This window comes from Microtus pennsylvanicus, chromosome X (genome assembly GCF_037038515.1).
Source record: "Microtus pennsylvanicus isolate mMicPen1 chromosome X, mMicPen1.hap1, whole genome shotgun sequence".
Classification (NCBI taxonomy): Eukaryota; Metazoa; Chordata; class Mammalia; order Rodentia; family Cricetidae; genus Microtus; species Microtus pennsylvanicus.
Genome location: NC_134601.1, coordinates 127,999,957 through 128,266,634, shown reverse-complemented (window position 1 = coordinate 128,266,634; position 266,678 = coordinate 127,999,957). Strand labels below are relative to the sequence as shown.

The following is a 266,678-nucleotide window of genomic DNA, read 5'->3' as shown; positions in this document are numbered from 1 at the left end:
AAATTTTTAATCATAACATCTTACTGAATTTTCTGATTTTAATAGTCTATTTGGTTATACTTTATGACCATATAATCTTATAATCTATAAATAGTGATAGCTTTACTTCCTGTATCCCAATTTTAAGTTTTTAGTTTTCTTCTTTCTTGTTCATTTTTTGGTTCTTTAAATATTTCTTTTGATTATTTTTCAGTGTGTGTGTGCATGCATGAGGACATGTGGTTATACGCACCTGACTACAGGTTCTGCAGATGCCAGTGACAAGAATTCCCTGGAGCTGGAATTATAGATGGTGGTAAGCAAGCTGGCATGGGTTCACGGAATCAAACCCAGGTCCTCTGCAAGAGCAACAAATGTTCTTAACCACTCATTCATCTATTCAGCCCCTACTTTTGTTTCTTTTTTATAATTTATTTTATATGCATTGATGTAAATGTATATGCATTGCCAGGGAATTGAACTCGGTCCTCTGGAAGAACAGCCAGGGCTCTTAACAGCTGAGCTATCTCTTCAGCTCCCTACCACATACATTTTTGTGGGTTTTTTTGTTGGTTTTGTTTTTGGAGGGGAGGTTGTTGTTGGTGGTGGTTTTGAGACATGGTTTCTCTGTAGCTTTGGAGTCTGTCCTGAAACTAGCTAGCTCTTGTAGACCAGGCTGGCCTCGAACTAACAGAGATATGCCTGCCTCTGCCTCCCATGTGCTGGGATTAAAAGCATGCACCACCACTGCCTGGCTTTTGTTTGTGTTTATGAGGCATGGTCGCAATCTGCCATACAGGCTAGCCTAAAGCCATGTAGCTCATGTTAGCCTTGAACTCGTGGCATTGTTTCTGTCCCAGACCCCCAAGTACTGGGATTCCAGGTGTAAATCACCATGCCTGGATTTTGATGTCTCTTTTCTAATTGTAACGATTGCTAGCTCTAATCAAATGGCAAATTATAGTGGAGAAAGTAGATCTCTTTAACTTGTTTGTGCTTTTTAACACATGAGTGCTGTTTGGTAGTTCCTGATTAAGTAAAATGTAGGATTTGCACAATATATTTATCTATATACAGAGAAAAAGCATTATATCAAGAAAGAAATATATATCTGTAATCCAGGCTAATCTAGATCCTGGAATTCAAGACCGGAGTAACCAATGTAGACTATGAATACCACAACATAGCCCACAGCTATTTCATCTAAGATGTATACTCAGCGAACTCTATTCCCTCTTGTAGAGATATTTGTACCCTCATATTGGTTGCTGCTTTATTCACTTAGCAAAGAATTGACATTAACCTACTTGTCCACCAATAAATGAATGGATAATGAGGACTTGGTATATGTATAAGATGGACTCGCTGGGCAATGGTGGCGCACGCCTTTAATCCCAGCACTCGGGAGGCAGAGGCAGGCGGATCTCTGTGAGTTCGAGACCAGCCTGGTCTACAGAGCTAGTTCTAGGACAGGCTCCAAAGCTACAGAGAAACCCTGTCTCGGAAAACCAAAAAATAAGATGGACTATGACTGTTCAGGTCTAAAGGAAAATGAAATTTTAAAATTTGCAGGAAAATCTGGGCAATAGTGGCACACACCTTTAATCCCAGCACTCAGGAGGCAGGCAGATCTCTGAGTTCAAGGCCAGCCTGATCTACAGAGTTAAGTTCTAGGACAGCCAGGGATACACAGAGAAATCCCGTCTTGAATTTTTTTTTAATTTCAGGAAAATGAATGGACTTAAAATGTATAATTTTAGCCTGGTGGTGGTGGTGCACGCCTTTAATCCCAGCACTTGGGAGGCAGAGGCAGGTGGATCTCTGTGAGTTTAAGGCCAGCCTGGTCTACAAGAACTAGTTCCAGGACAGCCAGGGCTACACAGAGAAACTCTGTTTCAAAAAAACAAAAAAAAAGTGCATAATTTTAAGTGAGATTATGCAGACTCAGAAAAAAAACCTACATTTTCTGTCTCATATGTGGAATTTAGTCAATAGTCAGTATGTCTGTGTATCTGTAAAGAAATGTTTACCTGGGTAGAGTATAACATGAAAATGTATAAGAAAAGCTAATTAGGAGCTGGGCAGTGGTGGCGCACGCCTATAATCCCAACACTTGTGAGGCAGAGGCAGGCAGATCTCTGTGAGTTCGAGGACAGCCTGGTCTACAAGAGCAAGTTCCAGGACAGGCTCTATAGCTACTGAGAAACCCAGTCTTGAAAAACCAGGGGAAAAAAAGCTAATTGGGGTGTTGGTGTAGGAGGTCCTTCTTTCTATGTGTTGCTTTCATTGGATAATAAGCTGCCTTGGCCTGATAGGGCAGAACTTAGGTAGGCTGGGAAGAGAGAACTGAATTCTCAGAGAAAGAAAGCAGAGTGAGAGAGCTGCCATGGAGCCGCCAGAGTCAGACATGCTGAAGCTTTCCCAGTGGCGATATACAGATTAATAGAAATGAGTTAAATCAAGATATGAGAGTTAGTCAATAAGAGACTAGAGCTAAGGGGCCAAGCAGTAATTTAATTAATACAGTTTCTGTGTGGTTATTTTGGGGGGAAGCAAGCTGGGCAGCCAGAATGAACAAGTGGGCCCGCCTCCCTAAAACAGGGTACAATAAAGGTTTGAGTGCAGATAATGGACAATGTTATGAAAGATAATATAAAGCTAAATGGTTTTCTAGTGTGTTTTGTTGTTGTTTTGGTTTTTTCCAGACAGGGTTTTACTATATAGCCCTGATTGTCCTGAAATTCTGAAGACCAGGCTGACCTCGAACTCACAACTCAGAGATCTGCCTACCGCTGCCTACCAAATGCTAGGATTAAAGGTGTGTGCCACCACCACCTGGCTGTTTTTCTGTTGTGGATTTTTTTGTTTGTTTAAGTGGTAGATGAGTGTGTAAAATACATTTGATACTGGGAATATAAAATTTAACATGAGCCGGGCGGTGGTGGCACACGCCTGTAATCCCAGCACTCGGGAGGCAGAGGCAGGTGGATATCTGTGAGTTCGAGACCAGCCTGGTCTACAAAGGGAGTTCCAGGACAGGCTCCAAAGCTACAGAGAAACCCTGTCTCGAAAAACAAAACAAAAACAAACAAACAAAAAAATTTAACATGAAACTCTACAGCTTCTATTTCAAATGCCTATCCTTTTTAAATAATATTTTTCATAGTTTCTATTTCTTTTTAAATTTTGTTATCATTGGTGTTTTGCTTGCATGTATGTCTGTGTGAGGGTTTTGGATCCCCTAGAAATGGAGTTACAGACAGTTGAGCTGCCATGTGGGTGCTGGGAATTGAACTTGGGTCCTCTGGAAGAGCAGCCAGTGCTCTTAACCTCTGAGCTAACTCTCCAGTTCCTTCCAGATGCTTATTCTAACCATTTATAAATTCATTGAGTTATATAGACTTTGGGTCTGTTTGTTTGGCGTTTTAGTTTTAATAATAAAGTTTTAAAAGGAAGAAGCCATATATTCCTCTTTTGTTGAATTTTTAGACTTAATTATTCTTGTTTTACGCATGTGGGTGTTATATCCTCATGTATGTGTGTGTGCCACATGCATGTCTGGTGCCATGGAGGTCATAGAGGGTGTCAGGTCCTTTGGATGGTTGTGAGCCACCATGTGGGTGCTGGCAACTAAACCCAGCTCCTCAAGAGCAGCAAGAACTCTTAATCACCATCACATCTCTTCAAGGCCTTTCATTGAATATTTTATTCGAGGTTTGGGGAACACTAGGTCTTATTATGTAGCCTATTCCTTCCTTGAACTTCACACACTCACTCAGCTACCCAAGGGGAGGGATTACAGATTTTTGGTTTTTGTTTTCAAATGACTTTTCATACTCTGGGGGTGACAATATAATCATTCTACTTTGGTGTAGGAAGCCCTTCTGTATATGTGCTGCTTTTATCGGTTGATGAATAGAGAAGCTGCTTGGGCCTGTGATAGGGCAGAAGAGAGCTAGATGGGGAGCCAACAAATTGGCACCCGAATGACTGGGGCTTACCCACATGGCCAGTCACACACTTCGGGTCTGGGTGATTGTATGCCCGCTCAGGGTTAGGAGGAGAGTAGCTGAAAGCATGCCTGCTGCTCAGCACCGCACCTGAGCAAGTGGCCAATCTGGTCTGTTAGGAGTGCACAGGCAGGAGAGCATGGCAGATTCCCATCACCATACACAGAGACATTTCCACGTCGTGCAGTGCGCTGCATGGCAGATTTAGCTTTTACTCTGTTTCAGGACACAGAAGAAAGTGACTGACAAACTGCCAATATAGGTGGAACTGTCTTTGAAATTTCCTGCTTCATGGAAAAGTCTGCCAGATACTATGGGCCAGTAAGTTGAAGATGGATGCCCCATCAGTACAGAAGAACTTTGGGTGACTGTCCAGGCAGTAAGATGTCTCTGTCAATTCTAGTGTTTTGGAAGTTGCTTACAATGCACTTCCTGTTAACTTAGGTAATATTATATCCTTCTGAGCTCTTTGATGGAGTTGAAGAATAAATAGTTATAATTATAGTTTTTCTTAGTTATGATAAAAGATAAAGTAGAATAAATATTGTAACTGTAATTCTTGCTTGATACCTCTTTTTGTTATATGTAATTTTACTATGTTAAAATAATAACCTTCCTTTTTATTTGAACAGAAAAGGGGAAATGGTATGGGAAGCTCTTCTGTATGTGTTGCTTCTAATGGTTAATTAAAAAGCTGCTTGGACCTGTGATAGGGAGGAACAGAGCTAGGCAGGGAAAACTAAACTGAATGCTGAAAGAAAAAAGGTGGAGTCAGAGAGAAGCCATGTAGCCACTGCCAGCGACAAATGTGCTGGAACCTTGTCGGTAAGTCACAGCCACATGGTGATACACAGATTAATAGAAATGGGTTAATTTAAGATATAAGAGCTAGCCAGAAATATGCTTAAACTATTGACCAAACAATGTTTTAAATAATATAGTTTCTGTGTGATTATTTCGAGTCAGGGCGTCAGGAAATGAATGAACAGCCTCCAACAACACTACTTGAATTAAATAATATCTCAGATTCTATTAGTAGATTTCATAGTATTAAAATGATTCTTACATTCCTGGAATAAACACCACAGAATCGTAGATTCCAATATTTAGGATTCTGCACCAGTAATACCAAGCGAGGCTAGGTCCACATGATTACTTTTACTTGTGACATCTTTGTCAGATCTTGTTATCAGTGATATATTTACTTCATAAAATGATTTTAAAAGTTTGTGGACAGTGGTGGAGCATGCCTTTAATCCTAGCACTCCAGGAGGCAGAGGCAGAGGCAGAGGCAGAGGCAGAGGCAGAGGCAGAGGCAGAGGCAGAGGCAGAGGCAGAGGCAGAGGCAGAGGCAGAGGCAGAGGCAGAGGCAGAGGCAGAGGCAGAGGCAGAGGCAGAGGCAGAGGCAGAGGCAGAGGCAGGTAGATCTCTGTGAGTTCATGGCCAGCCTGGTCTACAGAGTGAGTTCCTAGACAGCCAGAGGTACACAGTAAGAAACAAATAAACAAACAAAAGATTTAAAACTGTTCCTTGGGTTGGGGTTATGGTTAATGGCAAAGTATTTTCCAACAATGAATGAAGCCCAGGGTTTGATCTTCTACAAAGCAAAATCCCACTAGAAGAAAATCTATTCCTTCTTTAGGCTAAAAAAAATCAAATCAGCATTCGGGCTATCTGGTTTTTGGTGTTAATGTCCCCCCGCCACTGTGAAAAGATACTGGACTTGTATTTTGGGGTGACAGACAGCTCCTTATAACCTCTCTGTGTCTTGCAAGAACATTGTCCCATGTGGAATTTTTGTCTTTTTAGGGCCAGTTTTGGTAAGTGACATTTTCCTGTGACATTATCCATTTCTTCCTGGCCTAAAAAACCCTTTGCACAGAGTTATATAAAATAAAGGCTTTTAAGGTTGGGCATAGTGCTACATTTCAGTGATCCCAGAACTCAAGAGTCTGAGACTGGGAAAATCTCAGCTTGTTCAAACCAGCATGGCTGGCATAGGAAGTCTAAAGTCAGACATAGGAAGACTTTCTCAAAAAAAAAACTTGATGTTTAAAACATCCTCTTTCTATAGCTATATGAAAACTTTTCATTTTTTATTTTGTATATTTGTGATTTTTCCTCTTCTTGAATATATATGCTGTTTTATTTAGTAGTTTTCTTAATTTAATAACTTAAACAGAATCAGCTCATATATTTACTTGTTTGTTTATTAGTACCATTGTTATCTAAGACTTCATTTATCCTCTTACCTTTGTTGTCCAGTGTAGTACCTGTCCATAATCTCAGCACTTGGGAAGTAGAGGCAAGACAATCAGAAATGGAAGGCTCGCCTGGACTACATAACAAGTTGGAAGTCACCCTGTGCTATATGAGATTCTGTCAAAAAAAGAAAGAAAGAAGGAAGGAAGGAAGGAAGGAAGGAAGGAAGGAAGGAAGGAAGGAAGGAAGGAAGGCAGTGGCAGCACATGCTTTTAATCTCAGCAGCACTCAGGAGGCAGAAGCAGGTGAGTCCAAGGCCAGTCTGATCTACAGAGGAAGTTCTAAGACAGCCAGAGCTGTTACATAGAGAAACCCTGTCTCGGGAAAAAAAAAGAAAAGAAAGAAAGAAAAATAAAGGAAGTGAGGAAAGAAGGAAGGAAGGAAGAATTAAATAAACTTTTACTTTTCTTTTTTGTTTTTTTCCCTCTGTGTTTCACAGTGTTTTCCTATCATTGTCTAGAAATTCAGCAGTTTAGTTGGAGTTCTCCTTTGGCCCAAGAATTGAGTTTTTTGTGTATTCAAATGGAAGATACATTTAATATTGATTGCTTGTTTTATTCAGTTGTGAACAGAGAGAATTGTCTGTCTTAGTGTTGCTTTTTGGAGCTCACTGAGATTGTCTTATGGGTTAGTATTGATTTGTGGTTTAGGTTTTCTGTATTGCTGTTGTCATGTGACTTTTCCTAGAAGGACATGAACAATAACTATTGTACACCAGACAGGACACCAACAAGAAACCAAAGAAACAATGACACCCAAGTCTAGCTTAGCGAACCAATGAGTTTATCAAGGTTACTTCCAGGAACATGAATGACTTAAAGGCAGCTGGCACACTGAGAAACTTGTGGCAGTAGCTGCACAAACGAGGGCATATCCCCATCCTTCACTGACAGGCACAGGTCCTTTGATGCCCACACGCACAGGATAGGTTGATTTATGCGCTTGTCCCATCAGGGCCTCCTTCTGTGAAGCTATCGTCAGAAGATATTGTCTACTTGGAATCTATTGTAGCAGGAAAGTTATGGCATGCTATCTGGAACAGGATTCAGCCATACACATTTTCAGCCACACACAGGAAATGGGGGTAGAGAGTTGGTCAAGGCTCAAACCCTCACAGCCTGTTCTCAGTGACATATGTACTTCATTGAGCATGACTCAACCTCCCAAATTTTACAAAGCCTCCGCAAACAGCCCGACTAACGGGTGACCAAGTACTTAAATATTGAGCCTATTTGGACCATTTCTCATCCATATCACCACAACAACCCAGTCCTGCTAGGGCCCCTACTTATACTATCTATCTATACTATCTATCTGTATAGAAGACAGGACTGTGTGACATCCCTTCCAAAATTTTAGCAGCCTTAGCTATTGGTTCAGTTATTGGAGAGGGCTTGGTGTCTTGAAATGACACTGATTTCAGCACAGTCTGCATGGCATTGGTGACAGGGTTTGCAGACACACCACACTTCACTTGTTTTACACATGCATGCCACCTTTGCATAGCTTAGTTCTGTGCCACCTGTCGTTGGGTTACCATTGCTGTGATGAAACACCAAAACCAACTTGGGGAGGAAAGGGTTGAGTTCACTTGCAGTTCTGTATAACAGTGCACCATCGAAAGCAGAGAGAGCAGGAACTCAAACAAGGCAGGAACCTGGAGGCAGGAGCTGGTGCAGAGGCCATGGGGGTGGTGGTGCTGCTTACTGGGTTTCTCCTTATGGCTTGCTTCATCTGCTTTGCTATAGAACCCAGGACCACCAGCCCAGGAATGGCACCACTCTCAATGAACTGGGCCTTCCCACATCAATCACTAATTGAGAAAATGTCCTACAGGCTTCCAACAGCTGGATCCTACGGAATTTCTTTTTCAATTGAGGCTACCTCGTCTCTGATGACTCTACCTTTTGCTAAGTTGAAATAAAACTAGGCAGCACACTACTCCCAGAAAGAGGCTTGACTAAATGGCCTCCAATCCAACCTTTAATTGGATGAACTCTTTTAACTATTACAAAGTGGAACTAGTGAGGAATTCCACCTGTTGCAATCCTCGTCCACAGGTAGCAATTGTTGCCCTAAACTGAGTGGCCATTTGCACTACTGGAACCAAAACTCTGTTCGAACCATTTGCTCAAGTTGGCTTTCGTTTGTTTGATTTGTTTTATTTTGAGCCAAGGTCTCATCACGTAACACTGGCTAGCTTAGAACTCACTATGTAGCCCAGAATGATCTCAAACTTATAGAGATCCACTTGCCTTTGGCTCCTAAGCGCTGGCTACATAAATTTGGTAGCCCGCATGCCCCCACACTCACATATACACAGTTCACACATATACCCCCAAACATTAATGAACTAAAAATTAAGAGAATTGGCCAAGAGTATAACACAGCGAGGACATTATTGCCCAGTTGCCTAATGTGCATGAGGCCCTGCATATGAGGCCATCAATGGTTTTTTTTTCAAGACAAGGTTTCTCAGTAGCTATGGAGCCAGTCCTGGTACTCGCTGTGTAGCCCAAGCTGGCCTCAAACTCAGAGATCCACCTGCCTATGCCTCCTGAGTGGTGGGATTAAAGGTGTGTGCCACCACCTCCTGGTTTAGGAAAGTGTTTCTTGAAAGTCTATGAAACCGGACTCTCTAAACATGGCCGACAATGAGGGCTGATGAGAAGCCAAGGATAATAGCACTGGGTTTTGATCCTACTGCATGTACTGTCTTTGTGGGAATCTAGTCAGTTTGGATGCTCACCTTCCTAGACCTGGATGGAGAGGGGAGGACCTTGGACTTTCCACAGGGCAGGGAACCCTGACTGCTCTTCCGACTGGAGAGGGAAGGGGAAAAGGAGTGGGGGGAGGAGGAGAAGAATGGGGGGGGAGGGGAAAGGAGTGGGGGGGAGGGGGAGGGGAGTGGGAGGAGGGGGAGGGAAATGAGAGGCTGGGAGGAGGCAGAATTTTTTTTTAATAAAAAAAAATAAAGAAAGAAAGAAAGAAATTTAAAAAAAAGAAAAGAAAAGCACCTGTAAAACCATCCAAACCTGGGTTGATGGAGAAGGGAGGTTCCTGACTACCATTTTAGATTTGATTTTTTGAGATATCCTCTTACGTAGCTTAGACTGACCTTGAACTCCCCATGTATCCAAGGATGTCCTTGAACTCCTGATTCTCCTGCCTCCACCTCCCAAAGACTAAGGTCTTAGGTGTGAACCATAAACCCAAAGCTTTGCCCATGCTGGACAAGCGTTATACCAACTGAGTTAGGTCTCTAGCTTGTGAGTTACATTTCAAGTTTTTTAAATTCATAGTGATCTGCTCGAGTTCTTTTTATAATACTTTATAACATTTTAATTATTTTATATTCCTCTATCTTACCCAAATTTTCAAATTATTTCTGTCTAGTTCCTAAAAGTCAGGATTTCTGGCTGGAATGTTCAGCAGTGCCTTCACAAAAGCACAGCGGGGGCAGCAGGGGACAGTCTACCTATCATGTGGGAACTGGAGGGAGTTTGGCTCCCTTGCACTTCCAAAAATTGGCTATGTGTAACTCCAGGACTTTGAATAGTTGTGACTCCATGATTTCACATACTCATCTATGAATGTGTGTGTTTATACATGATGTCCTGCTGTTCTTCTGAGTATACAGCAATATAAGACTAAAAGTTTTCAAAGGGAAGCCGGTGGGATGCCTCCGTGTAGCTAGCTATTCTTCTGTATCAGTTTGCACAGGTCTCTGAGCGGGAAGGGGCAGTTCCAGGAGTTTTCAATGTCTCTGTATTCTTGAACCTCTGCCAGCAAACGAGTATCTGCATCTCTGAAAATTAGTGATTCTGAGTATTGTCATGTCTCTGCATGTGGGTAGGTTGCTAATAATGGTGGGTTCCGAATGCAACTCTAAGTTTTCACTGAGTTACACACACACACACACACACACACACACACACACACACACACACCACGGAAGGGGTGCACGTGTTACGTGGCAAGTTTAGACTCTCCATGTCTGGAAGAAACATTACAACAGGAAATACTCTAGATTCCAGCTTCCGGATGGAATTTCACTCTGAAAAATACCCCTTCCCAGTCCTCTCAATAAATGCAGCATTCTTTGTCTTTCTTCAAGAGGCTGCGTTGAGGGGGTTTATGCTAACCTTGACCTCAGAGTCCATGCCTTTCAGGAGGTTTTTGGCAGAACCATGAAATTCCACACCCTGCCACTTGCCTCTTGCCAGGCCTACTTCTTCCTCCTGAGCCCTTTTATAGCTTCACGTTATCTACCAGACTAATTCCAGTCTAAACTCTTCCGAGTGGCCAGACAAAGACCCAGGAAGACGGGACAAACAAACAGAACCAGGCTCTTGTTTGGATTTTTGTTTCTAGTAACTACATCTCAATAGAGGAGGACAAGAGACAGATTAGAGAGATATGAAACAGAGACCAAGAAATGGGGTTTGAAAGATTGGAGCAGAAACTCAGAGATGGAGAGCAAAACAATAGACAGGTGTAAAAAAGAGATACAGAGAAACGAAGTTCAGTTTGTGTGAAAGAGGACCTAGCTTAGCTGAGACTGAAAGTGAGAAGAGACACATGCAAGGGATGAACACAGAGAAAATGCAGTCAGAAGAGAGAGCAGCTACATTAGAGTGAGAGCAGAAAGGCTAGGTGTGAGGGGGCACACCTTTAATCCCAGCACTTTGGAGGAATAAGCAGGATCTCTGAGGCTGAGGCCAGCCTGTTCTTTGTAGCTGTTCCAGGGCCGCCAGGGCTACATAGTAAGATCTTGTATCAAAAATAATAGTAAAATGAGAGGAGGGCAGAGGCCAGGCATAAGGGTGCACGCCTGTAATCCCAGCACTCAGAAGGCTGAAGCGAGAGGACTAGCAGCTCTGAGGACAGCCTGGACTACACAGTGAGACCCTATCTAAAAGAAGAAGAGGAGGAAGAGGAGGAGAGGAAGAAGAGGAAGAGGAAGAGAAAGAGGAAGAGGAAGAGGAAGAAGAAGAAGAAGAAGAAGAAGAAGAAGAAGAAGAAGAAGAAGAAGAAGAAGAAGAAGAAGAAGAAGAAGAAGAAGAGAAGCAGAAGCTGGACATGGTTACCTAGAATCCTGACATTCAAGAGGCTGAGGCAGGATGATTATCATGAGTTTGAGGTCAGCCTGGACTAGACTACATGGTGGGTTGCAGTACAGCCTGAGCTACAGTGTAAGACCTTGTCTAAAGAGAAATGAGAGAGCTGGAGACAAGGCCAAGTGATTAAAAGCACTTGCTGCTTTTGCAAAAGGACCCAGGTTTGGTTCCAAACATCCACAGGGCAGCTCATAACCATCTGTAATTCCAGTTCCAGGGTGATCTGGTGTCCTCTTCTGGGCCTTCTTGTGTACTGCATACATGTGGTGCTCATGCATACAAAACATTCATACACACAAAATAAAAATACATCATTTCAAAGGAAAGAAATTAAAGATAAGAAATGTATGTTGGTTCCGGGCAGTAGTGATGCATGCCTTTAATCCTAGCACCCATGAGGCATAGGCTGGTGGATCTCTGTGAGTTCAAGGCCAGCCTGGTCTACAGAGAGAATTTCAGGACAGGCTCAAAAGCTACGCAGAGAAACCCTGTCTCAAAGACCCACATCAAAGCACTGGACTGAGCTTCCAAGGTCCACCTGAAGAGCAGAAGGAGGGAGAATATGAGCAAGGAAGTCAGGACCACGAGGGATTGGTCCACCCACTGACACAATGTGCCTGATCTAATGGGAGCTCACCAAATCCAGGTGGTCAGGGACTGAACGAGCATGGGATCAAACTGGACCCTCTGAATGTGGCTGACAATTGGGGCAGACTGAGAAGCCAATGATAATGGAACTGGGATTTGTCTGTACTGCATGTACTGGCTTTTTGGAACCCTATTCTATTTGGATGCATACCTTCCTAAGCCTGGACAGAGCAGGGAGGGCCTTGGACTCCCCACAGGGCAGGGTACCCTGCCCTCTCTTAGGACTGGAGGGGGAGGGGAAGAAGGAGGGGAATGGGAGGGAAGTGGGAGGAGGGGAGGAAGTGGAAATTTTGATATTATTTATAAAGTGATTTTAAAAAAGAAAAAGGTAAAACAAAGCTTCACAACTTCAGGATGGCTATTGTAGCTGTATAGAATTGCAATAAAGTATATGGAATTTGGATCTGGGTAAGCACTTGCTTGAGTAGTACATTAATCTAGCTAGTTCCATCGTTATGTATGTATGTATGTATGTATCTATCTACCTATATTTCTTTTTTTGCTCACTTTTTCTTTCTTTCTTCCTTTCTATCTTTAGTAAGTTCATTACAATAAAATTGTTTTCAATAAAAATGAAATGAAAAGAAATAGAAAAGCCAGGCGATGGTGGCGCATGCCTTTAATCCCAGCACTCGGGAGGCAGAGGCAGGCGGATCTCTGTGAGTTCGAGACCAGCCTGGTCTACAGCGCTAGTTCCAGGACAGGCTCCAAAACCACAGAGAAACGCTGTCTCGAAAAACCAAAAAAAAAAAAAAGAAAGAAAGAAAGAAATAGAAAACTTTCAAATATTTTCAGAATATTGTGAAGCATCGAGTTTGTTTTGAAATTGTTAAACTTTGGGAAAGAAAAAAATTGCTCATTTTCTGAGTAAAGATCAATTAAATGACTTCTATACGAAAGTGAAAAAAAAGAAACCTTGTCTCAAAAAACAAACAAAAAAAGAAAGAAAAGAAAGAAATGTAAGTTGGGAGGGAATAAGTGGAATCGAACAAAGATGGATATGGGCTGATGGCCATAGATTTGTAGAGCATTTGCTCTTTCTGAGGTATTATTCTACCAGTTATCCATATATTAGTTCATTAGCTCCACAGGAACACATGAAGCATGAGTACTGTTATCGTTATCTTGTTCTTCAGGTAAGAATACCACAGCAAGGTAGTGGCACAGCTAAGACTGAATCCAAGCAATCTAGCAGTGTGAACATGCATTTAACGGTTCTCATATGTTCGTGACATGAACATGTTGATAGGGACAAAGAATGTGAATGGGGGAGGGCAAAGGTGAAGACAGATATGGAAGTTGGAACAGAAAAGTTAGACTAGAGAAAGATAGGAAGAAAAGAAGAGAAAGAAGAAAAAAGGAAAGAAAGAAAAGAGGAAGAACAGAAGAAATAAGTGGATGAATGCAACAGCACAATTAGGAAGGTGAGTTGGAGATAACCAGTGAGAAGATAAACGAGAACAAACCGTAGAGATAGGATGTGAAAGAAGCTAAGGAACCGACGGAAACTGGAAGAGAAACAAGACAGAAATTGTGGGGTGCAGATGAGGGATAGCAATGTAGTCTGGGTATAAGGACAGAGATGAACCTAGATGAAGACCATGTATTAGGCACAGGGCACAGGTAAGTGGCCCAAATCACAGCTGGAGAAAGCAAGAGAGAAAGAATGAGAAGAGGAAAGAATCTTGGAGTAGGAGCAGAGGGGCTGGAGAGATGACCCTGAGGCAAAGAGCTCTGTCTGCTCTTCCAAAGGACCCGGGGTTCAATTCCCAGCACACATGTGGCAGCTCAAAACTGTCTGTAACTCCAGTCCTAGGGGATCCAACACATTCTTCTGGCCTCCCTGGGCAACAAACATGCACATAGCACACAGACATACATATAGGCAAAACACCTCCACACAGAAAATAAAATAAAGAGATCTAAATTTGTCAGGCGGTGGTAGTGGCACACACTTTAGTCCCAGCACTCAGAAGGCAGAGGCAGGTGGAGTTCTTGAGTTCCTGGCCAGAACTCTATAGAGTGAGTTCTAGGACAGTCTGGGCTACACAGAGAAACTCTGCCTTGTGCTGTGGGGAGAAACAAAATTTTAAGAGAGAGGAGTAGGGAAGGAAGAAGAGAGAGAGAGAGAGAGAGAGAGAGAGAGAGAGAGAGAGAGAGAGAGAGAGAGAGAGAACAAGAACCAAGAGAGAGTTGTAGCTACAAGCGTACTAGCATACTTTCTTATCAAGAGAGCAAGGCCATGGGTTCTATCCCCAGCTCAGAGAAAGAGAGAGGAGAGGGTCGATGAAATAGAATAGGAGAAGCATGAAAAAGAAGCAGACATACATATGCAGCCAAAAACAAAAAGCAAAATAGAGAGAGATGCAGCATGCCTCTAAGGTGGTGGCAGTGATGGTGGAGTGGGAGGCTGAGACCAACCGGAAGGAGAAATAGAGACAAAAGAGGTCAAAGTCAAATCTAGTTCATGTGACTTGGGTTTGGTTGATGCCTACCTCTTCATAAAAGCCTGTAATCCTAGCATTCCAGAGGTGGAGGCAGAAACGTCAGAAATTTATGCCATCCTCAGCTACATAGAGAATTTGGGGCAAGCCTGTACAAACCCCCCCCCCCAAAATAAGCAGGGCATTATGGAGCACACCTTTAATCCCTGCTCTCCAGAGGCTAAAGCAGGATTCTAAGTCAGTCTGGACTGCACAGCAAAACACTGCTTCAAAAGGATGAAATCATTTCAATCAAACAACCATTTACAAGTCTGTCGGCTGTATCACAGCTGACATTGGTCTTCTGTATGGAGCCCACTGTTGTATTAGGTCAAAAAGGCAGGGGCGGGGCCTGTTACTCATGGCCATGTCCTCCACCCATATAGAATACCAGTTATGGGAAGAGCTCTCAATTATTAGAATTGGGGACTGTGCATGCATCCATTCTTATTATGTCATCATCTTATGTTTTTTTTTCTATTGCTGTGAAAAGACATTATGATCATGGCAACTCTTAGGACGATAAACATTTAATTGGAGTTCACTTACAGTTCAGAGGTTTAGTCCATTATCCTTACGGCTGGAAGTATGGTGGCATGCAAGCTGACATGATGTTGGAGAGACAACTGATAGTTCTACATCTGGATCCACAAGCAACTGGAAGAGAGAGAGAGAGATTGGGCCTGGCTTGAGCATCAGAAACCTCAAAGCCCACCCTCAGTGACAACCTCCTCTTATAAAGCCACACCTATTCCAACAAGGCCACGCCTCCTAATAGTGCCACTCCCTATGGGCCTATGGGGCACTTTTCTTTCAAACCACTACAGTCATCAAATTTTCATAACTGGTAAGATGCAGAAACTGACATTCCAAATGATGAATAAGTGTCAAAGGTCACAAGGTACAAAAAGCCAGATTCAGCACTCGGGAGGCAGAGGCAGGCAGATCTCTATGAGCTTGAGGTCAGCCTGGTCTACATAGTGAGTTCTAAGACAGTCAGGACTGTTGCACAGAGAAACCCTGTCTCAAAAACACAAAACAAAACAAAAAACAAACAGACAGACAGAAGAGCCAGATTCCAGCAGCCTGCTTCTAAGGCCTGCATGTTTGACCAGGGCATTCTGTTGCAGTGAAGATGTGTTGGGCGTTGCAGGGACTCCAGGACGAGTGGTCTTGGTCCTCTGGAGTTTCCACCATCTACTAGAGAGACAGACCTAGCTATGTCAGAGTGGGAAAGTTCTATGAATTGCAGAAATAACCAACTCTGAGATAAAGTTGACCTAGCGAAAACAAAGAAAGCTTCCTCAAGTAGGTAGTTGAGCGGCAGATTTACATGAATGTTAGTGACCGCTTGTTTCCCTGGATCTCTTCAGGGCTTTGATTAATTAACAGTGAAAAATCTAGAGTACTAACATACATCTATTTATTTATTTATTTATTTTGTTTTGTTTGTTTTTTTTTTTTTTTGAGACAGGGCTTCTCCTTAGCTTAGGAGCCTGTCCGGGAACTAGCTCTCGTTAACCAGGCTGTCCTTGAACTCACAGAGATCCACCTGCTTCTGCCTCCTGAGTGCTGGGATTAAAGGCATACGCTACCACCCCACCTAGACTACTAAATTATTTTACAAGAAAAGTGAAATCTCGGGGTTACAGAGGTAGCTCAGGGGTTAAGAGCATTGGTACCTCTTCCGGAGGTCCCGGGTTCAATTCGCAGCACCCACATGGCAGCTCTTAACTGTCTGTAACTCTAGCTCCAGGGGATCTGATGCCCTCTTCTTGTTCCACAGGATCCTGTATGCATGTGGGGCACATGAGCTCACCCACAGACACATAACTAAAAGATAAGAAGGTAATTAAAAAGAGAAATCTCAGCTGGTCACGAGAGTGCGAATCTATAATCCCAGAACCTGGAAGACTGAGGAAGGAGGATCTCTACAAGTTCAGGCTCAGCCTTGGGTACATAGCAAGTAAGATCCTGTCTCAAAAATAAATTGAAATTCCCCAAATCTGACACCTCTTATGTAAAAGAAACAAAACAAGCTCGCTCTCTCTCTCTCTCTCTCTCTCGCTCTCTCGCTCTCTCGCTCTCTCGCTCTCTCGCTCTCTCGCTCTCTCTCTCTCTCTCTCTCGCGCGCGCGCGCTCTCTCTCTCTCTTTTTTTTTTTTTGGTTTTTTGAGACAGGGTTTCTCTGTGGCTTTGGAGCCTGTCCTGGAACTAGCTCTTGTAGACCAGGCTGGCCTCGAACTCACAGAGATCCACCTGCCTCTGCCTCCCTAGTGCTGGGATTAAAGGTGTGCACCACCGTTGCCCGGACTTCTTTTTTTTTGAGGGGGGGGGGCTTTTTGAGACAGGGTTTCTCTGTAGCTTTGGAGCCTGTCCTGGAAGTAGCTCCCGTAGACCAGGCTGGCCTTGAACTCACAGAGATCTGCTTGCCTCTGCCTCCTGAGTGCTGGGATTAAAGGCGTGCACCACCACCTGGCCAAATTCTATCAAATTTGACACCAGTTCTAAAATGTACAGATTACTATTGTACAGCTGAAATAATTTTATTTTGTTTTGTTCTGTTGTTTTAATACTTTATTGTTTTTAATTGAGCTATATTTTCCCCACTCCCCTTCTTGTTTTGTTTTGAGACAGGGTTTTTCTGTGTAACAGCCCTGCTGTCCTGGAACTAGGTCTGTAGCCCAGGCTGGCCTCAAGCTCTGAGATCTACCTGTCTCTGCCTCCTGAGTGCTGGAGTTAAGGGCAGAAACCACCACTGCCTGGTGAAACTGAAACTTTTTAAACTACCAATGTTAAGCAAACACAAATTTCTAAGGCCAGTGAGGGGGTTCGGCAGGTCACACCGAAAGACTTTGGGGCACCTCAGCATTACTGCACCCCTCTTCCTGGGAACTAGGACCCTGGTAACCAACCACGCATGCATTGGAGCTTTGAGTACTTTCCATCCCCTTTGTAGTCTTTCTTCAATAGACCAGACCCTGGAACTGGGGTGAGTCCTGCAGATAGCCGGCAGGTGTTCCTCCTTGTTCAACCAACCCAGCAACCGCCACAGCACTGATCAATTAGAGTTAGCTGACCATTAAATGAACTAGTCAAAATAGTTGATAAATGATTTCTGGACTCTCCCTTTTGATTCTGTACTACCCCCTTGATCCTGTGGTTTTCTCCTTTAAAAGAGCCTGTAGTAGACAAAGCAGGGGTCTTTCTCCTCTCGAGGCTGAGGGACCTCTGCCACAGCAGCAAAATAAAAATTCCTCTTGCTATTACATCAACCATGGCGAGAGTGTCTCTTGGGGCAACCTCCTCCTCGGTGGGGCTTTAGGGCCCAACGACACACCAGCCACCAAGTCTGAGGATCCAAGTTAGATCCCCGGGCCCCACGTGGTGGAAGGAAAGAACTGACTCCTGACTCCTGACTCCTGCAATGCATTCCCTAACCTCTACTCATGAACCATGGCAGACCTGACCGCCCCTTCCTCACAAAAGGAAAATTTAAAAATAAATTCAAAATCAAATTTCTGTCAACTATTGTTATTAAGGGCTGAAGAATATATATAGTCCTAAGACAAGAATTCACTTTGTAGACCAGGCTGGCCTCGAACTCACTGAGATCCTCCTGCCTCTACCTCCCAAGTGCTGGGATTAAAGGCATGTGCCACTACTGCCTAGCCTGAATACTATTTTTATTCTTTCTTTAGAAAATGGCATTGTCTCAACCTTCAGTGGCAAACCAGATGCCATCAGCCAGATCCTAAGAGCTGGGTGTGGTAGTACTCCCCCTTTAATCCCAGCATTTCGGAAACAGAGGCAGGAAGATCACTGTGAGTTCAAGGCCAGCTAGGCCTACGCAAAGAGTTTCAGGACAGCCAGGACTACATAGAGACCTCTCAAGCAAAACAGTTACAGGACCTTCATCTTCCTACCATCTCCTGTTTGCTTGCTTGTTTTTTTGAAACTTATCTCCACCTCACATTCATTGCTTGCTTTTAAATCTTTTTGCTCAAAGTGATAATTCTCATAGAAATACACATTTCATCCTCTTCACGCCTGAAACTTATTCTCTGAGGTCCTCTCTGGATTCCAGTAGTAAGCATTTTCTTGTCCCATTGGGGGCCACAAAAAAATCAGATATGGAGTTGCCCTCAAGGGCTCTTGCATTTGGGAGAAAGGAAGAAAGGTCAGTCCTACCTGAGAGGAGGCACAGATATCCCAAGGGATAAAGTGCTCTGGAATTTGGGGGTGAGGAAGATGACTTGAAGATGACCTTTAACCACATGCTGCCTCCCAAAATGTCTTGTATTATTTATTCTGTATGACCTTGACTCTAGCGCTGGACCATGGCTGCCCCTCTCCATAAGCCTTTCTTTGAGACAGGGTTGGGAACCCCATGGGTGTGTGGCAGAACCTGGGCTCCACAGGCTTTAGCATTTAGTTCTCGGAGGCTAGGAAGTTCAGGATAAAATAAGACCGCTTGGTTGGTGGGTAAAGGTCTGCTCTTTGTTTGCAAGTTGGTCTCTTGAACACTGAATTCTTAGCATGGCAACAGGTGGAAGAGTAAAATCTTGTTTCTTCCTGAAGCTGAAGACATCTGTGACTGATCCAGGAGGAGGGCAATGAAAAGAAAAGATAAAGAGACAAAGTTATGCTTTTGAAGCTGGACATCAGGAAAGCAGTCAGGCTCCGCAGCCGCAGCCGCAGTCAGAGAGTTGCTGCGCAGATGGGGTGTCTTCAGAGAGAGTGAGGATGCCCTGACAAGGAGAGTGAGGATCTCAGTGTCTGTCTGATGGGAGATAGGGCTCTGTTCGAACTCAGAAAGCAGGCAAGCTTAGCAGTGAGTCTACAAGCACCTGCTGACTCCATCCATTTGTATGTATATCCTTTTCTGGGACTAGGGCAAGTAGGGCAAGAAAGACAGGGCGGTTCTCCTTTCTTAGGCTCAGTGCCCCAAATCCCAGCACTCCCCCACGTCAAGCCCAATGCCCCAGATCCCAGTCTCCACCCTTTCTCCCACACCCCCCCCCCACAGATTGTCAAGTAGTCTGGTCTGGCCTCAAGCTCCCTATATAGCTGAGCACAACCCTGAACTGTCTCTACCTCCTTGTGCAGAGTACAGGCATGTGCTACTGCACCCAACTGATGCACGGCTGGGGCTCAAACCCAGGACAATGTGCACACCAGGCAAATACTCTCCCAAGTGAGTTACATCCCCAGCCCCATTTCGCACTTTTTTTTTCTAATGGATCATTCCCAGCATAAACCAATCTAGCATTTCCTGTCTTAGAAAAAAAAATCGCCGGGCGGTGGTGGCGCACGCCTTTAATCCCAGCACTCGGGAGGCAGAGGCAGGCAGATCTCTGTGAGTTCGAGACCAGCCTGGTCTACAGAGCTAGTTCCAGGACAGGCTCCAAAGCCACAGAGAAACCCTGTCTCGAAAAACCAAAAAAAAAAAAAAAGAAAGAAAGAAAAAAATCATTTTTGGTGAGCATGATTGCTCATGCCTTTAATCCTAGCACTCAGGAGGCAAAAGCATGCAGGCTGTCAGAGCAAGGCAGAAGTAAGTTTGAGGCCAGCCTTGTCTACACTGAGTTCCAGGACAGCCAAGGTTACGTAGTGAGACTGGGTCTCAAAAAGACAGACAGACAGATAGACAGATACATAGATACATAGATAGAGACATAGATGGTGACATAGATAGATTCTCAGGGGGTTCTCTACATACTTAGTCCCACTTCAGGGAGGAAGAGGGAAGGGGTTCTGTTTCTTTGACCTCACTGAGAGTTCCGTGTCAAATTTCATGCCAACAAGCACTCTAATCCACTAGTCCCGCTTGTTAAAATATAACACATATTAAACTGGTTTAATTCTAGTACTTGACAATCAAAAGCAGACAGATCTCTATAAATTCAAGGCCATCCTGATCTACATAGTGAGTTCCAGGCCAGCCAAGGCTACATTTGTTTTTCAAGATATTCATTATAAAGTTTAGACTACTATTATATATACAGTTTGAATACACAATAAAACAATTACCTATGCACCCTTCCCAGCAAGTTTCAAAAACAAATTATTTACTAATGACAAAACACCCTTTGGAACCTTTCCCAATTGCATCTCTTTCTCCTACTTGAAAGGTAACTACTGGCTTGGAATTTTTCTTTTACCTTACTCTTTTGTATGCTTTTACAACATATTCATGGATGGTTTAATTTGCATGTATTTCTTTAAATATATTTCCGGTAACTGTTTTTAAATCAGCATTAGATTTTTTTGTTGTTGTTTTGTTTTTTGAAACAGTATTTCTCTGTAGCTTTGGAGTCTGTCCTGGAACTAGCTCTTGTAGAGCAGGCTGGCCTCGAACTTACAGAGATCCACCTGCCTCTGCCTCCCGAGTGCTGGGATTAAAGGCATGCACCACCACCGCCCAGCCAGCATTAGATTTCCAAATCTTGCTGATGTTGGTACATGTACCTAACACTTCATTATTTTTTATTTCCTTTCCGTGCCCTAATATATAAAAGTGTCTCATTTATTCATCTCATTCTTGCCTTTCCAGTTTCTTGCTGTTATAAATAGGCTTTTGTGAACCCAATTATGTGCTCTCAGCATGTGTGTGTGCAAGGAGTACTACTCTAGGGGACAGTTCTCTCTTGGTCCCTACGCCCACTTCCCATTTTTGAGATATGGCTTTGCTCTACTGTCCAAGCGGGCATGGAACTCCTGGGCTCCACTGATCTGCCTGTCTCTGGATAGCTAGAACACTATTGTGTACCAACATGCCTGGTTTGCATTTTTAAAAGATTTATATTTATTTGTTTGTATGCATATGTGTGTTTGTGTGTGTGCCACATGAGAGAAGGTGTTCATGGAGGCTGGAGGTATTGGATCTTCTGGAACTGGAGTTACAGGCAGTTGTGAGCTGTCCGAGAGAATGGAATTGAGAGCTAGGAACTGAACTCAGGTCCCCTGAAAGAGCAGCAAACACTCATAATTGCTGAGCTATCTCTCCAGTCTCCTGCTTTACATTTTTAATTTTTCTTTTTCTTTTTGAGATAAGGTTTCTCTGTATAACAGCCCTAGCTGTCCTAGAACTCACTTACTCTGTAGACCAGTTTGAGGCTGGCTTCAAACTCACAGAGATCCGCCTGCCTCTGCCACAGCTAAGCTATTGATCTCCCCTTGAAAACCTGTTCCTCTTTCTATTTTATTTCAAAGACAAAATAATACTAATACTACTAATAATAAAAAGCCAGCTGGGTAAAATAATAATAATAATAATCCAGCTGGGTATGGTAGCACATGGGTTTAATCCTAGCACAAGGGAGGCAGAGGCAAGGTGGATCTCTGTGAGTTCAATTCCAGTCCGGTCTACATAGTTAGTTCTAGGTCAGTCAGGGCTACATAGTAAGACCCTGTGTCAACAAAACAAAGTAATAAATGAAGGTAAATAGTAAGACTTCTTTTTCTTTCTTTTGTTTTTTTGTTTTTTTGTTCTTCAAGACAGGCTTTTTCTGTGTATCTTTGGTTGTTCTGGAATTCACTCTGTAGACCTTAAACTCACAGAACTCTACTTGCTTCTGCCTCCTAAGTGCTGGGATCATGTGCTACTATGCCCAGCAAAAACTAATTTTGCAATAAAAACTATAATCTACTACTTCATTTTCTTTGGGTTTTTGTTTGTTTCTTGGTACGGAGGATTGAACTCAGGATCTTCAACATTCTAGGCAGCCACTACCACTTATTTTTACTTTTTTTATTTTGAGACAAGATTTTACTAAATAGTACAAGCTGGTCTTGAACTGAACATAACCCAGGCAGGCCTTGAACTTGTGATCCTTCTACCTCAGCTTCCCCAGAAGTTGAAGTACAGGCCTGTGCCATCATGCCTATATCCACCATGATATTTTCTTCTTCTTTCTCAAATTGTTTTTAGCATTTTGCAAATTTGATCCACAACTAAAATTACTACTTCATGGGCCAGGGAGATGGCTCTGTTGGTAAAAGTACATGCTACAAAAGCCTGATGATGAACTCAGTTTGGTCCCTAGAACTCACAGAAAAATAGAAGGAGACCAACTCTCACAAGTTGTCCTCTGACGCCCATATATGTATTGTGGAGCATGCCCCCTACCATACACACAGCAATAATAACATTACTACTATTAAAATATCAGTTGTATCAAGGCCAGCATGGTTTACAGAGCTAATTGAGAAATCCGTCTCAAAAAAAAAAAAAGGTTTGTGAGTTCAAGGTCATTCTGGTCAAAAAACAAAACCAAAAAAAAAAAATTAATTAGGGGCTGAGGAGATGGCTCAGTGGTTAAAAGCACTGATTACTCTTCTAGAGGACCCAGGTTCAATTTCCAGCACCCACAGAGCAGCTCACAACTGTCTGTAACTCCACTTCCAGGGGATGTGACACCCTCATACAGACAAACCTGCAGGCAAAAACACCGATGAACATGAAATAAAAGTAAATAATTAAAAATAGTTTTTAAAAATTAATTAAAAATAAAAGCACTATCTTAATATATTTCCATTGTTTTTAGACTAGAATTCATTGCCCTTAGTCCTAGATACTTCAGTCTGTCTACTTTGACCTCATATCCCAATACTCTCCCTTTGACTCACTATGCTGTCAGTATGCAGCCTTCCTCTCGCTCCTAACTAAAGTTGTCTGTTGCTATCCTTGGGAAATTGAATACAGGACACCCACCCAATGAACAGTAAACTCTGTAGATATTCAAGTCCCTTATATAAAATGACATAGTCTGTATAACATAGCATGAATCTATCTCCAAAAAGCAAGTGTCCTAACATTAGTTAACTAAACCATACATATCTTATATGCTTTTTCATCCTAGATGACTTACAATACCCAATACAACGTGATGCTCTGCAAATACTTGTTATAGTGTGTTGATTAGGGAATGGTGACAAGAAGAAACATCTGTGCATATTCAGTACAGGGCTTTTGTTTTGGTTTTCGTTTTGTTTGATACAAGGTTTCTCCATGTAGCTCTGGCTGTCCTGGAACTTGCTCTGTTGACCAGGCTGGCCTCAAATGCAGAGATCTGCTTGCCTCCTCCTCCCAAGGACTAGGAGTGTGCCACCACACCCAGCCTTTTCCCAACTCTTTTTGACTTGAGGTTGGTTGAGTCAGCAAACGCCAATTCTCCAAAGGATCTTTCTACTTACTGAACCCTTTCCCTGGAACATTTTCATCTTTCTTCATTTGCTGATTTTCATTCTTTTAATCTTACCTTCCATTTCAAGCTTTGCCAGACCCCTAAAGCTAAACGCCACCAATCCCCACATTCTTTTCCTGTCACTCTGTTCCGTGCAGTCATAGCCTTCTGCAGTTTATAATCGTGCATGTTTGTGATGTAATCCTGTGTTCATTGATGTCATATCATCTCCAGGGCTGAACTGTTCCTTGTGAGGGTGGAGTTTGCTATGCACTCTCTGGCTTGGGATTCTTCCGGCTGCACAGCTAGTGTCTCACATGGAGCCCTGACTACATGCTCAAGAGACATTCGTGGAGTCAGCTGAAACTTAGATAAATGAAATGGAATTAGGGAAAAGTGAAGAGAGTTTCACGCAAAGGCCATAAAACGTGCAGAAACTCAGCTGTGAGCCCAACACACTCAGGAGCCTGAAGCAAGAGGACTGATGCAAGCCCCAGGTCAGCCTGGACTGGAGTGAGGCTCTGGCTCCAAACACTAGAGAAGCAAATCAAAACAACCCCAAACCTTTAGACATGTAGGAAATTATCAAATAAATTTTTTCTTTATTTTTTGTTTAGTTGTTGAAAAAAAATTTCTGCCTCCTCTCCATTTCCCATTTCCCTCCCCCTCCTCCCACTCTCCCCCTCCCCCCACTCCATTCCCCCTCCCTCTCGAGAATGAAGAGCAGTCCAGATTCTCTGCCCTGCGGGAAGTCCAAGGTCCTCCCACCTCTATCCAGGTCCAGGAGGGTGAGCATCCAAACAGGCTAGGCTCCCACAAAGCCAGTTCATGTATTAGGATTGAAACCTAGTGCCATTGTCCTTGGCTTCTCATCAGCCTTCATTTTCCGCTATGTTGAGAAAGTTCGGTTTCATCCCATGCTCATAAAGTCCCTCAAAAAAATTTTTTTTAAAGGAAAAACAAAACAAAACAAAAAACCTCCAGAGGCTCAATGGACCAAGCCAACAGTCTTACAATGTTTTCAACTTTAACTCAAGCACTGAGGTTTAGAAAGGCTAGCACAGAGACAGACCATAAAGAGCCCCGCTGAACTTCCATGTTAAAGAAGGTAAACTTTCTTTTGAATCCATACGGACTTGAAAGATACTAAACATGTGAAAGATATGATTCAATTTCCCAAGATATAGACTGGCCAGGTGTGGTGGCACATGCTTGGCAGTCTAGAAGCAGTCACAGAAGGATGACAAGTTTAAGGCCTGCCTGAAATACCTTGTCTCAAATGGGGAGTTGGGGGCTGGAGAGATGGCTTAGTGGTTAAGAGCGCTGGCTGCTCTCTCAAAGGACCCAGGTTCAATTCCCAGCAACCACCTGCTGGCTCACAACCATTTATAATGGGATCTCGCTGATGCTCTCTTTTGTCATGCAAGCATACTTGCAAATAGAGCGCTCATATACATAAAATGCATGAATAAACAACTCTTTTAAAAAAAAATAGAGATCGCAAGCCAGGTGGTGGTGCACGCCTTTAATCCCAGCAGAGGCAGGTGGGACCTCTGATTGTTCGGGGCCAGCCCAGTTTACAAAGCAAGTTGTTCCAGGGCAGTCTCCAAAGCTACACAGAGAAACCCTGTTTTGAAAACCCAAATAATAATAATAAAATAAAATAATAATAATAATACAGACTGCCTACAGTATAAAGAATAGATTCCAGGACTACTTTGAGCGCATTTTGCTTGCCTAAGACCCTGGGTTTGATGCTCAGAGATGAAAAATAATTAAGACCAAGAGTGAAATAGGGAAACTGTGAAGGTAATGCAGATTAGAAATTGTGCTGGCCTACACCAGGGCAGTGGCAATGGAAATCAAGAGATTGTATAAATAGACTTTGGAGATAGTCCTGTAAATGACAGGACTTGGTAATTGCATGGGGGTATAGAAGAAAGAGAGAGAGAGAGAGAGAGAGAGAGAGAGAGAGAGAGAGAGAGAGAGAGAAAGCCAGGATATAGCTTTGACCTAGCTTTGATCTACTTTGACCTAGCTCCTTCACTTAGGTGAGGTATAAAAACACAAACTCATTGAGGATGTCTTGAGTTAGGGAAGAACTGAGTAGGTTTCTCTAGGATATGCAAGCAACACTGTCTTATAAACAGCTGAATGTCGGGCAGGAGAAATGTCTGGATTTGAAGTATTTAAGAGTAATCAGTTGAGAACTGATAATCAAAGCCGTGGAAGCAAATGAGATATTGAGGGAAAGACCAGAAAGACAGCACAAGAGAAGACAAGAAAGCTCAGGTCAAAGATCCCAAGAGCCGAGGGATAACCTGAAAAGGAAGAAAAGAGAAAAATAAACATGACATTATGTCATAGGGAAGCAGTTTCAGGAGGAGGGAGTGGTCACTAGCGCTACCTACATGCTACCCAAAAGCCAAGTAGGATGACCTCTGAAAGATTCTTTTGTTATTTCGTGACTTAAACTGTAGCAGACCTTGATAAAAAAGCAGTTGTGAGTGTGTGTGGGGGGGGGGGAGTAGCAGAGGTGAGTTGGAGCAGGGTTAAAGGTAAGTGGGAGGTAGGAAATGAGGTAGCTGAGTGTGAGCAAGTCTTGAGTCATTTGTAGGGAGAAAAGAGAATTTTTGGTGCTTGTTTTTTAGATGAAAGATATCTGAGTGTATTTAAAGTCTTTGAGAAGGAACACGGGACAACTTCAGAAGTTTGTGGCAAGGACTCAAGGCCTCTGCTCCGATGTCTTCTTTTTACTTCACACCGTAAGAGGTAGGCTCTATCTGCTGAATACTAAGGGGCAAATCAAGATGTTGGGGAAACTATATTTGAAATGGCCACTGTGGGTGAGTGTTAACTAGGGAATGGTGAGGAAACGGAAGAGAAAATTGACTACTAATAGGGAGATGGGTCTGAGTTCTGAGGGACTCGTAGAAGCTGGGAAATTAGGGTTTATCATGAGGCAAATCTAGAAAACGGTATAGTGTTATTCAGTAGTGTTCAGCTGCCTGGGCACAAGGATGGGAAAAATAAGGCAAACAGTTGGACTCATTCAGGATTGAGTTATTGCCAGTCGGATAATGGACAAAACAAGGAACAAAGTCTAAAAGAGTGGGAAAGTAAAGGACGACGAGATCTGGTCTGAGGAATGAAGAGTAGTAAAGGATTACTATGAGCCAAGCCTAGCTTAATAACTGAAATACGTGGAAAGGCTTCTGGAAAACAGAGTGATGGGAGAACGGAAGAAGATATGAGATGCAACGGAAGGGTCGCTTTTGGAAATTGAGCTGGGAGATTTGCATCTGGGGGACCACGGAAAGCTGGGAAGGAAAGCTGAAGGGAAGTTCAGGGCCAGCAGAAGGAGGGCCTTAAACTCCTGCTAGAGGTGAAACTGGCCCAAGCGAGGGGGCGTGGCTAAGCTCAAATCCCGACGAGGGGGCGGGACTCTAGTAACTGGGTCCCAGCGCCGCGGTGGCTGCGGCTGTCTCAGCAACGGCTCGCGCCTCCCCATCCCCCCCCCCTCGCCCCCAGTTCCCAGGGCTCTTCCCGCCCGCCGCGGCGGAGACCCAGACCGAAGGCGGAGAAGCCTGGTCCGGTCCGTTCCTCTGCCCGCGCGGCAGGAGCATCGTCCTGGAACACTGCCTGAAGGCAAGCCTAGCAGAAGGGGAGCGCGGCACACGCGCGCCTCCCGGCCACGGCCGTCCTCTCTTCCCTCCTTCCTCTCCTCTCTCCCCTCCCATCGCCTCCGCCCCCTGCCTCCGCTGCGGCGGGAGGAAGAACCCTTCCCGACCAGCCCAGAGAACCCAGGTCGATTCTCATTCCGGGAGAAAGGAGAGACCCCCGCGCCGGGATCCGGCTGGCCGCTCGCCCCCGGCCACGGAAGTGACCGGCCGTCCATCGGGAGAGCCCGCTCCTAGCGCAGCCCCCGACCCTCCGCCCAGCCGCAGCCGCATAGACAGCGCTCCCCAGTGGGCCCCCGGCCCCGCCGAGCCCACTCCCCGCTTGGGGCCAGGGCCGGCGATGCCTGGCGCGGCAACGGCGGTAGCCGCGGCTGCTGCTGCTGCTGCCGCCGCCACGGCTGCTGGCCGGAGCCCGGGTCGGGGGCTCGAGTCTCCGCAGTGGGGCTGAGCCCGCAGCCCCGCCCCCCGAGCCTGAGGCCGCTGCTCCGCCGGGCGCCGGGCCTTCTCCGCCCGCGCCTCCGCCCCAGAAACTGGAGCCAAGCGGGGAGCCCGGGCCCCGCGCCCAGGCCCGGACCATGCATGGCCACCGAGTCCCGGGGGGCCCTGGGCCTTCGGATCCCGAACGCTCGGCGACGAATACCCCTGGCGCGGCTCCACTGGCCTGTGCCGACTCGGACCCTGGAGTCTTGGAACCCGGTCTGCCGGTGCGCAGGGGCTCAGGCTCGGCTCTTGGAGGCCCTTTGGATCCTCAGTTTGTCGGACCCTCTGACGCCAGCTTGGGGGCTCCTCCAAGCTCCCGGGTCTTGCCCTGCGGCCCTAGTCCACAGCACCACCGGGCCCTGCGCTTCTCCTACCACCTGGAGGGCTCGCAGCCTCGGCCTGGTGAGTGATCCAGACAGCATGGGAACCTGGGCCAAGGCCTGGTACTGGGAACGGGTTCTTGTTATAGGAGTTGGGGCCGACATGCTCACCGTAGCCCCTTGGGTCTCCTAAAACCCTATTCCTCCCCCTCCCGCAGCCTTCCGTCCAGTTCTTTCAGCCTTTGCTCCTTGCTCTTCTCTTTCCCTTGCGCCCTCAGTCCTTAAGACTCCTTTCTCTTCTAACTGCTGAGGCTAACAGGAGAGGAAGCACTCCCAAGAAAAGGGGGCAGGATTTCAAGGCAGCAATGGGGATGCGGTTGAGGAATAGGAGAAAAGAAGTCTCCCATTAGCTAAGTGCCTACATTTGTGCGTGGCTCTGAACTGGGTACTTTTACAAGGCTTCTTGTTTCAGCTTCAGGAGCCATCTGAAGTGGATATCATCAACCACAGTTTTTGGGGTGCAAACCAAGGCTCTGAGAAGTAACTTGTCCAAGGTCACACTGTCATTATGGAGCCTGGATTCAAAACCAGAATAGAGTCAAAAATCCGTGGTCTTTCTGCTTCCCTAAACTGAGTCTGGAGAGTAATGCCAAGCTTTCTACTTATGTGATTACCCCCTATACTGTTCAGTAGCCCTGAAGTATGAGGACGAGAGAGAGAGAGAGAGAGAGAGAGAGAGAGAGAGAGAGAGAGAGAGAGAGAGAGAGAGGGCTGATCCTAGATTGTGCTTTTGCTAGGTGTGTGTGATCAGAGTACACGGTGGTGAGGAAAGGTAGGAGGTGCTGATGAGAGAGAAAGGTGGAGATGAGCCTGAAGGGGCTGGTAGGTAGAAAGAGAGCTGAAAGGTCAGAAGGGACAGCTGCAGGGCCAGCAGATTGTTTGGACAGATAATCAGGATGGTTGCTTGGGTTTGCAGTGGTGAACAACTCTAGGTCAGGCTGGGGCCACAGACCTGGCTGGCCCTTTTCATAGCCCTGAGTACCTGAGCAGCCTAGTAGAGCCTCTAGGATATTCTCACGTGGGCCTGAGTCTAGGAGCCTTGAAGGAAGAGCAGTGCCTACCTGCCCTGTCTTCCCTGGGACTGAAGGAGGTGGTGAGAGGCTCACTGCTTCCAGGGCTCACATCTCAGTTTCCACAGGTCACAAGGACTGTGGATGGCTCAGTACCAGGTAGCAGTAACAGTGAAGCATAAAACACGGACAGGATGTGCCTCTCGCTGCTGTCTGTTCTCTGGATAGTAGTTCTGGAGCCTCTGGGAGAGTTCAGCACACACACAAACACACACACACACACCCTTGTGAGCTGGAGGTAGCCAGCTCACAACCCTTTAATGCCCTGTTCTGCTTGTTGCTTCTGCTGGCTTTCCAAACTCCCCTGGACACATGTTGTGGAGAGGGGGCTACCCATCCATACTTTCTTTTAGCTCCTCCCTTCAGATCCCCAGACACCCACAACTCTCCCAGTGCAGAGCCTTTGCATTTGCTTTGCCTTCTGCTTGCAAGCCCTTCCCTCAGCCCTCCACCTGGCTTGCTCCTCATCTTTCTGGTCTCAGCTCAAATGTCCCCTCTGAGAGACCTTCCCTGACCACTTTTAAGTAGGGCCCCTCTTGTGACTCTCCATCACAGCTGCCAGTGTGTGTCTACCCTTACATTTAATACAGTCTGAAAGTGCCCTCTTGTTTGTGTCTACTTGGTTATTGCTGCTCTTAATGCCGCCAGAATGTGAGCTCCTTGAGGGCAAGGGGGTCATGTCTGTTGCTTTGTTCTGAACTGTATACCTAAGGGACTAGTTTAGTAGCTAGTACATAGCAGGTACTCAATAAATCCTTCTTCAACAAATGTCTGACTAGATGGTAAGGGACCACACAGTAGGCCCTCTGTAACTATTGCCTAACAGTGAGTTCCCACCCAGCAAATACTCTTGGTCTGGGACTCAGTAGCTAGGAAGGTCTTGACCCTTGCTCTCTGCCCCCTCTCCAGTTAACACGGGGTTGATACTGAGCTTGCTTTTCTACTCCGCCAGTTCTTCTGAATTCCAAAGCAGAGTACTCTTCCCAAACCATTCCCCTCTTCTCTCCACATCAATACAGGATTTTCAGGATCCTTTTCCCCAGTTATATCTTTGGCTCTACAATGGCACGGTGGGTGTCTGTTTTTTTGTTTTTTTTTTTTTTTTACTTTTTTTGAGACAGGGTTTCTCAGTGTAGCCCTGGCTGTCTTGGAACTCACTCTGTAGACCAGACTGACCTCACAGAGATCTGCCTGCTTCTGCCTCCCAAGTGCTGGGATTAAAGGCCTGTGCCACCAATGCCCAGCGGGAGTCTTTTATTTTAGTAAAAAGTAAAGATTGGGATTAAAAAAGGGTGTCAGGGAAAGACTTGGTCTCCCATCTAGCCATTCCTAACTTACTCACTATGTAGCCCTGGATGAATGGGTTCAGTTCTTGGTGCCCTCATCTAGAGAATGATATCTAGGAATCTGTAAGATTCTTGTTTGCAAAGTCCTCACCCTCTGAGGACTTAAAGAATAAAGCATGAAGAGAGAAAACCCTTTTGAAGAAGAGGCCGAGGAATTTCTCAAGTCCTGACAAGGCGGGCGCTGGGCCATGTGATTCACAGTAGCATGGGTTGGGAGAGGCCCGCCTCCCCCTCTTCACAGCCAGCCCAGGGGTAGGCACAAGTGACTTGCTTCTCTCTCCACAGGACTTGCCTATAATTGGCTCAAAATGGGCAGGATTGGTGGTGGGAGGGTGTGTGTATAAGAGGGAGAGCAGGAAGGAGGGGGAGAGAGACAGAGATACACAGAGACAGAGATCTGAACTTCAGTTAAAGGACTAGAGACGCTTTAGCCCACATGTTAAGATATATTCATGTGCCTGCTGACTTCCTCCTTCAGACTCCTGAGGATTTTATTGAATCACCAGCCTTTGGTCCCAGTGGCATATTCCAGAGTAGCAGGGGGTGGATGGTGAGAAAATAATAATTATGTCTTATCCATGTGAAGAGCTGAGTTACCTCCGGGCCCTTTCTTTTTGTTCCTCTGTCTAGTTCCTGGTGGAGAGTGTTATGCTCAGTTTCTAGGCTGGTAAAGCCCAAGGCTTCCTTGGGTCACTGGGATAACCCAGTGAGATACCAGAGAGGGTGTCGGGAGGGTTACAGGTGAAGGTTTATGCATATAGGGATTTGGAAGTCCTACTGTAATCCTCATGGCTCAGACCTAGAATGTCTTCCCCTTCCCACATGCTGGGGCTTGGAGAGAGTTTGGAGCCAAAGAAGTTGGATTTGATGTTAGTGCTGTTTGTTTATTTGGTTTGAATTTTGGTTTGTTGAGACAGGGCTTCTCTGTGTTGCCCAGGCTGTCCTGAAACTTGCTCTGTAGACGCCTTGAACTCACAGAGATCCACCTGCCTCTGCCTCCTGAGCGCTGGGATCAGCTGTTTTGTGGGGAGTGAGAGAACAACCAATGAAAGTAGCAGAAAGGGCTAGTTTGTTCTTACTTGGTCACATCTTCAGAGACCAAAGAGTTAAATGCTGCAGAAGTTCCTAGACACTGGCTGATTCTGGGTTTCTTACCCTCAGTAAGCCTGAAAATCTTTTGTTGACCTTGAAGAATAAATGTCTTCTCAGCTTCAGAGCCTTGGAGTTAGAATCCAGGAAATCTGGTTTCAAGAAAGATTTTCAGAAAGGGACAGATGTAGTGGCACACACCTTTAATTCGAGGCAGAGGCAGTAGGATCTCTGTGTTCCAGGCCAGCCAGGGTTACATAGTGAGACCCTGTCTCAACAGCAGCAACAAAAGATTCTCAGATGATTTTGGTGTATAGCCTAGGGCTCATTTTTCCAATTGAGTCAAAGGAGACCCAGAGAGGCAGTGATTCAGCCATGGTCCTACAGTGAATGAGCATTGTCTCTGAAGTCTTCCTCCCAGAGTCATAGATGAATGTCCCTTAACTCCAAGCCCAGAAGGGAAGCATAGGTTGTAAGAAAATGAGTTAATCTTGCCCCCGTGCACACAAACCCTAGGTGCCTCAGTTTATTTTTCTCCCCTGCTTTTGTCATGTCTGTCGTTTGACTATTTATATTGGAAGACAGTTAAGATTCTGGAACTCTAAGCATAGGAAATTTGGTATCAGCAGTGCCCAATGAAAGGCCCTGGCCTGTCCCGTGGGAAGGGACTTAGAAGTATATCTACTAAGGCTCATAGACCTAGAAAACATGGGGGGTCAGTTCAGCTAGAAGGTCTGGTGTCAGCAAAGACATGTAAACACTGATTAGGGGACCAGTACTAGGCAAGAGTGGAGGGAAAAGGCTAGCAAAGGGACTTTGTCCTGAGGGCAAGCAGGATCCATCCAGGGCTTATTCATGGGGAAATGATGTGCTAGGTGCTAGGATTTAAAAGTTTCATGGGTGCACATGGAAAATGGATGGAAGGGATTAAAGAGCAGAAGCATGTATACTGAAATTGGAATGATACAGAGAAGATTGGCATGGCCCCTGTGCAAGGACGACACATTAAGTCAAGTGGTAGTGGCACATGCATTTAGTCCCAGCACTCCGGGACTGTGAGTTTGAGGCCAGCCTAGTCTACAGAGCCAGTTCTAGGACAACCAAGGCTACACAAGGAGGCCCTGTCTCAAAAAAAAACAAAACAAATTAAAAACGTGGAAGTGCATGAAGGGGCAAACTTGTGGGTGTCATATATATTTTGTGAAAGGTAATGGTAGCTTAGGTTAAATTGTAGCAAGTGTATCAGAAGAGTATTTAAGTGCCAATATGGATATGCCTTGGTGATGCCTGGAGAGGCCAAGGAAGGAGGGAGAATCCAGGACGGTTTTGGATAGTTTTCTAAAACCAGCTAAGTGACCTAGTTGTTGATAGTGGAGCCATCTACACAAGAGGGGGTTTAGGAGAATGTGATGAGTTGTGTTTGAGACTCACTGAGTTTGAAGCCTAGGAAGATAGCAAGGTAGTGATGGTTAGCAGACATTTGGATTTAGCATTATAAATCTCCAGAAAGATTTCTATGTGAGAGATGTTTGGGAGTGTTCACCACCAACATATACCATAGACCACCAGGTAGCTCTTATGCAGGGTATGTGTGGTCCAGAGGATCTGTTGCATCCTTGAAGGCATATGCCGAGGTCAGTAAAGCCATATTCTGATAAGTCTCTCTGTGTGTGGCAACTTTAAAAACATTTGCATGGAGCTGAGGCCTATTACACACACATTGGGGATAGCTGGCTTTTGCAAAGAACTGAAAGGCAAATCAAACATTGCCATCAAAGTATTTGTGTGGCTCCTTCCTTATTTTCCATGGTGAGTGCATCTGAGAGACCACAGGACATTTTTTGTCTTGTTTCTTGGAGGAAAACAGAGGGGTCTCAGGCTGAGCTAAGTGCTGAGATTTGGAGGATGTTTGGAGAGTCAAGTAGGTTCAGGAAACATCTTAAGATTTGTTTTCTAGTCAGCTGGAGCTTTTCAATCAAGACTGGGTAGGTGGCCAGAAGGGCTTTCCCCATTAAAGGAATTGAAAGTTTCAAATGTAGCTGATGGCACTCTACTCTTTAGCCCTTTCAGATGCCCAGTCCGAGGAGGGCCCAGCTAGGGCTCCCTCCTCCCTCAAGAGTGAGTGACAGCTAACTGTACACACACAGAAGCAGTGGCTTTCTGCAGCCAGTTAGCTAAATGCCTTAGGCAGATGTGGTGCTGGCCAGACGCTGGCTGGGTGGGGCTAGGACCTGTCTGGAACGAGGGCAGGAAGCGCAGCCTGTCATTGGCTAGCCACTTGGATTTAAGTTCCTTAATGCAGAGAGAACAGACACCCCTGAAGCCACAAATCCAGTCCTTCAGGACTCTAGTGTCCAGTTCCTTGAACCTGGAAGGCATACCTCCAGCAGAACTGGAGTCAAGGTTATAGGGCATCCACTGAGGAACCTCAGCACTCCTGGATCCGCCGATCATTGTACTCCCAGGCCTCACTTCCCAACTCAGAGCTTCAGGTTCCCCATTTCCAATATTGCTTATGCCATTTGCCTGGGATACAACCTGACAACCAGAAATACTTTGTGAACCTGTAGGAGAGAAAGGTGGGGAAAGGAGGCTATTTTCTTACCATGTCTTCTGAGTGCCTACGGTGTGTTCCACTTCGTGATCTGTGCTGAGATGTGCCCTGTCCTCATGGAGCTCACATCTAGCAGGAAAGCTACATTGCAAGTCATTCCCAGCACAGATGTTTCAGGGACGCATGGAGAGGAGGCAGAGCAGACATTTATGTTAAGTCCTGAAGGATAACTAGATGGCCAGAGGTAAGGAGATGTGGGAAAAGAGTTCAGGCTGCAGGAACGACATGTGCCAAAGCCCCAGGCGGAAGAAAGCACTTTCGAGGAATAGACAAGAGACCATTGTGGCTCAAGGATGGGTGCGGGGCAGTGTTCATGAGTTTACGGCTTTCTTGTTCCTATTCTCCGGAGTTCAGAGTTCACCCCAAGGCTAGAATAAGCCTGGCTGGGCTGTGGAGAGGGCGTTGGAGAGGGCCCGGGGAATGGAGGGAAACAGTTAGAAACTGGAAGCAGACCGTGTATGGATTCTAGAGCTCCTAAAGGGCCTGCCTGCAGGACTTGGGAGTTGGTTTTGTGAGTTAAGGTCGAAAGGAATGGTGGAGAAAGGCCAGTCTGTGACTTGGACAGCTTGGGTGAATGGAGGTGCTTGCTGTTCCTGGAGTGGGGAAGGCAAGAGGAGGAGCTAACTGTTGGCTGGGGTAGGGATGTTTGTTATTTTTAGGATACACTGTGTCTTAGAAGTCCCAACGTAAGACATCTAGAGCAGCGCACAATAGGCGCCAAATGTATCTTCCTGGGCCCCAAAGTCAGGACAGGATGGTGAGGTCACAGGTGTGTGACAAGAGCTGCCAGAACACAGTGGGCTATCCTGCTGTCTTTCCCCTTTCAGCTGTCTGCCCCGCTTCCTGTGTTCTGCTCTACAGTGGCGCTGAAAGGGAAAGGGTTAAGTTGCTGAGCTGAAGTCTGCTCTGGAAAGTGGGAAAGGCGGGACTGGCAAGGCTGGCCCATGGGAGCTGCAGCTGGCATAGAAGCCCTTCCGCTAGCCCATAAGGCCAGCGCCGCCGCTGCAGCCGCCCACGCTGCCTCCTTTGCTTTGCCTTCACCTTCCCTGCTCCCCCCTCCAGCGTCTTCCCGGCTCCCCTAGTCTGGGCCTCCCTACCTAATCTGTTCCAGGTGGAGGTGCAGCCCCCCTCACACTGCAGGCCAGCAGGGGAGGGGGCTAGGGAAGGTGGAAGTCTCTTTTGCTGTCTTTTAGGGTGAGTTTCCCAGTCTCTGGGACTTTCTCTCTCTCTGGAGAATTTTCTTCCGGGATCTTTGAGTCATGTCTCTTGCAGTGATGGGGAGCGGCCCCCTCCCAGACCCATGCCTGCCACCTTGGAAAGTGTCACGTGGTCTTGCTACTTTGTGCCTCAATTTTCTTAACTATAAAATGCCTTGTAATCCCCACCCCTTTAGGGCTATTGTAAGGATTAAATGCCACAGGCAAAGCCCAGAGGCCCATTGTAGCCATGTTCAACAGATGGCCCTGGCCTGCCATTTTGCCTGCATCCCTCAGTAACTTCCATGCCCCATGCAAATCACTTTGTCTCCGTCTCCATCTGACTCATCCCATTTTCTATCTTTCCTCTTATATCTCTCTGGGTTTCTGAAGGTTTCCTGCCTTGTGCTTCCTTGCCTTTGTCCCAGATTTTTTTTTTTTAATTGAGGTTTGTTTGTTTTTGGAGACACTGTTTCATGTAGTGCAGGCCAGCCTTAAACTTACTATGTAGTTGGGCTGGCCTTGGTCCTTCTGCCTCTTGTCTCCCAAGTTCTAGGATGACTTCCATGTACCACCATGTACCACTTTTAGCTTTCTCTAAAAGTCCCTCTCCTCTCATAATTCCTCTGGGTATGCAGTTTTCAGATTTAACCAGACTTCTAGTGGCTGGGAGGGTAGATGCATTGGTTTTGGGGGGACAAACTGGGGTCAAGACAGGGGTCAGAGGGATCAGCCATCCACTGGCTTTGTCCTCATTGGGAGGGTAATTCTAGCCAGCGTGGCAGCCCTAGCACTGCACTGGGTAATTACTGTCCCCAGTGCTCCCAGCTGCAGCTCCACTCCCTTCCCTTCCTGTCCTCTGAAGTCCCCAGCTCCTCCCAGGGGTGGAGCTACCACCCTCTGTCCCTTTCTGGCCTCTGGTCCAGAGAAGACCAGAGGAGGTGGCCAGGCCCTTCATAGCAATCAAGCAGATAGAAAAGAAGGGACGGGCCACTTGTACTCGTCAGTGGCAGGGGTCTCTCTCTCTCTCTCTCTCTCTCTCTCTCTCTCTCTCGTGTCTATGTCTGTCTGCCTGTGTGCCTGTCCTCTTGGCAGTCTTAGTCTCCATGGGTCGTTTTGTGTCTACTCTTCTTTGTGGATGCTTGTGTGTAAGTTTGTTTGTGCGTCTGTATATAAGCATGTGTGTCTTGGCATCACTGTGTGTTGTATGCTGTAGATTAGGTCATTTGGCTCAGTTTTAGCCCTGGAAGTTTCTAGCCGCTTCTCTGTATGGGTCTGCCTGTTTCATCTATTTCTGCGTCTGTCACTCTGCCCTCCTAAGTCAGTGTTCTAAGAGTGGTGGCTGGGGTAGCATCTTTTGGCACTTCATACCAGTTCTTCCTATTCTAGAACCTTCTTGCAAACCCAGCCCACTCTGACCTTTAATCACATGCTTCATCCACGCACCTTTCCAGGTATTTGCACTTTTGCCTACTTTTCTTCCATTGCTGGTACGACTATCCGGAGTCCATCTATGTGTGGAAGAAATACACATCCTATTGGGGACAGCTCAACTTAAAAGCACCTCCTTTACAAAGTTGTTTTCTTCCTCCTTCCAAGAATGATTTCTTCCCCAGCTCAGCAACTTTACCCAAAACCTGCCCTGTGACTACACGCAGACAGACTCAGAGTCAATTGCAGCTCAGTTATTCTAGCCATGTAGGCTCAAGTCAGTTACTTCGCTGCTTTATGCCTCCCTTTCGTTTACTTTCTTCCTTCCCTCTGTCCCTCCTTCCTTTCTCCCTTCCTTTTCCTTTTCTGTTATTTTTTTAAATTGTGACGTGTTCTCACTGTGTAGCCTTGACTGGGCTGGTACTCATTATATAGAGCAGGCTGGCCTTCAACTCACAGCCACCTGCCTCTGCCTCTCTGAGTGTTGGGATTAAAGGCGTGTGTCATCACCACACCTGGCTGTACCTGTTTCATTATGTACAAAATGGAATTAATAGCTCATGGAGTTATTAGGAGCATGCCACAGGAAAGTGTCAACCCAAAATGCCTGACCTAGAATAAATGTTCAATAAGCAGTTGGATTTCCATACCTCGTGTCATCTATTAAAAAGTAACAGCTTAGTGTGGGGGGAGTGGCTCCATTGGTTGTGTGTTTCCTTAGTGTACTTGACTAGCATACCCAAAGCCCTGTGTTGGGTCTCCCCAGCACCGTGTAAACCACACGCGCTGGTCATATCCGTAATCCCAGCACTCTGGAGGTCGACTCACTAGGATTCTCAGACCAGTCTGGAGCTACATAGTGAGTTCTAGGCTAGCCTAGGCTACAAATTGGGACCTTGCCAGAACAGGAGGAGGAGGAGGAAGAGGAGGAAGAGGCTGAGAAGGCCGAGGAAGAAGAGACCCATGCTGCAAGGTCAGACATATACTCTGTTGATGGAGACAGAAAGATCATAAATTTAAGGTGATTCCAGACTACATAAGGATTTTGAGGTCAGTCTAGGTTAGAGACCCTGTCTTTAAAAAAAATGACAGCTTATGTTCTAAAGAATTCTATATGAATAATTTCTATATGAAGAATTTCAGTTCTCAAAGGCAGATCTCAATTCAGTGACTGCCTGACAAATATATGAAATAGCTTCCTTGACATTCTACATCCCAGAAGAGGCTGGGCCCTTTCAAGGGATAGGAAAAGGGGCCTTCAGAGCTGCTGCCCGAGGGCCAGAGCATATCAATATAGGGTAAAGAGCAGGCCTGGCAAGGTGTTTTAGTAGGTAAAGACACCTGCCTTGAAAGCTTGTTGTGTAAACACTGCTGACCTGAGTTCAATCCCAAGGACCCATGTAACGGTGGAAAGAGAGAACTATTTCACAGAGTTGTCCTTTGATCCTTCTCTCTGATGATGATGATAGATTAACAAATTTTAAAAAGATAAACAGCAGAGTATAAGAGGCCTAAATAACTACTTAATAGGAGCACCCACAGTTGGCCCTTCACTCTTTTTGTTTTAATTGGCCTGCTCACTTCTTTTTTCCAAGACAGGGTTTCTCTGTGTAATGGCCCTGGCTGTTCTTGAACTTGTTCTGTAGACCAGGCTGACCTCAAACTCACAGAGATCCATCTGCCTCTGCCTCCCGAGTGCTGGGATTAAAGGTATGCACCACCACTGCCTAGCAAGCAGCCTGCTCACTCTTAAAATTAGGGATTCCACATAGAACTCTTGAAATATTGGAAGCTCTGAAATACTGGGCACTGTTCCTGTAAAAATGGAGGGACACATTTTGTCTGTAGCGTTGTGAGGCATGTAGTGGTTGGGTTACCTCGTTCCCACTGGTCCCTCTGAGTTTATGCTCTCTTACTCTGCAGAAGCCCCTCACTCCACACAAGGCTACCTACAGTACAGAAATCTCCTTCCCTTTATGAGAAAGAAGTCCCTGTGTTTGTGGACAGCTCTCTCCATTGTCAGTCTTTCACTTACTGACAGCTTTCTGGTTTTTTTGTTTGGTTTTTCGAGACAAGGTTTCTCTGTAGCTTTGGAGCCTGTCCTGGAACTAGCTCTTGTAGACCAGGCTGGCCTCAAACTCACAGAGATCCGCCTGCCTCTGCCTCCCAAGTGCTGGGATTAAAGGCGCCTGCCACCACTGCCCGGCTTCTATAATGGGCTTCTGTAGAACTCTCCTCACTTACAAAATATCCCTCTACTTTGAAGAAATCTCTTCTATTTTACCAAAATTCTTCCTTTTACAGAAGAACCTTAAAAACAATAACAAGGAGGTAGAAGCAGGAAGATCAGGAGTTCAAGTTTGTTCTCATTTAAGTTTGAGGCTAGCCTGGGGTACATGAGACCCTGTTTCAAAAATAAAAAAGTTGAAGGAGGGTGCTTGTATACAACTCTAAACCCAGTGTTTGCAAGCCTGAGGCAGAGGAATTATCCTGAGTTTGAGGTCAGCGGAGAGTACCCAATGAGTTCTAAACCAGCCTGGACTATATTAAAGAGACCCTGTCTCATAAAAACAAACCAAAAATAAAAAAAATCAAAGAGACCTTTTACAGAAACCTGTTTGGCAGGAGGGTGCAGCCCTTAGGAAGCTCATTGCTTGCCAGACAAACTCCCACTTTCTCAAAGTATCTTTGCACTATTGAAATCACCCCACTTTTTACAGGACCTTATAGTCAGGAGACAAGTAGACTAATGAGAAGGAACTGCTTGGGGTTCCTGTAGAGAACACATTTCACAGAGCCATGTGCTTGCATTTTTCCAAGTGAACATCTGCTAGACCAAGCAAGGTCTGGATGCGGTGTTACTTTGAAGGTGGCTCGAGACAGTGGAGCTGAGGCCCATTCATGGCGGGGGGGGGACTGGGAGGGGGAGTTGGGGGCAGCTGTGCCTTCAGCCTCTCCCTTCTCCCTCAAGCTGAGCCTCTCTTCCTTCTGCAGACCTGCTTTCCCTTTTGCTGTCCTTCTTTCTCCTCCACTCCCTCTGTTCTCTTTGCTGCCCAGCTCCAACCTCAGAAATTCCAGCTGTTCCACAGCAGCACCCCTTAGCTGGGAAAGACAAAATTTGGGGAGCTACTAAGAGGCGTTTGCATCATCCTTGAGGAGAACCAACTCCTGGACATGTCTGTTGCTCTCCCTAGTTCTCAGCAGTTTCTCACCAGGAACAGTGCACACGTATCGTCCCCAGTTCACATATGGGGAAATGAGTCCAGAGCTGTGGAGCTGTTTGTCCCAGGTTATCAGAGAGTTAACAGCAAGGCCCAGTCTGCAGCTCTAATAGTTGTCTTGAGAGTAAGCCAAGGCTACAGCTGGGAGAAGGGAGACAGGATGCTGCTGGCCAGGGAAGGAGGGAGAGCTGGCAGCTGAACTTTCCAGAAAGAGATGCGGGAGAAGCAGGGTCAGGTTCCAGTGAGAATGGCCCAGAGGAGGAGTCTTTGTCCTCGAATTCAGTTAGAAGCTGGAACTGCCATGCCATATAAACCCAGAAACATGTCCTGAGGGCACCTGCCAAACAGGCACATGCCTAAATCAAAACCAATATTTTGGTATTTTTTTCTGTTCTTTGCAGATTTTATACAATGTGTTTTGTTCATACTCCCCCCCTCTCCCCTGACTCCTCCCAGAGCCACCCCCCTTCCCTATTCACGCAGCTTTCTGTCCTTTTTGGTTAACCCCATCAAGTCCAATTTGTGCTGCCCATATATTCTTGGATATGTGGCCTTCCACTGGAGCATGGTTGATCAACCAGCGAGTGACTACACTCTAAAAGAAAACCGACTCTCCCTTTCCTGGTAGCTATCAGTTTGCCGGTAGCTATTCACCTGAGGTGGGACCTGGGACTTTGTGCCCACCTCCCCTCCGGTGCTGGGATTTTATCTGACTTCTGACTTGACCTTGTGCAGGTCTCGTGCAGACAGCAGAACTTTCCTTCTGTGCTTGGAAATAGTGTTTTCTTATCATTATTCACTACCTCTGGCTCTTTTGTTTCTGTTGTTTTGTTTTCGAGATAAGGTTTATCTGTGAAACAGCCGTGGCTTGTCCTGGAACTAGCTCCTTCGACCAGGCTGGCCTCGAACTCATAGAGATCCGCTTGCCTCTGCCTCCCTAGTGCTGGGATTAAAGGCATGCATCACCACCCAGCTCTTCTCTAGCTCTTAAAATATTTTTGCCCGCCCCCCCCCACATTACAATGTTCCTAAGCCTTGGGAGGAAGGGTTGTGATATGTACGTCACATTCATTGCCAGGCGGTGGTGGCGCACGCCTGTGAGTTCGAGGTCAGCCTGGTCTACAAGAGCTAGTTCCAGGACAGGTTCCAAAGCTTCAGAGAAACCCTGTCTCAAAAAAAAAAAAAAGAAAGAAAAAATATATATGTCACATCCATCTGTCTGTCTGTCCGTCCGTCCGTCCGTCCATCCATCCCATTCAGGGCTGAGCACTGCACATTCTCTTACTTTTTGCACCTTGACCAGTTGTGGATCTCTGTGTTAATCACCGCCTACTAAAAACAGAAATTCTGACAGGGTGGCCGTGGCTCACGCCTTTAATCCCAGCACTCGGGAGGCAGAGGGAGGTGAATCTCTGAGATCGAGGCCAGCCTGGTCTACAGAGTGAGTTCCAGGACTGCAACAATATCTCTGTCTCTGTCTCTGTCTCTCTCTTCTTGTGTGTATGCTTCTTTGATGAGGGTTGTTAGGTATAATAATCTGTGGGTATATCAACAAGGATTTAGGAATCAGTTCAATATCATGTGGAATTATTCCCTCCTATGCCCTGCCAACCTGCCTCTACCTCCCAACTTCTGGGATTAAAGGTGTGTGCCACCACTGCCCAGCCCCCTTTAACCCTTTATATCACTGAGTTCTGTCTCCCATTGAAAGCCCGCTGCATGGCCTCTTACTAATTTCCTGACCACCATCTCCAAATGAGATAAAACATATCTGAAGATTCAAAGCAAACACTCAGAAGTGAGAGAAAGCATTCAATGTTTGTCTTTGGTTCTGAGTTATCTCACTCAGAGTGTTTGTTTCTAGCTCCATTCATTTACCCGTGAATTAAACTTTCCTTAACAGCTGAATAATAGTCCATTGTGTAAATATACTACATTTTCTTTATTCACTCACCAGTTGATGGACACCCAGGCTTCTTCCATTTCCTGGATATCGTGACTACAGCAACAATGAGCATGGGTGAGCAGGTGCCTATCGTAGGCTATGGAATTCGTTGGGTCTGTGTCCGAGAGTGGTATAGCTGGACCATGTGGTCGATCTATTTCTAGGTTTTCGAGGAACCTCCATAGTGATTTCCATAGTGGCCTCACTAGTTTGCTCTCCCACCATCAGTGAATAAGTATATTCTCCTTTCCTCACATCCATGCCAGCAGATAAGGTTCCGGTTTCATTCTTCTACATGTCTCGATCCAGTTTGACTATTCTATCTTTTCTCCAGTGTTTATTGTTGGCCTCTTTGTCAAAAATTCAGGTACCTGTAGGAGTGTGGGTTTTTATGTGGGTTCTCAATGCCAGTACCATGCTGTTTTTATTACTATTCTTTTGTTGTATAACTTGAAGGGTAAGGGTCAGTATTGCTATTTCTTGGAGCTAGATCTCAGTGGTAAAGTTCTTTCCTAGTGTGTGCTGCACACACACACACATACACACACACACACACACACGTATGTATGTGCACCAAAAACAAAAACAAAAAAAAACAAAAATCATTGCCCTTATAGCCAGTTGAAGGCCTAGAGGTCGTAGAGGTAAAGAGAGTATCTACCCCACTTTCACAGCTGAGCTTGGGAGCGTGTGGGCAACTCCTAGGATGCTCATGGTATGCTTCCTGTTGTTGCTAAGGGATACGGGAGTATAGTAATGGCTGTACAATGCTTGTTGTGCAAGCATACTGCACACTGCACACATGGGGTGACTCTGGTTCTCTCTGAGTCTTAAATGACTGTACATGGTTGGCATATGGTATGGGGTGTTGTAAGATTTATGAGAACTTTATGTGTGTGAGACACAGTGGGGTCTCTGGTAGAACCAAAGGTGGAAGGAGCAGCGCTGGTCGAGAGCCTTAATGGGGATGTGGATGTGGGCATGAGTGTGTTAGCAAATGTTGTAAATTATCAACCATAAGAAAACTAGTCTGGAGAAAACCAGTCTGGATCTAGGTGGGTGGGACGGATGGGGAAGTAGGAAACACTGTGGTTTTTAGAAAGGAGGAAGTGGGCCCTACTCTAGTAGCTCCCCTGAGGGCAGGAATGAGATTTTCTCCGTCTGGGCAGAGTCTAGCAGCAGAATCTAGTAGCCATGAAACAGTTAGCTTACTCAAGCAAACTGAGGGATGCCAGAGAGTTCAGTAGGGCCATAAAGGGCCGCAGAGACCTAGTGAAGATGTTTATATTTTCCCATGGGTAGAAAGGAGTTATGAAAAGTTCTGCCACTAGGTTGTGTAAGAAGAGGCCACCAAGAAGAGCTAGCCCTGGGACGAAGGGAGCTGCTGAGGGAAAACCGGAGAAACTGAGAAGAAGTCTACAGAAGTAGGAGACAGGGATCTTGAATCTTTTTGCCCTCGGTGGTACCTTACCTTGGCCATACCCAGACTCCTCAACCGAAACCCTGCTGTCTTGAGGGCAGGGTTAGGGGTATCCCTTTCAGTAGCCACACTGCTTTTCTTAATACTTTTCTCATGTCTCCTAGGGCTTGGAGAGCAGGGTTAAGAAAAGAACCCAGGCCAGAAGCCATCTTCATGAAAGTCAGCTATTACCTTGTGTGGCCTTGGGCTAGTCACCACGTCTTTCTTTGTCTTCATCTCTGCACAAGAAATTAGGCAGAAGATCACTGCCTTCCTTACCTGGGACTCCAGGGTATCCTTAAGTCTAAATTTCATTCAGCTGTCTCTTCTATAGGCCTGCCCACGAGGAGGCACAGAGTGGAGAGGCAGCCACTGCAGCTCCCATGTGAGGGTTAGGCGAGTCATGAGAGAGAATGGCCAGGGCAGAGCCATGGAGAATTATAGGCCACCCCACTCTGAGAAGCTGCAGGGGAACAGAAGGACACAAGCCCCACAAGAGCCCTGCCGCCCAGCTGTTGACCTGGTGGGAAGGGCTTGCCCAGGGCAGCTTACCTGCTTTGAGGCCTTGAGATCTGGGAAGCAGCTGGAGAGTCCCTGGGACCCTGGCACCTGTGCACATCTACAGAGGCGGGTGGCAGTATAGTTGGGCTTCTCTTTGACTCCCAGCTCACAAATAACAACACTGAGACTTATTATTAATTATGAAAGCTAGGCCTTAGCTTAGGCTTGTCCCCAACTAGCTCTCAGAACTTAATTAGGCCATATTTTTTTTCTTAATATTTATTTATTTATTATGTATATAATATTCTGTCTGTATGCCTGAAGGCCAGATGAGGGCGCCAGATGTCTTTACAGATGGTTGTGAGCCACCATGTGGTTGCTGGGAATTGAACTCAGGACCTTTGGAAGAGCAGGCAATGCTCTTAACCACTGAGCCATCTCTCCAGCCCCCTAGGCCATATTTTTTAATTCTGCCATGTGGCTCTTTACTTTTCCACAGTATGGCACATCTGACTTCTTCAAGGGCTCACTGGTGCCTCCTGCTTGCCTAGATTGATCTCCCCTTCCTCTCTCTCCCCAAAAATCCTGCCTATTCTCTCCCTAGCTACTGGTCATTCCGTTCTTTATTAAACCAATCAGAAGGCACCTTTCATGCAGTGTGATCCAGTATCCCACACCATGGCAGTATGTTTGGCTTTGTTCAGTAGCTCTCTGGCCGTCATCATTTTTTTTCTCTGGCCATGTGTCTTTGCAACTGTGTCTACACCTGTGCCACCCTCTAGGTGATTCATCCTCCTTAGCCCTATGCCCAGAGAGAGGACAGGGCTGGGCCAAGCAAGATGTGCTGAGCTGGGCAGGATACGCCACTCTACTGGGCCAGAGGTTAGAAGAACACCCTTTCTGCTCAGGCTCGGCCCTGCCGGCTCAGGTGGGAAGGCACAGGAGGAAACCACCCAAATCCAGGTACAGGGTAGAAGGAACCCACTGGGACCAGGATCTAAAGCACATGTTCTCTCAGGCTGGGAAGGTTCCATGGCCCCCTGGCCGGTCTGTAGCCAGGATGAGGCCAGGAGCTCAGGGAAGCTGCTCTAGAACCCTTGGCTTCCCTCCAACAGTAAGAGACCTAAAATCCCCTGTTAACTGTCTGCCTGTGTGACCTTGTAAGGAAGGGTATGGGTGTCTCAGTGTGAAGACAGCATGTGACCCTTTGTTTAGAGCAGGAAGAGACAAGTGTCCTGTGTTTGTGACTATATTTGTGTATAACTCTGAGCTAGGACCCTCAGATACCGTGGACATGTTTGTTGTAAGAATGTGACCTAGTAAATTATGGAATGTATATCTGACTTGTGTCCATGTTTCTGGGTATGTAGTGGCTTATGACCTTAGGCTGTTTTGATGTTGTGTGTGCATATTTTTTCTGACCTGGTATAATAGATCTATGTGGTAACTATGATACTTGTAACTATGTTTGTAGGTATTCAAAGGCACGGTAATGATATATACGAAACTTCAAGATCCTGCAATGTAAATGGCACACCTTTGTAACTTGGTGAAACTGTGCTTGAGTAATATAAAGTGCTATATAAAGTTATATGATGGCATGTGGTTAAGCGATTTGTGAGGTGATAGGACTGCTATTGTGTCTTTGTTGTGTGCCTTTGTGACTGTGCTTGACCTTATCATTGACAATTCCATAGGGCTGTGTAATCATACATGGACTTGTAGCTGCTAGTCCATGTAATAGTGTGGGCCCAAGCTTTCAGGAGAGTGAAGACATGTGTTTTGGATGTTTTAAGTTTGTGTGACCTGGCAGTTGTGTAAAGCACTGTAAATTTCATGTGTTTTTGTGACTTAGTGGACTCACTCATGAGACTGACAAAGAGTAAAATCCTTGAGATGTGTGCTAGTTGTACCTCTTGTTTGGTTGGTTTCAGTTGGGTTTTCAGTATGTATCCCAGGCTGGCATTGAACTCACCATCCTTGTTCAGCTTCTTCATCTTCCCAAGTACTGGGCTTATTAGGCACGTGCTACTGTGCCTGGTGCTCCAGGAGCTCTTGCCTCGTGCTTACTCCCTGGTCCTTGCTCCTGATCACATGCATCTCTCCCTACACGGCGCTTTGCATGTCCCCCTTCACCGTAGAAACGATGGGCAGCTCTTCATTCTGGCATCTAAGGCTTTCCCACTCCTCTCTAGCCCTACCTATCATCTCTAACGCAACCTCACAGCCTCCTACCAGCCACAACCACACAAATCCTATACTCTTTTACTTGGGACATGTGACCTGTGGGATACAATCATTGTATCCCAAGCCTAAGTCTTTCTTTGTAAGTGTGATCATCATATTCTCCAGGGCCCCAAACAAACCCCATAAGCTTAGGGGTCCTATGCTAAGGAAGGAGAAAGTAAAAAAAATGATTCCCCTTTTTCTGAATATGCTACTTACTGCTTTTCTTTCTTACTTTTTTGTTTGTTTTTTCAAGACAGGGTTTCTCTGTGTAGTCCTAGCTGTCCTGGAACTCATTCTGTAGACCAGGCTGACCACGAACTCACAGAGATCCGCCTGCCTCTGCCTCCTGAGTGCTGGGACTAAAGGTGTGCACCACCATGCCCAGCTAGCTACTTGGCTGCTTTACAGCTGTTCTTGTACCTGCATCCTGGATACTGGGGGTGGGTTGGGTGAGGTGGATGTGGAAGTAGAGGAAAGTAAAACAAATTGGTTGGACTCTGAGATTTTAAGAAGCAAAATATTTGCTTATGACACGCATGTGCAATGGGTCTGGAACCCAGGCCTTGCAAATGCTAAACGAGTGGTCCATCACTGAGCTGACTCCCTAGTTCCCAGTTTTATCATTTTTTTTCGAGACAGGGTTTCTCTATGTAGCCCTACCTGTCCTGGAACTCCCTCTTGTAGACCAGGCTGGCCTCAAACTCACAGAGATCCTCCTGCCTCTGCCTCCTGGGTACTGGGATTAAAATTGTGTGCGGCCACCACCCGGCCTCAGTTTTATCATTTTAAAGACACTTGGCTCTACAAAATTTTAGACAAGAAAGTTCAGCTATTCTCAGGGCTTTCAGAAATGGGATGAAGATCAGGTGGTGGTGGTGCACACCTTTAATCCCAGCACTTGGGGGGCAAAGGTAGGCAGATCTCTGTGAGTTCAAGGCCAGCCTGGTCTATGAGAGCTAGTTACAGGATAGGCTCCAAAGCTACAGTGAAACCCCGTCTCGAAAAACAAAACAAAAGAAAAGAAATGGGATTAAGAAGACAGGAATGGTAGTTTATGCCTATAATTCTGGCACTTGGGAGACTGAAGCAAGATTGTCATGAGTTTGCATCCAGCCTGCATTACTACATAGTGAGACTATGTCTCAAAAACAAACAAAAATAATAAAATAATTGGCCGGGCGGTTGTGGTGCACGCCTTTAATCCCAGCACTTGGGAGGCAAAGGCAGGCAGATCTCTGTGAGTTCGAGGTCAGCCTGGTCTACAAGAGCTAGTTCCAGGACAGGCTCCAAAGCTACAGAGAAACCCTGTCTCAAAAACAAAACAAAACAAAACAACAAAAATAATAAAATAACTAACAGAATGAAGAATGGCTGAATAAACCAGAGCCATAGGCATGTACACAAACTTCAGGGTACTTACTTCTACTCTCAAACTGGTTAAATTCCTGAATTTGGTTTAAGTCCTTAATTATCTATCGACATCCATGGAGTCAATATGCTAATCCCAGTGAACTATTATTTCTTGATGAAATAGCAGTCTCCACCCTGTGCCTGGTTCTCTATCTAAGGCCTGGGAGAAGGGCTTCCTGGCAAAACTGGGCCAGTAAAGTGCTCAGTGGAGCCTAACCATAGATACCTGCTAAGATACGCTACTTCCTATTTTCCCTTGGGGTAAAACCAGTCACTTCACGACCAGTTTCTCCCTTTCTACAGGGCTGCACCAGGGAAACCGGATCCTGGTTAAAAGTTTGTCCCTTGACCCTGGCCAGAGTCTTGAGCCTCATCCAGAAGGCCCCCAACGGCTTCGTTCAGATCCAGGCCCTCCCACTGAAACCCCTGGCCCACGTCCTTCACCATTGAAGCGGGCACCAGGCCCAAAGCCACAGGGTAAGTGCTTCCATTAAGAGGAGAGAAATGCACCAGAGAGGTGTACAAAAGGAAAGGAGAAAATAACAGATGGCAGAATAGGGAAGTGCTCTTATCTCGAGGGGCAGCAAGTGACACCTATCTAATGAGCAGAAAGGTGTTGCCTGTGGCTGACACACCCTACTGGGATTTCACCTTGTCCAGCTCTGTGCCTACTTCAAGCAAAAGGGGGGGGTGGCAGCAGTTGCCTGTACTCCCAGCACTTAGGAGGTTGAGACACGATCATTGCAGTCAGGGCTGTTATTAGTGCCATTAGTACCAGGTAAGCAATGCTGTATAGTAAGAGTGTCTCAAAAGATCAGCTAAACAAATCAAAATTGGAAGAGGATATAGCTCAATGGAAAAGTGTTCACCTGGCATGCACAGGGCCATGGGTTTGATCTCTAGCACAGAACAGAAGATTCTGCAGTTTATGAAATTAGGTATAGCTTGGCTATGCTAACCAGCCTGTGATCTCTCTCCTTTCTTCCCCATCCACCACTCCAGTCCCCCCAAAGCCCAGCTACTTGCAGATGCCCCGGATGCTTCCTCCACCTGAGCCCATTCCTCCGCCACCTTCACGCCCTCTGCCTGCAGACCCTAGAGTAGCCAAGGGTCTGGCCCCAAGAACTGAGGCCAGCAGCGGTTCTGCAGCAGTGTCCTCATTGATTGAGAAGTTTGAAAGGTGAGTCCGATCCCTAGAGGACCCTGTGAGCAAAGGGTGGATCTGGGACAGGAAGGGATAGTTGTAGGAGAGGCCTCTTGGTCAAGCTCATACCCTGCCTCCATGTGTGTCCATCACCCACCTCAGAGAGCCTGTGATTGTCGCCTCGGATAGGCCAGCCCCTGGCCCCTGCCCAGTTCCCCCAGAGCCAGCCATGTTGCCACAGCCACCCCCACAGCCAACAGTGTCCCAGCTCCCTGAGGGTGAGGCTTCTCGCTGCCTGTTCCTGCTGGCTCCTGGGCCCCGGGATGGTGAGAAGGTGCCTAACCGGGACAGCGGAATTGACAGCATCAGCTCGCCATCCAACAGCGAAGAGACCTGCTTCGTCAGTGATGACGGGCCCTCCAGCCACAGCCTCTGTCCTGGGCCCCCTGCCCTGGCTAGTATGCCAGTTGCTTTGGCCGACCCCCACCGGCCTGGCTCCCAGGAAGTTGACAGTGACCTAGAAGAGGAAGACGAAGAGGAAGAAGAGGAGGAAGAGAAGGAAAGAGAAATTCCAGTGCCCCCATTGGAGAGACAGGAGTCTGTGGAGGTACTGACCTAATGTTATTCAAGAGGGAGGACTATGCAGAGAAAGCAAGAGCCTGGCATCTGTGCTTAATTCTTCCCCCAGCCTGGTATTTCTCAAAACAGGGCATTGCTTCCATTTAGTCTACTTGGCACTGCTGGTTTCCCAGTGTGGAAGACCAGTAGCAAAACCCTGCTCCTCTTCCAAATGACTGTGACCACCAAAATGGCCATGCCTCGTTCTAAATGCTCGTTAGGAAGGTGGTTTCACTTTCATCAGAGAACCACTAATGGACCTCAGGTTTTTTCATGACCCATAGCTATGTGACACTGGGGGTGTCTCTTCTTTCCTTTCCACTCTTCACTACAAGCCTCAATTTCCTTGTTTGTATGACAGAAACTCTCTCATACCAGAGAGACTCCTTAGCAACTGGAGGAGGGGCACAGAGCCAGAGCCTAGTGGGGCCTTGAGCACTTGGTAGTTAGGAACCCTTTCCACGCCCTGTCTCCTTAATGCTGCTTCAGAAGGTGTCCTTGCACGCAAGGAAGGCCTCAGCCAGAATACCTGCTTTGCCAGAACCAAGCTCAAGTATGGAGCCAGGGAGTGCTGATATGAAACGATGCTCAGCAAGTGTGTAGCCTGCAAACAAGAAAGTGAGCCGACAGGCATAATCTTAGCCATTTTTGTATTTCTGTGCCTTTTTCACAGCCCACATACTCAGCAAGCCTTTGCTGACAGCGAACTCAATGAGCGAATAAATAGCTGATATTTAGAGACTGGAATCTGCAGTCTGTTCTGTTTTTATTTTTGGAAATTTTTAGGATTGGGAGTGTGGCTTAGTGTAGAGCATTTGCCTAGCGTTCATGAGGCCTCAGGTTTAATCCCTAATATTGTAATAATTAATTAAAATAAATGAAATTGTCTCCATTACAAATGGACATAGGCTCTGTTATTATCTGTCCTTGTAATGGGACTCCTAAATCAGAAGTAATCAGACAACTTAGGCATGCAAGTGAATGGTAGACTGGGATTTGAATCCAGGAAGTTGGACTTTCTAGTTCTCTGTTTAACCACCAAACTATGCTCAGTGAGTAGAGAAAGCAGATGAATGAGTATGTGCGGGACTTCATGTCTTCAGAATTGAGTGACTAGGAGTCAGGGATGAAGCCACAGGAAGCTTTATGAATCAGTTTGGGGTTATCTCAGGGTGTGGTGCTAAGGTTAGAGCATCATGTGTACTCTGTAAGGGGAGCCAGGCATAATGGCATTGCCTATAGTCCAATTACTGAGGAACTGACGTGGGAGGGTCACTTCAGTTCAAGAGTTTGAGGGCACCCTGAGGTACATAGCAATAACCTAAGTGAGTGAGATAAGTGGGGGTAGGGAAGGAAGGAGGGAAGAAAAATGGATAGAAGGAGCCAGGGTTAGGGCAAAGATGATGTTTCAAGGGTCACTTCTCCTTTTCAGCTGACTGTGCAGCAGAAGGTCTTCCATATTGCCAATGAGCTTCTACAAACCGAGAAGGCCTATGTTTCCAGGCTCCATCTCCTGGACCAGGTGAATGATCCCTCTGGGGTTCCAGGGCCCCAGGATGTGGTAGGTGGTAGCTTCCACTGAGGAAATGGTAGGGCATGAATTTAATTCACCATAAGGATCAGATCCAGAAGTGGCAAGGTCTCTGGCTGACCTTGAAGCTGATTTTGATTCTGTTCACAAGTTTAATCTTCACTCCTAACTCTTAATGGATGTGTACCAGTCCTGTAATTGTGACTCTGACCCTGCTTACTCTTGCCCGCATCTTGAATTTACCCCCTCCCCATGGACCTCATTTTAACTCTTGACTCTCTTCTTGACCCCGCATCCACTAGAATCCCTGAGGGTACGGGTCTTTTTTTCCCCACAGTTATGTCCTAGCCTCCAGGACAGTGCTTTACACACTAGACACCATAAATATTTGTTAAAATAGAGGGATCTATTTTCACCTCTCTCTCTCTGAACCTGGATTGGCTTCTGACCTTCCTCCAGGTCCTAACCTGGCATCGTTTCAGTCCCTAACTCCAGGTCCTAATCTTGGTGACCTGCACTCCTCTCCATTCCCATTCTTCTCCATCTCAAGACCAGTACTGATCTCAGAAATGCACAAAGCTGCCCATAAATCCTGCCCTTACCTGCAAGCTTCCCTTTGCCCAGCTGAGCTCTAGTTTCAGGTGGGCTGAGCACGGCTGCCATTCTCCACAGGTGTTTTGTGCCCGGCTGCTGGAAGAGGCTCGGAATCGCAGTTCCTTTCCTGCTGATGTTGTCCATGGCATCTTCTCTAACATCTGCTCCATCTATTGCTTCCACCAGCAGTTCCTGCTGCCTGAGCTAGAGAAGCGTATGGAGGAATGGTGAGGGCTCCAGAGCCAGTCTGCTTATTCTGGCATCAACTTGCATGCTAAGCCCAGATGTATACATAGGATTTCATTCCTGGGCTGGGATGTAGCTCAGTGGCAGAATTCTTGCCTAGACTATGCAAGGCCCTGAATTCCATCCCCGACATCATGAAAAGTTTTTTTGGTGCGGGGATGTTTTTATATAGAGTTTCTCAGTGTGTAGGCCTGAATGTCCTGGAACAGGTAGAATTTGAACCTAGTCATTTTTTCTTTTATTTGTTTGTTTTTTCAAGACAGGGTTTCTCTGTGTAGCCCTGGCTGTCCTGGAACTCACTCTGTAGATCAGGCTGGCCTTGAATTCACAGAGATCTTCCTGCTTCTGCCTCCCAAGTGCTGGCATTAAAGGACTGTGCTACCCCCACCCTGGGAAAATAAGTTCATTCTTACCTACCTTCTTTTCTGTGCAAGAGGCCCAGCCTCTGCCTTCTAGGCCCTCACAATCTAATGTGGAACATAGGTCAGGACCTAGAATGCTACAACAGAATAGCAGGGCCCTTAAGAGTATGATATGGCTCAATTGGTAGAAGTACTTGCTGCTGGCAACCTGAGCTCAATCCCTGGAACCCATGTAAAGATGGAAAGAAAGAAATGACTCCATCAAGTTGTCCTTTGACACCCACACATGCTGTGTGTGCCTACATTTTTTTTTCTCTCTCTCTCACATACACACACACTCATCATCATCATCATGAAATTTAAGACAAAAATGAGTGTTGAGATTTAGTTGTTATGGTGTTGTATGCCTATAATTCTAGCACTAGGGAGTCTTTGTCAGATCTGTGAATTTGAGGCCAACCTAGACTACATAGTGAGACTCCATCTTAAAAAAAAAGTGAGTTTAAGAGCTATAATGAACCATGCATGGTGGCGTAAGCTTTTAGTACCAGTACTTGAGAGATAGAGGCAGGGGGATCAAAGTTCAAAGCCAGCCTGGTCTACAGAGTGAGTTCCAGGACAGCCAGGGCTACACAGAGAAACCCTGTCTTGAAAAAAACAAACAAATAAAAGAAAAAATGACTAGGTTCAAATTCTGCCTCTATTACTTGCTAAATTTAAGCAAGTTTCTTAAGTTGTTATACCTTGATTTCCTCATCTTTATTCATATATGTATTTTTATTTGTTTTTTTTGTAGTGTTAAGGATTAAACTGAAGGCCTTACACAGGCTAGGCAAGTGCTTCACCACTGAGCTGTACTCAAATTCACCTCGTCTTTAAAATGGGGACAATAATAATGGCCTACCTTGTAGGATTATTTTTTTTTTGGTTTTTTGAGACAGGGTTTCTCTGTGGCTTTGGAGCCTATCCTGGAACTAGCTCTGTAGACCAGGCTGGTCTCAAACTCCCAGAGATCCGCCTGCCTCTGCCTCCAGAGTGCTGGGATTAAAGGCGTGCGCCACCATCGCCCGGCCTTGTAGGATTATTTTTAAGAATTAAATGTCTTAATAATACATGTTGAGAGATTAAAAAAATACTGGCATGTAAGTGTTTAAATATTATGAGCTGTTGTTCTTTTGTTCTGTTTTGAGACAGGGTTTCACTAAGTAGATCAGGCTGGCATAGATCTCACAAAGATCCACCTGCCTTTGTCTCCCAAGTGCTAGGATTAAAGATGTGGGTACCATGTCTGGCCTGAGCTGCTGTTCTTATCAGTGCCATGGTAAAGGTGAGAATGGGAGACGGGGGATGCAGACACATGGATGGACCCTAGCCTAGGAGTAAAGTTGAGGAGAAGTGAATGTCCAAGGGAGAAGAGCAGGGTTTAGGGACTGACTGGCCTTCGGGTTCTCCTCTTCCAATCTAGACTAAAGTGTCTGCACCACCTGTTTGAATGGTCTTCCCAGCAACAAGCAGACCATGCCACCGTCTGCTTAAGATAGTTTCCACGTTCCCTCCACTCACAGGATAAAGTATGCCTCTCTTACAAAACTGTGACTGCAGAGGGCTAGCATAAAGCCTAATTCCCACACATCCCTTACCATCCATCCTGTGACCTGAAATCTGCTTTGTCTGCCGCATCACACTGTGGCCAAGAAGAGTTCAACAAGACCTGGTTACTGTCCCTACCCTATAAGACAGTAAAGTTCTCAGGGTTTGACTGGGTATGGCTCAGCACCATGTCCCTGACACTACCCAGCTCAAGACTGGGCACAAATCAATGATCAGTGGCCTTACAGTATGGCAAGAGTAAGTGTTCCAGGGTGGTATAGTTTCTGGTGCTTAGGCAGGACAGTTAGGCTAAGGATCAAACTGAGACTCTCAGCCTCACTGGCCTGTAATATAAGCAGCATTTCCAGAGAAGTAAGCCAGTTGAAAAATGGCTTTCTTCCTGAGGCTGGAGACTTGTGGGAGGATCAGCAGGACCATGTCAGCCCCTGCTTCTACTCTAGGGACCGCTACCCACGCATTGGTGACATCCTGCAGAAGTTGGCACCCTTTCTCAAGATGTATGGCGAGTATGTGAAGAACTTTGACCGGGCTGTAGAGCTGGTCAACACATGGACAGAGCGCTCCACACAGTTTAAAGTCATCATCCATGAAGTGCAGGTAAGAGTTGAAGCTACAGGAGGAAAGGTCCACAGGGACCTGGGGGAGGCCTTTAGCCAGCCCTGAGCTTTCGTGCTTCTGTCACAGAAGGAGGAAGCCTGCGGCAACCTGACCTTGCAGCACCACATGCTGGAGCCTGTGCAGCGCATCCCCCGCTATGAGCTTCTTCTCAAGGACTATCTGTTGAAGCTGCCCCATGGCTCCCCGGACAGCAAGGATGCCCAGAGTGAGTGTGTGGCCTAAGCCTTCCCCGCTTCCCCACACTGGCAGCTGGCCAGACATCTGAGGCTGGACTCCAGGTTTCATTCACAGGCTTGGACTTCTAAGGTTGTATAATTCAATCCTAGAATAGAATCTCTAAACTGAAGGGCCTACATTGAGGCTCTGTGGGGAGATTTCAACCTCCAAGAACCTACAAGTTCATTACCCTGCCTTGTTTACCTAGAAAAACTCCAGTTAGGAGCTTCTGACTAAAACTATATAGTCTTAAGGTGCATGTCCAGTACGATCCTTCGGGAGGCCATGCATTTCTGAGACTAAACTCAAGATTCATCTCCGAATGAAGTTGTATTGGAATAATGAAAGAGCCTAGCCCGACTCCTTCAAGCCAAGCCCGTTTAAATTCTCCGTGAGTCAGCTCCCCAGTCAAAGCCCCATCGAGTCAGACTTCTATTGTTCCATCCTCCAGAGTTAGCACTCCACTGCAGGCCCACTGGCCATTCCCAAGAATGAACCTCCCTAAGGAATTTCAAGGCTGACCAGAAGCCCAATAATTGTCTTTCTAGTCTGATTGTTCCAGACTTCGCGTCCCCGGATTTTATGCCTCTCAGGTTTGGATCTATAGGTTGAGATACCGCCTCTTCCTCAGACTCAGTCTTCATTCACTGAACCACTAGGAAGGTGTTTGGTTTAGATTCCTTTCACCCCATCTGTATAGGGCCAGACCCCCACAGAGAGCTCTTGAGTCTAGCCCACTTTTTCTTTCTTAAACTCAAATTTTCATTTATACACCATTAACATGACAGCTAAGTGTTTGTGCACTGTTCTAGGCACTGGAAATGGGAAGCTGAGCCAAAGAGATGAGGTCCTTGATTTAGGGAGTGTATATTCTAGTTGGACAGATGGCAATAAACAAAATTGACAAGTACGCAGGAATATATTTGCCAGGCGCTGAGTGTGACTTGGGGAAGAGAGTGATGTAAGAGCAGCTGGGCAGTCTACTTTAAATGGGTGACTTCTGTGCAGGGAAGATGCTTGAACCCAAACCTGAATAACAAGAAAGTTGCCACAGGCCAAAGGGAGGGGAATGTTCCAGGCAGCTGCAGTAGCAAATGTAGAGTTCCCAAAGCAGGGGGAGATGGGCAAGCTGGTAGAGGTAGGTGTATCTCTGTGACAACAAGAGGGCCAGTGTGACCTGAGCATGACAAGGGAGGGCAGAATAATAGTTATAGAGAGGTTGGTGTCACAAAGCTTTGGAGGCTGAGATGAGGTGGCTGGTTTCTTCTGAGTGTAGTGGCTAGTCATGAGCAGGTCATGGTTAGGATTAACTGAAGAGTAAAAGGAGCCAGGAAATCTATAAAAAGAGCTTAGATGAAGATAGTAGCAGCAGAAGTAATGAGAAGTGGCTCCATTCGGGATATATTCTATTTGGAAGAGGCACTAAAAAGTCTAGGATACCATGGATATGGAAATTGGCAGAGTTGAGAGTGATGGTCCTTGGTGCTAGAGAGATAGCTTTGTGGTTAAGAGCATATACCGCCTTATATACCCAAGATCAATTTCTAGCGCCCACACCCAGGAAGCTCACAAGCACTGGTAACTCTAGCTCCAGGGGGATGAGATGCCCTCTTCTGGGCTCCATGGGCACTTACATATACACATGCACACAAAATTAAAAAATAAATCATAAAAAAGAGTTTGATAGTTCTTGCTGGGTGTGTTGATCTAGCTGGGAAGCAGAGGCAGGAGGATTGTGAGTTTGAGGCCAACTTAGGCTGCATCATGAGAGCTGTCTGAATGATAGTTCTTAAGATACATTGTTTTTTTTTGTTTGTCTTTTTGTTTGTTTTTTTCGACACAGGGTTTCTCTGTGGCTTTGGAGCCTGTCCTGGAACTACCTTTGTAGACCAGGCTGGTCTCGAACTCACAGAGATCCACCTGCCTCTGCCTCCCGAGTGCTGGGATTAAAGGCATGCGCCACCATCGCCCGGCAAGATACATTGTTTGGTGAGCTGCCAAGTTAGTCAGATGAGTCTAGAAGTCCATGGAGGGATTTGAATGCTATTGGTCCATAGTTAGTATTCAAAGCCATGGTGCAAGTGGGACTTGCCAAAGGGAATGGAATATAAATTGAAGGGAAAATGGGAGGCCAAGCTTCAAAGCTCAGGGAGGTGGGATCAACACAGGAGATGAAGAAGCAGCCTGAAAGGGAGCAAGAAAACAGAAAATAGGCATTTCACAGGGATCAGGAGACAACAGTTGTGTTCTGTGCTATGTACACTTCCCAGACAGACCCTTTACCCAACCAGATGAGGGTACTTTGCTACCCAGCCTGGACCTCTGAATAGAAAGCTTGGTAACTAAGCTCTGCAAACAGATAGCTGCCTACTAAATACCATACTCTTCTCTCAAGAGCAACACTGAGGTGCCATAGTAAGCCATAAAACCTAAACCTCAGGGCTGGCGAGATGGCTTAGCAGTTAAGAGCATTGACTCCTCTTCCAGAGGATCTGGGTTCAATTCCCAGCACCTACATGGCAGCTAAAAACTGTCTGTAACTCCAAGATCTAACACTCACACATAGACATATGTGCAAGCAAAACATGAATGCACATAAAATAAAAATAAAGTTTATTTATTTTTATTTTAAAAATCCCCTAAACCTCAAGAAAGTGCTTTCCAGCTGGGCAGTGGTGGCACATACATTTAATCCTGATACTTGGGAGGTATAGACAGGTGTGAGTTTGCTTGGTCCACAAAGCAAGTTACAGGACAACCAGAGCAGTTACACAGAGAAACCCTGTTTTTTCATCTGAAAAACAAAACAAACAAACAACAAAAAAATGTGCCTTCTAGGCCAGGTACCACGGTGGCACATGTCTGTAATCTTAGCTACTCTGGAAGGCAAGGCAGGAGGATTGACTACCTGGGCTGCAAGGTAAATCCAAAGCCAACCTGGGGAGCTTAGTAAGGAAAAAAGTAGGGGTAAGCCTGTAACTTGGCAGTGGAACATTTGCCTAGCATGTGAGGCCCCAAGTTAAATCTCTAATACTTCAAACAAAAAACCCTAAACCCAGCTGGACGTGGTGGCACATGCCAGTACTTGGGAGGCAGAGGTAGGCAGATTTTCTCACAATAGGAATGCTAAGGTTGCCTACCTCCATAGAATTGCTAAATGAGATCATCGAGTTAAAACTTTGAGCACAGTCCGTGGCACAGGGCAGAGACTCAATAAACATTAGCGATTTTTGATGGTTAATGTCATCTGTACCGCATTAGCCACCAGGTTGAGTGTATTGACTTCATTTCCCTGTTTTGTGCAGCCTCAACCTTATCTGAGTCTCTAGAACAAATCTCAGTGTTCCCTATATTAGCTGCAAATGTGAGCCTCCCCCCTCCCACGACACACACAGAAACAAGCTTCGTAGGTTGGTTTTCGGAGCTGCTTTGAGTGAGGGCCTCTGACTGAGAGCCAGGTAAGATTTGTCCTCCCCAGCCCAAGATCCTATGCTGAACTCCCTTATATTTTATGTGTCAAAGTAAAACCCATAAGCTGAGCTCCACTGAATCATCTTTCTGGTTCTGCTGATTGACTCACCTACTTTTAAATCCCAGACTAAACTCCAGAGCCTGGACTCAGTTCCCAAACTGCCTGCTTGGGACTGCTGCCCTGGGCTACCTACTTACACTAATCCCAAGGCTGAACTCTACACTGTGAGACCCCAGACTGCCAAGCCCAGCCTGGGCCCCACTAAAGCTTCTAACTTTAGACTAACACCCCCATATTAAACTCCCAGACAGCGGCAGACACATGGGACTCCCAGTAAGGCTGATCTGTTTCCTGTATGGTATATCACTAGACATGTCCTGACAGCGAACACGGTCTCCAGTATGAGCCCAGCCACTTCTCGTCCTTTTGGGTTCCACTAGGGTGTGAAAGGTGCAGCATATATAGGAGAAAAGCAGCTTTGGTGGCAACTGCCCTCCCAGTTAGACAACCACCTCTCTGAGTCTCAGTTCTGTCCTCGGCTAAATGGGGCATAGTAACACCTGTCTTCTGAGGCTCTCTGTCTTGGAGGAACTAATTTATACTAAACACCTGTTTGGAATCCCTGAGGAAGGTAGTGGAAACTCCCGGCCCTGTCCTCGGAAGCGTCTTGTGTACTGAGGGACCAGATGCGGTGAGCGATGAGCACGGTATGCTAGTGAGACAGAAGGAGCCGACAGTGTCCTAACTCATCCTTGGAACTTAGGGAAGGCTGCTAGACGTGGTGAGCTGAATCCAGAAGACTGGCTGTTGGCCAGATAAAGCAAGATAGGACATGTTGAGGGAGGTGCATATTTAGGGAGGAAGCCACGGCGGTCAATAGAAGCAGCCGCCAAGGGCTTTGAAGGCTAGACAGAATCACTGGGTCTTCTCAGTGCTGGCACAGAGTGAAGCATCGACATATTTAAGCAGAGAGGAAACCGTAAACTGTGTGCTAAAAAGCTCCTTCTGGCTGCCAGGGTTGAAGAAGAGTTGGAGAAAGGCCCAGCACCTGAAAGGCATATGGAGACCTGAACTGGAGCACTGGCCACAGATCTGCTTGAGTACCAGAATGTGCTCATCTTAGGAAACAGGGCTTGGTTTGCCATCCATGTGGACATGTGCTTCTCCAGTCCAGGCATAAATTTCTGAGTAGGAAATCCACTATGTAGAGTGGGGACCATGAAGCTGCAGCCAGACCGTAAGCTGAGGCAGGATTCGTTTAACTTGTGGAGGCTTATGGAGATTCATCTTATTTTTTTCATGATAGCACCTGGTCACAATAGGAAATTTGGAAATTACCAAAAAAAAAAAAAAAGACAAGAGATGGCCAAGAAGCTAGCTCTGACCCGAGCCCCATGATGACTGTTTAGGCATACATTCTTTTTAGATGTATTTGCAAGAATTAGATCATTTTCTAATATTCAAGTTTGTAGTCTTAAAGCACTCTGAAGATTTCCCTTATTAAAAACTACACAAGTATCATCAGCAAAGACTGGTGCTCTAGTGTATGAGAGTGCTGTAAGTCATGGAACTGGGCGCCTATGCTTGGACATTTTTGTTTTAGGTTTGGTGTTGTTAAAAAACCACTGCAGTGAGAGTGTATTTGAGCATACAACATATGTCTTCTCTCTCTCTCTCTCTGTGTGTGTGTGTGTGTGTGTGTGTGTGTGAGAGAGAGGGGGGGGGGAGAGGGAGAGAGGGAGAGAGGGGGGGGAGGGAAAGGGAGAGAGGGAGAGAGGGAGAGAGGGAGAGAGAGAGAGAGAGAGAGAGAGAGAGAGAGAGAGAGAGAGAGAGAGAGGGTCTTATGTATTGTAGGCAGACCTCACACTCGCTGTGTACCTAAGGATGACCTTAATTTCTGATCCTACTGCCTCTGCCTCTTGGGCGCTAGGACGACAGGCAGGTACCAGCACACCCAGTTTATGTGGTGCTAAGGCTGGACCCAGGGCCTTGTCCAAGCTAGGCACATACTCCACCAACTGAACTGCATCCCCAGCCCTCTTTATTTTAATCTTTGGTTGCTGCTGCTGCTGTGGTTGTTTTGAGATCACCCAGGGGAATATGGCAAGATTCTGTCTCAAAAAAAAAAAGGCAGATAAAACAAACAAGAACTATCCGTAGTCCCAATAGCCAGAAACAACTGTCCAAACACGACCAGGTTTCCTGCCAGTTAATGGTCATAATAATTTTACCAAACTTACATTTTATTGGCTGCCAACTATTCCATATTTCTGCTATTGTAATGTTAGTCTGGACAGTTTCTGATTTGAAATGGCGTGGCTGTGTGGCGTATCTTTTGAGGCTAGCATTTGCTGGGAAAGGGAGAGTGTAGTCAGGCCGGAGGAGATATTCATGGAGAGGCGAAGTCCCCCAGAGCTCCCTTTCTGCTGCCTCCCTGCTGATCATGCTTCTCTGTGCCTTAGAGTCTTTGGAGCTGATAGCCACAGCAGCGGAGCACTCCAATGCTGCCATCCGAAAAATGGTAAGTGGCCCCTCTAGCCCTGCCCTTCCTTGTCCATCCCCCTGTGGTAGCTCTGTCCTGGGATGGGGGGTGGTACGGTGAGTTTGTGACTTGATGACACTCAAGGGGAAGTGTTGCCCACCCCAAGCTTTACCTCTTACTCACTGCCAGGAACGAATGCACAAGCTTCTGAAGGTCTATGAGCTGCTAGGGGGTGAGGAGGACATTGTCAGTCCCACCAAAGAGCTCATAAAAGAAGGCCATATACTTAAGCTGTCAGCAAAGAATGGGACCACTCAAGACCGATACCTCATATTAGTAAGTGCCAAGTGTGGGCTTGTGGGTGGGCAATGTTCTCCGTTAATACATAGATGCCCTGGTAGTCATTCAAGAATAGACCTCTAGCAGGGCGGTGGTGGCGCACGCCTTTAATCCCAGCACTCGGGAGGCAGAAGCAGGCGGATCTCTGTGAGTTCGAGGCCAGCCTGGTCTACAGAGTGAGTTCTAGGACAGGCTCCAAAGCTACAGAGAAACCCTGTCTCGAAAAAAAAGGCCTCTAGCCAGCTATCCTTTCTTCCATTGAATTTTCACTATGTGAGCTAGATTTGTTTTTTGGCTTTTATAGATTCTGTAATTACAATTTAGATGTGATTTGGCTAAGATTACCCACTAGGAAGTAATTCCCATGACTTTTCCTACTTGAAATCCTTCCTCCATTTGTTGCCTTAGATCCTTAGCAGTTGTATGAGGGTGGGGAGACTCACCATCCACACTAAGCCCCTGCACATGTATCCCAAATCTTTTCCTTCCTAGTTCAACGACCGCCTCCTTTACTGCGTGCCCAGGCTGCGGCTCCTTGGCCAGAAGTTTAGCGTGCGGGCACGCATTGATGTAGATGGCATGGAGGTGAGTGCCATGAGTGAGGAATGGAAATGTGGGGGCAGGGCATCGGGATTGGGAAGAACATGTTTACTTTGACCCCAGTCTATGTGTGCATGTGTGCAGGGCCTTGTGGAGCTCTGTAGACTTTACCATGATGCTTTCCTCTTCTGTACAGCTAAAGGAGAGCTCCAACCTTAACATGCCACGGACCTTCCTGGTGTCAGGAAAGCAGCGCTCTCTGGAACTCCAGGCCAGGTACCTGTCCTTGCCTATACCTTCCCTCCAGCTCACTCTTTACTTCAGTTCTGCTGAGCCATTCCAAACCTAGAGTGCTTTCCAGAGCAAGAGTGAACACCTTTCCCCAGAGATGTGGACTTGCTCTTCAGCTATGCGTGAGTCCCTGAAGACTACACACCAAGATGCATGGTGTAGGAAAATGTTGCACTTCTGTTAACAAAGCATTTGGAGACTGAACAAGCAGCGTAGAGTGGGTTACTTAGCTCTATCATGAATAACAAAATTGCAAATGGCTATCACCACACCTGGCTACACCATCAGTCCGTTTTAAGGTTGAAGAAATTAAGGCACCTTGCTCTAGATCTAGCAAGCAAGGATCAGAGCTGAAATTAGAGCTTAGGCTACCTCAGCCTGGCACATAGACTCCTAACCACTGTCCATACGGCTTTCAGAGAGCCCAGGTGAAGTGTGTAACAAGGTCGTGATCAGGGCTTGAGGTGAATACACATCGGTACATGGCTCTTTTCTGATAGGTTACGCAGAGGGAGAGGTGACTGATGAGGCCTGCATGGAGGCAGAAGGGAGAAGAGACATAGTAGTTGGGTCTTGAAGCTCTGAGAGACCAAGAGAACTTTCCTGAGGCCCAAGTCTCCAAGGTGTCCAAATGACTGGTGTGAGCCACATACCAAGTTTCTTAAACATTTTTGTTTTTTTCACGACAGGATTTCTTTGTAGCATTGGCTGTCCTGGAACTTGCTTTGTAGATCAGAGTGGCCTCTAACTCACCTACCTCTGCCTTCCTGAGTGCTGGGATTAAAGGCGTGCGCCGCCACTACCCAGCTTTATTTAAAGGTCTATTTTGATTGTTTTAAAATGTGTATGTGTGTCTACAGGGGTATATGCAATGAATGCAGGTGACTCTGGAGTCTTTAAGCAGTAGCAGGTCCACTGGAACTGGACTTTAGGGAAGTTATAAACTGCAGGACATGGGTGCTAAGAACTGAACGTCGGTCCTCTGCAAGAGCAACATATACTGAGCCATCTCCAGCCACCTAACTTTATTTTTCTTGAGACAGGGTCTTACTGTATAGGCTGGCAGGCTTGCTTATGTAGAACAGGCTGGCCTCAAACTCACAGATCCACTTGCCTCTGCCTCCAGAGTGCTGAGATTAAAAGTGTGTACTACCGCCGGGCAGTGGTGGCACATGCCTTTAATCCCAGCACTCGGGAGGCAGAGGCAGGCGTATCTCTGTGAGTTCGAGGCCAACCTGGTCTACAAATGCTAGTTCCAGGACAGGTACCAAAGCTACAGAGAAACCCTGTCTCGAAAAACCAAAAAAAAAAGTGTGCACTACCACACCTGGCTCCATTAATTATTTTTAAGGTAACTGATTGTTATATTTATTAGAAAGTTTTAAATGTTTATGGGTATTTTGCCTGCATGTATGTCTAGCAATATGTGCATGCCTGGTGCCTGAGGAGTCCAGAAGATGGTGCCAGGTATCCCGAAACTGGAGTTACAGATGGTTGTGAAGTGGTGCAGGGAATGGAATCAGGGTCCTCTAGAAGAATAGCAAGTGCTCTAAACTGCTGAGCCACCTCTCTAGCCACTTAAAAAATGTTAATGAAAACTTTCAGTCTGGTATGGTGGCTTATTTAGAATCCCACCACTTGAGAGGCTGAGGTAGGAGGACTGCCAGAAGTTCAAGGCAAGACTGGGATACAGTGTGAGACCTTGTCTGAAAAAAATGAGGGGGAGGGCTGATTTTAAATATACAAAAAATTGTACAAGCCGGGTGGTGGTGGCACACGCCTTTAATCCCAGCACTTGGGAGGCAGAGGCAGGCGGATTTCTGGGAGTTTGAGACCAGCCTGGTCTACAAGAGCTAGTTCCAGGACAGGCTCCAAAGCCACAGAGAAACCCTGTCTCGAAAAACAAAAAAAAAATTGTACAATACACACCCATATTCTTAGGCATAGCTTAGCTGGTTTTCATCTTGGGATCTTGTAGAATCAGCTGATAGCTTTAAAAAAAAAATCCTGATGTCTAGGTTTCATCCCCAAAGATTCTGATTTAATTGGTCTGCATATATTCTCCACAAGGCTCCTCAGGTGACTTCATGATACAGAATCATTGATTTAAGAGCCATTAACTAGGGTAGTGGAGAACTTGCTTAGCATGCATAAGGACCTGGGTTCTATCTCCAGAATCACTCTTCTTTCACATACAGAAGATAGCTATTGACATTTTACCAGATAGATCTTTTTTGCTTTGGGGACTTTTTTCCCCAGGCATCCTTGGAATCCAGAGTTCAAATGGTCCTCCTGCCTTAGTCTCCCAAGTAAGTGGGACTAACAAATATGAACTTCGTCTTTATACACTTCATGTATGGCCACGAATTCCACCATAATTCTTAAAAATCAAAAGCAGTATGTGTTCACTTAATATAATGATCTGCATTTGCATCCATTTTCTGGCAAATTACATAATTTTATTCCTTATGGAATAAAAACTCCATAATACACACACACACACTTTCTTATCTAGTCAGTTGACACAACCCAGGGCTGATTTCATAATGGCTGTTGTGAATAGTGCTGTAATAAACATAGATGGGCATGTAGTCTCTGTGGTATGCTGACTAGAATCTTTCATGTATACCTAGGAGCTGGGTCAGTATTTGAAGTATCACCATATCTGATTTCAAAAATTTCGAGACCAGCCTGGTCTACAAGACCTAGTTCCAGGACAGGCTCCAAAACCACAAAGAAACCCTGTCTCGAAAAAAACCAAAAAAAAAAAAAAACAACCAAAAAAACCCTTATACTATAGAGCCTTAAGTGAATAACATGGTGCTAACACAAAAACAGACATGTAGATTGATGGAATAGGATATAGGATGTACAAGCAAATACACATAGCCATACCCAGCTAGTACAAGTCAGCCCTGAACTCCTGATCCTGTCTCTACCTCCTAAGTGCTGGGTTTATAGATGTGCTATCATGTTTTACTCAGCCACTTGATTTTTGACAGAGATGCTAAAAACATACATTGTAGAAAAGACAGCTTCTTCAACAGATGGTGCCAAGGAAACTGAATATCCAATGACTTTAAAAAATGATTTTTAATTATGTGTATGAGTGTGTATCTGTGTATAGGTTTGTGCATCTGAGTGCATTTGCCCACAGAGCTCAAAGGCACTGGATCACCTCAGAACTGGAGTTACAGGTGGTAGGAGATGCTCTGTGTGGATGCTAGGAACTGACCTCTGTGAGGTTACATGCTTTTAACCACTGAGCCCACTCAATGACTTTTTAATACATTCCAGGGTAAGTTGCAGGCTTTACCATACATCACCCTCTTCAATTGTTTGGCATGAAAACTATTAACTAGAGTTTAGTACTTGTTTCAGTACCATCACCACACCCTTTTCTTGGTGAAATTTTCATAGTAAAATGCACAGGTCTTAAGTGTATCACAGCTGAGTTTTGACCAACATTTAATTACAATGAACACCCATTAGGGTGTGTGTCTGTCTGACTGTGTGTTGCAAGTGCTGGAGACAGGACCTCACATGATAGATAAGCATTCAGCCACTAACTTACATCCCCACATCACTCAGTGCTGACTCACATCCTTAATTTTTCATGCAGTGGTCTTAACGGTGCCGTCAGATTTTTCTATTAGAAAGGCACATTTAAAGCTTAGAATATAGATGTGGAAGGAAAATAAGAGTCCATATGGGAGAGAGCAAAGAGTGAAGGTCCTATTCATATTGGGTGGTTGATAAGGTTGTACCAGGGCAAAGGCCTTGGAGAACACAAGGCTATGGAAGATCCAAGGAAGAAGAGCAGAGGAAGTCAAAGCATGTATTATAGCACATGCTGGCTGGGCACTTTCCAATCATGTTAGTGATGCTCAGAACAGAGTGATAAGCACCATCTTTGTGGAAGGAAAAGTAACCTGCCTTTTGCAAAGTTGACATGTTAGCAGTCATTGCTAGAGTTCTTTCATGTATGTCCCATACACTCACATACACTTCACCATTACCTCCCTCTGGAAATCTTTCTTAAAAGCCTCACTCAGACTCAGGCTGAGGCAGTGCCCCTTTCTGCACTCCTCAGTCTTTCTCATCTAGTCTCAGCACAGATCCCCTGGACGTGGTCCCTGTGTCTCCTCTAGTGCAGCATGAGCTCCTTGAGGGCCAAGTTCCTAGTACTGGCCTCTGGAAGACATTGTTGAATGAAAAAGGTTACACAACTTGTCTGAGGTTACCTAATCTTAAGTGAAGAGGTAGAGTCAAACCTAGGTCCTAAACTCTAATAAAACACCATCCCAGTTGCCTTTTGTTGACTTGCCTAACCCAATGCCTTTCTTTTCTCCCCTACAAGGACTGAAGAGGAGAAGAAAGACTGGGTCCAGGTAACACCCAGGGTTTTGTGGGAGGGGTATGGAAGGGTATTAATAACCCCTTAGGGGCTGTTAGACTTTTCCTTCAAACTACCTAACCAGATGGGCCTGGACAGCAGATGCTATTAGCACACTCTTTCAGACAGACAGCTAAAGTCCTGAGGTCAGATAGAGACATTCTTTAAAAAAAGCCAGCTCCTCTGCATCAGGCTTTATAAAAGCTTGCACCTAAGCAGCAGCCGGGAAGGCCATCTGAGTTTTCCAGCCACCACTCCCCTGTCACATCTTATAATTACCAGATGTAGACCTGGATTAAGGGAAGGATTTTCTCACTCATATGAGTGTGTAGGGCAGAGCTGGGTCTAGAACTAAGGCATAACTAGGAAGGTGTGGTGAGGGTGGAGATGGGTGTCTGCGGCGTGATCTGACCTCTCATTCCTCTCGCCTCTTCACCAGGCTATCAACTCTACCCTCTTGAAGCATGAACAGACCCTGGAGACCTTCAAATTGTTGAACTCAACAAACAGGGATGATGAAGATACTCCTCCTAACTCTCCAGTAAGAGCCCTACTATTCCCACCCCCCCACCCCCGTACTGGGATCCCTTTGAGGCTCCATGTTCTACCTTCCCTTGAGATTATCTTTTCTTCTCAGAAAATAAGGACTAGAGAAATATTGCAGGCCCCTAAAAGCAGTCTTCTGTTGGTAGGGCTGCAGAGACTGTACCCCAGAAAGTAAAATGACTTGCCTCCAGTAAGTGTGGTGGGGCAGAGCCAGACCTTCCGTATATATGTGTGCTTCCCAACCCTGTGACAATTCAAGCCATGGAGCAGTGGCTGACCTGGGCTGAGGAGCTGTCTCTGACCCGGGACCTAACCCTCCCCCTAGAACGTGGACCTTGGGAAGAGGGCACCTACGCCTATCCGGGAAAAGGAAGTCACCATGTGCATGCGCTGCCAGGAGCCCTTCAATTCCATCACCAAACGCAGACACCACTGCAAGGCCTGTGGGCATGTGAGTGTTGGGAGGCAGGGGCAGAGCTAAGGTGGGGGCAGCTGACAGCCTAAAAGCCCACTTCTGATTGGGTACCTTCCGAGAAGGAAGGTTGGCTGTGGTACTTGATAAAAGGGAAAAGCCAAAGGCAATTAGGCTGTTCTTGCCCACTTGCTGCCCCAGGTGGTCTGTGGAAAATGCTCTGAGTTTCGGGCCCGCCTCATCTATGACAACAACCGTTCCAACCGTGTGTGCACTGATTGCTATGTGGCCTTGCACGGAGCACCTGGGAGCAGTCCAGCCTGTAGCCAGCATACACCGCAGCGCAGGAGGTCCATCCTAGAGGTAAGAGTTCCCAACCACAATCCCCAAAGTGTACCCCAGCTGCTTGAGGTCTGAACATCTCTTAGACAACAGGGTGCTGTGTGCACTCACTAATCAGGTGATCCAGGCTCGAGACAAGGAAAATGAATATAAGGGTTAAAAGTAATTTTTATTAAAGTACTCTACACATTTAACCTTCACAGTAACTAGTCAACCCATACTCATGCTTCATTTACATATGAGGAAAAACTGAAGCCCATAGAGGGTATTTGGCTAGGCTGCACAGCCAGAAAAACACTGCTAGGTCCTATCTGAAACAAAAATCTCACTGCATAGCCTAGGCTGGCTTTGAATTTCCAATTCTTCTGCCTCAGTCTATAGGATTTTTTTAAAAAATACCCAATTGCCTTTTCTTAAATTATGAACTAGGATAAGTAACACAACATAAAAAAGATGTATTACTTAACCCAGAAGATGCCACTGTCAATATTGATGTTTCTTATCTTTCTAGGACCATGAATATACACAATTTAGGGTGACTGTTTTTTAAATAAATCAAGGTATCCCAAATATAAGGGAGCTTTCTCTGTACTAGGACTATTTTAAATGCTTTGTTTATGCTAATTGAGATCTCAAACACCCTCTGTGCTCTTCTCACAAGTCCTGCAGTTCATCTATTGTTAGGATTCTGGGACAGCTGGTGTTAACCACCAACTCATCCCTTTAATCACGATGTTAGAAGGACTTCTCAGAGCAGGCAACAAGTATATAATGAAAGATGAAAAGGTTAGCTGTGAATGTCACTTAGTCTGTAGAGTGTCTAGCCAGCATTTCCATGCCCCCATTGAGGTCTGCATACCCCTTCCACTAGCTGTTAGAGGCAGTAGCCATTGTTTACCTGGGTGACAAAGGCTAAATCATTTCTGCTTCATATGCTTTGCTACCTTTGTCTGAGACATAGTCCATATGCTATGGGGCTGATTAAGCCAAGAGCAAAGCCTTCTGTCAACACTGATGTACCATGTCTCTGATCACAGAAACAGGCTTCGGTGGCTGCTGAGAACAGCGTCATCTGCAGCTTCCTGCACTACATGGAGAAGGGTGGGAAAGGATGGCACAAGGCATGGTTTGTGGTTCCCGAGAATGAACCCTTGGTGCTGTACATCTATGGAGCCCCTCAGGTGTGCATCCCACTCCTTCAGTTTTTCCCACCCATCTGACAAAGCCACACTGCCCCTCCTTTGTGTGCTTTGTCCTCTAGGGACAGAGTGAGCCTAGCAAAGGGAAAAATCAAAACCCCTATCCTTTTGTGATAGAGTATGTAGAGACAAGTGTTTAGAGGCCAAGGTCTGGAGGGAAAATGAGGGTAAGGTGAGAAGTCTAGCTTTGTGGAGAAAACAGACGGGGAGACAAGCACTTCTAGGTCTGACTTTAGAGAAGAATGTGCAGACAAAGGAAATAGTATAGACCTGAGTCTATAATAGTGAAGACTAGTAGTTGGTTTGGGCACGGGAGGAAACAGATATGGAAACCAGCCTGCCTTCTAGTCCTAGTTCAGCCACTTCAAAGCAAGGGTCTTCAGCAGAGGAAACAAGAAAACAAAGTTGTTTCATTGGGCAAAGGGCACAGTCCAGCCCCTGGATGACACTATTTCTGTCCCTCCTCCCCAGGATGTGAAAGCCCAGCGCAGCCTGCCCCTCATTGGCTTTGAGGTGGGGCCTCCTGAGGCAGGGGAACGTCCTGACAGGAGGCACGTCTTCAAGATCACACAAAGCCACCTAAGCTGGTACTTCAGCCCAGAGACAGAAGAACTCCAGCGGCGCTGGATGGCGGTGCTTGGCAGGGCGGGCCGTGGGGACACATTCTGCCCAGGGCCCACACTGTCTGAGGACAAGGAGATGGAGGAGACACCAGTGGCAGCCTCAGGAGCCACTGCTGAACCTCCTGAAGCCTCCCAGACCCGAGACAAGACCTAGAGGGTTTGGGTGGAACTGGAAACTCCTGCCCCACACTCCAGATGCCCATGTTCAATTGGGGGCTCCAGCCCACTCCCAATGCAGTCAATACTTGAATACCCATCACGGGCACTTTCAATCCCGAATGCTGGGTCTTGGGTTTTTTAATTCATCTTTTCACAAAATGTGGGCTTTTAAAAAAACTATTCCTACATTGATGTTAATTTTTTAAATCCCTGTCCCCAGGGAGGGCAGGAGCTAATTGCTAGACTCACTTGAATTAGGCTGTTTCCTCCCAATACCCCAGATCCTACTTCCACCCAGTTCCCCCCAAAAGTACCAGTGGCAGGAGACCTGGATTCAAATGCCAGCTCTGCTACTGACCCTGGAACCCCAACCCACCCTTGTCCCCTCTGCCAGTGTCTTCACATGTATGACTTTACATGGGGTGGTGACTAGGCCCTTCCTGCCTTTCCCATGGCTTATAGCTTCTACCTAGCCCCAAAGCAATCCAGTATTTTATCGTCCAGACCCATGGCAGGGCCACTGGGCAGGACGGGAATGGGAGGGGGGGAGGACAATGGATACTGTTTTTTAAAGAAAAATACAGTTTATTTCAGGCTTACAGTAACTTTCAGAGCACTGCTATGGTCCTTCCGTTTGTCCAAAGTCCAAGGTTACTGGGGGTGGGGTGGGTGCAAAAACTATTCTTTCACTGAACTCTGAAGCTCAGCTCTCAGAAGGCCGATTCCAAGGTTAAGTCATGGATTAAACAAGAAGGTGTTATGTTATTAAGGTCTTAAGCCTCATCCCTGGACTTAAAACAGCCCAACTTTCTCAAGTTCACCACTTAGTCAAGCCCTCCAAACTCAAAAGTATTCAGGGTGGGAGCATTCACAGGAGGATGCGAGTTCTGGGCAGGGTAAAGAGTTGCTCCATGGGAGGCTGGGGTGGGGATATTGGGGAGGTGCCACACTTACTTTTCCAACCATGTTTATCTCACCATTCCCAATCCAGCCAGCCTCCCACTGTGGATTCTCGTCCTTTCCACAAATGTACCTGCCTACTGTCCACAAGTCTGGCTTCCACTCCAACCACAGCCATAGCCATCACCCATCTTGACATTCACAGCACCTACGAGGCACTATGCTGGGAAACCTGGTCTTATCTCTCATATGGTACCTTAAGGTTCAAGGGACTGGAATAGGTCCCATCAACACAATCAAGGCTTTTCTTCCCCTGGAGGGAAGGACAGGGGAACAAGGTAGGAATATGGTTATCAGGATAGAGGTGTATAACCCTCCAAAACAGCCCCTATAACTCTCTCACAATACCCAAGCCATTTACTGCCCTACTCATTTCTTTCTCCGGACAATGGTCCAACCGTCTTCCACTATATCCTCTTCCTTAATAGTCTGGGAGTCTGGCTCAGGCGGTTGAGGCTGGGGGCAGATCCCATCCATCATGGCCCCATCATTTGTAGCTGTCACCTAGAAGGAAAATATAAGAGAGAGCACTAAGTAATTACCCATGCTCTGCTCCCAACTCTCCCACATCTATGTGAGCTCTCTTTCTTGATAATAACACCACTAGCAGCTGTAACTATCGCCACTTCCCTGGGAATCTAGTTCTCTTCCAAAAATTTAGCATTTAACATTTGCACCCACACACAGGCACCTCTTTTACCTCCATTTCTTCCACGCTGTCTACTTCATCTTCATCCACATCAGTTTCTCTGGCTGTCTGTCCTGGGGTAGCAGTGACTGTGCACCTCTTTTCGTCGATCTCAGAGGTCAGCTCCAGCAGAGCAGCTACATCACCATTCTGGAAGTGGTGGAAGATGGTCTGTAGCTGCTGACTCACCTGCCAAGGAAACATCCAATCAGTTTGGAGCTTTCAGATAATCTACTATAAAACCAGCCTCTGCTTACAACAGAGTAGAGAGGGGGTTGGAATTTTCCAGAAAAAAATCCCCTAAGAAGTTCATCCAGGCAGCTAGGCAGAGTGGTGAATGCATGTAATGGGGAGGCCTCTGAGGCACAATTGTGAGTGTGAGGAAGACACTGTCAAACTAAACAGCTCAGAGTGGTGGCGTATGTGTCTAATCCCAGCACTCAGAGCGCAGAGGCAAGCAGAGTTCTTTGAGGTCAAGGCCAGACTGGTCTACATAGAAAGTTCCAGGCCAGCCAGGGCAACATAGTAAAACCCTGTCTCAAAAAATAAAGCAACAACGAAGTCCAGTGGAGCAACCACAAATCAAGGGCTTGGGTGAAGATGTGAGGGCCTCCTGGAAGAGAAGGTACTAGAATTTCACACCTATAATCCCAGTACTTGGGAGGCTGAGGCAGGATGACTGCTATGAATTTGAGGTTGGCCTGGGCTACATAGCTAGAGAGTAAAACACTCTCAAAAAAAGAAAATGGGAGAGAAGATGCAAATGAATGATAATCTCACCAGGGTGAGCAGTGTTAATCAAAATAGGAATGGAATTTGATCTGGCCCTGCTTGTGGCATGTGGGGAAAATACCTGGTTGAGAATGATCTAAAGAGAAATAAAGGTAATATTTAAAAATGCAATAGGGAATCTTGTCTATGCCTCAAGAAAAGAATGGTCACAACCAAGAATCTCGTCCCAAACAGAAGAGCGAAGAGCGAGCAGGCAGGGGGTTGACAGCTGTCTTCATATGCTCACCTGGGGCAAGCTCCCATCTTCCACAACTGTATCAAACTCAGTGGTCATCAGCTCCCCAAGGAAATCTTCCACCTCTTCCAGCTCTAAGTCATCTAAACAGGAAAGGATAGGCCCCTTTAGTCAAAGACCAACTTCGTCAGTGCTGCCCTCTATTCTTCCATACCTGCCTGCTATACCTGGTTCCTAGGTAAAGGTGTGGTGAGCCCTTATTCACTAAAACACCCTCTTTTCACCTTGCCTGTTCTAACCAACCTCAGCCTTAGGTGACCTTGAAATAGCCTTGAGCCTCCAACTTCTCAGTTCTAAAGAGAGGCAAATGGGACCCCCTAGGGGTCTGTTAGGAGGACTCCTCCAACACAAGCTTGGCACGAGGGAGATGGGACCCTAATAATAATTTGCATCACTTCAGAGTTGAAGTATTTGAAGTATAGAGACCCTTCACAGCTGGGGCTCCACGAATACAGGAGTCCAGAGACTCAAGGGTGCTGGCTAAGAAAAAACTCGGTACTTGATTGTTTTGTTTGTTTCAGTGCTGGGGCTCAACCTCAGGGTCCGGCACCTGCTGAGCAAACACTCAACCACAGAACTACACCCTCACCTGGATGTGCTACTTTTAAAAATGAAATCATCATAACTGTAATAACCATCTTTAAACTTCGTGACTCCAGCTAAGCCCTGTTCACTGGGCCTGTTATCTTACGGGCCCATGCTCTGTCTTTTCTGAAAAAGACTAACTTTCTCTTCCAGACATAACTCTTCCACACTGTGTTCATGTCTCTCTTCCCTCAGGCTAATTATCTAGCCACATGTTAGACAGGTGCCTCAAGTCCCCATATCCAAAGCCACATTTATTATCCTGCCTTCCACACCAGCATCTTATCCTCCAAGGTTCCTCTATCTAATGAAAGTTTCCTAATCTACCCTGCCACTCATCACAAATCTGTCTCTTTCCCCAACCTGCTCTATGGACAAGCACCCTTTTTCTTGACCACTCCCACTGCCCTATTTTAGACCTTCTTTTCTAGACCAAAACAGCCTTCTCATGAGTGTTTCCTTCTCATATTCTACACTACCCACTTTCTGAATTTTCTAGCTAGCAAACACCATCCTATTACTTACCTTAGAACCTGCTCAGGAATTTTATTACCAATTGTGAAGTTCACCTTTGATAAATATTCTACTGAGTTTAAGGGGTTGTTTTTTCCTTTTTTTTTCACTTATTTTTTTATTTAGTATACAATATTCTGTCTGCATATATGCCTGAAGGCCAGAAGAGGGCACCAGATCTTGTTACAGATGGTTGTGAGCCACCATGTGGTTGCTGGGAAGAGCAGGCAATGCTCTTAACCGCTGAGCCATCTCTCCAGCCCTAAGGGGTTGTTTTGTTTTTGCTACAGGTATCATGTAGGCCCAGGCTAGCATCAAACTATGCAGTCCAAGGCTAGCCTAGAACTCCTGGTGATTGGCGATCCCCCCCCCGCCTTCACCTCCTTAATGCTATTATAAGCATGAACCACGATGCCTGATTAGTGCGGCTCTGGGGATTGAAACCAGGGTCTCTTACATGTCAGGCAAGTACTCTAGCAACTGAGCCATACCCCAGCTCAATTTTGCTGAATTTTAATGAGGATTTCATGAAAAACAAAGCCAGGATCAAGCACACACCTTGTAATCTCTGCACTCAGGAAAACAAAGCAGGAGGAACATTAATTCCAAAACAGTCTGGAGTACAAAAGCAGATACTCTTCTCAATTACTACTACTACTATTATCAACAATAAGAAAAACATCAGCTTGGAAAAAGCGTGTGTAATTTGACTGGTGAAACTTTCTGCATTGGACATCTAACTGGACAGGTCTATAGCTTGAATTGTACCAACACTGGTTTAAAGGCTACAGTCAAGGCACATAAGGCCTCCCATCTCTTACCCTTTGGGGTTAGGGTGTCTTTGTAAATGCACACGCATGCTCTACCACTCTTCCATTCCCTTACTACAATACAGGGGACCTTTCAGGAAACAACGCTATCTCAACTTCTTTGAGTGTGCATTATGTCCTTACCTAGTTCACCCCTTTTTATTAATACCCACCCCTAATCACTACTCTTACGAAGGCAAAAAAAAAAAACCCACAAAAAACGGGGCTGCCAGCCTGGTCTACAGACTGAATTCAAGGACAGCCAGGGCCACACAGAGAAACCCTGTCTCAAAAAACAAACAAAAGAGGCTTCACCTCAGGCTCAGAAGATAACTTGTGAATTCTGAGCACCTCTTATTGCAACGCTTACCATCCAGTACTTTTAACTATCCACTTGCTTATCTGAAACCACCCACTAGATACACTCCCTCAAAACTAGGCTATTAATGGAGGGTTTTATAAAAACTACAGCATATAATACTCCTACTAGGTCCTCTTGTTCTTATTCCCCACCAAGGCAAAACGAAGGCTGTAGATCTTTGCTGTAGAAGTAGCCATATGGAGTTACCAAGTACAGGCACTTGAAATGTTGCGAGACTCAAGAAGTGCCCATTAAGACCTTTAAAAGTCCAGATTGTAAAAATTTAATTCTAAAAATGTGTTAAATGTTTAATTCTTTTTTGTTTTGGAGACAGGGTTTCTCTATAGCTTTGGAGCCTGTCCTAGAACTAGCTCTTGTAGACCAGGCTGGCCTTGAACTCACAGATCTGCTTTGTCTCTGCTGGGATTAAAGGCATGCACCACCACTGCCCAGCTTAAATGCTTAATTCTTATGACACACCGAGATTTTGGATGAGAATTTTTTTCTTTAATATATGATGTTTTTCTTGCATGCATGCCTTATGCACTCACTATGTATGTGTCTGGTGCCCACAGAGGACACAAGATGGTGTCAGATCCCCTGGAACTGGAATTACAGTTATGAGTCACCATGTGGGTACTGGGAACTGAACTCAGGTCCTCTGTAAGAACAAATGCTCTTAAATGCTGAGCCATCTTTCCAGCTGTGTTTTACTTACTTGTTAATTATGTGTATATGCACATGTGTGCAGATGAAGATGACTTTGGATTCTCTGGAGTTACAGGTGGTTGTAAGCTCCCAGACATGGGTGCTAGAAACCTAATTCATGTCCTCTGGAAGAGCAGGAAGCTAAGCATCTCTCCAGCCCCTTCTTTTATATTTTTGGTTGTGAGCCTAGCCTTTAATGGCTGAGCCATTCCTCCAGCCCCTTCTTTTAAAGACAAGTTCCGGTTATGTTGCCAAGGCCGACTTCAAACTCAGAGCAGTTCTCCTACCTCAGTCTGCCTAGTGCTAGAATTACAAACATGGCCCACATGCTAAGCTTTGGATGTGAATTTAACACTACTGTATTTGCTTCTTTCATTCATTTATTCATTCATTCGTAGTAGTGGGGGATAGGACCTAGAGTCTCACATGTAGTAGTGGGTAAGCACTCCATAGAGCTAGATACCCAACTGTTTATTTTTTATTACAATGTCGTGGATCAGGCTAGTATGGAACTGGGGTCCTTTCGCCGCAGGAGGAACTGAAATTAAAGGACTGCGCCACATGGCCTGACTGCCTTTTATTTTATCAGAGGTACTGCTTTTTAGTTTTGGTGGTGCTAGGGACAGAGCCCAGAAACATGCACATGCTAAGAAAGTGCCCTACCGGTGGGCTACACGCCTCACACAATTTCATGACGGTGTTTACTTGTGGAGAGGAAGCCATCTTAAGTGACTCAGTTCTCTTTCCATGCGGTCCCATCTATCAAATTCGGATCATTATGCTTGCCGATCTTTGCCCATGGAGCCACTCTCCCCTCCCCTGATCAGCAATCTTAAGTTACACAATATGGGTGGGACACATAACATCGCACATTTCTATTAGTCGGATATTTTCATAACCATTTTAGAACTCTGGAACCTTCTGGAAGGTAAAATGTGTTGTCCAGGAACATAGCACTATTCAGTGTCATTGCCTGTAAAGCACTCTCAAAACGCACGATTCTGATTCCAAAGTCACCATTCATTCGACATGAGAAAGCGCGGGCTCTCTAGGACAAAGCCTCACCGCTCCAAACCCCGACAGACAGACAGACAGACAGCAACGTCTCACTCACTCACCATTGGCGATGAAGTAATCCTCCATTGCACCCCCCAGCCACTCGGCCTTCTCCTGGCTGTGCACGCCCCCGAAGCCATTCTCCACAGCGATCTGTGAACACAGGCCCAAGCCAACCATGACGGCATGGAAACCGGAGTGGCGTGGTCTGCCCTGGCCTGGGAGGCTGCCGCCTACGCCGCCCAGCCGAGGCTCTGGCGCCTCGCCCGGCCAGCTCCTGTTCTGCCGCAGCCCTGATCGTGACCCCCCGCTGTGGCCCCACTCACCTGCAAAGCAGGCCAAGCATCTAGAGCCGCTCGAACAGCAGCTCCGAAGAGCTCTCGCAAGTCTTCTGCCGCACCCGCCATCATCGTTTGGGTCACGTGGGTCCCAGGCAGCCCAATTACTCTGCAGACGTCGCCAGGCAGAACGAGCCAAAAACCAATTCTGGGAACGCAGATTCGTTTTCTGCTGACCTGGCAGCAAGACCAGAACAGTCGAAAATTCTGTCAGTGATAGATGACGTCACTTACCGCAGTAAATCCTGATAATTAAATTTGAACCTGGAGCCGAGGACTTCGGGAGCATAGCCCAAAAAATGAGGGAAAGAGAAATAGGGAGAACTGAAGGGAGGAGGAAAGGGGGAGGAAAGAGAGAATCTACAGTTGAGGGCCCTTTAGAGGTTCAATGAATAAAATCAATTGCCGCCATGCTTGATGACCTGAGTTTGGTCCCTAAGGTCCACGTGATGGAACTCGAGAACCGACTCCTGCAGTTTTCCCTGTCCCCTCCACATGCTTCATGGCATGAACAGGTATGTGCATTCACATGCAATAAATAAATGTAATTTTTAAAAATTAAAACTACATTTCCAAACAGCATTTTAACATTTGTATAGAACATTGCCACCAATAGCAGTCGAATATATTTTTGTCTTATTAATACAATATTTGTCTTCTCTCTCAAACCCCGAAACAACTACTTTCCCCAGACTTCCTGAGAAGGTACAGGTAAAGGAACTGTTAATCCCAAAGATGGAAGGAGAAAAACCACTGACCCCCAAAACAGCATGGGCAATTTAACTAAAACAAGCAATTAATTAAAACATGCTTTTTTATTCATGAGCACGGGCTGCCTCCCCTAAGGTGAGATTTGGGAGCATTGCATGTGAGGCAGAGGAGGATTTTTGGTTCAGGGCTAGGGGTTTGCAAATGGAGAAAATAGGTGGGGTCACAGGAGCAGAACAGAAGCATAACAAGTTAGTCATAACAACCTCCTGAAACATACGTGATTGCAGGGTTGGCATAAAGTAATCAGAAGAACAGGTGATCATAACAACCTTTTGAAACAAAGGTAGGGTTGCTTGTAAATAACTTGGAAACAAAGACATGGTTGCTGCTTCCTGGAATGGGCAGTACAGACTACATTTGTAGTTAAGGTTACAGGTGGGGCATAGCCCAATCCTTGAGAAACAGATTTAATCATAAACAGGAATGGGCCTAGTTTGTCTTTACTATAAGATGGCTTTCAAGGCCAAGATGGAGGCAGGCTGGTTCTTCAGCACACACAGGACAGAGGAGACATGAAAGGTCGAACTAGGGCAAGTAGAAGAGGATATGGCTACTTTTGCTTTGCAAGGCAAAGAGAATGAGAAAGGGCACCAAACAGCAAAAGGGCGCCATCACTTCTGAGAGGGCAAAGTCCAGACTCAGAGAACTGAGGGACTAAGACTTCCGGACAGGCGGACAGATAGGTAGAGATGCCATGACAAGATGAAAATGATGGTGAACTTCCAGGACAGAAGTTTGCTTCTCCACCTTCTAGCATGAGTGTCTTCCTTCTCACCCTGCTAACCAGAGATAAAAGCTTTCTGACTTAAAGGCCTTCTTCTCCTGCCAGTAGGGTCCCTGCTGACTGACCAGCTCAACAAAGTCAAGGCCAGATCAGGACATGTTACACAATAGTTGTGGGCCAATCAGCCATCCTGTCTTCAAACTGACCAACCCTAAATTAGAGGAGGAAGACATAAGCAACAACAACCAAAACCCGACAAGGAGAAGCGGGCCTTTGCTTTCCCCGTCTGTTTCACTCTGTGTGCTTGTTGTATACTCTCCTTCCTCACCCTGAAAGAAAGCTTTTGTTTCTTCACCGGGCTGCTTTGGCCTGATGTGTTTGAGAATTTCCCAGCTGTTACCTGTAGAGCTTGAGATGTTTCCTACTTTTTACTTCTTTAAGTGACAGAGAAAACAAACGCAACCCAAAGCTGTTGTTTCAGAAAAGGGTTCCCAGGATAAGCAGGGAGAAAGCTCACAAACACAGACCCGATGCCAGCCCCAGAGCCAGCCACCCACCGAGCTGTGGGTGTTCCAGCCCCCATGGGACTTGGCTGCTGTATGGAAGTCCTTTGAAAGAGCTTTGGTTTGGAAGCTTCAGCTACAGACAAATGAGGTCAAGGGATGTGGGACCGCCAAGCTGCCAAGGTTCTCATTCGTCACAGGGTCTGGTCAGTTCAGTGCCACTGAAGGCAGCAGTGGGCACAGTAGGTAAGAGGCGAACCTCACCAGGGAGCTGGTGGGAATGAACTTGGAGCAGGCGTGCTTTCAGAAGAGGAGAGCTGAAGTAAGAGAGCTGCTCCCAGTCGGAGAACCGGAATGCACATTTTAACAGCATACTACACACACAAACATATTTTTTTATTTATGTGTGTATGTTTTCTCCTTTCACCAAGTGGCTGGCTGGCTCTCTCTCTCTCTCTCTCTCTCTCTCTCTCTCTCTCTCTCTCTCTCTCTTCAAGACAGGGTTTCTCTGTAGCTTTGGACCTGTCCTGGAACTAGCTCTTGTAGACCAGGCTGGCCTTGAACTCGCAGAGATCTGCCTGCCTCTGCCTCCTGAGTGCTGGGATTAAAGACGTGCGCCACCGCCCCGCACAGAGGTAGCTTTTCTTTTCTCAAGGAACTTCAGTTTACACTGTGTAACCATGACTGATATTGCATTCTGGCCCTCCTAACCCCATCCTCCTAAGTCCCAGCACTAGCCATGCACTGCCACACCTAGCACAGAATACATTTTCCTGAAGTTCACAAGAACATTCTCCAAGACACACCAATATCATAGTACAGACGGCAGAGCCCACTAGGTTTTAGAGGACTAAGGGCTGACCATGCTGAGGTCCTAGACTTTTATCCCTAGACCACAAAAGAAAAAACTGAAAGAATATGAAGCAAAATGAAATTAGTAAGAGAAAGAAACTTGTGAAATCCACAAATTTGTGTAAACTTAGGCACTGCATTTTGTGGAAATAAAAATCAAAGAAAAAAATCAAAGAGAAATTGGAGAACACACTAAAATGAATTTTAAAAACCTAGCATACCAAAATTTATGTGATACAACTGAAGTACTTAGGGGACAAACTTTTAGCTTGAGATGAGAAAGTTCAAGCTGTAAATATTTGAAAAACATATGGGCCAGCACCACTCCCAGCAGCCCCAGTTCCCTCCCTGTCAGGTAAAGCCTTGACTAGACTGCGGGAAAGAGCTTCAGGATGGTCCAGCATTATGATATGAGCATCCAGTGCTATCTGATTTTATGACACGGCCATTATGATATATGGTAAGCAAAGTTAGCGCTTATTCAACTACAAGCATTTAGAGGGAGGAACACTTAGGAAAGGAAGGGTTTGTTCTGCTGAACACAACAATAAAATGACTCTGAATAACATTGGGCTATCCCCATAGATCAGTGTCTCACTCATCAGAGAAGACAGAGATTCCTGTCTGGACAATCAATGTGTAAAAGTGGGAGAGTTGGGGCTGGAGAGATGGCTCAGTGCTTAAGAGTACTGACTGCTCTCCCAGAGGATCCGGGTTCAATTCCCAGCACCCACATGGCAGCTCACAACTGTCTGAAGATCCAGTTGCAGGGGATCTGACACCTTCACACCAATGCATATAAAATAAAGTTAAATAAGCCATAAATTAAAAAAAAGAGTGGGAGACTTTTGTACACTCAGTCTTTTCCAAATAAGTCTTCTCTGTGTAACAGTCTGGCTGTCTTGGAACTCACTTTGTAGACCAGGCTGGCCTTGACCTCACCTGCCTCTGCCTCCTGAGTGCTGGGATTAAAAGCATGTGCCACAATGCCTACCTTGGAATGCTCAGTCTTAAATGGGATGTCCTCATCAGAACGCCGCAGAAGAGTAGGCAAAAAGATTATAAGAGCCAGAAGAGATGGAAGACATCAAGGAGACAAGACCTTTGAGACACAGCAGGACCAATGCACATGGGAACGCACAGAAAGTGGGCAGCATACACAGAGCCTGTGGGAGTCTAAGCCTGATGGGGCTCCAGTGTTTAGAGGGGAAATAGACACAAGCCCCCATTCCTAGTCCAGAAGGAATCTCCAATTGACACTTGCTCAGAAAGGAATGGGTATACAAAAACACACTTAAGGACAGGCTCCACACCCAGCAGTAGATAGCCAAGGACAACAACAACAACAATGAATTCAACAGAATGTTTGTAGTCTTTTCTTCTCATATTGCTTTGTTTGGGCATTTTTGGTTTTCCTGGCCTTTTGTATGTGATGGTTTCTGATTTTGTGTTTTATGAGTTTCGTTTTTGTTGGGGGTGTGTGTATGTGTTTCTTGTGTTTTTTCTTTGTTTTTTGTTTGTTTTCTAATTCTGTTTCGTTTGTATGTTTGTTTTCTAAACAGAGAAAGGAAGGAAGAGGAGTATGGTGGATGAGGAGAAAGAGTATCTGAGTAGAGCTGGGAGAGAGGAGACTGTGGTCAGAAGGGATTTGGTGGTACTATGTGAACTCACATATTGGTTATTGTGGGTAAGAGTCAGAAGAAAGCATTAAAAAGAAGCCAATATGACAAGCGATTAGTATTGAGTCGACAGAAGTAGAGAGGAATGTAGAAAGGAGAACTGTTGGGGGCAAAGGGAACAAGAGATGGGAATGTTTGTCTGAAGGTAGACTGGAGAGAGACAGCTAACCACACACTGTCCAGCAATGTAGTAGTGACCCCGTCTCTCAGGAGGCTGAGCTGCAGACATCCTGCAAACCGTGCCAGTCTGTGTTCTTTGGGAGAGGAAAGAGGAGAAGGAAATATTAAGGAGAGACAACTGACGGAGAGAAACATGACAAGTGGCCATTTCAAAAGGATTCCTGCTGTGTCGGCAGCTTGACAGCCCGAGGCCTTCTGTGAACCACACTCTTGAGAAATTCAGACCAAGTGTCATGGGGCCATGGAGAAGAAGCATTGAATCAGATCCACATAGTAGTCAGCGAGCTGAAAACTTGGTAGGAACTAAAGACAATAGCAGAACTATTGCAGAATGTTCATGGGACACTGGGGAAAACTGCACAAGAGTTTCCGAAGATGGAGCTTCAGGGCATCTTTCTTCTTATCCCAAAGCACAGCGTCCTTCTCTTTTAAACTAGCTCTCTTTCTCTCCCTCCTCCTCCCCCACGTGTGTGTGTGTGCCTGTGTGCGCGTGCGTGCAGACAAATGAATGCAGGTGCCTGTGGAGCACAGAAGGTGTGTCAGATCCCTGGCGGCTGGAGTTACAAGTGGCTGTGAGTCACCTGACATGGGTGCTGAGACCTGAGATCCCATCCTTCACAAGAGCAATATAGGCGCTTAGGCACTGACTCATTTCTCCAGCCCCAGGCGGTTCTGGCAGTGGCACTAACCTCTCTGTCTGTCTCCATCTCTCTTAGATTTTCATTTTTTTCCTTCGGTTTTTTCTTTTGTTTTAAATTTAAGTTCTTACTTTTGAGATTATAGTATAGTTACATTTCTCCCCTCCCTTTTCTCTTGCCAAACTTTCCCACATACCCCTCGCTGCTCATCTTCAAATTCATGGCCTCTCTTTCCACTAATTATGATTGCATGCATTGATGTTTGTATATACACACATATATTCCTAACTATAACTTGTTTGGTCCATAAAATGTTACTTACGCATATTTTCAGGGTTGACCATTTGCTGATCTCTTTAGCAGTTACAAGGTGCTTTCTCAGGATTCATCTGTCTGCACCTTTAAACTTTGTCTTTTCAACACCCAAATCTCCTTGTCCTCTCTGCTCCAGCTGCTGCCTGGAGAAGCAGTGACAATGGCACTGCCCACATACCCCCATCCAAATCTCCCGCACTGAACACCTGAATCCAGCTTCACTCCAGTTTTCAGGACACATGTAGGACAAAACCAGGTTCTTTGATCTCTAGCCTGGTTCCTGGTAGAGGGTTTTTTGGGTATGTTTTTTTTTTTTAAGATTTATTTATTATGTATACAATGTTCTGCCTGCATGTATACCTGCAGGCCAGAAGAGGGCGCCAGATATCATTATTGTAACCTTTGGCGTAGCAACCAGTGCTCTTAATATCTGAGCCATCTCTCCAGCCCCCTTCCACCGTAGAGATCTTATTCCTTCTGAAACAGCAGGAGCTGGATGGGTATTGTCTGGTTTCTCTTAGTATTCTTGCCTTCAAACTTCCATAAGAATGCCCCGTTCGAGGCAGAAGCAGGTGATTCTCTCTGACTTTGAGGCCAACGTGGTCGTCATAGTGAGTTCCAGGACACCCAGGGCTGTTACAGAAAGAAACCCTGTCTCAAAGAACTGAAACAAAAAACAACGTCCCATAAAGCTCTACTTATAGCATCCTTGGGCTTTTTTATTCCCCAACCCCAAACATTTTCCTATTTCATTCACAAAGCAGCTCCAAATATCTAAGAAATATATAGTCAGTGTCCTGGGTTTTTTTTTTTTGTTGTTGTTGTTTGTTTTTGTTTTTTGTTTTTCAAGACAGGGTTTCTCTGTAGCTTTGGAGCCTGTCCTGGAGCTAGCTCTTGTAGACCAGGCTGACCTCGAACTCACAGAGATCTGCCTGCCTCGAGGATCCCTGCTGGGATTAAAGGTGTGCGCCACCACCGCCTGGCATTCTAGTTTGCTTCTGTTGCTGTGATGAAGACCATGACCAAAAGCAACTCGAGAAAGAAAGGATTTATTCGGCTTACACTTCCATGTCACAGTCCATCTTGAAGGGAAGACAAGGCAGGAACTGAAGGCAAGAAACCTGAAGGCAAAACTGAGGAGCTCAGGTAAAGTGAACGGCAGCCAAGATGGAAGTAACTCCAATGGAGGAGACGCTGACGCTGTTTGATTCTGGACCCTCAAAAGGACGTTTGGATCTTGAGAGGTGGTCAGCCTGCTGGGATCAACCCCCTACCTCACTCCCACCCACCTTCACCTGTGAGCAGCACCAAGTGCTAAAAAGACACTTGGAAGTGAACCCAGATGCAAACATGCAGACTTGCCAGGCCCTGGCTGACAGACCAAACTGACAAGAAGAGACATTAAGCTTTGGTTGAATTTTCAGAGGAACGCGATGAAGCTCAAGCAGTCGTCCCCAGCTGAGGCACAGCGTATACAAGTCACGTGACAGAGCGCCAGGGCCAGAGAGGAGCAGCATTTGGTGCAGAGTGCTGCCTGGCATAGTGATACCTCGCAGCCGACTCGTGTTCCTTCCATACAAAGTAATACCTGGCAAATACCACCTTACATCCTGGCCAACTACTCAGAGCCCCGAGGAGTCTTCCCAAAACACCAACCCTAGGCTCTCCGAAACTTTGAAAGCCTTGAAGAAGCTCAAACTCTCTTTTGGGTACCAAAGCGCAGATGACACTTCGGAGGATCTCTGAGACTCTGGTGTCTGGGGATGACAGCGATGACAGCCTCATAATCCCTCACTTCTCGCACGCCCATTTTGGGGGTTCTTATTTTATATTGGTGGATGTTTTGTTTCTGGCCTGGGACTTCTAGCTTTTACCTCCCAGGTGCGGGGCTCCACCACAGGTATTGTAACTTGATTGTTCCAGTTTCTTTTTTCTATTCCTATGTAGTTTTTTGGTGTAACATTCAGTTTTACTTTTGTGTATACTCCTTTAAGGGCATTTCATGCACCACCTTGCTCTTTTTGTCAAATGTTATTCAGCTTTCTTGTTGGTAGATTGATAATAAAGCTATTCATAGAAATTTAAAAAAAGGGCCGGGCGGTGGTGGCGCAAGCCTTTAATCCCAGCACTCGGGAGGCAGAGGCAGGCGGATCTCTGAGAGTTCGAGACCAGCCTGGTCTACAAAGCTAGTTCCAGGACAGGCTCCAAAGCCACAGAGAACCCCTGTCTCGAAAAACCAAAAAAAAAAAAAAAAAAAAAAAAAAAAAAGAAGAAGAAGAAGAACCTGAAGGCAGAAATTGAAGCAGAAGGTAAACAGGAACAGTGGTTTCTGGCTTGCTTTCCATGGTTGCTCAAGCTCATTTCTTATAGTTCCGATGACCATCAGCAAAGGGGCTGCATGGCCCACAGTGGGCCGGAACCTCCACATCAAAAACTAATCAAGAAAATCCAAGTTGCCTATGAGACGATCTGATAGAGGTATTTTCTCCACCTGAGGATCGCTTTTCCCAGCTGACTTTAGTTTGTATCAAGCTGACGACAATCTAACAAGCAAAGCCGGGCAGTGGGGGCACACGCCTTAAATCCCAGCACTCGGGAGGCGGAGGCAGGCGGATTTCTGTGAGTTCAAGACCAGCCTGGTCTACAGAGGGAGTTCCAGGATTAGCCTAGCTTCATAGCTACTGAGAAACCCTGTCTCAAAAAAAAAAGAAAGGAAGGAAGGAAGGAAGGAAGGAAGGAAGGAAGGAAGGAAGGAAGGAAAGAAAAAGCCAATTTAATAAGCCTAGCCGGGTTTCTCATGACAATGGCTCCCCATCTTGGTATCAGTTGTCTGTATGAGTTACTGTTTTCATTGCTATGACAAAATGCCTGAGCAAAGCAGCTTCAAGAAGTAGCGCTTTGTTTTGGCTCACATTTCAAAAGTATAATCCGTGATGGCAGGCAAGGTATGGTGGCAAGGGTGGGAGATGCAGATGGCTGGTCATCCACACCCAGGAGGCAGACAGATGAAAACTGGTACCTCCTTGTTTCTCCTTTTCAGTCAGGGACCCTAGCCCAATGAAATGGGGTCTTCCTACTTGAACTAACCAAGTCTAGAAACCCACTCACAGACACACCCAGAGTTGTTTTTCTCCCTAGGAGGTTCTAGATCTTGTCAAGTTGACAATCACATGAGCCATCAAAAATAGTCAGCACCAATAAATAAATGAAGTTCAGCAGGAGGCCATACCCCTGCAACCCCAGTGCTCAGGAAGCAGAGGCAGGAGAACCCTGAGTTTTAGGCCAGCCTGGTCTATGCAGTGAGATCCTACCTGAGCACCATCACCAAGTTTAGGTACAGTTAGCTAGGTCCTCTGTGCAGGATTTTACAGGCTACAGCCAGTTTATTTTGTTTTGAGACAGGGCTTCTCTGTGTAATAGCCCTAGCCGTCCTGGAATTCACTCCGTAGACCAGGCTGGTCTCAAACTCACAGAGACCCACCTGCCTCTGCCTCTGCCTCCTGAGTGCTGGGATTAAAGGCACGTGCCACCACACAAGGCTCAGGCTACAATGTGTTTTTTTTTTTTCTAGACAGGGTTTCTCTGTGGCTTTTGGAGCCTTTCCTGGAACTAGCTCTTGTAGAGCAGGTTGACCTCAAACTCACAATGACCCACCTGCCTCTGCCTCCTGAGTGCTGGGATTAAAAGCATGCACCAGCACCGCCCGGCTTCAGGCTACAATTTTGTATGGCACGTGGTTCTTCTTCCAAGCTCACGTAATTGTAGGTGTAGAGATAACACCCTCAAATCCTGGGAGCTGTCTTTCATATGACTCTCCCCGGGAGGGTCATGTGAGACTCTCCAGGAGGGTCATATGACTGACTTAATGCTAATGTGACTTAAACAAGAAAAACATTATCTATAGAACAGGTAGGTCAGCTATAGGACGAGGAAATGATTGGAGACTGGTATGCTTGGACTGGAATTTGAGGAGATGGTTCATTTTGCTGAGAACAAGGATTTAGATGTCACCATGGCAACCAGAGCTTGACTCGGCCAGAAGATAAATTTGCTTATGAAGAAGCTGAGCCTAACAGTACAGGATAATATATATGGGGCATCTATAGCTAAGTCTTAAGCATCCTGGAGAGCCCTGGGAACTCTCAACTGGAGTCCTCAAACAGATCCTAAGGTACAGCTCCATAGAGTTCATGTTTTTCCAGATTAAGTCCCAAACTGAACCCAGAAGAAAGTACACATGGGCCCAAGAAAACTGCTGGGGAAAGGCTACGGTCCTGTTTCATCAGAGTTCTTTTCTCTACAAGAGTTTATGGTAGAGCCGGGCGATGGTGGCGCACGCCTTTAATCCCAGCACTCGGGAGGCAGAGGCAGACGGATCTCTGTGAGTTCGAGACCAGCCTGGTCTACAGAGCTAGTTCCAGAACAGGCTCCAAAGCCACAGAGAAACCCTGTCTCGAAAAACCAAAAAAAAAAAAAAAAAAGAGTTAATGATATGAGGACCCTGGAGCTCCTACTGTACTGTATTTGAGAGCAGCCTGAGCTACTTACTGAGACACAGTCTCAAAAAGCAGAGCAGTCTTCTTTTGAGTGTATCATAGGTTCTTCACAAAGCACACTTAGCCTCTGGTTGGGCATCCTTATGCCATGCGTAAACTGTAGAGCTATCCACAATGCTAAGAGCATGCATCATATAAATGACCACCTTAAGGTCAATCCCTGCCATCTCCCAGCTAAACAATTTCCAGGGAGCAACATCTCCCTCTCTATAAGCCCCAGTTTCCTTAGTGAACAAGCAGGGGACATCCACACAAATATCACAGGGTTGCTGTGAGGATTACCCAAAGAATTTATTCTGATTAAATGGCATAGTTATCAGTAGAGACGTGAGGCTGGGCTAGGCTTCTGCCAGTCTTGACAAGATGATTTTCAAGGGGGTATTTTTCCCAGATTAGTATTCCAAATTCTAATGAAGGAAGTATCAGTAATTCAAGTTATTTTTTTAATTTATAGGTGGGCTCTATCAGGTTACGACGGGATAATAGGTCTATTGTAAACTAACATTTGACACAAACATAATTTCTCCTACTATTTGCTATCCGGAAATATATGGCGCTTGGAGACAGAGGCAATGTGAATAAAATGTTGGCCAGCCTAAGAACAGTGAAGACACACAGGTACTCGATTCCTCCCCACTTAGAAATTTGTCTAAGATTCCAAGCAAGTGACCCTGGCAAGTTCCACAGCGGGTGGAGGACCATGACAGGTAACAGAATAGGCCATGCAGATGGAGATTGAGTATGGAGTCTTATTTGAGAAGAGGGTATTGGGAGGGTAGGGGGAAAGAGGAAAGGGAGAGATACAGAGACAGAGACAGAGACAGAGAGAGGGGAGACAGAAAGAGTGAGGGAAGCAGGGGGAGAGAAGGAAAGAGGCCTACCCTCTTGCCTAGGTGGGAAGAGAGCAGTTAGGAGTGGGTGGAGTTTGTCTCTTAAAGAGACAGGACACCATCTGCTCAAAATGCACTGTGCCAGGGTGTGCCTGGATACTAACATTCCTCACTTCTTACTAAAAAGGTGAGGAGTTAGGCATGGCAGGTTAAGGGGGGGAGGATGAGGACATCAAGGTCTCGAGACTGCTTACTGCTGATTTGGGGTGGGGGGACCCTGAGACAGCTGGGGTGTTGTCACATCTTGGGGTAGCTGGTTTCTTCACTGCTGTGCAGGCTCTGTAGAACTGTCCAGTGTCTCTTGGACCCAGCAAAGTGCTGGCAGAGCAGAGGACAAAGTTAAGTTTAGGGGAAAAAACCTTTTTCTTTGGGTCTTGGTGTTTGAGGGCTGTCGGGGTCCAAACCCAGCCCCAACATAAACTACCTCTCTCGACCAGCCTGGAGGCGGGGAAATAAAGACACAACTCACATGACTTTATTGAGAGGGAGATTCTCAGTGATCCCTCATGAAATCCTAAATTCTCATCCTGAAAAATCCCTCTTGTTTATGCTTTAAACAACCTTTATACCAAAACATAAACTGAGGGGGAGATTCACTAGCATTCTGTTTCCTAGGTAACTGGGAGAATGACTCTGGTCACGTCCACACCTTTCTATGCCCATTTTGTCACGTCTCCCTGTCTTCCTGCTCTGTATGCCAGCTCTGTCACGTGGGCCTAAATTAGCATCTCCCACCCAGGTGTCCTCCAAATTACGAAGGAGCAGAACAACATCCTGACCCTTTGTTAGTGTAGCGACAGCCTGTCTGGAAGGCAACCTCAGGTGCGAACTATGGCTTGAGAGCCTGGTTGCCATATCATATAGAAATATGGGCCTACAGAAGGAGAGGGTGTCAGGACCAGGGAAAGCTGGGAAGACTGGGGCTGCTTAGGGGCTGGTAATTGAGGGAGAGATGCATCTATCTAACCTGTCCAAGTCGGCTCTCTGGAACTTAAAAGAATTTTTTGAGTTTGTGAAAACTTAAGTTTTAGACAGTTTTTGTACTGAAATTTGTTCTGTAGGAACGGCAGTGTACTCATGTCAGAAATGACGGTGACAGATAATTTTCGCACAATGAGAACTATCTTTTAGGTCTATAGTTAGAAAACGAACAAAGAACTTAAAATCTTGATCTTGCAGTATAGTAGTGGCAGTACTCTGCCAGAGCTAGATTAATACCCTATCAGAATTTTATTGATTAATGTTAAGACTATGAACAGCAGCAGAATGAGAGAGAAATCTGATAACTTGCATTTCAACACCTTAATACACTTTCTTATACTCAGAAACGTTTTTATCCTCAGACCTTTATAATGCGCAGGCACACATATTAACTTGCATTTGTACACCTTAAAACACCTCCTTAGACCCTACAACATTCTTCGACACTCACATCTTAAGCTCTCGTGTCTTTACATAAATAAACCTTAAAGAACATGTTTTTTCCCCATCATCATGACATTACCTTAACACACAGGAGAAATCTATTTTATGAGTTTATCTCTTTTTTCAGTCTGGTAACGAGGTAGGAGAGTGAGACCTGTGATTTTTGAATTTTACACAGAGAACTGAGAAGTCAGTTAGGAGAGCTACCAGTTGTCAAACAACATCAGAGATCTTGAGAAGAATAAATTTTACTTGAGTTATTGATTTAAAAATGGCTTAAGCCGGGCAGTAGTGGTGCACACGTTTAATCCCAGCACTCAGAAGGCAGAGGCAGGAGGATCTCTGTGAGTTCGAGACCAGCCTGGTCTACAAGAGCTAGTTCCAGGACAGGATCCAAAGCTACAGAGAAACTGTGTCTCGAAAAATAAAAACAAAAACCAAACAAAAATGACAGACTTCATTGGCTACCTAGACAGCCATTTCCCAGGGTCTTCCATGGCCATTGAGGGTAGGGGCTTCAGGACTGGCAGTGGGGAGCCTGACAGGTTTTAGAAGATCCTGTGGTTTGGGGTATGTAGGAATAGCAGCATACCCAGAACAACCAGGCAGTCGGTTCCTCAGTGTCCTGTTGTCCACAGTCTGAAGAGGATTGCAGCAGCTAGGGTGAAAGGCAGCTTTGCTCAGTGTCTGGCGCTTTCACTTGAAGCTCATCTGTCTTTTGTCTTCTTTGGAGGAAATGGGGTTGCTGTCAGAAGCCAACCTGTCTCTCTGTTACGAAAAGCCTTTTAATTGTTAAACATTTAAATGTCATATTCTTCAGATCTCTGAGCACTTGAGGTCTATCTATTGGGTATATTAGTTATGGCTACAGTATAGTATCTAGCTGGAGAGTTGGATCCAAATTGAGAGGTTGACTACAACTGTTTTTTGTTTGTTTGTTTTAAGGTTTATTTATTTATTTAGTATATAGTGTTCTGTATATAGTTTAGTATATAGTCTTCTGCACGCCAGGAGAGGGCACTAGATCTCATTACAGATGGTTGTGAGCCACCATGTGGTTGCTGGGAATTGAACTCAGGTTTCTAGAAGAACAGCCAGTGCTCTTAACCTCTGAGCCATCTCTCCAGCCCCCAACTACAACTAGTTTTAACTTAACAGATCAGACTTATGTTTGAGAATGTTAGCTTTTGTTCATCTGAAATAGATCTTTATAACCTTAAATCTTATCATTATATAGAATATATTTTAAAGCAGAGTTGAATCACCTAGACAGTATGTTGTAACAAATCTAACCATATATTTATCATTACTTAAAAGTGTTATGGAGAGGCAGGTGGATCTCTGTGAGTTTGAGGCCAGCATGGTCTACAAGAGCTAGTTCCAGGACAGGCTCCAAAGCTACAGAGAAACCCTGTCTTGAAAACTAAAAGTGTTATGGTAAAAGTAAAATGCTGCAGGTCCCTGAGTGGATGCAGCAGGTCCCAAGACCATGCTGCAGGTCACCAAAGTGGTGGCAGGCAGTGGGCTGTGGGTCCCGAGAGCAGCCAGTCCCAGGCAGGGATGGCTCAGTTCCCCAAGTGGCTGCAGTGGGTCATGAAGGGCAGTGGGTCCCAGGCAGGGAGCCACATGGTGGGTGAGAGACCTTGATGGGGCAGCCAGTCTCACAAGGAGAGACAGATGGATGGACATACCAGAAGACCATGCACAGGTCTCCAAAGGTGACTGGTCCCAGGCAGGGAGCCACACAGCAGGCGAGAGACAAATGAATAGGCACACCATACAGAGTGAGGTTGGATATTTATTTAGTGGGTTATGGAGGGGAAAGGGGAGAAGAGCACAGGGAGTGAGGCAAAAGAGAGAGATAAAGAGAGAAATAGAGGGGGAGGAGAGGAGCCACAGCAGCAGTTACCTCCCTGGGAGAGAGACAGAAAGAGGGAAGGACTCAGACTGGAAGCTGAAGATCAGCTTGCCTCAGAGGACAGAGGAGGGAGTAGGTGTGGCTTGTCTCTTAAAGGGACAGTGCAGACATTACAAAAAGTATATACTAATTTAAAATATTTGAGACTTACTGCTTTTTTTTTAATCTGAAAGGTGATACAATGAGCAGAGTTTAAAATATGCGCAGTTTAAGTTATAAAACTATACCAGTTCCATTCCCTGCTCTACTCACTACACACTACAGGAACTAGGCTGATCATTTTAAAACATACAAACACAGACAGAGACATGGGGACACGGGTCATTCTTGAGACAAGAATGCCCACTTAACTGTGCTCAGGGGCAGCTTATATAGGGCTCTGGCCATGCCCCAGCTCTCAGGATCTTTCAGCTGCAGACTCATCAGAACCCACTCTCTGCAGCTGCAGCCCCACCAGCCTGCCATCAGGGCCTTGTGCTCAGAGCAGCTGCTGGCTGCTCAGAGCAGAGGAAAACAAGTTGTTTATGAGAAATTCAGGGTCTGGTGGTCCGCAGTCCCCAACATAAGTTGCATACAGAGATACACATAGAGGGTTAATGCTAGCTTATGTTCACCATAAAGTTAAGAGAGAGAGAGAAAGGAAAGTGGAGAATCAAAGTTGCAGATTCCTAGCAGGTGGCAGTGGACACAGACACTGTAGGTGGAGCAGACAGGTGAGTTGGGTCCCTGCAAGCTGGAAGAGCTAGCAGGCAGCAGGCAGCAGGCAGCAGGCATGTGGTCATCCATAGCAAAGATGGTGGTGAGGTCATCTGACTTGCCCTTGGCCAAAATGGTGCCTGTCCATGTGTTTCAAGGCACTGAGAAACCACATGCTTTTTAGAGCAGTTGTGCAACAGATCTTCAAGGTGCGTAACACATACATTTAAAACAGAATCACATCTGAGTGGCCACACCATTCACACAATTTTTTCATACATGAACTAGACAGGAAAATTCCCCAGCATACGCTGCCAGCACATAGTCGGGTGGAAAAGAGAGACCCACCCTCTGGGCAGCAGCGATGGCAGAGACAGGATTTTGGGAACGGTGAGGATAGGACAGATGTATGGGAGAGAGATTTTTGAACAGGAGAGCAGAACAGAACATTTCCAGGCGGAGAAAGGATCCTGCCCCAGACAGGCTCAGCCCTGGTAGGAGGCAGTGGGAGGCTGCCGCTGGCAGTCAGGAGAGAGTCAGACAAGTGAAGAAACAGGGAAAAGAGCAGAGGCTGCAGTTTCAACCACGGATTACTGGCGGAACGCACAGTGCTAATAAGCAGGCATATGATTTGATTTAGAAGAAATGGAAGTGGCGCAGTTTTCATGAGGTAGAAGAGAGAAGATCCTGGTGAATGAACTCCAGCATCCCAGAGGTTCAGCATGGACTGTGGCTCAAACTGGCCTTGGGTAGTTTGCATGCACACATGCACACACACACACACACACACACACACACACACACACACACACACACACAAGGTTACATAATGAAAGGGAAGCCTGAAGAATGTGGTTTTTGGGTTGCTGTGGTTAGATGAAGGCGCACTAGCTTGGGTAGTTGGATCTTGGCCTACAAGATCCAGAGGCACAAGATCCAGGTGAGCACAAGCCATACCCCTATGTTGTCATGTGGGGTTGGGGGCCCGAGGGCTTTAAGCCCCATAGGCATGTGGTTGACCAGTACTGGGTCTTTTTGTGTGAGAAGCTAGAGCTTAAAAGCTCCTGGAATTCCTAACTGTTGGGTCTTATCCATCATGACATTCATGATCTCACATTCTACCTCTAAGAACTTCATGTGAGGGCTTTAATCAAAGATTAATACTCAGCCGGGCATTGGTGGTGCACACCTTTAATCCCAGCACTCGGGAGACAGAGGCAGGCAGATCGCTGTTAGTTCGAGGCCAGCCTGGTCCACAAAAGCTAGTTCCAGGTTGGAGAGATGGCTCAGCGGTTAAGAGCACTAATTGTTCTTTCAGAGGTCTTGAGTTCAATTCCCAGCAACCACATGGTGGCTCACAACCATCTGTAATAAGATCTGGTGCCAATTTCTGGCCTGCAGGATCACATGCAGGCAGAACATTGTATATATAATAAATAAATAAATCTTTAAAAATTATTTTTATAAAAGAGCTAGTTCCAGGACAGGCTACAAAGCTACAGAGAAACCCTGTCTCGAAAAAAGAAAAAAGAAAAATTAATACTCATAGAGATAAGTCTGCTTCATTTTTATTTATCTGAAGAACTTTCTGAAAAAATTATATCACTGGTAACAATCTGTTACAGCCTGATAGTTGAAGTTATATCAAGTTTATGAAAAGAATTTGTGTCAGCTGGGCAGTGGTGGTGCAGGCCTTTAGTCCCAGCACTTGGGAGGCAGAGCTAGGTGGATCTCAGTGAGTTCCAGGCCACTCTGATCTACAAAGCAAGTTCCAGGACAGCCAGGACTATTATACAGAGAAACCCTATCTCAAAAAAAGGGAGGAAGGAAGGAAGGAAGGAAGGAAGGAAGGAAGGAAGGAAGGAAGGAAGGAAGGAAAAAGTTTGGGTTAAAAAAAACTCTGATCACCACTTAAATACATCTCCCTCAAGACTTTGGTAAACTACTGAATTTTGAATGTTTTGAACATGGCCTTCCAGGAACTTGAACAACAATAATTGGTGTGGTCTTATGTAGCCCAGGCTTATCTCAAACCTGTTGGGTAGTCAAGGAAAACCTTTAGTTCCTGATCGTTCTTCTTCTACCAACCATTGGGAGGAATGTGCTATCAAGTGTTGGTTTGGTTTTTCGAGACAAGTTTCTGTCTCCCAAGTCCTGGGAATAAAGGCATACACCCCCGCACCTGGCTCAAGTGCTTGTTTTTGAGATAGGGTCTCACTCTGTAGCCCAGGCTGGTCTGAAATGCAATACTAGACTAGGCCGACTTTGAACTTCCAGCAATTTGCCACCATCTCCCATGTAGTGGTGAGAGCCACTAAGCATGTCTATTTCATGTTTTAGAAGACAGACATACACGCACGCATGAGCATGCACACACGCACACGCGCGTGTGTGCGTGCGCACACACACACACACACACACACACACACACACACACAAAGGTTACACAATGAAAGGGAAGCCTGAAGAATGTGGTTTTTGGGTTGCTGTGGTTAGATGAAGGCACACTAGCTATTGTTTACTCCCAATTTACTCAAGTGATGATCCGTGGACCAGCAGCATTAGGATCACCTGGGAGCTTTAGTAGGCTGAAAGGCTCTCAAGCCTCACTGACTCAGAAACTATGGGATAATAAGATTCCCAAGTAATTTTTTTTTGGTTTCTCGAGACAGAGTTTCTCTGTTTAGCATCCCTAGTTGTCCTGGAACTAGCTCTTGTAGGCCAGGCTAGCCTTGAACTCACAGAGATCCGTCTGCCTCTACCTCCTGTTGGATCCTAGAGTCCAATCACAGAGGAGGAGTTGCCCCCCCCCCAGAGATTATCTCTCACCACCACAGCTGATGTAAAAGCATGAGGATTTTGTTAATTCTGTCATGACAGGGTCTTCCCGCAGTCGGGAGGCTAGAAGGCCCTGAATGTCTGATACAGGCTATTTTTAACTTTATTTTATTTGTTGGTGTGAAGGTGTCAGATCTCATGGAACTGCATTTTCAGACAGTTGTGAGCTGCCATGTGGGTGCTGGGAATCGAACCCGGGTCCTCTGGAAGAGCAATCAGTGCTCTTAACCGCTGAGCCATCTCTCCAGCCCCTACAGGCTATTTTTAAAGGGAAAAACCACAGAAGGAAGGGGTGTCTGGAGGTTGTTCTGTAACTATTATGATTGGCTTATTCAAAAGAGCTATTACCAATAATTGGCTGGAGAGTGGTTGCCAGATCAGATGAGGTAAGGGAACATCTGAGGGTCACTTTGCCTCTTCCCAGGGCCTTAGTCAAAACATCAGTAACTGAGTCAACACCTAAGGGTTATCTTGTCCCTATTCAATAACTGAGTTCTATTTTGGAGAACATTCACAAGGACTCAGGGAGATGATGGAAAGTTCCCAACATCTCAGTATGTGCATGTATTATGTCCTTGGTTCTCAGGGGAGGAGGGGAAGTACTGAGAGGGTTCAGAAATGGCTTCAGAATTGTCTTAAAGTTTTACACTTTCAAGTGCTGTGATTAAAGGCGCGTGCCACCACCACCAGTTTTCAAGGTAATTTGTATGCTCATTAGAATTTAGAGTTGTACTACCTTAATCTAAACTTGCTTGGGGCATGTGCCCATCTTTGACTAGAGACCAGAATACCACAACTGACAGTCTTGACAGATTATATCCAATAGGAAGAAATTATCATTTATATATCCCAAATAAGGTCTGGAGGTATAGACCAATTGTAGAACACCAACCTTTCACAAGGTTCTGGATTCCATCCCCAGCACCAGGGAATAAGACAGTTTTCCACTAGAGATGGTGGCTTGCACACAGTCCTGGAACTCAAGGGATAGAGGCAGGAAGATCTCCGGTTTCAGGCCAGCCTGTGGTAGACAGTAGAATCCTGTCCAAAAAAAAAAAATTGGTCAGGCGGTGGTGGCGCACACCTTTAATCCTAGCACTTGGGAGGCAGAGACAGGCACATCTCTTGAGTTCTAGGTCAGCCTGGTCTACAGAGTGAGTTCCAGGACAGGTTTCAAAGCTGCAAAGAAATCCTGTCTCGAAAAGCCAAAAAAAAAAAAAAATCCTCAACATGATTCTGTTGTCAAAAGAATGCTGAGTGGCTGAGGCTGAGAGAGCAAGAATTGCATAAATGACCCCAATCTTTTTTTTTTTTTTTTGGTTTTTCGAGACAGGGTTTCTCTGTGGCTTTGGAGCCTGTCCTGGAACTAGCTCTGTAGACCAGGCTGGTCTCAAACTCACAGAGATCCGCCTGCCTCTGCCTCCCGAGTGCTAGGATTAAAGGCGTGCGCCACCACCGCCAGGCTCCAATCTTGTTCTTCTTTGGATGAATGAGGTTTGGGAGATACTTTTTTCTGAATTAAAACTTGAAAACAGCAATAATAAACCCTTGTGTATGTTAGGTATATTTCTTAAGACGAGCCTCTCTGCTAACACAAATAATTCCAATCAGAGCAAATTACACCGAATAAAAGATGCCCATGTTTAATGCAGTGCTCTCCGGTGGCCCGGGAAAGCATGGCAAGGGGAAGAGAGCTGGGGAGATCATGAAAAACCCGAGACCACGTGCTCTTTTCTGGCGGGCAGCCTAAATAGCTTGTGGTTGTGGTCCTAACCCTCCCTGGGAGGCGTCACTGCTTGGCGGGCTTTCTCAGTGGTGGAGTCCGGACTAAGGCAACTCCCAGGGGAAGGGGACTTGAAATGGAGCCTGCTGCTCCATTGACACTCCAAGGATGGGTGCCAGGGGCTGGGTGATGCTCCCAACCCAAACACCCCAGACTTCTTGGATATAGGGATGTCAGGGGGCTGGGGTCTCACCTTCAGCCAAACAGTGTATTTGTCCGATATGGACTCTCCTCATATTGTTGAAGGCAACAATTCTTTTCCTCAAGACAAGGAATTTCAGGGGTTTGAAAGACATGCCCCTCGACTCTAGGACTATATCCTAGAGAACAGGACGAGTGAGAGTTTATGATGACCAAACATCTTCCAGTGCCACAGAACAAATAATGTCTCTTGAGAAAAGCAGTATGCCAGGAAAGGTGGCCAGATAGGCCGGCAGAGTTGGATGGAAACTGAGTAGGGGTCAATAGTGACATGTTGTGGCAGTGACATACAATGACAGTCGTGGCGGTAGACCATCCCTCAGTCCCCACCCCTTTGTATCTGTCTGGGCAGCCTCCATTTTCAGCGTGCATAAATTGCTGGATACATCGAAGGAAGGAAGAAGCCAAGAGCACGGTAATGGACAGCTTGTTAATCTGGTGAATAAAAGTCCAAACCTGTTTACGGTTTTCATTGAATTGGAGAAATATGAAACTATGAATATATCATCTTCAAAAGTTGAAGAACTGTTCATCAGCCCATACGTTCATTCAGTTGTTATCTTTCTCTTCCCAACCAGAATACATGGAGAGTAGAGAGACTCAGTTTGTCTTATTTCTCCTCACCATCCCAGAACCTGGGACATGGTAGCTGTTCAATAGATATTTTGATTTTGTTTGCTTAAATTTTTAAAATTGTATTATATGTGTATGGGCGTTTTGCCTGAATGTGTGTGGCCGAGACTGGCCTAGAACTGGTGGCAATTGTTGGAAGGAGCTGCTTGTTTGTCCCGGCCACCCAGAACCGAAATAATCACACCAAAACTGTATTAATTAAATCACTGCTTGGCTCATGAGCTCTAGCTTCTTATTGGCTAACACTTACATATTAATTTAACTCATTTCTAGTAATCTGTGGCTTACTGGGTAAAGTTGTGGTGTCTGTCTCCAGCAGGGCTATGTGGCTTCTCTCCGACTCTGCCTTCTTCCTCCCAGTATTCAGTTTAGTTTCCCCCTACCTAAATTATGCCCTGCTATAGGTCCAAAGCAGTTTCTTTATTAATCAACGGTAATCACAGCATACAAAGGGAAATCCCACATCAGGCAATCTTTCTGCATGAGCCACCACCAGTTCAAATAAATACATGTTTTTTTAAAAGATTTTACTTATTTATTATGTATACAATGTTCTGCCTGCATGACAGAAGAGGGCTCCAGATTTCATAATAGATGGTTGTGAGCCATCATGTGGTTACTGGGAATTGAACTCAGGACCTCTGGAAGAACAGCCAGTGTTCTTAACCTCTGCGCCATCTCTCCAGCCCCCACAAATACATGTTAAATGAATGTGATAGGTGCTTCAATATTCTAAGAAGAAGTAATATAAGACATTGACAATTGTACAAATCCAAAAGTAACCAAGTAGAACCTAATAATGTTCCTTTCCCTTCTTTACTGCAGTAGCAGTTCGCTTCCGCTGGGGGCTTCCCTGAGCTGCCTCCAACACTGCCCAGGACTGTTTCCCTGCTTCTGCCCTTTTCTATGATAGGCTCCTCATTCAGCACTGTTTTCCTAAAAGCATTCATTTAATGCCACCACCACCATTCCTAACTCTCCCTTACAAGAGCCAGTGGTCCTTAAATAGTTCTTGCAAGGGGAAGAGCCTCCTAGTGACCTCTGTTTTCCTTTTCTCTCCTTCCAATCTTTAGTATACTGTGCTATGGTCTACTCAAGGATTCATTTTGGAAACAGTATCGTACAGCTCAGGCTAGCCTAGAATTCTCTATGTATCCCAAACTGACCTAAAACTCCTGCTGCTTCTTGCTTCTGATTTTGAGTGACAGAGTTAAAGGTCTGTGCCACTATACCTGGCAAGGATTGATTGATTGATTGATGTATTTACTTGCTCACAATACTGTTGGTTCCCCCATATCCACAAGTATAACATTTGAGAATCTGATTAACTATAAATCAAAACTATTCACTTTGATGGGGGAGAGATGAGGAAAGGGAAGGTGGGGGTAAGGGGAGGCAATGCTCAAATGGGTCTTTGTCTCAGAACAGCAGAACCAAACAAAGAAAAGAAAACTTAGCTGTTGTGGATACATACAATGTAGTAAGACCCCAGTGGTTGCACCTGTACTGAGCACATAATTTTCCCCTGAAGGATAGAGCTTTACTCCAGCCGGGAAGCAGGTAGGCTAATGCAGGTCTTCACCTCTCCCTCCATTCCTCCAAATTAAACACCCTGCCCCCACCCTCAGTCTCCTCTCCAGCTGGGCAACAGAACACCTGCTACAGCCTCCCTTCCCCCTACCCCTCCAGGGGATGACACTTATCTTCCCCTCCAAACTCCTTACCCCCAATCATTGCTTTGTCCCAGCCTCCCACTCCAGCAGGCACCCCCTGGGAACCCACAGGCCACTCTAATCAGGAAAGCAGGTATGCTGCCGGCAGATCTTCACCTCTCCCTCCATTCCTCCCAGTCCATCCCCCAGTCTCATCCCCAGCTCTGGAGCAGATCCTCTGCTGTGGTCTCTCCTTATTCTCTACCACATTCCCAGTGGACTAAGCAGACCCTGGTGAAACACCCTGCTTTCCTCCCTCGGATGAACCCTCTCAACCCCTTCCCAGGCCATCCCCACTCTAAAATGTCAGCTTCCAATACCCAGAAACATGTTTTACCTGAAACCACCTGTGACCAAACCTATCAGAACCCTAAACTAATTTCATACCAGGCAACGCACAGCAACCACACTCTCCTAAAAGCCACAGAAAAAAAACAGAAACCAAGGAACAAAACAACCACCCACCAAAGAAAGACTGGATATCAGCACCTAAATTTGAATTCAGCCCAATTCCGGGCAGAGACACCAGTGTAGAAACACAAACAATAACAGACAGGACCATATGTCTCCACTAGAGCCCAGCAACCCTAAGACAGCAGGCCCTGAATATTCCAACATAGCTGAAGCATAAAAAAAAGACCTTAAATGACCGGGGTGGTGGCGCACGCCTTTAATCCCGGCACTCAGGAGGCAAAGGCAGGCGGATCTCTGTGAGTTCGAGGACAGCCTGGTCTACAAGAGCTAGTTCCAGGACAGGCAGCAAAGCTACATAGAGAAACCCTGTCTCAAAAAACTTTTAAAAATACTTTAAATTAAGAAAAATAAAAAATAATAAATGAAATGTCGTTATGAGTAAGATATAGGTCCTTAAAGAGAAAATAAATAAATACCTTAAAGAAATCTATGAATACACAAGTAGTGGAAGGAAATGAGTAAAACTGTTAGTAACCTAAAAATGGAAATAGAATCAATAAAGAAAACCCAAACTGAGGGAAATCTGGAAATAAAAATTTAAGAACTCGATCAGGAATGACAGAGGCAAGCTTCATCAACAAAATGCAAGATATGGAAGAGAAAATCATGGGCATTAAAGACACGATAGAAGAAATGGATATTCTGCTCAAAGAAAATATTACATCTAAAAAACTCCTGGCATAAAGCTTCTGGGACACTATGAAAAGACCAAATCTAAGAATAATAAGAAGAGAAAAAGGAGAAGAAACCCAGCTCAAAGACCCAGAAAATATTTTCAACAAAATCATAGAAGAAAATTTCTTTCCCTAACCTAAAGAAGATGCCTATCAAAGTACAAGAAGCTTGCAGACTATCAAATAGATTGGACCAGAAAAGAAAGTCCCCTCAGTCCATAGTAATCAAAACACTAAATGTACAGAACAGAGAAAGAATATTAAAAGCTAAATGGGAAAAAGAAAATGTAACATAGAAAAGCAGACTTCTCAATGAAGACTCTAAAAGACCAAAGTGCCTGAATAGATATGCTACAGAGACCACAGATGCCAGCCCAGACTACTATACCCAGAAAACTCAGCAAAATTTCAATCACAATTGAAGGAGAAAATAAGACATTTCATGATAAAACCAAACTTAAACAACATCTGTCTTCGAATTCAACCTTAGAGAAGGTGTATTGTGCTTTGAGTAAAAATGACCCCCATAGACTCATGTGTTTGAATACTTGGTTGTAGAGTGTGGCACTGTTAGGAGGTGTGGCCTTGTTGAAAGAAGTATGTCACTTTCTCTGGCTGTAATGTAGAACTCTCATTCCCTTCTCCAGCACCATATCTGCCTGCATGCTGCCACGATGATAGTGGTCTCAATCTCTGAACTGTAAGCCAGCCTCATTTAACTGTTTTCCTTTATAAGAATTGCTGTGGGGGGCAGGAGAGATGGCTCAGCAGTGAAGAGCACTGAGTGCTCTTCCAGAGGTCCTGAGTCCAATTCCCAGCATCCACATGGTGGCTCACAACTGTCTGTAATGCCAAGATATGACATTCTCACACAGACATACATGTAGGCAAAACACCAATGCACATAAAATAAAAATAAATTAATTAAAAAAATGCTGTGGTTGCTGGGCAGCGCTGACACACACCTTTAATCCCAGCACTTGGAAGGCAGAGGCAGGTGGATCTCTATGAGTTCGAGGCCAGCCTGGTCTAAAAAGCAAGTTTCAGGACAAGTTTCAGGACAGCTAGCACCATCACATAGAGAAACTCTGTCTTGAAAAATAAAAAATAAAAAAAACAAAGAACAAAGAAAACAAAGAATTGCTGTGGTCACGGTGTCTCTTCACAGCAATAGAAACTCTAAGACGACTGCTAAAACAAAGTACAGGGAATAAATAATCACAGACCAGCAAATCAACAGAAGGGACACCTCCCCCATGCGCCGCGTGCGCAAACACACACACACACACACACACACACACACACACACACCCAACCAGGAATTAACAAACACTGCTCACTGATATTTCTCAACACCAAGGGTCTCAATTCGCCAATAAAAAAAAGACACAGACTACCAGAATGGATGGGAAAACAGGATCCATCCTTCTGCTGCATTCAAGAAACACCTTAACATCAAGGATAGACATTATCTCAGCATAAAAGGATAGAAAAAGATATAAGCAAATAGACCTAAAAAGCAAGCTGGTTTAGCCATTTTCATATCTAACAAAATAGATTTGAAACTAAAACAAATCAGAAGAGTTAGGGAAGAACACTACATACTCATCAAAGGGAAAATCCACCAAGAGGACATTGCAATTCTTTTGTTTTGTTTTGTTTTGTTTTTTGAGACAGGGTTTCTCTGTAGCTTTGGATCCTGTCCTGAACTAGCCCTTGTAGACCAGGCTGGCCTCGAACTCACAGATATTCACCTGCATCTGCCTCCTGAGTGCTGGGATTAAAGGTATGTGCCACCACCACTTGACAATTGAGATTTTTTTTGAAATAAGGTTTCATATTGGCCTGGAGCTCACTATGTAGCCTAATGTGACCTCAAACTCTTGGCAGTTCTCCGGCCTCGGCCTCCTGAATGTTGGGGTGGGCGTGATTCACCACACTTGACTCATCTCAATTCTTTAAAGTGTAGGAGCAGGGTGGTGGTGGCGCAAGCCTTTAATCCCAGCCCTCGGGAGGCAGAAGCAGGAGGATCTCTGTGAGTTTGAGACCAGCCTGGTCTACAGAGCTAGTTCCAGGACAGGTTCCAAAAGCTACAGAGAAAGCCTATCTTGAAAAAACAAAAAAAAAAAACAACAACAAAAAAAAATAAAGTGTAGGAGAGGGGACTGAGACCGGAGCACAGCCCTGGAGCCTTCGTCTAACAGACTTAAGGCCATAGGTTTGATCCCCTGGAGCCACAAAACAGGCACATTTTAGATTACATGTATCTTGTCACAATTAAAAAATGTATTAAAAGCAGGGCTGCTCTACAGAGCCGTTTCTGGTCCCTGCCATATGGGACCACGTTTGTGCCTCTCTCCCGCTTTTCCTGTTTTCCTAGCATGTCACCTCTGGAGCATGATAAGACACTGTTTTCTCTGCCTGGAATTTTCCTCCCACCATTTGCCTAATGTTCAATGTACCTTTCACAGGACCAACTTTCCCTGACACTAAAGAGCGGGTTGGAACCAGCTGACCATGCTCTAGCTTACCTTGTACTTTTTCGTTCCACTGTTTGTCCCAGTTAAATACTTGTAGAATTGATTAATGCTTATATCTCCAACTAGAATGTCAGGGCAACAAAGACAGATTCTCTGCTCTGTTTACTGCTGCAGCCTTATCCTAAAGCGGTTAGATAATAAATATTTGCTCATCGTCTGAATGGGTGACCTGCTTTGCTGATTCAAGGGTTTCAGACTCCGGGGCTGGACATGTAGCTCAGTTAATGGAGTGTTTATCTAGTATGAGCAAAGCTTTGGGTTCCATCTCCAGCACTGGCGTAAAAAGGGTTCTCATATCTAAGACCTATTAAACTCAACCCAGAAACCTGATTTTGAAAGCATGGTGTGTGCGCACTGGTAATCCCAGCCCTCCTGAGGCTGGGGAAGGATTACAAATTGGAAGTCAGCCCGAGATACATACTGAGATTGTGTCAAATTTAAACAAAATAACACACAAAACAAGTCTACCTCAGAGCTAGGTGATAAGCAAACCGCAAACTTGAATGGCCACCAAACCAAAAAGTGCCGTTTAATTAATTTATAGAGTGGCTACATGGTTGATAAAGAAACAGACCAGAGAGATGAAACTTTTTTTTTTTCGAGACAGGGTTTCTCTGTAGCTTTGGAGCCTGTCCTGGAACTCGCTCTGTAGACCAGGCTGGTCTCGAACTCACAGAGATCCGCCTGCCTCTGCCTCCCAAGTGCTGGGATTAAAGGCACTTGCCACCACCGCCTGGCTGAGATGGAACATTTTAAATAATATTTGATAATAAAATAAAACACAAGGCTTTTCTCCCTCCCTCCTTTTTTTCTTTCTTTCAGAGAGTGTAATCATGGAACTCAGGCTCCCCTTAGACTCATGTCCCTCCATTCTTGTATTTTTTTGCTCCTGATTAAAAAAGATGCCTTCAAATTATAAACTAGTTCCTCTCAACACATTGGAGAAGAAAACAGGCATTATGTTGTCTATTTAGAATTCTTGAGATCTTGTGTTTGAGACAGTCTCACGCTGAAGCTCTGGCTGGACTGGAACTCAATGTGTCATCTAAGGGTGACCTCAGACTCAATATTCCTGCCTCAGCCTCTCTTGTGTTGTCCACAAAGGCGACATACAATGGAATAACTAATTATTTAAATGATTTTAATTAGATGCAAGATATTTCCAAGCAGCTGGGCATGAACTGGACATCCATCATTTCACTACTTGGGAGGCTGAGGCGTTAGGATAACCATGAGACTGGATTACAAAAATGAGAGTCTTTCTCAAAAAATTTAAATAAAATTAGTTTGCAATATCACCCAATTAAGTTAAATAATAGGTTCAGTTAAATAACAGAAATGTAGTATCTTTCTCACCGGGCGGTGGTGGCGCACGCCTTTAATCCCAGCACTTGGGGTGCAGAGGCAGGCGGATCTCTGTGAGTTGGAGGCCAGCTTGGTCTACAAGAGCTAGTTCCAGGACAGGATCCAAAGCTACAGAGAAAGCCTGTCTCAAAAAACCAAAAAGGAAAGAAAGAAAGAAAGAAAGAAAGAAAGAAAGAAAGAAAGAAAGAAAGAAAGAAAGACTGAAATCTCCACAAGTGCTGGTGTACACTTTTAATCTCGACTATAATTTTTAAAAAAGAAGAGAAGGGCTGGAGAGATGGCTTAGCAGTTAAGAGCGCTTTTTATCCAGAGGACTTGGGTCAGTTCCAGAGGATCGGATGTCTTTTCTGACCTTTGCAGGCCCAGGAATGCATATGGTAGCCATACACATATGCAGGCAAAACATTCATACAGATAAATCTTTTTATAAAAGAAAAGGGAGAAGGAAAGGCATGTCTTGAGGTACGGGAGTTTAAAAAAATGAAAAAAGTTCAACATCATTAGGCATCAAAGAAACGAAGGTCAAAACTACATTGAGACACCATTTTACCCTACTCAGGATAGCTACCACACCAAATTCTGGTGAGGCTGTGGAAAAACAGACACCTTCACAGATTGTTGGTAGAAACGTACACTGACAGAGTCACCATGGAACCCAGTTTGAGGATTCCTCAAAAGGTTTCAAACAGAACTAACATGTGACCCAGCTGCCCAATTACTGAATATATCCATGAAAACCTGAAGTCAACACATACCAGGGAGTTCCTTGCACCTCCAAGCTTTCACAATAACCAAGATACGGAGACAGCCTAGAGGTCCACCAGCAGACAGATAAAGAAAATGTGGGCCAGGGAGCTGTCCCAGCATGGAAAAGCCCAGCTGTCACGACCCATGACCTGAGATAGCTTCCCTGGAGCCACACAGTACAAAGAGGACTGACTCCCACAACGTGTCTTCTGACCTCCACACTTGTGCCTTGGGCACGTGGTTAAGCTCACGAGGAAAAAAAGAATTTAAAAAATGAGATCTATCTATATAGATGTGAGTTTTAATTATCCATAGAGAAGAATAAAATTATGTCATTAGCAAGAAATGAATGGCATCAGAAGCCATTATGTAAGCTAAATAAGATAGGCTCAAAAGACAAGCACTACATATCTCTCTCATATGTAGAATCTGGATTTATATATACACACTTGCATACATGCATGATGTGAGAATAGAAAGGGAACTAGGCGAGAGTGAAAGGCTCTAAAGGGAGGGGTGAGGAGTAAACAAGAAAGTAATGGAGGGAGGAAAGAGAAACATCACATTTTTTTTCCTATAAAGAACATGTGTATGTGTGCATTCATGAAGGCAGCAGCAGGGCTGTTTGGGGAAAGATGGGGAGCAGTAAGAGGTGGGGTACTGTGGTCAAACATGAGCAAAGTATGGTGATACATGGGTCTGAGAATGACACAATAAAACCCATTATGCTGTATGTGAACTAAAATGTTCATTTTAAAAAAGGAGAGAAAAGTCTTGGAAAAGAAAATGGAATAAATTTTGGGTTTGGTTTTTTTTTTTTTGGTGGAGTTATAGGTCTGTCTTTAGGAATTAGGTATGAGGAAGTTTTAAAATATGATCAGAAAACAAAATCAATGTGCCAAAACCACCTGTTTCTGTGTAGATGAAGCCAAACTTGGGGACGCAGATGTGATGAGGTACTGCATGGTAACGAAGGCACAGAGTTTAGAGCAACTAGTGATATTGCAGCAGTGCTGGCATTGATGAGATCACTGGGATGGACATGATTACCCTTCGAAAACTCTAGAAAATACAGTATATACACACTGTATTGACTATCATGTAAGCTCAGGACAACATCTTCATATAGTTCTTTTTCCGTGTGTGTGGCACATGATTTTGCATGTGTGGGGGAGTGCATGTGGAGTGCAGGGAGAGGCCTGAGGTCACCGTCGGGAATCATCCTTTATCGTCCTTCCACCTTAACTAACTATTAAGGAAGAGTCAATCAAATCCAGAGCTCACCGCTAAGGCTAGTCTCTAGCCAGCTTGCTCTGGGAATTCCCCATCTCCATCTTCCAAGGTTAGAATCACAGGTGGGCTGCCACAGCCACCTGGTATCTACTTGGGTTCTGGATATCTGAACTCCAATCCTCTTGTTTCTGTAGCAACCACTTTAATTACCAAGCCATCTCTGCAGCCCATCTCCATGTACTTTAAAAAAACAAAATTCATTATGCATGTGTTTGCCTGTATGCATGTATGTGCACCATGTGCATGCCTGGAGCTCACAAAGGCCAGAAGAAGGTGTCAGATTTCCCGGAGATGGACTTACAGAGGGGTATAAGCCATGTGGGTTCTGAGAATCAAACAAGGTCCTTTGGAAGAGCATCTAGGGCTCTTAACTGATCCATCACTCCAGCTCCCTCCATATACTTTTAGAAGAACGAGAGAGTGAGGAAGACAAATAACAGGCTACAAAGAAATTGATTAAGGCTTAGTTCTTGGTCACATAGGAGATGAGTAAGTCCTGGAACCAAAGCAGGGCCCCAATAGTGTAGGATAAATGGGGGAAACTAACTAGAGCTACTACAGTGTGGCCAGAGAAAATTTCCCCAAAGCAACCACCATATGGTTAGTGTGTTAGGGTTTCTATTGCTGTGAGTAAATACCATAGTCAAAAAGCAAGTTGGGGAGGAAAGAATTTATTAGACTTACACTTCAACATTAGTGTTTATCACTGAAGAAAGTCAGGTCAGGAACTCAAATAGGGCAGGGTTCAGGAGGCAGGAGTTGATACAGAGGCCATAGAAGAGTACTCCTTACTGGGTTCTATAAGAAAGCAGGCTGAGAACCCAGGACCTCTAGCCCAGGGATGGCACCACCTGTCATGGGCTGGGCCTTCCCCTATTGATCACTAAATGAGAAAATGCCTTACAGCTGGATCCCATGGAGGTGTTTCCTTAACTGAGGCTCCTGAGGCTCTTTTCTCTGATGACTCTAACTTGTGTCAAATTGACACACAGAACCAGCCAGCACAAGAAAGGAGGAGAAATAAGCCTGGAGAAGCAAAAGCCAACAAGCAACACAGTCACACACACACACACACACACACACACACACACACACACACACACACACACGCGCGCGCGCGCGCTTTCAAGACTAAACACAAGAATTCCTTGGCACTATTCTTCCTCCAGATGTTCGTTTCTAGCTGTGCTGATTCTGCAGGCATTTGGCCCCTTCCCATTATATATTGGTCTTATTCTATCAGTGTATTCCTTACAATAGCCACAGAGAAATGTCACTGAATATTTGAGAGGATCAAACGCTACCTTGGGTTTTATTTACTTACTTTCATTTTTAAATCAGTTGGATTTAATCTCTACCCATTTCACTGATTGAAAGTCTCTTCAAGCTTCTCCAAGGAGTCATAGGAAAAATGATCCACTGCTATATTGATTATTCATTAGAATTGCATTTGTATGTGGAGTAAATTGGTTTTAAAAGCCTTCTCTGTTCTGTTTTCATTTTCTTATCAGATGCTTGATTCACGGCAAGGCAAGTGCTTAAATGATGTGGTTTCTTAGAAGGGTTTTATTTCCTAGAAAGGCAAACCAAGCTCTCAGACGAACATTAATTGCATGTGGCCCAAGGAAAGAGACCGAGTGTGGAGCCAGTGACAGGGCTCTGTGGTTGAAGGTGCTTGTTGTCTAGCCTGATGATCTGAGTTCGGTTCCCAGCACAAACATGGTAGAAGGAGCAATCCGATCTCACAGATTAATCTCGGACGGCCACACATTTGCTGTGGCGTGTACATGCTTCCCCTCACACCCATGTAATAAAAAATAAGATTTAAGAGCTGGGCACTGATGGCACATGCCTTTAATCCCAGCACTCGGGAGGCAGAGCTAGGCCAGTCTCTGTGAGTTGGAGGCCAGCCTGGTCTACAGAGTGAATTCCAGCACAGCCAAGGCAATACAGAGAAACCCTGTCTCGAAAAACAAAAACAAAGGAACCCAAACCCCACCACCACCAACAACAAAAAACCGATCAAGAGGCTTCTAATGTTTATGAGAATGTCATAATGAAACCCAAAACATAATGGCTATTTACTAATAACAAAAGGTGTAGTGCTGCCAGTGCAATGCCCCCATTTCTGCGACTTCTTGACCCTGCCTGAGGATCAGGTTGGCCTCCTTCAGGTTTTGAGGTGAGAGATCTCAGCATATATCCACTGCATACCTGGGAGAGTGCTAGAATCTTACTGAGTGGAAGGATACAAACCTTGAGAGAGTTGTGGGGGTAGAGACTGTGGTGGTATGAGTGAGAATGGCCCCCACAGGCTCATAGATTTGAATTCTTGGTCTCTAGGGAATTGGCACGATTAAGATTAAGAGATGTAGTCTTGTTGGAGGAAGCTATCATTGGAAGTGGGTTTGGAGGTTAAAAAAGAAGGCTGATTCAAGCCCAGAGTTTTTCTCTTTCTGCTGCCTGTGGATTCAAATCTGTCTCCAGCACCATGTCTGCTTGGGTACCACCATCCTCCCTTCCATGACAATAATGAACTGAACCTCATGGTGTCTCTTTGCAGCAATAGACAAAAAGACAAGCAGATAACTAACTCAATGTGTTGAAGGGAATGATTGAAGGGAAGAAAAATTGAGAAAAACCCAGGAAATCAGAAACCCAAATTACCAAAAACTACAAAGGAGGCAACACAAGGAGGCCAAGAAAGAAAGAGAGAAAGACAAAGAGAGAGCCCTGAGGAAAAAAGGAAAGAACAAAGAAAAATAGAAGAACCAGAAAGCTAGAGGGACCATTTCCTCTAAACGGCTGCCGGGAAGTTATCTAAGTTCTATTCAACTAAACTTTTTGAGACAGTGTTTTTCTACCTAGCCTATGCTGACTTTCCATCCCCCTGTCTCCAACCTCCTCAACTCTGGAATTACAAGCATACTGTGCTATCCACGGAAGCCTCTATTTCTTTCATATAAAACAGGCACTAGTCAGGTGGTGGTGGCGCACGCCTTTAATCCCAGCACTCAGGCAGCAGAAGCAGGCAGATATCTGTGAGTTCGAGTCCAGAATGGTCTACAGAGTGAGTTCCAGTACAGCCAGGACTGTTATACAGAGATATTCTGTCTCAGAGCACACACACACACACACACACACACACACACACACACACACACACCACACAGTACTAAGGTACTGTCCTGTTCTTTTTGGTTTGCAACTTAGGTTGGTCTGGAGCCCACTATGTAGCCCAGGCCAGCCTTAAACCATGGTTTTCCTCTCAGCCTGCTGAGTGCTGAGATTATAATTGTGTGCTACCACGCCTGCATTTTGTTATTTAAAGATTGATTTAGTTTATTTTACTTTATGTGTTTGGGTGTTCTGCCTGTATGTATGTGTACCTCATGAGTGCCTGATGCCTGTGGAGGCCAGAATACAGCATCTGATTCTCTGGAACTGAAGTTACAGATGATTGTGAGCCACCAATAAAAAACAAGGATGTGAGCTGGGTGATGGTGGCACACACCTTTAATCCCAGCACTCGGGATGCAGAGACATCTCTGTGAGTTTGAGGCCAGCCTCGTCTATAAGAGCTGGTTCCAGGACAGGCTCCAAAGCCACAGAGAAACCCTGTCTCGAAAAACAAAACAAAACAAATCAAGGATGTGGGTGCTGGGAATAAGATCCCGGTTCTCTGGAGACGCGCACCAGTGCTCTGAAGCACTGAGCCACCTTCCCAGCCCCCACGTCCTTGTTTTTTTATTGGTGTCTCTATTTTGTCTGGGCTTCTTTGTGTTTGTGTGCATGCATATGTGTTCAAATCTGCATGAAAATGTGTGTGGGGGAGATAATCTTGGGTGTCATTTCTCAGTCATTATGTCCACTCTTTTTTGAGAAAGTCCCTTACTAGCCTTGAACTAACCAAGTAGGGTGGACTGGCTGGCCAGGGAATCTCAGGGTTCTGCTGTTGTTGCCTTCCCAGCACTGGGATGACAGCACATGCTACCATCCTCAGCCTTAAAAATCCAATTCAGGTCCTCGCACTTGCAAGACAAGCACTTCACTGACTAGCTTTCCAAGGCTTTCCTTCATGTCTAAGACTTCATTTCATTTTCTCCAGAAACGTCCCCCTTTCTCTTCGTGGGATCTCACTCTGTAGTCCACGCTGACTTGTAACTCATCATGTAGCTCACGCAGGCCTCAAATATGTGGCAATTGCTCTGCTTCAGCATCCCAAGGACTAGGATTACAGACACGAACCACCATGCCTGGATCAGAAGCTTTTCAGAAAAGGGGATAGGTAAGTGGGTAGGTAGGTAGGTAGGTAGATAGATGATAGATAGATAGATAGATAGATAGATAGATAGATAGATAGATAGATGGATAATAGGTTTTTTTCAGTACTGGAGACTGAACCTAAGACCTCGCATACATGAGGCAAATGTTTTACCTCTAAGTGACTCCTCCACTCCTCTTTATGGGGAATATTACTTTGCACAAATGAACAAACTATCTCACAGAGGGGAAATGAGTCACCTAAGATCCTTCACTGAACTCTTGGAAGATCTATACTTAGAATGGAGGTCTGCTGAGTTCCCACTAAGTGCCAGGCCCACTCTAGGGATTAATATCTTCATTTTCACAATTCACAGAGAGCCACAGATGCTCCCATAATCTCTTGGGAGGGAAGCTGCCATTCTTTATGGAATTCAAGGGTGGTGGCTTCTCTCTGTGAGGAGAAAGACCTCATCCTCTGATTTCCAGAGTAACGTGCCCAAATCCTCTCTTTGGGAGTCGTTTAGGGTTGGGATGAGTTGGAGTCAGTGTATTTGGTGGGCATTTTTAGCCGAGCATGAATACCCTTGGCCTCCCGGTACAAAGATCTCTTCACCTTTCCCCTGTACGTGTTTACCTTTCCTCCATCCAGCTGGTACCCTGATGCTGCAAGAGCCCCTGTACGTGTTTACCTTTCCTCCATCCAGCTGGTACCCTGATGCCGCAAGATCCCCTGTACGTGTTTATCTTTCCTCCATCCAGCTGGTACCCTGATGCTGCAAAAGTAACCTGCAAACCTTTTTGATGAAGACTGTAGATAGTGCTGTAGTTTGCTCACGGAACAGATACATCTGGCTAGAGGGCTAACAGGTGCTGGAGCCAGTAGGGGCTGCCATCCAGCTTGCTCTCTGTTACCACGAGCCTTAGTGTGGCCTTGCATGTACGTGGAAAAGGGGCATCTTAGCTTTCAGGCAATGGTACCTTCTTAAGACAACTGCTATGTGGCTATGTTCACTCTGGAAAGGTTTCAAATACTTTATTTTATTTTACTTTATTTATTGTGGGTTTCTTTTTTCGAGTCAAGATCTCACTGTGTATCCCTGGCTGTCCTGGAACTAACTACGTAGGTCAGGCTGGCCTTGCACTCACAGAGATTTGCCTGTGTCTGGGAAGTGCTGGCATTAAAGGCCTGCGGCACCGTGCCTAGCCTTCTTTTCAAGGTTGCACAGTAACAAACAACAAACAAGTAGCTATCTTCTTTCTGTTCTTGTTTCCACTCTTGCTCTTCGTCCAGGTTCGAAGCTACCAAAGTAGTCCAGTTAGTTCATTTTAACCACATCGCACTTTTAAAATGAGCATAGTAGCACAGCTGTAATCCCAACATTCTGGAGCCTAAGGCAGGAGAACAGTGAATTGGAGGCTAGCTCAAGACCAACCTAGGCTACATCACGAGACCCTGCTTCAAAAACAGCCCTCCTATTCCAGGTGTGGTGGTGCATGCCTGTAATTCCAGTACTTGAAGTCTGGGAGAGGCTTTTGGAGAGTTTGGGGACAACCTGGGATGATAGAGGCTACCAAAACAAGAGAAAATCCTACTATTTGTTGGGTTGGTAGCCAAGCGGCAGTGTGCTTAGATTGGATTAGTTAGATACTTCAATAGACACAAAACAGCCCTATATGTCCCTACTCACCAAAATGCTGGTGGGGGTGTAGCTGCTTGTAGAAGTGTTTATTTAGCTCGTGCGAGGACCTGAGTTTAACCCCTACCCCCAAGAAGAGGTCCTTCTATTTACTGGCTTACACTGCCTTACCTCATTCTGCTTTCCTAATACCTATTATATCTTATCTTCTACTTTTCATCCTTTCTACCACAGCCAAGGGCCTTTCTGTTGTTTTTTGTGTTGGTTTGGTTAGTTTATTTGTTTTGTTTTATTTGTGACACTGGGTATAATAGCTGCACCCTCAGTCCCAAGTTTTGTTTTTATTTTTCTGATTCTATTTTTCCCCTCTGTTGTGTTTCTTTCTGATTTGTAAACATACCAAACCCATTTCACCTCTAGCTGTTTGTACTTGTTTTCCCTTCTGCCTAGACGTGTTTTCCTCCAAAACCCACGTATCTTTCAGATCTCAGGTCAAATACCTCAGCTTTAATGAGGTCTTACCCAACCACTATATTTAATGCTCTGTTCTACAGTCCACCTCAAGTCCTACTCTACTTACTATCTTTTCATGTTTGATTTTCTTCATATAACTTATTACTCTCTGAGGTTGCTTATAGTTTCTGTTTCGGCCATATGGAATGGAAACTACTGAAAGCCAAGACCATGTATGACCACTTCTCAGCCTTGTGTAACCAGCATCTAGAACACGACTGCTCCAAAGATGAGTCAGCTTTTGTGAACGAATGTTGTTGAATGCATGGCTCTCTGAGTTTTCTCTGACGACTACAAGTGAAGGACCAGTTAGCAGCTCCCAGAGAGAGGCATCACAGCCCTGGTAAAACAAAGATGATTTTAGGAAACAGATGTGGAATAGCCTCAAGTTACTTTGATTTTCTCTCTCTTTTTATGACTTATTTACTTCACATGTATGAGTGTTTTGCCCTCAACCATACATGTGCATCTCATGCACATGCCTGTTAGATCCCTTGGGACTGGAGTTATGAATAGCTGTGAGGCACCGTGTGAGGGCTGGAATTGAACCGGGACCCTCTGCAAGAGCAACAAGTGTTCGTGACTGCTCAGCTATCTCCTCGGACCTGCTTTTGAATCTGAAGGAATAAAAAAAGATGTGTGATGCCATGATAATTACAGAAATGAGCACAGGCTTGCTTTTCAAGTTTCCTCCATTATTGTATCACTCAGCTGGGATTCAAGATCCTAAATGAGCCAAATACCAAACAACGTTTGTAAAACTGGATGAAGCAAAGCTCTGGTCCTTTCAGTTTTGGTAATGGGAGCCAGTAGTGGAAAGCTGGTATTATGAATCCCCTTTCACTGGGCGGTGGTGGCACACACCTTTAATCCCAGGGAAGCAGATCTCTGTGAGTTCGAGGCCAACCTGGTCTACAAGAGCTAGCTCCAGGACAGGCTCCAAAGCTACAGAGAAACCCTGTCTCAAAAAAACAAAAAACCAAAAAAAAAAGAAAGAAAGGAATCCCCTCTTTCCAAGACTGTACACAGTGGAAAGTCAGCACAGAAACAACTGTAATGCTTTCAGGTGATGAAGAGGGAGCTTTAGTCTGAAGTAGTCATTGAAAAATTTCACGAGAAACTGAAATAGGAATGTGATCCTTAAAAGTGGTGGCTAACAAAGCTACTGTCCTGGGACATTCAAAGCTAAAGGCTGATTAAGTGTTAAAACCGGTTAAGAAATATTTATGTTGAGCAGAAATATTTAATGTGAGCCCTTGGGAGGCAGAGACAGATGGATCTCTATGAGTTCAAGGTTGGCTTGGCCCAGAAGTGAGTTTCAAGTCAGTTAGAGATACATGAGGGACCCTGACTCAAAAAGAAAGTAAAAAGGAAGCATGTCCTTTTGTGGGAAGCAAGAAGCATACAAAGGCTACTATTAGCAGGTTGAAGAAGAATCTCTCTTGTCTATTTTTTAAAAAACATATCTTTTTTTTAATTTTTTAAAAAAATGTATCTCTTTTTTATTTGGTTTCTCAGTAGCTATGGAGCTTGTTCTGGAACTCACTCTGTAGACCAGGCTGACCTCAAAATGACAGAGATCCACCTGCTTCTACCTCCCAAGTGCTGGGATTAAAGGTGTGCACCACCACCACCCAGCTGTGAGTCTTTATCTTCAACTTTTTGGTGGATGAGAAGCCAAGAACCTGGAGATTTTAAGCCCAGACTACTAGTAAAGCCAAGAATATTAATTCTCTCTTTTCCTCCCTCCTTCCCTCTCTCCTTTCCTTTCTTCTTTTAAACTTTTCTTCTCTTATTGTAATAGTGGGGAAGGGACACAGTACTAAACTCTGTGGAGGACAGCTCTGTGAAGTTGGTGCTCTCCTTCCACCCTTATATGCATTCTGGGGATTAAACTCAGGTTGCCAGACTTTTGTAAAAATGTCTTTACGTACTGAGGCATCTAGTTGGCCCCCAACACTTCTTTAGTAGACAGTGAAAATAGCATATTTTGCAGTGGGACGAAGAGGTTGAGAGGATTTGGTGATAGATTTGATATAAAGTGTAAAGCAGAGATATTACTATGGTAAAAAAATGAGATATTCCCTTTAGGTTTATAGATTAAGAGTTTGTCAGATAATGGGATTTGGGGACTTGATTAACTTTATTTGAAGCAGTTCTCACTAAATCACCCAGACCAGCCTCAGATGCGCATGCTTCCTTTTCTTCAGTCTAGTAGCTGAAATTAAAAGTATGGCCTCTTCCATATTTTGCTATCTTAATTTTACTGGGTTAATTAGCAGCATTTAACAAAGTTGTTCATTTCATTCTTGGTGTAGGTGGCATCATGTCACGATAAGAAACATGATTTTAGTTCATCATTTCAAAGTTTTCAGTGCACAATCCTTGACTCAGAAGATTCTGGCCCTGTGGTGAGACAGAACATTATGATGGCAGGAACATGACAGACGAGGCAGTGGAGAACAGGAGCGCAGCCCCATGACCTACTTTCTCCAACAAGGCTCCACCTGCTACTTCCCACCATCTCCTGTAATACCTCCCATAATACCATCAACTAATTATTTTATTAAATAATTCGATTTTTTTTTGAGACAGGGTTTCTCTGTAACTTTGGAGCCTGTCCTGGAACTCGCTCTGTGGACCAGGTTGGCCTCGAGCTCACTGAGATCCTCCTGCCTCTGCCCCCTGAGTGCTGGAATTAACAGTATGTGCCACCACTGCCTGGCTTTAAATAATTGATTTGATATTAATTGATACCCAGTCTGCTCTGTCCCTTAAGAGACAAGCCATGCCCATTCACCCCCACCCCCACCCCACCTGCTCCACAGAGGCAAGCTGAACTTCAGCTTCCAGCCTGAGTTCCTTCCTTTTCCATCTCTCTCCCCAAGAGGCAGCTTCTGTCTCTCCCTTCTCCCCTTCTGTTTCTCTGCCTCTCTCTCTGTCTTTCTCTCTGTTCTTCTCCCCTTCTTCCCTTTCCCCTCCCTAATCCACTAAATAAATATCAAATCTCACCGGGCAGTAGTTGCACACTCCTTTAATCCCAGCACTCGGGAGGCAGAGGCAGGCGGATCTTTGTGAGTTCGAGACCAGCCTGTATGTATGTATATATATATACACACACACAACCTCACTCTGCATGGTGTGCCCAGGATAACCTTAAATTCCTGATTCTCCTTCCTCCGCCTTCCAAGTGCTAGGATTGCAGACATGAGCCACCACACTGGGCTCAGCCATGCATTGTCATAGAAAAGCTCCAAGCTCCTTTCTGAGATGAGTGAACTGATGCCAAAGAATCGATTCAATCAGTATAGCCATTAAAACAAAAGAACCAGAACTGGAATTCTATTCTGATTCAATAGTACTGTACTTTTTCAGCATTGAGGAAGCCACAGTAATCTGTGATGAAGTGGTTTTGTGGGGAGAACATCTAGCTTCTACATCCTGGACCTACTTGCTAAGGGATCTTGGAAAAAATTGCTCCATCTCTTTGAGCCTTTCTTTTTGTTTTTTGTTTGTTTGTTTTGTTTTTTGAGACAGGGTTTCCCAGTAGCTATAGGAGCCTGTCCTGGAACTAGCTCTTGTGGACCAGGTTGGCCTCAAATTCACAGAGATCCTCCTGCCTCTGCCTCCAGAGTGCAGGGATTAAAAGCGTGCGCCACCACTACCTAGCAATCCCTCTCAATTTTTGTTTACTAACACTTACCAGTGTGTATGCAGCTATTGACTTTATTCAGTCTTTAAACACTCCCCGTGAACACTGATTTCCTATAGGAAGATTTTCCTTCTGTTTGACTCACATCTATCTAAAGCTATTCTTTCTTTTTGTAGTGCTAGGGATCAAACCCAGGGTCTCACAGAAGCCAGACAAACACTACATCCCTGGGCTTTAGTCCCAGCTTTCGGTTTTGCATTTTATTTGGACACAGGTCTTGCTAAATTGTCCAGGTTGTCCTTGAAGCCACTGAGTAGCCCAGCCAGGCCTTGACTTTGTCACCCTCTTGCCTCCACATTCTGATTAGTGCCATCAGGATTGGCTTAGCATTTGTTTGTTTGTTTGTTTTATTGTTTTTAGAGACACTGTTTCATTCAGTAACCCACATTGGCCAAGAATTGGCTGTGTAGCGCGGACTAGCTATTAAAGTATGACGTAACTGCTTATGGTGGGATCTACCTGTAATCCTAGCACTCAGGAGCCTGAAGCAGAAGGATCATGATTGTTGCAATGAATTAAAACAAAACTCAACACTAACTTGTTCAGTCATACATATGTTTTAGGTAGTCTTTGACTGGCAGCTATTGGCAATTTACAAACCTCTGGAAGAAAATACAGGGACCAGTTGTGATGGCCTATGCCTTTAATACCGGTAGCCAGAGACAGAGACAGGCAGATTTCGGTGAGTTTGAGGCCATCCTGGTCAACATAGTTTCAGTACACTTGGAGCTATGCAGTGAGACCCTGTATATACATAAAGAAAAAGAAAATACTGGAAGATGGGTATAGTTGTCATCTCAACCCTGGGAAACTTTTTGTTATGGAAATTAGCATTTTTGCATGAAGAAAGTAATAAAATTCATTTTCTTTTAATAGCAAGGAAAAATACAGGAAGAAGAAAAGTTGGAAGAGCTCCTAAGAGGATCAAGACAAGGACTACAGTTCAGGGAAAAAAGGGAGGGGACCCTCCATTTTAAACTGTGTTTTTATTTTAATCCTGGGTCACTCAGGAAGCCATGCTGGCTAGAACTGGAATTTATTAAGAAGATTAGACTGCACCTGCAGTTCAGTCAAGTCATTTCCATCTTTTTGTGTCTGTACACTTAATTAGTTTCTAATGTTCTCTTTTCTAATTCAGTCTGAAATCTCATGAATTTCTGCATAAAACAAACACAGCGTTGGGGGTGGGGTGGGGTTGCTGGTAGGGGTGCAGGCCTGTGGTGTCAGCACTCAGGAGCTGAGGAAGGAGAATTGCTGTGAGTTGTGCCCAGCTTGGGTTACAAAGCAAGATCTTGTCTCAAAAAAATATTTAACAAATTAACTACATGTACTTCTGTAGGGTCCAAAGTGAGGGCCAGACTCCATTTCATTCTTGGGACTCTCTTAATTCGTTCTGGGAGCTCATGACATGCCAAGCCTTGGGAAAATGTTGGAGACAGTCATTTGCCTCCACATTATCACTGAGAAACATCGTTCGCTTGGCATCTTTAGGTTGACAAGCTCTCTGTGGGTTCTGTGGCACACTTTGTACCCAGAAATCTCTTCTAGTATTTGTAGCCTCGGGCCTAGCATTCTGGGTCTGGCTGGTGAATTAAGCACTGACTCTGCTCGGGCTTCACCAAGAGGCTGTAGGAAACAAGACTGAGATCCCAGCTGACTCCCCACTCACTTCACTCTGTAACCAGGGACATTTCTTCTTGTTCTTCAAGCCCAATTTCCTCAACGTGCCTGAAAAAGAGAAATTAAAATTTTACAAGCCGTTTTGTTTGTTTGTTTGTTTTGAGACAGGGCTTCTCTGTGTGTCCTGGCCTTCCTGGAACTCATTCTGTGGACAAATCCATCTGCCTCTGCCTGCCAGTGCTGGGATTAAAGACCTGAGTCACCACTGCCCTGGGGCAGGGGTGCTAATTTGTTTTTATCTTGGTCACATACTTCTTCTTCTTCTTTTTTTTTTTTTTTTTTTTTTTTGGTTTTTCGAGACAGGGTTTCTCTGTGGTTTTGGAGCCTGTCCTGGAACTAGCTCTTGTAGACCAGGCTGGTCTCGAACTCACAGAGATCCGCCTGCTTTTGCCTCCCGAGTGCTGGGATTAAAGGCGTGCGCCACCACCGCCTGGCTGTCACATACTTCTTAAAAGGCACTGACGCAAAATTGCGGGAAAGAAAAAAATCGTCTAAGATTTTTATCATCATTCAGTTTATTATTATTGTTATTGTTATAGTATATAGTAATGTAGTCTCTGGAGGTAGGCAAAGATTTTCAAAATCAGACCAAAGAAATGTTAATGAATAGCCAGGCGGTGGTGGTGCATGTCTTTAATCCCAGAACTTGGGAGGCAGAGGTAAGCGGATCTCTGTGAGTTTGAGGCCAGCCTGGTCTATGAGAGCTAGTTCCAGGACAGGCTCCAAAGCTACAGAGAAACCCTGTCTCAAAAAAACAAAAATAGAAAGGAAGAAAGAAAGAAAGAAAGAAAGAAAGGAAGGAAGGAAGGAAGGAAGAAAGAAAGAAAGAAAGAAAGAAAGAAAGAAAGAAAGGTAGGTTAAGGAAAAAAACTGATGAACTGGAATCCATTAAGATAAGGAACTTCTTTTTGTCAAAAGACATGATTAAGAGATTGAGAGGGCCTCAACATAAAGCCAGCCACAAAGAACCTTATAGAAGAGAAAGTGGGAAGTACATTTGAACGCATTGGCACAGGGAACCACTTCCTAAATATAACCCCAGTAGCACAGACACTGAGAGAAACAATCAATAAATGGGACCTCCTGAAACTGAAAAGCTTCTGTAAAGCAAAGGACATGGTCAACAAGACAAAATGACAGCCTACAGAATGGGAAAAGATCTTCACTAACCCCACATCAGACAGAGGTCTGATCTCCAAAATATACAAAGAACTCAAGAAATTGGACACCAAAAGATCACATAATCCAATAAAAAATGGAATGCAGACCTAAACAGAGAACTCTCAACAGAGGAATCTAAAATGGCTGAAAGACAGTTAAGGAAATGTTCAACATCCTTAGTCATCAGAGAAATGCAAATCAAAACAACTCTGGGATTCCATCTTACACCTGTAAGAATGGCCAAAATCAAAAACACTGATGACTTTTTCTGCTGGAGAGGTTGTGGGGTAAAGGGACCACTTCAGCATTGCTGGTGGGAATGCAAGCTGGTACAACCCCTTTGGATGTCAGTGTGGCAATTTCTCAGAAAATTAGGAAACAACCTTCCTTAAGAGCCAGTAATACCACTTTGGGGTATATAACCAAAGGATGCTCAATCGTGCCACAAGGACATGTGCTCAAGTATGTTCATAGCAGCTTTGTTTGTCATACCCAGAACCTGGAAACAACCTAACTGCCCCTTGACCAAAGAATGGATAAGGAAAATGTGGTACATTTACACAATGGAGTACTACACAGCAGAAAAAAATAATGACATCTTGAATTTTGCAGAAAAATGGATGGAGCTAGAAAACATTATTTTGAGTGAGGTAACCCAGATCCAGAAAGACAATTATCACATGTACGCACTCATAGGTAGGTTTTGAACATAAAGCAAAGAAAGCCAGCCTACAAACCACAATCCCAGAGAATTTAGACAACAATGAGGACACTAAGAGGGACTTAAATAGATCTAATCTACCTGGGAAGTAGAAAGTAGAAAAAGACAAGATCTCCTGAGTAAATTGGGAGCATGGGACCTTGGGGGAGGGGAGAGGCAGGGAGGAGAGCAAAGAAAAATGTAGAGCTCAATAAATATCAATTAAAATGTATAAAAAATAAATCTTTAAAAAAAAGAGATTGAGGGGCTGGAGAGATGGCTCAGTGGTTAAGAGCATTGCCTGCTCTTCCAAAGGTCCTGAGTTCAATTCCCAGCAACCACATGGTGGCTCACAGCCATCTGTAATGAGGTCTGGTGCCCTCTTCTGGCCTGCAGACATATACACAGACAGAATATTGTACACATAATAAATAAATATTTAAAAAAAAAAGAGATTGAGAAGGCCTGGTGAAATAAAGGCCTGAGTGAGTAAGGCACCTGCTACTAAGTTTGACCTTCTGAGTTTGGTTCTAATAACCCACACGGTAGAAGGAAGAAATTGACTCTCATAAATTATACTCTGTCTCCACTCACACACTTACACTCACACACATGCACACACATTATATTCAATAAAAACGTCATTTTAGGCCAGATGGTGGTGATGCACACTTTTGTTCCCAGCACTTGGGAGGCAGAGGCAGGTGGATCTCTGTGAGTTCGAGGCCAGCCTGGTCTACAGAGTGAGTTCAGGAGAGTCTAGACTACATAGAGAAACCCTTTCACAAAGCCTGCCTCCCCCCCAAATCATTTTAATAAGAGAGAGAATAAAAAATTAGTCAGACACAATGCCTCATACTTGTAGACCCAGCACTCAGGAGGCTGAGACAGGAGGAGCTCAAGTCCGTGTCAGCCTGCGCTATGTAGTGAGTTTAAGGGACCCCTACCTGGTTTATATAGCGAGATGTTATCTCAAAGAAAAAATTGCTGACTGTACTATATGAATATAATGCTCCAATAAAACATATTCCCTGGGTCTGGACAAATGTCTTTTTTTTTTTAAATATTTATTTATTTATTTATTATGTATACAGTATACAATATTCTGTCTGTGTGTGTGTCTGCAGACCAGAAGAGGGCAGCAGACCACATTACAGATGGTTTTTTTTTTTTTTTTTTTTTGGTTTTTCGAGACAGGGTTTCTCTATGGTTTTGGAGCCTGTCCTGGAACTAGCTCTTGTAGACCAGGCTGGTCTCGAACTCACAGAGATCCGCCTGCCTCTGCCTCCCGAGTGCTGGGATTAAAGGCGTGCGCCACCACTGCCCGGCCCTCATTACAGATGGTTGTGAGCCACCATGTGGTTGCCGGGAATTGAACTCATGACCTTTGGAAGAACAGGCAATGCTCTTAACCACTGAGCCATCTCTCCAGCCCCTGGACAAATGTCTTAGTGATCTAATGCTTGTTCCCTAAATGTGGCAACAGGATTTCAGATCCCCAGCACCCACATACGTGTTGGATGCGCATGGCAGCCTCCTGCCACTTTGGAGATGGAAGCAGGAGGTACAGGAGTTCAAGGCCATTCTTGCTTACATAGCAAATTTGAGGGCATCCAAATTATTTTCCTAGCAGTTGGAAGTGCAGCTCATTGGCAGAGCATTTGTCTTCCGTGTATATGGCCCTAAGCTTGAGCCCTAGAAACGCAACAAAACAAAACACATCCAGTTACTTAAAACAGCATTTTTTTTGACAAGGTTTCTCTATGAAACAGTCCTGGTTGTCCTGGAACTCACTCTGTAGACCAGGCTGGCCTCAAACTCAGAGATCTGTTTGCCTCTGCCTCCAGATTAAAGGTATGTGCCATCACTGCTTGGCAACATCAAATATTTATTACAATGAAAATTTGGATAGGTCACCATTCATGGTGGCACACACTCCCAGCACTTGGGAGGCAGAGGCAGGCTGATCCCTGTGAGTTTGAGACCAGCCTGGTTTACAAGAGTGTGTTCCAGGACAGTCAGGGCTACACAGAGAAACCCTGTCTCAAATTGTATATATCTTTTTGGATGGCTACAAACATGTCTTGGCTTAATGTTTCTGTGTACTCCTCACAGGAGTACAGTCAGTGGGAGAGAATGGTCCCATCTGAAATCTCTGCGGAGGAGGGCACAACGTACGCCAGATCACAGTGAGCTTTGTGAACGCTTTAGAAGGTGGACACCATGAGAGCTTCATTCATTAGCAACCCCAAACCGGAAACAGCTTAGATGTCTTTCAATGGTGGGATAAACAAACTGTGGTATGTTCACACAGTAGAACAGAAAAGACTAGAGTAAAGGGACGTTTATGCCTAGGATTGAGCACTGTGTGTTTCAATTTATCAATTTAATCAAGTTCTGTAACAGACAAAAACCCCCTGCTACTCTATGGCGAAACAAAATCTCACCAGTGGTTACTTGTAATGGTGGTAGAGAACAATTTCCTGGAAAGAGGTTTGGGAGAACTTCCTGTACATTTCTGTGTTTGGAGTTAATTTTTTTTACCTTTTATATTTGTTTATTTGATGTGTATGACTATTTTGCCTGCATGTATGTCTATGCAGCATATGAAATCCTGCTCCCTTCAGAGGTTGGGAGAGGACATCAGATCCCCTGGAACTAGATTTATGCTTGATTATCAGCCACCATGCGGATGCTGGGAATTGAACTAAGCTTCTCTGAAAGAGAACCCAATGTTCTTAGCCACTGAGCCATCTCTCTGGACATGGTATTAGTTTTGAGACAGTGTGTGTATCCATATTGAACTGTCAGGGTAATAATTTCTTCAGAGGAGGGAAGGAAGAAAAGGGAAAATAGGCATAGGTTTGTGAAACTGTTTTTACTATCCCCCTTGCATCTTTTCTTTCTTTCTTTCTTTCTTCCTTCCTTCCTTCCTTCCTTCCTTCCTTCCTTTCTTTCTTTCTTTCTTTCTTTCTTTCTTTCTTTCTTTCTTTCTTTTGTCTTATATATTTTATTTATCTATTCATCGATCTATCTATCAATCATCTATCAATTATCTATCTATCTATCAATCACCTATCTATCTATCTATCTATCTATCTATCTATCTATCTATCTATTAGGCTCTGGTTGGCCTATCACTCATTGTATAGTCTAAGCTTGCCTCAAACTAAAGAGAACCGTCTTGCTTTGACCTCTTCTTTCTTTTTTCTTTCCATTTTTATTTCTTTTTATTTATTGCTTTTTTTTCGGTGCTAGACATTGAACCCAGGGCTTTGAGCATGCTAGATATATGTTTACCACTGATTTATACTCTCAACTCCGTATTTTCATTAAAAAGAACAAAAAAAATTTAAAAAAAGAAGAAAGAGAAAATTTACTTGAACTGGGGGTTTTACTTCAATGATAGAGTGCTTCTCTAACTTATGCAAGTTCCTAGATTTGATCCACAAGACTACAATAAATAAATAAAAACAAAAAGTAAAGGGATGTAGCAACTATAGAAATATAGTAATGTGCTTAATCTTAATGATAATTTAGTGGTCTTTTAAAAAAGTTTTTGGCTGGGTAGTGGTGGCCCATACCTTTAATCCCAGCACTTTGGAGGCAGAGGCAGGTGGATCTCTGTGAGTTCAAGGCCAGCCTGGTCTACAGAGCTAGTTCTAGGACAGCTAGCTAGAGTTGTTACACAGAGAAACATTGTCTCAAAAAAGCCCAAACAAATCAACTTTTTGTTGCTTATATTAATTAACCATAATAATAGGTTTCATGATGACATTCTAACTCTCTCTCTCTCTCTCTCTCTCTCTCTCTCTCTTTCTTGGTTTTTCAAGAGAGGGTTTCTCTGTGGTTTTGGAGCCTGTCCTGGAACTAGCTCTTGTAGACCAGGCTGACCTTAAACTCACGGAGCTCTACCTGCCTCTGCCTCCCAAGTGCTGGGATTAAAGGCGTGCGCACCACCGCCCGGCTTCATGATGACGTTTTCATATATGGGTGTAAGGTATTTGATCATACTCTCCATTACCCTCATGTAACTCTCCCATGGTTCCTTTCTGTTTCCCAACTAGTGTCTCTTCTACGTTCATGTCTTTATCTTTGTTTTGTTGTTGTTGTTGTTTGGTGACACACTGGGTTGCTTACATGAATATGAGTATGGAATGACTTATAGGAGTATGGACACCTTACCAGAAGCTACAAAAGTGAAGAAAATGTCTTCCCCCACCCAGTAACCATTAACTGTCTATAGATTTTCAGGGAAGGACTGGACTTCAAGATCCCACCCACCTCCAGCAAGTGTTAACTGCCTACATGATCCTCTAAATGGTAAGAATGTAGCTAAATGTTCTATCCTAGTAATTATAGAAATATAGGGACATGCTTAATCTCAGAGGTGGGTTCGCGGGCTTTTAAAAAAAGTTTTTATTTATTAATTTTTAATTTCTTTGGTTTTTTTTAAGACAGGGTTTCTTTGTAGCTTTAGTGCCTGTCCTAGAACTAGCTCTTGTAGACCAGGCTGGTCTCGAACTCACAGAGATCTGCCTGCCTCTGCCTCCCGAGTGCTGGGATTTAAAGGCGTGTGCCACCACTACCACCTGGCAAGACCAAATTTTTTTTGTTTTTTTTTTTTTTTGTTTGTTTGTTTTTTTTTTTTCGAGACAGGGTTTCTCTGTGGTTTTGGAGCCTGTCCTGGAACTAGCTCTTGTAGACCAGGCTGGTCTCGAACTCACAGAGATCCGCCTGCCTCTGCCTCCCGAGTGCTGGGATTAAAGGCGTGCGCCACCACCGCCCGGCAAGACCAAATTTTTGACTGTTATCTATATTGTCTGTTTCCTTTAAACTATTAATTTATTTATATTTGATGTGTATAAGTCTTTTGTCTGTGTGTGTGCATGAATGTCATATGTGTATCTGGTTTGTGTGGAGGCCATGTGATTCCCCTGGAATGGAGTTACAGATGGTTGTGAGCCACCATCTAGTTGTTAGAACTCCAACACAGGTCCTCTTCAAGATCATCACCCAGTGCTTCCTTCTGAGCCATCTTCCTAGTCCCTGTACTGTCTGTTTTTTGATGAGCTCCATGAACTAGTGTCTGAACCTGATGGAGCAAGTGTTTTCAGACAGAACACGAGAGCTGATTCGATAAGGCATCCTATAGGACACAGGACAGAAGATGGTATTTCGAGTTCAGGAGACAGAGCTTATATCCATTTGTGTGTAAAGCACAGTAGAACGTTAGCATCTTAAAGGCTCAGCTAACAGGCTCAGCTGTTAAAGGCTAGACTCACAACCAAAAAACATTGGAAGGACATAAATGTTGGTTATGGGCCTCTGTTCCCAGGTAAATCGTATTCCTCTAAAGGAAAGATAGTTTATAGGGGAGAAATCTTGAGTGACCGTGGCCCAGGAAAACAGATTTAGTTTAGCCCAAATTCCACATTCCAATGAAGAAAGCAGATTCATGGAGTTTTATAAACTTACAGTCCAAAGATAGTCGTAAATCAAGACACATTGAAAATACATGGACGGGTACATCAAAGATGTGGTTACAGCAAGATGCTATATTTGGGTCGAAAGAAGCTGAGGGTCTGGTAAGTTAATAGATTTCAAAAGGTTTTTATCTTTTAGTCACAGAATATTAGTTCCAACACAGAGCTGGGCAAGCCGGGGCTGTTCTGGGACCTAAAGCTAGCCTGAGATAAGGTAATTAGTGCCTGGCCCTGCAACATTCTGATCTCCCCACAGTCCCACAGCTCTAATCAGCCAGTCAGTCTCTGCAGCCCCAGCTGCTTTCCAGGAGTCGTTGCTCACAGTTACCATATTTAGGTATAAGGTCTGGGCAGATGTAATCAAGTTAACACAGTCCTCACTGCCTTGCGTGCTATGTTATTAAGCAATTCCGGGGACAGTCAGAACCCTGATGAGCAAATACTTGCCATGCTCCCTCTGGAGATTCCTGAAAGGTGTGCTGAAAGCAGCGTGCTCTTAGCAACTGCACCTTCCTTGGTTTGTTTGTTTGTTTGTTTTTTGGTTTTTCAAATGTTATTTCATGCCTACTTAAGTGAAATTTAAGAAATTGTCTTGATGCCTTTGAAGTCTAGAAATGCAGATGTGTGACTCACTGTAGACTTTTTATCCAGAAAAATCATTTGGCCAGTTCCCTTAGTTCTGTAAACAGATGACAGTAAGGCCCCCTTAGTCAAACGTTAGAAGATCTCTCTTCTCCTCTCCCCTCTTCTTTTCATTGTCTTAGTGATTTTATTTAGCGCTCAGGAGTTTGGAAGGAGTCGTAGAGAAATTTGCAAGAGAAGACAAGGGGCTTTCTGGAACGAAGCAGCAAAGAATACCACCCTGCTATAGATTTAATGGTTTGGAAATCTGTTGGCATAGAGGAAAGAACACTGGTATTCCCCAAAGAGAAACTACCCCAAGGGCAGCAAGAATCTGTACTACTTAAATGATGGGCTCAACCCTTGAGCCTAAGGATTAATTCTAAGGCTTAAAAACCAGAGACTGAACTTTCTAGGCACTATGATGTTTTGAGAATCTCCAGCAGATGATAACTGTTCACTTAAGTTATCTAGCCTCTTATATTACGCAGGACCACTGGCAGAGGGCAAAAACAGCAGCTGTGTTACTGAACTGAGTAGATTTCCTCACCAGATTTTATAAACACCGCCTAGACTTACAGCTTGTAAATAGGACTCACCGCCTTGGAATGAGTCAGTGCCTAGAGTTTATCTTATGGAGAACAGAGACCTCTAAAGAGAGGCTGATCTCCCATTACTAAAAACTGATTCAAGGCTGGGATGTAGCTTAGTTAATTGGTAGCGTGCCTGCAGAGCAGGCATGAGGCCTTGGGTTTGGGTTCTATCTCCAGCACCCCATAAACCCAGTGTAGCAGTGCTGACCTGTATTGCCAGCATTTAGAATGTAGGCAAAAGACTTGCCTCCACATTCAAAGTCATCTTTGTCTACAACTGTGTGTTTGAGTCCTTGTTTCAGAAAACGAAAAGCAGTTGGGGCATAGGTCTGTAGCTCAGTGCTACAGTTATCTGTTCTACACATTCTTTCCCATCCACATTCTTGGGAATAAGAAACTAATTAACTCTGCTATCTACTCTGGTCCAATCAGTGGTGGCTTGAGAATATGGCCCCTTTCCCACTGAGTAGGTCTTGGGAACCCTGAGTGAGATGTGAACACAGGGGAAGGCAATTGAAAACAATGGATTGTCTCTACAATCCAGCTTTATACATTGGATTTCACAATGTAATAAACTAGAATGTCTTGCATATAATTAGTGTTTGATAAAAGTTTTAATATGAAGTATTTATTGTTAATAAGTGAGAATTTTTCCCCCACGGGAAAATTAAAGCCCTGAATATATCCAAGCATGTATCTTTCTCGTTTCTCAACCCAGGGTTCTAGTGGCTATTCTCCATTTGCAAATCTATTGCTGCTGGAAGCATCTTTCACACTGTTGTTTTGTTTGTCCTCGGGAAACTATTCACTGGAAGCTTTTTCTCCACTGGGGATAGGAACTGAGTTCAAGGCCTCAGCTATGCTGGGCTCTAACACTGAGATGAAGTGGAAGGCTACTTCAATAGTTACACCTCTACCCTGAGACATGTCAGATGGCAAGATCTACAAACTGGTAGATAATTCACTACCTAGAAGAGATATAATTAGGTTCCATTCCATCATCTTTGACCACCTCCAGACCTTCATGGGATACTGAAAGGCATGCAACTGTTGGCCCCAGACAGTGAACAGAGGTACTGTTTTTCCTCACAGTGTGTGTGCATGCCCTTACACAGATGACTCTACTGCATTAAGACAGTGAACAGAGGTACTGTTTTTCCTCACAGTGTGTGTGCATGCCCTTACACAGATGACTCTACTGCATTAAGACAGTGAACAGAGGCACTGTTTTTCCTCACAGTGTGTGTGCATGCCCTTACACAGATGACTCTACTGCATTAAGACAGTGAACAGAGGTACTGCTTTTCCTCACAGTGTGTGTGCATGCCCTTACACAGATGACTCTACTGCATTAAGACAGTGAACAGAGGTACTGCTTTTCCTCACAGTGTGTGTGCATGCCCTTACACAGATGACTCTACTGCATTAAGACAGTGAACAGAGGTACTGCTTTTCCTCACAGTGTGTGTGCATGCCCTTACACAGATGACTCTACTGCATTAAGACAGTGAACAGAGGTACTGCTTTTCCTCACAGTGTGTGTGCATGCCCTTACACAGATGACTCTACTGCATTAAGACAGTGAACAGAGGTACTGTTTTTCCTCACAGTGTGTGTGCATGCCCTTACACAGATGACTCTACTGCATTAAGTGACAGTTGGAATCTCTGATGACATGGAGAGTTCAGGGCCAGCCCAATACTCTAGCTCAAGAAATAAAAACAGCAACAATAAAACAAACAACCCTCTAGGCAAATAAAGATATACCAGGAGAGAGCTGTCATTCTTCAAGTATTTTTTTCCTAATAAAGCTATATCCCCAAGAAAGTGATTAAATTGTGTGTCCTGAAATCTCATCATAAAAATCTCCATTTTGGGAGTACCTGGGATTAAGAAAAGCTCGAAGTTCTCCCACTAAAATAGAGGACCCAGGATATAGGTCAGTGGTTCAGCACTTAGCATGCATGAATCCCTAGGTTCCATGCTCAGTATATAAAAAAGAATACAAGGTAGAGTAGCTTAAATGACACTCAGTAACAGGACCTAATGCAGATCTGGAACTCACGGAGGTTCTCATCATTGCTGGAATTAAGGGCATGTGTCACCATGCCTGGCTCATATACTGTTTTTAATTGAGAATATTTAATATGTACACTTTTAGCAATTATAAAGAAGATATTGCTATTGTCAACCGTGGTATGTAATCAGTTCTGGGAACTTATTTTTACTAACTAAAATTTTGTTGTTTGCTAAATTAACAGATTGTAATATTTGATTCTACTTTTTGTTGTTTCCTTTGTTTTTCTTTTGGTTTTTTGAGACAAGAGTTTCTCTATGTAGCCCTGGCTATCCTGAAACTTACCCTGTAGAACAGGCTGGCCTCGAACTGACAGAGATACCTCTGCTTCTGCTTCCAGGGAGAGGATTAAAGGTGTGTGCCACCACTGCCTAGCTGTGGAGCTGGTTTTCTTTTTCCAATTTTTTTTTGAGACAGGGTTTCTCTGTGTAACAGTCCTGGCTGTCCTGGAACTAGCTCTGTAGGCCAGGCTGGCCTCAAACTCACAGAGATCTACCTGCCTATGCCTCCCAAGTGCTGGGATTAAAGGTGTGTGCCAACACCGCCCGGCATCTTTTTACAATTCTAAATCACTTTCCATTCCTGAGAGAAGTCAGGGCGAGAACCCAAGGAAGGAACCTGGAGGCAGGAACTAAGTAGAGGTCATGGAGGGGCCCTACTTACTGGCTTGCTCCCCGTGGCTTGCTCAGCCTGCTTTCTTATGCAGCCTAGGACAATCCAGAGATGTCTTGACCCGCAAATAGCTGGGCCCTCCCACATCAATCATCAATCAAGAAAATGTTTCATGGGCTTGCCTACAGGTCAATTTGATGGAGGCATTTTCTCAATTGAACTTCCTTCTTCCCAGTTGCCCCTCGCTTGTGTCAAACTGACATTAAAAACTGGGTAACACAAATACTCATCCATTGATAAATACAGATTGATCCCATATCTTGGCTGTTGTGAATAATGCCAAAATAAACATAAAGATATAGTGATTGTATTTACTTTGGCTATATACACAGAATATTTTGACCCTTCCTACCCTTTAAGGCTATGGATAATACAATGTTTGTAGGAATATTCTTGGGTGCTATGTAGAAGGGGTTTGTATCTGGCTTTCTGGAAGCATCTCAGGGTAGAAAGCAAAGCCTGGGAGAACAGAAGCTCTTGTAGGCAATCTGTAAAAGACATTCCCACATCAGTGGCAAGCACTAATGTAACACAAGGTCTGACAGCATAAAGGAACAATATGGGAATGGGTAATGGATTGCTGAGTGCCAATATGCACAGTTTGATACCAAGAAATTAATACCTTTGCTCCTAGGTATCAGCAGTATATAGTAGCTCAGTAATGTGGTTAGAGCCTGGGATAGAGGAACATCAAGAGGAATTAAGCTTCTTTTGTAGCATGCTGAGAAAAAAAAAGAGGAATTAAGAGTTATTTTCTTGCTCCAAGGAATGGGGAAGCTTTTTAGAGACTTGGGAACGATAGCCAGGTCTCCATTACCAACACTTAGGAGGTAGGAATCAGGGAGATTAGGAGTTCAAGGTTATTCTCAATTGCGGAGTGACTTCAAGGACTAGCCTGAGTCCAGTGATGGTGGTGCAGGCCTTTAATCCCAGCTCTTGGGAGGCAGAGGCAGGTGGATCTCTGTGAGTTCGAGGCCAGCCTGGTCTACAAGAGCTAGTTCCAGGACTGGCTCCAAAGCAACACAGAGAAACCCTGTCTCAAAAAAACAAAAACACAAAAAAAGAACCAGCCTGGGCTACATGAAACTCTGTCTCACCTAGCCCTCCCCTCAAAAGCAACAAAAATGCTAAAAGCATGGACTAAAGTAGCTGGGTTCAAATTTTAGTTCTCCTACTTATTTGCTGAGTTATTGTGTAACTTGTAAACCTCTTTATGCCTTGGTTTGCAAATTTAAAAAAATGGTGTTTAGATTGATGCTTCTATTCGGTGGATTCATATTTAATGCTATTTAATTGCTAACTGTTATTATACACCTGAGTGAGTAGACAATGATTTAAATCTGCAGCGCAAAATATTTTTCCCAAGAATGCCTTGCTTGTGTGGTGCAGTGGATGGGAATGGGCGCCAGGGCCTGATCTTTTGAAAGGAATGGTTAGTTGTTTTAGAAACTGTATTTCAGGCTCAAGATCTCTGCTCCATAAATATTTCTCAGAGGCGTTTAGGCTCGTGACACTTCAGAGTTACAGAAAAGCAATGTGGGTTTATTCATTTTTATAGTTTTCTTTCCTACTCCTTCCTCCTCCTCTTCCTCCTTTTTTTTTTTTTAAGAAAGGGTTTCTCTGCTGCTTTGGAACCTGCCTCGAAGTAGCTCTACGTAGACCAGGCCGGCCTCGAATTCACAGACAGCCGCCTTTCTCTGCCTCCCGAGTGCTGGGATTAAAGGCTTGCGCCACCACCGCCTGGCCATTTTTATAGTTTTTAAAAGTCAGGTGCTGCCAGGCAGTGGTGGCGCACACCTTTAATTCCAGCACTCGGGAGGCAGAGAAAGGCGCTGTCTGTGAATTCGAGGCTGGCCTGGTCTACGTAGAGCTAGTTCCAGGACAGCTAGGACTGTTACAGAGAAAGCCTGTCTCGAAGAAACAAAATCAAAACAAAACAAACAGAAGTGTCAGGCGCCCAAACCGTGCTCTGACAGATGCCCCAGGCACACCTGGAAACATTGTATCTTTTTTGTTGTTGCTGTTTGGGGATTAATGGCATATGCCCCACTGCACGGCTGAAACACTGTCTTTGAAGAGAAGAATAGTTAATATAACAAGATTACAGAAACTGCACTGCTGCACTCTTTTTTTTTTCGAGACAGGGTTTCTCTGTGGCTTTGGAGCCTGTCCTAAAACTAGCTCTGTAGACCAGGCTGGCCTCGAATTCACAGAGATCTGCCTGCCTCTGCCTCCCGAGTGCTGGGATTAAAGGCTGCATGTTTTTAAGCAAGTCACTAAGCCCAAAGGACCTGCTCACTTGTGCTTGGAGGGAGGTGAACATTAATTGTCCCTAGATGATTGGAGTGATAATCCTCCAAAGTTTTAGGCTTGCTTCGAGAAAAAAAATATTTTTTATTTATTTATTTAGTTAGTTTTTCGAGACAGGGTTTCTCTGTAGCTTTGGAGCCTGTTTGGAGCCTGTCCTCGAACTCGCTCTGTAGACCAGGCTGGCCTTGAACCCACAGAGATCTGTCTGCCTCTGCCTCCCGAGTGCTGGGATTAAAGGCATGCGCCACCACTGCCTGGTTTAGAGTTACTGTCTTAACTAGTGAGTGACTGGATAAGAAATGCATTTCATGTCTTTTATCAGGATACTAACATTTAATAGAAAATATGTGTGGCTCAACATTATTTTGAGATATGAGTAGTTTTTTCCCATATTTTTTTCTACCTCTCCCATAGTCTGTTTTGTGATATCTCAAGGGAGGAGGTGGCAAGACAGGCAAACAAATAATACAGGAATTTGCCTTGGGACACTGACCTCTAAAACTGATCCCAGGTGCACGTGGTGGTACACCTTGGCGTCCCAGCAACGGGTTCAGTAATTCAAGGTCATTCTTGGCTACACAATGAGCTCAAGGTCAGCCTGAGTACACCCAAGACCTTGTTTCAAACATTCTCCTGGTCGTGGTCGTGGAGGAACACCAAAAATAGTTCAAGTGAAAATTTTTGTGGTTTCTTGGCAGTAATGCTTCCAAAAATAACTGGGTTATTGGATGTTTTTATGGGATAATATAAAGTCAAATTAGAAGTGATTAATAATTATTCAAATTTTATGTTAGCTGAATGGGAATATCACAGTTACCACTTGATAGTGGAAACCAATGGGCAGAAAGGGAATGTTTTCCAACATATTGGTGACCAGCTGTAACTACTTACTGTCATTTCTGCCTGCAATGACATTTGTGCTTAGTGCTGGACTTACATATACCAATAGTAGGTCTGCAAGGGGCTGGAGAGAAGGCTCAGCAGTTAAGAGCACTTGCTGCTCTTGCAGAGGACCTGGGTTTCATTCCCAGTACCCACATGGCAGCTTACAACTATTTTTAACTCCTGTTTCAGGCAATCCAATATCCTCTTCTGACTTCTGTGGGCATCAGGCACACATGTGGTGCACATACATACAGGCACGTAAAACATTCATATGTGTATAAAAATTCTTCAAAGTTACTTGTAAAAAAAAACATTGAATAAGCCAGGCTGTGATGGCACAGGCCTTTAATCCCAGCACTCAGGAAGCCGAGGCAGGTGGATCTCTGTGAGTTCAAGGCTAGCCTGGTCTACAAGAGCTAGTTTCAGAACAGGCTCCAAAGCTACAGAAAAACCCTGTCTCGAAAAAATAAGTATTGAATGATTGAATGAAAATATTTAAAATTTTAAAAAAAGTATTTCTACATTGAAAGGAATCTGTAGTTGGATGGGAACAACGTCATCTGATTTTTAAATTCCTAAAGCTGTATGTGTTAGTGTGTCACAGTGCTTAGTAATTGCTGAGCAAGGAGTCAAAGATAGACTACCTGGAAGAGTTTGCATCAGAGCAGGTTGAACGGTTAGCATTCCTAAGCATTGCTCTGTGTTGATTGTATCATCACGCTCAGGGAACAGAGAAAGGCAGGGCCCCGAGTACCTGTGTGGCAGTCTTAGGACTGACTAGTCAACACGGAGAAGTAAAAAGGTGGCCACAGTTTCTAGTTACTGTCTCATGAGAGTAAGGACAGATTAAGACTTGAAATAACTTGGTAATCTTTGAAACTGTTGCTTGGTGTTTGTTTGGCTACCCTTCAGTGAGTCATTTCTGTTTTCTCCTCCTTGAGCCTCAGTTTCCTCCTTTGTCAGGGCAGACTTGTTATGCCTTACAGAAACAGTTCCTCACTGTGCCTCATTCAGTATGTGGAGCACTTCTTAAAGCCACTGAGCTCAGGCTACCATGCCATGAAAGCTTCAAGAAGACTCACAAATTCGAGGAACTGGGAATTTTTCAGGGAGGTGGATAATGGGAGACAGTCAGCCTCTGGGGAAAAATGTAGCTTTTTCCCTTGCTGGCAGTCCAAGCTCCTCAGAGTAGCAGGGGGGCGGGGCCAGGCTTCAGAAGGGGTTGCTATGAGACGGAGGGGCCAGAGGAGGTTAACTGAACCTTTAAACCATTGCTCCCTCCCCCACTCGTCATCACGGGGCCATTGGCCATTGTTCCCCACAAAATGGCGTCAGCAAACCCTCTCCCTGCCTGAGGCCTATGTTTGGCTAAGGATGGGAGTGGGACTCGAGGTGGGAACAAAACTACAATTCCCAGGGTACACCGGTCCCGCCTGTGAGGCACAGGCCACGTGCCTAGGCCTAGCAGTTACCCGCCGCCGTCAAAAATCGGTTAGCTCCTTTTTCCTATCCCTGCTTTGGTTGTTGTCCCCCCTCCCCCGCACGCACTAAGGTCCTGGGGGCGGGGGGACGGCGGTGGTATATGCCATGGCCCCTGCCCTTGCTTCATAGCCAGGAGACAGGTATTTGTAAATCTGTGCTTCGACTTCCAATCCCGAAGCCGCCAGGTATGGGTCTCGCGAGATAAACTGGGACCTGGAAAAAGTGAGTAAGGGGCGGCGGGTGAAAAGGTACCGGTGGGTATCACTTATCTATAGAGCAGCTTCATTTTTAAGGTTTTCAAAGAGCTGAAAATGGCCTGCGGGTGCTAGGAAGTGGTGTGTGGACCTCTTTTTAAATTTTTTTGTTTTTAGGGGGAAAGTGGCGGTGAGGATGAGTGCTTCAGAACACGCAGGAGGTATCTTGCGTGGCTCCTCGGCGAGCTTCTTCTCTTCGCCCGAGGGAGAAGGCTCTCTCCTCGACGCTGCATCCACCTTGCAGCGCTGAGTGTGGAGGGAGGGCGTGCGCATGCGCCAGCCAGCCAGCCTCTGGACGCCTCGCTGTGCCAGGGGCCGTTCGGAGTTGGGGCTGCTCAGTTGGCTTTCTCCGCCCCTCCCCCCTCGCCCTCCCTCCCTCCTTCCCTCCCTCCCCTTCCCTTCCCCGCCCCTCTCCGGTCCAGCCGAATTCTCTGGCTTCAGTACGCGTGCGCCCGGTCAGCTGCGGGGCGAGCGCGAGCTTGGGCTCGCACCCTGCTCCCCCTAACCCCGCCCGCTCTTTCCCTCGCCGCTGCCGCCGGCTCGGTGGGCTCGAGGGGAGACGCACGCACGCGCACAGGACTAGGCGACGAGCTCTCGAGACACCGAGGAGGGGAGTGAGCGGCGTCGGAGGAGGCGTTAGAGGAGGAGGTATATATATGTGTGTGTGTCTAGTCTACGGTGTAGTCGGTCGGGGGGCTGGCGGAGGCTTGAGAGACAGCGAGGGAGAAGTGAAGAGAGTCGCTCTCCGTTGGTCAGCGTCTCCAGTTAGGTGAGGGTCCCGGCCAGTCCGGGACCCTGAGAGGGAGGAGGCCGGGGGGCGTGTCCGGGATCGGGCTGAGAGATGAATGGGCCCAGGATGAATGGAAGGAGGCAGCGGCAGCCAACATTCTGTTCAGAGTAAGCGCCCCTGTGTGTGTGCGTGCGTGCGTGTGTGTGTGCGCGCGCGCGTGTGTGTGTGTGTGCATGTGTGCCGAAGGGGAGCTGCTTGGCCAAGGCAGGGTGCGTGCGTGCGGTCACCCAAAGGTACTGGACGAGGCCAGACTCGGGTTTGGGGGCTGTACGAGCTTGAGTCGAAGTGACCCAGTACGGAGAGGAAAATTAAGAGGGAAGGAAAGTGGGGAAGGACAGATTTGAGGTTAAGGTGCGTTTTTTTTCTTTTTCTTTTCTGTTTCTGTTGGGGAGGGTGACAACTTTGGCAGTTGATGGAAGACTAAGAGACGGGGAAGGTGAGGATCCGGGAGACGGTTGACAAAGGGACTGAGAGATCATTTAAGTGAGATTGGGCTACTAAGAGAATCGCTTTGGGTGTGGGATGTTCAACAAGGTTTGGGTGTGTTATATTGATGGAAATGGAGTTGGGGGAAGAGGAGGCTTAATTTAGAGGTTCATTTGATGTAGAGGGGTCGACAGGACTGAAATATAGGTGAGGGATATAGGAGGCTGATTGTGTAAATTGTGTTAGGTGTCAGGGAATTGAGAGGTGTGGTTTGTGTTCTGTGACTGACTTGCTCGGGAGGAGAGGGGATGATAGGGTTAGGAGAAAAGTCATGAGGTGCTTTCCCTGTACTGAAAGAGGTTTTGTTTAGTTAGAGCTGTGAAACATTTATATTGTGGGATGTGGGTGGAAACCCCCGGAGTGTATGTCTCTCTCTATCTTGCCAGTCGATACAATGTTAAAACAAGACTAAGCTTCAAAAGAGGTGCGAGTTTTGTGTCTTGCTCCTCTCCCTTCCTCTCGCCCTCCTTCTCCACTTCTCTTCCTCCCTCCCTCCCTCTCTCCCTCCCTCCCTCCCTCCCTCCCTCCCTCCCTTCCTCCCCTCCCATCTTTCTGTCTCTCTCTCAGTCTGGGTCTCATCCTGTAGCCAAGGTTGGTCTTGAATTCCCTTTCGCCCTCCTGCCTCAGCCTTCAGGCGTGATTCCTTAAGGGTTACTGTTGAGACAGTTTTATGAATCAACTAATAGTCTTGAGTTGGGAAAAATCTGTGTAATAGTGATTGCATCTAATATTTGGAGGCTTTGTTACCCATTTTTCATGAATCCTATTTTGTTTTGTTCTGTTGTTTTTTTGAGACAAGGTCTTACTATGCAGGCTTGATTGACCTGGAACTTGCTTTGTAAACTAGGGAGGCCCTGGAACTCAGAGAAAACTGCCTGCCTCTGCCTTGTAAGTTTTAATATAAAGAGAACTTTTCAAGAGATCTTAGTGTATGACACAGAAGGCAAGGTGTTTTTAGACAGCCTACAACTTTTTGGATTGTTGAATTTAAATTTAAACCGGTCAGCCCAAGGGAGAAATACTTTGTATTAAATGTTAGTCCAAATGCACAAAATCCGATTTTGAGTGTTTAATAGTGATATCTGATGTTTTTGGTTATTCTTGAATTTATTTTATTTGAAAACTGGCACTTGCTTTTGGTGTTTCTGTTTCTTTGATGAGGAGTTGCCCCAGGGCCTTGGCTATGCTAGGCATCCCTCTACCTCTGAGCTGCATCTACAGCTGGTGTAACTTTAAATTACAGTAGATTACTTGGACATTTTACTCTCTGAATTTGGTACTTAGCGTCTGATAAGGTCTTGTGGTGTTTTCATTCTGTTCTGAGTCAGAATTAATGATTATGAATTTTTAACTTTTTATGATGATTTTTACAAGTTTTGCTGATATATATTGAGTTCTTGGAAATGTAAATTTAAGAACATATTTTGCATTCTGTCTGTTTTGGAATTGGAACGAGTATAATTTTTTCTTTGACTACTTATAGTATATATGCGTACATACCAGCATATATATATATATATATATATATATATATTTATATATCAAACACACATTAAATGTAGTAGAAATATAAAGGTACAGTGGGAGCTTATAAATGGGCACCTCTTCCAGGGAAGGTGGTCTCCTAGTTTTTAACTAGATATTCCTGGAGTGGAAGGGCATATAAACATAGAAGTGTATTTGAAGAGTGGGATGAGATAAGGCTGGAATCAGATGCTGGGTTTGAGGCTGAAGAGAAGAACTAGACATAGTTCTCTAAAGCCCTTTCTGCTCCTCCTTTCTTCTTTGCTGCCTGCTCCACTGTGCCCCCCTTTAGATTGTCTACATACTTTACACATTCTTTCACACTATCTTTCTGTATTTTCCTCATATTTGAAAGAGAGTAGAAAGGTCATAGATAAGTCTGGTGTGCTGCTGCTACAGTACCTTTAATCCCAGCATTTAAGAGACAAAGGCAGGCGGATGTTTGTGAGTTCTAGTACAGCCTGATCTACACCTAAGAGTTATTTAGTGAGTCCACATATCAAAATCAACACTGCAAACAAACTAACAAAAACAACAACAAAGCAAAATGCTTGATTTAGTAAGTAGTGGACCCTGCACTTCTGACTTTGGACCAATGTTAATGCTTCCATCGCGAGTCTACATTCATTGCCATAATTATTTCTTAGTGTTTCAGGCATTGGATATTTGTTAAGTTTTTCTTTATAAAGCAGAAGAGTTTCTGTTTTCACTAAATTGTCCATTATTAGTCAGTAATTAATAAGGTCAAAGACTGCAAAGAAATATAATAGAAATATAGAAAATAAGGAGGCAGAGGTAGGTGGATCTCTGTGAGTTCAAGGACAGTCTGGTCTACAGAGTGAGTTCCAGGAAGGCAAAGACTTAGTGAGACCCTATCTTGAAAAACCAAACAAAAATAATTAGTAGAGAGCTTAAATTTCTGTGTAGATGTTTCTCTGTGAGGGATGAATTGTGAGCAAGAAAAAAGAAACCCCTTCTGTCTCTTATTTTGGTTTTAAGTATCCAATTCTATTTGTACATATACTTAGGTCTCCTGGCTAAAAGCCAAGATTCTTTCACAGGAGCGTGTCTTACTCATTTTTATTTGAGATATAAAATTTGTGATATTGTTAGGCAATGACTATTTTTGATGACTGTAAAGGACATATATAAATGGATTTATTAAGAAATTAGTATTGATGCCATTTTTAATCTAATTTTTATTTTTGGGTTTCATATATAAGTACTGTATTTATAGTTGTTCTATAAATATCTAATGAGATGTTTGGTTTGAAAAATGTTGTTGAAAGCCAGGCGGTGGTGGCGCACGCCTTTAATTCCTTTAAAGACTGCAAAGAAATATAATAGAAATATAGAAAATAAGGAGGCAGAGGCAGGCGGATCTCTGTGAGTTCGAGGCCAGCCTGGTCTACAAGAGCTAGTTCCAGGATAGGAACCAAAAAGCTATGGAGAAACCCTGTCTTGGAAAAAAAAGAAAAAAAAGAAAAATGTTGTTGAGAGTGTCTTATTGTAGAAATGAGCCTTTAATGCCTTTTATTTCATGAATATGTATTTCTTCTGAAAGTTTTTCTTTTTCCATTTTTTCCCTTCCTTCCATATAAATCTTTCCTTTCTTATTGCCCTTCTCCCTTACCTTTTAGAAGAAACTGCTTTGAATTGAACCCAGGGTCTCCTGCCTGCTACTTTAACACTCTCTCAGGAAACTATATCCCCACTCAGGCTCCTTTAAAGTCTTAGTAGAAATGAAACATATCTTTGCTGTCTTTTAGCATGAATACTTTTAAATTGTGATTAAAACTCAGTAACAAATTTACCTTTTAATAATTTCATTTTATTTTTTGTGGTTCTTAGGACTGAACTATCAGCCCTGTGCATACCCAGAAAGCATTCTGCTACTGATCAACATTCTCAGCCCTCTTAGCTTTTTGAGAGAGGGTCTCACTAAGTTGCCCAGGGTGTCCTTGAACTCACTTTGTAGCCTGGGCAGACCTTGAATTTATGATCCTACCTCACCCAGGTTGCTGAGATGTCAGGCCTGGCTTTAAACCATTTTTAAAGTATACTTTTTTATTTCTTTGGTTTTTCGAGACAGGGTTTCTCTGTGCCTTACCTGTCCTGTCCTGGAACTAGCTCTGTAGACCAGGCTGTACTGAAACTCACATCAGCTCTCCTCTGCCTCCCAAGTGCTGAGATTAAAGCCGTGCGCCACCACCTGGCTAAAGTATACATACACCTTTGTCACTAAGTAACTTTACTGTATTTGAAGCTAGTATCTAATTCCAAAATGTTTTCATCACCTTGAAAGGAAACTGTACTTACTCAGTAAGTGCTCACTCTCCATTCTCCCCGCCTCTTAACACCTAGTGGTCCTTATTTATTTGTCTGGATGGTTTTGCTCAGTCTCTAATCATAATACTAACCCTAAGCCTCTTATGTCGGACTTTTTTCTTTTAAATCTTTGCATGAGCCCCCCAAACTGTGTGTGTATGAGCATGTCGTTTTATGTGAATGTGGGTGTGTATGTCACACATACAGAAGTCAGAGAACAATCTAAGGGTTCAGTCTTTGCCTTTGATCTTGAATTTCACCTGGAAGTTCTCCTGTCTCCACTTCCCAACTTGCTGTAGGAATATTGAGATTACAGATGCATGCTACAGCATCTGGCTTTACCTGGGTTCTGGAGAACCAAATTCAGGTCCTCACAAGTCCTATCCCTAGCTCTTATGCCCAACTTGTTTCTCTTAGCAAGTTTTTGATATTTACCCAGTATGCATTGTCTCATTCCCTTCTATGGTTGAGTAATAAATATTCTACTGTGGAGTATAGCACAGTTTAAAAGACTCCATTCATGAGTTCATAAACATTTCATACCCACCTTTCAACTTTTGTAAGTACTGCTGCTGTAACTATTTACCTGTAAGATTCTTCTTAAGCACCCATTTTAACTTATTTTGGGTATGTAGATAGAAAAGAAATTAATGGATCACATACAAACTGTTTTCTACAGAGGTGCCACCATTATACATTATCATACTCAATATATATGGATTCCAATTTCGTATCTCCTCCCCACACTTGTTACTCTTTTTATGAATTATAAGAGGGTTTTTTTTGATGGTTTGTAGAAATTTATTTTAATTTAATGGTGGTAAAACATTAGTTTTATGCTGTGTGATGGCTCATGCCTTTAATCCCAGCAAAGCCATTGGGATAAGCAATGAGGAGAAAGAGGCAGGTGGAGTTTAAGACCAGCCTGATCCACATAGAGAGTTTCATTCCAAGTCAGTCAATGATACAGTGTGACCCTATCTCAAAATGAAAAAGCTAGAAATCAGTCATGTGTGATCTAGCCCAGAACTTTCATTCAGCCACCCGCAACACAGTAACTGTTAGCCACATTGCCATATTGTAAAAGACCTTTGTTTTAAAATTTGACTGTTAGCAGGGCGGTGGTGGCGCACACCTTTAATCCCAACACTCGGGAGGCAGAGGCAGGCGGATCTGTGGGAGTTCGAGGCCAGCCTGGTCTACAAGAGCTAGTTCCAGGACAGGAACCAAAAAAAAAAAAAAAAGCTACGGAGAAACCCTGTCTCGAAAATAAAATAAAATAAAATTTGACTGTTTTTTTAATTGAGTTATAAAAGGTTTTTTGTTGTTGTTTTGTTTTTTGAGACATGGTTTCTCTGTGCAACCACCCTGGCTGTCCTGGAACTCACTCTGTAGACTAGACCAGGTTGGCCTCAAATTTGCAGAGATCCTCCTGCCTCTGCCTCCTAAGTACAAGGATTAGAGGCATTTGTCTGAGTTAAAAGAGTTTTTAAAAACTGTATTCTAAAACTGGACTCTCTGAACATGGCGAACAATGAGGGCTGATGAGAAGCCAAGGACAATGGCACGGGGGTTTGATCCTACTTCATGTTCTGGCTTTGTGGGAGCCTAGCCAGTATGGATGTTCACCTTCCTAGACATGGACAGAGGGGGGAGGACCTTGGACTTTCCACAGGGAAGGGAACCCTGACTGCTCTTTGGACTGGAGAGGGAGGAGGAAAGGAGTGGGGGGAGGGGGAGAAGGGCGGGAGGAGGGGGAGGGAAATGGGAGGCTGGGAGGAGGCGGAAACTTTTTTTTTCTCAATAAAAAATTAAAAAAAAACTGTATTCTAGAAATTAGAGTCTATTAGGTGATATCCTTTGCTAGTAATTTCTCCCATTCTGTTAATGAATTTTCTTTTTTAAAATTTATTTTTATTTTTTTGGTGTTTTGCCTGTATGTGTGTCTGTGTGAGGGTGCTGGATCCTGGAGTTACAGACAGTTGTGAGGTGCCATTTAGGTGCTGGGAATTTAACCTGGGTCCCCTGGAAGAACAGTCAGTGCTCTTAACTGCTGAGCCATTCCTCCAGCCCTAAGTTGTGTTTTGTTTTATGGTGCAAGATCTCTAATATGCTAGATAGGTAGTCTACCACTGAGTTATATTTCAGCCCTGCTTTTTTTTTTGTACTTTGGTTGATTAAAGAATTTTAGTATTTATTTATTTATTTATTTGTTTGTTTGTTTGTCTGTCTGTCTGTTTTGAGAGTCTTGCTGTGTAGCCTTGCACTTTTGATCAAAGGCTCAGTCCTAGAATCATAGGCATGCACCATGTCTGCCATCTAGATAGTGTGTTTGGAGGCACTGAAGTTTTGGAGCACCATGAAGTCCAGTTATCCAATATTTCTTTTGTTGCTTATGCCATTTGCTCATTCTTTTTTTTTCTCTCCTCCCCCCACAGGCTGGCCTCAAAGTTGAGTAACCAAGGATGACCTTGAACAATTCTTTTAAAAGATTTATAAATTTGATGTGTATGAGTATTTTTCTTGCATTCATATATGTGTACTGCATGCATGCCTGGTGCCTATGGAGGCCAGAAAGGGGGCTTTGATACCCTAGAATTGTGAGCTGTCATGTGGGTGCTGGGAACCAAAGCTGGGTCCTCTGAAATAGCAGTAAGTACTCTTAAAATATTTTTATTAGTTGAGAATTTCATATATGTTGATCATATTTACTGGCCTTTCCTCCTCTGGTCCTTTCATATCCATCCTCACCACTCTCTCCAATGAGTTTTCTTTTTCCCCCCATGGAGTCTTACTTCTTTTGAATGTGTGGCCTGCCCTGGAGTGTGGTCAGCCTACCAGGGGGGTCACGCCATTAAAAACGGCTGACACTGCTATCCCAGCAATTATCAATTGCCAATAGCTTCTCAACTCTCCTCCCTTCTTTTACATGTGAATTGACTTCAAGTTTTAAACTTTACATTTGTAAAGATTGTATGTTGTACTTGCTGTGTGGGGATGTCTCAAAGCTCCATATTAGTCAGAGAGATGTTTATATTTTTAAAAATCTTTATTGTTATTATTAGCGTGTGTGTGTGTAAGTCAGAGGACAACTTTATGGAGTTGATTTCCTCCTTCCTTCTTTATGTGGATCTCAGAGGGGTGAACTCAGATCATTAGGCTTGCAAAGCAAACACCTTTACTCATTGAGCCATCACATCAGCCCCAGGGAAACTTTTATATGATTCAACTTCATATGATGAGCTAAAAAAATCCCTTATGTTATGCTTTTTGCCTACTTTTTAATTTATATATATTTATGTGGGATATTCATATATGTTCAAATCTGTTCACTCATGCCAGTGTGTCTGAGATTAGATATTAATACCAGGTGTCTTCTGCTGTAGTACTCCACCTTAGTTTTTGAGACAAGGTCTCTTGCTCACCAAATTACTAGACCAGTGAGCTCATGGGATCTGCCTGTTCTGACTGCGCTGGGGTTACAGGTAACCATCATGCTCAGCTATTTTACAAGGATGCTGGGGAATCTGAACTTAGGTCCTGATATTTGTACAGTAAACATTTTACTCACTGAGCTATTTCTCCAGTGTCATTTTTGAACTAAGATTATTTGTCATGTACAGTGGTACATTTCTGTAATCCTAACACCCAGGAAATCAAGGCAGGAGTACTGTAAGGTCAAGACCAGCTTGGTCTACATTGTGTAAAGTGAAATATTCCTTTAAAATTAGAGAAAAAATAGTTGGGCATGGTGGCTCATACCTGTAATTCTAGCACTATGGAAGCAGAGACAGGAAGATCTAGTTTGTGTCTGAGGGCAGCCAAGTTACATGGAGAGTTCCATGCCAGTCTGGGCTTAAATATCTTGTCTGAAACCAACTAATCAATCAATGAGCCAAGCAAACAAACAGCAAAAACAAACAACAACAACCAAAAAAAAAAAGAATAAAAGAGTTTGGCTCAAATTATTTGGATATATAGATTCCTGATCTGAACAATCATAAACCATATAACAGATATAATTGTTTTTTTAGATAAATGGATTGCCAACTTTTGGTTAAATAGTAGATAATTATGACTTAGATCTATTTTCACTGATTTTTTTTTTTTTGGTTTTTCGAGACAGGGTTTCTCTGTGGCTTTGGAGCCTGTCCTGGAACTAGCTCTGTAGACCAGGCTGGTCTCGAACTCACAGAGATCCGCCTGCCTCTGCCTCCCAAGTGCTGGGATTAAAGGCGTGCGCCACCACCGCCCGGCTGAATTTTTTTTTAATGATTTATTTATTTATTATGTATACAATATTCTATCTGTATGCCTGAAGGCCAGAAGAGGGCGCCAGACCTCTTTACAGATGGTTGTGAGCCACCATGTGGTTGCCGGGAATTGAACTCAGGACCTTTGGAAGAGCAGGCAATGCTCTTAACCACTGAGCCATCTCTCCAGCCCCCTTTCACTGAATTTTTTTTTAGCTTAATTTAGCCCCAGGTAGCCTGGAAGTTGTAACCCTTAGCCACCTATTTATTGTGCTGGGATCAACATGCCTTTGTGCTAACTTCTTCACTAATGTATATGTAATCAATCCTTTGCAGAGACTTTATTTCCAAAAAATGTGATGTGGTTTTGCAGTGTATATGTCTGTGCAACTTAGTGTTATATGACTACATGTATATAAGGAGCTCCTTTTTAGGAGTAGTTATAAGTGGGGTTGGGAGTAAGATACTGGTGTTGAACTCTGGCTTGTTTTTTGTGGGGCTAGAGATGGGAACTCAGGGCCTGGCACATTCTAAGCAAGTTCTCTGTCACTGAGCTTTCCTTTTCTCCTACCTCCTGACTTTTTTTCTAGCTGTGTCATTTTTAGTTCAGTTTAGCTGATCCCTGTTTAGTTTTTCAATATTTTGGCATTTTGACAGGCGGGGATACTCACCACTATACTAACAAGGATATTTTGGCATTTTGAAATAGTCTCTCGTAGCTGAGGCTGATCTCAGATTTGCTTTATAGCCACAGATAATTTTGAACTTCGAATTCTCTTGCCTTTGACCTTCTGAGTGCTGAGATTATCGGTACGCACCATAATGTTGGGCTTTCTGAGTTGCTGAAACAGCTCAGCAAACATTCTGAATCAAATCCCCAGCCAGTTTTGTTTTTTCGAGACAGGGTTTCTCTATAGTTTAGAACCTGTCTGGGAATTCACTCTGTAGACCAGGCTGGCCTCGAATTCACAGAGATCCACCTGCCTCTGCCTCCTGAGTGCTGGGATTAAAGGTGTGCATCACCACTGCCCAGCCCATGCATGTATTCTTGCATATGTATGTATGTGAGTCATATGCATGCCTGGCATCCAAGGAAGCCAGAAGAGGACATTGGATTCCCTAGAACTGAAGTTTTAGGCAGGTGTAAGCCACCACATGGAGACAGAGAACTGAATCCTAGGTCCTCTACAAGTGCTCTTAACCACTAAGCCATCTCCCCAACCCCTCCCATCAACCATCTTTTTAATAAAAGAGAACAATAACCTAAGCTAGGCCAAGTCTGGTGTTCAACGAATCCTCTTATTAGCCATCAGAGTAGCTGGAGATATAGATGCCCACATTTTTTTCTGTGACAGGATCTCACTATATAGCCCAGGAAGATGGCCAGTACTGGGATTGCAAGCATGGGCCACCATGCCCACCATATTACACTTAATTTTTTGAGTCTTTTTTTTTTAAAAAAAGAGAGTAGTATTATTTTACTTATCTCAAGATTCTTGTGATAATTGGATGGAAAAGTGTGTAGAAGTATTTAGAAACACATGGTGTGTTTCTAAGAGAAAGGGTTTTATTATATAACCCTGGCTGGCCTAGAACTCACACTGTAAACAGGCTGGCTTCAAACTCATAGAAATCTATCTGCCTCTGCCTCATGCCTTTAATACCTGCACTCGGGAGACAGACACAGGTTGTTCCCTTTGAGACTGAGGCCAGCCTGGTCTACATAGAGAATTCCAGGCCAGCCAGAACTGCATAATAGAGAGATCTTATCTCAAACAAACAGAAAACTACTAGTAAGCCTTTCTTTAGGTTACTAAGAAATCCTTCGTCCTTGTTATGCCAGATTTTTTTTTAGTAATTAATGTAGTTTTGCTTTTATATATTTACCTGTATAATCCACATTAAGTCTATTTTGCAACTGATTTTAGGTAAGTCTTTAACTCCTGTCCCAATAGATAGCCACTTCTCCTGACACAATTTTTTTTTTTTTTGGAGACAGGGTTTCTCTGTATAACAGTCCTAGCTGTCCTGGAACTAGCTCTTGTAGACCAGGCTGGCCTCCAACTCACAGAGATCTACCTGCTTATGCCTCCCGAGTGCTAGGATTAAAGGTGTGCGCCACCACCACCTGGCCTGACACAATTTATTATACTATCTGCTCTCCACAAATTTGAAATTTAAAAATTTGAAATTATTCCCAAGTGTGCCTATTTCTTGTTTTTTTTAAATATGTCTATTTCTGTGTTCTATTTCTTTTGGTCATTTGTGTATTTCTGTGGTGAAACCATATTGTTTAGGCAACTATAGCTATATTATATATTAATATTTGATAAAGAAAAATTTTCATTATCCCATTTCAAGATTTTAGGGGTGGGGGAATTTTGGTGCTGGCTTCCTGTAGCACAAGCCTGCCAGGAACTCATGGCGATTTGCTTTCCTTAGCCTCCCGGATGCTGACATTCTAGAAATGAGTCAACATGCTATTCTTCAAGATATTTTTGGTTTTCCTTGTTCTCTCTTTGAGAATCATCTTGTTTGTTTGGGATTTTGATTGGATTCCCATTGACTTTGTGATAAACTAGTGGTTGGGAAAGTGATTGTGTTAGCAAGTGTGGTGGTATCTTGCTCTAATCCCAGCATTTGAGAGTCTGAGATAGAAAGGTTGCTGTGAGTTCAAGGACAGACTGGATTGCAGACTGTCTCACAAAACAGAAACAACAATAATAAAGGTGTTGATTGGGTATAGTGATGCATATTTATAATCCTAACACTTGGAGAAGGAATTCAAGCTTATCCTTGGCTCTGTAATGAACCTGGGTTGCAAGAGATTCTTTCCCACCCCACCCCCCCAATAGTAGGTCTTTCCTCTGAAAGTTTTCTTTTTATAGGTGCTTCATATTTTTTCTTAAGATTGGCTCTGCACCCCCCCCTCCTCCCGAGACAGGGTTTTTCTATGTAACAGGCCTGGCTGTCCTGGAACTAGCTCTGAAGACAAGCATGGTCTCCTCCTCTCAGAGATCCGTCTGCCTCTGCCTCCTGAGAGCCAGAACTAAAGACGTGTGCCACCATTGCCAGCAAACTTGTCGTTTTTTTATCTTTTTATTTATTTATTTATTTATTATTTATTTATTTATTTATTATGTATACAGTATTCTGCCTGCAGGCCAGAAGAGGGCACCAGACTTTATTACAGATGGTTGTGACCCACCATGTGGTTGCTGGGAATTGAACTCAGGACCTCTGGAAGAGCAGGCAATGCTCTTAACCACTGAGCCATCTCTCCAGCCCCCAAACTTGTCGTTTTTTTTTAAAATAAATATTTATTTATTTATTTATTATGTATACAATATTCTGTCTGTGTGTATGTCTGCAGGCCAGAAGAGGGCACCAGATCTCATTACAGATGGTTGTGAGCCACCATGTGGTTGCTGGGAATTGAACTCAGGATCTTTGGAAGAGCAGGCAGTGCTCTTAACCTCTGAGCCATCTCTCCAGCCCCAAACTTGTCGTTTTTAAAACATAGTTTTCAAGATTTATTTTTATTTATGTGTATATGTATATTTGTATGTGGGCATATGCCATATGGGAACATTAGATCCCCTGGAGCACCGGTCATGGGTGCAAGGAACCGATCTTTGGTTCTTTGGAAGAGCAACAATAGCTTTTAACCCTGAAGCAGTTTCTCCAGCTCTTTGAGTGTATTTTTTAAATGAGTATTTTATAAATGCTTTGTTGCTTTTTTGAGCATGACAGGTATTTTGTGGGTAGGCAGGGTTGAGATTGGGTCTCACTATGTAGCCTAAAGCCAGCCTTGAACTCATTGTCATCTTCCTGTCTCAGCCTTCTGATTGTTGAGATTGCAGGTGTGCACCACCATACCCAGCTCCAGCTAGTTGTTTTTAAGTTATTTTACTTTATGTGAATGGGTGTTTTACCTGCATGTATATCTGCACACTATGGGAGTGCCTGGTACCAGCAGAGAACAGAAGAGGCTGTTAAATCCCCTGGAACTAGGGTTACAGATAGTTGGAAGCTGCTATGCGGGTGGCTTAAATTATATTTTCTAATGATTATTACTGATGTATATGTAAGAGTATTGACTTTGACTTTGGTGTTTATATTGAGTTCTTTGTTTCCTAGTATTTTTTAGTTGATTTGCTGACTCTTCTAAGTAATCATGTAGTCTAGTCTGTAAGGTTTGACTTTATCTTCTTTTCTGTTTTGAAGCATGGTCTTATGTAGCTTGATCCTGATCCTCCAGTCTCTGACCTGCTAGTACTGGTATTAAAAGGTATGCATCACCACACCCATCTTTTTTTTCTTTTTCTTTAAAAAAAGTTAGAATTTAATTTCAGTATGAAGTCTAGGATGGCCACAAGCTAGTAGTTCTCCTGCCTTAATTTCTGTCATGCTGGGATTACAGGAGTACATCATTATGCCCTATCTCATTTTATATTTGTTCATCTTGCTTTATTTCTTCATTGGTAGCAGTGATAATAGGAACTTTTGAATTCTTCTTCCTTTTATTGGAGATAAAATCTTATGTATCCTAGGCTGGCTTTGTAGCTAGGGAAGAACTTGAACTCCTGATTCTCCTGCCTCTACCTTCTGAGTATTGAGATTACAGTTGTGGGTCCCATGCCTGGTTTATGGGATGCTAGGGATCAAACCTAGGGCTTTATGCATACTAGGCAAGCACTCCATCAGATGAGCTACATCCCTAGCCCCGGCTTATTCTTGACTTGTTAATCATTATTTGTTTGGAAGATGGCTTAACCTTACTTGTAAGTTAAATGTTAACTGAAAACATACTGAAGGCTGAAGCTGTGGCTGTAGCTTGATGATTGAGTACTTGCTAATTTGTAAGACCATGGGTTTGATCCTCTGTTGCATAAAAATAAAACATACTGAGATTCCATTAGTCTTAAAAAAGTGTTTAAGACCTTTTTGTCAGGGGTGTAAGGCAAAAGATGCGTATTGTTATGTGGAAGTTTAAATTGGTATAATGGTCATGGGAAGCAATTTTCTAGCACTATGTAAATATTATGTACATTCATTTTGATATATTAGTGTATTTCAATGAAAGTTAAAAGTGTATACACATATGCATATGCCTGCTAGAAATATGTACATATATATACATGTATCTATACATGTGTAATGAAATATAGTAGCAAAATTTTTAATGCTACAGAGTAAGAATAAGAGCCTTCTATGTGCTGAAAAGAAAAAAAATCCTAAGTCCATGACTATTAAAAAATGAGCAATCCTAGCATTCAGAATTCAAAGACATCCCGGTATACATATGCTATTTATCTCAACATTTCAAGACAAGACAAGAAGAAAAAATGTTTTGTGAGTTAGGCATGATATTATTCACCTGTAGTCCCAGCTTTTGGGCGACTGTGACAAAAGGATGACTTAAACCTAGAATTGTGTGCCAACTTGAGTAATGGAATGAGGTTTGATTCAAAATCAAAACAAAATTTCCCAAGTTTAGTGTAGACCGGGCCAGATGGTGCGGCCCTGTAATCTCAGCTATTCAGGAGGCTGAGATAGTAGGATTGCAAAAAATGGACTACAGACTGAATTCAAGGCCATCCTGGGCAACTTAATGAGAGCCTGTCTCAAAATGAAAAGCAAAAGGAACTCAGGGTAAACACTTATCTAACAAGTAGAAGGCCCAGGCTCTAGTACTGCAAACAACAAAAACTTACTGTATATTATACTTTTTGGCATGTAAAGATAAGACTTTGAAGGTGATTGGAGTGGTAGGGCACTTGTCTAGCATGTGTCCTGAGACCCTAGATTCCATCCCCAGCATTGCACAACAAATAGATGAAGAAATACGGTATCAGGCATTGTGCCACATGGCCTGTAAAGCCAGCATTTTGGAGGCTTAGGTAGGAGGATTGGTAGGAGGTGTGAGTTTAAGATCAGACTGGATTAAATAACAAGTACTGGACCAGCCAGGGCTATATAGCAATACACTTTCAGAAAATAAAAAACAAAACCCTAAAACACAGTTTACTACAAGATAAAAGCAAAAGAATATAAATGAGAAATGAAAAAAATAGAAATGAAAATATGGCAAATAATTATAACTTTGGATAAAATGTTAAATCCTTGAGGACAGGGCTGAGTTTTGTTCTTTTATTTTTAGATGTTGACTTAGTACATTGATTGGTACCTGGTGTTTATTGTTATAAAAATGTATGTATGAGACATAATGTTGTTAATGGACAATTTTTACTGTTTAAATATGCCTTCTTTTAGTTGCCATAAAAGTTAAAGAAATCCTTTGATCCATTGGTTGACCAAAGTACTACTTTTTATCTTGTTTTGAGATGAGAGACTTAGTAAATTTACTTCTTAAGTCCTGGACTCAAGTAATCTCTCTGTCTTAGCCTCCTGAGCATTTGGGATTACTGATGTGCCACAGTGTACTGAATCCAGGTTGAATTTTCCATGTGTTGAGGGAATAGAGGTGAAATACAAATTTGTGAGTCTCTCCATATAATTTGGGTATCTATAGAAGTGTTTTTTTTTTTTAATTTTGTTTTCTGCCACGAGGGTTGGGATTAAAGGTGTGCAACACCACCACCTGGCTAGAAGTGTTTTTGCAGTTGCTTTTATATATATTCCTAGGTTTAGATTACTGTATTACCATTTTATGAAAAAAGGATTATATACACACTGAGACACACACACACATACTATACTGAACTTAATAATTGATTTCAGGCCTGAGGAATCTCCAGATTTGAAGCCTAATTTTTTTTTGTAGCCTTTTCCTTTTCTTTTGGTGACACTCTGTGACTTTGGAACCTGCACTGGAACTAGGATTAAAGGCGTTCGCCACCACCGCCCAGTTTTGTAGACTTTTTTGTTGTACCGTATTTCTACATTGTGGCATATAACACAGATGGATAGCTTGTTCACTGCAGCATATCTCTTCAGCAATGCCAACATGGTTTATTACTGAAAAGTCTTTAAAAAATACATTATTTTACCTTTCTGAATTGAGTCCCTTTGAAAATCCATTTAATGTTTTTGGCAGTATTATTTAATAGTGCTTTATTTTTATTAACATTTTTACATTTATTTACCTATTTATATATGGAGGTAGGTGTGCATTTATCATGAGGTCAGAGGACAGCTTACATGAGTCAGTTCTTTCTTTCCCTAGGCCCTGGGGATTTAACTCAGGTTGTCAGACTTGGTGCAAGCATCCTTACCCATAGAGCTATTTCAATGGCCTTGAATGGTACTTTAATACAGCGCTGGCCTAGGGCATATTAATAAGTGGAAAATAAAAGCTTTTATTTATTGATTGTTATATCGTGCCAGACGTTGTGCTAAGTACTTTATATTTTCATATTAGTCCTGTGAGATTCACAAATGAAATAAAAAATGAGTAAGTTTAAATTATTTGCTGCAAGGCAAAACCCTGCCTGTGTTTTGTTTTATGGTAAAGAAAGTATTGGAAGCTAAGCCTAGTTGTACATGCCTGTAAGCCCAGCTCCTTGTCTTTACTACACAGTGGGTTGGAGACAAGCCTGGGCAACTGACTGAGATCCTGTTTTGAAAATAAAAAGAAAGCACAGGCATTTAGATCCTTGGTGAAATGCTTACCTAGCATTCCTGGGGACTGTAAGTTCATTCCCCAGGAATGAGTGAGAAGGAAAAGGAATAGCAACAGTAGCAGCTATTCGATCCATTAGGAAAATAATTGAAAAGGATGAAAAAGAAAAAAAAGAGCTACTATTGTATCCATGATGAAAAGCTCAGAAAAAGAATGCTTAGTGAAGTCCTTTGCTGGTTTAAAAAAAAAAATTTTTTTTTTTTTTGGTTTTTCGAGACAGGGTTTCTCTGTGGCTTTGGAGCCTGTCTTGGAACTAGCTCTGTAGACCAGGCTGGTCTCGAACTCACAGAGATCCGCCTACCTCTGCCTCCCGAGTGCTGGGATTAAAGGCGTGCGCCACCATCGCCCGGCCTGCTGGTTTAAAAATTATCATCATCATTATTATTGACTTTGGGGACCAAACCTAGAGTCTTCTGTATGTTAGACAAATGTACCACTACAAAGCTATACCTCTGTCCTAGAACTCATTTTTCTTATTCGTCATTTATCCTTAAGTTATTAGTTATTACATCTTGTTATTGTTTGGTCTTTCATTACACTTTCCCTTCTAAAACAGTGGTTCTCAACCATCCTAATGCTATGATTCTTTAATACAGTTCCTCATATTGTGGTAATCCCCCCAACCATAAAATTATTTTCATTGCTACTTTCTAACTATAGTTTTGCAATCACACGGCAGCTTGCAACTGTCTATAACTCCAGTTCCAGGGGTCTGATATCCTCACACAGATACACAGGCAGGCAAGACACTGGTGCACAAAAATTAAATAAATCTTAAATAAAATTTAAAAAGCATCTTAATGTAAATATTTGCTATGCAAGATATCTGATATACAATCCCCATGAAAGGGTCTACTGAGCCCAAAATGGGTTGCGACCCATAGGTTGAGAACCACTGCTCTAAAACAAGAATTTTTTTTAAATATTTATTTATTATGTATACAATATTTTGTCTGTGTGTATGCCTGCAGGCCAGAAGAGGATACCAGATCTCATTACAGATGGTTGTGAGCCACCATGTGGTTGCTGGGAATTGAAATCAGGACCTTTGGAAGAGCGGGCAATGCTCTTAAACTTTGAGCCATCTCTCCAGCCCCAAGAATTTTTTTTTAATTTATTTATTTATTAAAGATTTCTGTCTCTTCCCTGCCACTGCCTCCCATTTCCCTCCCCCTCCCCCAATTAAGTCCCCCCCCTCCTCAGCCCAAAGAGCAATCAGGGTTCCCTGCCCTGTGGGAAGTCCAAGGAACCCCCACCTCCATCCAGGTCTAGTAAGTTGAGCATCCAAACTGCCTAGGCTCCCACAAAGCCAGTACGTGCAGTAGGAAAGAATTTTTTTTTAAAATAAAGGAATGCTTTATTGTAGACAGACATAGAAGGAAAACCTCACAAAGATCAATATAGTTAAAGTTAAAGATCAATATAGTTTTTAAAAAACATATTTGATTAGCCGGGCTGTGGTGGCGCACGCCTTTAATCCCAGCACTCGGGAGGCAGAGGCAGGCGGATCTCTGGGAGTTCGAGGCCAGCCTGGTGTACAAGAGCTAGTTCCAGGACAGGCACCAAAGCTACAGAGAAACCCTGTCTCAAAAAACCAAAAAACCGCCATACTGCCTTCCAAAGTGGTTGCACAAGTTTGCATTCCCACCAGCAATGGATGAGTGTACCCCTTTCTCCACAACCTCTCCAACAAAGGCTATCATTGGTGTTTTTGATTTTAGCCATTCTGACAGGTGTAAGATAGTATCTTAAAGTTGTCTTGATTTGCATTTCCCTGATCTCTAAGGAAGTTGAGCATGACCATAAGTGTCTTTTGGCCATTTGAAGTTCTTCTGTTGAGAATTCTCTGTTCAGCTCAATGCCCCATTTTATAATTGGGTTGATTAGCCTTTTACGGTCTAGTTTCTTGAGTTCTTTATATATTTTGGAGATCAGACCTTTGTCAGTTGCGGGGTTGGTGAAGATCTTCTCCCAGTTGGTGGGTTGCCTTTGTGTCTTAGCGACAGTGTCCTTTGCTTTACAGAAGCTTCTCAGTCTCAGGAGGTCCCATTTATTCAATGAGGTCCTTAATGTCTGTGCTGCTGGGGTTATACGTAAGAAGTGGTCTCCTGTGCCCATGTGTTGTAGAGTACTTCCCACTTTCTCTTCTATCAGGTTCACTGTGTTCAGACTGATATTGAGGTCTTTAATCCATTTGGACTTGAGTCAGGAAATTCGGGATCAACTTACCCCTGGACCCAGCAATACCACTCTTGGGAATATACCCAAGAGAGGCCTTATCATACAACAAAAGTATATGCTCTACAATGTTCATAGCAGCATTGTTTGTGATAGCCAGAACCTGGAAACAACCTAGATGCCCTTCAATGGAAGAATGGATGAAGAAAGTATGGAATTTATACATATTAGAGTACTACTCAGCAATAAAAAACAAGGACTTCTTGAATTTTGCATACAAATGGATGGAAATAGAAAACACTATCCTGAGTGAGGTAAGCCAGACCCAAAAAGAGGAACATGGGATGTACTCACTCATATTTGGTTTCTAGCCATAAACCAAGGACATTGAGCTTATAATTAGTGATCCTAGAGAAGCTAAATAAGGAGAACCCAAAGAAAAACATATAGGCATCCTCCTGAATATTAACCTTCATCAGGCGATGAAAGGAGACAGAGACAGAGACCCAAATTGGAGCACAGGACTGAAATCTCAAGGTCCAAATCAGGAGCAGAAGGAGAGAGAGCACAGGCATGGAACTCAGGACCGCGAGGGGTTCACCCACACACTGAGACAATGGGGATGTTCTATTGGGAACTCACCAAGGCCAGCTGGCCTGGGTCTGGAAAAGCCTGGGATAAAACCGGACTCTCTGAACATAGCGGACAATGATGACTACTGACAACTCAAGAACAATCGCAGTGGGTTTCTGATCCTACTGCACGCACTGGCTTTGTGGGAGCCTAGGCAGTTTGGATGCTCACCTTACTAGACCTGGATGGAGGTGGGGGTTCCTTGGACTTCCCACACGACAGGGAACCCTGATTGCTTTACGGGCTGGGGGGAGACTTAATTGGGGGAGGGGGAGGGAAATGGGAGGCGGTGGCGGGGAAGAGACAGAAATCTTTAATAAATAAATAAATTAATTAAAAAAAACCTTATTTGATATTTTAATTAGTCCAAAAAATGTTAAGATTTCTTGTTTGTTTGCGGTGGTGGCGCACGCCTTTAATCCCAGCACGCGGGAGGCAGAGGCAGGCGGATCTCTGTGAGTTCAAGGCCAGCCTGGTCTACAAGAGCTAGTTCCAGGACAGGCTTTAAAACCACAGAGAAACCCTGTCTCGAAAAACCAAAAAAAAAAAAACCCCAAAACAAAATCATGAAGTATGTGGGCTTTCTCTCTGGCTGATTTCACTTAGTATAATATTGTCAGGTCTTTCTTTTGCAAGTATGCATGACATTTATATTGCTGAGTAATATTCCCCTGGGTATTTATAACATATTTTAGAACTCCATCAATCAGCTATGTGAAAAATGCCTATATGAATAGTGTTGCTATGAATCCTTGTGTACAACTTTTTCTTCTTGTATACGAGAGAGACAGAGACAGAGAGAGAATGAGTGATGTGGGAGGAAATGCATGCCAAAGCATATGTGAGTAGATCAGAGGACAACTTTGTGGAGTTTGGAGTTAGTTCTATCTTTATGTGGTTTCCAGGGATTGAACTCAGGTTTCCAAGTTTGTGTACTAGGTGTCTTTACCCATTGAACCACTCCTTTCTTTTGAGACAGGGTCTCATGTAACTATACTAGTCTCACTTTGCTACATGGTAGAGGAGGATCTTGAACTCCTATCTTGCTTCCTAAATGCTGGGATTACAAGCATATGCTTGTATTTTTTTACATATGTATACACACATATGTATAATTCAAATTTTTAAATTTTGAAAAATTATTTTATGTGTATGGGTGTCTTACTAGCATGTATGTCTATGCAACACTTGTGTGTCTGGTGCCTATGGAGGCCAGAGGGGAGCATTGAATCTCTTGCAACTAGAGTTATAGTTTCAAGTCACTATGTGAATACTGGTGATAGAACCCAGATACCGGGGAAAAGCAGCCAGTACTCTTAGCCACCGAGCCATCTCTCTAGCCTAGTCTTTCATATTCAATGTAAACTTTCTCTCTCTCTCTCTCTCTTTCTTTCTTTCTTTCTTTCTTTCTTTCTTTCTTTCTTTCTTTATTTCTTTCCTTCCTTCCTTCCTTCCTTCCTTCTTCCTCCCTTCCTCCCTTCCTCCCTCCGTCCCTCCCTCCCTCCCCTCCCTCCTTCCCTCCCTCCCTCCTTCTCCCCACTCCCTTGGGTATGTGTGTGTATTTGTGCCACAACATTTATGTGGAGGTCAGAAGATAACCTGCAGGAGCTGATTCCCTACTTCCACTATGTAAGTCACAGGGCTTTAACTCAGTTTTGTCAAACTCTGAGCCATTTTGTTGATCTACCATGTATGGTTTTATATGTACTGGGGATCAAACCCAGGACTTGCCAAGTTTTGTGGACAAATTTTGGTGTCCTGTGGAAAGTCTGTTTAACTTTTTGGAGAACAACCACACAATGTTTAGCTGCACCATTTTACATTTCCACCATCAATGAATGAGGATCTGTTTTCTCCACATCCTTGTTAATGCCATTTACAATATTTTTTATTATAGCCATCCTCTTGGGTATGAAGTAGTATTTTGATGTAGTTTGATTTACATCTCCCAAATGAATAATAATGTTGAATATTGTTTCCTGTGTTTATTGGACAGTAACCCTTTCCCTATCTGTACAGGACCTAAGTCCTTCAGTACATGGCTAAAACCATAGTACTGTATCCTATAAAAATACTGCTTTCCTATGTACACATACATAGGATAAAGTTTGAACGTAAGGTAGGCCAGTAATAAGATAGAACAATTATAACAAAATACTTTAATTCTCCTTTGCTATTATTTTTAAAACTGACTACAGCTGGCAAGATGGATCAATGGAGAAAGGTACTTGTTATACAAGCCTGGTGGCCTGAGGTTGATACCCAAAATCTATGTAAAATTAAAAGTAAAGAACTAACTCCACAAAATTCGCTAAGCTTTTATTGTGAAAGAAAAAATGCCCAACTTATTGGAAATTCAAGTTGTGATTTGAATTCTCTGACAGTTTTATTTTTTATTTTTTTTAAAGATTTATTTATTTATTATGTATACAGCATTCTGCCGGCATGTATGTCTGCACACCAGAAGAGGGCACCAGATTTCATCATAGATGGTTGTGAGCCACCACGTGGTTGCTGGGAATTGAACTCAGGACCTCTGGAAGAACAGCCAGTGCTCTTATCCTCTGAGCCATCTCTCCAGCCCCTGTGACAGTTTTATAAAGGTGAAATATTACCAGTACTTTTTTGTTTGTTCATTTGTTTGCTTTGAGAGTAGTCCAGAGTCTCCACAACTTCACAGTCCTTCTTTCTTAGCTTCCCAGGTTCTGAGATTATAGGCATGTACCTTCGTATTTGACTTTTACTATAAAAATATGCTTGTGGTGGCTCAAATGAGACATCTCCATAAGTCTCAGACATTTGAATATTTGGACCGGTTGGTGAGTATTTGGAGAGGATGAAGAGGCCTTGCTGGAGGAAATATGCCCCTGGGGGTGGGCTTTGAGGGTTCAGAAGACTCGCACCTTTTCGAGTTTGTTCTCTATGCTTCCTGTTTGAGATGTGAGCCCTCAGCTGCTGCTCCAGCTGACATGCCTGCTTCTTGCTGCTATGCTGCCTCGTCATGATGGACTTTATGCCCCTGGAACAGTAAGCCCAAAATAAATGTTTTTTTTTTAAGTTGTCTTGGTCATGATCTTTTATCATAGCAGTAGAAAAGAAACTAAGACAGAAGTTGGTGCCAGGGAGTTGGCTAGTGCTGTGACAGACCCGACCATGTAGATTTTTGTTTGTTTTTGTGGAATGTGGAAGACTTTGGAACTTTGGACTAGAAAATTGGTTTAATGCTATAAGCAGAGCTTGATACTCAATCCTTGTGGGACCTTGGAAGCCAGTAGTGTTGAGAACTATTCGGACTTCAGAGGTCTAGCTCAAAAAGTTTCAGAGGAGAACATTAATAGCAACTGGGATAGAGACCATTCTTGTATTTCTTACAGAGAGCTGGGTTCAGTTCCCAGCACTCACATGGCAGCTTATAACTGTCTCTACCTTCAGTTGTAGGGGATCCAGAACCCTCTGCTGACCCTTGCAGTTAGTTGCCAGGCACACTCATGTGCATAAAATAAAAATAAATAAATCCTCAAAAAATAACAGACTAATTTTTTTTGATGGAGATTTCAAGACAACCTAATATTGACAGTTGTGTGGATATTAGTATTCACTCTTATGGAGACGTAGTGAAAAAGAGCAAGTGGAGCAGAAAGAAATATAAAATGTACAGTTTGAAGCAAAAATGACCACAGCCAAAGCCTGTGCTGATTAAAGCAAGACCTGATCTGCATTGTGGCAAAGGCAATGGTGCCCTCAGAGCAAGACCCTACCCAGCTAAGCTTTCACTTTGTAAGAAGAAAAGGCCTAAGGAATTTTCTCCTAAAAAGGAACAACAAATCAAAGCTGCTACAAATGTGACTTAAGAGCTCTAGAGTTTGCCAGAAATGACTTTGTGGTTCTGGCTTTAGGTTCATGAAGGATACAGGAGTAAAGGGATTGTGGAATCTTCTGTGATTTTTCTTCCTATGTCCTAAGAATGTGCCTGAGACTAAATTTAAAAAGTAGTGGATGGGGTAGAGAGATGGCTCAGCAAGTTTTTTTTTTTTGGGGGGGCGGGGGGTGTTTCAAGACAGGGTTTCTCCGTGTAACAACCCTGGCTGTCCTGGAACTAGCTCTTATAGACCAGGCTGGCCTCAAACTCACAGAGATCCACTTGCCTCTGCCTCCCGAGTGCTGGGATTAAAGGTGTGTGCCACCACTGCCTGGCAATGGCTCAGCAGTTAAGATTACTTTGCTGCTCTTGCAGAGAGCAGGGTCCAGAAAGTCACTGAGACCAGACATGTGGTAGATGAGTCCACTGTATGAAACTGTGAGCATGAAACCTGGATTGCATTGAAAACCCTAAGATTTTGGAGATGCCAGCCTCCTGAGATAATCTGTTAAAAAGAGCTGCATACAGGGAGTAGGAGCAGCCCAAGAGAGAGAAGTATGTTGCAGTCAGAAAAGCTGGAAGGGTAGAACCATCTAAGCCCTTTGAAATCATAGAACTATAGGATTTGGAGTTTGTGCTGCTGGGTTTTGGCCTTGCTTTGGTCCAGTATTATCTCAGTATGCCCTCTTTCCTTCTTTTTAGAATGGTAATGTATATTCTGTGCCATTGTATGTTGGAAGTATGTAATTTGCTTTTTGATTTTACAGGGGTACAATTAGGAGGTTGCCTTGAGTCTAAGAAGAAACTTTGGACTTTTAAACTGTATTGAGACTGTGAAAGACTATATAGGGACTTTTGAAATAAGACTAAATGCATTTTATACCACAATACTGCAGAGATCAGGGAGTGGAATGTGGAATGTTGGGAGCTGTGGGCTTGTTGGAGGATGTATGCCACTGAAACGGGCTTTGAGAGTTCAAGAGACTCCACCATTTCTAGTTTTTCTCTGCTTCCTGTTTGAGATGCGATCTCTCAGTCTGCTACTTGCTGTTCCACTGCCTCACCATAATAGGTTCTTAACTCTGGAACCATAAGTTCAAATAAAACCCTTTCCACATAAGTTGCCTTGGTTGTGGCATTTTATCACAGCAGTAGAAAAGTAAGACAATGCTGTAATAAATTTATATAAATGTAGTGTTTTTGCTTCTTCCTGGAATTTTTATTTTACTTGTACTACATTATTTACTTGTTTATTTACATGTGTGTGTACTAGCACAAGTATGGAGGCCAGAAGACAACTTTTGGGAATCAGTTCTCTACTTCCACCGTGTGGGTCCTGGGGTCCATGTGGGTTCAATGACTCAGATTGTCAGGCTTAGTGGCAAGTGCCTTTACCACTGACCCATCTTACCCATGCCCCCTTTTGTTTGTTTTTTTTCCTGTGGTATCACCATGTAGCACACGTTAGACTTGAACTTGCAATCTTCCTGCCTTAGCCTCCCAATTACTGGGATTTAGGTGTGCGCCACCATGCCTGACTTTATTCAGACAATTTTCTGTTACATTTGGACTGTAGTTTACTGAATGTGACTAAAATGTGGAAAGTAAAACTATAGATAAGAGAGGCTTTATTACATGTTCTTTAGAAAAATATTTATCCAAATCTTTTTGTTGTTGTTGTTTGTTTGTTTTTTTTCTGAGACAAGATTTCTCAGTAGCTTTGGTGCCTGTCTTGTAGAACATGCTGGCCTTGAACTCACAGAGATCCGCCTGCTTCTGCACCACCACCGCCCTTAATACCTCACTTAAAATGTTAGCAAATGGGGAATGTGGGTGAAGGTTGTACTATATTCTTGCAAGCTCTTTCTCAAGTTAAAAATTATTTCAAAATAAATAATTAAGGTAAAAAGAAATTTCTGACCCTTGATATGGCTTCCTAGGTAAAGGTGCTTGCTAATCTGATGACTTGAGTTTGACCCTAGAACCTATGTGGTAAAAGGAGAGAATGGACTGTTGAAAGTTGTCTCTGAGCTCCATGTAAGCCCTATGGTGGGCCACTGCAATTGTGTACACAGAGTAAATACATAAATATAAAAAAGAAAAAAACTTACTTGCAGGAAATAATATTTTTGTAAGTGACATTGGAAGTATGTTGATTTGACAGTGTAACCTGATAGGGCACTTTATGAATTCTTAGTTTCATTCTTAGCTCTCATATTAAACAAAGACATCTTAGTTGCACAATCTTATTCATTAATTTCTGAAAGTTCTCATTGAACTGTTTGTTAATTATCCATCAAAGAAAACAATACATTTTTAATTTATACTTCCATGCTTTTTTTTAAAATATAAGTGAATTTTTTAGTGTACTGAAAAGAGTACAGTAGACATGGCAATAATCTCCTGCCCCATAATAGATCTTGAATGTAGTCCTCCTACAACTTTTTTGAGGTATCTCAACTTCATCTGCATTGATGCAATTGTCATAGCATCAACTGTTTATTTATTTATTTACTTATTTATTGAGACTGGTCTCAGTATACAACTTTGCCTTACCTGGAACTTGATATGTAGACAAGGATGGCAGAGGCAGATGGATCTTTATGAGTTTTATAGACAAGCAAACAAGCAAGCAAACAAACAAACATCACCAGGTTGTGGTGGTGCAAACCTTTGATCCCATCACGTAGGAGACAGAGGCAGGTGGATCACTGTGAGTTCGAGGCCAACCTGGTCTACAGAGCTAGGATAGCCAGAGCTGATACACAGAGAAACCCTTGTCTCAAAGAACAACAACAAAAATGAAAATAAATAAAAAGAAAATAAAAGAAAATGCTGACATGAATGTAGGTAAAGGGGAACCCTTATACACTGCTGGTAGGGATGTAATCTTAGTACATGTTCTACATATTATGTTGTTAGACTCTTTCACTGGCTTTTGTAAATATTTAATACATTTTTGTTTTGACAGTGTGTGTGTGTGTATGAACCTGTGAGTAAGCATGTGGAGACCAGAAGTCAATGCAAATGTCTTCCTCCACTGCCGATTTATTGAGTTGGAAATGTAGTTCAGAAGGTACAAAGCCCTGAGTACAATCCCTGGCATTACATAAACCAGGCTTGATAGCACACATCTATAATCTCAGCACCCTGAAGGTCGAGCAGGAGGAACAAGGTTAAAAGTCGTTAGGCTGTTGTAGTGAGTTTGAGACCAGCCTGGGCTACAGAAGAGACTGTCTCCCAAGTGCTGGGATTAAAGGTGTGCCCCACCACCGCCTGGCTAGGCAGAAGCTTTTAATTTCATACAGTATCATTTATAAATTCTTAGGATTATTTCTTGTGTTATTAAATTCCTTTTTAGAAACTACATGCCTACGCCTGTGCCTGTATCTTAACATGTTTCACCTAAGTTTTTTCTAGACGTTTACGTCATATTTAAAGTCTTTGATCCATTTCAAATGGACGTTTATGAAAGGTGAGAAGTATGGATCTCTGATAAAATTTTAAGTTGAATATACTAGAATATTTACCAAAATGCATATTTTCGTGTCAACCTGTCCTTTATGGGGGTTGTTTAGAGTGCATTTCCTAATGTCAAACTAAACAAAATGAAGAATTAGTGGGTATATTAGAACTATTGTGTAAAATCAAGATGAATTTATTAAAGCTATTCTTAAAACTAGTTCATGGTCAGTACTTTTTGCTATATTGATATCAAGTAAGTGGCTCAATTAGCAAAAGCCCTTTACTTACAAAGCAAAACCTACTTTTTAAAAAAAGCATGTGTAGCCAGTTTACAGCAAATCTTTTTGGAAAGTATTTTATATTTATTATTATTTTTTAAAATAACTTTTCCTATGGTGGTTAGCTTTTTTGTCAAGTTGATGCAAGCTGTAATCATCTGGGAAGAGGGAAACTTCAATTGAAAAAAAATGCAGTAACCAGATTGGCCTGTGAGCAAGCCTGTGTTGCATTGTCATAATTGATAATATATGTGGGAAGGCCCTGTTCACTGTGGTTCCATCTCTGCGCAGCTGGTTCTGGATTGTTTTAGGAAACAGGCTGAACAAGCTGTGGGGAGCAATACAATAAGCAGCATTTCTTCATGGTTTCTGTATCAGTTCTTGCTTCTAGGTTTCTGTCTGACTTTCCTCAATGGTGTACTGTTACCTGGAAGTATAAGATAAAATAGATCCTTTATTATCCAAGTTGCTTTTGCTCCTGATGTTTTATTATAGCTTTAGAAACCTAAGGCATTGTTCTTGTGAAATATACATTCAGAAAAATATATAGAATTTATACATATAGTTTTAAATTTTTACTATTTTATTTGTATGGGTTTTTTTCTGCATAAATGTCTGCTTATGTACCACATTTGTGCCTGATGCCCACCGAGGCTAGGAAGGGGTATTAGATTCCATGGAACTACCATTATAGACAGTTGTGAGTCACCATGTGGGTGCTGGGAATTGAACCCAGATCTTTTGGAAGAGTAACCAGTGTTCTTAACCTCTGAACCATCTCTTCTGCTCTTAAGAATTTATACATATTCAGAGAGTCCGGTTTTATCCCCTGCTTTTTCAGTCTCAGTCCAGCTGGCCTTGGTGAGCTCCCAATAGATCAGCCCCACTATCTCCGTGGGTGGGTGCACCCCTCTTGGTCCTGACTTCCTTGCTCATCTTCTCCCTCCTTCTGTTCCTCATTGGAACTTTGGGAGCTCAGTCCAGTACTCCAGTGCGGACTCTCTGAATATGGCGGACAATGAGGGCTGCTGAGAAGCCAAGGACAAAGGCACTGGGTTTTGATCCTACTTCATGTTCTGGCTGTGTGGGAGCCTAGCCAGTTTGGATGTTCACCTTCCTAGATATGGACAGACGGGGGAGGACTTTGGACTTTCCACAGGGCAGGGAACCCTGACTGCTCTTCAGACTTGAGAGGGAGGGGGAGAGGAGTGGGGGGAGAGGGAGAGGAGGGGGGGAGGAGTGGGAGGCTGGGAGGAGGTGGAAATTGTTTTTTTCTCAATAAAAAAAGAATTTATATATACAGCTCAAATGATTATAAAGGAAAATTCGGGAGATCATGATATGGTTCAGTAGATAAAAGTACCTGCTGTGAAGCTTGACAACCCACATTGAATTCCCAGTACTCACTTGGTAGAAGGAGGGAACTGACTCCAGCAAATTGTTTTATGATCAGCACAAGTGTGCAGATCCACTGAGCTATTTTACCAACCCCTTACTTTATTGTTTTAATACTCACATTTCTATTTCTAAGCAATCTAGTTTTATCTGATTGTTGAATTCTCTCACCTGGGCTGCATAGTGAGACTGTCTATAATAAATGAGGGAGGAAGGGAGGAGCAGACTTCATCACTCCTTACTACATCATGCATTGATAGTATGCTACTAAGTTATATGCCTTGAATGACACAAAGTTAAAAATAATGTATATCACTTACTTTCAAATGGCTAAACAAATGAAACAGCTGTGAGTATTCATGTACCAGTGCATGTGGAAAATAGACGTTGATGCGCATTGTCTTCTTTAATTGCTTGCCATCTTTTCTTTTTGAGGCAAGGTCTTAACTATGTCTTGGCTGCCTACAACTGTGTAGACCAGGATGATCTTAAATCTACAAGATCTGCCTGCCTTTGCCTCCTGAGCTGTAGGATTAAAGGCACATGCCACCACACCCAGCCTTCTACCTTATATTTTGAGTCTAAGGCTTACTGATTTGGCTAGACTAGATAGCCAGCACATTCTAAGAATTCTCCTCCCCAGCCCTGGAATTGCAAGCATGCATTGCTGCACCTGGCTTCTAAAAGGGTGCTGAGGATCTAAATGTAGGTGTCCATACAAGTACTTTACTACCAGAGCATTCCCCAGCCCCCTGAAATATTTTCATATATTGAAAAAAAATCCCAAACATATTTTTAAAAAAGTAGCAAAATAATACAATGAAACTTGTTCATGATGTTAACCTGGATTCCTAATTGGTAGCTGCTTTCTTTATGTCTCAGAAGATGGAGATGTGGTAAGTTTTTTGTTTGTTTCTTTTTGGATTTTCGAGACAGGGTTTCCCCGTAGTTTTTGGCTCCTGTCCTGGAACTAGCTCTTGTAAGACCAGGCTGGCCTCGAACTCACAGAGATCCGCCTGCTTCTGTCTCCCGAGTACTGGGATTAAAGGCATGTGCCACCACCTCCCAGCAGAGATGTGGTAAGTTTGAGGCTAGCCTAGTCTACATAGTTCTGGCAGACAGGGCTAAATAGTAAGATTCTGTCGCAGAAAAAGTGATGAACGAGTAAAGAAGACAATGCGCATCAACGTCTATTTTCCACATGCACTGGTACATGAATACTCACAGCTGTTTCATTTGTTTAGCCATTTGAAAGTAAGTGATATACATTATTTTTAACTTTGTGTCATTCAAGGCATATAACTTAGTAGCATACTATCAATGCATGATGTAGTAAGGAGTGATGAAGTCTGCTCCTCCCTTCCTCCCTCATTTATTATAGACAGTCTCACTATGCAGCCCAGACCAGCCTCAAACTTTAGGTACTCCATCCTAAGTACTGATATTACAAGTGTACACCACCATACCTTGTATAGCGTAAACTGACTTTGATTTTTTATATACCAGAAGCTTTATAGTTGGATCATATGGTAGTTCTATTTTTAATTTTTTGAGGAACCATTGTATTAAGTCCCATAGTGACTGGACTAATTTAAATTCCCCCATCTTCATAATTTGTTCTGTATTTTCTTTTTAACAATATATTTATTTTGTTTGGTGTGTGTGTGTGTGTGTGTGTGTGTGTGTGTGTGTGTGTGCACCACATGGGTACAGGAGTCCAGAGAAGTCAGAGGAGATTTTGGAACCCCTGGAACTGGAGTTACAGATAGTTGTGAACTTCCATGTGGGTTCTGGGAACTGAACTGGATCCTCTGTAAGAGCAGTAAATGTTCTTAAACACTGAGCCATCTCTTCAGACTTCTGTTTCATTTTGTTTATGATAGCCACTTTTGCTTGGGTAGGATGGAATTTTGATGTTAATTTTCCTGGTGACTAGAGATAATTGAATATTTTTTCATGTATTATTAGCCAATCTTAAAAAGAAATGAATACATTATGCCAAATGAAATAAAACAGACATAAATACTGTATGTGTCCACTTACATGAATTATCTAGAATAAGAAAATTCAGAAATAGAGAGTAGAATGTGGATTGGGGGGTAGATGTGGATAAGATTTTTTTTGGTAGTTCTGGCAATCAAACATAGAATTTTGTATTTGCAAAGCATACATCTCCTAGTAAGCCACATTCTCAGTCCCCTAAAAACTGCTTTTCTTCTGTTTTAGAAATTAGTTTTGTTGTTTGTCCATGCCAGCTTGGAACTCACAGGTTTGGGTGATTCTCCATCCTCAGCTTCCTACTTAACTAAGACTGTAGGTGCATTCCATAGCACTCAGTTGGATAGGGCACTTTTATAATGCGTATAGATTTTCAGTTTAAAATGATGAATCATTTTGGGAATGAACTGAATTGATAATAGGACCAGCAAGATGTCTCAGTGTATAAAGTGCTTACCATGCAGACAGCTTGAGTTTGGTTTCTGGAACTCACAGGAAGGTAGAACTAGAGAACCAACTCACACAAATGATAAAAATTTCAACAAGTGACAATAGCACAACATTGTGACCATACACTTAAATTAGTTAAAATAGGAAATTTGATTCTACATATATATTACTACAATTAAAAAAACTACTCTTAGATGATTTCTAGAAGCTTACACAAAAGTCTTATAGAAATCATGCAATTTTACTTACTATGTATAGCTAAGTGAATTCAGGATTTGGATACCTGTATTAAATTTGGTGGATTGAGCTGAGCTGAGAACTAGGTTTCTGCATGTGAGACTTACTGAACTATATGCCAAGTGCTGTATTAGTCACTGTAGCTATATTAAATAAGATAAGGCATTAGTCCCTGGAGTCTTAGTTGCTAAGTAGTACAGAAACAAGAATAAACTTATTAAGAAAGAAGCAATTAAAAATCAGGTCCTTGTTTTCCCCTTAATGATTTCTGTTGTAGGGTGACATTAAATTATCTTTTTTTCCCTCCCTTAGATTGCTATGGGAATATATGACCACATAAAAGGAAGTGTATTCTGAGAATTCTGATACCTGAGATGTAAGTGGACTGACTGAAGAGTGAAACAGGGAAAAGTTCAGTGCCAACCTTAGTTATAATGGCTACGGATTCTGGGGAGCCAACTAGCACAGAAGATTCTGAGAAACCTGATGGGGTTTCCTTTGAAAACAGGGTTGCTCAGATTGCTGCACCTCTGATTGTAGAAGCTAGAATGAAGGAAAACACAAGCACCTTCTCTGCTGCCGGGGAAACCATTGAAAGAAAGAGATTTTTCCGAAAGAGCGTTGAGATGACTGAAGATGACAAAGTTGCTGAATCTTCCCCTAGAGATGAAAGAATAAAGGCTGCAACAAACATTTCAAGAGTAGATAAGCTTCCTACCAATGTGCTGAGAGGTGGACAAGAAGTTAAATATGAGCAGTGTTCAAAGGCAACCTCAGAATCCTCAAAAGACTGTATCAAGGACAAAAATGAAAAGGAAATGGAAGAAGAAGCAGAAATGAAGGCTGTAGCAACTTCCCCTAGTGGCAGGTTCCTGAAATTTGATATAGAGCTGGGAAGAGGAGCATTTAAGACAGTATATAAAGGACTGGACACTGAAACGTGGGTTGAAGTTGCTTGGTGTGAACTACAGGTGGGTTTATAATTTTCTTGGCTTTATGAATTCCATGTTTAGCTGCCTTGACCGCCAGAGTAATCCAGGTTGAAGAAAAGTGAAGATCCCTTCTACTGTTGTCTAGAATTTATGTTCCTTTCTAATCTGTTAGGAGCCCATGGCAAGCTTTTTAAAAATTATCTTTCCCTGTTTTTCCTTTTTTTTGGCAATGCTGAGGATGGAGCCTTTTTACATCTTAAGCAAGTATTCTACCAGTGAGATATATTTCCAGTCAGTTACTTTTTTTTCAAAGATTTGTTTATTATGTAAAGTGTTTTGCCTGCATATATGCCTGCAGGCCAGAAGAGGGCACCAGACCTCATTACAGATGATTGTGAGCCACGATGTGGTTGATGGGAATTGGACTCAGGACCTTTGGAAGAGCAGTCAGTGCTCTTAACCTCTGAGCCATCTCTCCAGTTACTTTTAATTTTTGCAGTGCTGGAAATAAACCCAGAGACTTATACAAGTATTCTATTGTTGAATTATACTCTGCTTCTCTCTATCTAATTCAATGCTGGGAATAAACTCAGAGCCTTATTCAAGTATTCTATTGTTGAATTATACTCTGCTTCTCTCTATCTAATTCATTCATTTGCCTATTTAGATTATGATGGTTGGACCAAATTTTGGGCCTTGTACATGCTAGGCAAATGCTCTACCTCTAAACTATAAAAAAAAATACCCAGCCTTTGAAAATACAACTAATTTTCACTCTATATTTACCATTTTTTATTTGCCATTTTGAGACAAAGTCTCCAATGTAGCCCAAGCTGGACCTGAATTCTGTATGTAGCCTAGGCTGGGCTCAAACTAATGTTCTTCCTGTCTCAACCTCTCTAGTGCTAAGATCGTAGGCATATGCCCATCATGCTTGCTTTCCTTTCCTGTTTTGAAAAAGAAAAAGTCTATGTTGTGACATTCTTTGGGAAATTTTTTTTATTAGTTTCAGGAAATTCCCCAAATTCTCATTCATATCTCATTTTAAGAACTGAGTTTAAAAAATAAATAAAAAAAGAGTTTATATGTCTCATTGGTTGATTGTTGCACTATATAATTAAGTGTATGATAGAAGTGTATTGAGTATAGTATCTACCTTTATCTTTTTCTTACAAAAAACATGAAATTCATATATTTTCTAAATAATAAAGATTTTCTTTACTCTTTGAAAACTTCTATTGATATTCTGTCCTCATGTCTTTGAAATTTACAGCAATGTGAAATCACCAGAAGCTATAGAGGTTAGTTAGCTCAAGTTTGTTTAGTGAGGAAAAATTAAAGAAAAAAATGGGGAGAACAACTAAGTTACCAGATATTTTGTTCTATGATAGATTTTTTTGTGTGTAGTACTATTGACAAATGAGGGAGAAAGCAGCATAGAAGGTATTAAAATGAGAATAGTTTCCAGCAGATGTAGGTCAAATATAAGGAGAACAAGCCTTGGTAACCTCAGTCAACTCATGAGAAAGTTCAGTGTTATATGGGATGCTTAAAATTAAGATTGGGACTATGGCTCAGTTTAGTACACAGTGCTTGCCCTAACATGCATGAGCAAAGCTTTGAGTTCAATCTTAGCACACATATACCACATACCTGTAATCTTGGTGCTGGGGAGGTGGGGGCAGGAGGATTAGAAGTTCATAGACATCCTTGACTACGTGAGACCCTTCCGCAAAACAACAGCAACAAAACCAACAATAGAAACAGAAAACAAACCACAAAATTAAGATTGAATAAAGAGAGTCACTAAGTATAGGTTGTTTGTTGCATAGGCTTTTTATAAAAAGAAAAAGAAATTGGTATGTGTAGTAGGTTGAATAATGACAACTCAAAGATGTCCATGTCTTCATCCTTAGAACTTTACATTGTTAAAAGTACCTTTGTAGATGAGACTATTAGAGATGGAAATAGGGAAATTATTTTGGTTCATCTAATTACCAGTGTTTGTAAGGAGACAGGTAAGTTGGCAATCATTTGAGAAAGATCTAAGAATTGAGGCAGAGTTTGGAGTGATGCTGTTATAGGACTTGGGTCACCAAGTCAAAGGATACAGATAGTCTAGAAAGCTGGAAAAGGCAAGGAATTAAACAGTTGCCTAGGGTCCCCAGAAGAAACAGTGCTCTTGTCTGAATTCTAATCTAGTGTGATTCACTATAGATTTCTGATTCTCATTTCTTCAAGATAATATGTCTGTATTTTGGTCCACTAAGTTTATGCTAATTTGTTAGTATAGTGATATATTAATACAAGCTAATACAGTTGTCATTATTTTTTTGGTTTCTCAACAAATACACTCCTTGCAATGTGCCAGACTTATACTATGTGCTCTAGACACAAAAAGCAGACACAGCCGGATTTCATAAATCTTATATTAGGAGTTTATAGTCAGTATAGGAAGAAGCCTTGGAGATTGGCGTTAGCAAAAGATGAAAGGGTTGTTAAATATGGGTTTGTTTAAAGGAAATGAGAGGTTAGAAGTAGAAAAAACCAGAAGTACTACTCTCTTACTACATCATTTTTCTTTCTGTATTTATTTTCAGGTGATTTTCAAGTTACAAAGATATATTATAAACTAAAATATTGAACTTAACCAGAGTATCTCAGTTTCCCCACAAAAACTCCTCTTTTCAGTTCTATGATCACATTCACGTTTCTATACTGTGTTTACTTACATGTTCTCCCTCCTCTTTAAGTTATTCCTTGAAAGGGTACTAACAGTTTCTCCCTTCCCCTCTTTTTTTCTTTCAGAGATGAGGTCTCACTGTATAGTCTTCAAAGACCAAGTAAACCATATTAACCACAATTATAAAATCCTTTTGTTTATTAAATGCTAGTATTAACAACATGCATTACCGTGGTTGGCTAGCTAAACTCCACGTTTTTGGCAAGATTACCACAAAAGTGATAACTCAGTCTGTGATAGCAGGGGATACATGGTGTTGCTACATATTAATAATTTTGACCTCTTGACTACAGTATTATCTGCCAGATTATTCTTACTATAAAGTTATTCTTTTTTCTTTTTAGATTAGTATGTATCTTAGGAGTATGTACTTTGACACTGTAAAGTACGCTAAGAATTTAAATCACTAATTTTTGGTGCTCTCTGGTGTGTTTACATAGGTAATCTACAGTGTAATTATGGCATTCTGGGTTTGTTTCTTTTTTGTGAGATTGATCTGGAACTTGCTGGCCCAAGCTGGCCTTGAACTTTTGATCCTTCTGCCTCAAATAGCAAGTTTCTATTTCCTATTTTTCTTCTATGTTTATCAATTGCCACTATCTCTTAGCTTTGTGTGGTCTTTCCTCACTATGCTGTTAAGTTTCTGAAAATTTAACTATAGAGGAATTTGTAGTTGAGGTGTTTTAGTATAGTTAGTAACAATGGGATTATATACTTTGCATTTATCATAAAATTAAAATTTAATTGAACACTTGTATAAATTCTTACTATTTTAGGAGAGATGGCTCTGGTTAAGACCACTGGCTGTTCTTCCAGAAGTCCTGTAAAAAAGAAAAAAAAATCTTACTTTTTTATTTAATTTCGGCAACAGTTATATGAGGTAAAAATTATTATTTCCAGATAGCAGGTCTGAGGTTTACGCACATTAAGTAACCTGGTCAAAGAGTGTATTCCATCATTTATAGTTTTATGTACATGTGTCAAAATTATGATACTTGGGCAGTGATGGTGCAAGCCTTTAATCTCAGCACTTGGGAGGGAGAGGCAGGAGGATCTCTTTGAATTCAAGGCCAGCCTGGTCTACAGAGGGAGTTCAGTGCTACATAAAGAAACCCTGTCTTGAAAAAAACAAAAGAAATGTAATTACATGTTTTTCCCCTTCCTCCAACCCCTCCCATTTCCTCCCTCCCTTTCAAATTCATGCCCTCTTATTTATATTACTACACATATAAATATATAAATGTAATCTTCTAAATCCATTTGTATTGTTTATATGCATATATATTATTATCTTTAAACTTAGCATGCCAAGTTGTGTTACCATTGTTCAGGTCTTGTTTAGGAATCCATATTGTTGAGATTTCAAGGGTGTAGTCTCCCTGCCATATATAGAAGACACAATATTGTATCACCTTCCTAGTTCTCCAGCTTTTACAATCCTTTTCTGCCCCTCTGTGCTGTTCTCTGAGCCTTCAGTGTAAATGTTATGTTATAGATGTAGTAACTGGGACTGGGCACCCCAAAGTCAGTTGTTCTCTGTATTTTGACAAGTTCCTGCTTTCTGTAATCATCTCCATCTGATGCAAAACATAAGTTATTTTTACTGCACGGTGGTGGTGCACATCTTTAATCACAGCACTCAGGAGGCAGAGGCAGGCGGATCTCTCTGAGTTCGAGGCCAGCCTGGTCTACAGAGCGAGTTCCAGGACAGCTAGGGCTATTACACAGAGAAAGCCTGCATCGAAAAACAAAAACAAACAAACAAAAAGCTTATTTGATGAAGAATAAGAGCTCCACCCACTCTTAAGAAGGGCTTAGAGGTCTGAATCTCTGCCTCCTCTTTCTTACTTTTAGGTGATTTCTCACAAAGTTACCTAGGCTAGCCTCAAATTCCTGGGCTCAAGTGACTCCTATGCTATCATTCTAAGTAATTGAAACTTCAAGACCACAAGTGCTCACCACCTTATCAGGCTTCCCAGCCCTCTTTTATGTTAAGTACTTTTTTTGCATGTTTTTTCCCTCTTGTTTTAAAAATTTTTTTATTGATATTTATCGAGCCCTACATTTTTCTCTGCTCCCCTCCCTATCTCTGCCCTCCCCACTTCAATACCCCCCTAAGGTCCCCATGCTCCCAATTTACTCAGGAGATCTTGTCTTTTTATACTTTCTACTTCCCATGTAGATTATATCTATGTAAGTCTCTCTTAGTGTCCTCATTGTTGTCTAAATTCTCTGGAATTGTGGCTTGTCGGCTAATTTTCTTTGCTTTATGTTTAAAACCCACCTATGAATGAGTACATGTGATAATTGTTTTTCTGTGTCTGGGTTACCTCACTCAAAATAATGTTTTCTAGCTCCATTTTCCTGCAAAATTCAAGCTGTTGTTTTTTCCTGCTGTATAGTACACCACTGTGTGAATGGACCACATTTTCCTTATCCATTCTTCAATCGAGGGGCATTTAGGTTGTTTCCAGGTTCTGGCTATGACAAACAAAGCTGCTATGAACATAGTTGAGCATATGTCCTTGTGGCACGATTGAGCATCCTTTGGATATATACCCAAAAGTGGTATTACTGGGTCTTGAGTAAGGTTGTTTCTTAATTTTCTGAGAAATCGCCATACTGACATCCAAAGGGATTCTGCAAGCTTGTATTCCCACCAGCAATGCAGAAGTGTTCCCTTTTCCCCACAACCTCTCCAGCAGAAGAAGTCATCAGTGTTTTTGATCTTGGCCATTCATTCAGGTGTAAGATGAAATCTCAGAGTTGTTTTGATTTGCATTTCTCTGTTGACTAAGGATGTTGAACATTTCCTTAACTGTCTTTCAGCCATTTTAGATTCATCTGTTGATGAGTTCTCTTTTTAGGTCTGTACTCCATTTTTTATTGGATTATGTGATCTTGTGGTGTCCAATTTCTTGAGTTCTTTGTATATTTTGGAGATCAGACCTCTGTCTGATGTGGGGTTAGTGAAGATCTTTCCCATCCTGTAGGCTGTTGTCATTTTGTCTTGTTGACCGTGTCCTTTGCTTTACAGAAGCCTTTCAGTTTCAGGAGGTCCCATTTATTAATTGTTTCTCTCAGTGTCTGTGCTGCTGGGGTTATATTTAGGAAGTGGTCTCCTGTACCAATGTGTTCAAATGTACTTCCCACTTTCTCTTCTATAAGGTTCAGTGTGACTGGCTTTATGTTGAGGCCTTTGATCCATTTGGACTTGAATTTTGTGCATGGTGATAGATATGGGTCTATTATCATTCTTCTACATGTTGATATCCAGTTATGCCAGCACCATTTGTTAAATATGCTTTCTTTTTTTCCATTTGATATTTTTTGCTTCTTTGTCAAAAATCAGGTGTTCAAAGGTATGTGGATTGATATCTGGGTCTTCTATTCGGTTTCATTGGTCCTCGTGTCTGTTCTTAAGCCAATACCAGGCTGTTTTCAGTACTGTAGCTCTGTAATAGAGTTTGAAGTCAGGGATTGTGATGCCTCCAGAAGTTCTTTTATTGTACAGGATTGTTTTGGTTATGCTGGGTTTTTTGCTTTTTCATATGAAGTTGAGTATCATTCTTTCGAGCTCTTTGAAGAATTTTGCTGAGCATTGCATTGAATCTGCTAAAAAAAACTTTTTTATTAAAGAAAAATGCAAATAACATTTTAGATGTATAAAAAATAAATATTAGGGTTTTGAGTGTAGTCTGAGTATGGTACTAGAGGACTTGCCTCATATATTCAAGTTTTTGGATTTAATTTTCAGCATTGAAGGGAAAAAGAAGATAAAATAGCAACACGATGAAAATAAGGGTCTACTACTCATCTTAAGAAAGAAACACAGAAATAATGCTTGTAAAGCTTAGGACATGCTTGAGCATAATAAGCAATAGTGGTAAAATGCTGAAGAAGTTCTTGTTCAGGAACGTTCATTGAGCTGGACATAGTAGTAGTAGTGCCTTTAATCTCATCACTTAGGAAGTGGCCAACCTATGCTGCAGAAAAACTAAAAAAAAAGCAATGATAGGAGACTTTGTAGATAGGTAGTATTTTGAAACCTTTGTACTATATATTCTTTTTTTTTTTTTTGGTTTTTCGAGACAGGGTTTCTCTGTGGCTTTGGAGCCTGTCCTGGAACTAGCTCTGTAGACCAGGCTGGTCTCGAACTCATAGAGATCCGCCTGCCTCTGCCTCCCGAGTGCTGGGATTAAAGGCGTGCACCACCATCGCCCGGCCTGTACTATATATTCTTACCTGAACAAGTTATTTTATATAACTTTAATATCATTGTTATTTCTTTCACATTTGAAGGAATAGATCCATGTAACCTGATCTGGTTTTGAAGATCATTGTTGATATTTACATTAAGAGAGTGAGATTATAAGATCATAGTTTACCTTTCAGAAAAAAATGTTCCTAATTTTGGATGTGACTCATGGCATATATAGTTCACTGGGATGAGGAAGGCATGGCTGTGGGTCCAGTTCCTGATTGATGCTTGAAGGCAGCTTGGGAAGCAGAGAACAGAGGAATGACTGATCCTCAGCTGGCTTTCTCTTTTTTCTCTTTTTATCTGGTCTGCACTCTAGCCAATTGGATAATGTATCCACATCCAGGTTAGGTCTTAACCTGCTCAGCTCATTTTCTTTATAATCACCCTTTACAGGCATATACAGAGGTGTGTTTATTGATATCAGTGTGTGTTTAATCTGATCAACCTTAAAATCAAAATTGACTATTGTAATTCCTCTCTTGTCAATTTGATACCCAAACACGTCACTTTTAAACCACAATACTTCAACCATCTCATATTTAATAATGTAAAATATGTTTAGTCCCTTGCTAACAGTCACCAAAATCTTGACAGTTCTAACATTGTCAAAAAAAAAAAAAGCCCCAAAGTAGCCAGGCAATGGTGGCATATAACTTTATCCTAGCACTTGGGAGGCAGAGACAGGTGGATCTCTGAGTTCGAGCCTAGCCTGGTCTACAAAGAGAGTTCTAGGACAGGCTCCAAAGCTACAGAGAAACTGTGTCTTGAAAAGCCCCCCACAAAACAAAAAAAAAAACCCAACAAAACAAACAAACAAACCCAAATGATATAGTCTCTTTGGAGACTCAAATCAGTCTCTTAACTATGATCTGCAAAGTAAAAAAATACAAATTATATAGTTCTACCATACAGTGTCACATGTCAAACATTCCAGTTTCTAAAGAGAATTCTGATTCTTAAAGAATATAACAAAGATCAGACCAATGCAAGACTAAAACCTAGTAAGGCAAACACCAAACCCTGTAATTCTCTGTCTGATATCCAGGGCTCATGGTTGCTTCATCTGGGTTCTAACAGGCTTGGGAACTCTGACTTAACTCAGTAGCTTGTAGCATTCATAGCCTGTTAGTGGGCCCTGTTTGCCTCTCACATCTCCAGTCCCTATTGAAACATAGGCTTCACCTTCACAACTTCATGAACAGCCTGATCAGGAGTTCCAAGCAGAACACCTGACACTGCTATGAGTTTCCTGGCATCAGCAGCTTTCTGGAGCCAAGGCCTCCCCAACATTTCAATTTTTGTATGCCTACAAAGCCAAGTAGATACACCATGTAGATAATGCCAAGATCCTACTGGGACAACAGCTTCAGTAAACTCTGTGTGCCTTCAGGCTGCACCTGGGAAAGCACTTCCCTAGGTAGCTCTGCTAGAGCAGGGTGCCCTGGAAGCAGTCTTAGTTCAGTCACTCCCTCTTAAATATATGTTCCTTATGTTGAATAAAATACTTATGGTGATTAATATTGTTGCTGTTAGTCTAGATCTCAGAAAAGGTTTTATGTATATTTTTACTATTCTACATATTAAAATTGATTAAATATTTAGCTAACATTTATAAAAAAGATAATATTCTTTTTAATGTACTGTGGAGTAGTTGAATTTTGTTTGATTTGAATTTTACATCTATTTACTATCCATATAAATTACCAAGTATGACACTAAAACTTTATGCTTATTGTCTTTTTATGATCTAACTTTGAACAGCAATATTTATGGCTCATTTCCATAGACTAGATTATTTTTTAAGATAGAATCTCCCCATTACCTTCGGCTGACCTCAGAATGTAGTGTTCTTTTGCCTAAGCCTTCTCAGCACTGGGATTACTGGCATGTAGCACCATAACGAGCCTTTAGATTAGCATTTTAATGGCTCTGTGCTCTGTTAGCTATTACTACTCTCTAGTTTGCCTTTCTTGCACCAAAAACTCTCGTTATTAATGACAGGTGGTTTATTCTATCAAAATCATTACCTAGTGTCTGTGTGTCTCTGTATGATCAAAGGAGGATTACAGTAGTAGCTGAAATCTCTACTAAAGTACTTCCCTTTGAGTTTGGTGCTAGTTTACCACATTTTCTGTCCCTTGAATCAGAAGTAGAAATTTAAAGGTACTGACCCTGCCTTTTTAGTGGACTTTTTCTCTAGCAGTATGTCTGAGGCAGCAGCTATAAAGTTTTATAAAGTTGTTTACCCCTAGTTTGTAATTACCTTTGATATTTAGAGGTGAATTATTAAGTAGAGTAATTGAGTTTGTCACAAGAAATACTTATGGTCTACAAATTTAATCAGAAGGCTTAAAATTTATTAATTGTTCTTTAGTGTGATCTGATCTTCCAGGTATGGATGCTAGCTAATTGCAGAACCATTTAGGACATATTAATCATATTAGGAAAGATAGGAAAGCCTAGTATTTTACTTGTTTTTGTTATTTTCTATGCTTAGCATTCTTTGCTTTTGCTAAGTCCCTTAACGGTTTTTGATTTTTTTTTGAGATTGGGTTTTATGTAGCCCAGGTTGGCCTTGAACTCCTGATTAACCTGTCCAGCCTCCCCGTATAGTAATAGGAGCGGTGGGGCTGCATCCCCAGCACCCCGGCCGCCTGGCTAGCTTATGCCCCGAAATAATTACACGGACACTGTATTCTTTTAAACACTGCTTGGCCCATTAGCTCTAGCCCTTACTGGCTAATTCTGATATCCCGATCAACCCATCTCTAATAAACTGTGTAGCACCAGTCTTACCGGGAAAGATTCTAGCCTACGTCCTCCTGGGTCTGAGCTTCATGCGTCTGCCTCAGAGAGCAGAGCTATGGCGTCTGCCCGGGAGAGGGGAACATGGCGTTTCTGAGCTCACTTCCTCTTCCTCCCAGCATTCTGTTCTGTTTACTCCACCCACCTATGTTCTAACCTATCAGGGCAAGCAGTTTCTTTATTTAATTAACCAATGACCTTCCTCCATCATCCCCGCTTCCATGATAGGTTTGCACCACCATACACAGGGTTTTTGGAACACTTTTTAAAAATTCTTTCAATTTTTTTATCATTATTTGTGTGTGTATGAGGGAGAGAGAGAGAGGAATTAACATACACCATAGCATGCATATGGAGGTCAGAGGACAACTTTTGGGAACTGATTCTCCTGCCATGTGTTCTAGAGATCAAAAGGTCATCAGGCTTGCACAACAAGCTCTTTTACACACCGAGCTGTCTCACCAGCCCTGAAGATTTTTTATTGTAGCATAATATGCATAAAATTCAATTTTAATTGTTTAATTTAGTGACATCAAGTATAGTCAAACTGATTTATAATTACTTACACTATCCATCTCTAGAAAGTTTTCATCATCTCAGATATAAACTTTGTACATATTAAATGATTATTCTCTATTTCTCACCCTCCTTAACTTTTGATAACCAGTTCTACTTACTGGTAGCCCTTGCTGGCCTGGAACTCATTCATAGACCAGACTGGCCTCAAACTCATAGATCCATTTGCCTCTGCTCAGTTGTTCAGTGTCATCCTGGCTACATGAGACCTTGTCTTATTACAGACAAGCAAACAAACAATACACTTCCTTTCAACAGTGATAAGCATAAGGGTGATGTCATAGGATGTTTCCAGATACTGTAGTGAATGCCTTTAATCCTAGTACTCAGAGGCTGAGACAGGCAGATTTCTGTCCAGCCTGCCCCATGTAATGAGAACACCAAAACAAACAAAACCAACCAACCAAGTTGAACTATATATATGTTACTTGGTGAAACATGTTCAGTTCTTTTTGTCAATGCTGGGAATCACACCAAGGGCCCCATTTCATTTTTTCTATAATACCTGAGTTATATCCCCCGAATCTCTCTTCAAATCTTTATTTTAATTGGGTTGTTGATTATTAATTAAAATTAAAGCCATAATCTGATGTCTTCAATGTACCTACTATGATAGCTAAGAATACCCACTGTGTCTGACTTGAGTTTATACAGTTGTGCATGCTGTCACAGCTGCTGTGAGTTCATATATGCAGCTTCCCTGTTATCCTAGAAACACTCTTTTGTAGTAGTCATCCTCAACATCTTACAATCTTTCTGCCATCTTCTGCAATGACCCCTGAGTGAGCTAGCTTTCTTTCTTTCTTTCTTTCTTTCTTTCTTTCTTTCTTTCTTTCTTTCTTTCTTTCTTTCTTTTGATTTTTTCTTCCTTTTTTAGGATTTTGAGACAGGGTTTCTCTGTGGCTTTGGAGCCTGTCCTGGAACTCGCTCTGTAGTCCAGGCTGGCCTCAAACTCACAAAAGATCCACCTGTCTCTGCCTCCTGAGTGCTGGGATTAAAGGCACCTGGTTTTGATCCCTGATTTTTAAGAGGAGCAGGGTGTGATATAGATGTCCCATTTGGGATTTAACACTTTGTAATCTCTTGTCTGCATGTTGGTCAGTTGTAGGTGTCTGTATTAATCACCATCTACTGCTAAAAGAAATTCTTTGATGACGATTGAGAGATATACTAATCTATGGGTATAACAGTCACTAGAAGCTGGTTTCATATTACGTTCATTTTGCATGTTCTCTTCTAGAATCTGTGAGATGTTTAGTCACAGGTTTTTGGCTCCAGTAAGAGCTTGAACTTTTTTGTTGTTGTTGTTGCTTTGTTTGTTTTTTTGAGACAGGGTTTCTCTGTTTAATAGCCCTGCTGTCCTGGAACTTGCTCTGTAGACTAGGCTGGCTACAGAGAAACCCTGTCTCGAAAAAAAAGAAAGAAAGAAAGAAAATAGAAAAGAAAAATGTGCATGGAAATTTCTGTGTTATTAATTTGGAACTCATTCTTCCACTTTAGGACCGCAAATTAACTAAAGCTGAGCAGCAACGGTTCAAAGAAGAAGCAGAGATGTTGAAAGGCCTCCAGCATCCCAATATAGTTCGATTTTATGATTCCTGGGAGTCTATATTAAAAGGAAAGAAATGTATTGTGTTAGTGACTGAACTAATGACATCAGGAACCTTAAAGACGTAAGTTGACTCTAATAGTACCTATTGAGATGGAAATCATTTTAAGAAGTCATAAAAATTATTTATAAGCTTTCTAACTTAAGAATTTGTAGAGGGGCTGGGGCTATAGCTCAGTGAAATAGCATTTACTTAGTATATACAAGGGCTTGGTTCCATCTCTAGTAACTATAACAATAAAAAAGAACTTGTAGAATCTATTTCAGATTGATTGAAAAATCAAGATGTTAATGAAGTTTGTTAGACTATGCAGTTCTGAAAAGTTAATGTTTGGGGACCTGGAGATGAAGTTCAATTGATTAAGTGCTTGCCTAGTATGCATTAAACCATGGATTCAATCCCCTGCACACATACAACTAGGAACAGTGGCACCACCTTTAATCTTAGCACTGTGTAGTGTGGTAGAGATAGGAGGATCAGGAGTTGATGGTTATTCCTGGCTACATGATGAATTCATGACCAGCTTGAGCTACATGAGACCATGCCTTAAAAACCCAAAAAGTGGGGTAGAGAGATGTCTCATAAGTTAAGAGCTCTTGTTGCTCTTGCAGAGCCTCCTAGCATCATTGTGATGGCTTATAACCAGGGAATCTAGTGACCTCTTCTGACATCAGTGAGTACCTGGTACGCACTTAGAAAACATACATGCATGCAGGCAAGCCCTCATACACATAAAATAAATAAATCTTAAAAACCCCACAAAAGTTAATGTTTTAGATATATCATAAAATTTGAGTTAAAAATTATTATAAATTATGATTGCATTTTAAAAGATAATGACTTGCTAAGGGTTTGGCCCAATTTATACATCTTGCAAGGAATAACTACTGTTTTTTTGTTTGTAACCAACTTTTTATTTGGTATGAATTGATTGTATAATCAATTGTATATTTACAACTTTATTATTTAAAGTTACAATTTGATTTTTTTTGCTTTTTTGAGACAGGGTTTCTCTGTGGCTTTGGAGCCTGTCCTGGAACTAGCTCCTGTAGACCAGGCTAGCCTCGAACTCACAAAGATCCAAGTGCTGGGATTAAAGGCGTGTGCCACCACCACCCAGCCATTTTTCCTAACATTTTACAGTAAAATTTTATGTAGCCATGCCCTCCAGTGAATATATAAGTAATTATTTACACATAGAGAAGGGCTTTCTTTTTACAATGGTGTTTTCATCCCACAACCTCATTCTAGTATGGTTCTTTTTTTTTTTTTTTGGTTTTTCGAGACAGGGTTTCTCTGTGGCTTTGGAGCCTGTCCTGGAACTAGCTCTGTAGACCAGGCTGGTCTCGAACTCACAGAGATCCGCCTGCCTCTGCCTCCCAAGTGCTGGGATTAAAGGCGTGCGCCACCACCGCCCGGCTAGTATGGTTCTTATTTTGAATTAAAAGTACTAGACTTTGTAGAGTATCTTTTGGCATAAGTCATACCATTTTTTTTAAATGTAATGTGAGGTGAGGTGGGATGGTAAACTTAAGTGACCCGTAAAGTGACTGTAGGTCAGGTCACTGAAAGATGAGAATGAGGGTTTAAGTAGGGGTGTGGGGTTTTTTTTTGTTTTTGTTTTGTTTTGTTTTGTTTTTGCTACAGCAAACAATAGAAGATAATTCAGGGGCTGGAGAGATGGCTTATTGGTTTAGAGTACCTGCTGCTCTTCCAGAGGTCAGAGTTCAGGTCCTGGTCTCCACATTGGGCAACTCAAAATTGTCTAACTTTAGGCCCTAGGTGGGCCATTGCTCTATTCTGACCCCCACAGGCATGTACGCTTGTGTGCACATTAACAAATACATAAGTAAAAACAAAAAAATAAAAAACCTTAAAAATTATTCAGTGGTAGTATTCATAGTAAGTAAATAAGCAGAGCAGCATACTTATAGTGGTACTTATAGACTAATCTGGGAATGTTTGTTTACACATGATCTTTGTTTCTTTTGAATAGGTACTTAAAACGATTTAAAGTCATGAAGCCAAAGGTCTTAAGAAGTTGGTGCAGACAAATTTTAAAAGGATTGCAGTTCTTGCACACAAGGACTCCTCCTATTATTCACCGGGATCTGAAGTGTGACAACATTTTTATCACAGGACCCACTGGATCTGTGAAGATTGGTGATCTGGGACTTGCAACCTTAATGCGCACATCATTTGCTAAGAGTGTCATTGGTGACTAATATTTTACAGTTTACTGCTGGGTGTTAGATTTGTCAGTTGTATAGGACTGGAATAAAGCTGATGAGTTAGCTACAGTTTTGGGCAAAATTTTGAACACTGCCTGTTTTTTAAGGTTTTGTTTTTGTTACACACACACTATTTTTTTAAAATTAAGACAGGTTCTTCTGTAACCTGGGCAGGCATCAAATTTGCTATGTAATATATGACCTTGAACACTCCAGTCTTGGGATTTTAGGACCCAGACAGCACATTCAACCGTTAATTTGCTTTGAAATATTTGTGAATATGATTTGAAATACCGGTTATATGAAAACTGACTTATTTCCAATACCTAGTGTGTATATTTTATAGAATATATTAAGAACTAATTTTTTAATTTATCTTTATTTTACATGTATGGGTGTTTTACCTACATGTATGTCTGCATATACAGTGCCCACAGAGGTCTGAAGATGGTGCTGGAGCCCTCAGAGTTGGAGTTTCAGACAGTTGTTAGCCACCATGTGGATTCTAGGAACTGAACCCCAACAAGTGCTCTTAACAGCTGAACTATCTCTCCAGCCTCATCTATTAAGGATTATTGAAAGATTTTGAAGACTTAAAGAAAAAAATTTACTAAATTAATTTATGCAAATTTGAATTAAAAAGACAGAAATGCAAAATAAAATCAGATTTAATCTATATCTAGTTATCTTTTTATTTGGAGACAGGATCTCTTTATTATATAGTAGTTCTGGCTGACCTGGAACTTGCTATGCATAGCAGTCTGGCCTCAAATTCAGAGATCCTCCTGCCACTGTCTACTGAGTGCAGGCATCAAAGGCTTGCATCATAGTGCCTGGCCTTTTCTTTTCTTAGGACAGGATTTTATTGTAGACCAAGATGGCCTTGAAAATACTATGTAGCTGAGAATAACCTTAAAATTCTGACCTTCTTGCTTGTTACTATACAAGTACTAGGATTACAAGTGTGAGCCACCATGCCTGTCTAAAGTTAGATTTTTTTTTAACATCTTAACTTTGAATTGTACTTTAAATTGTACTTCATCAGTAAAAATGTTAAATTTGTTATTTTTTTTTTTTGAGATAGAGTCTCTCTATATAGCCTTGGCTGTCCTGAAACATTCTGTAGACCAGGCTTGGCCTCAAACTCAAAGAAATCCATCTACCTCTGTCTCCCAAATGCCAGGACTAAAGGTGTGCACCACCACACCCAGCCTAACTTATAGATTTACTTTGAAAGAGCAGAAAGTAATAGATACTTTTTATGGGAAAGAATATCTTGATTAATATATCTCTTTAATAAAAATATGGTTATGGTGTTATTTTGTAGGCACTCCTGAGTTTATGGCTCCAGAGATGTATGAAGAACACTATGATGAATCTGTAGATGTTTATGCTTTTGGGATGTGTATGTTGGAAATGGCTACTTCGGAGTATCCATATTCCGAGTGCCAGAATGCAGCTCAAATATACCGTAAAGTAACCAGTGTAGGTATACTTTTATTCATTTTACTTCATAGATTGCCACATTTTGTGTTAAAATTGATAAAATTGACTTAGTAGAATTTAATTATAGGACAAAGGGTGTGACTTAGTGGAAGAAAAAAGAAAAAGTCCCCTCTCCATTATGGTTTATTTTTATATAACAATGTTAGTTTAACCATTCACTTAGAAAAGGTTTATAAAGGTTTCTATTTATGTACTTGAACTCTATTAGGGTCATATAAAATGTTCTGTATTGTTTTGGAGAAAATGTACAGGTATGGTACAATTTTAGATATTAGTTTTGGTCTTGGTTGTTTTTTTGTTTTTTTGGTTTTTTTTTCCTGAGACAGCATCTCACTATGTGCCTCTGACTGTCCTGGAACTCACTACATAGATCAGGCTGGCTGCAATGTCAAAGAGATGCTCTGCCTCTGCCTATGACGAGCTGGGATTAAAGGCATGCTCCCCTACACCCGGTTTGATTGGTCTTAATTTTTAAAGCTGGATAATAAAACTAAAAGAGTTTGAAGGACTTTAATACTTTAAGTGCCCAGTTAGGAAATAGAATTCAGCATGTAGTTTGACAAGTGAATCTCTTATATAAGTAATGTTTTATGTTAGAAATTGCAAGAACTGCAATGACAATAAGTGTTTGCTGCCCTAGGAAAGCTTACATTTCTAGGAGGAGAATAATATCAATAAAGAAATAGCTAGCAAGACATGGTGGTGCACACCTGTAATCCCAGCACTTGGGAGTCTAAGTTTGAGGCCAACCTGGGCTACAAAATGAAACCCTATTCAGAAAATAAGAAAAAAATCAGTATAAAATAAAAGGATAGGAGTATAGTAAGGGATGCAAAGTAGAATTGGAGTGTTTTCATTGTTTAGGGTAGACTACTTCGCATATAGCTGGGTGACTTGAGATAGATCATGAAAGAGATTGTTAATGTTTCAGGAAGTTAATAATAAGAGTCATCTTTTAATCTTTTAAAATTAAGTTATTTTAAATAGACAGATAACATTGTATACATTTATGGGATACAATATGATATATACAATGTAAAATCAAGGTAGTTTACCTCTAATTTCATTTCCTTATTATTTTTTGTGGTGAAACATTTAAAACTTACTTTTTAAGTTACTTTATAATATGCTGTGTTTTATTGACTATAGTCATTGTGCTGTGGACTGTATTTCAAAGCTTTTTCCTGCTGTTTAATTGCAACTTTTACCCATTAAGCAACAATTCCTAATTTCTTCCTAGCCTCTGATAAGAGCTCAGAAAAAGAACTGCAATGCCTTATTAGTGTATGTCCTTTATCTAAAGAACCCCAAGTACAAAAGTATTTTGTGCTTGATTTATAAATTATAATTCTATAACTGTCTTCACTTGCATATAGAGAAAGGCATGAATTGCCAAGAAAATCAGGAAGAGGTTAGAGGAGAGATTATACAGGACGTTTTCTATGTATAGAATAACATTATCAGGGTTTCACTGTGTCACTGAGGCTGACCTTGAACTCATGAATTTCTACCTTAGCCTCCCAAGTTCTGTGCATAATACAGTCTTTTTTGTGATTCTGGGGATGAAATTTAGGGCCTAATGAAAACTACACAAGTGCTCTACCACTGATCCATACCCTTAGCATAACTGCAATTTTGAATGACTATTATTTTTATATTAACATACAAAAATGCCATATCACAATTTACATTTGTACCTCTCTCAAAGCTTCTTGAATTTTGAATCCAAATTAATTCCCAATCTTGCTAGATTTATCTAGTATATGAGTCTTTATTTTTTAAGGTAGTATGATAGGTGTAGAAGTAGATCTTAGGTTATCTCAATTTATGGCAATTATTTTTCCAGATTAATTTGCAATTTTCTATATAATGACTACAACAATAATTGGATAGTTTTCTTTTTTTTTTTTTTGTTTTGTCTTGTTTTGTTTTGTTTTTTCGAGACAGGGTTTCTCTGTGGTTTTGGAGCCTGTCCTGGAACTAGCTCTTGTAGACCAGGCTGGTCTCAAACTCACAGAGATTCGCCTGCCTCTGCCTCCCAAGTGCTGGGATTAAAGGCGTGCACCACCACCACCTGGCTTGGATAGTTTTCTGAAAGCCTAAAACTTATAAACAGCCGGGCGATGGTTACTTTTTCACATTTTTATATGTATGTATTATTTTAATTTGTTCTTATTCATCCTCTCACTAATCTCTCATATTTTCCCTGTCTGCATCTTGCATTCTAGTCCCACTAATAATCCTCACTCTGCTTTTGTATCATATGTATTTCATTATCCCCCAGTCTCTCCCTCCCTTTTCATAACTGTTTCTCCCCATTTCACACACAGGCACACACAACACATGCACATGCACACACACACACAGACATTATTCCACCTATGGTAGAGAACATGTATTCTGGCTTATTTTATTTAACATGATTTCCAGTTTCACCCATTTTCCTGCGAGTGCTGTGATTTCATTATTCTTTATAGTTGAATAAAATTCTGTTGTATATATGTACCACACTTTTACTATATATTTATTTGTGAATAGACATCTAGACTGGTTAATTTCTTAACTGTTGTGGATTGTATATCAATAAACACAGTTATATGAGTGTCTCTGTGGTATGTTGACTAAAGAGTCCTTTGGATATATGCTCTGGAGTGTTATAGCACTGTTATATGACAGTTTTATTTTCAATTTTTTGAGGAGCCTCCATACTGATTTCCATAATGGTTGCAATACATTACATTCCTACCAGCAACTGATAAGGTTTCTACTTTTCCACATACTTGCCAGCCTTAGTTTTCATTTCTTTTTCTTTTTTTTTGCTTAATTTTAATAAGTTCTTTGAGAATATCATGCAGTTATTTTGATTGTATTCACCCTCTCTACTCCAGGTCTTCTCAGATCCAGTCTTCTTTACTTTACTTTCCCATTTAACTTAGTGTCCATTCATTCATGTGTCTCTCTCCCTGACAAGGCCTATTTGTGCTTTTCAGATTTTTGTATTTTTTTTTTTTTTTGGTTTTTTGAGACAGGGTTTCTTTTTAGCTTTGGAGCCTGTCCTGAACTAGCTCATGTAGACCAGGCTGGCCTCAAACTCACAGAGATCCGCCTGCCTCTGCCTCCTGAGTGCTGAGATTAAAGGTGTGCGCCACCACTGCCCAGCTGTTCAGATATTCTTGAATGCTTCTACTGGAACATGGCCAACTTATCAGAGGCTTTACTTTTAGAGAAAACTGATCCATTCTCTATGAGCTGCTAAGAATTCCCAGTAGCCCTTCATTTAGGGGTGAAACTTTCTGTTCAACTCCCCTCTCCATGCTCAGATCTGGTCTGGCTTAGGCTTGTGCATACTGTTACAACTACTGTGAATTTATATGTGCAGCTGCCCTGCTGTGTCTAGAAGACACTGTTTCCTTGTAGTTATCCACTGCCTCTGCCTCTTTCAATCTCCTCTTTCTCAGTGATCCTTGAACCCCAGGAGAAGGAATTGTGATATAGAGGCCCCATTTAGGGCTAAATATTTCATAATCTTATTCTTTGCACCTGAGCCAGTTGTAGGTCATTTTGTTGATCATTGTCTACCACAAACAGGCTTCTCTGATTAGGGTCGAGAGATGCCTTAATCTATGGTTAATGTTTAGAAAATATTGTTTATTCTTTGTTTTTATTTGTTATATTTTTAAATTAGCTTACAAAGGGATAAGTTTGTTAATGGCATTTTCATGCATGCTTCATTTTGGTTGATTTCTCTCCCAGTCTTCCCCCATTTCCAACTTTCCCCACTGTAACTTTCTGCCTCCCCACATTTTCCCCCTTTTACTTTCTAGCTCATGTATTTATTAGCCATTTGTATTCTTTTATATAAGTTTTATTTGTTCATTTACAATTTCATACACATATTCTTTGACAGTTTTATACATATATTAATGTACTTTGATCTTATTCATCCCATTATTCTCTCTTATGTCCTTATACCTCAGACTAAACCCCTTCCTGCATCCCCTCCCACTTTCCTGTCTTTTTATTCTGTACTTACTGCACTTAATTTGGGTTCCTTGCCTGAGCATGAGTGGGGTGTTACTCACTTGAGCAAGAGCAACTTTCCAGTGACTACACCACTGAGGAATATGATTCCTGCATATGCATTATACAGCAGCCATTAACTGCCTATCGTTTCTCACAGAACCCTTTCTCTGTTCCTGATGAAATGTTGATAACCCCAATTTTCTCTTGTTGGTATTGTTTCATATTTTTAGGTTATAATATGATGGGTGTCACTGTAGCTTTTTCTTTATACATATGTACCAGTAAATTTATTCTCATTTCCCCCCTTATCTCTGCCCTCTCACATGTCTGTCTGCCCCCTTAAGTCTGTTTCCTTTGTTCCTCCTTTTCTGTTTTCTTATTATATGTGTTTATTTTGAGACAGGGTCTCATCTTACCGTGTAGCCCTGGCTATCCTGGAGTTCAAGCTAGCCTTGAACTCACAGAAATCTCCCTGCCTCTGTCTCCTGAGTGCTGAGATTAGAGGCATGCACCACAACTTCCTATTGCACATGTTTGTTACTTTCTTCATTTCTCTTAAGATATCTTACTCTTCTCTCATGATCCTCTTTCTAATTTTGTTACCTATAAACACAAACATGCAAATACATATATACACATGTGTAATTGTAAGTCTAGGTTCCACATATGAGCATGTAGTATTTGTCTTACCACGTCTGTTTTATTTTAACATGGTGGTTTCCAATTATAGCTGTTCTCTTGAAAATGTCATGATCATTTTATTTTAGGACTGCATGAAATTCCATTATGTATATGTACCACATTTTCTTTTTTCCATTCATCTGTTGGTAGACATATAGACTGACATTTGGGTACTGTGGTTATTGTGAATAGTGTGGCAGTAAACACAGATGTACAGTTCCATCTGTGATATGTTGGTGTAGAGTCTTGGTGCTGGGAACCAAACTTGAGTCTTCTGAAATAGCAGCAAATGTTCTTATCTGCTGATCTATTTCTCCAACTCCTTACTTTTATTATTTTTTTTATTATTCATGTATGTCTGTGTGTGGTTATGGGCACATAAGTGCAGGTTCTTGTGAAGGTCAGAAGAAGGAATTGTGTCCTATGGATCTAGAGTTATAGGTAATTGTGAGCCATACCTAATGTCAGTGCTGGGAACTGAACTTGACTCCTGCAAGAATATACACTCTAAGCCAGGTGGTGGTGGCACACACCTTTAATCCCAGTACTGGGGAGGCAGAGGCAGGTGAATCTCTAAATGAGGACAGCCTGGTCTACAGAATGAATTCTAGGACAGCCAGGACTACACAGAGAAACCCTGTCGTATGTGTGTGTGTGTGTGTGTGTGTGTGTGTGTGTGTGTGTGTATGTATGTATGTAGTATAAACTCTTAACTTCTGACTCATCTCTCAAACCCCTTTCATGTTTTCTTGATAGCCATTCTGGCTAAGGTAAGATGGAATCTTGAAGCAGTTTTAATTTGTATGTCCCTGAGCAGTGAAAATGCTGAACATTTTTATTTCAAATATTCATTGGCCAGTTCAATTTTTTGAGACTTATTTTATATGTCTGAATGTTTTGCCTGTCTATACTGTATGTGTACTATATACATACCAGGTATCTGCAGAGGTGAGATGAGAGCATCAGTTCCCCTGGAACTGGTGTTACAGATGACTGTAAGCCACATGTGGATGATGGGAATTGAACCCATGCCCTCTGGAGAGCAGCAAGTGCTCTTAACAACAGAGCCATCTCTTCAGCCACTGTCTTTTCATTTTGGGGAATTCTCTATGCAGATCATTAGTCAATCTATTGATTTAAAGGGTTTTTGGATAGTATTTACCTTTTGCAGTTCATATATTTTATTTATTCTGTTTCTAATGTCTAGCTGTCAAGATCTGGAGAACTGGAAGACAGGTCTTCCTACTTTCCAAATTTTTTAAAATAGTAACCACCCTTTTGGATGGATGAGGCAATGGATTTCAAGTACTCCACTGGAGGCTCCGACGTGTTTAGCTCTATAGAAGAGAATATCAGATAGATGGATGCAGAGGTTGATCGCCTTCTGACTTAAGGCTCAGGGCTATCAGACTCTAGTGTTACTCTCAGTTGATGAGGTCTGCCACTTCAACTGAGAGCAGGGTTATTTTCCCCTTTTGCATTTCTCTTAGCCAAGCCTTCTGCCATCTGCAGAAGTGGCTTATTGGTTCTTTGGCTTGTTGATCATGACCTTCCAGTTTTCTAGGACTGTCTCTTGCCCTGTGGCTGTGGTAAGTTAAATTGAGGCTTTTTGTCTTCAGGTTTTCTTCATTTTGGAGTCCTCAGTTCAGTTCAGTCCAGTTTCTAGTAACTATTTTCCACTGCAAGATAATGCCAACCCTTGCTCTCCAAGACAGTGACAGGAATGGGAGTCTTTACCATTTTCCCATCCACTGTCTTCCTTCAACTGGTTTTGAGACTTGGCAGTACTATGCACTTCCTCTAAGAGTAGGACTGCCCTTGTCTTTTCTCCAGGGCCTCCTGACTTACCTTTTGGAGGCGTTCTCAGCTTCTTCTCCCTTCCAAAGAGCAGCACTCCTGGAATTGTGATGAATTTGGCTTCTTTTCTGTGTGTTTCCCAACTTTCCCTCTCTACCTTTCAAGTATTTTATTATCACCTTTGTGAATCTCTGAAGTTCCTTCTTGCTTTTTCTCTTTAGAATAGTTATTTTGACTTTTCTCATTTATATTTCCAGACCTTATCTTATACATTTGTATCTGTGTACACACAAACATACTGTTTGTTTATGGCTTCTATCCATTTTAGAAGACTTTGAACTATATTAAATTCAGAATACTAGGAATAGAGAAGCCTTTATTTTTAAGTTATGTTGTCTGTGATTGAGTCTCAGTAAGTAGCTAAAGGTGACCTTGAACTTCTGCTTTCACCTCTCTAGTAGTGTAATTGCAGACATAGGCCATTATATTGTGCTTCAAAGGTTTATAAAACCATATTTATTTTGCCTGGCCTGGTAGTACATGTCTGTGGTCCCAGGTGTTTGGCAATTTGGAACAGGATCTTGAAACTTGGCATATAGACGAAATCCTGCCTCAAAGGAAACAAGCAGACAAACCGCTACTTTTTCTCTGAATCAAAAATAGTTACTATATTTGCTTTTTTAAAATCTTTTTTCCATTTGAATTTCTAAAATGTATTTCATTTATTTGTGCATGCACGTACAAGTTCTCACAGTCATATTCTTAAGTATGGAGGCTAAAAGACAACTCTTGGGAGTCAGTTCTCTCCTGACATGCTGTGGGATGGAGGCTGGAACTCAGATCAAGCCTTTTCACTGCTTCCCTCCCACTTACATTTTATTTGGTGCATGTGTGTGCGTGCATATGTGCCACATGGTGACTGTGGGGACCAACATATTCTCTTCCTTCTACCTTTCTGTGGTTTCCAGAGGTTGAAGTCAGATCATCAGGTGTGGTGGAAAGCACTTCTAACCTGCTGAGGCATCTTGCAAGTCCATTATTAAATTTTATTTTTTTAAATTATGTATGTGTTTGTGAATGTGTACTTGCATATATGTTTATGAATACCCTTCTTGGAGGCCAGAAGTTGATATCAGATTCCCTGGAGCTGGAGTTATCCCTTCAGTATGGGTTCTGGGATTGGAACTTGGGTCCTCTAAAAGAGCAGGAATTGCTCTTAACCACTGAGCCATCTCTCTAGTCCCTATTATGTTTTCCTAATTAGGATTATAATATATATATATATATATATATATATATATATATATATATATATATGGGGGGCATTCCGCTTTTTCCCCTATTATTTCATATTAAATTGTGAGCATTCCCAATACTATTAAGTACAGTAGTATTTATAGTCTCTATATGTTTGCATATGTAATATTAAGTTTACCTCAGTTATTAGTGTAGATTATTCACAATTTTCAGTTATTTATGGAGCTGTGATAAAAGCCTTTTTAAAAAGTTAAACTGGGCTGGTGAGATGATGCAGCTGGTAAAAGGCACTTTCTATTAAGCCTGACAACCTGAGTTCAATTCCTGGAAAATACATGGTGGAAGGCGATTGTCTACTCCTGCAAGTTATTCTCTGACTTTCACATGCATACTAGATCCTGCTTCCCTCACCAGTGAATAAAATGTAATTTTAAAAAGTTAAATTTGTCTGGGTATGGTGGCACAAGCCTATATTCTCAGCACTTGGGAGGCAGAGGCAGGCAAATTTCTGAGTTTGTAGCCAGCCTGGTCTACATAGAACAGTGGTTCTCAACCTTTTTAATGCTTCAAGCCGTTAATACAGTTCCTCATGTTGTGGTGACTCTCAATCATTTTGTTGCTACTTCATAACTGTAATTTTGCTACTGTTATGAATTGTAGTGTAAATATCTAATATGCAACCCCTGGGAAAGGGTATTCAAAGCCTCCAGGGGTCATGACACACAGGTTGAGAAACTGACAGAGAGTTCTAAAATAGTCAGTGCTATGTAGTGAAATTCTGTGTAAAACTTTTGAAATTAAATATATGTGTGTAATAATCTCATTGAATAATTGGATTTTTATGAGAAAATAAAGTTTAATATTTGCCATATTGATTTGTGCTTTTAATTGTTTAATTTGTAACAAGAAACCATTTTCTTCTCCCAGGGCATAAAACCAGCCAGCTTCAATAAAGTCACAGACCCTGAAGTAAAGGAAATAATTGAAGGATGTATTCGACAAAACAAATCTGAAAGGTGGGTGGAATTATAACAAAATTACACAAATGATGGATGCATTTTTATCATGGATACTGTAATGTATGTATATCATAGCATGCCATTTGACACGTTAGATGTTGCTATTATGTGCTGAATTTGAACTGACATTTGTATTTGTTATGATACCTTAATAGTGAGATGATGTAAAACACGTAACAAATTGCTTGTTTAAGTAGTTGAGAGTAAGCAGATAGATTACATTTGGTTTTATATCATTGTGCCAATAATAATAGTAAGAGTAATGGATATTTTTGTTCAAGAAGTATTCTATATTTATTTGTATCAAAATTTGTATTTTCGGATAGAGAATTGCTTTAGTATTGGTTTTCACTTCCTTTTATTTTGAGCTTTGTATAATTACTGGCTTAAATTGCTAGCTTCTTTTGAAAATTTTAAAAAATTATTTTATGTGTTTTGTGTCTGGGTGTACATACATATGCACCGTGTGCATGCAAGTGTGTGCAAAGGCCAGAAAGGTGTCAGATTCCCTGCGTCTGGAGTCATATGCAATTGTGAGCTACTAGCTGGGCGGTGGTGGTGCACACCTTTAATCCCAGCACTCGGGTGGCAGAGGCAGGCGGATCTCTGTGAGTTCGAGACCCGTCTGGTCTACAAGAGCTAGTTACAGGACAGGCTCCAAAACCACAGAGAAACCCTGTCTCGAAAAAGCAAAAAAAAAAAAAAAAGCAATTGTGAGCTACTCAATGTGGGTACTGGAAACCTGGGTCCTCTAGAAGAGCAGCAAATGTCCATTACTGCTAAACCATTTCTCTTTTTCTCTTCTCTTCTTTTCTTTTTCCGGTTTTTTGAGACAGGGTTTCCCTGTGTAGCTTTGGAGCCTATCCTGGAACTCACTTTGTAGACCAGGCTGGCCTCACAAGAGTTCTAAATACGTCACTACAACCTGCTTAGTCTGTATAATGTTGTTACTTGTATGTTCATGTTTTTAGGACCGACCATTGAATAACCAATTGGGGTGTTGGGCCCTGGGTCTGACTATTTCTCTTACTCAGCATTTCTTAGTTGCTTATAGTTCTTTGTCTAGAGTTGAAGCCTTATGAACTTTTCCCCTTCCATGTTAATATGTCAAATGGTGCTATCCTTTTTCAGGTTATATTTAACCAGCCATGTTACTGAGAGACTTCATGGGTGTAGCTTTTCTCTCATTTCTAGGAGACACATTTTCTGTTCTTCTGGCTCTTAAAATCTTTCCTCCCCTTTTTTTTGTAATGATTTTTTTTGTTTTGTTTTTTTGTTTATCGAGACCGGGTTTCTCTGTAGCTTTGGAGCCTGTCCTGGAACTGGCTCTTGTAGACCAGGCTGGCCTCAAACTCACAGGGATCCGCCTGCCTCTGCCTCCCAAGTGCTGGGATTATATATGTATGTGTGTATACATATGGTGTATGTATGTATGTATGTATGGAAAGGGGAAAAAGGACATGGCACACCCGTTTAATCCTAGCACTTGAGATGCTGAGGCAGGCTGATTTCTGTGCGTGTTCAAGGCCAGCCTGATATAAATAGCAAGTTCCAAGTCAGACAAAGCCACTCAGCAAGACACTGTCTCAAATTAAAAACAAATTGAACCACATTGGCTTCACCTATGACGTTCTTCTAAAAAATGAAGTACATATTAATTAAAAAATTGTCCTTTGTTTTTAAAAAAAAGTTTTTTGAAACAGAGTCTCATTCTGTATCCCAAGCTGCCCTGGAACTCACTATATAACACAGGCTGGCAAATGCTGTGGTATAGGAGGTGGGCCATTACATACAACTTCTGAGTAGATAATTATTATTGAAGTAGTCTTATTTGTAAGAATTTGAATGTCCAATTCACCTTATAGTTAATATATTTGGGGAATGTTCTTTCCTTTGTTGAAAATCTGTTGCTTTAGTCTGAGTGGCTCAGTCCAGTGGCTTTAGGCAAGCTAATAAATCTATGTAACAATTCTCTCTTGGGCATACTTTTATGTGAGTTAGACTTTGATATCAATTAAGATGTTATTGGTTATTAATTCTTAAATAAGATCATTCTATGTGCATGCAAGTTGACATTTCTGGTGTCCCTAGTAATAAATTGGTTATAAGATGTAGTTTTTATAGCAAAACAAATAATAAATGGTTTAATAGAAAATGTAAATAAAGTAAGAGTCTCACTGGATGCAATTAACTTTTACTATTTAAAGGACCATATTTTGCTTATGACTGAAAGAATTGATAATCATATGTATATTTTGTTTATTAGGTTATCTATTAAGGACCTACTAAATCATGCATTCTTTGCTGAGGATACTGGACTGAGGGTGGAGTTAGCAGAGGAAGATGATTGTTCAAATTCATCCCTGGCCCTAAGACTCTGGGTTGAAGATCCTAAAAAATTAAAAGGCAAACATAAAGACAATGAAGCTATTGAATTCAGTTTCAATTTAGAAACAGATACACCCGAGGAAGTAGCATATGAAATGGTAAGTCAATCTTAGTGATGCTTTCCCTACACACAACAGTATCCTGATTGATTAATGCTTGTTGTCTACTTCTCATTGTTTTGTTTTCTTTCTTCTGTGTACTTTTCCTCTTGCAATATGTTTGTATAGGTCTGCCTGCAGAGGCATGCATTTTTACCTTCCCAGTGCAGGGATTATAGGTGTGTCCTTTTGTTGTTATTTTTTGGTTATTCAAGATATGTTTTCACTGTTTTGCTCTGGCCATTCTAGAAGTCACTCTGTAGACCAGGCTGGCCTTCAAATCACAGAGATCTGCCTGCCTCTACCTCTGGGATTAAAGGTGTGTGCAGCAATACTTTTTTGTTGGGGCTTCCAGGCTGCAAATAATGACCCAGAGATTTATGATTAATTATGAAGGTTTGGCCTTTAGCTTAGACTTGTCTCAACTAGCTCATAGCTTATATTAACCCATATTTTTAAATCTATGTTCTGCCACGTGGCATTTTACCTCTCTTCCATCTTGCACCTTCAGTCTCGTCTCTGTGTCTGGCTGGTGACCCTACTTTTCTTCTTCCCAGAGTCCTCTCTCTGTAGTTGTCCCACCTATACCCCCTAACTAACTGTGGCCGTTCAGCTTTTTGTTACACCAGTCATAGCAATACACCTTCACACAGTGTACATATATCCCACAAAAGGTGTGTGCCACCACCACCCTGCTCAGGTGTGTGTTTTTATGCTTTGCACAGGTGCTGGGGTTTCAAACTCTGGTGTCCATGCTTGCATGTCAAACACTTTATTGACCAAGGCATCTCCTAGACTCCTGTTTTCCTTATTTATATCGTCATGTCATTGTGAAGTAATTTTACTAACAGGACATGTTTGATGTTCACTATAGAGAACTGTACAATGCTGTCTTTGTTAAAATAAAATTGGAGGCTGAGGAAATAGTTCAGTTGATAAAGTACTTGTACAAACTGTGTAAGGTGGTGTAACCCTAACTCTGGGCGGATGAAGACAGTGGGATCCCTGGAGTCCACTCAGAGAACCTGTTGCACAAAATGAGGGGAAGAGCAATAGAGGAAGAATTCTTCTGTTGACCTCTGACCTTCATGTGCACATATACATCTACAAAATAAATCTTTAGCCCTTAGGAGGACCAGGTGATTTGCTATTTCTTATTTCTAGAACTTATTTAGATGTTGGGCCTCTTGGGTTGGTTCTCAAGTATTCTTATTTTTTGGATCCACCCATTTGCCCTTTTTTTGTGGAGACTGAGTCTCATGTAACCCAAGCTGGCCTAGAATTCATTGTGTAGCTGATGATGACCTTGAAGTCCAGATCTTCCTTTGCCTCCCAGAGCCAGAATTTCAGATGTGTGTTACCATGTCTATCCTTGTTTTTATTGATATGTTACTTTAAAATTCATTTACTATGAGTTGGGTTTATTGAGAGTTTTAGGGTGGGCAAAATTGGATATGTGTACTTCATCTGGTTTTTTTTGTCATTGTTTTAGTTTGATTTTAGACAGGATTGTGCTATGTAGCTTTGACCTGGTAATTACAATATAGCCCAGGTAGACCCTCAAACCTGTGACAAGCCTCCTGCCTCCTCTTCCAAATGCTGGGATTACCATTTCTATTAACATTGTAATAATCTTTCAACTACCATGAATTTTCAAATCTGCAGACTTTAAGACAAGGTTTAAATAGTAAATTGTAGGCTGGTCTTGGTGGTATATGCTTATAATCCTAGCACTTAGAGGGTAGAAGCAAGAGATCAAGGAGTTCAAGGTTACTCTGTGCTACTACTATATATGGGCCAACCTGTGTTACATGAGACCTTGTCTCAAAAATAAAAGTAAAAAAGCAAGTAAGCAATCAGATTGTAGGACTAAACATGGTATGCCTTGGTATTTCAAATCATGTTCTCTGCTGCTTAGAGACAAAATAGAACCCTTTTCTGTTCTCATACTACTCTAATGCCTTGTAAAATGTAGCAAGTTCTCTGCTGTGAGCATACCTTCCTCTGTTTAGAATGTTAATCTCTGCTCCAAACTTCATCTGTATTTTTTCAGTAGACTATATTCCTATTTTGGGAATGTTCAAAATTATGGCACTTTTCTGTTTCCTCCAGAGTGATATTTTTAAGTTTTTATTTCAGCAGTTCATTTCTGCTTCATTTTATGTTAAGCTTATTTCTATCTTATATCATCAGGTAATGTGCTCATATAGGCAAAAGACTGTTTTAGTTAGCTATTTTTCTCTGTTGTCAATACTCAGCATGCTTTTACTGGATTTTGAGATAGGCTTTGTAACTGGTATCACAAGATCCAGTTGCAAAGATCCTTTGCCTCAGTCCCTGAAGTGTTATTCTTTTTTTGTGATAATAATTTTTTTTTATTTTTATTGAGTTCTACATTTTTCTCTGCTGCCCTCCCTGCCTTTTCCCTTCCCCTTTCAACCCTCCCCCAAAGTCCCCATGCTCCCAATTTACTCAGGAGATTTTGTCTTTTTCTACTTTCTACTTCCCATGTAGATTAGATCTATGTGAGTCTCTCTTAGTGTCCTCGTTATTGTCTAAGTTCTCTAGGATTGTGATTTTTGGGCTTGTTTTCTTTGCTTTATGTTTAAAACCCACCTATGAGTGAGTACATGTGATAATTGTCTTTCTGTGTCTTGGTTACCTCACTCAAAATAATGTTTTCTAGCTCCATTCATTTTTCTGCAAAATTCAAGATGTCATTATTTTTTTCTTCTGTGTAGTACTCCATTGTGTAAATGTACCACATTTTCCTTATCCATTCTTTGGTTGAGGGTCATTTAGGTTGTTTCTAGGCTCTGGCTATGACAAACTGGTGTAGGAGGTCCTTCTATATGTTGCTTTCATTGCTTGAATAAAGAAACTGCCTTGGCCTTTGATAGGGCAGAACTTGTTGACCATGTCCTTTGCTTTACAGAAGCCTTTCAGTTTCAGGAGGTCCCATTTATTGATTGTTTCTCTCAGTGTCTGTGCTGCTGGGGTTATATTTAGGAAGTGGTCTCCTGTGTCAATGTGTCCAAGTGTACTTCCCACTTTCTCTTCTTAAGTTTCAGTGGCTTTATGTTGTGGTCTTTGATCCATTTGGACTTGAATTTTGTGCATGTTGATAGATATGGGTCTGTTATTATTCTTCTACATGTTGATATCCAGTTATGCCAGCAACACTTGTTAAATATGCTTTCTTTTTTCCATTTGATATTTTTTGCTTCTTTGTCAAAAATCAGGTGTTCAAAGGTGTGTGGATTGATATCCGGGTCTTCTATTCAGTTCCATTGGCCCTCCTGTCTGTTCTTATGCCAATACCAGGCTGTTTTCAGTACTGTAGCTCTGTAGTAGAGTTTGAAGTCAGGGATTGTGATGCCTCCAGGAGTTCTTTTATTGTACAGGATTGTTTTGGTTATCCTGGGTTTTTTGCTTTTTTATATGAAGTTGGGTACCATTTGAAGTGTTATTCTTCTATCAATTAAAGTCTCTCACATGTACACATGTCCAATTTAGAAAAATACAGAGACAAGCTATTAATTATTAGTTAATAGAACTTTGAGTTTGTTATACAAAATATTGATTTAAGTAAAGAAACAGTTTGTTATGTTTTTTTGTAGGTCAAGTCTGGATTCTTCCATGAAAGTGATTCTAAAGCTGTTGCTAAGTCCATTAGGGACCGTGTGACACTGATAAAAAAGATAAGGGAAAAGAAGCCTGCTGGATGCTTGGAGGAATGCAGGGATTCCCAGTGCAAGTATGTGGGGAATGTATTTCCTCAGCAGCAGACCACAACTTTACCACCTGCTCCTGGTACACAGACTGTGGCTGAATGTGAAGAAACAGAAGTTGATCAGCATGTTCGACAGCAAAATCTACAGGGAAAACCACAGCAGCAGTGCTCCTCTGTAAGAGGTAAGACAACTGTAAAGTCCAGGAATTGACTAATTATACTTCTTTGTTTTTTGTATTTTTCAGAGTATTCTGTTATCTGTAATTTTATTAATCATGCTTTTAAAACCTTTGAAATAGACAAGGTGGTTTCCTTATCTCAAAATCAACAAAAGCTGGGTTAGGAATTTGTTTCAGTTGGGAGAGCTGCCTAGCATGCAGGAAGCCCTGGGCGTGGTGGTATTTACCAGTTATCTTAGCATTTGGAAAGTAGAGGCTGGTCATCCTCATCTAGTTTAAGGCCAGACTGGAATACATAATAGTCATCCCAAAATAAATCTAAGAAAGTCTTTAAGTGTCTTTCCAATGTTCTAGTCACAGAAAGATTACAGTACAGCAGCTTTTCCAGCTCAGAGAAATGATATTAATAACAACATTTGTAATAATCTAGCATAAGCCCATGATTTCTCTGTCTCTCTCTCTCTCTCTCTTTGGTTTTTGTTTTTCAAGACAGGGTTTCTCAGTAGCTATGGAGCCTGCCCTTGAACACACACTGTAGACTAGTCTGTTCTTGAACTCACAGAGATCCGCCGGCCTCTGCCTCCTCAGTGCTGGAATTAAAGGTGTACACCACCACTGCCCAGCTCTACAGTTTATTTCTTTTCTTTTCTTTTTGGTTTTTTCGAGACAGGGTTTCTCTGTGGTTTTGGAGCCTGTCCTGGAACTAGCTCTTGTAGACCAGACTGGTCTTGAACTCACAGAGATCTGCCTGCCTCTGCCTCCCGAGTGCTGGGATTAAAGGCGTGTGCCACCACCGCCCGGCTACAGTTTATTTCTTAAAAAGAAGTTTTCTAGGTGTTAAGTGCCTTAGTATTTCAGACTGGAATGAAAACATAAGTCCTCTAGTTTTTTTGCAATAATATATCATCTTTTTTAAAAACACACACAGTAGGGGATGTGGTGGCTTAGGCCTTTAACCTCAGTGCTCTGGAGGCAGAGGTAGGCAAATATCAGTGAGTTAGAGGCCAGCCTGGTCTACAAAGTGAGCCCCAGACCAACTAGAGCTATATAGTGAGAACATGTTAAAACAGTAACAGCAACAACCAATTAATTAATTAAATAAATTATAAATGAATAAAAATAGAAAAGGAAAAACAGTATTTGCATAGTTACAGCCAATTTTTCTACAAAGGAAGTACTTTTTTCCTACACATTTTCCTATCCATTTCTAGGAGATTTGCAACATGACACATATGTTACTGAAATCATAACAGCAAGTATACAAAAAAAAGAATACATATAAAATGACTGGTAAATGGGGTTTTTTCTTCTTGTAATCTTTGTCATCTTCTTTGTTTGTTTGTTTTGGACATGATCTAAGAAAAAGAAACTATCGCTTATACCACAGTGTCAACATTTTTTTAACCCATAGAGTTTTACCTGTTGACTATTTGTTTGATTTTGTGATAGGCCTTGCTAGTAGGCCACATTGTCTTTGAACTTAACTTGAAACACAGGCTGGCCTCATGAACTTTTTGCTTTTATCTCTCAGATGCTGATATTAGTTGTTTTAAAAAGTACTAATTATTAAGTTTGTGTATTTTATTTGAAACGATGATTGTCATAGTAGAAAATATATTAAAGGAACATTATATCATTTGAACATTGTGTGTCATGTCTTCCCTTCTACCTTTTGTTTATTTTTTTTTTGTTATAGGTGATACTTCATCTGAGGCAGCAGCTGGACCAGTTCTACATTCAGATACTTCAAGTCTTCCCACTGTAGCCTATTCTTCAAACCAGACAACTAACTCTCAGGTAGTGTCTAGTATCCTACAGACTGACAAAGTTTTCAAGGCAAATCTATTCTTCTCACCAACTAGTAGGACATTACCAGCAAATTTCAGGGATGAGGGAATTACTACTCTATTTTACATATTGGAGAGTTTATCTATTTTCTTCTATTTACCAGTTGCAAGAGCAGCCAAAGCTGACTGAATCGCCAGTTTTGCCTGTGGTACAAGGTCAGTCTTCTGTTATGCCCATATATGCCGTTGGACATGCAGTTGTTTCACAGTCTCAAATTTCTCCATTAACTATCCAGAAGGTCTCACAGATAAAGGTAAGATGCGTTTTTTGTTTGTTTGTTTTTTTCTCTTTTTTTTATTGATAAAAGGAGAATAATAAAGAAAAAATAAACAAATTTCCACCTCCTCCCAGCCTCCCATTTCCCTCCCCCTCCTCTCACTCTTCTCCCCCTCCTCCCACTCTTCTCCCCCTCCTCCCACCCCTCTCCCCTTCTCCTCACTCCTCTCCCCCTCCCTCTCCAGTCCAAAGAGCAGTCAGGGTTCCCTGCCCTGTGGTAAGTCCTAGGTCCTCTCCCCTCCGTCCATATCTAGGAAGGTGAACATTTGTTTGTTTTTTGAGACAGGATTTTAATGCACAGCCCTGTCTGTCCTGGAACTCATATTGTAGACCAGGCTGGCCTCAACCTCAAAGATTTACCTGCTTAAACCTCCTGAGTGATGGGATTAAAAGTGTATGCCACTACCACCTAGCAAGTGAGACACATTTTAAAAAATATTTTTAATTTAAGATGTAAAATTTTAATTTAGCTTTATTTGTGTTCTCCTTACATGTAAATATGTGTATCATGTGTATTCCTGGTACTTGTAGGCCAGAAGAAGGTGTCAGATCTGAAACAATAAGTAAAACAAGGGCTGGAGAGATGGCTCAGAGGTTAAGAGCACTGACTATTCTTCCAGAGGTCCTGAGTTCAATTCCCAGCAACCACATGGTGGCTCACAGCCATCTAATGCCCTCTTCTGGCCAGCAAGCATACAGACAGACAGAACACAATAAATAAATAAATCTTAAAAAAATAGTTAAAATATTAAAAAAACAATAAGTAAAGACAGTGTGAGCTATTATGTGAGTCGTAGGAGTTGAACCCATTCCTCTTTAAGAACATCTAGTATTTCTAACTGCTTAGCCAACTCTCCAGCCACCATATCTCATAAATTAGAGGCTATTTATTAATTTAAACATGTTTCATATTGTCTATATTTTCGGGTAGGTATGAATTCTTTTTCATCAGTTAACCACAGATTAGGTAAAGGCCACTGAAACTTATGCATACTTCCTCATACCCAATACATTTCTCTTGAGGATGTACTTAATATTGTGCAAGAAAAATCTAGAAATACTAGATCTATAACTGGAAAAGAATAGAGAACTTAGTGAGACCAGAGGTTTCCTTGGAATCTTGTCTCTCCATTTATCTATCTATCTATCTATCTATCTATCTATCTATCTATCTATCTATCTATCTATTCATTTATCTATCATCTATCTGTCTATTTATTTATTTAATTTTTTGGTTAGCCAGTCTTTTCTTTCTATTAAAATTTTCTCAATTGGTTAGATGATGGAGAGATATCCATTTCAGTTAATCAAAGCTTTAACTGTGTTTCCTAATTTTTAACATATTCATCTATATTCTTGGTTTGTTGTTAAATTTTTGTTCTCTAGAAGAAATTTTGAGTTTCAAACATACAAATCCAGTATTACTCATTTCTGACAAAAAGTAAACAAGCTTTGCATGAATTCATGTATACACATAATAATCTGGTTGCCCATGTTATGAACTCTGCATATAGTTGGACTTTTTTCTGTCATCATCCATTTTTCTTTGCTCCATTCTCCACTCCATACATGTACTTTCCCTCTCTAGGAGTAAGATGCTCTAAGCCTATGGGTATTCTCTTTTTTTTGTTTTTATTTTTTGTTTTTATTATTATTATTAATTATTTATTAAAGATTTCTGCCTCCTCCCCACCCCTGCCTCTCATTTCCCTCCCCCTCCCTCGTCAGCCCAAAGAGCAATCAGGGTTCCCTGCCCTGTGGGAAGTCTAAGGACCACCCACCTCCATCCAGGTCTAGTAAGGTGAGCATCCAAACTGCCTAGGCTCCCCATGGGTATTCTCTAGTTAGCATGTTGAACATTGGTTTCTTTTGAGAAATTGGCCCATAGGTAATTCCAGTTTATCAATAGACTTTGTTGTTATTTTTCGAGACAGGGTTTCTCTATGTAGCCATGGCTGTCCTGAAACTCATTATGTAGACTAGGTTGGCTTTGAACTCACAGAGGTCCACCTGCCTATGACTCCCAAGTGCTGGGATTAAAGATGTGCGCCACCACTGCCTGGATCTATCAATAGACTTTTAATGACTCGTACCTTCTAAAAAGGTAAAGAGTAAGGTAAGATGTTTTTCTTACCTTCAAAGAACTCATAATCTTGTAGGAGAAAGTAGTTGTACACTTGAAAATTGACAGAAGCATTTAAAAATATGCTGTGCATAAATTTGGTCTGTAGATATAGTTAGTATTTTTAAGTGATAGAGTGCATATCTGCAATTGAGCTCACGTTGTAGTTTAATTAATTTCTAAGCATATCCTGTATGCTTAACATATGCTTAACTTTAAGTGCATAAGTATAGGTATGTTTTTAAAATGTATTTAAATTTTTTGGAAGTTTTATTCACATATTTACAATTGATACTCAAGTGGAATCTGGAATCTCAGCACTTGGGAGGCCAGGGAGGGAGTATCAAAACTTCAGCTCAAACCTGGGCCGCATAGCAACTCTAGGCCAGTCTGAACTACATAGCAAGACCCTATTCATAAAATTATAAAGAAGAAAGCAAAAGTCACCTGTTAACCTGCTATCCTTCCAGCAAGAGATCACTATTTATGTTTGAGACTGTAGTCTCTAGATTTGTCGTTTTAGTGTATACACATATAAATTATACAGGGACTGGACAGATGGCTTAGTGTGAAGAGCAGGTCTTGCTCTTCTAGAAGAGACCTGAGTTTCGTTCCTAGCACCCATGTAAGGTAGATCACAACTGCCTGTAACTACATCTCCATGGGATTAAATGTCCTCTTCTGGCCTCCATGGTTATAAATACACACTGATACACACACATATATAAAATATGTATTAGAAAAATTATTAAGACACAAATGCATATTGTGTACTTACTATTTTTGTAGCTTATCTATATCATTTACTGTAGCTTATCTATATCATTTACTACATAAAACACACCTAAGCAACTTTCTTAGTCACTGTTCTATTGCTGTAAAGAGACATCATCACCAAGGCAACTTATAAGAGAAAGCATTTAATTGGGTCTTAATTATAGTTTTAGAGTGTTTTTTCATTATTGTCATTGTGGAACATGTGGCAGCAAGCAGGCATGGTGCTGTAGCAGTAGCTGAGAATTTCGTATTATGGTCTGCAGGCAGGAGGCAGAAAGAGAGAGAGCAAGACTGGACCCAGTATTGGCTTATGAAACCCCAGAACCCACCCCCAGTGTCACACCTTCCTCAACAAGATCACACCTCCTAATCCTTCTTAAACAGTTTACCAACAGGGCACCAAACATTCAGATATATGATCCAGTGGGAGCTATTCTCATTTAAACCACCACAGTAACCATTTGGGTCTTTTTATGAGCAAATGGTCAAACTCTAGGAATGATTACAACCAGCCTGTATTTATTTCTGTCAACTTAATCCTTTATTTTTTTTTTTTTTTTGGTTTTTTTTCGAGACAGGGTTTCTCTGTGGCTTTGGAGCCTGTCCTGGAACTAGCTCTGTAGACCAGGCTGGTCTCGAACTCACAGAGATTCGCCTGCCTCTGCCTCCCAAGTGCTGGGATTAAAGGTGTGCGCCACCACCGCCCGGCCTTAATCCTTTATTTTTGAGAGAATACTTATGTTTATTTTATTTATTATTTTGAAAACCTTTGTATTTTGTCTTGGAGCACATGCCCAGTTTGTGAAAGTATCAGAATCAGTTATTCTGTCTTTACCAGGGTTTGAATGTGACAAGTTGTTATGTGATAAGTGCAATAAATGAAAAGTCATGAATAATATATTGCTAGGACTGTTCCTAGCTCTTTCATTTACTCAACTAGCATTTACTCATGGTGTAAGGAGTTTTATAGAATTAGTACCTAATGCTTGTACCTAATGTTTGTAAATTACTTGGTGAAAATTTAGCATATAGAATTATTTCTTTTTTTTTTCTTTTTGTTTTTTCGAGACAAGGTTTCTCTGTAGCTTTGGTGCCTGTCCTGGAACTAGCTCTTGTAGACCAGGCTGGCCTCGAACTCACAGAGATCCGCCTGCCTCTGCCTCACGAGTGCTGGGATTAAAGGCGTGCGCCACCACCACCCAGCTATAGCATTATTTCTTGAGTCTGTTTTGAACAGTCCCATTAAAATGGACAGATTATCTGAATGTACAATTTGAATTAATATTTCCTTATACTAACACCAAGAACTACAGCTGATCCTTAGAGCCAGTGGTCAAACTTCAGCCCAACCCATGACTTTAGACTTGTTAGTTATTGGAGTTTCACAACCAATCCATTCTACAGTTAAGTTCTCAAATATTGCCTATTTCATGAATAACTTTGCAGCATCAAACATTTGGTCTTCAACTTGAGTTTGGGAATAACGCATTTGTCAAGCCACCATTTGCCAGACTTCTTGTTTCTTTCCAATTCAAACTTTGTTAAATCATTCTTCTGCCCAAAATGTGAGCAGTACACAGAATACTGCTGGCAAAGCTTGTTTCCCTTCTAATTCCATTGGGAGGCTTTGGGGGACCTACCAGTCATTGCAAAAAGTACAGTCAGTATCAAAGCCTTATCCAGTGGTACATCACGAATGTATGACTCCAGGTTCTACAGTGCCACAAAGACAGATGTATTTGAATGATTCTTATTTCCAAGCCAATATTCAGCAGCAGCCTTGATTTTCACAACTTAATATGGAAGCACCACAGGAGAATATTCACCAAGGTTGTATTCTGTAAGGGTCTGAAGCTTTTTCAAGTCAGCAGCAGCCAAAGGGTGTTTCTAAAAGTGTGATTTGGTCCTGGGAACCAAATCATCTTAACCTGTTCAAAACATTTATTCAGGGCCACCCACAGAAGCACCACTTTTCCCACCACTGAAAGTTCCTGAGCAGCTGCCCTGCGTGATACATCCCCAGAACAAATTACTTTCTTAGCACAGCTAACCTACACAGGCTTTCAACACAGCCTGATTATTCATTGCCAGCCTTGAGCATCTACTTTATGTTGTACAACAGTTGGGGTCACAGCATATTCCATATAAGCTTCTTATCCAATTATATATGAGGCTGGTGGCCCTTCTCATTCAAACCACCTCAGTATGTATGTGTGTGTTTCTAAATACATAAATACAGCCTGCTCAGTTCATATGATGTTACGTGTATGTATGTTTTCAGGACTGACCATTGGTATTAGGAAAGCTCATCTTGAGTGAAGACAGTTTTGCCTGTTCTCAGATTCTGTAGTTGCCTGTGGTGGTTTGTCTAGCGTTGACTCCTCATGATCTTTTCTCCTTCGGCATGTCTGTTGTTGTTATCCTTGTTCAGCTCATGTTTAGTCATTCATATTAGTCTTTATTAGTATAGCATTTGACATTACTAGGAGACACAATCTCATAGAAAACTCCCTGATCCTCTGGCTGTTATAGTCCTTTTGCCTGTCTTCTGCTATGACTCCTATGACTGCTATGTATGGCAGATCTGTTGTAGATGTATTAGTTATGACTAGGATCCACAACTCTGCGTTTTGATTGGTAGTTTTCTAAGTTTTCAGTACCAGGCATGGTTTTCATCTGGCGCAGTAGAACTTAATTCCAACTAGAGAGTTGTTGCTTATTACCAAATATACACGTCACTACTGCACCCTTAAGAATATCATATCTTGCTGGTTCTTGTAGTTCACAGGTGTTATCATAGCCAGGTAGAACTGTTGGCTGCTTCCCTCCATAGAAGCTTGCATGGTCCTGGTATTTTCAGCAGTAGGGATTTCCACCTCTGGGGCAACAACAATAGCATGTAATGTTTTAGGAGTCTCTTGGACAACTCTGATCAACAATTCAAAAGTGGCTTTCTCATATTTGGTGTTGGAGTTTTTATTAGTTTATGGCTCTTGCAAGGGAGAATTGTCAATTCAAATGAGAAAATTACATACACACACTTGTATTATAGGTATTTTTAGGTAGATCATTGACAGTATAATTCCTAATGACTTTTTAAGACATCCTTACTGGTATTTATCCTCTTTCCTCCTTCCCATATTTTTCTCCGTCCTTTTTAAAAAATATTTATTTATTATATATACAATATTCTGTCTGCGTGTATGCCTGCAGGCCAGCAGAGAGCACCAGACCCCATTACAGATGGTTGTGAGCCACCATGTGGTTGCTGGGAATTGAACTCGGGACCTTTGTAAGAGCAGGCAATGCGCTTAACCTCTGAGCCATCTCTCCAGCCCCTTTCTCTGTCCTTTTTACTAATAAAGTTCCCCCTTTCTCATTTTCCCTTTCAGATCACTTGTATCCAATTACTCCCCTCTCGTATTGCTCCTGACCTAACCACGACACACATACAAGGCACTTCTTTTTACTTCCCTGTCTTCTGCAGTTAACTCCAGGTTATATTCTCACATCTAGGAATTGGGAGCTGGGAACCTCAAATGACAAGAGTACATGTGATGTTTATCTTTCTGGGTCTGAGTTACCTTACTCTTTCCTAGTTTTCATCCATTTACTTTCAATCTCATGATTTCATGTTTCTTTATATTATACTTCCTCTCATCAAGTGAAGAACACATAGGTTGTTTCTGTTTTTTAAGCTATTGTCAATAGAACATCAATGAACATAGCTGAGAAAGTTGTCTGTGGACTAACATTGAGTCCTTTGGGTATATGCCAAGGGATGTATAGCTGGATCATATAGTAGATTTATTTTTAGCTTTTTGAGGATTCTTCACATTGATTCCCAGAGTGATTGGACTAGTTTACAGGCTTATCAATAGCTAATAAATATTCCCTTCTTCCCACATGCTCTCTAATATTTGTTGTTGGTTGTTTTGCTGACTTTTGCTGGAACTGGAATAAGATGAAATCTCAAAGTTGTTTTGATTTGCATTTCTTTAATTGCTAGGGTCCATAAGCATCTTTAAAAAAATAATTTGTTTAACTTTATTTTATGTGCATTGGTATGAAGATGTTGGATCCCCTAGAACTAGAGTTAAAGACAGTTGTGAGCTGCCATATGGGTGCTGGGAATTGAACCCAAGTAGTCTGGAAGAACAATCAGTGCTCTTAACCACTGAGCAAGCTTACCAGCCCTGTTCATAAGCACTTTAAAAGATATTTCTTAGCCATTTTTATTTCTTCTTTAGAGAATTCTGTTTAGGTTTCAAGCCCATTCTTTGAATAAGTCAGTTTTTCTTCTTTTTTTGTGGTGATAGGAATTGAACACGGGGTGATAGATGATGATCTATCACTGAGCTATCTTTCCAGCACCCCCCATTCTAAAAGCATTATAGTTATTTCCCTCATAACAGTCATAGGAGTTGTTAAGAAGAGCCTCTCCACCGGCGCAAAGAACTCCAATCAAACTAAATTAGACCAAATCAAAAATGCCCATGTTTAATAAATGCCACGATCCCGGGTGGATCAGGACAGCATGGCAGAGAGAGGAGCCCATGACCCCAGAGACCACATGTTCCTTTTTCCACCACCAACCTAAATATCTTGTGGGAGTGGTCCTGACCCTCCCTGGGGAGGGGTCAGCACTTGACAAGCTGGGAGTTGGAGTCTGGAAGTGGAGTCTAGCCCAAGGCAACTCCCAGGGGGAGGAGACTTGAGATGGAGTGTTCTGCTCTGTTGGAATTCCCTAGGATGAATGCCAGGTACTGGGGTGATGCTTCCAATCATCCCAGACTCCTTGGATGTATGGGTGTCAGGGTGCTGGGGTCTCACTTTCAATCATACAACCCAGAGTTATTGGATATAGGGACGTCAGTTCAAGTCTGGCTACATCCTGTGGACATGGGGTGACATGGGAGAAGAAAGAGCTGGGAGTTGGTGCCCTCACGCTCAGCAGAGGTATCGCTGGAGCGTATCCAGTTTGCTGTCATTCTGGAGTCCTCAGGCAGCTGCTTGTTTGAGGAAGATGAGAAGACAGATGGCTAGGAGAAAAAAATATTATTATTGGCTATATGAAATGGGGCTAGCCGTGGGATGGGACACAATAGCAGATAAAACCAGATTTTAGTTGGCAGGTGTCCTTGATCCAGAATAGTTGGTACCAATGCTGAGGTCCCAGGAGCTGGTGTAGATGTTGGCATTGTATGGAGAGCTGAAGAGCACTTTGTGAGTTGATCTTGGCCCAGACAGCAGGGGTGACCTGTAAAATATGCTTAAAAGTGGCTGGGGTTAGTGTAGCAGAACTTTTTCCTGGAACCTGTAAGAGAACTGGAACATATTTACATCTTGGTGTCATAAAACAATTAAAGGAATTAGGAACACTGGATTTTTTAAGATACACCTGAAACCCATTAGGCACACCTATCTGTCTTTTAGCAGGAAACTTCATTAACTGTCATGGAGGAAGTAATAAGTTAACAGTACCTAGGTTGTCAAATGCCATTAGACAGATTTGGGACGGATAAATGAGACAGATTTTTAGCTATGCAGGCCATACCAAATCCTCTCCTTTGTCCTTGGAGAACACCAGTCTTAGAAGCAGTGCTTGCTGTTAGCTACTGAGTACGAGAGGCCCAAAGATTTTTCCTTTGAGGGGAAGATTTAGTCTACCCGTCTTGGCAAGATGAGATCGATTCCCCGAAAGGCATCCAGGAAGCTGAAGAGGTGAATGGCCACGTTTTTGCTGTGTGGATGGGTTTGCTAAATCCAAAGGCAAAGGCCTGGAGGTGGAAGGTCTTCTGTCTTCTTGGAGGAGTTAAAGGGTGCTGCAGAAGCTGGCAGGTCTGTGTTAGAAACTTGTTGTTAAAATGCTATACCTTCAAATCTGTAAAGGGACTATAAGCTAAATTTAGGCATGTATTTTATCTAATTAGTTACAGTTCATCAATGCTAGTAACTATAAGAAGATTATAAGGGATATTTTAAGAAGTCAAATAATACTAGCACATGTGGGTACTCTTACCAAAGATGGTGGACTAGCACACATGAGTACCCTTACCAAAGATGGCAGTGAGGTTAAAATGGCAGCTACCCATGTGTTTTAACATAAGCACATCACGAAAACACATTTACACACTCACACAGACATACTATGGCCACATCATTCTAACAAACAAATAGGACACTTTTAGAAACCTGTGTTATTATTATTATTCTCATTTTAATAGTAATGAAGTTAATGATTAACTTCATTAAGTTAAGTACCATCCCTTGTACCATAAAAGATTTAAATCCAGATCACCTGGCTTTAGAGACTGTGAATACAATCATACTGCACCGCCCTTTTATTAGATAGTTACCCTCCCTTACCAGAATTAGAATAATGTTAGTAAGTTAACTTATGAAATTGATTTAATTAGTTAAAGGATAGAATGGAGGATCTGGGTTTTGGTTGGTTTGTTGTTGTTTTTCTCTTCTACTCTGCTTTAGAGGTATCTGGAAGTCTGACTTAAATATAGAGTTAATAGAATTCTGTGCAGTTCATTGGTAAAGGGTATGTTGTACTATAAGAGTTATTTTCTAGTGATGGCATATTACTATTTCAAACAACTGCTACCTCATCTATTATATGTTGTTATAAAATTCCCTGTTTATTAAGGACATAAATAATAGTGAATTTCAGTGTGTACACACTGATTCCAAGCAGAAATGAGCAAAGCCGTGTCTTTGCAATGGTAGTTTCTTTACATAGGACGTACCTTTCCTGGATTGAGTTATTTGAAATAAATGGGTTCAGAAAGCATTTTGAGTCAGAATAGTACTCTGGGCAGATTACATGTGTTTTATATTTCCCTTCCATAATTAAATTATTCCCTGGCAATTAATTTGAAAATCTTCAGAGATACAGAATAGTTGAAAATAGTGTATTAGCTGGGCGGTGGTGGCTCACGTCTTTAATCCCAGCACTCGGGAGGCAGAGGCAGGCAGATCTCTGTGAGTTCGAGACCAGCCTGGTCTACAGAGCTAGTTCCAGGACAGGCTCCAAAACCACAGAGAAACCCTGTCTCGAAAAAAAATATTGTATTAACACCCTTATGTCTACTACTTAAAATTATCATTAACTGTTTATGCTCTATTACAAACCTACTTTGATAATCAGGTTGAACTTGAAGGCTGTAGCTTGACTACTTGATACAGAATATTACTTCTTATTTTATTGCCATCTTATTTTCTGATGCATTTCAAAGTTAATATATAATATTTATTCTTTATAACACTGTTTTACAAGTATTCTTGTTTAAATTTTTATTTAAATTTACATACAGTAGAAGGCATATACCATAATTCAGAAAGTTTTTTTTAAGGAAACACGTTTTTTAAAAGATTTATTTATTTAGTATGTCTAGTGTTTTGTCTGCATGTGTGCCTGCAGACCAGAAGACGGCACCAGATCTTGCCACAGATGGTTGTGAGCCACTATGTGGTTGCTGGGAATTGAACTCAGCACCTCTGGAAGAGTAGTTAGTGCTCTTAACCACAGAACCATCTCTCCAGCCCTAATTTAGTAAGTTTTGACAAATGCTAAGCTACCAAAGCCATTGTCAGAGTGGAGATATATATATACTTTTGTAAACATATTGATAAACTTTCTGTAAAAACCTAGACAGTGATTTAGGGTTTGTGTGCTATATAATCTCTGCTGTTACAATAACAGTATGAAAGCAATCATAGATAAATTGTAAGCAAACAGACATGTCTCTGTTCCAGTAAAACTTAGTTTGTAAAAATAGATGTTTCACCAGATTTGTCGTATAGGTCACAGTTTGCCTACCAATATAATTCTGCTTCTATTGCTTCAGAAAATTCCCTCATACCTCTTCTTTGTAAGTCCTCTATATACTATATCAATGTCAACCATCATTGATTTGTTTTTAAGCATAGGTGAGTCTAGTCTGTTTTAGACATTCATATAAGTGGGATAATACAATATATACTTGGGTGAGGCTTCTCTTATTGAACATATTTTTGAGATTGAGCCATTTTTATATAAAAGTAGCTTATTGTTTTACTGCAGAATAATCCTAGTTATGAAAAAAACTACTTTTTAACACTGGAATGCTTTATGAAGTTTTGGCTAGTATGAATAAAACTGCTTTGAACATTCTTTTTGTGATCATATTTTATTTGTCATGGATAACAGCTAGGGATATGGTTCCTTGGGGCATAGAGTAAGTGGTTATGCTATTTTATTATGGTACTTTTAAAGAAATCTGCCAAGTGTGATAGCACATGCCTTTAACACAGCACTCTGAAGATAGGAGCGTGGTCTCTTTAACAAATCCCCGACCAACTAAGGCTGCATAGTGAGACTCTGTTGAAGGAAAAATGAAGGATGGAGGGAGGGAGGGAGGGAGGGAGGGAGGAAGGAAGGAAGGAAGGCAGTGAGAAAGATAGTGAGAAAGAGGAGGGCCGGGCAGTGGTGGCGCACGCCTTTAATCCCAGCACTCAGGAGGCAGAGGCAGGCGGATCTCTGTGAGTTCGAGACCAGCCTGGTCTACAGAGCTAGTTCCAGGACAGGCTCCAAAGCCACAGAGAAACCCTGTCTCGAAAAACCAAAAAAAAAAAAAAAGAAAGAGGAGGGAGGGGGGGAGAGGAAAAGGGAAGGAGGAATGGAGGAAAGGAGAGAGAGAGAGAGAGAGAGAGAGAGAGAGAGAGAGAGAGAGAGAGAGAGAGAGAAATTAGCAGTATTCCAAAGTGCCTGCACTATTTTACACTAGCATCAGCGATGTATTGAGAGTTCCTCACCTTGACCAACATGTAGGGTGTTAAAACTATTTTTTTTAGACAGGGTCTTAAATTTGTGACATAGCTGAGACTGGCCTTGCATTTGTGATTATCCTGCCTCAACTTTCCATGTTCTGGGATTATTGGCATGTACCATTATGTCTAGTTTGGTGTTTTTAGTTTTAGTGACTCTGGTGGATGTTAGTGACTCTCATTGTGGGTTTTTAAAACATTTATTTTAAATTATGTGTGTGTGCGCGCACGTGCAAATGTGTGCAGATGACCTTAGAGGCCAGAGGCATCAAATCTGCTGGAGTCACAAGTGTTTATAAGCTGCCTGATGTGTGTACTGGTAACTGAACCTCAGGAGCAGTAATATATGCTCTTAACAACTGAGCAATCTCTCCAACGCCTCATTGTGCTTTTGTTTTCCTGATGTCTGTGATATTAAGCACCACATCTGTCATTCTATACTTGGTAGCACAAATTTTAATTGTTCTTAATAAAAACCCAGAGTCAGATATTGGGGGGGTGAAAGCTGAGAGATCAGAGACGCAGTGCAGCCAGCCACTAGAGACCTTTTACTTCTTTTATTTGTTTGTTTATTTTTTCTTGGAAAAAAATTTCCGCCTCCTCCCATCCTCCCATTTTCCTCCCCTTCCTCCCACTCCACTCCCCCTCCCCCCACTCCTTTCCCCCTCCCTCTCCAGACCGAAGAGCAGTCAGGTGGAAAGTCCAAGGTCCTCCCCCCTCCATCTAGGTCTAGGAAGGTGAGCATCCAAACTTGCTAGACTCCCACAAAGCCAGAACATGAAGTAGGATCAAACTCCAGTGCCATTGTCTTTGGCTTCTCATCAGTCCTCATTGTTCAGAGTCTGGTTTTATCCCATGCTTTTTCAGTCACAGTCCAGCTGGCCTTGGTGAGCTCCCAATAGATCAGCCCCACTGTCACAGTGGGTGGGTGCACCCCTCATGGTCCTTACTTCCTTTCTCATGTTCTCCCTCCGTCTGCTCCTCATTGGGACCTTGGGAGCTTATTCCAGTGCTCCAATATGGGTCTCTGTCTCTATCTCCATCCATTGCCCGATGAAGGTTCTATGGTGATATGTAAGATATTCATCAGTGTGGTTATAGGATAGGGCCATTTCAGGTTCCTTATCCTCAGCTGTCCAAGGCACTAACTGGGGACATCCCCCTGGGCACCTGGGAGCCCCTCTAGGTTCAAGAGACCTTTTACTTCTACTGAATTCTCAGACTAAATGGCCAATCCTGTCCTCAGACTGCCTTCTCAGACTGTGTCCTCAGACTGACTGCTTCAGACTGCATCCTCAGACTGCACTGAGCTCCTGTCTCCTCCTGCCTTATATTTCTCTCTCTGCCCAGCCATCTCCTTAGTGCTGGGGCTAAAGGGGTGGGATCCCAAGTGCTGGGATCACCTTTGTGTGAGCTCTGTTTCTCTTTCAGACAGATTCAATCTCGCCAAGCCCAGGGTGGCCTTGAACTAACAGAGATCCTTCTGCCTCTGTCTCCCAGGTCCTGTGATTAAAGGGTATGCCACCACTCCCTGGCCTCTAGTGGCTTAGCTCTGTACTCTGATCTTCAGGCAAATTTTATTTGATAAAACACAAAATATCACTAAAATACTTTTTTGTTAAACATCTAGTTCATTTGTCCATTTTATTTTGCTCTTTTTATTGACTTATAGGAGTTCTTTATAAAAATATTCATCATGCTACCAGTCCTTTCTCCGATACATGCTTTACAATATATTCTCAAAGTGGTGACTTGCCCATTCATTTTTGTAATGTTCTCAGTTATGAGACAAAGTATTTAATTTGAGGAATCTAATTGATGAAAACTAATTTTTGTGGTTATTGTTTTGTATGACCTAAGAAACCTTTGTTCCTGTGTTCCAAAGATACTCTGTAATGTTTTATGAGGTTTTTTTTTGGTGGGGTGTCTTTTGTTAATGTCTATGTACATTTTTCAGTTAATTTTTATGATTGATATGAAGTAAAGGGTGAATGTTTATTTTTTGATATCTCATTATTTATTTCAACATGATTTATTGAAACCACATTGCCATCTCCACATTCTTAACAATTTGATTATGGCCCCCTTTCGTAGGTATAAAAAACAGTCTCCATGTGGTTTTGATTTGTATATCCCAGAAGACCACTGGTGGTGAACATCTTTTCATATATTCCTAGGGCCTTTTTATATCTTAACTTCTTCAGAGGAATACCTAGTGAAGTATTTTGCCCATTTTTAATTTTTCAATTTTATGATTTAATTGTAAGAATTATTTTTACATTTTCAATACTAGACTTTTGTCATGTATTACTTATAGTTTTCCAAGTCTGCATGTCTTTTTCTTTATTAATGTCTTTTGTGGGATGATTCAATTTATATTTTCTTTGATTGTTTTCTGCATTTCATGTTACACCAAAAAGATAATGCCTAATTCAAAATTATGAATATTTACACCTAAATTTTCGTTTAGGAGTTTTGAATTTTGGTTCTTACATACAGGTCTTTGATCTACTGTGGATTAATTTTTCTGTATACTTGGAGGTGAGGTTCAGTTTCATTCCCTGCATGTGCATATCTAGTTTTTCAAGGACCATTTACTCAAATCATTTTTGATAGTAGCATTCTGGTCCTGTTTTAGAAGCCTACATGCTTTCTGAATTATTCAAAAAAGTATTACTTCTTCTTTTTCTTTTTTAAGACATGGTTTCTTTGTGTCACCACATCTCAGTCCTTTTAAATTTATTTATTTATGATCTTTTAATTTATTGTGATAGTATGGACTCCACACATATTTTGGCTAACATTTTATCACTGAACTACATCCCCAGCCTTACTTCAAAAAAAGTAGTTTGTCTGCTCATTATGGGCAGGCATATATCATGATATGCATTTGAAATTCAAAGGACATTCAGATTTTGATCCTCAACTGATGGGTCTTTTCTGTGGTTCACCGTTATGTAAGCCATGCTAACTGGCCCAGGATTTTCTGAAGATTCTCCTGTTTATGCTTGCCATCTTGCCATAGGAGCATTAGAATTACAGTCACACTCTGCTGCCACACCCAGTTTCCATGGGTTCTAAGAATTTGAACTCAGTTCTTCATACTTGCTTAGCAAATACATGTCCTACTGAGCCATCTTCTTAGCCCCATATTTTTAATTTTGAGACTAGGGTTCACTATGTTGCCCAGGATAGCTTTGAACTCACTCTTTAACTGAATCAGGTTTTGAACTTGTGATCCTCCTGCCTCCACTTCTTGAATCATCATTATCATCATTTATGCCCTGGCTATGCTTAAGCATGCACAGGCAGCCCATTTATGGCGGCTCTTAAAAAAATGTGCTGCCCATACTACAGGTTTATGCATTAAGATTAAAAATCTATGCCACCATGCCTAGCTTTTTATTTTATGTTGAGATAGGATTTCACTTGGTTTCTCAGTCTGACCTTTAAATTTCTTGATCTTCTGTCCCCATCTCACAAGAAGTTAGTATTATATGGAACATGTCCAGTTGAAATAATTTTCTTAATTTTTGTTTGAGATTATATATTGCTTACATATACAGAGACAACTGATTTTTCTTATATCACTATTGCAGGCATTTATGAGCTGCCTGCTGTGGGTTCTGGGAATTGAACTCAGGTCTTCTGGAAGAGCAGTACATCTCTTTTTCATTGAACCACCTCTCTAGTCCACTGACTGTTATTTTAAATGGTGACTCACACTGTAATTCTGGCTGGTCTGGAGCACTAAGTTGCCCAAACCATATTCGAATTTGTACCAATCATTGTACCTCAGCTTCCTGAGTGCTAGAATTACAGGCATAAACCACCATACTTGGAAGTTGATTTCAAATATTGAAATAACTTTGTATCCTTGGCATAAAGTTATTTGGACACAGCATGGCATTTTAAATAAATTACCATATTTGATATACTAATATTTGTTGAGAATTTTTGAATCTTAAGTTCATGAGAGATAGCAGTTTTGTTTTTCTACATCCTGATTAGTTTTATATCTAGAGGATCTATCAATTGCTGAGAATAAAGTATTGAAATACTCAAGTAAAGTAGGTTCATGTATTTCTTAAGCTCAGTTATTTATTTAATTTGATTTTTCGAGCTAGGATTTCTCTGTATAACAGCTCTGGCTGTCTTGGCATTTACGTTGTAGACCAGGCTTGCCTCAAACTCAGAGATCCACCTGCCTCTGCTTACTGAGTGCTGGGATTAAAACTGTATGCCACCACTGCCTGGCTGGTTTTTTTTTCAATTAAGAAAACATATTTATTGAAAACTTGTCAAGGGCATTGAGATGGACAGTGACAAGAATGCCACAGGAGCCCTTCCATCTATTTTGAAGCTTTCTTATTTGGTAGATTGCTCTTTTTATTTATCTTCCCTTTCATGCCTAGTAATTCTCTTTATTTTGAAGTGTAAATATTCACTTTCTTTTGATAACATCAGCATGATGCATTTTTTCCTCATTGTTTCAACTTATCTGTTTTGTGTTTAAAGTAAATTTTTATAACAAACATGTAGTTGGTTTTTCAGTCCATGTTATTTAAATTTATTCTGCCATGTTCTTTTAATTTATGTTTATACTAATTACATTTTAATTATTGATATGTTAGTACTTAAATCTTGCATTTCAAGTATTTGATTTGATTTTTATTTTATTCAGTCTCTCATTCCTTTTTTCTCTTTCCTTGTCTGCTTGTGATTTACTTATACAAGGATTTTAAAACTTGTTTTATTTATACTGTTTTGAGTGTAATTATGCCTATAATTGGGCTTCTTATTGATTTCTGTGATACTGATTATATATTTGTATATGTATTAAATCATTTTTCTGTTCATTTTTTAATTATATTTTAATTACAACATTTCTCCCTTCCCTTTTCTACCTCCAGACTCTCACATCTACTCCTCCCTACTCTCCTTCAAATTCATGGATTCCTCTTTCATCAATTGTTATTACATGCTTATATGTATGAATTAAGAGCCTTAAGGCTTACAGTATTATTGTTTGCAGTACCTTTTCTTGAGACTCTCCAAAGCGTTCACTTTGTGTGTGTTTTTGTTTCTTTTCAAAAGCTTAAAAGTGTTAGTTTCTTATTGGTTTTGTTCTTCTTCTGACAGTACAGCTTGCAGTTGGAATACCTTTGTGAATTACTGTTTTCTGGGAGGCTTTTTATCTGCACATCTTATAAAATCTCGTGAAGACCATTCAGGGATGTTGAATATGCACATGGAAGAAAGTGGTGTGAAAACAAAGCACTGTTCCTCTAGAAAAAGACTTGTTTTTTAACAATGTACTTCCAGCCTGTGCGTTTGGGAGAATGTGATTTACAAGACCATGTATTAGACACTCTCACTGGGTTAGCACAGGAAATACTGTAACCTTTGTGTTGGAGGCAAAGGTGTTAGGGCTACTTAGTGGAACACTGACTTCCACAGCTGAGTTTGCTGCACTTATTTTAATCCACATTTGGTACCTTTTTTGTTTGTTTTGTGTTTGGTTTTTTGTTTTGTTTTGGTTTTTGTTATTTCAAGACAGGGTTTCCCTGTTTAACAGACCTAACTGGAACTAGCTATGTAGGCCAGGGTGGCTTGAACTCAGAGATCTACCTGCTTCTGCCTCTTGAGTGCTGGGATTCTCTTGAGTGCTGGGATTAAAAGTATGTGCCACCACCACCTGGTTCATATCTGGTACATTAGTTAACTTTTATTGTTGCTACAACAGAAATGCCTGAAAAAATCACTTTAAGGAAGGAAAGATTATTTGGGCATTATTTTCTGTTAATTGTTGTAGAATACCCTGACACAAAGCAATTTATGGGAGAAGGTTTTTTTAGCTTACAATTCCAGGTTATAGTGCATCATTGTGAGGAAGTGAAAAACTTGCACATCCATAGTTGAACCCAGAGAGAGAATAAATGCATGCATAACTGCTTGCTTTTACTCAGCTTAATTTCTCTATATACTGAATTTGTGCTGAACAAAATATGCATATACCGCAAAAGCAGATTGAACAATTTAAGCAGTTCACAAAGTAGTAAAAATTCTGGGTAAGATTTAGGACTAGGCTGGATAGATGGCTCAGCGGTTAAGAGCACTGGCTGCTCTTCCAGAGGTCCTTGGTTCAACTCTTCCAGAGGACCTGAGTTCAATTTCCAGCACCCACACGGCAACTCACACCTTTCTATGGCTCCAGTTCCAGAGGTTCCAACACCCTCACACACGCACACATGCAGACAAAATAACAATTTACATAAATTTAAAAAATCATTAGGAATGAGGGCTAGAAGTGTGGCTTAGTGATAGATCGCTTGTGTAACATTCACAAGGGCCCAGGTTCAATCCCATGAAAGGAAGGATGGCAGGCAGAATGGAGGAAAGAAGTCTTTTGTTATTGTTCATTTTTTTCTCTTTCTCTGGATTGCTGGCACAAAGCCCTCTAGCATACCCATGATTTTTATTGTTACCGTAGTTAATTGTTTCGGCCAAGATTTTGATGGTAGTTTGTCTTTTTATAGTTGTATCTATTCTGGTTGAGATTAATTGCAATTAGAATTCAAATCACCTACTCTGAAGTCATGTACCCTTTTTGTTAACTGGTGGAACACCTAAAAGAAATAGATGGGAAATTGTTTCAAAGGTTCACCCAGTGAGATTTTGAGGAATCCCCTTGGTGCGAAGCAGCAGGGAAGAACAAGGCTCCTTTTAGGATTAATGAGTTATTGTCAGGCCAGTAAATAATCAACTCTACGAATACATGTTGGCACTATCTTTCTTATGAAATGTTCATTTCTTTTTTTTTTTTTTTTTGGTTTTTCAAGACAGGGTTTCTCTGTGGTTTTGGAGCCTGTCCTGGAAGTAGCTCTTGTAGACCAGGCTGGTCTTGAACTCACAGAGATCCGCCTGCCTCTGCCTCCTGGGATTAAAGGCGTGCGCCACCATCGCCCGACCTGAAATGTTCATTTCTTAGTATAAAAAAACATATGATATGAATAAGGTATTTGGAAATCCAGTCTTGGTCTCTGAAAAGATACAGATTACAAATTCAGAAAGGGCTCTCATTCTTTTCATACAGCTATCTATGTGGAAATGGTGTGTTCTCCAGTTTTTAAGAGTGGAGAATTTAGTAACTCTGGATATATGATAAAAAATATATCATTTAAGAAGTGAAATACCTGCCATATATATAAGGATTTGATTATTTCCATTGTACCAACTAAAGAATGTATAGTAAATTTGAAGCAATAATTAAAGGTTTTGTCCTACTTTCTTCTATTCTTCTAGGGTTTTCTCTAGTAAGAAGATCTAATATATAAATAAAAGCTTTACTACCCTCCTTATATTTCTAAAGAATTATTTCCCTAGTATAGATATTTTGTCACTGGTGTACATTTTGGACAAAGATCTTCCTATATTGATTGTATGTATAAAGGTTGAATCCAGTGTGAACTCTGAAGTAAAAAATGATTTGGAGGGGCTGGAGAGATGGCTCAGAGGTTAAGAGCACTGCCTGCTCTTCCAGAGGTCCTGAGTACAATTCCCAGCAACCACATGGTGGCTCACAACCATCTATAATGAGATCTGGTGCACTCTTCTGGTCTGGTAGCATACATGCAGATAGAACACTGTATACATAATAAATAAATAAATCTTAAAAAATGATTTGGATTTTAGTTAAAGTTTTTTATAGGACTTCTCTCTGTTATGATTTCTGGTATCCAGTAAGCTATGAAAAATGATGAAAGACTTTGCCACATATTTTACAGTTGTGTGCTTTCTCTCATATGAATCCTCTAGTGTTTCATAATATTTAACTGTGGTTAAAGGCTTTGCCACATTCTTCGGTAAGTTCTCTCTTCCCTGTGAATTTTGTGATGTTTCCTAAGATTTGAATACTGGTGAAAGGCTTTACCTTGGTTTTTGTGGATTCTTTGGTGTCTATTAAAAGTTATGTAATAGTTAAAGGGTTTGCACATTCGTTGCATCTGTAGAATTCATCACCATTATGAATTTTGTTTAATAAAGTTTGTGCTTTGTGATTAAAATATATGCCCCAACTCTATATCCTTGAATACTTATCTTTAATATGAATAGTAAGTTTTGAGTATTAATGAGAAGTATTCCTTTACATTTGTAAAGATTCTTTGACAAATGAGTTCATTGATGTTTTCTAGAATTATTGAACCATAGTTAAAATTGCTATAAGTATTTTTTTTTTTTGATTTTCGAGACAGGGTTTCTCCGTAGCTTTTTTGGTTCCTGTCCTGGAACTAGCTCTTCTAGACCAGGCTGGCCTCGAATTTACAGAGATTCTCCTGCCTCTGCCTCCCAAGTGCTGGGATTAAAGGCGTGCACCACCACCGCCCGGCAAGTATTTTGTTAAATTGATAAATTTTGTTCAATATAAATATCTCTGTAATACTTAGTGTCCATCATTTACTAAGGACTTTTCTATTGCACACACACACACACAAGATTTTCCAATATCTGTCTGGAATTTGATTAAACAATACTGCGTGTTATTGGACAGAAAAATATGTATTTGCCAATTTCAGAAGAATGAACTTTTTATAAAAGGACTCTATGACATTTAAATGTTTATTCTTTGTTTTTAAACATCTTACACACAGACTTTTTTAGTGTTGTAGATTAAACCCAGGACCATGTACATGCTAGGCAAGCACCCTACCGCTAAGCTGTACCTCCAGCAGTGTATGAACATTTTGTATGAATGATTAATATAATACTATATTTGAAATTGTTTTATTTAATAATTGAAGTGTGAATTAGGTCCCTTCCAGATTTCTTTTTCAGAGGAACAAAAGTATGTTTCAAAATCGCTGGAACATGACTCACCAGAAGTAGCTAGCCTAACAAGAATATTCTCACGTTTTCTATTCTTGATTTCTGTTGGCAGTGGCATTTTTTGCCATTGTTAATTATCATACACTAGTTTGTCTGTCATGACAGAATCTTACTTTCACCCACACTTCTCTGTTTTTCCCCTTAAGTATAAAACTGTCAAGGTCATAGTTTCTATGTCTTCCATTGAGTGCTCTTTTTCTTACATACCTCTTCTTGTTCTTTTTCAAATTTGTGAACTCTTTCATTAATTGTCATTACATACATATATGTACATGTGTATACATGGACTTCAACCCTACACAAAGAATTACAGGAAACTAAGGAATGCTGAGAGCAAGAAAAAAAAGGTCTTCTCCAGGGAAAGTACATCAGTTGATTATCCAATACCAAATGGTTAGCCATGAAACCACACCCACACACATGTAACATTATACAGACCAATAAGGTTGTACTTATTTAAAATTAGTCATTTTTTCCTTTTGCATGTTTTCAGCTTATGCTTGAGTCAGAGAGAGATGCTTATCTTACTGTACTTTGTTGACAAAGTTATTAGGCTCAGTGAAACAGTTGCTAATGGGCTCAGTGAGTCTTTCTGGGTGATGACATTCTTGTTGTAATATACATACACAAGTCTTAAGGCCTGGCACTTTATAGAAATGTAGTGGAATCAGGAAAATTTGATAGAATTGTCGAGTGTAGATTCAGTGAAATGTGCCTTGAACCTTAATCTGGACCCACTCATGAAGAAATAACTGGTATTGAATTGACTGTTGAGTCTAAGGACTGTGCCACATACAAATCCTAGCAGAATTTTAAATCATGGAGCTGTTAGTACTAGGGGAGCTTTCTGTTTATCTAATCTGTTCCTCAATGCTGGGCTGCATCCCTGGCTTCCATGTTAAAATGTTGTCTCTACAATGTTATGTATTATTTTAATGGATAAATATACATTCTAGTATATTGGGTTGTATATTTATTTGTAAAAACACATGAGAAATTTTTTATTGGCCTATTTTGCTACTTTTTCATTCATGAAATTAGTGGAATTGTTTATTTTTATTTGACCTTTGTTACCCCCTACAACCTTATGAGTGTTGAAGTTGAACTGGTCACCTTGTACATAGTACCACTGAGCTACACCATCACCCCTAGCTACATCTGTATGAAGGTAGACTATTGATTTGTGTAATGCTAATGTCAGTTAACCTTTCTGTACATTTTCTGGTAAACATATGTACTCATTTCTCTTACATATATACCTAGGATTGGGATTGCTTGATTACAGGCTAAATGTATATTTAGTTGCACTAGATTATGTTTGAAAATTCTTCTAAAGCAGTTATTTAAAAACCCATTCACATCAGCAGCGTGTGAGACTTCTGTCTGCTCTATATCCTTATAAACACTATTTACTGTCATTCTTTTAAATTCCAGCTGCTGTCATAGGTGTGTTGAAATAAAGCAGTTTTAATTTTGATTGTTGATTACATTTAGTTGTTTGTGTGCACGCTCATGCATGTGCATGTATGGAGGTCAGAGGACAACCTGGGAGTTGGTTCTCTCCTTCCACCATGTTGGTCCTAGACATTGATTGAACTTGGATGGCAGGTTTTGCAGCAAGTACGTTTACCCACTGAGCCATCTTTCTGACCTACTTGCATTTTCTGGACAAGCAATGACAATGAATATCTTTTCATATAATTATTAGAAATCTATGAGCCTTTTTAAAAGTTTGTTTTAATATTAAACAGTTCTTTAGCTTTATCTTCTATTTGTGTGGTAGGGGTAAGTAGGGTTTTTTTAATGTTTTTTTATAGTCTTTTTTATTGAGCTCTATGTTTTTTTCTGCTCCCCTCCCTGCCTCTCCCCTCCCCTCAACCCTCCCCCAAGGTCTACATGCTCCCAATTTACTCAGGAGATCTTCTCTTTTTCTACTTCCCTTGTAGATTAGATCTGTGTATGGCTCTCTTAGGGTCCTCATTGTTGTCTAAGTTCTCTGGGATTGTGGTTTGTAGGCTGGTTTTCTTTGCTTTATGTTTAAAAACCCCTTATGAGTGAGTACATGTGATAATTGTCTTTCTGTGTCTGGGTTACCTCACTCAAAATAATGTTTGCTAGCTCCATCCATTTTCCTAAAAAATTCGAGATGTTGTTATTTTTTCTGCTGTGTAGTGCTCCATTGTGAAAATGTACCACATTTTCCTTATCCATTCTTCAGTCGAGGGGCATTTAGGTTGTTTCCAGGTTCTGGCTATGACAAACAATGCTGCTATGAACGAACATAGTTGAGTACCTGTCCTTGTGGCACGATTGAGCATCCTTTGGATATATACCCAAAAGTGGTATTTCTGGGTCTTGAGGAAGGTTGTTTCCTAATTTTCTGAGAAATTGCCACATTGACGTCCAAAGGGGTTGTACCAGCTTGCATTCCCACCAGCAATGCAGAAGTGTTCCCTATTCCCCACAACCTCTCCAGCATAAGTTGTCATCAGTGTTTTTGATCTTGGCCATTCTTTTTTTTTTAATTTCCACCTCCCCACTCCCCCCACTCCCCACGTCCCCCTCCCCTCTCCCTCCCTCTCCAGTCCAAAGAGCAGTCAGGGTGCCCTGACCCCCTCCATCCAGGTCTAGGAAGGTGAGCATCCAAACAGGCTAGGTTCCCACAAAGCCAGTATATGCAGTAGGATCAAAACCCAGTGCCATTGTCCTTGGCTTCTCAGCAGCCCTCATTGTCCACCATGTTCAGGGAGTCCGGTTTCATCCCATGCTTATTCAGTCCCAGTCCAGCTGGCCTTGGTGAGCTCCCATTAGATCAGCCCCACTGTCTCAGTGGGTGGGTGCCCCCCTTGAAGTCTTGACTTCCTTGCTCATGTTCTCCTCCTTCTGCTCCTCATTTGGACCTTGGGAGGTCAGTCCGGTGTTCCAATGTGGGTGTCTGTCTCTATCTCCATCCATCGCCAGATGAAGGTTCTATGGTGATGTAAGATATTCATTAGTATGGCTATAGGATCGGGCCATTTCAGGCTCTCTCTCCTCAGCTGCCCAAGGACCTAGTTGGGGACATCTCTCTGGACCCCTGGGAACCCCTCTAGAGTCAGGTGTAAGAAGGAATCTCAGAGTTGTTTTGATTTGCATTTCTTTGATGACTAAAGATGTTTAGCATTTCCTTAAGTTTCTTTCAGCCATTTTAGATTCCTCTGTCGAGAGTTCTCTAGGTCTGTACTCTATTTTTTTTATTGGATTATGTGATCTTTTGGTGTCCAATTTCTTGAATTCTTTGTATATTTTGGAGATCAGACCTCTGTCTGATATGGGGTTAGTGAAGATCTTTTCCCATTCTGTAGGCTGTCATTTTGTCTTGTTGACTGTGTCCTTTGCTTTACAGAAGCCTTTCAGTTTCAGGAGGTCCCATTTATTGATTGTTTCTCTCAGTGTCTGTGCTGCTGGGGTTATATTTAGGAAGTGGTCTCCTGTACCAATGCGTTCAAGTGTACTTTCCATTTTCTCTTCTATAAGGTTCAGTGTGGCTGGCTTTATGTTGAGGTCTTTGATCCATTTGGACTTGAATTTTGTGCATGGTGATAGATATGGGTCTGTTATCATTCTTCTACATGTTGATATCCAGTTATGCCAGCACCACTTGTTAAATATATTTTTTTCCATTTGATATTTTTTGCTTCTTTGTCAAAAATCAGGTGTTCAAAAGTGTGTGGGTTGATTTCCGGGTCTTTTATTCGGTTTCGTTGGTCCTCGTGTCTGTTCTTAAGCCAGTACCAGGCTGTTTTCAGTACTGTAGCTCTGTAGTAGAGTTTGAAGTCAAGGATTGTGATGTCTCCAGAAGTTCCTTTATTGTACAGGATTGTTTTGGTTATCCTGGGTTGTTGGGGGTTTTTTTTTGTTTTTTTTGTTTTTTTTTTTTTTTTTTTTTTTTTTGTTTTTTTTTTTTTTGCTTTCTCACATGAAGCTGAGTACCATTCTTTCGATGTCTGTGAAGAATTTTGATGGACATTGCATTGAATCTGTAGATTGCTTTTGGTAAGATTACCATTTTTACTATGTTAATTCTGCCTACCCAAGAGCATGGGAGATCTTTCACTTTCTGGTTTCTTTTTCAATTTCTTTATTGAAAGATTTAAAGTTCTTGTCATATAAGTCTTCCACTTGTTTGGTTAGAGTTACTCCGAGATATTTTATGCTATTTGTGGCTATTGTGAAAGGTGTTGTCTCACTGATTTGATTCCCAGCCCATTTATCATCTGTGTACAGGAGGGCTACTGATGTTTTCAAATTAATCTTGTATCTTGCTACATTACTGAAAGTTTTTATGAGTTGTAGAAGTTCCTTGGTAGAATTTTTGGGATTACTTATGTAAACTATGATATCATCAGCAAACAATGAGAGTTTGACTTCTTCTTTTCCAATTTATATCCCCTTGATCTCCTTTTGGTGTCTTATTGCTCTAGCTAATACCTCAAGAACTATATTGAATAGATATGGAGAAAGTGGACAACCTTGTCTTGTTCCTGATTTAGTGGAATCGCTGGGAGTTTCTCTTCCTTTAGTTTGATGTTGGCTCTTGGCTTGCTGCATATTGCCTTAATTTTGTTTAGGTATGTTTCTTGTATCCCTGCTCTCTCCAAGACCTTTATCATGAAGGGATGTTGTATTTTGTCAAAAGCTTTTTCAGCATCTAATTAGATGATCATTTGGTTTGTATTTTTCTGTTTGTTTATATGGTGGATTACGTTGACAGATTTTCGTATGTTGAACAATCCCTGCATCTCTGGGATGAAGCAGACTTGATCATGGTGGATGATGGTTCTGATGTGTTCTTGGATTCGATTTGCCAGAGGGCAGGGAACCCTGCCCTGTGAGAAGTCCAAGGACCTCCCCCCCTACATCCAGGTCTAGGAAGCTGTGCATCCAAATAGACTAGGGTCCAAAAAGCCAGTACATGCAGTAAAAACAAGTCCCAGTGCCTTTATCAATGGCTTCTCAGTCAGCCCCCATTGTCAGCCACAATCAGATTCTGATTTGATCACATGCTCGTTCAGTCCTGGTCCAGCTGGATTTGGTGAGCTCCCCTTAGAACAGGCACACTGTCTCAGTGGGTGGAACAACCCCTCGCGTTCCTGACTTCCTTGCTGGTCTTCTCCCTCCTTATGCCCTTCAACTGGACCTTTGGGAGCTCAGTCCGTTGTTCTGATGAGGGTCTCTATCTCCATCTGTCGCTGGACAAAGAGATTCTATGGTGATATTTGAGATAATCATCAGCGTGATAGTGGGGCAAGGACAGTTCAGGCACCTTCTACTCTGCTGCCCAGGGACCTAGCTGGGGACATCCCCGTGGACACTTGGGATCCCCTCTAGAGCCCAGTCTCTTGCCAACCCTAAAATGGCTCCCTTAATGTAAATATCTTCTTCCCTGCTCCTATATCTGCCCTTCCTCCATCTCCACCCTCCCTTTCCCACAAGCTCTCCCTAGACTTTCCCTTCTCCTTTCCCTCTCCCCCTCTCCCCTTCGTCCAATCCCACCCCTACCCCCACCCCCATGCTCCCAACTTTTGCCTGGCAATCTTGTTTGCTTCCAATTTCCAGGAGGATCTATATATGTTTTTCTTTGGGTTCACCTTGTTATTTGGCTTCTCTGGGCTTGTGAACTATATGCTTAATGTCCTTTGTTTATGGCTAGAGTCTACTAATGAGTGAGTACATACCATATTCATCATTTTGGGTCTAGGTTATTTCACTCAGGATAGTGTTTTCTATTTCCATCCATTTGCACGCAAAATTCAAGATGTCATTGTTTTTTACCACTGAGTAGTACTATAATGTGTATATGTTCCACACTTTCTTTATCCATTCTTCCACTGAGGGGCATCTAGGTTGTTTCCAGGTTCTGGCTATTACAAATAATGCTGCTATGAACATAGTTGAACAAATGCTTTTGTAGTATGATTGGGCATATCTTTGGTATATTCCCAAGAGCGGTATTGCTGGATCCTGAGGTGGGCTGATTCCCAATTTCCTGAGAAACATTTTATTCATTGATTTATTTTCTTATGGAATTGCAGTAACTCAGGATTCATCTGTTTTCTGTAATAATAAAACAAGAATTAAAAGTATTAAGAGGTATTTATTTATAACTTTTAAGACAGGATCTTACTGTATAGCTTTGGCTGGCCTGAAACTCATTTTATACACTAGGCTGATCTCCAACTCAGAGAGATCCACCTTTGGTATGCTGAGATTAAAAGGAGTGCACCACCACACCTTCCAAAACACTGTTGTTAACTTTTAATGACAAAGCCTTGAGTAAGAGATACTTGATGTATTAATGTCAGTATTAGGATTGATATAGGCATTGGATAATAAAGACATTTTACATAATTTACAAAGTTAAAAAATGAAATATAACAATGAGGTTTTTTGAAGTAGCAAATTATGTCTTAGCATAAACTTTGCTGTTACCATAATAGGTGTTATTACTGCTCCCTTTACAGCCTGTGTCCCAACCAGTAGGAGCTGAACAACAAGCAGCTCTTCAAAATCCAGATTTTGTTCGAAGGTAAGTATCATCATCTTCATACCTAGAAATCAGTGGTAGCATGCTAACACATATCATTGTATGCTAAAGTCCCTTGAATAAAGTAATCTTTTATTCTTGTATTTGTATAGGATTGGTAAAATTGTGATGAATTTTATTCCTTAAGTATTTAGTGATGATAGCAAGATAAATAATTGCATTATTGGTAGTTTTAAGATAATCTTTTCTATATATTATTCAAATTGGGTAAGTTCTATTATTTTTTTAATTTATTGATTCTTTTCTATGTCCTGTATATTCTACCATTTTTTCCCATTCAGTGAAGTTTTATTTCTGTGATTCTATGTTTAGTTTTATAATTTCCATTTGATTCTTTTTTAATCTTCTATTTCTCATTGACTTTATTTTTCTCATTTGCTTCAAATGCAGTTGCCTGTTGAAGTTTTGTTTTGTTTTTATTCTTTTCATTCGTGGATCCTTCCACATGCTACATGAGCACATTACCACTCAGTCTTTTGCTGAAGTTGGCTTTCCTTTCCATTTTTAATTTCTTTTTCCTTTGCACTGGGGACTAAACCCAGGGCTTTGTGCATACTAAACAAGTGCTCTATCACTGAGCTGCACTCTAGTCCACTGAATCATTTTGATTATGACTTGTCTGACAATTTCAATTTATGATTTATCTTAGAAGTTTATGTCTGTTGATTGTCTTTCTGCATTCAAGTTATGATTTTCCTGGGTATTTTCTTTTTATTTTGTTTCATTTTTGGTAAGACTAGAATTTGATTTTTATTTCTATATTTTAGGCATTATGTTAGGATAGTATAGATTCTAATTAAATCTTCTGTTTTCTTAAACATTCCCTGTGTTTAATTGCATGTGTTTTGGCTCACTCTTTAACAGGCTGTGGTTCCAATGAAAATTTAGTTTTAGAGTCCTTGTACTATTCTGGTCTGCTTTGTTCACCTGACACCATTGGATACTACCATGGGTAGAGTTTTCCTCTTGGAAATTTAGTCCATATTCTGTTGATGAGGCTCTTCCCAGTTCTCCTAGGAAAGAAGGAATCTATTTTTGGCTAATGGGCTAGAGTCAGGAGACATTAGGTTTGAGTTTCTTTTGTGGATGTACTGTGGATACATGAGACTGAGATTGATAGCCTTCTGTCAAGGATAGATGATTGGGAGATGTCAAGCTGCTGTTGTTTGTTTTTCAAGTCTTTAGGGTTCTTATATAGTCTTTTATTTTTTCAGTCTTGGTTAGCTCTTGTGATTGTCTAGTTTATTATTTCTAGAACTTTTAAAGTTGTACTTGGGGGAAATGAGCAAGAAAAGTTGAGTTTCTGTCATTTTGTTCCAAAAGCTATATTTTAGATTTATTTTGTTAGGCTTCTGAGTGTTCTGCATATATGTATTTGCCCCACATGTGTACTTGTTGCCCATAGGGGTCAGAAGAAGGCATTGAACTCAGTGGAACTAGAATTAAAGACAGTTGTGCACTGTGGCTTCACATGTGGGGGCTGGGAATTGATCCCAGGTCCTCTGCAAGAGCCAGTAAATGTTTTTTTTTTACCATTGAACCAGCACTCTAGTCTTAAACTAGTATTTTAAGGAAACTTTTGATTATGTAAATTGTTACTTAATGAGCTAAAATTATATCTTTTTTATCTTCTAATGATTATTACCTATTGCTGCCACTTCTCTATTTTTTTTAAACATTTATTTATTTATTTATTATGTATACAATATTCTGTCTGTGTGTACGTCTGCAGACCAGAAGAGGGCACCAGATCTCATTACAGATGGTTGTGAGCCACCATGTGGTTGCTGGGAATTGAACTCAGGACCTTTGGAAGAGCAGGCAATGCTCTTAACCTCTGAGCCATCTCTCCAGCCCCACTTCTCTATTTTTTAAGAACTCTAGGAAAAGGTTGTATTGGAAGGGCTTGCTTGGGATGAAACCCAGACCTTGTATATGCTACACAAGCACTGTACCTCTGAGTTATGTCCTTTGCCCCATGAGCATTAATGTGTAATCTTATACTACTTGTACTTATGTGTATTATTATTATTGTTGTTGTTGTTGTTGTTGTTTTTCGAGAGAGGGTTTTTCTGTAGCTTTAGAGCCTGTCCTGGAACTAGCCCTTGTAGACCGGGCTGGCCTCGAACTCATAGAGATCCACCTGCCTCTGCCTTCCGAGTGGTTATAATCTTAAATTTTCTTTAGATTTTTATGATCATTATTGGAATGAGTTACCTTTTTTTTAAATCACTAGCTTGAATCAAGATGTGACAACTATGAAAGAAAACACTAATAACCCTGATAACCCAAATGGAAATGGCAAACAGGATCGGATCAAACAGAGAAGAGCCTCCTGTCCCCGACCAGAGAAGGGGACTAAATTTCAGCTTATTGTCCTTCAGGTCAGTGTGTATGTTTTAGAGCCTTGGAGACTCAGGGAGGAACAGTGCTGTAAATGCAGTGAATGAAGTAAATTCAGAATATTATGAAACCTTCTGTAAATTCCATTCAAAATTTCTGATGAGAACATTACATTGTAGTTATTAAACTTGGAAATTGTAGGTTAAATAAAAGGAAGAACTTAAAATCCCTATAACCATGAATCAGAGCTTATTCCTTCTATATTTTTAGTTTTCGTCTTTTTTCTATGTGTATGTGCAGTGTTTTACATTTAATTTGAGTAATTATCAGAGACATTAATATTAGCAAAAATATATTGAATTATTTTGTGGTAGGTGTCCCAGATTTTTTTTTTTTTTTTGGTTTTTCGAGACAAGGTTTCTCTGTGGCTTTGGAGCCTGACCTGGAACTAGCTCTGTAGACCAGGCTGGTCTCGAACTCACAGAGATCCGCCTGCCTCTGCCTCCCGAGTGCTGGGATTAAAGGCATGTGCCACCATCACCCGGCAGGTGTCCCAGATATTATGTACTTATTATTATCATGACCCTCCAAAAGCCTTATATGATAAATAGTATGACCATCTCACAAATATAGATGCTCACACCAGAGAAGTAATTTGCATAAAATCATTCAACTACCAAATGCTGGAGTCAGATATGCAGCCAGATCAGAATTTAAAGCCTGTTTCTCTAACCAATATGATATATGTTTCAGTAGGATTATAAAACTTACATACAGTTTTATATCACTTCTTTTTTGAAAGCTCAATATATTATGTACATGTTTCTGATGCCAGTAAATAATTTGAATAATATATTTTAAATGTCTGCAATACATAGTCCCTTATACAGAGATATAATTTAATCATCCTTTTTCCCATTCTTTCTTTAAGTTGCTGAATATGTTGTATGTGAGCTTACCTAGTTACTCCTTATAAAATGTTTTTATTGTTGTTGTTTTGTGGGGTTTTTTTCTGTTATTTGTTTGTTTTTTGGGGGGATTTTTGAGACAGGGTTTCTCTGTATCTTTGGGGCCTGTCCTGGAACTTGCTCTGTAGACCAGGCTGACCTTGAACTCACAGAGGTCCACCAGTCTTTGCCTCCCTAGTGCTGGGATTAAAGGCGTTTATCACCACTGCCCTCCAAATGTATTTATTTTATTTTCATTTTTATTGTTTTTAGACAGAGTCTGATAATAGCTTAGGCTTACTTCAAACTTACTATATAGTCAAGGATAATTTTGAATTTCTAATCCTGCTTTCACTTCCCAAGTACTGAGATTACAGATGTGTACTACCATGATTGGTTTATGTGGTGCTGGGGATGGAACTCAGGGCTTTGTGCATGCTAGGCAAGCACTCTCCAACTGTGTTCCATCCCCAGCTAAGACAGCTTCTCTTAAACTGGTTAAATGTATGTACTTAGGTATCAGTCTCTGGAGACAACATGGTGGAGTGTCAACTAGAAACACACAACAACAAGATGGTCACTTTCAAGTTTGATGTCGATGGTGATGCACCTGAAGATATTGCAGACTATATGGTCAGTATAGTAAGACAGTACTATTTTTTCCCTTAGTGGAATTATTCTCTCTCCTTTTTCTCATCCCACTTGGTTTTCCCTCTGTTTTCTCTTCACTCATTCATTTACACCCATCTTGTGATAGAATGTGTATAGTTTTTTTCTTTTTTCTCTTTTTTATTTTTTAACTTATTTTTGTAGCTTTCTTTCTAATTTGCACAGAAAAAAGTGATTATCAGGGATAAATTACTGCATTTCCTCTGGTTTTACTATAGTTATCTGAGGAAATATGAGGTTTTGGGGACTTTTTGTTTTGTTGGTTTTTAGGTCACTGTGTTTTAATCTCTGTCTATATGTTTAAATAATATTATAAGCTTTAAATGATAATCTCATTGCATAGGCCCCTGATTAAATCAGAATCAGGACACGTAGATAATTTTAATGTATCTAACATTCTGCCCAAAAGTATTCAAGTTATGTTTTTCAGTACATTTAGTTTTATTTTTTTTAATGTGTGAGTACATTGTGTGTGGCGTATGTACATGTTTATATAGGTATGTACATGAAGTACAGAGGACATTGGGTGACCTCCTCAACTGCTGTGCACTTTATTTCTTTTTTTTTTTAAATTATTATTTATTTGTTTGTTTATTTATTATGCATACAATAGTCTGTATGTCTGCAGGCCAGAAGAGGGCACCAGACCTCATTACAGATGGTTGTAAGCCACCATGTGGTTGCCGGGAATTGAACTCAGGACCTTTGGAAGAGCAGGCAGTGCTCTTAACCACTGAGCCATCTCTCCAGCCCTGCACTTTATTTCTTTATGATAAGTGTGAGTGTAGTGTTTATGAATATCATATATGTGCAAGTATGTGTTTGGGTACATTCACCCATACCTACTCAGAAATGTGAGACAAAAAAAGGTGTCAAACATCATTGTGTTCATTTTGTGTTTTACTGACTCTGGAGCTCATTGATTCAGCTAGACTTGCTAACCAGTGAGTTTTAGAAATCTTCTTGTCTCCATCACCCCTAAACCTGTCCTCAGCGCAGGGATTACAGATGCACACTACCAATCCTGACTTTTTTTTCTCTCTTTTTTTCTTTTTTTTTAAAAAGATTTATTATTTATTAGGTATGCAACATTCCTTCCATTTACACCTGCACACCAGAAGGGGGCACCAGATCTCATTACAGATGGCTGTGAGCCACCATATGGTTGCTGGGAATTGAACTCAGGACCTTTGGAAGAGCAGCCAGTGCTCTTAACTGCTGAGCCATCTCTCCAGCCCCCCAATCCTGACTTTTTTATGGATACCAGAGAGTCAAACTCAGGTTCCCATTCTTGCACATAAGGCACTTTACCAACTTCGTCATTTACCCTGACCCGTATTTACTTTTTAATAGATTTTAATAATTAGGCTTAGAATAGTGCTTTTCTTTTATGTCTTTAGTTCTAGCACTTGAAGGAAGAAGCAGGCTGATATCTGTGAGTTTGAGATCAGCCTGATCTTCATAGTGAATTCTAGGACAGCCATGATTATGTCAAAAGAGCCTGTCTTCCAAACAAAACAAAACAAAACAAAAAATGCCCAAATAAAGCAATGTGGGACGAAAAAAAAAATATAAAATATCATTGTGTTTTTGGTGTTGCCTATCTACTACTAGGTGTGGGTCCTACCCTTAAGTGTGGTTGATATACCCAGTGAAACTGTTGGAGAAAACTAATCTTTCCTTTGTAAGTGGATGTCAGTTTGGAATAGCTTCTTGATTGTCATATGGGCTTGTGTTCACTTCCCCCTCTCAGTGCTGCCACACCATCTGTCTTGGACCTGTGCATGCCCTGTGCATGCTGCCACCATCTCTATTAGTTCTTATGTGTGTCAGTCCTATTGTCTGTAAGGCACTGTTTCCTTGGTGTCATCCATCCCTTATGGGTCTTATCTTTCTGCTTCCTGAGCCCTGATGAAAGGGACTTGATGAAGATACCTTTTTAGGACTTAGTGTTCCAAGGTCTTACATTCTCTGCACATTGTTCAGTTGAAATTGCAGCCAATTTATAAATTCAAGATATTTCAAAGTATAGTGACTTTTTCTGATAAATATCAGTGATCTCAGAATAATTGAATGTGTTATGAAACTTTTTATAACTGGTCTTAATTATTTTTGTTTTGATCCTTTGGAATTCACCAAGAAAATATTATAATTTTGAAGAAAATAAATGTATTCTCATGAATACATTGGCTTTTATTTGATGGCAGGTTGAAGATAACTTTGTGCTGGAAAATGAGAAAGAAAAATTTGTAGAAGAATTGAGGGCTATTGTAGGTCAAGCCCAGGAGATCCTTCATGTCCACTCAGCTGCAGAAAAATCTATTGGTGTTGACTCTGTTGCCTTGGAATCCAATAGTAACCAAGTAAGAGCACTTTTCAGTAATAAGGCCATTTGGGGACTTTGTCATGAATATCATTATTTACCTGTTCATTTTTATTTCAGACAGGATCATCTGAACAAGTACTGATAAATTCTGCATCCACTCAAACCAGCAGTAAGTATATTTAATAAAATTTACCATTTGGCTTTTGCAAAAAGGCATTTTGGTGTCTTAATATAGTTTCATAGATAAAGATATTAACCAATAAATTAATTTGATAATAAATTGTTTTTCCACACTTGAAAGAAATTTATAGCCCATAAATTTAAAAAAAAATTATTGATTCTTTATCTGAGTAATTTACTTCTGAGTTGTTACATGGTATGTTACCAGAAAAGGAAGTCACAATGCTGAAGACTTTGACAGCCTATTTGAATCTTAACTGCTAATTTGTTTACTTTGACATGAGATGGACAAAAGTATCCTAACTAAAATCTGTGTTCTAAGTTTGCCTCATATTTTAATAGTCATTCAGAACTTGACTATTTCACTGATGATAATACTTCTACCAGTTCTGGTCACTGATAACTTTGTAAATCAGACACCAGATAAACTTCCAGAAACTAAAATTAGGGTTTTTCTGTTTTCTTTTCTGACAACTTTATCTCTTCATTCTTCTTAGCCCTGGTCATGGGTATATTAAGAGTGGCTGGGAGGGGGAAATGAACCATAGCATCATGAAGACATCTGAAGGAATTTACATAGCATGAAGAAGCAAAAGGTGGTGTGGAGATAATGGAAGCAGATACCATTATCCTGAAATTTAGTTAAACTGTATTAGGTTGCCAGAGTACATCTGTATCTTACTTTGTTGGTTAGCAGAAATCTGAGCAAGTGTCTGACTGACAACGTAAGGTAAAGTTCCAAAGAAAATTACTTGAGAAAGTTACAGATATAGGGATTCGTCTTACTTTACTTTTATATAGTCATAAGCTAGATTTACTTCTCTTTTTTTCTGGTCTATAGTTCTCTAAATTTTATTGCTTGTATACCACCATGATATCACTTAGGCACAACCATAATCAGGTTGCAAAACAACAACTGTAGATTTGAATGGAGAAACTATGACCCAGTTATTTAAATGTAGTGCTTTGCTTCTGGTTACTATTAATATATATCTTATATTTAGTTCTGTAAACTGTTTGTCAAGGTTGGGATGTTACTTTTATGACTTATAATTATTCTTGTACTCTTGAAAGTGGAAATGCAACACAAGCTAATTTTTAACTTGATTTCTTTATTTAATATGAACACACTGACATTTTCTTTGTGTATAATTTGTTAATAATTCTTTCTCCAGATGAATCAGTTCCTCAGTCATCCCCAGTTGGTCGGTGGCGGTTTTGTATCAACCAAACTATAAAACATCGTGAGGCACAGTCTCCTTCCCTTCAGCCTTCTGTGGCTACAGTTCCTGGGTTACATCCATTTTCTAGTAAGCTTTATTGTCTGCCAGATTTCTATGGACTTGGATGATATGGTTAAAAATTACAGACTGTATTTATTAATTTGTTTTTAGGAGTATTTTATGCTTATGAAAGTTTTCATGAGCATTTTAGAAGACATTAATATTGCTATGTAACAGGCCATTTTATTCAGTTTTTGTGGAAAAAAACCCAAGAAGTCATTTCTTCTTGACTGTTGAATTCTGTGATGTTTTAGGTCTCATTTACAAATGTACTTTTAAATAGGTCCTAATTTGACCCTAGCTTTCCTTGTCCCTTTTGAGTTTTGTGTTTACACTTTTTACTCATCAAAACTTAACTATTCTCGCCGGGCGGTGGTGGCGCACGCCTTTAATCCCAGCACTCGGGAGGCAGAGGCAGGCGAATCTCTGTGAGTTCGAGACCAGCCTGGTCTAGAAGAGCTAGTTCCAGGACAGGCTCCAAAACCCCAGAGAAACCCTGTCTCAAAAAAATAAAATTAACTATTCTTTTGTTTTGTTCCAGGTTCAAGAAACACAAGTAATCAGGAAATATCACAGGACACATTGTTCACTATAGAGAATAATCCAGGCCAGCATGTAATTTTCACCTCTAAATCAGAACACAAGGATGTGGTTGATGGTAATATTTCTGAATGTGCTAGTGGAGAAACTGAGCAGCCAACTATTCACTGTCAAGTGGAAGATGACAGACAGATAAGGGCACCAGCTACTGATCATTCCAATGATTCTGCTACTTTGGTATGTCCAGTTTCAGTTGAATGTGAGGCACTCACCAGCCAAGCAGGCATGTTCATACCTACCCATCCATGTCAGCAAGCTGCTGTTCTGGCTGATGTGCTTCTGCCCCATCCTGGTGAATCGGTTCAGATTGGTGATAATGTTGTTCTAACTTCAGCATTTGTATCTTCTGATCAAAAGCCTCAACCAACTATAGATGCAGAGTTCATTTCCCAAGAAGTAGAAACCACAGTGAACACTGAAACAAGTTCTCCTAAGGCAGTCCTTGCCACTCAGACTCCTGGCTTTGAACCAGCTACACATCTCCCTGCTACTGTCCTGGAATCAGATGGGGAACGACCTCCAAAAATGGAGTTTGCAGACAACCGAATTAAAACGCTGGATGAAAAATTAAGAAACCTGCTCTATCAGGAGCACAGCATTTCTAGCATTTATCCTGAGAGTCAGAAGGATACTCAAAGCATAGACTCTCCATTTTCTTCCTCTGCTGAAGATATACTATCCTATTCAATGCCAGAAATCATAGCTGTCAGTCACTGTGGGATTCAAGATAGTCCCACACAATCTCCGAATTTCCAACAGACAGGCTCTAAGATTCCGTCCAATGCAGCTGCAAGTCAGCCTGCTAATATATCAGTGTTCAAAAAAGACTTGAATGTGATAACTTCTGTACCCAGCGAGTTATGTTTACATGTGAGTATCTTTCTAATTCTTATTCTTTGCTTATGAATTTAAAGAAATGCCCTCTTTCCTAAAATGTTCCAAAGTAACTACCATTTAAGATTGTGACTTAGGCTGCAGCTACTCAAAACTTCTTAGAAATGGCAGATTTGCCTTGAGTTTATTTAAGAAAGCCTTCTGGTGAGTTGGCTTGAAATTTGCAAACACTGTGTATAATTTTAGATTATTTTGAGGATAAGTGTAATAAACTTTTTGATTTCAGTTTGAGAGGAAACTTTAAAAACAAAACAAGAAAAATTTACAAAGAGAAAACTGTTGTCCATTCCCTTATAACAATTTTACAGTATTAATTTAATATTTTGATGTGTTTAACTTATTTTTTAAAATCATCCATAATCCCACGACTTTTTTCTCAACCTCTAAAAGAACTAGAAATATAGCTCAGTGATAGAGTGCTTGCCCCAGTACCTTAAACAGTAAAACATTTAATTAAGCATGGTAACCCATACCATAATCTTAGCACCAAGGAGGTAGAGGTGGTAGGATCAGAAGTTCAAAATCATCTTCAATTAATACTAAGTTTGAGGCAAGCCTTGACTACATGACACCTTGTTGAAAAAGAACAAATAGAATGTAAGCGGAGCGCATAGATCCTGGCCATTGCCTGCTGAAATATTAGTTTCTGATAAATTGTAGGAGAGAGGACAGTCATTGTCTTAAGTTGTGTAATCATGGTGAACCCGCCAGGCTCCAGTGAAAAGTCCCAAACATACAGTCACACAGGTGGTCCTGGCTAAACTCAGTGGATCACAAAATAAATGGAAAGACATGAACATGGCAAAGGAACTTGTTGGGGGGAGAGGAGTTGATAGGGATGGGAGAGAAATGAGAACATGGGGTGGAGTAATCAGAATTCATTATTAACATGTATGAAAGTATTTATAAATTCAATTAGAAAAATAAAAATAAGTTCAGAAAAACAGGAGAAGGAGCAGGAAGAAAAAGAGTTTTTCCCAGAAAAGTTGAGATGGAAAGATTACAAGTTTTCCCCATTTTAGATTCCCTGAATTTTAGAATACTTGTAAATACCAGATGGAGTATCTTGGGGCTGGTACCCAAATCTAAATACAGAATTCATTTTTGTTTCTTATATATTTATACACAGAGACTGTAGACAATTTTATATAGTTTATTAATGCACTTTTATTTTAATTGCAACTCATTAGATGAGGTTGGTCAGATGTGGAATTTTCCACTACTAGCAGGATCATGTTGGTACTCAGAAAGTTTCAGATTTTGGATTTTAGATTTTTGTTGAGATTGGCCACCTATATAATATAGGAACTTTAATATCCCCATTTTTATTCTTTTCATGTCTTTTTTTATTTTTCAGTATTGGCTATTAAGTTCAGGGATCAAATACATACCATGCAAGTGCTATACCACTGAGCCATACCCCTAGCCCTATTTCCCTTTTCTACCTGTTCAGTCACAGAGGTAATCACTAGTAATTATGCTGCTTTTCCTTCTTGACTTTTCTTAACCCTACATAGATCTATTTGGATGCATATCACATATGTTCTTCAAAATAATATTGTGCTAAAAGCACATAATTACTGTGTCAACGAACTGAAATTTTTCATTTTACCATCTCATGAATATCTTTGTAAATGTTTAAAACTGTAATTTTTGTCATCATTGCTATCCAAATAATATATACTTGTGTGCAAAATAAAATCTATCACATCCCAAATCTGTAAACATAACTGTTGGCATTTCCAAATATGATTTTAGTTAATGTATAAATATTTGTACCAACATAATTCTGCATATGTATTATGCCTTTTATAAACATAAATACATGTAATATTTATATACATATATTCCTTTGTGTATATATGCTGTTTTGCTTTTTTTAAATTTTTGTAAAGTAGTTTAAGTTATAGAATTAATATGTAAGCACAAAAGAATTTCAGATGAATAGTAAAATCTAAACAACTTAACATTTCCTAAACAAGTTTCTTATTGTAGTTTCTTTGGTCATTATCATTAATAACTTGCAAATAATGCATATATTTGTTCCTCTCTTGATTTAGTAATTTTGTGTTTTTTCTTTTTAAGACTGTGTTTTACTATGTAGCTTAAAGCTGCTGTGGAACCCATTACCTTGCCATTCAACAGAATGGACCCCTTATAACTCTGTTACCTATTAAAGGTTCTGCCTGTTTCTGCCTCTCAAAGCCTCACAATGGGGATTAAGTTTTAACATTATTTTGATGAGGACATTTAACATATAACAAATTCCTCTTTGGATTCTTCATTGTTTAGCATATAGAAATGCAACTGACTGGTTTTTGTTTTTGTTTTTGGTACAAGGCATCCACTCTGTAGTCCAGGCTATCTTGGCTTCAAACTCATAGTAATCTTCCTATCTCAACCTCTTTCTATCTTAACCTTTATAGTACTGGGATTATAGATGTGAGCCACTCATCCAAACAATAACTGACTTTCATGTGTTAAGATTGTGTACTTGAATTTTTCTGAGTCTATTTATTGGCCTAATAGTTTTGGGTGGGTTCTTTTGGATTTTATTTTTCTCTTTTTTTATGGATGTGTTTGCATGTATATGCACATATGTGCGTGTGTGAGTACACACCGAGGCCAGAGGTTGACAGTAGATGTCCTCAATCTCTCTTCACCATATTCCGTTGTGGCAGGATCATTGATTGACTAGTGTAGCTAGACATTTTTATCAGAGGATCTGAACTCATTTCCTCATACTTTCATAGCAATTCATCCACTGAGCCATCTCCCTATCCCTGAACTTTTTCTTTGAGACAGGGTCTCATTATGTAGACCAGGCTGGCCAAAAACTCACAGATATCCACCTTCCTATGTTTCCTGAGGGCTGGGATTAAAAGAGTGTACCACCATGCCCAGCTTTGGGTTTTCTATGTATAAAATTTTGTCATTTGTGAATGAAGAAAATTTTATTTGTTCATTTCTTATTTTTCTCATATGTTAACTTTTCATATCATGCATTCCTCTTTTTCCCTTTGCTTTTTTTAAATGTTTATTTATTTATTTATTTATTATGTATACAATATTCTGTCTGTGTGTATGCCTGCAGGCCAGAAGAGGGCACCAGACCCCATTACAGATGGTTGTGAGCCACCATGTGGTTGCTGGGAATTGAACTCAGGACCTTTGGAAGAGCAGGCAATGCTCTTAACCTCTGAGCCATCTCTCCAGCCCCCTCCCTTTGCTTTTTGTAATGAGATAATTTCTCCATTTTTAAGATGATTATATTGTCCTATTTAGTCATTTTGCATCAAGGATTGCATTTTTGAATTTCTAATAGCTGTAATCCACTCTTTGTTTTTTAAATATTTATATTTAATTTTCTGTGTATATATGTATGCCCAATGTGTATGTATATGTGCCATGTGTGTGCAGGAGCCCACAGAGGTCAGAAGAGGAGCTTGATACCCTAAAACTAGAGTTACAGATAGCTGTCAGCCACTAGATAGGTTCTGGGAACCATACCTGGTTGCCCTTAACCACTGAGGCCTCTTTCTAGCACTGAGTTTAGTATTTTCTTTCAGTGTTAGTTTTCTTTAAGTTTTGTTAATTCTTAGTTCTGTGTTCATTTTTTTTTCAATTTCTCCCATAAGATTCTGTGTTCATCTGTACATATGTGCTATTATATAATTACTGTATCTTTAATTGTGAGAAAAACATCAAACAGACTTTTTTGTGCTATACATTTTAACATTTTTTTAAAGCTTCCTGGTGGGTAACTGCTGTAGCTAGTCTATAAAGGCAGCTGGGCTGTTAGATATTGTCTTTGCCCCTCACTGACTTTTCTCTTGACCGAAATATTTCTTCTTTGTATTCTTATTATGGGAGTAGGTGTTCTGGTGTTTTTTTCTTGGTGTAGAGAGAAGGGAATGACTGCTCTTTCTTTTTTACCTCAACCAGTATAATCTTCCATTCAAAAATTGTCTATTGAACAGTAAGTCAAAACCTCTTTTTATGAAGTTCACATTCTAGTATTTAACAGTCTTTCAATAACATAATTTAAGGGCTATGATAAATTAGATTATCCATTTTGAGTGATCAGGGAAAGACATATCTAATATATAGTAGTGACATTTTCAGGTAGATATTTGTTCAAGGAATCAAAAGAAGGCCAGTTAAGTAGAAAGATATTTTAAAATATAATACAGTGAAAAGACATATGGGAAAAAGATTGGGTGGAATTTTGTAAGCATCCTTTTTGTTGACCAGATTTCTTTGTTGCTGCTCATATCTAGCATTTGAGTATGTGATCTTTTTGAGACAGTTCATACATATAGTACAGTCTTCCTTTCTTCTTTCTTTCATAAATTCTTATGTCTAGATCTGGAGTTTTATTGTTGCTGTTGTTTTGTCTGAGTATTTCACTTTACAAGGGAAACTAAAATTTATGGTAAATATATCTTGTTCTATTCACTACATATTTATAATTTGTGTCTAAATAAGTGCTTATTATAAATGAGAAATACATATCTCATTTATAATTTCAGTGGCATCAGTGTAGCACTTTCTGAAAATATAGTATTTTTACAATTTTTCTCTCCTAGTTTAGATAATATTGCTAACCCAAAATAGGACTTCAGAAACTTGCTTACTGATTGTTCAAAATTTCACCTTTTTTTTGAGGTAACCTTTCATGTATCCTAGGCTGGGCTCATACTTACTACATAACCACGAATGATCTACCTCTACCTTTTGAGTGCTATGATTACAGATGTATGTACATGAATGCCTTGTGTGGTTCTGGGAATCAAACCCAGGGCACTGTGCTTGCTAGACAAGCCCTCTATCAACTGAACATCTCTAGTCCAAAATTTTCCCTTTTGATAACTTCTGATTTAAGTATTAATAGTGCTTATTGTCATGTAGGAAGGCTGTCTTCCTTTCGATTAATGCTACATCCCTCCCTATATACTTTATATTCACTTTTAATACTCTGTTATTAGTGACCACTTTTTTTCTTTTTCTTTTTCTTGACAGGGTTTCTCTGTGTCAGCCCTGGCTATCCTGGAACTCTGTAGACCAGGCTGACCTAGAACTCACAGAAATCTGCCAGCCTCTGCCTCCCAATTCAGGGATTAATGGCCTGTGCCACCACCGCTGGATGGTTATTTTTACATCCCAAAGGATCTATGGTTCTATGCACTAAGTTTTTGTATTAATTACTGCAGATTATTTAGGAAGCACTCATTTAGACACAACAAGCAATCATGGGTGTTTGGGGAGGTTAGGAGGACAAGAAGATGATGGTTTTATAGCAAACATGATCTTATATTAAAAATTCTTAGAGCATGAATTCACAGTAATTTTTCATTTCTTTGTAAATTTCTATGAGATCATATAAATTAAGAAACTTTCCTCATATTTCCTATTTCTTTATTACTTAAACAGCTTTAAATTGCTTGTTTTTCTATTGTATCATATATCAAACATAATTATCTCTTAAATAATAGGGGAATAAGCTAATATTTCCCTTAATAGCATTTATAAACAGGCATGGTACTGCACACCTAAAATCCTACTCCTTGGGAGGTAAAAACAGTAGGAGCCGGAGTTCAAGGACAGCCTGAATTACATGATATCTTGTGTCTAATAAACCAAAAAACTAGTACTTTTAGTCATTGGCATATATAAAAAATAACTTATTTTCAATTTTAGTTTTCAAATTTGATATAATGACAACAAATATTTTGGCCTGGAAAATTAATAGTGTCTTTTATTTAATCTAAAGAAATATCAAAGCTTCGGTTTCAGTCTCATATGCACTGTTACTGAAATAGTCCATAGTTTTATGGTTAATTATTAATCCATATAAGAAAACTTTTATACCACAAAACTTAACTCACCTTACCTAAATTATTACTACTTGGTTTTTCTTTGATTTTGTCTCCATTAGGAGATGTCCTCAGATGCTTCACTTCCAGGGGATCCAGAGGCCTATCCTGCTGCTGTGTCAAGCGATGGAACCATTCATCTGCAGACAGGAGGTGGATATTTTGGCCTAAGCTTTACTTGTCCTAGTCTCAAAAATCCTATTAGCAGGAAATCCTGGACTCGAAAATTAAAAAGCTGGGCATACAGGCTACGGCAGTCAACCAGCTTTTTCAAGAGATCAAAAGTCCGTCAAGGTAGTGTGCTTACAGTCAGGGACATAGACTAGGTAACATCATTTTTCATCTACTTTTTTTTTTGTCGTCCATATTTGAATCTTGCCATTTTTTCCCATGTAGCTCATATATATTAAATATCCCATTAGTGTTGTGGCCATTTTATTTTTTCCTTTTGTAACTAATTTGGTTTTTCAGTTATTCATTTCATATAGATACTAAGTATCGGGATAAATCTTGCAATGTCTGATTTAGAGTTAGGGACTTAAACAATGTTGCTTATACATTAACACTTTTTAATTATCTAGCAAGGGTTAAACTTTTTCTGCTTTTCTTCATTTTTGGTAATGTAAACAAATTAGTCTTAAAAGTGATTTTTCTCTTTTCTGCTTATAATTTGACAAACCTTACAGTGGAAACAGAAGATAAAAGATCAGCAATTGCTTCTCATCCCATTCCTCTGCCACGGGAGTTCTCAGCTGATACTAGGGCTTTGAGTAGATGTAAAGCAATGAGTGGATCATTTCAGCGGGGCCGCTTCCAGGTTTGTGTCTTTGGTTGTCTCTTTACCATTGCCTTATGAAAGAAAACAGATAGAGCTTCATGGGAGAGTTTGCCCAACATCTGTGAGACCCAAAGTTCTATTCCCAACACTATAAAAGAGTGAAACCATTTGAAATTGATCTGCAAATCATCCTTACTTGAACTGTAAATCATTTCATACCTAATTTTTATCTTGGTCATATCTTTTTACCTTACAACGCTATCGTTATAGATGAATCTAAAAATTATAAGGATGTTAGTAGTTAAAAAGAGGATAGAAATAGATAATCATTTTTGGGTCATCATTTCTATCAATTTAATTTCCTGTTTAGAATTATTTTTATTCATTTGTATGTATCTGTGTGACATATGCCATGTGAGGTGCCTGCAGAGTCAAGAAGAGTATATCAGATCCCTGGGAGCTGAAATACAGACAATTGTAAGCTACCACATAGATGATGGAAACCAAACTCAGGTCTTCTGTTGGAACAACAGATATTCTTACCCGCTGAGCTGACTCTCCTGCCTCAATTTAATCTAATGTCCTTTAGAATCTCAGCAAATTTCATAGTGGAATTTTATTGGGGTAATATGAAGCTATTCTATCCAAAGGCCCCAACTGAATGACTGTGACAGTATAAGTTTTGGTATTACCAAATATTATATATGTTAAATTGGCCTTTCTTGTCTGTGCTGTGTTTTGACAATGAATTTCTTCATGAGGTTTACCCTTTGATTAAGTAGAACCAGACAAGTTTACCTTTTTCTGTCTCAGGTGATTACAGTTCCTCAGCAGCAGTCAGTGAAAATGATGTCTTTTGGAAAAGAACACAGACCTCCATTCAAGAAAACAACAGTCCAGTCCAGTGAACAAGCAGCAGCCTTTGCTGAAACTGCAGTATCTCAGTTGATCGAAGTGGAACCTGCCATGCCCACTCCTAAAGCGTCAGATTCTTCACGAAAGTTACAAACTCTTTATGAAACTTTTAAAGAAGACAAAAGAGATCCTGAACAAGGTGACATCTTCTCATCTTTCAGCACAGCTTGTGAAACCAGTGTGTCTTCAGTGACTACAGAAAAGAACTTGGAAGAAACTTCAACTACAGGAATCAGTGTGCATTCTGGGTCTGAACTGTTAGATAAAGAAACAGAGGAATTGACTCCTGGGAAACAGCCATATGAATTTTCGGCCCCTCTTGCTGGTAATGGAAAGTCAGTGGCAAAATCTGGTTCAAAGAGTGATCAGTATTTACCACTCAGTAAAGAGCAAGCCTATGTTCAAACACAGAGTTCACTCTTCTATTCTCCATCTTCACCAATGAGCAGTGATGATGAATCAGAAATTGAGGACGAGGACTTGAAAGTAGAGCTTCAAAGATTACGAGAAAAGTAAGGATGCTCTCTTTTCTGTAACAAATCTAATTGTTTACGAGTTTATAGAACTTAATATTTGCTCTGTAGCTAATTGGATATTGGTGGTATTTTAATGATTAAAACTTCTGTGATTAAAAACTGTAATAAATTTATTTATGTACATAATTATCCTTAAAATGTTTATGGAATGCTAAAGTTATTGCGTATAAAATAATTTTATCTTAGTTTTAAAATTGTTTTATGTGTTTGGATGTTTTGCCTGCATGTTCATTTGTGCGGCCTTTGTGTGCAGTGTCCATGGAAGCCTGAAGAAGTTGTTGGATATCCCACTAGAACTGGAGTTAATAAGCAGTTGCCAGCTGCTATGTGGTTGCTGGGATTTGAATTCAGGTCCTCTGGAAGAGTATCCAGAACTCTTAACTGCAAGCTATCTCTCCAGCTTTTTGAGACAGGGTTTCACTATGCAATTCTGCCTGGCTGGCCTGTAATATACTATGGAGCTAATCCATGTTGACCACAAACTTGTGGTAATCCCCCTGCTTCTGCGTTCTTCATGCTGGTATTACAGGCACATGCCAAGATGAATACATACTTTTTTCAATCCTTGTTCTTTAGTACTCTTGGAATACGAATATATGACTATTCTTACCTTTTATTAGTAGATAGCTAATTTATATAGTCAAAGAGAATAGTTCATCTTTAGGAAAATACAAGATCCTTCTAAGATCAAGCTTATTATTTAGTGAACGAGGTCATAAAGTTTTACTAATGATATTATAGCAATATGTTTTATCATGTAGAGTGGTTTTTTTTTAATGTTGTTTTGTTTGGTATTTGGTTTCATATACCAGCCTAATCTTAAACTTGCTAAGTTTAAGATCTTGAACTCCTGACCCTGTTGCCTGAACCTCCCAAGGGCTGGAATTACAGGCATGTGCCATCACAACAATGACAAAATTACCACCACCAACAAAAAATATTTACCACCTCTACAAAATTTATGGTCTACTTTGAAAAGTGCCATGCAAGCCTGGCAGGCAGAGTTTAAACCACAGAATCCACAGTGGAAGAAGAGACCCAATTGCTGAAAATTTTCTTCTGGCCACCACAAACATATATCATACACCTATATACATAATAATAATTCTTATAGCAAAAGATTGTTTTGTTTTGTTTTTCGAAAGAGGGTTTCTTTAGCTTTGGAGCCTGTCCTGGAACTAGCTCTTGTAGACCAGGCTGGCTTCGAACTCACAGAGATCTGCCTGCCTCTGCCTCCCAAGTGTTGGGATTAAAGGCGTGTGCCACCACTGCCCGGCCTATAGCAAAAGATTAAAAATTAACTAAAATACACATGTATAAATGTTTGATATTACATTGCATATATTTCATTTTTCCTATATATTCAGTACTGTGTAGTTTATGTATACAGATATTTTATAGTACAATACTTATTTTTAAAGTGCTTTAATATTTATGATGTCAGTATTCTATTTATGTTTTATGGAATATTGTTATTGTCTGAAATATGGTCTTGCCATTTAGCTCAGGCTGGCCTCAAGTTTGCAAACTCTGAACTGCCTCAGCCTTCTGATTATAAGAATTTAATAAATCTTTTAAATCATTTTGAAAAGACTGTTGGCTTTTATAGCTGCCTATGTTGGTTATGAGTACTTAATTTTGGTTATGAAATATAGATTCTCAAAAAGGGTCTTTTTATTCTGGGATTTGAGAGATGACTCAGTAGTTAAGAGTACTTCCTGTTCTTCAGTTCCCAGTATCCATATCAGGTGACTCACAACTACCTGTAACTGCAACTCTAGGAGTTCTGATGACCTACATATTTGTGCCATATATTCATACAAACACACACATAAATTAAAACAAAATCTTTTTTTAAAAAGTCAGCCCCAAATAGGACCAGGTGTGGTATTTCATGCTTTAATTCCAGCACTTGGGTTGCAGAGGCAGGTGGATCTCTTTAAGTTGAGACTAGCCTGTTCTACATAGCAAGTTCCATGCCATTGACAGCTCTGGTGCAGACCTAGTAGCAAGACACTTAGCTCTGAAAGTGCTAGAGTTCTTACATAAGGCCAGGAAGTTGGGATTCTTAGTCCTTGCAGCAGCTGGCATTACAATGGATAGGCAGCCGTAGGTATCAGGATTCCTCGGGCCCTGGCAATGGCCAGTCTGAAACCCTCCATGCTCAAGTTTGACAGCTGTCTGGAATTCTTCCAGTGACCAGGACCAGCAGTTACTTTTCTCTGGCTTTTTATTGCCTTCAATCCTTTTTTCACCCACAACTCTCTTTCCTTTCAACTTCCACTATCCCTTTAGTTCCTGCCTGGCCCCTCTCTCAAACTATTGAGCTACCTCTTCTTCAACAGTCAAGCAGCTGAACCTTGCTTATTTTGAAGCTCAGCCTGCTGACAACCAAACTCTCTCTTCTTCAGCTGTCAAGTAGACAGCTGCATTGCCACTTTCATAGTTTAGGCCTGCAGACTGTTCAACTCTCATTGCCTCTGTTGTCTCTGCTGTTTTCTTTGTGTTTACCAGCTCTGCCTACACTACTGAAAGTAGGCAAGACCACCCAGGAGAAGCAGCTTTGTATTGGGCCTAATGTTACACCAGAAAAGCCAGCACAAGCAAGACCTGCTTATAAAGCCGCGGGAGTGTTTGGACCAACCACAGTGTATCTTTCACAGCACTATCCCTTTAGCCACAGCCACAGTAGTCTCTCTGGTAGGCCACCAAAAGTTTCATCTGCCTCTGGCCTTGCAGGAGAGGATGAAAATGTTTGCAGAGTTTTGCAAGGCTTTTGATAGCTAAAAGTTGAGTACACGCTGGAACAGTCCTTGTTAAGACTGAACCCCTAGGAACTAAAACAATCAGCTGAGTTCATTGTGTAGTTTTCTCAAGGCATCTGTGGGGTGTTCAAAACTGCTGGTGTTAGCATAAGAATTGTCCAGTTGGCTGACTGACAGTCTTTGTACTCAAAGCAACCAGGGCAGCAAGGAAGAGTCCAAAAGCTACTAGTTAGGGAGTCAAATTGCATAGTCGCCTAGTAACTGGGATTTTTTTTTTAATAGGAAAATGAACATCAGAAGGAGTGCTTAGACTAGGAACGTAATTTATCAATAACACTAATAGTAGCTACTTTAACAGATTTTTAATAGAGTTAAAAGCCTGCCCAGTGGCTAAGGGAATGAGTGCCCATTCTCCTCCTCTGTCTCACTAACCCCTGGATTACATCCCCAGCCCATTAGTGTTCTTTTGTTATGGATTGTTCATAATATTTTACCAAACAATTGGTAGATACTATAGACCAATAAAAGTAAGCTGAGATTATTTTGCCCAAATTAGTTTGAATAATCTATAATTGTGGGGGTTTGTATTTTAAAAGTTAAATTTTAAAAATAAAGGCCAGTCCTGGTGACACACACTTGTAATCCCAGTACTCAGAAGGCATTTTTTTTTTTGTGTGTTCAAGGTCAGTCTGGTATATAGTGAATTCCAGGCCAACAAGGTTACATAGTGAGAACCTGTCTCAAAGGAAGTGATACATAGGATAATGTTCAAATAAAGTAATGAGAAAGCAAACCAAAAGACCCCTTGTACTTCTCATGCTATGCCTCACTTCTCAGAGGTGCTCACTATGAGCTGTTTGGGATATATCTTGCTGGTTCTTTTTCTGTCCTTTATAAAAATAAAGTAAAAAACAATCATGCTATTTTATAATTTTTTTACTTTAAGATGTTGTCTATAAATGTTCATATCTGTGTAAATCTACCTTTAAAATATCACTGCATGCAGTTCCAATGTATGAATGTATCCAAGTTTATTTGATCCTTTCTTGAGAGATATTTCAGTGTTCTCCATATTTAATTATATAAATGATGCTTATCTTTTTTACACACAGAGAGATTTCTGTGGAATACAATTAAAATATCTGTATTTGTTTGTTTGTTTGTTTTTGAGTCAGAGTGTCTCTGTGTAACAGCCCTAGCTGTCCTGGAATCTGCTCTGTAGACCAGGCTATCCTCAAACTCCCAGAGGTCCACTTGCCTCTGCCTCCCAAGTGCTGGGATTAGAGGTGTGCACCACCACCACACAGCAAAAGGTCTGTATTCTTGAAGCTTACAGATAATTGCTAAGATTGTATTCGATGTCAGGCTTGGTTGCTCATGCCTGTAATCCCAGCTCCTGGGAGATAGAGGCTAATGTGTTGAATTCCAAACTAGCCAATATTATATAGTGATGTCTTGTATCAAAAAAAAATTGAGCTGGGGGGTGCCAGAGGTGATGCATGCCTTTAATCCCAGGATTTAGGAGGCAGAGGCAAGTGGATCTTTGTGAGTTCAAGGCCAACCTGGTCTATAGAGTGAGTTCTAGGACAGCCAGAGATATACAGAGAAACCCTGTCTCAAAAAAACCAAAAAATACTCTGCATTCCATCATTTTTAATATTAATGTTTTGTTAAGTTTTATTTATACCATTACAAAGTTCCTGAGTTTCTTTTTATGGCACCAAAATTATTCAAATATTTTCTACATAATTTTTATTCAGACACATTCAGGAGGTGGTCAATCTTCAAACACAGCAGAATAAAGAGCTGCAGGAGCTCTATCAACGCCTCCGAGCAACTAAAGATAGCAAAGTGCAATCTTCAGAGATTCCTTCATCACCTGCTTCACCACGTCGGCCAAGATCTTTCAAAAGTAAACTCCGAAGCCGCCCTCAATCTTTGACACATTCAGACAATGTCATTGTTGTAAAAGGTAAACCAATCATAAACATAATCATTTTAGTTGTTGTAAAAGATAAACCAATCATAAGCATAATTGGGTTTTTTTGGGGTTTTTTTTTTTGTTTTTTGTTTTTGTTTTTGTTTTTTTTTTTTTTTTTTTGGTTTTTCGAGACAGGGTTTCTCTGTGGCTTTGGAGCCTGTCCTGTTTTTTTGGTTTTTTTAAAAGCATAATTGTTTTTAAAAACTAATCAGATCTCGACATAGTGTGTAGCATGCCTGTAGTTGAAGCACTCAGGAGACTGCGGCAAGATGATGATGACTTCAAATCTTGTCTGGTGTGAACAGAAGAACCTGTCTCAAGAAAAATAAAATCTGAACAGCAAAATTAGAAAAACAGTGATAGTACAAGTTGCTTTTTATTAGGCTGAAATAATTTAATATTGTACACATTGATCTAAAATATTCCTTTGTTTTTGGTACTAAATGTTTTTTAGTTAAATAATTAGTATAATTGATGGAATTTGGAGAATAACTAAGTTTTTTATGTTTATATTTGGAAAACAAACAGGTGGAACTTCAGTATCTACTCTAAATAGTTTCCAAAATGCTCCAGTTAGTTAGAAATGCTATTCTTATATTGAGAGTTAGTATAGAAGTTTGTTGATCGTGCAGGTAAACTTTGAAATACTTCCATGTTGATCTGAAGCAAGAGGTCTTTATATATTACTTTTTAAAGACACAGACAGAGAGAGAGACAGAGGGACAGAGAGAGAGAGGTAGAAAGAGAGAGAGAGCACGAGCGAGCGTGGGTAGGCCATAAAAGAGCATCGGATCTCCTGGAGTTAGAGTTACAGGCAGTTGTGAGCCACCTGACATGGGTGCTGGGAACTGAACTCTGGTCTTCTGTAACATCACCAAGCACTCTCAACCACTAAACAATCTCTCGAGAACCTTTATATATTATTATTAAGAATATTAGAAAAATCCATTTATTTTTTATTTTTTAAATTTATTTTTATGCATCAGTATTTGCATACATGTATGTCTGTGTGAGGATGTCAGTATCCCTGGAACTGGAGTTACAGACAGTTGTGAGCTGTCATGTGGGTGCCAGGAGTTGAACCAGGGTCCTCTAGTAGAGTAGCCAGTACTCCTAACTGCTGAGCCATCTTTCCAGGCCCCCAAAAATCCATTTCTTTTTTAAAGATTTATTTATTTATATTTTATGTATATGAATGTTTGCCTGCATATATGTATATGTACCACACTATGTTCCTAGTACCCATGGAGGTCAGAAGACAATGCCAAATATTCTGAAACTGGAGTTAAGGATAATTGTGAACCATCATATGGGTGCTAGGAAGCAAGCTCAGGTCTTCCAAAAGATCAACAAGTGTTCTCAATTGTGAGGCTGTCTCTCCAGCCCCTAAAATGTTATTTCTTTAACTTTGGAAAACTAGTCTATATCTATTTAACAAATAAAGAAATTACTCCTCAGGTTGGACTTCTTTGGTTCCAGATACATAATGAAGGTCAACGTACCACATAACTTGTGCTTCTATTTTTATTGTATACTATTCAGAATAGTGAAGAAGTAGAACTAGCCTAGATGTCCATCAACAGATAAATGGATAAAGAAAATGTGGAGCACCATTCAGTGGAATTTTGTTCAGGTGTAAAGAAAATGAAGTGATGGAAAACTAGTCATGTATGGTAGTATATACCTCTAGCCCCAGCACAGGGAGATTGAAGCAGGAAGTTGGTTGAGTTTGAGGCCACCCTACATTGAGCTATAGGATGCGCCTGATATAAATAGAATTGAAGGGTAGATTAGGATTGAAAACAGCTTTGGAGATTCAGTATCGGAAGTCATAACCTTTAGTCTGATGTTATGGCATTTATAGTTAGACTTCATTTTGTTCCGAAATGCTGTGCTTGTTTACACACTTGTTTTGTTCATTTGTTTAGAGATGAATTCTTTCTATAATTTCCAGCCTTGTCAGGGCTCAAATTATCCCTCTACCTTGGCCTCTGAAGTTGCTAGGACTATAGGAGAGGCACTCTATGATATTCTTTTTCTTATTCTGTGTCATGCTGAAGATTGAACCACAGGACTTGCACACTCGAGGCAAGTGCTCTATCAGTAAGCTTAGCCCCTAGTTTATCCAAATGTTTTTTCCTGTGCCCAAACATGACCTTTATTTGAATTTTGCTTATTATTTCAATTATATAAAGTGGATTTTAGTAGTTTCTACTTGCTGTTAAACTTTTAAAATATATATATATAGTTTGTTTGTTTGTTTGTTTGTTTGTTTGTTTGACACTCTGTGTAGCCCTGGCTATCCTGGAACTCCTGGAACTTGCCCTGTAGACCAGGCTGGCCTTGAACTCAGAGAGACCTGCCTGCCTCTGCCTCCTGAATGCTGGGATTAAAGGCGTGCGCCACCACCGCCTGGCTTCAGTTCTATAAACTGTGTGTCATCTATTTTGGAACTCTGCTGCGTGTGCTTGTGATTCTTTTACCTTTTGATATTAGTATATATTTCTGATATGAATATAAGCAATCAGCTTTCTTTAGTTTACTACTTACATGTTGCACCACTCCATTCTTTTAATGTATTTTTTAAAAATTTTATTTTATTTTTTGTGTGTCTCTATATATGTGCTTGTGTATGTCTGAGTATGTGCCACAGCTTGCATCTGGATGTCAAGACAAGTTATGGGAATTGGCTCTGGAAATCAAGTTGTCAGGTTTGGCAGCAATTGCCTTCACCCACTGAGCCATCTTCCCTGCCCTTTTATACTTTTAATCTGAACAATATTTATTATGAACATCATTATACAGTTAGATCATGTTTTTTATCTACTCTGTCAGCCTTTGTCTTTTATAAAGGGGTTATTTAAACCATTCCAATATAATTTAATTATAAACTAAGAATCATTTCTACTTTTTATTTTGCTATTTGTTTTTCATATCTAATGACCTTTTTGTTCTTCTTTGATTCCTGCTTGCCTTTGTGTTAAACTTGCATTCTTTTGTGTGTATGTGTGTGATGTTTCTTTTTTTTATTTATGTATTTATTATGTATACAGTGTTCTGTCTGCATGCATGCCTGCAGGCCAGAAGAGGGCGCCAGATCTCATCAGGTGGTCGTGAGTCACCACGTGGTTGCTGGGAATTGAACTCAGGACCTTTGGAAGAGCAGCCAGTGCTCTTAACCACTGAGCCATCTCTCCAGCCCCTAAACTTGCATTCTTAAAAGATTGATTTGAGGGAGTGTGTGTGTGCCTTACTCCTCTGAGGTACAGTCCCTCCCTAAGCCTTGGGCTCTTGTTTTCTTAGGTAGGCTGGAAGTTAACAAGCCTCCCTAACATCTAGAATCACAGGTGTTTGGATGGATGACTTGTTAACTTGGGTGCTGGGTTATGAACTCCAGTCTTCATGATTGTGCAGTAAATGCTGAGCCATGTTTCCAAACCCTAAATAGATATGTTTTATAATGTTTAAATCCTTTATTATATGCTTTTAGTTATTTTCCTGTAGTGGCCATGGGGATTGCAATTAGCTTCTTAGTTCAAGAATAACACTATCTTAATTTCAATGGTATATATATTTTCTTCTGTGTATGTGCCTTCCTTTCTTTTTACACATTACATTTTTACATATGATAAGCAAATCAACAAATTTGTGTAATTATTGCTTTTTGTAGTCATCTTTGCAATCAGATGAGAGAATAAGATAGATATAAGCACAAAGTACACTTAAACAGAATATTATATTTACTAATGCAGTTTTTTGTTTCTTCACATATATTTTTACTGCATTGCCAACTTTTTTTCATTATAAAGGACTTCATCTATTTATTTTTACAAGACAACTATGTTAGCAATTCAATTTTTTCCATAGTTTCAATTTATAGGATTTGTTTTACAACGCAGGTTATAGAAAAATGCTTTGGATTCAAAGACTATTAAAAGGACCAATTATAATTCAACTTATAGTTGCTTTTCTCTTTGCCTCAAAACATAACATAAAAAACATGTTCATGTTTTGCTTGGGCAATCAAAAGGAAATATTTTAGATTTCTAATTTATGTGTATCACTGCTTTGACAGCCTCCAGCTTCTAGAAATAGCTGTAATATTTTGCCTTTTGGCCCAGAATTAAATGCCCTTAATTGTTTATAACAGATAGAAAACAATTATAACCAGAATTCTAAATTAATTAGCTATTTAAAGTTCATCCGTTAGGGGCTGGAGAGATGGCTCAGTGGTTAAGAGCATTGCCTGCTCTTCCAAAGGTCTTGAGTTCAATTCCCAGCAACCACATGGTGGCTCACAACCATCTGTGATGGGGTCTGGTGCCCTCTTCTGGCCTGCAGACATACACACAGACAGAACATTGTATACATAATAAATAAATAAATATTTAAAAAAATAATAAAGTTCACCTGTTATAAAAATAGATAAATCCTTTTCTGCTATGAAGTTGATTTTAAAACTCATGAAATTGACATAAAATATTTTATCCTATAAGTGTCTATAATGAATTAATGAATAATATTATGATGTAAGGATCCTCAAAATATAAAATGAAAAAATCATTTTTTTTGTAAATGATTTCCTATCATCTGGACTCAAAGTTTCAAGGACTTTGGGAAATAATCTAAAACAATAGATTTCATTCTTTAATAAGAACAGAAATCAAAATCATGATATACAGTTATACCACCCACTCTGTAGCTCAGGGAATGTTATGGAAGAGGGGCTGGAAAAAGAAACAAAAGATAGGGTAAAGGGCTATAAAACACTATTCCCTAGACTTTCTACAACCATTGTAATCATTAGCTTACTTTCACTGGGACCACCCAAGACCAGCCCTATGAATAGTCAGTCAAGGAAGAGGTCCTCACGGGCCTATCCTTTACCTCTATTGATGTCCTTTCTAAGAGAGGGCGACTCACCAACCTTTAGTTGTGTACTACCAGCTTCCAAGAGATTGCTCTAAACCTCTGTTCACACAAATATTCTCCATTAATCTTGCTGAGGCACAAAACAAATAGACATAAATGTGAGGTATTTGTAAAATTTTTTGAAATTTTAAATTAAAAAATCTTATATTCAAGAAAGTTCTTACTCTATAAATGGTTGGTTAAATGGAAATTTAAATTATGGGGTATTCAGTCAGCAAGAATAACTAGTTAACAGGGGCTAGAGAAATGGCTCAGCAGTTAAGGGAACTTTCTGCTCTTACAAGGACCCACGTTCAGTTGCCAGCACCCATGTTAGGTGGCTCATGACTGCCTGTAACTCCAACTCCTCAGGCACCTGCACTCATACAGACACACACGTACACATAATTTAAAATAATAAAAATATACCTTGAAAAATAACTAGTCATCAAAATAAGCACTGAAAGTGTGTCTTTTTTAGTGTTTCCACAAATTAACTATGTTCCCATCTTTAATGCCTTTGCACAACAAACATTTTGGTTTTGATTCCACACATCATTAATGAACTCAAGTACATTTATTCACCACTTGAAAGGGGCACAATGAGTAGAGGACAAGTTACTAAGGAAAGAAAAATTACTTAGTCACCAGTGCCTGAGAGGAAATTCATCTTAACTCCCTGTAAGTTTTAAGTTCCTTTTATCCTTAAGCAGGAGGGAAAAGGGAGGTGTGATAGGAATAGATTGATAGCTAAAGATTTCAAAGCTCTTCTCCATTGTTTTGGAATGGAAAGTGAAACATTTAGTGGCTGTTATGCAGAACCACAAGGTCCAGTCCAGAAGAACTTTTTTGTCTTTGAAATTCTTAGTTACTCTTACCTTAGTGTCTTCAACCTTGAAAGGGCAGGGGAGCTATTGGGTTTTTTTTTTTTCAAGGCAAATCAACCTTGTGTACCAGTCTGGCACAGGCACTCCTTAAAGAAGTAACACAAATCTAACCCAAAGGCTAAGGTAAAAAGATGACAGATAAAAATATGAATGCTTCTCAATGTTGATTGTTTTATTTTTCTCAGAATGCAAATGTCCTTTTCAATGTAGAATCATTTTTCCACATGAGAACATATGATACAGAGAAAAGTCAGTATTGTATAATAACTGAGCAGTTATTTGTGCTATCACAGGATGTCCAATTTTTTATTAAGTATTGTTTGGGTAATATGAAATGAATTCATAGTTTGCTCACTAAAAACAATAGCAAAATATGAATATTATTGAACTTTGCAGACCCAAGGGTAAAGTGTGCTTCATGTCCCTACAAAGGAAGTTAGGCAGCTATTAATCTGTATAGTCCATATATCTAAGGTATCATCTGTAGAGGAACTAGTAATATTTGGTCAACTGTGACCTTTAAAAATACTTCAACTAATACCAAATATGCTAAAGGGTTTATTTCAGTTTTGCCTTGATTATAGCATTAGGTTTCTGAAATAAGAAAGGGTAAAGTAAAAACAGAGATTTCATAGTTTTGTCTTTAGAACTTAATAGCATTTACTTTTGTATTCATTTTTTATTTCATACATGGAACCAACTTTATAACCCTTTGAAATCTTAAAACTGATTTAGTTGGTCCTCCAAAAATGTCATACAGTTTGATCGTCTTTAACTCTACTACATACACATACTTTAAAAAAAAGATTTATTTATTAAGTATACAGTGTTCTGCCTGCATGCATGCCTTCAGGCCAGAAGAAGGCACCATTACAGATGGTTGTGAGCTACCACATGGTTGCTGGGGTAATTGAACACAGAACATTTGGAAAAGTAGGCAGTGCTCTTAACTGCTGAGCCTTCTCTCCAGCTCCATACCCACAGTTATTATAAGACACTCTTCCTTTTTCTTCATAGGTTAAGATTCACCTTCAGGAAACTGGTACTCACTCCTGTAAATCATCTCTACCTACATGTGTAGCATATTGTCTGCCATTATGAAAATAGGCAATCTCCTTCATTAATTTGCAGTGTAGTGCTGTCTGAGTGGATCCCCTTCCTTTTTGAAAGTACGGTCTTCTTGCTTGATAGTTTTTCAGCATTTTGATTCTATTTCGTTGTCTTCTTGCCATATATTTGCTTGTTTGCTTTTATTTCTTAATTTTGTGTGTATGCCTGCAGGCCAGAAGAGGGCACCAGACCTCATTACAGATGGTTGTGAGCCACCATGTGGTTGCTGGGAATTGAACTCAGGACCTTTGGGAGAGCAGACAATGCTCTTAACCTCTGAGCCATCTCTCCAGCCCCCTTAATTTTGATTTGTAAATTTATTTTTATTTTATGTATATGAATGAGTGTTTTGTCTGCACGTATGTTTGTGTATCACATGCCTGCCTGGTGCCTGTGGAGGCCAGAAGAAGGCACAAAATTCCCTGAAACTGGAGTTAGAGACACTGTGAGTCATCATGTAGGTGTTTCTAATCAAATCCAGGGCCGGTGCTGTTCACCACTGAACCATCTCTTGGGTCAGGAAATGGCTCAGCAGGCAAAGTAACTTGCCCCTAAGCCGATAACCAGAGTTTGATCCTTGGAATCCACATAGTAGAAGCAGATAAGTCACTTTTGCAAATTGTCCTGTGACCTACACACACACATACACAACACATATACAACACACAGACACACACACACTTACATGTTTAAAAATAGGAATGTTATCTAATTATCAGTTGCAATTCCTTTACCTAGTTTTTCCTGTTTTGTTTTGTTTTTTTTCTTGTAGATGCTCTATGTGTGGAGAGTAATACAGCGTCACGCCAACAATCTTCAGCCAGTAAAAAGGGGATGTTCACAGATGATTTACACAAGTTGGTGGATGATTGGACAAAGGAAACAGTAGGAAATTTTCCTAGTAAGCCAAGTTTAAACCAACTCAAACAGAACCAACAAAAATTAGAGACAGAAAACTGGAACAAAGTATATGAAGTAAGTCTCTTATCCTCTGTCCTCTTTATAAAAATTAAAAGCTATAAAAATTGATTTTGGCCCATGATTAGTGCTCTAAAATGGTATGGAATATGATATTGAGACTTTGATCCTTATCTAGGTTTATTGTGTCTTTGGGCAAATTATCTTTTAGACCACGAGTTACCAAATTTTTATGAAGAAATCAATTAGTAAACATTTTAGACTTTCCAAGCCACAGGGTTCCAAGAATCAACTTGATTGTAATGCAAAAGCAGTCTAAGAAAATATGTAAACAAATGGTCGTGCCTCTGTTCTATTACCTCTTAATTTATGGAATGTTCCTTCCTTGAAGCCCCTCCCATTCATAGGAGTTCTTATTTTTCCTTAACAAATCAGTTTACTGTGCTTAGAAAACAAGCAAACATGACATAAAAAGAGGTGGTGGGCCAAAATTTGCTGGCTCTAGTTTTGCACTATTCTCTCTCTAAAATTGCAAAATATTCAGAATGAATTCATCTGGAGAGAGGTACAAGAATTAAGTATTGAGATGTTCTATGCTACACATCAATGTTCTTTAAACCCAATAAGATATCTGAACTCTCTTTGTTTAATTCATAAAATTAATTTTAAGGCCATAGAAGGTGAAATATTATAAGATCTATTGAGTTTATAGAAAAGATGCCAGTTATTACACATGACCATAGAAGATAAGATGTACATATAAGTGATATGTGGGAGTTCTGTGTGTGTTCTAGAGTGGGAAGAAGATAGATTATCAAACAGTTATAGAATAATATGATTTAGACAAACATGTTAGGCATATGTTGATGAATATATAAGTATGAAAAAGCTGGGTTTGTGATACATGCATAACTCCCAGCCCTGGGAGGCAGAGTCAGGTGAGTTGTTGGGGATTGTTAGCTAGCCAGCCTTGCCTACTTAGTGAGCTTCAGGCCTATGAGAGAGTCTTTCTCAGAAAACAAGTTATCCTGAGGAACTACACCCAAAATGGACCTCTTGCCTCCATATGCACATACGCCTACATGCATGTACACACACAAAAATAAAAGTAAATGTATAAGCATATAACAGAAGGGCTAGAGAGATGATTCAGTGGTTAATAACACTGGCTGCTCTTTCAGAAAACAGATTTGATTCCCCATACCCACATGGCTGCTCACTTGTCTGTTAACTCCAGTTCCAGGGCATCCAATGCCCTCTTCTTCCACCTATAAATATGCAAACAAAAAACCCATGCACACAAAATAAAATAAAAATAGGGCTGGAGAGATGGCTCAGTGGTTAAGAGCATTGCCTGCTCTTCCAAAGGTTCCCAGCAACCACATGGTGGCTCACAACCATCTGTAATGGGATCTGGTGCCCTCTTCTGGCCTGCAGCCATACACACAGACAGAATATTGTATAGATAGATAGATAGATAGATAGATAGATAGATAGATAGATAGATAGATAGATAGATAAAATATCCCTTTAAAAAATAACAGAAGTGTCAGGTTTCAAGATAGTTAGAAGGGAACAAGAAAGAGAGTTTTATTGAACATCTGCTGTATGTCAGGTCCCCTTGTTACACTAACTGTATTCCTCTGTGTCCAGAGAATCATGTAGGTAAGATGGGCTATTTTCATTCATGCCTGCAGTGTGAAAGCACATTAATGGATGGAAAAAAATGAAGTAAAAAGCAAAAGAATAGTACTATCATACGTAAAGTAGGGACTAAAGTGTGAACAGGGAGTGAATATGGGCCTTAGAGTTATTTGAAACAGTGTTGAAGTCCCTGTGTCACTGTTAACTTGTTTGATGGTTTTGGACTACTTAGCAATTTTAGTTTCTGTTTCCTCATCTGAAAATGCTTATACTGCAAGACAGGGCAGTTAAAAATGAGCTGAGGTAAAGAATGTTACCACTGCATAACTCATAGAAAGGTGCTCCACTCAGTATAATAGTGGAAGTAGTGAGCCTTAAAAAAATAGGACTATAGACTGATAAACAATATGCCAAATGAACTGATTTTTTTATGTTTGTTTTTGTTTTTTGTTAGAGTACTCCGTCTACTATGGGCTACACATCAACATGGATATCTTCTCTCTCCCAAATTCGTGGCGCTGTCCCAACTTCCTTACCACAAGGACTCCCACTCCCTTCATTTCCTGGGCCATTATCATCATATGGAATGCCCCATGTTTGTCAGTATAATGCTGTAGGGGCCACGGGGTATCCAGTACAGTGGGTAGGAATTTCAGGAACAGCACAGCAGTCTGTAGTGGTTCCTGCCCAATCTGGGGGACTCTTCCAGCCCGGGATGAATTTGCAGGCATTTCCAGCTTCACCAATGCAGAATCCGGCATCAATCCCTCCTGGTCCTAAGTGAATCCAAATAGATGCTGAAACAAGGGGAGAGGACTTTCATCAAACACCTGTGATACTAAACTTTCTTCTTGAGTTCTGCCATATTTTCTCTCATTTGAGCCCACTTTCAACTGTGTTTTTTGTTATTCCAATGTGATATTTGGTAGAGCTCATCATTCTGTAGTAATGTGCGCTTTGCACATAGAATACTGCACACAGAAATGTTTTTCACTTCAAATCCTATCCTCTTTGATACTTGATTTTTAAAAAATACTGTTCAGAATGCTTTAATAAGCTCGGTTCGAGTGTTACCATTTCCAGGACACTTTCATGTGTTGCTGAGAAGCTCTCACCCCACTTTTTTATGCTGCTACCAGCAGTTGTATAATACTTTTCTTTAACGTGTGTAAAAACTGTGTAGATTGGTTCTCCCCAAATGTGGATGAGCTAAGACTCTCCAATCGCCAGTCTTGTGGGATTTGTCACAACTGTCTTGGGTTTACTTTTCACAGAAGGCAGTAAGTAACTGGCTGCAGGAAATGTTTTGATGTATAACTTTAGTATACTTTTGTCAAGCAGTACAGAACATGAGTGTTTTTAATGTGATTTTCTTCCCGTCATCACAGCAGTAGGAGTGAGGGGTTGTTTTAGGTGAGGCGGAGGGAAAGAAAAAAACAGAACTGTAACAGTTCCTTGAACCTACAGCTACTAGAGCTGCTTTTGGGTTCCAGTAATAACCCAAAGCAGCCATTTTTTCTCATGTGCACACTGCTTTGGTTTTGAGCATCTGAGAGGCACTGACTTGGCTTGCATTCTTTTGCTAGGTATTGCAGCTGATGTGAATCTCATTTGGGGTAATCCTTGTAATCCTAAACAAGGAGATTCAGGTTAACACTTCTGTCAATCCATTCTTCTAAAGTGAAATGTACTTGACACATTAGGGTTTGTAGCTTTTGAGACTTTTACATAAAACACTGGCTTTACAGGGTTCTAAGAAATGTAGGACACACACCATCCTGCAGTGAAATAGTACACCCTAGGATGATATTATTTAAATTGCCTTTAACCTCTTTTGATGACAGTTTTTTGGTTGTTATAATTTCTTACTAGTATCTATAGTCTTAGACCATTTTAGATGTTAGATGTGTTTGTCAGCCTCTTGAAAATTTGAGAGAATTCACTGTCAAGTTGCACTTTACTGGGTTTTATCCAGTTTTAGGAGGAAAGGAGGCAGTGTCAAAATGTATGCCTTTGGTTTTTAGGAAGGTTAACTTCAGTAATCTTAAAGGCTAGTCACAGGGTTACCTAATAGTCTGTGAAACCCAAATAGAATTTTTACATGCTATATTATCAGCTACTAAGTACACATGTTCAAGTGACTTAACATTCACTGAAGCTTTGAAAGTCGTTTCTAATACGTTTTTCTATTTAAGAATTCTCTTGGTAACCATTCCAAATTGTGTTCAGTGTTTCTGTTAACAGATTTTCCTCCATGTTCCTCTAAAAAAAACTTACCCCCATGGGCTTGCCGGAAAGCTAGAAGAACTTTTCTTTTTATTTCATACAGTACACTTTGTGGGTACACTTTTTAAGAAGTTGTCTTCTATTACTCACCTAAAGGTCACACCCACCATCACATTTTTGTCACTGGTACTGGGGGCATTCTGTGGATTGCTATTGGGAAGAGCCACAGTTCTTTTCCTAATACATCCTGTTTTGGATGAGTTCGGATTATATGCCCTGATTCCTGAAATTCCTTCTATAGTATTGCTTTGCAAGTTGAAGTGATTTTTAGGATGTTAATGTAGTGCAGTTGCTTGCATTGCAATGTTTTCCATGTGTACAAAAAACTATGCTCCTAAAACCCATAGTTCCTTAAAACTGTGTTTCATTATAAGTTGGTTTCGTATAATTATATTGAAATAAACAACCTATAAGGTGAAATACTACAGGTTTTAAGATGGGATCTTCTCTAGTTGCAATCATTTTAAACCATGTGCCCCAGAATGAAAAAAATCTCCACGGGTTACATGTACAATCCCATTTACTAGTGGCTGCTCTACATAGTATGTTCTGTGTTTTGTTAAACATCTCAGTTTTACATATAATTCATCATTATTGTTTGCCTGCAGATGTTTGCAGTGCCTTGTAATATTTAGAATCTTTTCAGGTTTTGCTGGAAAGAAAAGTCATCTTCTAAAGTTTGAAGATGGGGAATAGTGTACTGCTGTCTCCATGCTGACTGCAGTATCTGGGTTAACATATATGTTACATATACATTATGTATATGTGATGTGTAGAAGTTAAAGCGTACCGAAAAAGGGAGTGTGCAGAAATGAAGAAAACAATGTTATTCACTTTGCTGTGGGGTTTTCTTTACATTTTATTTTTTGTTTGATTCAGATTATAGTCACTTTGATTGTAAATATTGGTTAGTTTTCTAGAGGGAGATTTGTATTATTTCTTAATTTTGCTTAGTTAGAATAGTGCTGTTTCCGTCCTTGCCTGAAGTACTTTTTCTCTCCCATAAATAATGAATCAGATGATTCTCAGAAGTTCTCTTTAACGAAGAGCCTAGTACATATAACATGCCTTCTGTTCATTTCTAGAAAGCACGCAAACCTTTTCATTTTCTTTCTTGTAATCAGCGTAAAGGTTGTGCTTAACCACTGTCTTGTGAAGTTTTCTTGGGAGATAGTCTGTATGTCCAGCCGCTCTGTTTACTTCTCCAAGTGCACATCTGATGAGCAGCATTGTGTCTTCATGTATGGCAACATAAGCACTCCACCATGAAGCTCTGCTGTTGTGTCTGTGAAGTTGGGTGTAACATCCTAAGACTATGAAACCATTACTGGTGTATTCAGTGCAGGTAAACCCTTCATATACCTGGAGCAGTCTTGAATCTAAAGTAATTTGCTGTAAGTTAACAAATAATCCTGCAGTTTTTCATCTCTTCCTTGCTTCATATCAAGCATATGTTCTAATAGTTTGACAGGAAAACTTAACTGTGAAAGTTTAAAAGGCACTTCCGCTGTGATTTTTGGGTTGAGTGTAGAGTGTTTTTCTAAAGTTATAATGGAATGTTTGTCATCTGAAGACCCCAGATTTAATTGCAGTCCAGTTACTTTTGTTTATCTACCTCGTTTTTCAGTACTGTTTTAGGTGCACAAGTAAATGTTGCCTGTGAAACTTGCTCTTTTGCTTTGATTCTTTATGTTGTTTAGATGCTCAATCTGGCTTGCCTTTTCGTCCTAGCACTCACCATGCATGTGAGATGAGAGGAGCCATCATTCTGCCACCAGTCTGCGTTTAAGTGATGAGAGCCATATACCTAAGTGTTATAAAGTTAGGGGATTTGGGGATGGAAAGCAAAGAGAGAAATCAAATTGGTGGCAATATAAGACTTAGTGGTGGGAGTTAGTTTTCAAATAAACAAATGTTTCAAATGTATTGAAGTGAGATAGTCCCAGTGCCTGAGAATGCTTTCTCATCTCAGTTTCTAAAGGGCTATGGGTTGAAATTGCTTTAACTACTACAGTGAAATACTTGACCTCCTAGACCCATCTTCAAAATATTGCCTGGTATTTACAGTGATGGTTTGTTATCTTGAAATGGCAGAATGCATTTCATAGTTGGTAGTAAGGGTTTAGATAGTTGTTTATCTAATCCCTGTAGTTTATGGAGTTGACTCTCTTTGCTGTATTTCCTAAGCATTAAAAATAATACATTCCCTTTTCCTCCTTTTAAAAGAACCCAGCAAATGTTTGTAACTGGATATTTCCTGTTTCACATGTTTACCATGTAACAGTACATTTTTAATACTAGTAAATGCTGTATTTCAGTCATCATTTCTAAGTACATTTCTGAGGTATATTTGCCATCAATTCAGTTACCTCATGTTCTGTTTGATTAAGAAAAATCTGAGCCTTCTGAGGTGGTATGCAAGCCATTTTCTAGAATAGAATGTTTGGTTGGTTTTTTTATCGGTAGTTTACCAGGGACTTATTTTGCCTCCCTTTCTTTAGAAGATGTAATAGAAAGGTTTGTATGTATAGAAAAGGCTTTTGATTTGGTAACTATAATTCTAGGGTTAAATTTTTAAAATCTAATCCAGATTACAAAATGAAAACACTCAAACATAGTAAAAAATTCTTCTAAGTAAAATTAGTATGCGGTTTATATGGAGCCGTATTCTCAGGCCACCCTGGAAATAGTCTTTTTGTGTGTATGAAGGATAAATTCAAACATTGATCCAGGGACCTTGATGACTAATGTAAATGGGCCCAAAGTAGTAACCAGGTTAAAGTTCTTTTCTACTAAGATGGTTGAAAGAGTGTACACATCGACAGCTCAGATTCTGGAAGGTTTTCTCTGAAGTATAACAATGCAGACTGTTACAAAGCAGAAGTCAGGCAAGAGGGCGAGGGAAGGACTAAGCTCTGAAGGGACAATGCTCTAAAATGTGCACTAGTCACCCTTCTAGCTTTTTTACATTGTATTTTTTTTGATATAATTTCAGATTTAAGATTGAGATTTGTAGCCCAGACCCCTCAGCAGATACAGTGGATATAGTGATTGATGAGAAAGTGCAGCTGAAGGTCTGTCATGCTCAGTTACTTAAAGCTGTAATTTGTTTAATACAAATAGTAAGCATGTAGACCTAATGCAGCATGGGAGCCACTCAGGAAGTTTATGCAATTAAACTTTCATGCATATTTACCGTGAAGTATGTAGAATTTCAGCCAATTCTCAATACTTAACATTTAGTTATATATGTGAACTCTCCTTTCTTGATTTGGGAATGTAGCATTATATAGAATGCTGTTCAGTTTAATTTTAGCCCTTTTTAACATTACCTTTTCTTCTTTTCCTTTTTTTTTTGGGGGGGGGGGTAAGCCAAGTGATCTACCCTTCAGCAGTTGTCTGGTTTTGATTCTTTGAAACTGTGATTTTTATTTTAATTTTTACCCAACTCTTGTTAAATATTTTGTTTCCTGGAATTTTGTTTTGAAACAAAAATAAAGGCTGTGTCACCTTATTAAAATTCTGTCAGCTACTGCAGTCATCTGGCTTAAATTGGTTCTTTATCAAATATAATTTAGCAGATTTATGAAATTTTAGTCTTACAGGGCTTTGGGGTGGGGGAAACCATGTGGTACCTGTTGATTTACATGCAATGCTAATGCTTTTTTAGTGGGCCTCCCTTCTCCACATTTGCAAATGAACAAAAGTTGTAACCTTCTGTATTAGCTAGGGTTTCTTTTTTTAAAAAAAATTAAAAACCTTCTTTATTTTACATACCAATCCCAGTTCTCCCTCCCTCCCCTCCTCCTACTCTCCCCATCCTCTGCCCACTCCACCCCCATCCACTCCTCAGAGGGTAAGGCCTCCCCTGGGTAGTCAACAAAGTCTGTCACATAACCACATAGAGGCAGGATCCAGACACTTCCCCCTGTATCTAGGCTGAGCAATGTGTCCCTCCATAGGGGAATGTGCTCCAAAAAGCCAGGTTATGCACTAGGGATAAATCCTGATCCCACTGCTAGTGGCCCCACAAACTGCCCAAGCCATGCAAGTGGATGGAACTAGAAAAAAAATCCTGAGTGAGGTAACCCAGACCCAGATAGACAAACATGGTGTGTACTCACTCATAAGTGGGCATTAGATTAAAGCAAAGGATAACCAGCCCATGATCCCAGAGAAGCTGGGAAACAAGGAGAACCCTAAGAGAGGCATACATGAATCCCCCTGGGAAGGGGAAACAGACAAAAATCTCCTGAGAAAATTGGGAGTGTGAGGGGAAGAAGGGAAGGTGGAAGGGGATAGGGAGGGGAGAAAGGGAAGGAAGAGGAAAACATGAGGGAAGGGGATGCTCAAGAAGGGGGAAGGACAGAGAGGGAGAGAAAGGAAAGAGATATCTTGACTGGTGGAGCCATTAAAGGGCTAGACAGAAACCTGGCACTAGGGAAATTTCCAGGAATCCACAAGGATGACCCCAGCTGAGACTCTAAGCAAAAGTGGAGAGGACACCTAAATTGGCCTTCCCCTGTAATCAAATTGATGACTACCTTAATTCTCATCATAGAACCTTCTTCCAGCAACTGATGGAAGCAGATACCAACATCTATAGTGAAATACTGGACCGAACTACCAGAGACCAGTCCAAGAGAGGGAGGAGCAATAATATGAGCAAAGGGGTCAAGACCTTGAGGGTGATACCCACAGAAACAGCTGACTTGAGCTACTGAGAGCTCACTGACTCTGGACTGACAGCTGGGGAACCTGTATAGGACCAAACTAGGCCCACTGAATGTGGGGGACAGTTGTGAGACTTGGGCAGTCTGTGGGACCGGGATTTATCCCTACTATTTGAACTAGCATCTAGGAGCACATTGTCTTTGGAGGGACACCTAGCTCAGCCTGAATATAGGGGGCAGGCCTTGGTCAGACATTTTTGACTCCCCATGGGAAGGAAGCCTTACCATTTCTGAAGAATAGATGGGACATGGGGTGGGGAGAAGGGTGGGGTGAAAGGAGGGGGGAGTGCAAATGGGGATATCTATGTCAAATGAGAAAATATTGTATTAAAAAGATTCTTAACAAAAAAGAAAAAAGATTTTAAAGGCAAATACAAACATGTTATATAGTTGTGAACAAAAATGTAGCTCTTTTAATATTGAGAAGATTCACTTTTTGAGCAGTCAGACCTGATAGATAACAAGTATCAGAAATTACCTTGATAAAATGAAAAATCTTTGTTTCTTAGGCCCATCACTTAACATTTCACATTCCAAGACCTAATAAACTGAATCCAGCCCTCAACCTTAAAAGGAATAAGAGCTATTTTATTGTGAGTCAAATATGGGTGACCTGGGAACATGGATTTGGGTTGCCTCCAATGAAATCAAAATCCATGCATTTTCCAAATACTGTGGGAGGACCACAGGGAGGTACTTCCAGCAAAGCATGAAGATGCTGCCGTGGCTGCCATGCTGTCTGATGACTTGATATTTTTATTTTAAGAAAGGGTTTCACTGTGTAGTCTATTTTATCCCAAACACACCTCAAATCTATGGCATCACCTCTCCTGTCTCCTGAAAGTGAAAGAGATGTTTGATCAGACAGTGGCGAGCAATGAATGACTATTATGGGGACTAAAGAGAGCCCGGGATAATCTGGCTCTGGACCTGTAGCATTCCACTTCTCTACTCTCAGGAAGTTCTAATCAATAAGCCTTGTGAATTTTTGGCAGTCTGTTATCCTTTGGGTAGAACTCTAGTTTACAGTTCCAGATAAGCTTTATCATTTTAGGCAATAAGTAAGCCAGGGCTGGGGAAAGGGCTCAGTGGACAAAAGCACCTGCCATGAATGCCTGAGGACCTGAGCTCAGCGCTCCAGAACCCACATCACTATAAATATCCCAGCGCCCTCTGCTGGAAGATGGGAGGCTGAGACAATGGAAGCATCCCACAGGTTGCATGGCTTATGCAACAGCAAAGAGAACTTGTCTCAACTAAGGAGAAAAGGTAAGACAAACACCTGAATGTTGTCCTCTGACATGTGTATCCACATCCCCCAAAGAAGAATTTACACATGCTTGTACTCACACATTACATATTATATAGACAAAATAGATAACTCTCCCTTTGTATTGTGTACTATTAATACTAAAATCAGTCTTTTTTTTCAACAAGTATA

General features: G+C 41.6%; 3 protein-coding genes and 1 non-coding gene across 7 annotated transcripts; 3 read left to right on the top strand and 1 right to left on the bottom strand.

Annotated features, from left to right (window-relative positions):
• Window positions 1–26,362: 26,362 nt before the first annotated feature.
• Window positions 26,363–69,911, top strand: Fgd1 (FYVE, RhoGEF and PH domain containing 1). 3 transcript variants are annotated; one of them, XM_075958668.1, is made up of 18 exons: window positions 26,363–26,461; window positions 48,044–48,217; window positions 48,743–48,920; window positions 49,047–49,491; window positions 50,935–51,024; window positions 51,706–51,854; window positions 54,287–54,443; window positions 54,531–54,669; window positions 60,615–60,673; window positions 60,824–60,970; window positions 61,466–61,558; window positions 61,710–61,789; window positions 66,165–66,195; window positions 66,640–66,741; window positions 67,072–67,197; window positions 67,360–67,521; window positions 68,538–68,681; window positions 69,171–69,911. In XM_075958668.1, exons 3-18 carry the CDS (start codon window positions 48,769–48,771, stop codon window positions 69,474–69,476), a joined length of 2,382 nt encoding a protein of 793 aa, XP_075814783.1. In that variant the 5' UTR covers window positions 26,363–26,461; window positions 48,044–48,217; window positions 48,743–48,768; the 3' UTR covers window positions 69,477–69,911. The 3 variants fall into 3 exon arrangements, with proteins under 3 accessions (XP_075814783.1, XP_075814782.1, XP_075814784.1); XM_075958667.1 differs by lacking the exon at window positions 26,363–26,461 and adding an exon at window positions 27,789–28,251; XM_075958669.1 differs by lacking the exon at window positions 26,363–26,461 and adding an exon at window positions 44,992–45,064.
• Window positions 32,667–32,769, top strand: LOC142841846 (U6 spliceosomal RNA). The gene has a single exon (XR_012909112.1). It is a non-coding gene; the product is annotated as a U6 spliceosomal RNA (small nuclear RNA).
• A 134-nt stretch (window positions 69,912–70,045) lies between the features above and the next one.
• On the bottom strand, window positions 70,046–76,956 carry Tsr2 (TSR2 ribosome maturation factor). 2 transcript variants are annotated; one of them, XM_075958670.1, is made up of 5 exons: window positions 76,515–76,956; window positions 76,251–76,341; window positions 72,148–72,239; window positions 71,142–71,318; window positions 70,046–70,945 (listed from the first exon to the last, which is right to left on the bottom strand). In XM_075958670.1, the coding sequence occupies exons 1-5, from the start codon at window positions 76,596–76,598 to the stop codon at window positions 70,811–70,813; spliced, it is 579 nt and encodes a 192-aa protein (XP_075814785.1). In that variant the 5' UTR covers window positions 76,599–76,956; the 3' UTR covers window positions 70,046–70,810. The 2 variants fall into 2 exon arrangements, with proteins under 2 accessions (XP_075814785.1, XP_075814786.1); XM_075958671.1 differs by lacking the exon at window positions 76,251–76,341 and having other exon boundaries at window positions 76,515–76,741.
• Window positions 76,957–133,705: 56,749 nt separating this feature from the next.
• Window positions 133,706–264,043, top strand: Wnk3 (WNK lysine deficient protein kinase 3). The gene is made up of 23 exons (XM_075957597.1): window positions 133,706–133,950; window positions 165,814–166,472; window positions 178,322–178,494; window positions 180,428–180,648; window positions 181,990–182,147; window positions 190,854–190,942; window positions 193,212–193,431; window positions 197,052–197,346; window positions 199,040–199,140; window positions 199,295–199,444; window positions 226,573–226,637; window positions 228,892–229,039; window positions 230,462–230,578; window positions 232,822–232,977; window positions 233,058–233,109; window positions 234,296–234,430; window positions 234,945–235,873; window positions 241,836–242,067; window positions 242,460–242,590; window positions 243,365–243,978; window positions 248,528–248,739; window positions 256,429–256,631; window positions 258,673–264,043. Exons 2-23 carry the CDS (start codon window positions 165,936–165,938, stop codon window positions 259,000–259,002), a joined length of 5,268 nt encoding a protein of 1,755 aa, XP_075813712.1. The 5' UTR covers window positions 133,706–133,950; window positions 165,814–165,935; the 3' UTR covers window positions 259,003–264,043.
• Window positions 264,044–266,678: the final 2,635 nt, after the last annotated feature.

What these genes read in the sequence shown, in the direction of transcription:
- Fgd1 (XM_075958667.1), top strand. Translation starts at nt 27,945, where the DNA reads ATGCATGGCCACCGAGTCCCGGGGGGCCCTGGGCCTTCGGATCCCGAA. An exon ending in GGACAGCAAGGATGCCCAGA is followed by an intron (nt 54,670 to 60,614) that starts GTGAGTGTGTGG and finishes TCTGTGCCTTAG; the next exon opens with AGTCTTTGGAGCTGATAGCC. An exon ending in ATACTCCTCCTAACTCTCCA is followed by an intron (nt 66,742 to 67,071) that starts GTAAGAGCCCTA and finishes CCCTCCCCCTAG; the next exon opens with AACGTGGACCTTGGGAAGAG.
- Tsr2 (XM_075958670.1), bottom strand. Translation starts at nt 76,598, where the DNA reads ATGATGGCGGGTGCGGCAGAAGACTTGCGAGAGCTCTTCGGAGCTGCT. An exon ending in GGATTACTTCATCGCCAATG is followed by an intron (nt 72,240 to 76,250) that starts GTGAGTGAGTGA and finishes TTTCCTGTTTAG; the next exon opens with ATGACTTAGAGCTGGAAGAG. An exon ending in ACAGCGTGGAAGAAATGGAG is followed by an intron (nt 70,946 to 71,141) that starts GTAAAAGAGGTG and finishes TTTTCCTTCTAG; the next exon opens with GTGACAGCTACAAATGATGG.
- Wnk3 (XM_075957597.1), top strand. Translation starts at nt 165,936, where the DNA reads ATGGCTACGGATTCTGGGGAGCCAACTAGCACAGAAGATTCTGAGAAA. An exon ending in TATACCGTAAAGTAACCAGT is followed by an intron (nt 182,148 to 190,853) that starts GTAGGTATACTT and finishes TTCTTCTCCCAG; the next exon opens with GGCATAAAACCAGCCAGCTT. An exon ending in GCAGTGCTCCTCTGTAAGAG is followed by an intron (nt 197,347 to 199,039) that starts GTAAGACAACTG and finishes TTTTTGTTATAG; the next exon opens with GTGATACTTCATCTGAGGCA.